Genomic DNA, 288,358 nt, shown 5'->3' with positions numbered 1-288,358 from the left:
TAAGAACGATGAGTAAAAACCGTAATATCCATTACAATTATTCTTCAATCCAGTGATTTATGATTACCTAGATGCTTCTAAACTGATCTTTAAGAAAAACAAAAGCCACAATCTTCGATCTTATCATTCTGTGGTAATGGTTCTGTGTCCTCGGCTTTCTTCAGATCACGTCTGTCGGCACTGTAGTAAAGTGCTTTGCTTCGGTCTCTTTGAAACTCCATTTCATCCTTACTGGATTGGACAAGGAAGTATTGGATCACATAGTCCCGGTTTCAGGAAGGGCCAAGTCTCTAGCAATCGTAGGCTATGGAATATAAAATTTTTAATGTAATCGAGCAAATATATGTGATTATTTATATTTAAATATGATTAACATACAAAATCTTTTTAGAATTCAGGACAAGGACGAGTAAAATTTTTAAAAATCGAACAAGTGCTCGTCTAGTTTGAAGGTTAACTTGAAGAATGTTTATACTCAATCGGAACATGTGCTGGAAAAAAAGATATGTTAATATAGATTTAATTATTACTTCAGTGGCAATAACAAATAAGTTTTTCATAAGCGATTTTAATTAACGTTAAAAAATATATAAAAACGTGACTCAAATCGCACGCTACCGGCCAAAAGTCTCTAGTAAAAACTTTACAGCTTCCATTCTTTTTCTGACACCAGCATCTTGAAGCCATTAGTCTTAGCTTTATAATGAGCGGTCTATGTTGTTATTAAACGAAAGAAATCCTAAGCACTCATAAAGGGTTATAATTACCAGTAAAGAAAATACAAGCCTAAATTCGTCGGAATAATAATTTATTTAATATTAACCTATCAATCTTTCGACCTCTTTCCCCTGGCCCTAATAACAGCCTCCAATCGCTTCTTCGTAGGTCTTTTCTCCATCTTTTTCGACGCCATCCCATTCTTCAGTAAACGCAATTTTGAAGTCTAATTTCGTGACTGGTGCATGATTTCTAGCACGAGCTTTTCTCTTAAGTTCGTTCATTCATTTAAGTCCGGGCTACGTCCAGTGAAGCCATAGCGGCAAGTTCGACATCCCGTAAATATACTCAATTACGGAGCAGGGAGTATGTGGACGGGCATTGTCCTACATTATGATGAAGTTTTCGTCAATGAAACTGTCGTAGGAAACAACGTGATCCCTAAAATTTCTTCTGTATATCGGTTAAAAGGTTCAATAAAAAGTCGGTTTCAATTCCTTTGAAAAGCCCAACCAAACCATCCAAGAAACTTCTTCAAAGCCATTACGCGAATTTTTCTTCAGATCTTCTCTAGACTCGTTCTCTTCTTACGCTACCATGCAGGCACACTTTGGTTTCGTCTGATAAAAGAACAGAGCCCCATTGTTCGTCAATCCAATTAACGTGTTCTCCGGTAAATCGTAGAAGAACTGCTCGGTGGACTGGGGTTAAAATTGAAGCCAGTAGCTGGCCTTTTTGACTTAAGATTAGCTACCTTAAGTCTTCTTCTGACTGTCCAGCCACTTAAAGCCTCTCGCATTTCTTTCAGCTCTTGTTGGACCACCAACAAGGGTTCGATTTCTCACCAATGTGCTGAAAATGAATCAATGTGCACCTTTTTTAACCGGAACCGCGTCTTTGATAGAAGATACCAGTCTTTTGATAACGACGATAATCTCTGGAAACAACAGACTGGAATTTGTTCAGCACACTGGTCACTTCTCGCTGACTCTGACCTTGTCGCAATAGGGTGACCTCTTAAGTAACTTTATCATTTGTGTCCATTTTTAGGTAGAATTAACGTTGTTTGTTGTTTATGAAAATGTGTATCGTTGACGCTTGACGGCTAACTGATAGTGGTTGATCAGGTAGATAACCTTTTATAAGGATAGCTGTGGAATGTGAATACTTCTTCATTTTATTACCCGTTCATCCATAAAATAGACCATAATTTAGGAATAAAATATTAGTTTTGAATGACTAGATTGAAAAAAATATATTTCCACCGTTTTTTATCGTTGTAGTCGATCCGAAAACGCGTATTTAGACAGCCTTATACTCACTTTTCATTATAAATCAAAAAAACTTTAACTTAATTTTCAAATGCAAAGAAATATGTAACAATCCATCGAACTAAATCATCCTGTAGACTGTACCACTGCGCTCGCTTGGCACATCCGGAACAATGGAAGCGAGGCAATCGATCTATTATGAATACGAGAATGCTCAGTTTATACCACACTTTACAGGCATGCTGGCAATAAATGTTATTATCATATCATATAATCCTCAAAACTGGTAAGTTATATTTATTAATTCTATATTTACGTTACTAGTTAAATTTACAACATACCAGACTGTTAATTTATATTAAGACGAGTTATTCAGTACTAAAATCGACGGTATGCTGTTCATTTTAACGAATCAATAGATTCAGTATAAGCAGTGACATCTAGCAGTCACTAGCAGAACTAAAATATACTTCAAAAAAGAAAATGTTTTGTTATATTCTCACAACTACGAAAATAGGAATTATTTTTGACAGATGGAGTTTTAAATGAAAATTAAAATAGTGTTAGTGCTGTTTCACATGGAGTCAGGATGTGTCGTCTGTACTATATTTTCATTTCATTTGTCATATCTCGACTTTTCGGAAACTATGTTCGGGTGAACCAGATCATGATTCATGATCTGAATGTTTTAAAACTTATGATATGATCCTTTCTAGCCTATTGGACAGCTGGTTAAATGCGATCAGCTGACGGGTTGATTCATTTGTCTATGATCTTTTTTAACTTGAATGGCTGTATATTATTAATAGGATTGTATCCAGTAAAAATAAATCGGATGGCTTTGAGTTTCTAATGATTAACCATGATAATTAGTAAATAAAAACAGAAACAAAAATAATAAAAGATTATTAATAGTTTTGGAAAATAAAATCGACAAGGCAATTAATCACGTGACATTAAACACCAATCAGAAAAGAGTGACGTCACACCTCGCGAAACGCTATGTTGTAGCTGTCATTTACGTATAAAGTGTTTTCAGCAATTATTGTTGAATTAATAAAGTTCGTTTTTAGCTTAATCTTGAAAGACAGGTATAATTTGCCATGAAATCAGAATTCAAGAAAGCAAATTTTTTGCAATGAACACCTACTTATATGTAAGTATTATGTGAAGAATAAACAAAGTCTTATTTAATTAGCACTTACCAGTCAGAGAGTCGCATTTACCCACTATGGAATGAAAATACTTAACCGATTTTGAGGTTAGCGAATACAAACTTTCAATAACTTCAACTTAATTAAGCCATAACATTTTGTATGTTATGTGTGGTATATTATGGTAGATTTTGCAAAATTCATTCCTTTTACTATACATTTACAAATAGAGACTTTGTTTAGAGTTTTGTTTGATACATCAAAGTGATCCTCACAGAAATAATTTGTGGAATTAGTTGATAAAGTAAGAGTATATTGTCTCTTTGCCATTTTTAACCACTTTCTTCGTATTCCTTTATTGTTTGGAACGTGTATGAAAAATTTGTCAGGCGTTTTTATTGTTGTACTTTCACATTGGGGCACTATACAGTATTTATAATACGAGGAATTCATTATTTATCAAAAAACACAATTGACTCTCATAAACAAACGTAGCTGTTTCGCGAGGTGTGACGTAATTCAAGACGCCATGACAGTCTTGGCCTTTTTCGCGGTCAATTTCAAATTCATTTCCAAAAACTCAAAATACTAATGAAAAAAATCTATTTTTCTTAAAATAATATATATTTTTGGGGTGAAATAGATGCTAAGCTATAGTTAGTTTTAAACCAATTTCTAAATTTTGTCAACTAGCCTATTCTCATGAGCACCGTAATTGATAGATAACAACATTTATAATACAACTGAATAAAAATCATAGAAAATTAACGAACAAAGAAGTAATAAAAATCAGGTTCTTATAATTTTTTCAATTTTCAACGAAATCGGAAACTGTGATCTAAATCTCGTTCTGGATTAGAACCCGCAATATAGTTTCCGAAAAATCCTGTAGCTGTAGCTTGATTCATAAAGCGAAGAAGACAAAGATCATGGGTTAGCGAAAGAATTCACCTTATATTCTAAGCTACAGGAAAACGAAATGAAGTTTTTTTAATATTTGACCACCCACATATGTCTAATGGAGATCTTACTGACCATTCTATCGATCTGCGACTCCTTATCCATCGATTTGGAGAAGAAATGATTCAGATACTGTCGAACGTTGATTTGATAAAGGTACGGTGCACTTTACTGAAACCATATTGTATTCGCAGGAACTTGTGGGTTTGCTGGATCAGGATATACGTTTTTCAAAGTTGGTACGACTTTATGTTGGGGTAGTTCTAATATTTTCAGGATGATTTGGGACTACGTTAAACAGGATTTTGTGGATTTTCTTGTAATACAAGGCTCACGAAACTGCTTATCTACTTTGCTAATTGTTTATCGTGAGGCGCTGCCGGTATGACGACTTACGGACTCCACGTAGGTCCGTGTACGAAATGATACGCGTTTAATGTGAAACGGCACTCGACTTTCGACAATAGGGTCCTGGCACACTTTTTTTACACCTTAACTACGTTTAGTATATCGTTCTTAATCACACACTATTTTTTAATTTTTAAATTAGTTCATAAAAAAATAAATAATTTAAATACCTAAATCACGCGCCAAAATGCATTTGTTGTCACTTGACTTAGTGTGACGTAGAAAGTAAGTAAACAGACTTAAGTAAGGTTAGAAGTAAATACAGTTTAAACAGAGTTTTCGGGATTATTTTGAAAATCACTCGCACGGCTGTGAGTATTCAATTTTGTAAAATACAAGATGACGTATCATTGGTACATTGTACCAGAATGTACAAACACTAGTATAAAAACACCAAATAAAGTTTTCGTGCGAGTTCCTCAAGTGAAAAAGCGTCAAAAACAATGATTTAAATCTATAAGAAGGGATTATGCGAGCGACAAACCTGGGAACCCAGTATATGTTTGTGAAGAACATTTTAATGTAAGTTTTATCTATCGGTATTTAAAAAATGTTAACTTATTGTAACTTTTTACTGGAAACAGATTTAGAAAATTATATGATGTGGAAACTAAATTGATGTTTCAACCAAATCGATTGCCAGAAATACCGGAAAAGGGCATTTCGTGAAACACCGCGTCCGTTGGCATTAAAACGACAAAAAACCTTCAAAGCTATCACCTTTATGACTACATTTTATTGAAGTTCAAGCAAACAAATGTGATAATGACGTTACTATAATAAAGTTTAATTTGTAGTACCTACGTATCTGCTTTTACTCCACGTCTTTCAGCCGAAGTAAATAATTGATTATTACCAAAGAACGTAGCAACCATGAATGCATCTACCTTAGGTAGATTGTCAGATCTTGCTTCGATAAATCCTATTTAGGTCATCATTTCAATTAGAATATTCTTTGAAACCCTTACAAAAACGTAAATCGCACTAAACAACTAATTACCTCCACTTACAACAACAGAATGGCGTTTGAAAGGCGACACGCGGCGACCACGTTTCAGTATTTACTTACTTTCTACGTCACAACCGCAGTAACCGATACAAACATGTTACAATTTTCAAAAATGTAAAACTGCAATGGTTTATACTTATATAAATACTTTCTTTTCCAGATTATGAATCACCACAATATTAAGATCAGTAATTTCAGCAATTTAGATGCTGTCACTTATCCTATAATCAAAATAACTGGCAGTGTACAGCATGCTACTAGTTCGTCTTGTCAAAATCAGGAAAAATCTAACGTTTATTTATGTTTAAATAGTAACCACGATTTCTTTTCTACCTGTCTTATTAACGATAAATTTAAATTCTTGGTGGAATTACAAAATGGAAAAAATAAAATTATCGTCAAGTATTGCTGCGAATTTTTTTCACTCATTTTGGAATATTTTCCCAGTTAGTACTTTTATTAACTAATACTTTTACAATTAAACAATTCAAGCATTATAAAAGCACTAGAGGGGGTGAAGGTTTTTATTTTACTTATTTTTGATGGCAGGATATAGCTAATCATTTATTTACTTCAATCTACGTAATTTAAAAACAATATCGTACTTATTTTGATCCATTTTGCTTTCCAGTTATATCAGAGACTGCTGTGATACCATTGTATGTGATATGTGAAGACCATGATGGTTGTTTTCAAGCCCCACCATGGGAAAACAATACCATAGAAAGTGCTTGTAAACGAATCACTGTTTGCTCAAAATTATTACAGTGTGTCACTGCAGAAAAATTGTACGAACATGGATTGGGTAGAAAAACGTTCTTATTAACTGGAGACTGTCAAGTTTTCAGAAGTCAATTGAGTTGTTCGAATGCAAGAAGTATGAGTCAAACTAAATTGTGGCAAAACATAGGTGAAATTCGCTACAGCATTTTAACTATTTTTTTCTAAAATGTGAAAAGTTTTTAGGACGTGAAATCATGAAATCCAGTTTAGGATGTGAAAACAAAAAGTTTTTAGCTTTCTTATCGTGTACCAAATATTGTGGTAATAAATACAAAGAAGGGATAACCAAATCTCATGAGAACCTTTTGGATATAACTCAAGGTTACGTTGCATTAGGTGGAGGTGGATTAGCATTATTTGGAACAGCTTGTCTTTATACTTGGCCGGAAACTTTCGAAGAAATTATACCTAGATTTGAAGCTAGTGATTTGGTGGACAGAACTCAATTTTTAGATGACAGTTGCTACAGGTAGTTTTTTATAAATACTAAATTATAAACTAACAATCTGCTCTTTGATCTGACAGTATATATGTTTTTTTTTATTTTGAAACGATTATTATATATTCTGAAAACCAATAAAATCTTTTCGGGAAAATTATTTTATCTATGTTCAAAGTTATCACCATCTACATCAATGCCTTTTTGTAACTGAAGCTTCATCAACTTAGATTTATCTCATCCTCCGTCTCGACACGGTGAACACGTAAATGGTTCTTCAGAAATCTGCTGAAGAGCCATATCTCGAATGTATAAAGTCTAAATGTCCGGGTCATACTGAAAAGCAGAGAAAGTGGGAGTCCACCACAGCCCCTGTGGACCAGAAAAAGTTGTGCGTTTTGGAAACAATTTTAGAGGCTTACAGACCAAATAAAACGAGGTTAGAATATTTCATCCAAAAGACAACGCCGCCGTCTTTTAAAATATCAAACTTTCTTTACTCCAACTGACAATTCAAATTTCATTGGAGACTTTGCCGTCGACACCGACCTTCTAATCAGAAATATAACTCAATACCCCAACAAAATTATCCTTTTTAATGAGAGCATTCATACCCCCTTCACTACCGAGTTGTCCAATAGGCTTGTCAATCTAGGAGACACTCCGCTCCCGGATGGGACCGGAACTCTAATTAGGTTTTGAGAAACCTACGTGAGATTGCCAGTTACTTTATTAGTTTTGAGTGAAAATTCAAATTTTGGTGAATGTTTACCACATTCGCCATATTTCTAAATTTTTATCCTTCAAAAATATACAGTTTGTGTTTATGCACGCGTCAGTGACTAAAAGAAGAATTAACAAAAACAAAATGGACGCTGTTTACGGTGACTTGTGACCCACGTATGGAGACACCTATTATTGTGGCGACTCTATAAATTAGTGGAAGAAATTGTTCTAGATGAATGACGCTTAAAAACAAAAGAAATTGCAGCACAGACGGGCATTTCCAAAACAAGTGTTCTAAAGGTCTAAGCATTTAATTTTGACAAATATTAATGCAAGATAGAGGCTCGAGCGATTTTTAGAGCTTTGCAGCGAGGACCCAGAAAGTTTGATCCGATCAATTGTTTGAGTCTATTCAAACCCCATGACAATATATTTGTCAAGTTTACTCAAACTATCAAATATGGACAAACAACAAGAGGCAAATATATATCTTTATTTGAAAATATTTTTATTTCCAGGGGAACTTTGGGAGCTTGTTTTTCAACGACTTTAGGGTCTGTTCTGCATGAACTTCTCCACACATTTGACTTGGGTCATACAGAAGAAGGAATCATGGGAAGAGGTTTCGATAACATTTATAAAGTTTTTACAAATATAGACGTTTCTAATGAACACATTGAGGCACAGAGACCCTTTCAAGATAAAATCGAGTTCAAGGAAGAGTTCGAACCTGATAGTTTATTCGAAAGATTACGTAAAGAAAACAAAAAGAAAGAATTTACTATCATAAAGAAGTTTGAAGATACTGATGATACTATTTTGACCAAAAGCTGTGCTGTGATACTTTGCTATCACAGGTAAGGATATTTCCATATTTTTATTTAAATATACTACCCTTCCATTGATATTTCCACATCTTTGAATTCCTTTTTAATAACATTATAATATTTCTTTGATTCGTTAATTTCGTCCCCTTTACTTGTTACGGTCACTACCACTATTGCCTGATTTTAGAGTTAAGCCACGCATTTACTTTTTCATGAAAGTTTAGTTATTCATCTTTTGTTACAAAAAACTGTTACCTTCAAAACATGTTTTCAAACTCTGTTTGGATTTTTATTTTTTTTTTTTAGGTGGTTTAACACAAGCATCACAAAACAATCGTCACTACTATCATTCGACCCAATAAACAAATTGATTAAATCGACAGCAGGTATCAGAGTTGTTGAGGTAAGAAGTTTGAGTAAAGAACTAGTGCTGCGAAGTTGGGTTTTCGATGGAAGAATTCTAAAATTTTCTTTCCAAGTTCCACAGGATATTACTTCCTTAACTGATAATCAAAACTATTTAATTTTCGTTGAAGATACCATAGGATGCATTTTAAAAGAACAAGTTACTGTTTAAATTAAAAAGAGTATTAGATAGAAAGTATTTTTAGCTGTTAATCAGAGTTTAAGAAAAAAATTATTAACATCATTTTCAAAGAAGAATAAATATTATTATAATAAATGAAAAAACAGAACAGTTAACGTCCAGATGAAAGTATCTACCAAAATTTGTGTGTAAGCCCTTCTTTCTTATGTGCCAAATATTTTCATATGCCCAATGTAATTTTTATTTTAATCACCACACGTTATTTCATAAATACCTTCATTTTCCAAATCTATTAGCTTTTTTCGGGGTTCTAGTAATGAGAATTATATTATTTACTTCAAATTTAGTTCATTTTTTGTCTTATTTTGCTTTTTTCTGTTCTTATTTTATAATCGCAGTGTCTGTAATTTAGCTTAGTAATAATTTTCACTCAAATTTCAATCGATTTTAGACAACCCACAATACATTTGCAAACAAATTTTAATCTGTTATAATAATAATTATAAGCCCTTTTGTACTTCATCCTTTAATTTATAATCATATTGTAGTCTAATGACCGCATTGATGAAATTATTCAACTTAAAATTTTCTTTCTTTGAAATTTGTTTTGATATTTCAGTGTTTCAAATAAATTACGAGATAACCTGTATTATGATAATGTAGAATGATCACTACTTTACTATAATTAATAAAAATTTGAAACTAAAAGTGCCAATTCGTAAAATTAGAGGTTTCTAAAACATATATTTTTGTAAATTGGAATTTATTTACAACATAGAATTAATTTTGTAATAGTGGCCAATATTTGTTAAAGAGAAAGAATTCTTACTTACTACGAATCTATTTTCCATCCATAATTGTTTAGCTTTTTGGTCTATTCTGTAGAGACAACTAAGTGTAATTTATACTTGAATTTAAAATGTTATTTGACGCCTATGCAATTCTAATAAATATCAAATTCATATTTATTCTAGGGACTCAATATAATCACTCTTATAAAATGTTCATTATATTAGCAATTAAAAATTTTTTGAAAGTTTAATGAAGTTTTATTTCAGTTCCAAACAGGTACAACGTTATAGTAACAATATAACCTTAAAAGAATTTAATAATCTCGATTGCTGAGGACACTTTACATACGATTGTGTGACTTAAACACTGAGGGGCGTCATTCTACTGGCATGTAACATTTTCAGAATTTTTACCTCGACACACTTTGAAAAAAAATTTCTGTGCCTTCATTGTAGTGAAATGTGCTTAATTGCGAAGTCGTAAAGAATATACAATACATAATATCCTATGTGAAATAATAAAATCGACTAAAGTATCTGGGGTTTTATATTTGATACCTAAATAATTATATTCGAAACAAAAAAATATTTTTGGTTTTCATTGCAGAGATTTGAGGTGGTTCTCTCAGGCTACGTTGTACGATTATAACCAATTTAGGATCAATGTAAAGCGCATGCTTGTTTACGAACCCATTCTAGATATTGATTTATTGTGAATTTAATCACTGATTAACTGAATCGATGTGATCCACGAACACGGAACTGTTACTAACAATTTCAGAACTGAAATAAAATGAAATAAGTCATACTTCTATATGAACAGTTTCTATTAATGGAAGCTGTTCCCACTAAGGAAGACAGAATGGCAACGATTTCTCTATCCCTCGATGTTCCAGCTCGTCTCTGCGCATTCTCAAGCATGCGCAGTATAAATAAAGTGTCTCGAGCGAGAGAGAAAATGAATATTGCAATGTGGAGACGTTTTTTCTCATACCAACTGTCCATATAGGAGTATTACATATTTGAAATAGATGCCTACATAACCTCAATTCTACAGTTTGTGTTTAAAGCACTATTTTGAAACAGAAACCCAAATATTTATCTGGTGTTTGAGGAGAAAGGTGTTAACACGATTGTGATTGAGTACGCAAATTGTACAGTTGGAAAATATCAACAATTTATAACCAGAATAACGGCAATCCAATCGCGAAACTAGCACATTAAAGTCCCGTCATTTTTGTTAAAAATTGAACCATAACTTAACAGGAATTAATGTAGAATTATACCTTGCGGAGTATTTATTCGGAACTGTTAATACACTTTAAGCCGCCATAATGTGCGCGTAAAACGCTTATCTACTGTATCTATAACGGTTTTTAGGTGGATGGAACGCGGAGTTAGGGCATTTTTCGCGTTAAGTAAAACCTAACCAGAGTATATTTTGTTGTAAACTACTGTCACGATGTCAAAACCCATTTACTTGATGTTTTTCGAAGAATGTATTCGCTTCTGTGTTATTTTCTTATGGAGTTTAAGTTTCATTTTTTTTTAATTTGGAATCGTCCAAACAATGATGATCAGCATTTAAAAAAAACAGTTTTCTTCGTTAGCATTTTTACCCGAAGTGTAGTATGCGATTTATTATAAAACATATCGACATATCCTAGCAACGAAACTAAAATACAAACAAGGTGGTAATGCAGACAAAATGGCATAAAAATACTGTTTATTATTTGTCAATTTTACTCGAGTGAAATATGGGAGATGCAACAGAAAATGATTTATTAGATGGTAAGAATTTTAAACAAACATGACAATTTTTCTTTAAGCTTATACAATTTACTTAAATGTAATTGGAATTATTTAGAATGAATACTTATTATTATTATTGTCACCCTTCACAATTCTATCTGTTTTATAAGCTATTAAAGAATCGTTAGAAAAAGATGGTACCCTTGGAAGGCTGAATGGTGAAATAAGAGCTAGTGTTATGGCAATTATAAATAGAGATTTTGAAAGTCCAGATCCTCCAAAAGTACCAGATGAAACTAAGTTGATCAATGAATTAATCAGAGAATATTTAGCATGGAATGGATACCTTTATACGGAAAAAATTTTATCTGCAGGTACTGTTTTAAAAATAAATTTTCACTTCTTTCTTCCTTATCTTATTGCTGTTTCTTACTAGTTCAATAGTTCAATCTAGTATTTTTGTGTTATTACAATTTAATCATGAAGATTAATAAGCATTTTTTTCTTTAATTTAACTTAACAAACATGGAAATTCTTAAATGTTAACATTCTATTCATTATTAGTTGTGCTGTTGAAATACAGTTTTTACTTATTAGTTATTGTCTTTTTTTGTCTAATTATATTAATGGTTGCATATTTTCCTCACCTCCAACCCAATCTATATAATAATCCCCATTTAGTTCCGTTACCAAAAGTCTTGCCAAGAAAAGAATCAGACCTCGAATCACCACTATATTTATAATAATATGATTAAAGTTTGGGTGAAATAATATCAAATATTTTTCTAAAATATTTTATTTGGAATACTGGGTGAAGGAATTATGAAAGTATTACCCTCAAATTATTCCAAATTTTCTAGAATCTGGTCAAAAAAACGAAAGATTGGGAAGAGATGTTCTAACAACTAAGTTTGGTGTCATGGATGATTCTAAGACTGCGAAAATACCGTTATTGTACTACATAGTCTCAGCATTCCAGAATTTTTACTAATATTCAATATTTATACACTCATAAATAAAAAACTCCGTATTTATTAATGGGTTTTATTTTTCTTTTTGACATCTACATTTTTCTTCTGATTTCCTTGACTGGACCATTCTAGATTGTTCGGTAAGAGTATATTTTAACGCACAGTAACCTGAGACAAGCTGTATGCATAGTAAGATGAACATAATACTTTGTACTACAATCTCTGTTACACACATTTGGAAATAGGGATTGAATAAAAGGAATCCTTGAAGAGGAAACTGGAGCAATACTGAGAGCATCCAAAATCCAGCCAATTCCGGTATCTTAAACAGAAAGATTATTATAAAATTATAACTATGTTGCAAATATATTGTTAGTTTTATTTTCCCATGAAAATAATTCACCTTATCCTTTAGATTTCCTTCATATCCTAGATAAAGCCTCAACATTTCTACACATACTATTATGCATACAACGGTTAATGATAAGTATCTGTATAGCTCATCATAATGCCAGTACTAAAAACAGTGTTTAAGCTTAAATTTTATTTTCAAGTATAACAAAAAGTTGTACTCACATTTTTGTTTATAAATAAAAAAATAAAGATTATCCAAACTGGTATAAGAACGACGTTAAAGTATAGACCCATCTGTAAGGGTAAATTGGAAAGAACTCTTTTATCTGAAAATAATATATTAAATAAAAATATTGTGAAAAATTTTCGACTTTTTGTTCACGTGTTGTGGCCCAGTAGTCACTTCTATTTCAACTATAAAGTTTTTGTAGACCTCCCACTTTATTCGAAGAATTCAATAAAATCTCAGTATCGATTCTAAAACGTCCTCTATCTATCTAAATTCCACAACTAACGCAGAACTTTAGTGAGTATGCGCCGTAGAGAGCATCTTCAAATTTGCAATTCTTATCCACGACACCGAACTGAGGTTCCTGGATTGTCAACGACACTCTTACTCGCTGCATCGATATTGACATTTGCACGATTTATTTTTTGAGAACCAGTATATTTGGCATAACCAACGGATCCTGTCTCTCATACCTTGTTAATTAATCTCTTTACAATTGATGAAGTTAAAACACAATTCCGACCATATTTTATATGAAATTTCCCAACTGCGGCCACCAAGTTTTCATTATTTTTGAAATATTGTTCAATAATGAAGCACGTCATTCTATCGTGTAAAGCTTTATTCTTACTAACCCCAAAGTGTCAGGTGTCGGTTTGTTTTTAGGGTTATCAACACTTTACTGCATAAATGGCGGCAAATTTAAATCCTACGTTATTTTTGGGACACCCTTTATATAGAAATGTTTTCAATTTTAAAGCTACTTTTTATTCGATGTGGTCACTTGGATATGCGTTTGATGCTAATTTTATTACTTTTTAATAAAGTCATTATTTGCTGAAACCCTTCTTTAAGTTTTCTCGCGTTGCCTTCTCTTGCGCTGTGTTGACCTACATTTGTTCACTACGTCTCAACTTGCGCCCGGCCTAAGACACTGACAGAGTGTCTCATTACACTTGAATGTAAATAAAAAGCAGCTAACACAATTTCGATTTGAAATAAATCTGATTTCAAAAGAAATGACTATGACTATATGCAAATAATAACTCACCATTTGAATGTTTAATATTTAAAATACCAGGAAAAATCGTATTTGTCATATATGTTCCAGCTTTATTTAAAACCATTTTCTTTTCCGAAATTGCACATACAATATATTTTCAATTTATTGTTTGCATCGATTTTACTAGGTTACCATGTAAACGGATACTATAGCAGCGCTTAAACTACATATATTGCGTAAGAAACGAAAATAAGTATCTTATTATACAATTCAGTAATTAAGTTGTCACATTATTATTGTTTACTCAATTTGTTTATATGGAGTTGTTAAAGTAAGTACGAGATAAATTATAATGTGATTCTTGTGAATACAATAAATGAAAAATCTCTTGAAACATTGTTGGCCTCTGACATGTCACAATATTTTTAAATAATTCTATCTTTCATAATCTGGTTGTCATTAATATTATCTATTAACCTTTTGCCACTTAATCGTTTCCACGGCTTTAATCTGACCAAATTTTGCACAAAGTTTTCAGAAAAAAAAGTTATGACGAGGAGAAAATTCGAGAAAATCCACTAAAATTGGATTTTCGGAAAAATAACATATCCGATTAAAAAACTGATATGTTTTTTGGAATATCTGGCGAAATATACATGATATCTGATTATGTTCTACATACTTTCACTATATACCCATATTTTCAATATTTTGGCAAAAAACCCAAAAATTTTCAAAAAGTTATTGTCATCCCTGTATATAAAATTGAATGTATCCAAAATTATGAGAGATACCAATAATTTTATGGCATTAATCAATTAACAAAACCTCTAACTTATTCAACAGTCTCATTACATTTCTTCAATTCCATACATACTCGTATTATACAGGGTAAAAGTTGAAGCAAATTTTTTTCTCAAAAATAATCACATAAGAATTCATATTATCTACAGTTTTGAAATGGGAACGTTGTAATATAGAAAATATCGAAAGAGGAACATAGATACTATCGTGTAAAAAATATACCTGCTTTTTCGTGATTATACGATTATACGAGGCGAGTTATAAAGCTTTGAATTTGAGCTTTTGGGAAAAAAATCAACATTTCAATGTATGAGAATAGAAAAAAAAACTCTCAGATTCTAACCAATTTTGCACATGGGGGTTTAGTGATATGGGAATTTCTATACTATTTTCAATGAACTCTATGGACAAAATATATACCATTACAGGTACGTACAAATTGTTTATACGAGGGTTGGAATAAAGTAATTGTGAAATGTAACATATACAAGATGTTAAGTACATTTGTGGACAATGAATAGTACTGAAAGATCGTAACACCGATTTATTACATAAGTATACAGGGCAATACGGCCTCACGGTACAAAAGAATGACAACACAGTGCGCATAAAGTTAAAATGGCAAAATTGGGTCTGTAATTACAAGTTGCCAACAACGTGGGAGCAGCTGAATATAATCGGCGTCAGCATTTGTATCACTACATGTGAATTGGTAAAATCTAATGTCTTCCTTCACAAGAGTTTTCATTATAGTGAAGAGAAAAAGTCCGGAGAACTCACGTGAGGGAGTAAGGAGGTTAAGAAAAATTTTTATTAACCAAAGGACTTTCCCATCCATAATTCATTGGACAAAATTTTGTGACACAAATTAATCTGTTCCTGATCATTTTGATCGCGAATCTGCGATCTAAACGAGTTAGTTCTCTTCTTAAATCACCAAAATATCTGGGGTCTTTACAAAACGTTCTCTCCGTAGGCATAAGTTTTGCATAAGTTATAGTTCATCGTTGCTCAAAATGAATGTCACTTTTTAGAGCGCATTTTCAAATACAAAAACAATTATTACACATAAGTTGATCAAATTCAAACTCCCACTAAACCTAAGATTATATATTCTATATACTCGATAAATAGTAAATATTACTCTCACCTTATCGCTTGCTTATTCGTGCATCCTGGTACACAGCAGGCCTTTACTCGTTTACTCATATTGACTAAGTAAACACGACAGCACAATTCGCAACAAATTATAACTTTCAAATGCACAAAAATGCAAATAGCTAATAAACAAACAATATCAAACACCTTTGCAAAGATTTTATACACTTTTGCAAGATGGACGTTGTTCATTCAATAATTTTGGTTGTTTCTCGATGCATGATTGCAACTTAGTTTCAGAATCCAGATTGACAAACATTCAAAACTAAAACACCAAAAAGTAAGCTTTTAGATGTGAGCCGGTAACATAGATGGCGTTGAAAATCGTCGTGACCTTCTCCTATTCCAGTGCACAGGTCCTGCACTAAACGTCTCTTGGCTGCTCCCCCCCTCAAATCTAATGCTTCCACTGTTGCCATATCGAACGCTACGTTGCAAGTTTCAAAACACATCATCGCATACCGCGAAATAAATGTATTGTTCGATTTTGATTGTTTTACCTTATCAATATTATCTATCTATCTGATAATATACATTAAATTTATATTTACTACGCAAATTATCAATTTTATTATAATGGAAACTGTTGGAGTAAATTTATTGTAAGTTTTCTTTTTAATTTTAAATGTTATTCTGTAGGTAAACTATAATTTTGTTTGGTTATAATTTTGTTAGCATTTATTTACGCAAATTGCTTGCGTACTTGAAATATTTATTGGAATCATAGTGTCAACTCTAGCTAAATAATAATTAATTATTGTATCTCAAAATTTTTCTATTACTTTTTAGTGCCAAACAATATTTAGAATCGCAAACTGAGAATAAAAGAATCATTAATTACATTGAAGATTTTGTATACCAATGGAATTTCAAATGTCGATATGACCTAATAAAGATAACCAAAGATGTGGATGAACTTGTAGATACAATACAACGTAAATTTTTCAAAAAAACTGATGAAGTAATCGCTCAATATCTATACTGGTACAGTATTAATAATGCTAGGCTTAGTTGAGTTCCTGATACCCATAATTCATTAAAAGCATTGAATTTGTAAAAATGGAAAATGATTTTCAGCGTGGTACATCATATAATTTTCGACACATTTATGCCCGTTATTCGTGCAAAATATACTGATGAAGATAAAAAAATATACGACAGATGCTTGACTTTTTGTAAAACTAACAAAATATCCATCCAAATAGATGTAACTGCCTATTGTTCTGTACCTTACACTGCAGCAGTAAGTTATCGATTTTTTCCTATTACCTACAATTCGTCCATTGCATTTCAAAACAAACCAAATAATTAATTTAACTATGTTTCCTTCGAGTTACTATGGTCAAAAGGTCACAAAATCAGTTTTTTGCAAATATCTCGCGATCTACTACTCGGAGGTCAATAGAGGTTATTATAAAAATTGTTCCTCGTACAATTACCTACAAAAAATTCTTTTGCATTTTTCTATAAAATCAACCGTCTTTAAAGTAGAGCGATTATATCAAGACGATGTACTCATTTCCTCACCACCTACGAAGTAGAATGCAAGGCGCGTTATATATTTTTTGTTATTCATCGTCTACATCTTCAGTTTCTCTATCGGTAATAGTTAATAACAAAACTTCGATTGGACTAATTTCTACATCTACATCTTCATCATTTGTTGACCCTGCGTTTAAGCATGACTGGCCACGGCAATGTTCACAAACTCAATCCAATTTTTGGCATCCACATTTGCCTCCACAACCTTTCGCGTACAATTACAAAAGATGGCGTTAAGTTGATCATCGGGTGCTGGTGGTTATTGGCTGTAGTATATTATTTTTCAACTTCCACTGTTCTGTATCATCTTCTCTTCCTATCAGGTTTGTATTTGATAATATACTCGATAAATATTTTTCTTATTGGAATATTTGGACTTTTTCTCTCAATCACTTCACTAGCTTCTTCTTTATAAAATTAACTAATTTTTTTAAATCAAAAGCGATGATTCTTTTCTTTCGCGGAAATATTGATGTACCCGATTTTTCTTGACGTCGTGTAAAATCCTCAATACTTAATTTGTTGGAAACTTTTAATGTTCGTAGACCACGCCAATTTCTACATCAGCGTCCGATAATGATTCACTACATATAAAACATGTATCAGTTCCTAAAGCCGTGTTTTCCTAGCGACGCATTTTTCGCGTCGCGTGCGAAGTGTTACGCTCAGCTTAATACGTAACCTCGTCTCCATAGAGATTCAATAAGCGCTTTAGTGAGGGCCGAGAGAGCAAATCAAAATTCCAGGCAACGTTGTTCGTTTTTTTCGACATTAACGGTATCGTGACGACTGAATGGATTTCAGAGGGTCAGACTGTTAACCAGACCTACTATTTGTCAGATTTGGCAACACTGCGAGAACGAGTTGGTAAAAAACACCCGCCGTACTCACCAGATTTGGCATTGTGCGACTTTGTTTTGTTTCCGAAGATAAAATCTGCTTTTGATAGGGACCCGATTTGAGTCGATGGAAGCGGGAAAGCAAAAAAGGGCAAAGCTCTTAAAGGCACTCACCAAAGAAGACTTCCAGCACTGCTTCGATGGAAAAACGTATGGAAAGGTGTGTAGCGAGTGGAGAAGAGTATATTGAAAGGGAACATTCGAATGTAGAATAATTATTATAATACATAACTGTTTCAAAAATAAACTTGATAATTAATTTTAGATTGTTGAATTGTCTATGTGGGATTCCTATAGCAGTCCATTAGAAAAACTCAACTGTTTATGTGCCACATATGACATAATATTTGCTGAATTCAAATCCGCCATGGTTAACGTTATTTCTAAATATTCAAGTATGTATATAACTCTGTATAATACTCATAATACAAATTGACAAAATTAAAATTGAATAATCCTTGCTATTGACAATTTATTCATACATAATGTACAAAATCATCCACCTATTCACCAATAACATCTATTTGTATATATACCGTTGTATGCAACAAAGCTAGAAACACTACTAGACAAAAGTTTTTGACTACCCCAGAAATTTCTCTTTCATATTGTGAAACGAAGGTAAAAACGGTGTTTTACAAACCATAAATAAGTTCTTTCAGAAGCAAGAATGTACTGTAAGTTATACTTGTTGGATCAAGACATCTTTATGTGAAGTTCGTAAACGGATTGTTTTCGTTCTCGAAAATTCGGACTTGCAAGTTTGAAAATAGGTAAGACCAACGTGATATGCATCCACCAGGAGCTTTGGCGATTGAAAACGTTCAGGCCTCAAAAAACCACAATCACTGAAGATAAACATATTGTATTGATCAGTAAACATGATCGAAGACTCGCGGGTTCAGAGATAGCAGCTCAGATCAATGAATCGAGAGATATGCCTTTGAGTACTTCTACAATGAAAAGGAGATAGAGGGAAGAGTGAGAGTTTTATGGAGTGATGAGTCAAAGTTTGAGATTTTTGGGTCTAATAGAAGAGTGTTAGGGTGCAGGTCAAAGTAGGAACGGATGTTAGATCCATGTGTAATCCCGACTGTCAAACACGGCAGAGGCTCGGTGATGATTTGGGGATGTTTTAGAAAAACGGCGACTGGAGACCTAGTGAAAATAGAAATAGTTTTGAAGAAAAAAGGCTAGACAAAAATATTAAAGCATGACAACGATTCCAAGCATTCCTCAAAGCTGTGGAAAGAGTATTTAGAAGAATTGGAAAAGAATCTTCTGAAAGTACTGATTGTCCGACACAGTCGCACGACCTCAACCCGATTGAGTTGTTGTGGGACCAACAGTGATGGATTTACGCCTAGGCACGCGTGGCCCGGGCCTAGGACGGCTTGATTTGAGGGGCGGTAAAATTTTTGAGATGAAAAAAGTAAAGACAGCCTCGAATGATGTCTTTACTGAGATTAATCATATGCTTATAAAGCTCTTAAAAATTACTAAATCTTTATAATTTCTTAAATTCTTTTCTTCTTTAAATAAGAATAATGTAGATGTAGAAAATCTATTAATAAAATAAATGATTTTTAAATTTCACATTGTGGAGTATACCACCAGCATCAAAAAGACAGTTCGCCATTATTTTAATGTTTTGGCACTGATTCATCCCAAGTAACTCAAATATTTTTAATTGCTATTTGGTCTATGATATGTTGTAGTGGATCCACGTTTTGTATACAGTGCAAAAATTGTCTATATTAATGTTAAAGAACGTCAAGCACTCCTGGAAAGTTATCACACAATTGAGTTCGATTTAATACATAAAATTGATAAAAGTGTTTTGAGATTGCATTTCGTTTAAACACAGAATCAAGTGAATTCCACAAATTGTAATAAAATTGCATCTTGGAGCAGTTTTCAAGCTATTAACATAGAAGACTAATACAATATTTTCATAGAGGTTTTCAATAAAGCAACTTTAACCAGACTAAGGGGCGAAAGAAATTATTGGGCCTAGGAGCACCAAATTTCTCGATCCAGCCCTGGGGTCCAATTGGATAGGGAAGTCAGAAAGCAGTGTCTTATTTCCCCTTTAAATCTTTGGAATATCCTGAAAAATGAATGGAACCAAATAGACAACGATTATTTATCAAAATTGTTGTAGAGAATACCAAAATTGTTCACCAATCTAATAAAAACAAATAGAAAATATGTTCTCTAAAATATAAATATCAAAATTAATCTGATTGTTTTTATTAGTTGTGTATCACATATCTCATAGGGTGGACAAAAACTTTTAACTGGTAGTGTATGTTGTTCTTTTGATTATTATTCCTCTTTCCCTGTAACTTGATTTTACAAAATATTCTGTTAGGTATAAAAGTAAAAGTTGACAAATTGGAATTAAAAAAAACTGCAATATTAAAAATATATGGTTATGAACCATGATTCATGTACATCCTTGTTTTGTGTTAACTAATAATAATACATTATAATTCTGGAAGTCTGAAAAAATTTACTTTCTAAACTAGATAAAATGTATCATCAAATTTTGTACTGGATACTGTAGTTGTACACCAAAAAATCATTCGTGTCAAATTTGCAATCAAATCATTAGAAGCAAGCATTACAACAGCACCAGAAGTTGCCTTTCATACTAATTTTTTAAAACTTCCTCTTAAGATCCTAGATGAACTTTTTTTTTATAGATTTCAATGAACTCAGTTGCACATTAATCATATTAGCTTTTAATCATTTCGTTTGATTTTTTTACTTTTAGATAAGGAAATTGAATTACCAATAATGGATAACAAAGATGTTATACCAATTATTATTATAGTACTGCTTAAATCTAAAATAAGATACGCATACAGTAATTTACAATACATTAAACTATTTGGTATAAAACTGATTGAAGACACCAACAAGTAAGTGTATATAATATTGATATTATTTTCTATTACTTTCAACTTTTTAGGTACATTTTGGATACATTCGAGCAAGCAATACTGACAATTCTCAACACAGATAAAGAGACAGATTTTAATATCAGTGCATGTTCCAATATTGATTTCTGTGAAGCCATAGAGAACATTACGAAAGAAAATTTCATTGAAAATACTCCATCCTGTGAAATTAATTTTGAAAATGAAAATAGGAAGAGGCTAGTCACTTTAATTATTCAATCAACAACTTCGAATTTATCGGACTTGAATTTACTGTGAACATAAGTTTTTTGAAAAAAAACCAACTGAAAACTTTACTAAAACTTATGGGGTACATTAAATTTGTGAATTTTTGGTAGGTATAAAAAGATAAGAAACATGGAATCATTGCATTGAATGTTTAACTTTATCATGTAGTTTCTTATGTTTTTCATATTTATGTCAACAGCTCTAAAACTAAACGTACAATAAATATTTTAAAACTTCCTCTGCCATTTTTTTCTTTAATAAATCTGTTTGTATCACACAATTGGAAGAGGATGGACAATCCCAAATTAGAAAATGGTTTTATATTGAACTAGTTTCAATTGCGTTTAATGCATAAGAACTTATTACATAAACATGAAATACTATTTACTGTGTAAGATGTTAAAGTGTAAAATCATGAAAAAATTACCTTTAGTGGACTCATTTTCTAATAATTTAAAATCTTTTACTGACGAAAAGACGATTTATTTTAGCCACTGGTTATGTTCTTATGAAATCCTTTGTTGAATTCCTAGGAGAATTGATAGTTGGAGAGCGATTCGCCATAATATTTAATATTAATTCACGATTATCCATGGTTTCAATATGACATGCTCATAGATAAAATACAAATGATCTATCGATTAGTCACAATCTGCGTCGTTTTAGTAACCATTTACATAATAATTAAAAAAATTGTTAATAACATATAGAAATACTTATAGCTTTAGTATTGACAATAGAAAAATTTGGACTTCAGAAATTGGGGGCTGTTGCTTTTTCCACACAATTCTGTGCCAAAAAAACATACAACATATTAATAAAAAAATTTTTTAAGTTTATCTATGTTCGTAGTATATCAACGAAATCATACACTACAATTTATAAGTTTCTCCCGCCTAAAATCTGTGCTTGGCATTTCAGGTTAAATTTATTAAATATAAAAGTATTTGCATATTAATAATTATCTTACGAGAAATCTATTCCTGAAGTTATATTGAACGTTAGGTTACATGGCACTATAACCACCAGTGTACAAGAAAGATTTTTCCTTGTATTCAATTATAACTATCATGATGTAAATAACTTATGGATGTTAAAATAAAATATCAATATTAGAAAGTGATTCTACCCCATAATCGATAATGAAATAACCGACTAGATTCATATTTATTTTTTGTAAGATCCAAACCCCATACTGATATCTATGCTAAAAATATGCATGTGAAATATTACTGAGCCATTCCATAGAAGTTTATGTGTGTACCTTTTTATTAAGAGCTTACAGTATGCGCCTGCAGATGTCAGTAGGCGGAACAAATTTTAAATTCCTAAATATTAATTACTTCTATTCAAAAGATATATTTTACCCCATTTCATCCCTTCAATTTTTTTTTCTTATTTGAATTTCTATATGCCTTTAGAAGAATTCTGATTATTTATTTTATAAATATAATTTTACAAGTGTGACAGTTTTGACAGTAAACAAAGATCGCCGATACTGGTGGGAAGTGAGGTTTCTACTTTGCCGGCCATCATTTTGTAATGTCGTATTTGGTTTTGCGCTTTTTGTAGTGAGAATTTTGTGAGAGAGCTGTTGAATTTGGTGTTTTATCCGCTTTATTAGGGATATACAGTAAGAAAAACTTTATATTTATCTTTTATTCGGTAAATTCTTATTATTTTTAATTAGTTCACTGTTATATATATATATTTAAAAATAAATTTTGGAATTGTGGGGTTAAGCATATCCAAATATTTTTTTACATAAAAGTTTGAGTGAAATGGATGCATAGCTTCAATCCTAAGCAATGCGAACGTTATTATCTTAATAAAGCACGTTATTTGATACCCAGTTACCTTACTTTTAAACTGTTTTGTTTTGTGTGCAGTGTGATTGAGGCAACTTAGTACCTTTAGTATGAATCAACATGGGCTTTTTTTATGTTCAGATATATTCTTCATGTATGTAAGCATTCAACTCTACTTAGCAGAAACCATTTAGAATTGTATGGATTTTATCAGTTAGTAGAATGTTATGTTTTCTCAAATGTATTTGAAACCATCCAATTTCATATTGAATTAGTATAAATTGTGGATAATTTCTTCATAAATACTGAGAGATTGTTCACCTTTGAAAGTCACAACTATTCATTCAGACTTATATGTAAAATTGCTTCCCTGTATAAGATAATATTAGTTGTATGTTTAAGCTGTAAAGTTCATAAAATATAAAGTAAATAAAAGGACAAAAATGAATAAAATCAACCATATAACAAAATAACAAATAAATCAAGAAACTCAGAACCCAAGTATAAATAAAACTATATGATACACAAGCTTTAAAATGTAATACTAAAAGTTCTAAGCTATTTTTTTGAAATAATTCACAGATGATGCATTTTATCCATGGAGTGTCAAAAACTTGGAAATATTAATATGGGTCTAGATACTTTCTGATCTATGCCATTATTACCTATATAATTAATGATAAATTAATATCCTCTATGCATCTATTGTCATTCACTTTTTATTTCAAGTTTTATTTTGATTAAAATGTTAAATAATAGATACATTATTTTTTTGTTATTTAGACAAGTTTTTTTTCTGTTCTTTATATCTAGGTTTGAATATCCAATGGAATAACATCTATTCCTGCAGTTGATATTGGATTTCTCCTGTTTCCAGTCTAATTGGTTTTTAACCTTATACAACTAGATTTTCTAGTTTAATTTGTTCATTGTTATTATAGTGTTTTCAATTTCATATAGCAAAATTTAATACTAATTTGTACTATGGCATTATTTTTTATATTTGCACCCATTATAATCCTAGTTGATGAGCATATTTTCTACTGTCTTAAGATGTCAATTTTTATATGATGTTGAAATTGAAATTTTCTCAAATGAAATTATATCTGTAATTGGATATTTATGATTTAAAAATAATTTGTAACAGTTAAATTTAGAAGTTTGTGATACTAATATTGGTTAAAACTTATTCAAACAACCATTTCATTGCTTTTATATTGATCATTTTAAAAATGGTTGATGAATATATAAATAATAATGGTAAAATTTGTTTTAGCGGCGCAATTGATGGAATGATTGATTTTTTGTGAACAAAAGGGGTGAAAGTTAAATATAAGTAAAATGGCAGCACTAGGACATCAAACAGCAGCAGCATTGCTGGATTTCAACCAAAAGCTGGATATAAATCTCCTAGATAGTGTGGTCGTTAGTATGTATGCTGGAAATGGAGAAACTCAAAGAATGGCACAAGAAGTTTTAACAACACTGAAAGAACATCCTGATGCTTGGACAAGGGTAGATACGATTCTAGAATATTCTACCAATCAAGAAACAAAATATTATGCTTTACAAATTTTGGAACAAGTAATAAAAACTCGTTGGAAAGTGTTGCCTCGGAATCAATGTGAAGGTATCAAAAAATACATTGTTTCATTGATTATCAAAACTAGTTCAGATCCTGAGGTTTTGGAAGCCAACAAAACTTATCTTAATAAATTAAACATGATACTGGTACAGGTATTAAAGAGAGAATGGCCTAAAAATTGGGAAACTTTTATAACGGACATTGTGGGTGCAAGTAAAACAAATGAAAGTTTGTGTCAAAACAATATGATTATTTTAAAATTACTGAGTGAAGAGTTATTTGATTTTTCTGCTGGCCAAATCACACAAACTCAAGCAAAGCATTTAAAAGATAATATGTGTTCAGAATTTTCTGCAATATTTCATTTATGTCAATTTGTTCTTGAAAACTCCCAGAATCCACCATTAATCAATGCAACATTAGAAACACTGCTTAGATTCTTGAACTGGATTCCTCTCGGTTATATATTTGAGACTAACCTTATTAACACATTAATTTTCAAATTTCTACCTGTACCGATGTTTCGGAATGTTACTTTAAATTGTCTCACAGAGATCGCTGGTGTTAAGGTTACAAATTATGATAACATGTTTATTTTATTATTTACTGAAACCATGGCACAGATTGAAATGATGCTACCAATTCAAACTGATATTAAAACAGCGTATGCTTGTGGACAAGATCAAGAGCAAAATTTCATTCAAAACTTGGCTTTGTTCCTTTGTACATTTTTAAAAGATCGTGCTACTATTGCCCAGAGCTCCTATAATACGATGGAAAAGGCTTTAAAGTATCTTGTACTCGTTTCTGAAGTAGAAGAAGTGGAAATCTTCAAGATTTGCCTCGAATATTGGAACAGTTTAACATCTCAGCTATATCGAGAAACATCCCACCGCAGCGTAGGACTTTGCCTAGAAAAAAGTGAAGGCTACAACAATTTTTCTCAAGATTTTTATAAGGAAGTTCTAAATAAAGTTAGATATATTATGATTTCTCGAATGGCTAAACCAGAGGAGGTGCTTGTAGTGGAAAATGATAATGGTGAGGTTGTAAGAGAATTTATGAAAGATACGGATTCAATTAATTTATATAAAAATATGAGGGAGACCCTAGTGTATCTTACACATTTAGACTGTCCAGATACAGAGCGTATTATGACTAATAAATTACAGAATCAAGTGAATGGTAGTGAATGGTCCTGGAAGAATTTGAACACTCTTTGTTGGGCTATTGGTAGTATATCTGGTGCAATGCACGAAGAAGATGAAAAACGATTTCTGGTAACTGTTATTAAAGATTTGTTAGGACTTTGTGAACAAAAACGTGGAAAGGACAACAAAGCTATTATTGCTTCCAATATTATGTACGTTGTTGGACAGTATCCGAGGTTTCTAAGAGCTCATTGGAAATTTTTGAAAACTGTTGTAAATAAATTATTTGAATTTATGCATGAAACACATGATGGAGTGCAGGATATGGCTTGTGATACTTTTATTAAAATTGCTATGAAATGTAAGAGGCACTTTGTGACAACACAAATATCAGAAACTTGTCCATTCATTGAAGATATACTGGCGTCCATTTCGACTATCATTTGCGATCTTCAACAACAACAAGTTCACACATTCTATGAAGCTGTTGGTTACATGATATCTGCTCAAAATGATACACCATCACAAGAGGCTCTGATCGAAAAATATATGTTGTTACCTAATCAGGTAATTTAATTAATTTTTATTAGGCATCACAGGTGGAAACTTGATATTATTTCATACTTTCAGGTTTGGGATGATATCATTAGTCAGGCTAGTAAGAACGTTGACATTTTAAAAGAAATAGAAATTGTCAAACAGTTAGCAAGTATATTGAAGACCAATGTTCGAGCTTGTAAGACCTTAAATCATGCTTATGTGATGCAATTAGGTCGTATATATTTGGATATGTTGAATGTGTATAAGGTAATATTTTATTGTAAAAATATTTTACAAATTTTGTTGAAATTAATCTTCATCTTATTCATAATTTGACGGTTAATGTTCCTAACCCCTTTTGCATTTTTTCTAAATATACGGTTTTAGTTTATCTTACCTGTTATTTTATATTATCCAGTAACCCTTCAGTAATCTTGAGTTTTTCTATATCGATAACCAAATCTTGTATTATAGTTGTAAATCTGGAAAGATCTATACTGTTGTCTGCCCTCATATAAATTTTACGGTATACATTTTAATAGGACTCATACAATAAAGATATAAATCGTCACTTGAAAAACAATTCTCCTCATTGCACAATGGATCATTTCAATGTTTACTGTCAGTCTCGAAATAGCTGTACAATAATAAATAGTTAGCAAAGTTTTTCCGTTTCTAATTTGATAATGTTATTCATGATTTATCATTTCAGGTTATGTCTGAAAACATAACGGCAGCTATTCAACTTAATGGTGAAACCGTGATGAAACAGCCTTTAATAAAATCTATGAGGGCTGTCAAAAAAGAAACATTGAAATTAATATCTGATTGGATATCTGTATCGGACGACAATACAATGGTGCTCGAAAGTTTCATTCCTCCATTTTTAGACGCAGTTTTATTTGATTATCAAAGAACCCCGGTTCCTATAGCAAGAGAACCAGAAGTGCTGAGTGCTATCGCTATTATAGTTAATAAACTTAAAAGCGATATTACATTAGAGGTAATTTTTGTTTTGTATTATCAGTTTTAATTAATTGTATACATATAGAAATACCATTCTTGTTCATTAACTATACATATATAACAGAGTCCGAATGTAAATAGTTACCGTTCAATATGTACATAAATTCAATGTCCGTTTATTTTTATATAAGTAAATTTTAAATTCTTTATTTCTATGAATAATATTGCGTTTGCCGCACAGTGAGGCTCGTAAAGAATGGAGTATGGATATGAACTGAAAATTTACTTAGTTTTCATGGATTTCCAAAAAGCTTGTGGTATTGTCAATAGAAATTATTTGTACAGCTAGATGAACAATCTTAACATTCCAACAATGGTAACAATTCTTACCAAAATGACATACAAAAACAAAACAATTAAAACAGGGAGATCCATTACAGTGTTCAATATAATATTGGAATGGATATTATGTAAAATCGGTTTGAACAAAACAGGGATTTTAAAAACAAGGACATCATAACTACTTACATACACAGACTATGTGGTAATCATTTCAAAATCGTAAGACTAGTTAAGGAAATTTGCAGAGCCTTCATAGAAATGACAGACAGTGAATCTACGAGTCAACAAAGATAAATCGAATACAACTGAATGCAGAAAATGAGTTTAAAACAAGTTCAAAGTTATGTATATATTGGGGCGGTTATCAAGACGGTGACGAGGGAGGAAATCTAGAAGCATGGATGACAAAGAGAAGAAGAGAAGTTAGATATGGAAAAGGAAAATACTCAGGAGGATACTAGGGGGTTAAAAAGGAGGGAGTGGCTGGGTCACAAACAGAGAATGCCAGATTTTAGAGCAACAAAAAAAATTATGGAAATACAACAAGGAAAACCAAGGAAAATATTATGGAAGACCTATAAGCGAAACGAAATCAGGACTGGAAAATGGAGCAAAAAATAGGAGAGAGCGGAAAGGAATCATTTCCAAGCTATGGGCCTAGAAGAGCTGCATGTAGTACCCATATATATGAATAATATTAATTGATAAATCTATATTCTCAACAAATTTATGTCAAGTTGGTTTTTATTTTGCATTACTCTTACATTACAGCCGAACTAAAAGTTTTAATGTCATCTTTATGATTATAATTTGTTATTCATTAATGTTGATATATAAACATATCATTCATAAATACTGCAGTAATGTGTTCTAAAAAGTAAAAGTATATTTCAGAAGGATTCCTCTTTAGACATACAGATTTTAAATCTCTACCTTGTTCATATTATAGTGAACCAGGCTTTAAATGCTTAAAATGGTACAAAAATCAGTAGTTTTAGTTTAGAATGTTTATAGGATGAATAGGAATAAGAAATATTACTTTAATTTTGCAAATATTCTTATTTTGTTTGCAGGTTCCGAAAATATTTGATGCGATATTTGAATGCACACTGGAGATGATCAACAAAGATTTTGAAGAATACCCAGAACACCGCACGAACTTCTTTTTACTTCTTCAAGCAGTAAATAATCACTGTTTCGCCGCCTTCCTTAATATCCCACCTACACAATTCAAATTAGTATTAGACAGCATCATATGGGCATTTAAACACACAATGAGGAACGTCGCCGATATCGGTCTACAAATTTTGTTGAAACTATTACAAAATATTGAACAACACGAAGCTGCAGCGCCCAGTTTCTATCAAACTTATTTGACTGACATTTTACAACACATATTTTCAGTGGTTACTGATACATCTCATTCTTCAGGATTGTCCATGCATGCTACTATTTTAGCATACATATTTTCTTTGGTAGAAATGGGAGGGGTGAATTGTCAGTTAGGTCCTAATCCCGATAATGTTTTGTACATACAAGAGTTCACGGCCACTTTGTTGAAATCTGCCTTTCCACATCTTACTGACAACCAGATTAAGATTACAGTACAAGGGATGTTCAATTTAGATCAAAACATACCTCACTTCAAGGAACATCTGAGAGACTTCTTGGTCCAAATTAGAGTAAGTCAATACCTATTTTTATATATATTTGAAAGTTCATTCATTTATATTTTTCTGTATGACTGGGCCACTCCAATCTTTTTTAAGGATACACAATTTTTGGTTGTTTGAATATATTAAAAAAAATCAACTGGAGAAATATGAGGATTATTCTTGTATAACAATACAGTTCAATAATGGAGCATATAGAAGTTAAAGGGAGTCTAAAAAGAGGTAGCATAGATTAAAGAAAAATTCTAGATACTTGTTAAGCAAAAATTTGGTAGAAAAAGATCTCTAGCATCTATTATCAAAATATTTTATTCGAGTTTCCAACCAGTTTGTTGCTGTCTCCTATTTGGTTTCACTTTACATTCATCATTGAGCTTTCACTTCCTGTCAATACAAAATTTATTAGAAACTTGGCCAAAATTTAAAATTGATAACTTCACTTCTATATGCGTATTTATTCTCTATTTGAGATCCAATTTGCCTGCAGCTAGATCACCATTAAACCCCAGTATATTAACTAAAATAACAAGAGATCATTTGAACTGAGAAGACCACTGGTGGACAAATGTAATGATTCCAGATTGTGCCTATTTGTTATGGATATAATGGCGAATCATTAATGATATAGGACCCTCCATCATGGTTATCTTAATGCTCACGTGTTAGTACCACAAGTATCTTTCACTTCTTTTTTAGAATGAAATGGAACAATTCTTAACTGCATAAGGCAAATACCAAAATGCTTTAGTTAGCTAACAGCCCTGCCATTAATCCAATAAAGTAATTTTGATTGATACTTGTTTCTTTAATAATACTCTTAACAGTTTACATGAGCTATCTTTTGGACCCATTGAAATATGGAACGATGTTGAATCAAAATAAAATGAGAAATAAGATTTAAAGCTGCTAGTGCTATTATAATAGGTCCTCTAATTGAATCTAAGATTTGGTTTATTAAATCTGTATCTTTTACAATAATTGTAGAAATTTTTTCGTAAAGTTATATTTCTACCTCTATATAATAATGATTTGCTTGCAATAGCTAGGCATATACAGAGGAGATTTTCGAATGATCTGTCATTCCATTTTACAAATCTGATCTCTCATGAACCAAAACTGTCATTGCCATCTAAAAAACCATCTAGTTGTACTTCGGACTGCCAAGTCTGATGTGTCGGATGACAAATATGTTAGTTAATGACGAAAAGACAAATAGTAACGACAGTAGTGTGAAAATCTTGAAAATGGATGAGAGAAAAAAAGAGTAGCACTACTGGGTTTACGCATGGTGGAAATACAAAAAAACATAGAACAAAATTGGTATTAGAAAGAAATCCATATGGACACGTATTTGCTTCAAGAATTTCATTTCGCAAGGATGAAAGAGAGGATTTAATGAAATACTTGCATTTGAGAACTTCAATATTGTTGAATTACGTTTTATCCTCTATTTTCCATAGACAGAATCTTTCTCTGTACAATTCAATCACCTCTGTTATTATTTTTTTTGTCCACTCCATTCATTTGATACTCTACTTGTAGTACACAATAAAAACAACTAGTACCTAACCCAGCATGCTACAAAACACAGTAGAGAGGACAGATCTAGAGCAAATCATTCAAAAATGCTTTCCATATATGACTAGCTATTTTTAAAATTGAAATATCTTTTTTGTGCCGAGTAATGGATCAACATTTGATTTTCAGGAATACACCGGTGAAGATGATTCAGATTTGTATTTGGATGAAAGGGAGAAGGCATTGGAATTGGCTCAAGCTGAAAAACGACGTATCGAACTGTCAGTACCAGGTATTCTCAATCCACACGAAGTTCCCGAAGAGATGCAAGATTAACAACTATCTCGCTATTAAATAGTAAACTGTGTAATTAAAAAAAAACTTACATTGTGTCCCATTGGAAAAATCACTAATTACGAAGTTTATGTACAAAATTATTTCTAGATTTGACTAGAAAAATAGGGGAATCGAATATTTCTTATGTAAACACTCCAAAATTGTGAAAACTTTGAATAAAAATGAAATATTTTTGGAAATGACGACTTATTCGTCCTAGGAAAACTTTCCTTGGTAATTGAGAAGCCATAATCTATATTTGCATAGTATTTTTTTTATAAATTAAGAAAATTTGTAATAAACTTTGAATGATTGATACATTTCAGTGGGATACTTAGATCGATATTTTTCTATTTGTATCATCATATTTCTGGTTTTGAGCATATACCAGTGTAAATGTGTTTTGTGCGGTCCATTTTCTTAATATTAAGACGCTTTTTAAAAAAAAACATTTTTATATATTTTTTTACAACTAATTTGTTTTTGACTTAAATAGATTGCGTGTGGATTTAGGAGGGTAATTTTTAAATTTTTCTCTTGTTTTGTCGGGTTTAAGTAAATTATTATATTTTTCTTCGAAGTCCCTTATAAGAAAATAATCCACATATTAAAGAGAAGTTTTTTCAACTTGTGTGATTTCCTTAATTTTATATTTGGAACATAGATAGATTTTGTCGATATGGCGTAAAAATCAACCAGATTTTGTCTTCATAACAAAATGTGTAAGTTGTAAATAACTACCAAAAAATTGTTTGGTCATCTTGTACTCGTTTCAATACGTGCGCTGGGTTAGTAAAATGTTTGATGATGACATTTTGTATATATATATATATATATATATATATATATATATATATATATATATATATATGATTAAAACACTAATTTGTTATAGAAATAATAATTAAATAAAAACTTGATTTAGTTTCTCTCTTATGAATTTTATTCGCTATAAAACATACTGTGAAAACTTTATTACTGACTAGAGAAAAAATTTCATTAATATAACTAAATTCACTTTAAAAATCTTGAAAAAAAAACTCCAAATATCCTAAAGTGGCCTACTTTATCTTTAATGCTTTTGTCCAAAATAGTTTGATACAAAGTCCAAGAGACTAAATTTAGAATAGCTACATGTATTTTCAATTTTTGAGGGATGAATTGTGGTCACCATAAACTACTATTCACAATAATCAATACCTTTTAAGAGATTGTATTGGTAAATAGAAATTTATTTAGAATTCTTTTACAAATCCATATGAGTGCGGCAAGTTTCCAGGCATGTTTTGTGCGATATAATCTGTGCACATCAACAATTGAAACATTATGGAAGATAGTTAAAACTAATAAATTGGAATGAACCATATACAAAATGTTTTTGCAAATGATCAAACGATTCTAATACCACAAATTTTTTTTAGTTCTGACTATATTTCACAAAATCCCCTGGAAACGAAAAATAGTATCTACAAATTTTTGAAATATTGAAAGTAAGATTTACTATAACATTTAGCGAAGAGGGATCTAAATAAATAGTTATACCTTTAATTGTGTGTATAAATTTAAATTTACTGACTGATGCAATTTTTGATAATACAAACCAGAAAAAAATTGATGGAATTTTACTTTATTTTTGGGGAACCGAGGAGAATGGTATTTTAGCTGTAAATGGTAAAACATCGAGATAAAGATTGTAAAAATTGGTACAGTAGTTCATTTGTTCCAAAACGACGCGTAGGAAAATGTATTCAACATTTAAAAAATTTCCACATTTTACTTAGTGTTGGCAAATCTTTAAAAACCTATCAACAAGAAATTTGAGAAAAATAATTTTAGAAAAAGATGTTTAATAAAGAAATCCAACCTGATTTTCTACCCAGTTATTGATAATTTTGATTTAACGTTGAAAATAGGTCTCCATGACTGAATTTTTGCATCTAAAACAAGTATGTTTCATAAAATAATAAAAAAAGGTAACTATTAAAAATGCAAGCGAACTATGATTTTTGCAGGAAATAAGTTTTAAAATGAATATTTAAATATGTTAAGCGATTGTTATTTAATAAAATTGTTTAAATAACCTGTTATACTTTGTTGTGAATTTTGAATATGTCCACTTTATAAGATCGGATCATTAAACTTCCAAAACTTGGTTTGATAATTTTTTCAGCTAATAAAAAATTATAAATTGACATACAATTTTTAAACATTGTGTCAACTCTTTATGATTAATGAGTAGAAATTTTTCCACCACTTGTTTATTAACTAATTAACTTCAAAATATTTTCAAATTTGTTTTTATTGACTCAAATCATCATGATTTTTCAACAAAAATACTTTTCTCACATTTTACGTTACCTTCTTTATGTCTAAAATGTTTCAAAATTTATTATTGTAAGTTCTCTAAGTAATGAAAAAAATTATTAATGTAACTGTTTATTAACGAAATAATTTCTAATACATAATTAAAATCCTTTTTTTTCTTCAAAATCCTGAATTTCTATTTGTTTCTAACTAGCAATGGATTTGGATCTTCAAGATTGGCTCTTTAGGTAAATATGATCCTCGTCTCCAGGATATTTGTTTAATATAATACCTAATTACATAATCGATTTCTATTGTACAATTTTTTCTTCTACTTGCTACAAATTTTCAAATCAACTAATTTAAGCTTTTTGCTTAGAGCCCCCAAGAATGGATTTTCTCATCTTTATTTTTCAACCTCTATTGTAATTGAATGATGAGGCCTACCAATATATATCTGGATTCCATTAAATCTTTCAATGGTACTCATTTGATAAACTCCCATCTGTATTTATTCTAACATGTCGCTGAAGTTCAAACATTGATTACTGCTCAAATATATGAATTATTTTAATCCTCATTTTTGTACCCCCTTCATTTCCAATTTGAATGTATAATTAGGGGACTTCGGAAAATTAGTTAGTTGGACCGGCAGAAAACGAAATGTACAAAAATATTTTAATAACTAGCTAATTTCACACATTTTAAATAATTTTGCTAAATAAGCACAAAACACATGTTTTGTAATTGAGATAAAATTGAAGAAAAAACAATGGAATGCATTTTTTTGTTTGTGTGCAAGATTGACTGTTAATGGTATGTATTAATTGATTTTAGGTGAAATCATTAGAAACAGTTATGTTTATTATATCGTTGAAAGCGATTGTTTTCTAATAAAATAAATATTTATAGAAATTTATCTTTCATTTTATTCCTAAACTTCCCAATGCTACCCTCAAAATAGAAGCTAATAACTCGTTTCACAAATCAATGCAAAAATTTTACTTATTATATGAGGATTTGAAGAGCAATATTACAGAATATAAAAGCTGATTCCAATACAACTTTTTCATAGACGTTCCTTACTTTCAAAAATAATTTCTATAAAGTATTAATTACATCTAAACTACCACTTTTAACATAAAAAAGAGATCCACTTCCAATTATGTTATCATCTAAATTACTTTGTTTTTGGTTTTATTACTTAGTTAACCCCCTCAAGAGCGTTGGACCTTGATCTGATTAAGTAAGTGAAAATAAGTTGTAAATCTTACATATATGTGAACTAAATATTTAAGTACTAAAGTTAAAACCTTTTATGTCCACTTGCACCTTAAGGTTAACAATGATTAAACGTCTTTAAACTATCATATTAAACCCCCAAAATTGGGAGTTTAACTGATTTAATTTTTAGTTAAACAGTTTCTAACCTATAACTCGGGTAATTTTGTGTAGAAAAATAATAATTATCACTATTGGTATTACAAAATATTACTGTCTACAAGTATCAAGACATTTTTTTGGTTTACTGTGTTAAAAGAATATCAAAAACGACAGCAGTAAAAGCTGCAGAAGACATAAATGAAGATGATTTTGATTTTCTGGAGATGTAGATATGGGATTTCCCAGGAGTACATAATAGAGCGGATCATTTTAGAAATACAGATAATTTTTCTTTTTTTTATAAGGTTCAGAGTTTAAAAGCCAACAATTATAAAAATTTTGGAGCAAATTGAGGATAGTCTCATATGGATTTCACATTTTCTTCTAGTAGCCATAGATTAACTTCCTTATTATATTTTCACTGTAATATCCTATGATCCTTGGTAGAGTTCAAATTGACTTGCGAATAATAGGATTTTATAGATATCCCATTATTTTTGAGGTGTATTGTGCTTTGATCCGAATTTCTCATATTTTTACAATGAGATATTAAGAAATTTACTGGTACTACTAGGATGGTTTATACATTTAAAATCAGTTTGTTTTTGAATGATTATATCAGAAAAACTTACTAGTGGTTGATCTGTACATAGATTTAGTAAACAAAATAGTCACTTATTCCAAGAAAGTAACTAGATAATTTCTTTGAATTCTACAGATCTCCACTACAACTTTTTTTATTTAAATTTGAATTTATAACATTACTCCGGCTTTATTCTATTAATTCTCATCATTAAAGGTTAAAAAAAATTCTCCTATATCTCATGATTTTTACTTTTTGTCGAGAAACTGTCATTGCCTTGTTCAATATAATTATCCTGGAATTTTATTTTGCACTTTTTTACCATATACAATGACGAGACAATAAAAAAATAATGGTTATAAATTTTGCGTTAATATTAATTAGATGTATTTATCCATCAGAAGAAAAATTTGATGATCTTACTCGTTTTGTATTCATTGTATTAGGTGAATTTCACAAGAAACTCTTGAAATATAAAAGAAAAATTCGAAAAACTGCTCGTTGAACCTTAAAATGTATGATATGAAGGTATTTGTACCAATCCATTTAATTTTTAAAAAAATTTCCCCAAATCGGTGACATAACATAAACTTGAACCGTATTAAATACGATGCAAGCGATTATGATTTAAACCGATGTTTGAATTTTAACGGCCTGTTATTTTAAACGGTGGATAGAGATCACGGTGCAAGTTGGCATTCGTGAATTTAATATATTCGATTATTTTTGATTGGCAATAGCTTTAGATCCATCAACATACACTGAAAAAGCTGGTATCGTATAGAAACCTTTTTTTATAACTATTCCTGGGAAAAAGTTATTTAAAATTCAAGTATCATATATATTTGTTGTTTCTTAATTAACTAACTAAACTATATGTTAGCAGGTATGAAATGAGAAGTAATACCATTCAAATTATTATTAAAAATAAGTATTTCATTTTTCAAATTATATAAACAAAATTTACAAATATTGTTTCTTAGAACAGTTCGAAGTCATCCATATGGATAATTAGCCATAATTAATAAAATTGAATAATTGTCAGCAAGTATATAAACTTCAACTTTCTTGGGGTCATAGATTTTCATGATATTGAAACGTCACATTTGTGGCCGTTAACACTGATTTCTTGGTTGTTTTTTTAAGTCAAAAGTTTGTTCATTGGTTGTTTTTTCAAGTCAAAAGTTTGCTCATTAATTCCACCAATAAAGTTTTTCATTTTAACTTGGCCCACATCTTTCATTGAAACTTCATAAAAGTTGAAATGTTGAATTTTAGTCTTCACCAACAATTTAATATGTCAATTTTGGCCAAAACTGGAGGTGTTCCTTAAATGACTATCCATTCCAACCAATACTTTTTATAAACTTTTTTCCATATAATTGATGATAAAAAACTTTATGCTACTTTCTTGCTCATACTGTATACTAGACATTGATTAGTTATGTCATTTATATTTTTCAAAGTTTAAAATAAACTTGTTTTGTACTGGATAGCAATAGTATTTTTTTTTTCTTTTCTTCACAATTTATTTACGAATATTAAAAAGTTTCTAAAATATCTTCAATGACCATTGGATGATTTCAAATAATGCCTTTAACATTGTTCTAACAGATTTTTCCTCAGCACTGCCATTTTTAAAAAATAAATTTGAAAAAACAAATTTCATCCATCACATTTCATATATACGATTTTGCGTTATTTATATTCAATAAAAACATTATTTTTTGTCTACCTTTATTAGATTTCTATATCGTCGATGTTAAAAAAAATCACAAATTTGTATTTCTTTGATTTTTTTGAGTAGATAAAGAAAACTACGATTGCAACAAAAAATTATTTATTGATAAAAATCTAACACATACATAACAAACTTTTTAGTGTAGCTTAGAGTAGATTCTTATGAAACTTATATAAAAAATAATTAAAATGAACTTCCAGAATTAACCTACTTAGAAAATAGCTTAGATCTACTATTTTTTTTCAAGCTCTACTATCTAGCTCATAGGTGAAATATAGAAGCTCATCAAGTAATTAACCTTTTCTATAAAAAAAAATCTTAAAACCTAATTTGAAATCCTTTGTAGTCTGGTCTTGCAAGATTTTGCCAATTGCTAAGTTCACACTTTTCTATTTGACTACCAGGCGAACCTGCATTTGTTAACCAGTGTATCCTATAAAATAAAAATATAGGAAAGATTGGTAAATATAAGGAACTACTTTTGTATCTTCCCGTATATATTATTCATCGCTTGAAGTGTAAAGAAACGTTCAGCTATAAACGTATTAGAAATAAATAAGATTCGATTTGGCTTTAAGCCCAAAAACGAGTTGCAAAGTTCTGTTTATATATATCGTAAATATTATCGTTGTTTTTTTATTAATGAAAGTATATTTGTTGTTGTGAACATTACTGATAAAGAATTGTGTGTTACTATAAAATAAATATTATGAAATAAATTTTGATCATTGTTTTTTCATACTTATTTGGAAGTGCCCAATGTTATCAATTATGAATTAAGGCCGATTCATAAACTTGACTTTCCGTTGCCGTTCGCGGATGACGTTTGCCGTTTGACGTTCGTAGCAAATTCTACACCGTATTCGTTGCTGATCGTTAACCTAAAACTTTTATTATTATTTTTGGCGTGTGGACTGCTTTTTGCTGTGATATTTTTGTTTTTGTTCGTAATCCGTTTATGGATGATATTATGAAAAATAACAAAGATGTTTTTTTATTGGGACAAACATGATAAACACAAACGGATGTGATTGGTTATTTTCTATTGCTACGAAGGGTCGACGGGAAAAGATAATATTCGTTATGTTGAAAGTCACCAATGGCATACAGCCACGTCAAACGGCAACTATGAATGGTCTTATGTATTTAAATGTTTTTAATTTTGTAACAGCAAACGTCAACGGCAAATAGAAATCCATGTTTATGAATCGGTCATTAGATCAAATAAATATAATGGAATGGAATTCTAATTGGAGGTAATGTTGAGGTTTATGGTAAAGCCTTTAAATAATATATTAATAATTATGATATTTTGAAAATAATCTCAATTCCATGCATTTCAAAACCCTCCAAAATAAAGCACATTATACATACTAAAAAATTGGATATAACCTAATTTCATTTAAATTCAAAATATATATGATATATATGATAATATAATGATATTAATTTTGTGCAGTTTGAGGAATTATTTTTGTTATTCAAGTTTCTTTAAACATGCCAAACAAGTTTCAAGTTAATGAACTTTTTCATTCGTTTCAATAAACTAAGATTATTTATAGAATTTATTCTGTAGTCAAAAAAATCTTATGTATTTAAATCTGGTGGAATAGGATATATCTAATAGCTGGTAAAAAATAAAATTCACTTACATTTGATCAATGCTCGATTTAACTCCTTGAAGCTTTCCTTGAACTGTTCCTTTTTTAGTATTTTTCACCCAACCACTGACCCCTAATTGTTCACACATATCTTTGCAATATTTCGGTAAAGATACACCTACAATGAATTGATGATAATTTCATTTCATTCTCTTAAAGAAAGTACTACTAGTAAAAAATTGATTATTAAACAATGTAAAGTTACTTACATAGATAAATATATTAGGTAATGGAAAGTGAATCGATCTAGAGAGGACTATTTTCAATTTAATATAAGTAAGAAGTACCATCAATATATTTCAATAATGTCAAATATTTCCTTAGAATTATATTTGAATAGTACCTATAGTACTTATTTCTTATTCCTAAATTTAAGTTGCCCTGCGTTAGAAGTTATTAGGGACTAGGTATTATTCTAACACTGTAAAAGTTTCATATTATCTATTTTTTATAACGTTAGATAAACTACTGAATTGATCTGAAGAACTTACCTTGTACTTTTCCAAAAACCTCGAACTCGACCGATACTAAAGGATCAACGAAATTCATATTTTGTTCTAAATAAGCCCTGTTTTGTATACCAACCGACATTGGAAGAGAGAAATTTTCAATCAATTCAAACTGTAGGTGTCTAATGCTGATACTGAAATATATTTAAGGAACAATCATTGGTATGTACTATTTTTAACCACTGAAAACAATTGTTGGATGTTATGCAACCAATTAATTTTTGCTTATTGCTCCATCAGAGGGATCTAAAATATTAATTGCCAGGATCGGATAGACCGAAATATAATGAATTTTTTCTTAGACAAAATGTCTAAATGATATATACATTCCAATGAAATAAAAACAATATCATATTTTTGTACAAAAGAGTAGATCATTGATTTGAGGAAAAATATGTATATGGTATAGAATTCTGTATACATGTGAAGCAGTAAGCATAACAACAAATAAAAAAAAGTAGTTAAACAATAAACGGTGGAGTCGAGAAGTTAAAAAAATTGACAAATCTATATAAGAAATAAAACAACAGACAATGAACAAAAGAGAGATGTTGATTGGAATTGGAAGAAGACTATCCAAAGAATCAAAATATGTTTTGGTTCTGAAAACACTTGGAAAAGGAAAATAATGCAGCAATAAACATATAAAAAATATGGAATAGTTATATCTGAAGAATAAAATATTATTATGAGCTCAAAGAACATTTTTAGAGGTTCTGAATATGGAGTAAGATCCAACAACCAGAGGAAATTGAATATCAGATCAATTAAATTCAAGGAATTACCAACCTAGAGCAAGAGGCCCTGTCAGAGCGACGCGACGCGAACACCATCTATTGAGCAGTCATAACAACAAGGCGTCGGCCATATTGTTGATGCGTTTCGAGAATAGATGTCATACCGGAACATTGTTTATTGAAGTATGGCTTTATGGTTATATAGTGAGATATTGATCATTATGATCGTGAGACGAAAGTTCAGAAGTGTGGTTGTGACCCGTTTGAGCTGCGGTAAGAAGATAATTCAAAATTTTTAGGTACTTATCGACACATGTGTAGTGCTCCATTTATTGGTACCAATAAATAAAATTCACCTTTAGTTTATATTCAATTCCACATGTAGGATTTGTAAATTCTCCCTTTCTCTTTTCAATAAGCAACAAACAACACCATTCATGGACCAAACTACCCAAAAGACAGAAAAAACAAAAGAGCTTAATGTTCAACTTATTCTTCTACTATTTAAATGTTTCTCTAAATTCCCTATTCGTAACTATCTCATGTGTCATGTAAACCATCTTTACACAATCACAAATTTTCAGTTTTTGAATAAAAATATAAGTATTTTTGAGTAATTGTCCATATTCTAAATGTTTATTTAACATATAATTTATAATTTCAATTTATCCATATTCTATGATCCTAGTGACTGTTACAATCAATTTAACTATATTTTCAGAACCTAAATTTTAAATTTAAATAAACTCGTTTTAATTATTTTATTTGAAATTACAAATTAATGCCTTATGGCCGGTATACTCGGCAACGATAAAACTGCGCAAACAAACCGTTCAGTTCATTTGCGCAGTTTATCTACTATATCTGCGTCGATCGTGAGTTCTCGGCAGAAACTCTAAAGAAAAACAAGTCATTCGTGATGGAAGACGATGAAGCGCTTGCACTAGCCTGGCTTGTTTTGACCAAAAAGAAAAGAAAATCACGTTTTGTGTGGTGTAAGGATTGGATTCTTAAAAGAAAATCACAATCTTACATAAATTTTATAAACGAGTTGAAATTTTCCTACAGTCTCCCTATTGGCATTAGGATCAATAGGTTTGTACTTAATAATTATTTTTCTTATTCCACAAGCAAACTTCATTTTTATAGCACTGGATAAAATCTTCCAATATCTCACGGATTCCGCTACAATCTTCTAGCGACCGACACGTTTTAACGTGCACGGAAGCGTCTGCCTACACCAAGCTTACGAACGAACTGAATGATTGGCTCTACTTCCAGTACACACAATATGATAAAGCTGTGTAAACGCAATCGATAACGACTTATCGAATATATTTTGAACCTTATTCCGATGGCTTACACCAATCAAAAGATTGCGTCGATTTTTGTACATATACGTTCGATAACACTGCGCAAATTAAGTGTGCAGTTCTATAGTTCTATAAATCTATAGTTGCCGTGTATACCGGCCATTATTCTATAACAAATCTGTAAAATTTCTGATAGCTGGAGAAAGATAGTTAAAGTCCAATCCTTTTTTTATGATATGTTAATAAACATTTAACTTTGAAAATTAATTGAAAAATAGCAGACTGAAAGTTTAGACACATCACTGCAATTTCAATATAACAATATTTGCTGATGATTCAATTGTATATATACTAAAACTGGAAAATAATATATCTCAAAAAAAAACTCTAAAAGAAATGTTTTATTAATTCTATTTAATGGCAATAAATATAATTTATTTACAATTAGTCATTAATATTAAACGAAAGGAAAGCTTTTTTTATAATTTATCATCAAAAGTCAATCTAATAATTTTGAAATATTTTGGTAATTTTTAATTGGTATTATACGAGTATGGTTCCAGAAGAACCTGGCCTCACCTAGAGATAGCGGTAGTTGCTTGAAAATTACCATTGTATTAGAAAGCCCTGTCACTCGAGCAACAGAGACAATGACGAGACGGACTCACTCGCCAAACTGGGATCGGCGAATTTATCGACGGGACCAGAATCCATCCCTGGTGTGACTAAGAGCGTTGCTGTCTCATCTCTCGACGGTGTACTCGCAAAGCGTGTTCGGCAGAGATGGATAGAGACACCTAACATGAGAAGAGCGAAGGCACATAAAGATGGACCTCCAACTAGTGGCCGGACTTTTAACCAGACCACGTCATTTGTGAGTCCCCTGCACTCATACGAGCGCGGCTCAAGCACTTGGGCAAGCCTTACAACTTGCCTAATGACATCAAAGGGTTCAAGTTAAAGCGCCTGATCGGCTTCTCAAAGGACATTGGCAAATGAGACACGAAGGGCATATCTGAAGGTCTATGTGCCCAACGACCCTTTGACCGCCCACAATTAACTATGAACTGTATTAGAAAGAACACAATGTATACCCACAGCATATGGTTCAAATTTGAAGTCGCCACGTTTTTTAGTATTTGTTTGGCAGCCATCAATAAATAAACGTTTTCAGTGAATTTGTAAACATTGGTTGACAATAAATTTTTTTCCACAATTTTTGTGTTTTCTCTGTTGGGCAGGGTACTTCTGAGACTATCCTCGTACTAACAAATTTCATTATTTGCAATTCAAGCAAATGTTCATTAAAATTATTTTTACTAAAATATAATTTCACTCATTTTTAAAAATATCCTCAATACTTAAAACCGTTCTGTTTAATAATACTTGTAGCACAATTAGATATAAGCTTATTTACATCTTCCTTCTTTATCTCTCTTGCTCCCAGGACCACATATCTTGGGTAAGTCGAATAAAGAAAGTCGATCTGTGCCTTTTAAGCATTCCACCACCAGAGTTGTGGCATTAACATCAAATATTCCTCCCCCTTCTTGGATTGGTCGACAGGGTCCGTTTGGTTGTCCCATTTCATAGCATTTTCCTCCATATCTGTAATTGAATTAAATACAAACGACTAAATAATTGCATATTTTTATTTATAAATAATCACCTGGCAAAGCCCTCCTTACAAGGGTTCGGGACACACCTAGGTATTATTTCTCTTTTGGGTATAATCAGGTGTTCACCATTATTGCATGGTCCTTGACGATATGCTGGGTAACAAAAATCTTTTGGTGGATAGTAAATGTAAGCTAAAATGAATATTATATTCTTGAGTACATACTTCTCTTCGACAAATAACATGCTATCGCCACTTATTAAATAAGTAACTAATTTCATATTAATGTATTGAGAAGTCTTTTATTTCTAGGGAACTTCTCTGAATTTAATACAGAATATGGAAAATGATTTTGAGAATTATGAGGTTCCAAAATCACATTTCCTTATATAAAATATGAGAATTATTTGAAGTAAATTTTATCTATAATGCTGAAGATATTTACATTTCTTGCTTTTATAAACTGATGGACAAAACATTTCTTAAAAAGTGAGGTTAAAATAAAAATAAAACGTTGAAAGGAATAATAAAAGCAGTTTGATGAAGTAGAATTTGTTTATTGCAATAAAATATAAATCATTATCTCAAATCTATTGGTAAACATTTTTACGAACGGCACTATAGTTTTAAATTATTATAGCCGTAATTAAAGAATATGACAGTTGTTTTTAAATAGATTACTTTAAATTTTAGATTCAAATCATAGTTTCATCTATGAGAGAGTAGCCAAATTTAAATTTAATCATCTATTTCTAAAGAAATCTTTACAAATCTTTAAGCGGACCCAAATAGGATTCGGATTCATTATAATTTAGTATTTGGGTCATTCTAAGTTAAGAGGTACTTTCGATGACCAAGACAAAAAAAAATACTTTTTTTTATATTAATTTCATAATTAACCTATTCATTACTTAAAACTAAATGTTTTCTACGTGGTCATTCAAATTTATTACATAAATGTACGTAGTTCAGTCACAATAAGCTCTAATATAAGAAAAAAGTCTCTTCCCTGGTCTGTCCCCCAACCGACTTTATTTGTAAACCAGTAATAATGAATTTATTAAAATTCAATAATTACTTTAGTATCGTTAATTTTATATAGAAAAATAACTTAGTAACAGTATCTTACAAGTAAAATTGCTTATATTCCAATTTTTTATAAAAAATATCAACGTCGAAATTTGTCCTTCGTGTTTCGTGTCTTGTCCCCTGGCTTTTTGTTTTCGTTTAAAAATCAGTTTTGTTTTGCTAATCGTGAAGTTAGTAGCAAGCGGCGCATAAGCCGACTGCGCAGTCATTTTGTTGGCCATTTCAGTCACGCCACTCGCTGGTTGTAGAAGTGTTGAATGAATGTAGTCTTTCCTCTGGTAAGTTTTATTTAGCAATTATTTGTTAAAATACTAGTATATACTTCAATATTCACTATGAATAGTGCATACATTGTTATGCTTGGTTGTGAATTGTGTACGAAAAACTCTTTTACGGCTAAGAACGACTCGAAAAGAAAAGGATTGCAGGACGATTACGATACCAAAAAATAAAAAATGACCCGGATAAATACGCTCAACAAATAGTTAAGGAAAGGGAAAAATATGAAAAGAAGAAAGAAAAAGGAACTATTAAGACAGTGAAGCAAATGACACCCAGAGATCAGCGGAAGGCTAGAAAAGTATGGAGAGAAAAAGCAAAAATTCGTAGACGTCGTTTAGCACTCCAATATATAAGCGATGCTCCTGTAATACCACCATGTTCGAATAATGAAGACCCACCGCCCCCTCAAAATATAAACAGGCGAGCACATGCAGCACAGCAAAAGTCAATTCGAGCAAGAAAAGCTAGAAACCTAATAATAAGAAAACAAGCATCTGAAATAGCTCAACTCAGGTCTGCAAACAAATACAACGGATCAAAAAACCACCAATTAGCACACCCAACACCAAAGTAAATTCACTTGCAAAAGCAGTAAGTACAGGTGACAAAGAAACTATAAAGAAGAAACTGCTTTTCAGTGAAGTTATTACTCAACAAATTAATGAAAATTTTTCAAATCTCACCACTGACCAAGAAAAAAGAGAGAACTGCACAATGATGATCCAAAAACCCTCAAGATTTGTAAAAAAAAAACATTCTACAATGGGGACTTTGTGCTAGTTAAACTTCAAGATAGAAAAACAGAATATCGTTATGTTGCAATGTGCACAGGTGTTGAAGAAAATAATGAAGTTCAAGTTGTATTTTGTAAAATCTATGATGGTACTGGAAAAAACTTCAAAATTAAAGATGACGATATTTCTTTTATCACTTGGGATCAGGTTATAGAAGAACTACCTACCCCTAACTTAAAAATGAGAGGGCAACGTATTTTTTATGCTTTTAATGAATCTGTTGATGTCTTTGAACGTGGGTTTTAGAAAAAATTAAGCATTTTTTCCAGTTACCTTTCTAAATTAAAAATATTTTACTAGTCTAAGTACAAGCAAACTTTAATACTGTTATTTAAAAGGGGAGTTTATGTTTATTTTTATTCCATTATTGTCTATTGATAGTAAAGTTATATATATATTTTTGTTTTGATGGAAAGAGAAAGTAAGAACCTTTTCATGTTTTGTACGTAGCGCTTAAGAAACATGTGATGTTATAAACAAAGACTGCTAAAAAATGAAAAGCCTGATTATAAATGATTAATTATTAAAATAAAAATGAATAAATAAAGTTGATTCTTAAAAATAACCCTGTTTTTATATGTCTTTCTCTTCTCTGTTCATTAAGTATCCTCCCCTGAGCATCTTGTCTCTCCCCTGTACTGAGTATTTCCTCTGGTCACTTATAAAACGAGATAAAACCAAAAAATTGACTGGCCACTTCGTAAACATTTTCAACTTGAAATTTTCCAGAAAAAAAAGCATAGTTAAATAAAAATATTAAAAAAAACGGAATGCCGTCGCTTCATACAACGTATTACCTCTTAACTTAGAATTACTCATTTAGTGTTGACGGACGATGGGTTTAAATAAATACTTTCATAATTTGTGCCTGAATATATAAAAATTTATTCTTTCCATTTGGCTGAAGAATACTATTTAATTTAGTTTCTAGTAGGTTTTATCAATGTTTTGACTGGGAAAATTTTGAAAAACACTCATGCAAACCTCTTGAAAATATTATTTCAAATCAAACTATCTAGTGAATTTTTTATAGCGATATTGCAATTTTATCAATAATTTAAAAGGTTGTAGCGAATCAATTTTGAGATGGATTATGATAAAAATGTTAATTCACCTTTAAAGACGATACCAATACTATATTTGTGAATAAAACGTAACTTACTAGGTCCACAATCGCATATCCAGTCATGGGCTTGATTCCCAGGATAATAAAGCTGATTTTCTGGACATCGATTTGGAGCATACAAGGGGACTCTATCCTTAACATAAACACAATTCTATGTACATTGTTTTTCCATTACAATGTATCCTTAGAATAAAGGTTTGTTGTTTGAATTCATACATTTTTTCAGTATTGATGAAATTATTTGTCAAGTATCTATTGAAGTTTAGCTAATGGAAATTATTTACGTTTCAATGCATCAAAATATATGAACTCATTGGTTGAACAAAATTTTTAGTTGAAATCCCATCACTGCTACTAAAGGTCGAGACACAAACCACCGCATCATATTACTGCCGAAGACACATCACATCAGGAACGCAACTTGTCCGGCTGGTTAACTAGCTGCGATGTACATAATTTAATGATAGCTGATGGCATGTTGATATTAAAATGTGGGTAGAAGAATTAAGCAAGAAGCTTAGTAAGCTTCGAAAAGGGTACTAAATTCAATTGAGAAATATATAATATTTCAGTTTAAATGTGGATACATGAGTTTTAGCGATCAATACGGAAGCAATGCGGTCATATGTGTATCGGCCTTTAGAAGAGTTTGAAATAATACCTCAGTTTGATCACTGTCTATAGTTTGTCTGGGCAATTCTGGGAATACTATTTGTCCAAGTATACCAAGCACGAATGTGGATAAGAAGATGTATTGAAACAACATGTTTTGTGACACCTAAAAAATATGTATAAGTGTATATAAAGTAACATTCTTTAAAAAATGCAACAGAAGACTGTTTCTGATGATGAAAATACAAGGAAGGTCCCAGAAGTACCTGGCCCGACCTAGATAGTTATTTGAAAAAACCGCTGTATTGGAAAGTACACAATCTATATGTTGTTTAGTATTTGTTTGGCAGCCGTCAATAGTGAATGTCTTCAGTGAATTTGTCAATATGGAAATCATCGTTATGTGATATGACAAATATTGGGTAACAGACTTTTAACGAGGCCGTACGTCCTGCGAAGACCAGAATGAGGTGACGACACGACTTAAAACAGCGTCGTGAAGATATTTCCATCGAGTGTTTCACAGAAATAAAGCCTCATTTTTGCGCCGTTTTATAACCGTGGATGAAACGTGGTCTATCACTCCACATCCGAAACAAATGAACAATCAAAATAATGAACTGAAAAGGGAGAACCGGCTTCAAATAAGACCGTTACATTTGCAGGCATGGATATGAGTTGGTTTTTTGGTATGCAAGTGGGATAATTTTCATTGACTGTCTAGAAAAAGGAAAAACTATCAACGGCGGGTATTATCCGAACTTATTGGAACGTTTAGTGAAGAAATCACGTGAAAACGGTCGCAACATTGATTAATTAAAGTTTGACACCCTATTCGCCGAATTTAGCCACATCGGATAATTTTTTATTCCCAGACTTGAAATATTTTCCAACAATGTCGGCAGTTAGTGGCAATTTTGAGGAGCTTGACGATTCTTATTTTAAAAAGGGTATCGAAATTATTGACATATTGAAGTGTTTGTAGCTGAAAGGAGATTACGTTGAAAAATAAATATATTTTTCTTCTCGGTACTTCTGGGCCCATCCTCGTATACCCATAGAAAGGTTCGTAGTTGTTGCAAGTTTGTTTTTAATGTTATCACAAATTTTTAAGCATATTTTTGTCAATTCTCGTTTTTTATTTGAGAATTTGATTAATTGACTAATATATTTCATATTTTTAAAACAAAGAAAAAAGATACTTATACGAGGAGGGTCCTAGAAGTACCTGGTCCAACAAAGAAAACACGAAAATTTTGGAAAAAAATATATTTATTTTTCAATGTAATCTCTTTCTCCTCCTCCATATGCTCTATAGATTGTGTACTTTCTAATGCAGAGGTATTTTTCAAGCAACTACTACATCTCTAGATCACGTCAGGTACCATCCTCGTATATATCACATTTTCATATATCAATAGATTTACGTCTATATCATAATCAACAGTTATTTTAGTTGCTGGTATCAGATCTGTATTATCTTTACTGTTGGTTAATAAAATGTTTATCACAAACATGAGTATTCTTTTTATTTTTTCAGTTGTTGAATTGGTTCTTCGCGATATGAATCCACTGCAGAACTTTTTCTTGTCAGCATACACGGTACAAAGTTTATACTATCTTCTTTGTGAAAACTTTCCAAAAATATAATTCGCGAATGCACAATATTCAGTAACCAATTTATTTTTTGACGTTTCTTATTTATTTATTTATATGAAAACTGTTTAACGTTGCTCTCAATATGATAATTAATGTGTTGCCTCTGGCGAATTTTCTAAATTTTCAGAGAAACTTGAATTATCAAATATCAAATTTATTATTTTGTTATTCGCTCTTAAGCAATCGATATTTTGACGACCTTGGCAATTTCATGTCGATAAATGTTGTTTTGAAATGATATATTTTCGAAAATATTCAATTATATGTACCACTATAGCCAGAAATGATTCAACAAAAAAACTTTTTCATATGAAACTAATTACAAAAATACAAGAATTTTATTTGTTTAATTGTATGTTGGTTTGAAATGGATAAACTCAAAAAGTACTCGATCGCATTTAAATACATTTTTTAGTCCAGGATTTGAATTCGGAAACTAATTGATAGGGCAAGAGGAACGAGAGTATTTGAAAACTTTACGTAAAGTCGTAGTTAACACACAATTTTTGGTGGTACCTTAGGAGCTCTGTGCGACCACAGAAACGAACATCGTTACCATTTGTGAGTAGCATTGACAGAGGAGCAATGGAAATCCACTGTATTTTTAATTCATCACTATATAAACGAAAAAGTGATAAATTTGAATGTTCTATATTAAACAGCATTAAAAAAATACTAATAGTTTCTAACTGTCACACACTAAATTAAATTGAAGTAAAATGTAAAATAAAAATTAATAAATATTGATTATAGATAATTTGCACATTGAAATTTTGTTTATATTATAAATTATTAATGCATTGTTAATATTAGTTCAAGAAAATATCTCACTTTTACAGGTTTTTCGCTTGTATATTTTCACGAAATTTCGATGCAATTGGGCTATGCTTGTACCAAATTTTCCTTGCTATTGCATATTTAACCTTATAGAATTAATATAGGCAAATCGTAAAATCAGAATTACGAAAATGTAATCAATCTCCAGAATTGAGTAAAAAGGTTGTGGAACTTGCAAAGACAGTTCTAACTCTCCAGAATTGAGTAAAAAGGTTGTGGAACTTGCAAAGACAGTTCTAACAGGTTTGGAAAAACTGTGTTGAACATGTTATCAAAGAAGAAGGTGAGTATGTGGTATCACCATGTTTTTTTTCTTATGTTTTATTTGTAAAGAATTTATTTTCCCCTCAAATGAAATTTCGTTTTCTAGATAAATAAAACGAATACGGTACAAAAAGGGGTCAGTTCATGTCTGGTACCCTGTCTAAACCAAACTCCTTTACAGGCAGGTACATTTTACACGTCTATTTACGTTTTATGATTTAATATTCAGTTGAAGCAAGTTAACGAGGTATAATAATGGTTTTTTATAAGTTCCAAGTAGGACTACAATTAAGTGCATCTGTCTAAATAACGTATATAATGCCGTCCAATGTATATTGATTCGATTGTCTTTTAACGAATACTGGTTAGGTTGTTGGTTATACCACCACCACGGAAATTGCGAAGTATGAATAATAAAAGTGTCTGGATGGGGGTGGAAGACTATTTTACATAAAAAAATAATCAGGTTAGGTTAGGTTAGGTTAGGTTGGGAGAGGCGGATTGCGAGTTCATGTGAAGGTCTAGGTAAATAAAAATTATTATGGAAATATAGGGATGGAAATATATTAAGTTTATTTGTATTTTTCCAGACATAAAAATGTCGACTCTTGTGAACAAATTCTTAAACATATTGCTGATTTCGATACAAAATTGTAAAAAATATTATATACTTTTAATTACATATATGTTTCAAAAATAAATTTTATGATTTTAACGTGATTTTTTTTGAGATTATGTGTGTAGAATTTTTTGAGAATATAATTTTTTTTCGCGTTTTACGCCTTAATTTCGTCGTATTTCGTCGTATTATTATTATTTTGGTGGGGGTGGTATAACGAAGAAGACCCCGAATACTTTCTTGCATAAGATATACTTAATTTTAAAAGTATTTATAAAAATAATAAATTTATAAAATGAGTTATCTACTCCTATGGTAGATCGAACATAATTGAATGTCGGTAAGAGTTTTTATAATCTGCAATTTGATATTGGAAGAAATATACTGCTACTTTGGCCGAGAAAGTGGCAAAACATCTAAACGGACTACCGTTGGAAGAAATATATACGATTCTATAGCCACGCCTGCTTTTAATGATTCTTCTACAAGAATTGAGAAGAATATTAATTATTATAAAAGAATCAGAAATGATTTGTATTCATTTAAAAAAGCGAATCGAAAATCCCCGAAAAAAAGGTTAAAAAAAACAACCCAATATTAAACTAACTGTAAACACAATTTTTTAAAATCAACCTTTTCATTTTCGTTTGTAAATCTTAATGAATTGAGATTTTTTACTGGCATTCATTTGTTTACCTTTATTAAGGACGAGAGTAGATAAGGCACCTTGTGGGAAATGGTAGTGGAAGATAAAATGCTTTGCTTCGGTTCAGGGCCGGATTAAGATTTATAAGGCCCGGGGCTGAAGTAATGACGGGGCCCCCTTAAGGGATTCGGAAACCCGGAAAAATTCACAAAATAACATCAATACGCTTGATTTGTAGTATCAACACATCAAAAAATACAGAATGATTTCCAAATGATGGAGCCCTCTTGGACCTGGGGCCCGGGGCTATAGGCCCCCCAAGCCCCTGGCTTAATCCGGCACTGCTTCGGTTAGTTGCAGTAGCAGCCATGATGCAATGGCAAGATCTTTTATATTCAAATAATGTGCAATATTTATATATACAATATTTTGACCTTTGTCTTTGTTTATGAGTATATAATATTATGTTTTACATATGATTAGATTTCCACATTGAACACTATTTCAAAGCCAGTACCACTGTCTAAATTAACATCAGTAACTTGTAAAGATATCTTGATGATTCACAGGCTTTACAAATGAGCCACAAAACCTCTCGATTAGAAAATAAATATGCCTCAGATCATCTCATTATTTTACATTTCCTCAATATCAATACACTTTCGAAGTCTGACAACGTCCACCGAATGTGACCACAATAACAACAATCAATTTTTTTAATACATTAACACTTATTGGTGTATAATTGTTAGATTCAAGTAATTCAAAGTTATGCATAATAAATTGATTATTACATATTATAATTTAATTAAATAAAAATTATTTATTCTACATATTACGTACGTACCTGAATATCTTGAGAATTATACACAATTTACTAAAGATGACCCTACAGTATCTAAAGTGAGACTAAAAATTTTGAACTCGCTGAATTGTGTTTAGAGGTAGTGTCGAGCTCGCTCGTTTGCGAGGTACTTTTCTAAAATAACCAAAACACGTTCCCACTGTTGCATATAATCTATTGATGCGAAGTATACAGGGTTTTTCCACCTCAATTTAGGAAACTAGGAAATTTTCAACTTGTATCTATTTATCAACGAAAACACGTTTTTGTATTTACAAAACCAAATATTCCACTATAATGAATCTAAAATTAAATCTTTCACATATTAATTCACTCGAATATAAATTAGTTGAATGATACGGTTACGTCAAAATAACTATTCTAAGAATTTATTAAAAACATTCAAGAAAATATAAACTAATATAACTTGATCTTTGCACTTGTAAAACCATATTATATATAAAAAGAATTTTTTGAAATTCAAATGAAATGAATTTAATATCGCGTGACAGAGACTTAATTAGTTATACAGGGTGTTTTGAAAGCAATAACATTATAGATTATAAAACAAAAGCAATTAAGCCACAAAAACATGTTTCGAGAAAAATGCAAAAAACCCGTTTTCTCGAAAACTATGAACGTTAAAAATATATTTTTTTTATCACAATTATGTAAATCATATCCTACAGCTTGTGTGAATACAATTTCTTGAAAATACTCTAAGAAGACAGACAGACAACAGAGCTCTCCTTCTCTGTTTTGGACCTCTTAAGTTCGGTATAATCCAAGAAACAATATCCATCACTCCAGAGACCTTTACGATCACGAGTTCCACTTGATTTTTGAAGCTCAGTTGAGTCCACGTGAAGTTGATGCTCCCAAAGATTGTGTTCGTTCTAATATTTTTCAAGTAGTTACCACCATCTTTAGATCAGGCCAAAAACTTCTGGGACCATCCTCGTATTAATACTTAGCCGCCTTTAAGATTGTTTTCTGTATTTTGTCGCCATTTTTTCATTATTACAATATAGACGATAAATTCCTTAATACTAAACTGCTCAGTTGCTTACCGTATCTCAGAAACTATAAAACGTAGAAATATAATTCCAAGATACGTCGCTGCAGCGTCTTTTGCGTATTGCAGCAGTTTTAAAATATGACAGTAGCCAAAAATCACTTAATCACTTTCTTTCTTATCAGGGCAGGGTTGATGTACAGTGCGCTCGATGTTTTTATAGTTTTAGTGAAACCAAACCTTGTGATTCAATTAAAAAAAAATAAAAATAAGATACCCATATACCCAATATATAAATGTTGCATATCTTAATATATTAAAGCCCATCTTACAATTAAAGTGGACAATGGAAAAGAATACTGTTTTGAAGAGTTAGTTTTAATTTGAATTATGGGGTGACAATGACAAACAGAAAATCAAGTGGTGGGAAGAAGCATTGGAAAGGGTAGCAAGACACCAGTAGCCACAAAACTGCTGCGAACTATATAAATTATCGAAAAACCGAATGTTTTGGGGAGGAAATGGTTAATAAAATTTTTTGGAGGGCTATAATCTGTTGAAGGGATCTGGAGAAGAACAAATACAGAAACCAACAATTACCTAACCAGGTATTAAGGTTGCAATGAGTTGGATAGCTGGGACAAGTCTCCTGAATGAATAATTACAGAATACCGAAAATGATATTGATAACGGAGGAAAATGTAAAAAGAAAAAAGGAAGATCAATAAAGAAAAAGGTAAAAATAGATATAAAGAAGTTTGGTTTCGAAAGATGGGAAGAATAGACACAGGACAGGATGAAATAGCGAAATTTAGTAAAAAAGATTGAGCTAACAATACGAAGGAAACTAAAGCTATTGACCTGTTTGAGCTATAATATATAAATAGTTTAAACTAAAGGAAATGTTTATATAATAAATATACTTACCTACATGTTGGTGAATTTAAACTATTATTCCGATTTTTATTAATATTATCATTTCCCCTTTTTATTTCAGATGCAAAATATTAACGACGTAATGAACAAATCTGCTACTATTTAAATTATTACTACTTCCTCGCTTTAATTCATTTCGTTTCGTAATTAACAGGATGTAATTATGAAGAGAATCTAATTTTTTTTCATCTGTTCTGTTCCGTTCTCCAGAGAAAAATTATTATATCCTTTCAATGTCAAATGCATTTTATCAGGACTGTCAATCAAGTTTATACTACAAATATACGCCGAATGGCATAGAATCACGAACTTTCCTTTAAAATAAAACACTAGGATCATAATATTGTTCATTTATTACATTATATATGTATATATACAGATAAAATAGTGAAAGGAATAATTTACTAAGAATATATACAAAATACCTTAACTGTAATTTGTGCAATGTCCTAAATAACATAATCTAACAATGATAAGAATGTGCAGTGGTGGATTTACCAGCAGGCTTAACAGGCTGTAGTCTAGGGCGGAAAATTTACAACTAAGAAGATGAGTTTTGATGAGGTGCACAGTTTTTCATGGCAATGTGTAGCGTGTAGAAAGAATGTACTAGAGAAATGGAAAATAGATCGAATAAGAAGATTCGATGAAATAAGCGATATTCGAATGGCTACGAGTGATTACTTCAGAGTTAACATGTTTCTAGTTGTCTCATATCCGCGTTAGTAAAGCGGCAAAAGGCCTATAACAAAATGAGTGAGTTATTACCATCGATTCTAACAGAAACAATAGGTATATGGAAAAATTTTACCCTAATGATCTAGAAACAGAATTAGTTGAGGAAAGAGTACACTTTCAAACCTACCTTTCACTTTTACTAGTGTAAAACTGCTTAGGTAAGAGTTATTTTCTTACTGGAAAAGAGTGAAGATCAATTTAAAGCCAAGAAATGTCAGAGCTAATGAACAAGATTTCGTACACTATAATCAATGATTTTGTTGTTAAACTATGTAATGAAAAATATGTATTATTGTTTCTCGCTGTATAAGCATTATTTATATTATATTGGTGTTGAATAGTTTTAAAAAGTATCTATTCGCCTCTGCCTTGGTGCTTTTTGCTCAAGCCCCGCCGCTAATGTCAATGCTAAAGCTAATGAGCCACCACTGTACAAGACGACAATTTCTTCTCCTGCCATATGCTGCTAAAGTATCTTCTTATCCTGTCCATTCACTAGTCCGTATCTTCTAATTCACGAACAATTGTAAATTCTAACCCTCAATTCCTTGCACCTCTACTCCAAAATACCAGCTTTTCTTAGACCTTTCCATTATCTTTTCCTTCTTCTCACCATTGGACCAAATATATATCCATAGTAGATACCTCACTTACCATTTACAATAAACATGAATCCCCAAGCGTCTTTGTAGAGAAATCATTCTTAGAAATTCTGCATAAATATTCCTTCGACCTAATTCTCTATAAGGATGCCTCCAAAGCTGAATCCGGTGTCAGTTGCGCAGTTACTACAAACTACGAACTCATAAGCTCTTTCCTGTTTCCCTCGACGTGTAGTGTTTACACTGGTGAACTATATAGTATCTTCCAAGCTTTAAAATTTATCTCTGCTCCCCATAAATATATCGCCATATGAACTAACTCTCTTTCATCCATACAGTCAATTACAACCATATCCACCGACCATCCAATAGTCCAAAGCATTCACGACATCTACCAAACTCTGATTATTCTTGATACAACAGTATCTTTCATCTGCCTTCCATCGCAAACTGGATTCACTGGAGAATCCTACTGAAATCCCAGTTCAGCTTGCCAACGATCTAAAGACTAATTTCAAAAACATCATTCAAAAATCCTGCCCCTAAACTTTTTGAATAGGAGAGATGCTGTGTGAATGAGAAAACTCCACATCAACCACACAAAACTTACCCAATGCTATTTGATGAAGAAAATCATATAGTTTCTTAAAGCCACCAAGCTGTATAAGAAAATATAAATAATTTACTTATTGTAATAGATTATTTAACAGTCCTTATTTAACTTATGTATCATATGATTTTTTTGTGTGCCAGTGACCAGCGCTGTCGAGGCACGTTAAACTGTAATAAAAAAAAGTATTTAACCTTACTAAAGTAGTAAACTTTGTTTAAAATAATGTCTTTCAAGAGATCTCTGCTGTGAAAATAATCAAAGATCTTACATGAACTCTTGGTTTTCAAATAATAATGTTGAGCTTTTTTTAATAAGAAATGTAATTTGAATAGCGTAATAGCCAATCTGTAAATCCATCACTGGGAATTTAGATAAAACGTGATTAGGGTAAACGTACAAGACTAAACGGACTCACAAACCACTTATTTTATAGACGTTCGACGCGGATGACCCAGGAGTAATTCAATTTTCTAATTAAAGTTTAGAGCTAGAGGGATCTAATAGCATAATTGGATATAAAGTTGGCAAATTTCACACAAAACTTCAATCTAATATATGTACTCAGTGTTGAGTACATTCTGATGATTCATCGATGTGTTTCTGTGTCTTACTAATTATAGTGTTATTGGTTTCTAAGCTTTCAAAATACGTCACATTGCGAATCTATTGATAAAATGCCTGCAGTACCAAATAATTTTAATTTTTATCAATAAAGCTTAATTTGCCCCCTAGCCCCCTTCAAAGTGATAACACATTTACTAAATATTTCTGTCGATAAAATAAACCAAATCAAAAATAAAGCTCATGATAAGCTCCTTCTATTCTTTTGGCTGCTATGACTCAAAAATCTAGGCAGCAGCAGTTTAATTTCAGCCTGATAATAGCTGCAAAAATTAGAAAAGCGTATAGAAGAGGACATTAGCCCCATTCTGTAATTGAGCCCTTTACAGCGTCTAGCTGCCGAACAAGTCTATTATAAAGTATCTGATTATTTCGTAGTCCTACAACATTGTGAATTATAAACGATAAAATATATTTTGCCCCCCGATTATACAAAATAGAAAAATTAAATGATATACCAAACTACAGTCCCCTCGTTTTTTGGTTCTAGAAAATCGAAGAGTCATCCGATTCCGATGATTTTTTTTAAATCTTCGTTTTTCGGTGGATTTATGAAAAAAATATGTTCATATATTTTTTTTGTTAATCAAAAAAACGAACATTTTTGGAAAAAAAATCGAAAAATGTTTGTTTATTCATTTTTTTATCTCTAACAGTGAACCTTAGTAAGATACCATTTTTTTAATGGTGAAAATTCTCAATTTTTCAAAGTTAACTTTTAATATTGTACACTTGATCACAATAAGTGGTTTTAAGAATGTTTTTGTTCGTATAACTTAAATGATTAATTAATAAAAAAGGTACAAACGATTATATGTAAGAAAAGGTCAATTTTAAGAGAAATTGTTATTATTTGTAATAAAATATAATATGATACAATAAAAAAATATAAGAACTTCATTTGATTATTTGGAAAAAAGTTATCAACAATTATACGTGAATTAGTGCATTTTCATGAACATTTAAAGCCCTGAAACCAATAAAAGTTTTTATAACGAAGATTTTTAAAAAAATCGGATGATTTTTCGATTTTCTGGTGCCAAAAAACGACAAGAGGGACGCGAACGTATAAAATTACCCAACCCTTAATTTATTTCACATCAAGACTTTTTCAAGTTTTATGAAATAAAATTATAACTTAAAATTCTTGTGTTTTTTTTTTAAAAATATCTTTTATTCTTATTTTTTTTAAACTAATAGCTGCAGAAACACCATCATTTATAATGTTTTTACCACCTCTAGCCAAGTCATTGATTGCCGAAAATAAAAACTCAATTTTAGGGTGATAAATCAGAAAGGGGTGGGCTGAGGAAAGGTTATAGGAAAGACTCATCTCGATTTCATACGAGCAATCACCTGAATTTTGTCGCACGAATTCAGAAACACTCTGTATATAAATTATTTATTTGAATGTATACGAAAATTTGTATAATGATAATGATCTGCGTTAGAACGAAACGGCTTAAACTTATTACAGTATATTTCTAACGAGTAAAAAGATTTGCAATACTATCACAATATGTAGACGAATCTATGCTTTAAATATGTAGAAATAAATTATTTATCCACTATTAAATAATATTCTATCTATTTACAATAGTCCTAGTTATTAAAATCAAATTATAGCTATAATACTTATAACTAATCGTTACATTTCACAATATTTTTGGTTATACTTCTTTTGACGTTCATATCGTCGGTTTCGAATCTTTGCTATCCTGAATACTACTACTAATAGTGTTAATATTCACTACGTGATTGTTGTGTTGCATATCTACTTCTTTTTGATTAACTTTTATAGTGTCATTTAAATTATAAGCGTTTAGGTTCATTTTCTTCAGTTTCTTTTTCATGAAAATGATTCTTAAATAGTAACATGGAAAAACTGCGCATTCACCGCCGGGCTCTTCGGCATCTATGTAAACTCCACGAACCAATAAGGAATTGGAACAACGACAAAGAAACAGTACGATCAGACTAACCCAATGGGTTATCCAACCACTCAGCTCTAAATTATCTGGAATAAAAAGTCTTATTAGTTGTTTGTGAATGTATGAATCGATTAAATTTCATATAAAACTAACACTGTCAAATACATTAGTTTTAATATTCATACAATGATTTTCGTTATTGGGTAAATAAGGAGAATAAGAAGATGTCCACTGTAAAAAATAAATAAATAAACCGAAAATAGTCACATAAACATTATTTAGAAAGTGCTTCGTTTCGTGAACAGATTCACTGCTTTTAAAAGTGGCCGTATGACCATGAATTAACCTCAATATTCAGATGATCAACTGAGACGTGGTTCCCTAGAAAGTGGTGCTACCATGTTCAATCGCAGTCACTAAGCACTCACACAAAAAATCATTTGGATGAGATCTGATCGGGATAACGAGAAAGCATTTCAAATTTTAGTGCGTAGGCATGACAGTACCGGGTACGTAATATTTTGTATGGTAGCTTACATATGATAATATGGCAATATGGCTGTCGCTATCGCTTAATGCTGATGAAAATCTCGCACCAAAAATTCAAATGAATGTTTGGATATACTATTAGTCATTATACGCAAGAAACAAAAATAAAATGGAAATCAAGAAACTTGCTATCAAGAAAGCAAAAACTGTTTTTTCACCCAATGAAGGTATGGCCACATGCGATTCTCACGGTGAAATTTTTTTTGATCAATCAGAAAAAGGAAAAACGATAACTGGCCATTATTATGTTGATTCTTTGATACGTTTTGATACCAAACTCAAGGTCACTAGATTATTTTGTTTTGGAGATCATTTGAAAATATCAACAAAAAAAGAACCGTTTACAAACAAAATATTACATGTTCGATAATTTCGTTGTAGAACGGGATTTTTGTAAAAATGGGTGTTCAATTGGACGATAGGATGACGTGTGATGATTGAATGACTAGTGGCATTCCCAATAGGTAAGTCTATAATCGAAACATCTTGTACGCTACTGATACATTTTTATATCTGATAGGTACATTTTCTAATTTACAACATTTTTTTCTTAATAATTATAATTTGTAACCTTAAGTGTTATATTAAACTGCGGTTATTTATTATTATGAATCGAAACGACAAGACTGTTTTAATTTGAAAAATGATTTACAATAAATATGAGATCGCAATGTAAAATAAGAAAAACTAACTACAAGGGTAGATGAACTGGACAAAGCTGTGGTAAAAAAAAACAAAGGTAAAAAGAAATTAGTAAAATTATTGAATAAGATTATGATTAAATACGATTATTTTGAAGTTTTATTGACCTGTTTATCTCGGTAAGTGGATCAATCAGTCATAGGTATTTAAATAGTTTGACACTTCATGGTATTAAAAATAATACAGAAGCTAATACAATGGATGACATGTTGATGTTTGATAAAAATCAATGTACTCGAATAGATGTGATATTTATCAGAAATTGAAGCTGTCCAATCAATTGAAGATATGAGTATTGAAGAGAAAAGACAAGTAAAAATTGATAAGATGGAATCGACATTCATCTCTTATCCATGTCTTGAGAGTTGATAATATTTTTTCCATGTAAAAAGCAAGCACAAGAGGGCAAATCCTTTTACACTCGAGCAGTTCGTATGGTGCCTGCACTTTTGCAAAGAAAGGAGTTCCGATAAATTCTCGCTCTTTGCCTCTGTCGAATAGGTCTTGTAAATACTGCTCTGGGTGGGATTATGTTAGATAGCTCGGAAGAGCATCTGCTGTGGTAGTATCAGTGAACTAAAGTCAAATCAGCGACATCTCTTCTATGGTTTAAGCTGTACAAGTTTTTGGTCAGCTCTGGATCGCCTATAAGTCGAATTGGTCTCTTCTGTATTGAGTCGAGAATCTTCAGGATATGTTTAAGAGCTGAGCTCCAAATGTGCGAGCTATACTCCAAAGATGGAGAAATTTGGGACTTGTAGTGGATTAGAAGTTGTTGTCCAAGCTGTTGTGAATTTCCCAACGTCAACCCCAACCCCAACAAGTGAACTTGCCGTGATGATGATATTCATGTCTAGACCATACCAAATTCTGAGCCGTAGTGCCAGCGTAATTTGTAAAAATATACAGCTTATTATTTAAATGGTTTACGCAAATCGTTTTATTAATTTTTGCTTCATTATAAATAGATTTGAAGCAACATATGTTACGAACATTCGATTTACAATTACTCAATCTTCGTACTACTTTCAAAGGCTGACAACATTATATAAATGCGGTATCATCTAGGATCGATGTAGTCCGTTCCAAAATCAGTTACAACAAAATAAAAATAAAAGGAATTATTCAAGGTACTTACCTGGTAAAAAATATATATTAAGAAGGTTCCAAATTCCTCGCCAAACATTAACAGTACCGAATAAAGCGAATAAAATGAATATATCTGCCACTAGTAATCTTGAAACACCAGTTAATCTTTCACATAAATATTTCATAGCTGGTTGTAATAAAAATGCTATCCCAACTGAAAAGTAACCCAGCACCTGCAATAATTTTTCTGTTAGTGAAAAATTAGAAAATGTAGTTATAGAAGAAGCAGTTGAAGATTTTCGTAAGGATATAGATGGTGCAAAATGATTTATAAAAGAAGTAAAGATCCATTTCAAAAGATATATCTTTTGGAATGCTCTCATAAAATTTATGAATTGTTTCATCTTGCGTCGTGAAATGTCTACCGGGTGAATATTTATGTTAAAGAATAACCAGAAATCGCACATGGCTAAATCAGACGAATAGGGTGGATGTTCATAGTTTGTTTGCTCCAAAATACGCATTATGATTTCATTTTGACGTATATATTGGTATGATGATTGAATATTGAATGATGAATATAATTAAATTGCTAAGAAATGTCATCACTTGTAAATATTCTCTATTTCTTATTTCTTTGTAGATCGAAAGCTTTTCGAATAAGCCTCGTTTATGCTTTCAATAAAACTTGGCCGAAATACTTGTAAAGCAAAATAATTGAGACTATTTACAGTGTCTATTTCCTAAATTTCAAATTGACGAAATTGTCCTGTATATAACTTTAAAAAAGTAATTTTCAAATTTATTATAATCATATTATTAGTGAAACGAGTTCATAATCAGAAAATTAGAAAAACATAGGCGTTGTTTACATTTTTATAATGTTAATAACACACATTACCCTCCATTTTTTCAGTTCAGTTGAAACAATTCATAACATTTTAACGTAGGCAGAACGGGGACTTATATTGTTTATATGTATTTTTGAGAGGAATAACACAATTGAAGAAACGTTCGACAAAATGAACAAATCTCAATCGAATCCCGAATTTTACTCTACAAGTTACGGAATAACTAACTCGTCCTTGTGAAATTTTTATAAATACTAGTAAACAAAAAAGAAAGATACGCTCAATATTTTTGTTGCAGCGACAACAAACACGGCAAAGTTTCCCTCTCCAGATTGGGTTGAAAACAACAACCGGGCACCGTCATCTAAGACGGCAATTCCATACATCGCGGAATCACACTGGTGCATGAAAGTTAAAGAAATTGCAGACCACGTCCTTGATAAGTACTCAAAAAACATGCGAGGTTCAAACACACATTAAAAGGTTCAAGCCAAGGTGCTTGATTAGCCTTTCAGAGGATATCAACCTTTGGTAGTTATAAGTGGGACACGACGAGCAATGGTTCTTAGCTATGAACTAAGAAGACAACAAACAAAGTATGCTAGAATTCAAGAACAGAAGTATAGAAGACAATATAAGAGGATGGACCTAGAATTACCTGGCCCAACAAAGAGAACATAAAAAATTTGGAAAAAAATTCCTTTATTTGTTAACGTAATCTCTTTTTAGCTCCATACACTTTTCCCAGCGATGTTCAATAAGTTCGATACCCTTTTTTAAAATAAGAAACGTCAAGCTCCTCAAAATAGCCATAAACTGCCGACATCACCTCTTCAATCTTCGACCACCTCATTTTTTCATGCCTGAGAACAGAAAATAATCCGAAGGAGTTAAATCTAACGAATACGATGCAAGAGGAAGAAATTCGCATTCAATAATTTTATCAATTGTAAACGGATGTGCGAACTGATGCATTGTCTTGTTGAAGCAACACTTTCTTCTTAGCCAAATGCAGCCGTTTTTGCTCGATTTCTTAGCTCAAACGTTGCAATAATGTTGACACTCGCCGTCGATAGTTTTCCCTTTTTCAATATAGCCAATGAAAATTATACCACGCGCATCCCAAAAAACTGACATGACCTGGCCTGCAGACGGAACGGTCTTTAGTCACGTTTTCTCCTTGGTTATGGAACGGCTTTATTTCTGTGACAGATTACCAAACACCCGATGCTAACATGTTCACGACGTTGTTTTTGTTCCATTATGATCAAACGTGGCACCCATCTTACGCACAGCTTTTTTATGTCCACATTTTCAGTTAATATGCGATTTAATGCACTTTTTGAAATGTCTACTATGTCTGCTAACTCGCGCACTTTCAGTCAACGATCGTCCAGTACCGCTTTGTGGATTTTCTTTAACATTTCTGGAGTCGTTACCTCATTTGATCCACCATGACGATGCTGGTCTTGGCAGGTCGTATGGACTCGATTAAATTCAATATTTTACTGTAAATAATGAAGGAGCAGTCTCACCCAGCTTAGAATCTAATTAATCTTCTATATTGGTTGGACTAATGCCTTTCAAATAAAATTATTATACCACATAACGATGACCAATTTTTCCATGTTTACAAATTCACTTAAAAGTTCACTATTGATGACTGTCAAACGAATACTAAGCAACGTGACGTCTTCAAACTTGAAATATATGCTGTATAGATTGTGTACTTTCTAATACAGTGGCTTTTTCGAACAACTACCTCCATCTATAGGTCAGGTCAGGTACTTCTGGGACTATCCTCGTATGAATCTGAAGCTTAATGGATCTCAAGGTGAGAATAAAACATCTAGGTACTAAAACTATTTTAAAAGTTGATCTACGAATAAATAAATGATGAAACAAAATAAGTTTTTCAGTACTCTATTATGACATAGTAATTTAGAAAAACTTTGTTTTATAACAGGTCTGAAGATATATCTCTCTCTTTAGTTATTAGCTTGTTAATAGCAGTTACATATTTCTTGTGTAAGTTAGTTCTAAAATAAACAATGTCCTTACCAAACTGCTCCAGTTTGAAAACAGGTAATCATCTGGAAAAAGAAATACGTCTACCAGTAACCAAACTCCTCTCCATACAAATACAACTAAAGTTCCCACTATCACAATGGAAAATAGACAGTCTAATATATACAATGAGGTTCTCTCTCCCATCTGAAACAAATATTGTTCGTAAATATAACTTTTTATAAAAATTCATGTAATCTATTATTTGTCATTGAAACTACTGACAACAATTATACTATTTGTAGGAACATGAACGATCTTTGATTGTAATAAATTCTATGTGAACAAGTTCTATGAAAAGACTGTTTATAATGTTGTTTTAGTAATCTAACATCTTCGAGTTTTGACAAAAAATCAATTTTTCAATGGAAAATTGATTTCGAAGCGAAAAAAAAGTTTATTTTGCAACATAATCATCTCCACACTTTAAAAACTGCAATAGGTGTATATTTAGATCAAAATCAAATACCAGGAGAAAGTTCTAGTCTAGTCCGATACAATTTTGAGAGAAAATTATAGCCATGCAGTTCGATAGTCGAGCAGCCATAGCAGCGATCAATTCATGTATAATAAAGACGAACTTGATCATGAATGTCTAGAAGCACTATATGGATCAAGCAAACAAAACACTGTTCTCCTAATATAAAGGAGAAATAAAAAGCAAATAACCCAAAGCAACAAACTAAATCCTTTTTCATTCGGTTCACGGAACGTAACTATTTGCGATATTGATTTAAAATTTTCATTCACGTCAAGTTCTTTAGTGAAACGCATTTATTGATTTCAGTTGAAATTCGTTAAACATTTCTTCAACTTTTTTATAAGTTTTTCGTTATACCTCGACTGTAAGGAAACAAGTGATTTGAGTTTGGATACGTATATTAAATAGAATATAGAAGTCGTAGTCATTAAGGCTAGTGATCAAATCACCATGACAAATGTGTAAAAACATGTTGACCGATTTTCTTCGGGATCTCTTTGATCTTATGTATTGAGGTATAATACAATTTTCTAGCCCATAATCAAAGTCAGTAAAGTAATATTAGTTGCTTTCCATTTTACCAAGCACTTTATGCACGAAGCCCATGGACTTGACACTCGTGAGCTTGACACACAAGAATTTGATGGAGCAAACATCGGTGAGTTTTGTTCCAAGTGTCAAATTTTAAAACATACCACAAATTATTTAGTTATGGCCGTTTACAAAATACAAGATACTTGTTTACTTGAATACAATATACTATATTTTATACTATAGATAACCTTATTATGCACTTTCTTCTTCAGTTTGTGTTAAAGAGCAATTTTGAAGCTCACGAATCCCAAACGTTCTGGTGTTTTAGAAACAAGGGGAAAACGCAACTGTGTTCTACGCACATATCTTAAAAACTACAATTTGGAACAGAAGCATTGGCTCACCACGCATGTTTTCGATTGGATGCTCAAATTGGATAGCATTGGTGTATATTACACTTTGTACGTTACATTTTAGTACACAAATCGATAAAAGCAGCTCAAAAATATAGACTAGGTACTTTAATTTGTAATTGTAATATTTTTAGTTCACAGTATGTCAATCGAAATTTGTCGCCCGCTTGAGCCTACTCAGCTTGCTGGTAAACCCATCACTAGATGGATGAACCAAGTACCAAGCTTACCAAGTTGTGGAAGCTTCGGTTACAAAAGTGTACTGATGGAAGTGATTATTTCAAACATAAATAAAATCATTTTCCAAAACTGTTTATTTGTATCTCAAAATATATATCGTCATATATATAATCGCCAAAAGCTTAATACAATTTTTGTTATTACATTATTGAAAAATTAAATCAAATTCAATGCGTTTGTTCGCCCTTACAAATCCCGATGGCATTATTTTCATTAGCACGTGGTTATTATTAACTTAATTGACATGTTTATTAACATCATCCGCTGTTATTCATCAGGAATAAAATCTCGTTAATTTCAGTTAGATTCAATAGTGGAACCAACATTTTTTTACTTAATGATGTATTTTTATATATAGAGTGAATTATATGTATGGAATGCCTCAATTATCTCGGAAACGGCTTGTACTATTTTTATAAAGTTTTGTGATACGTCCGGAATTATGGTGGTATTTACATTGTTTTTCAATCTTTCCCTTTTCTAGAAAAATGATGAGCTTTGTTATTTCTAATGGATCACCTAGTATAATTTTCGCTTTTCGAAATCCTTAAAAATACTTATTATTTTTCAAATAATATTCTCTATATCTAAATGACATAATTTCGGAATAATAGCTAATAAAATACTACAAATTTGACGTTTCAATAAATTATTATTCTTGAAGTTTATTGAAAGTCACAATGGGTCGTTTATCTGAAAAAGAATCGAGAAAAAACGTGTAATATCTTTAATAATTTATATCCTAACCGAAATCTACTATCAGTAAATTAGTAAATCAATTTAACGAAACCGGTTCAGTAAAATATTTATCCAAATCAAGGAGCAGAAAAATTGCATCAAACCGATCAAAATTTTTTAAGCAATGTTATGTTTTGCGATGAGATCACTTTTTGTATTATTGGAAACGTAAATAGGCATAATTGTAGATACTGGTCACGTAACAATCCTCGTTGGATGCGTGAATCCCACACCCAATATCCCTGAATATATGGGCTGGAATAATAGGCGACAAAATAATTGGTCCCTTTTTCATTGAGGGTAACATAAATGGTTCAGCGTATTTAGATTTATTGAAAAATAGTATTATATCTGAGCTGCCTTGGATAATTCAAAATCCAAGTATTTTCAATTACATTAAAAAAACTCCATTATTAGAAATTTTCAGATAATTACAATATTTGGCCCCACCCCACTATGCGTGTATGGTGAGACAATACCTAAATAATGTGTTTCCGTGAAGATGGATTGGAAGACGTGGTTTAAAAGATAGGATTACCACAGAGATAAGAAGAATTGAGCAGTCAGGGATGTTGCAAAGTGTATTGCAAAGTTTTAAGACATTTTGAGCAACATTTTGAGCATCTGCTGCAATCGCCTTCACTGTACTTTTTCTAAAAATTTCACTTCACCAGTTTCGTTAAACTTTTTACTAACTCACTGACACTAAACCTTGTTACGAGATTTGTATTAGCACATCAATTATTAAATTATTAAATATTAAATATTCAAATTAAACGAGTTTATCAAATCGTAGCCATCTAAATGTACAATATTTATCATAACTTTGGTGGAGATACCGTAAATGTAGCTATAACTCACTTTATTATTTTTCCGGAAAAAGCAAAGATCTGACAACAGTGTAGATACCACCATAATACCGGCCGTATCACGGAAATTTCTAAAAATCGTACAAGTCATTTTTGGGATAATTGAGGCGTTCCATCCATAAAACTCACTCTATTTATCAACATTCAGCGTGTCGTAATGTTATAATATGTTATGAACATATTAAGAAACTTATTGGGAAAATATTTGATAGCTAACTTTATCACAAGATTTAAATATTTTCATAAAACCTGCCGTTAGATTTATAAATTAATTGTGAAATAGAGGATTATGCATAAAGGTCTATAAAACCAAAAATTCTTTCGTTTGGGATAATTTCAAAAAAAAATGTGGACAGTACATATTTTCAGAATATGAGGCTTGAGGAGACTTGAATCATTTCAATAAAAATATGAAGAAAATCCCTTAAAAATGGTAAAATAATCTTGATAACAGGATACATCGAATAACTAGTTATGTATACAAAAAAAACCGTATACCGTATGTTTTTCATTCATTTACATGGACTGATAGGATTTGATCCAATCTAAGTTTTCGAACTGCACCAGTATATCGAATCGGTAACATTTTTTTCCCCAAATTCGGGACTTTTTTGATATTTGTGTGAAGTTTGAGCGTCAAATTTCATGTTTGTCATCAATTTTTCTACGTTTCAAAAAGTTTTTATGGCGATATTGATGTTGGAAATTCAATGCGACAATTTTTTACATTTATTCCCAAAGAATGGTTTTACGAGATATCTAAAAGTTTTGGGTAAAAACACGCTGGTCTATACTTCGAATATTGAGACTTTTTTGTTGTATGATTCTCATTTAATAAATAAATTGAATATTGGCAACATCTATATTTTCCAAAAAATCGTTAAGAAAATTCTAAAATCAAATCAGTTTAATTGAAAATACTATTAACGAAAATGCTAATTTTGTCATCAAATACGAGAAGAAATGAAATTTCAGGTTAATCAATATTAGTAAATTTCTGATTAGAAAATTCCTTCTGAACAGAGAAACCAAAAAAAGTAGATGGTAAAATCATCAAGATTATTATTAAAAAAAACAATTGATATTATTATTATTATCATTCATTGAGATGAAAGTTCTTATAGGATATTATAAATTGGTATCGGAGTTTCAACACTCACCGTTCTAAACATAGTGGCAACTTCAAAATATCCTTGAACATCATCACAAACAATAACGAATGGTGGAGCAATAACGTTTCTCAACCCCCTCATCGATAAAAGGGCCACAATTCCCACACCGGTAGTAGCACATATCGACATTACATCCGTTTTATAGGGAATATCCAGAAGCTCCCACGGACCCCTCCAGCCGTTAACACAAGTAAATCCAAAGCATAGAGTATACAATCTGGACAGTACGTAATATAACACCCTGTTTTTATCCGGATGTAGTTTTTCTTCGAAAAATTTTTGAAAACAAGTAAAAACACCGTGTCCTATCAATCCTATTATAACAGAAATTAGTCCACTTTGAGAGGGGGAGAAATCGGCTAAGTAAATGTCCATTAATAACCACACACCCCTCCAGTAGCCAACCACGCAAGGGCATATAACGAATAAGGAGAACGACAAATCCAAAATAGTTAATATGTTGTAGTACGAAGTGTTGTACCCGTTAATGACTGTACCGGGTAACCCCGCCGTACTACCCCTCATTTTACCGAACCGACAAATCACATTTGTATATTAAACGTCTTCTAACGAGGACATTTCGATTTGGCGATTTTTTTACACTAACTTATCAACAATATTCGTTCTAAGGTCGCCCTAAGTTAGAACGTTAGTGGGGGAGTAACACGTGATGTCAACATTAAATGGGCTCTTCTGTATTACTAGGAAGTATTTTTTGTATTTGACGATTCGTTTTGTTAAAATTTAATGTAAAATTCATGAATGGTCATTGATGTGTATTATATACAGATAAACTACTAGCAATTACAGTTAACAATGCATTAAATGGTTAATAACAACCACAGAGGAAATCGCTTATGACCAAATTGTTTAATTTTCTTGGATTGCTAGTTGAATTCGTCCTCATTTTAAAGTTTTAGCTTAGGCGCAATTTTGCCAGATAAATTGTTTTCGGAATCGCTCCATAGAACGAGAAAATTACGGATATTATAGCGAATAGTCATTAAATAAACAATCATTTATTATTTGATTCAATTAAAAAAAAAACTTCTGTAATGATAAAATGAGTTTGGAATATAATTAACCATCGAAAAATAAAGTTCTGCTATAGCAGAAAGAACCAAAAATTAAGTAAAAATAAAACTAACAGAAAAATCGGTTGCCCACAGCAGCATCCCATTGTTGAAATAATTATATTATATAATAATAATAATTAAAAGATTTTTATCAGCTTTAGTTTCGGCTATGTAGGTATAAAATAGAAAAAAATCGATGTGTAGAAGAACTTCACTAAAAAAATGGGCTATAAAAAGCTTTGTTTTAGAGCCCTTCTCTGTTTCATCTTACCCAATGCTCTTGCTCTTCAGCTCTATTGTCTCAAAGACATATAAAACGCACACTACAAAAATAACATTTCGTGATTTTAGCCAAATAGTAGGTGTTTTACCAAACCAAATTTAAAAACACTACCACTTCTCCATACCTTAGACAAATACAATTGGGACACCAAGACTTTTCATTTCACCCAAAATACTCAAAATAGGTAAGTTTCACCAACTCTTATGCAACTTTTCTACAATCTTTGATTACGAGGATGTATTGATATCTAGTTAGCCTAGACCAGTTCCATGCATAAACAAAATATTGCGTAACCATAGCAACGAACGATAACTTATTAGAAGTGTCAGTGTAAAGTTTCACGTCAAAAAAGTGAACCATAGTTACGCAATAAATTGAAAGAAAAAAAATGTCCACCGAAATTGTGAAAATCGAAAAATTGGAGTATCGAGCCATCATCAAGTAAGCAGATTCACGAAGATATGCTCAATACCCTTGGTGATCAATGTCCTTCGTATGCGACCCTGAAAAATTGGACTGCAAGCTTCAAAACAGATAAATTTTCCATTGAAGATGACCGATCGGGAAGGCCAGTTTTTGTGTCAGTCCTCGAAAATATCGATGACATGATTTAACCATACCATCGAATTGGGCTAAAACGGATATCTGAAGCACTGAATATTTCATTCGAACGCGTTCATCATATAGTTCACGTCAATTTGGACATGAGAAAAATTGCTGCAAAAAGGATCCCCGAATATTGGATTGTTGACCAAAAGCGTGCAAGGGTAGAAGCATCGCGTTCGATCCTTGTTCGATTTGAAAACGATGTAGACTTCTTAAACCGAATAGTTACTATGGATGAGACTTGGGTAAATTTCTACAATCCAAAAAAAAAGCAACAAACGATGGAATGGCGACACCCTGGTTCTCCAAGACCTAATAGGTGGATAAGAGTAGAACAATAACTAGAGATTACTATTCGACATTACTGACCACTCTACGAGAAAAACGTAAAGATAAAAGGTGCGGAAAACTTTCCAAAGGTGTTTTGTTTTTGCAGTACAACGCCCCATCACACAAATCTCATGTTGCTATGGAAAAAATTCGAGATTTACGTTTTGAATTACTAGAACACCCCCCTTATTCACCAGATTTGGCCCCGTCCGACTATCATCTCTCTCCTCAACTGAAAAAAAGTCGATAAGGTTGTAAATTTTCTCCCAACGAGGAGGTAATAAAAGCTGTGGAGGTCTGGTTTGCAGCGCAAGAAGAAACGTTTTTTTTAAAGGTCTAGAGACGTTACAAGTTCGTTGTAATAAATATATTCAATTAAAAGGAGAATATATTGAGTAATAAAATATTTTGACATTGAAATTTTGTTTGGTTCTATAGTAGGCTAAGAATTTTTCAATATATCCTCGTTCATATTATTTGCTGGATCTTTTTGTGCTTTGAAAACAAAGTAACTCGAGCTGTTTAAAAAATGTTGACGAAAAGTGAAATGTTATAAACTAATGTTATATTTACTATTCATACTCCTGAATCGTCACGAAAGTGTTTAGATAGCTTGTTTGCTCAGGCTTTAATTACATGGTTTTGTTATCGTACAAAGGTTGGAGGAATTTCAAACCTGTGGGATTCCTAATCCTCATACATGGACACGGATCAGCACAACGTGATCGTTGGTAAGTTTTCAAAATGCAAATATCTGAATCTCATAGTAATTAATATCATTTTTATGAACATGGGACCTCCGTGCTTTCCGAATTGTAAAACAAAAAAACCGACTATTCGACTATAGGTATTTCAGCAGTTGAGGTTGATATTATCATTTTGTGGGAAAGTCTAATTTTGTTGACGAGGTTCCTCCATCTTCATCTGTTATTCTCTATATCCGGAGCCCCTTTCCATGTTAAGTTCTTCTATATGACCGTAAGGTCTGTCCCTTTTCCTTTTGCCTATTTTATTATAATTTAATGTTTGCCTGGTTATGTTTTTCGCAACTCTCCGTAGTGTATGACCTATCCCTTTACATTTTCACTTCATAATCGTTACGTCTATTTTCTCTCCTTCAATTTTTATCCAAATACGTTTATTACTTATCCTGTTCGGCTAAAAAATTTTGTATTTAACTAGTGGGCATTAGTTAATGAACTATTGAATTCTCCGAAATTATTATATATCCAAGGTTTGGTCCAAATAACAAAACTGATTATATATTGAACTGAAACAGTCTTAGTTTTGTTGTTCTTGAAGACCATATTCTTCTTTCGATGTCATTTTCAGTAACTCCTTTTGTACTTTGTACAAACTTGCTCGACTCAATCTATTCTTTCTACATAGATGGCACTTTTTATATCGGTTTTACTTTGTTTTTTTGCTATTTATATTAGTCCTACTGGTATTGTAAATGTTAAACGAAGTTGGCGACGTAATAAATCTCCGCGTACAAGACGAGAAATGAGCTAAAATTCGGAGGAGAGTTAACGAACTATCTAATGCGCAAGTCAAACCAAACAGTACATGTTCAAATATCGGAATGATCAGGAATCGATTCTCAAATGGTCCATGTTGGGGAACTGGTTCAATAAATCGGTACCAGTTTGTTGGAACGCGTATTTCTTCCAGAAATCAACATAATAAGAAAATTTGTTAGCTCTAACATCTTCAAGTTGAGAATAGCATTTCACCTAAGGAAGCAGATAAATTAAAACTAATGATTATTTAAATACTTTATTCAACAATTATTTGTAAGGGACAAAATTCTGCTTTTGGCGATTCCCTTTGCGGTATTCTGGGAATAAAGCCATATCTGGGTAAACTTTTAATTGTAAATTCATGGATTCGTCTGTATAAGGCTCATATGGATTCTTTGAATACCTATCATTATCTGTCATTGGAGCAATGTTTATGTTGACCAATAAAGGTTTCCGCACTGTAGCCACAATATCTCCAGATTCTGGTTTTGCTTGATTGTCAACATTTGGAACATACCGATCAAATGCAGCATTTAAATTAGGATAGTTGATGAACTGTGATTGATAGCCATTTTTCATCAGCTTAGGTACTCTCGTAACTGTTTCCCTATCAGAATTATTTATGTAATATTGATGTATCGGTATGGGAAGTTTGTTAAATTTTTGAAAGTCCTTCCAAGCAGGTGGTGAAAATCTAACATGGTCATTAGCTAACAGATTAACTTCGCTGATATCACGTGGTTTGAAAGAATAAAGTTGATCAGGTGAAGCATAGGAAACGAAATTTGTACTGGCAGACTTCGGTTCTTCTTCACCAATTAAATAGCTGTTTCCATTCTCGGGTTTCGCACGTTTGTTCGGTAAGTAAGATATTATTTCTTTGATATTTCTTGGATATTGATGCTGTTTATAATAATTTATTCGGGGGGATATTTGTCTACTTTTCTTCGTGGTAGAAGGGGAAGTTGGTGTAACCGTGGTGAACTCTTGAGGTGGTGCTCCTACTACGTTCACTTCAAACGGTCTTCCAGGTTCTTTTATCGATTCTACGATAACAGTTTGTGCATCTGTTGTTGAAACATCGAATGATTCACTCAAAAATAATAGTATATATGCAACCTACAATATAGGAAAATAGTTATCCAGAAATTGGTGAATTTGCTTTTATCTTTGATATTCGAGCAGATTTTTTCACGAAACATTGAAAGGATGTAAAGAAGTATAAGCCACCGAAAGAAAAATTTGGGTATGATCTAGCTGTAGTAGTCACTCATTAATATACAGCTTAATATACAGCTTACTAAGTTTATTCATATTATAAATGTGACCAGTTATAAGGTAGAATTTTAGAAAGGTCCTTTCCAGATTTATCTCCTTTAGAAGACATTAACTTTCCTAAATATAGTACCGTAAACTGCAAGCTTGTTAAAGTATGAAAATAACGTTGTATGTGTTATGCAGAATCGGCACATGGACTCCTTCTGTCGAAGGTATCTATTTGAGACGTCTATTTAGCTCATAATTCCTTGTTTTTCAGGTCAAAATAAGTTTCGATCTGCTTCTGATACAAGTTTACTAGTACTGCCTTCAATTTTGGCGATTGTTCTGATATGAATTGATTCGATAGTAACCATAACCTAGATTAATACTTTACTCATTTTTCAGATGTCGCAATTATTGTTTTGAGCTTATCACTCTCGTCTCTGGGTACCCAGTATGCTTAGAAAGTATACATAGTCTCATACTAGCTTGAAATTAAGGCCGTTTTCTATTAAGGCTAATGTAAGATAAGAGAAAAAAATGATCGAATATCAAATATTGTGAGACAAATACATACCGTTAAAATTAGAGCAGATCCAACAATAACACAAGCACAAACGATCAAAAGGCACTTCTTCTGGTTGACTGTTATGTCTTTGTACAATCCAAAATCAGATGATCTTTGATTACGTCTCATTGTTGTTATTATTATATTTTAATGTGGACTTTTGTCACAAACATTATAGCAAGTGAAAATGCGCTTCTGTTCTTGAAAATTTTTGTACCGTAAAATGGTACGGTGGTATTATTAATAATTGATAATTGTCGGAGATGTTTTAAATGATGTCGTGTGTTTTCATTTTTTACGCTTTCATAAAAACAGAAATAAACCTTAATTCTCGTAAAATACATTTAAAATATCCTCTAGAAAAAAATGTAAATAAGTTTTATAACGTCGTATTAGAATATGATAAAAATAATATGATTAATCTCACTAGTTTACACGGTTTTGATACCCCGGTTTTTAGTATTATCCTTATTCTATCCCCAAATGTTCCTTAAAACTTCAAATTTCAATAAAAACGCTTTCCTTCCTATTCATCACTCTTACTTTACATAATTTTTACTTTGCTTCATTTCCCAAAAACTCTTCAACAATTTTTTCAACCAACGCAACGTCAGAGTCGGATTTCCCAATAGGCCCGGGCCTATGGACGCAAGGCGTACGGAGTTCATGTTTGTAGGCCTTAAATTTGAAGCAGCGGCAATGACGGGGATGTTCAATGGGTTGAATAATTTTGTTCCAGTTCCTCAAACGTTAGTCTACTATTTAATACTTAAAACTTTTATTCGTGTTTGAACACGACATTTTGTTAATTGTGAATTCTTCAAAAAATTTCTCCTGCATCCGAACAAAAAAACGGACCGTGTGTACAATGCCTAAATAATCGTCGATAAAGTGTATTTCTGTATAGAAACGAACGATTTGGATGCAGTGTCCTATATTTTTTGTATGCAGTTATAATGCAAATGTTACTTTTTTTAATAGTTATGTTAATAAATTTCGAAAGCATCAAATTTAATAATCTGTTTTCTCTGTCTATTTTCTGTTATCAAAAAAAGTTTGATTTTTTCAAATTTTTGTATGAAACATTCGTATTTTTAGTAAGTATTTACGAAATTAAAGGGCTGTGCAATAATAGTATAGAGAGTCTTCCAAGGAAAGTGAATCCGTCTCTAGGAGAGGTTGAAAAACTGTAACATAATTGGGATTTGCTGAGTAGAAATCTTCGTAACGCCATCTGTATTCAAAATAAAATCGAGAGAAAATTATACACAATTCTAATTCTAATCAAATTTTATTCTAGATTTTTCTTGTTTAAGTAACGTATGAGAGTCAGATATAGAAACAAATTCATGGGATGCATCAGTTTCCAAAATATATTCGTATAAATTTTGTTTAACTTGAATACTCTTGTTGTTTTTCTGTTTCTTATGTGATCTTTTTTTGAAACATCCTGTATACTATACGAAATATATCTGCAAACGTCCAATATTATTCAGTTCTTTTTATTTATTACTATTTCTCTGACAGTATTGATATCAAACACAAGACACTTCATCATTCCAAGTTAATTATAAAATATTTTTATTTTGTTATTAATATTTATTTTTATGATAAATTCATAATATTCTTTAATAATGACGTATTTATCGATATAAACAGTGCCTTTGATTAATCTGTAACGGATGAGACTGCGACAAAGAACTTTTTATCTATAACGCTGAAAATTTGTAACAAACAACTATGGGAATATTATGAAAGTTGATTTGAAAATATGGTTTCTCATAACATAGTTTCGATTTGATGACGAGTTGTGAAAACAAACTATTATCTCTTTCTACATTCTATTTAGATTTATACAGGGTTAATAATAAGTAAATTGTAGCTACACGATAAGAAAATAATTACATGGAATTAGGTATAAACATCTACAATTAAAGCTAAAATTATACAAAAAGGATTTTTTACTTCCTATGAGTTATTATCTGATTTAAACATTCTGTTATAGCGAATATCACTGTACCATGACTACCACGTAGTCTCGAATTGAATCCGCTTGATTTTCATATAAAATGAAATAATGGTTGACTTTGGATCACGAGACATGATATTAAATTCAGGATGCAGTTATTTTAATACGAAATAATGGGATCATTTTCCACTATAAAGCTAAAAAAATACTATTAAGTTTGAAATAAATTAATTCAACTTCAGGCCGTTTTTTGAGGAACAAAACGTTGTGAATGTCATAATTATAAACCTACAATTAGTAACAAGTCTCAATACAGCTGTAAACAATGAATTAACAAACTTATTTTTGATTCTGTATTATTAGAATTGCACAAATATAAAATAATTTTCACTAATCTATACTAATATTTACCTCTACTCGATCAAATTATGTTGGTCAGGAATTTTTTCATTGTAGTTTACTAGAAACTGAGCCGAAAATATTGGAATTAACCGAAACAAGGACTTTTTTAACAGTAAAACATGGAAAAACTTCATTATATGCTATCGCAGTCAAAACTAAATAGATTTCATCGAAAACAGAGGTATCTGAACAAAATGAATCCCAAACATATAACATCACTCAATAAGTCGTGTGACTGACACATAGATGGCGCTGCTATTGTCAAATCCATATGACGTTTATGAAGTACCAACTTTCAAAACAAAAATTTCATGTCAGAAGAAAGTGACAGTCATTTAGGTGAAGTTGTTATTTTTAAAACCATTTCTTATGTATTACTGTTTTTTGATGAAATAAAAAATACGGTACAAGTTTAGCATTTGCTTAAAACTTTCGGACTCTGGTCCATCGACAAGAGGCGTTTGTTATTGGTTTGCTGAATTTAAACGTGGTCGTAGAGACATCGATGATGGTGAACGTTCTGGTCGTCCAATGGAGGTTGTGACTTCATAAAACATCAAAAAAGTCCACAACTGATTATATCTAATCGTAAATTGAAATTGGTTAGATAGCTGAGGTCGTATAGGTATCAGAGGGTAGTGTATTTGACCTTTGACTACGAGAGAGCTTTTTTTAAAGTGGATGCTGCGTTTACTTACAGTCTTTTAAAAACAACAACGTGTTGATGATTCGTAGTAGTGTTTGGCTATGTTCACACGTGGCTTCAGTATTTTGAGATCGACTCTCCAAAAAGGAGAGAAAATCAATAGCGAATACTATTTGTTGGATCGTTTGAATGCGAAAATCAAGGGAAAACGGCCTCATATGTCGAAGAAAAACCACCGTTACACAAAGACAATAAAATGATTCAGAAGTCGATGGCAACGATGGTTAAATTGAAAGAATTGCATTACTGGCTATTCCCTGATTTCAAAAAATGGTCGCTGGTAAGAAATTCAGCTCTAATGATGAAGCAATTGCTGAAACTGATGCTTATTATGAGGCAAAAAACAAATCCTACAAGCACGGCATCGAGATGTTGGAAAGATTATATTGCTTTCTTTTTTTTTGTCAAAAAAATTTATTTTTCTTAGTTAGCCACACGACTTATTGATTGATGTGTTATGATACACATTGAATTATCAAATGTAAAAATACACCGCAAAATAAAATATCAGAAACCAAAAATTAACTCATTTTAAGTATATGTTTAAAGTATGAAAAGGATTTGAGATTTATGAGTACTTCAAAATTAAAATTAAGAACAAACAACAACAAAATTTTAATTGATAGAATCAGAAACAGTATGATGTACTTACCCTGAAGAATTTATAATTGAAAAGAAACGTCTCGGATTTACAGTCGACGGTAACTTGCATCGGCGCTGATGTAACGTTGCACATTCCACCGAGCCACATTAAAATGGTACAACAAAATAAAGTAGCGATTAAAGAGAGCATAACTCCAAAGTCGTACATCGTACTTTCTGGCGTGATTCCGAATGCTTGTTCGAATATGAAAGATCCAGATCTCCAATTCATAATTCCGGCGACGTAAAAAATCAAAAAATATATTTTATGAAGCAACCAATTAACGCACTTGGTAGCAATACTTTTCGATGGTCTCTCAACTAGTAAATTGTGGAAAAACTTCTGACTCATCGCGAAAACGAAATGTATAAATATCGATAAAGCGAAACTTTCGTACATGGGAAAATATTCGCCGTATATATCCAGAAGAGTCCACGTGCCCGTCCAACAAGCGACGATGAAAAAACATAATACAGTACTCGATAAAAAGATATCTACGTATTTCAAGATTTTCCATTTGAAATTTTCGTCGTGACTCGAAGATACTGAATATTCAAGAAGAGGGTCTTGAGGTTCTGCTGCTTCTACATCACGACCAGCTGCCATTTTCATGTTAGTTTCATTGTTTTTTCGCTACCTGTAAATGAAAAGGATAAGATAATACACAAATAGAATTTTTGACAAACGAATTGATTTTCAGAAAGTTTGAGGTTTTGCTTGTTTAAAACTAGTTTAAACTTAAAATAAAATTACTTTTTTCGATTGTTTTTTTCTACGAATAAGTAAAAAATGTATCTAATCAATCAATGTTATTCACTATCTAATCGGTCGGTGTAAATTTCCATGTTGTTCATGAAAAGATGTTCCTAATACATTCGTTTTGAAATATGTATCAAAACTAATTTGGAACCAGATATCAAAGTCAATTGTTACTAATATTATTATTCTAAGTAATTATAGCAGTATGCCGGAAATAACAAAAAAACTTGTAGGTTGAAACTAATTGGGAAAGGAAGAGAATAGAACAAAAATGGAAGGAAAAATAATTTTATTCGATCTAAGGTTGGAAAGTAGAAGGGGTAGAGTTTTTTAGTTTAAAAAAAAAACGATTTATCTCTATTTGTGGTGAAACTGAAAGGCCTATGAAAAGAAGTTTAATGGGAAAGTTGCAGATAATAAGAAATTCTACAAATTTTGTAGACCTCAAAGATTATGCGGAAAATACAAAGAACCCGGTTTTTGGATTGATATTTTTTTAAGATGGAAATTTACCTTTCCATCCTCCACATACACTGTAATTTTTTCGATTTGATTTAAAATATTTATTATTGAATCTTATATCGACTAGCACCCTAATTTTCAGTCGAAAATTCTAACGTCAAAATATTGATTTTTGATGATATTCGGTGAGCTCTTTGTTACTTGAATTTTCTACTCTCTGATGGGAGTGAAAAATATACTGAAAATGCAAAAAAAAGGAAAAGAACTCGAATCCGAAAATATTATTTACAATTTTTAGCTATTTATAAAAAACTTATGCTTTATTTATTTATGTTTATTAATGTAATATGGAATCTCAAGTTTTTCCAGTAGCTAAAATGTAAAATAACTAGAAATTTGTGAATTTGTGAACATGGAAAAATTAGTCATTGTTATGTGATACAATACTTTTATTTGAAATGCCTTAGCTGGACTAGATTCTACTCTGAGTAAGTACTCCTTTGTTATCAACAGTAAAATATAGGTTAGTGAGTTTAAATGAGGCCTTACAACCTGCGAAGATCAGAATCGCAGTGATCTACCAAATGAAGTGACGACTCCAGAAATGTTGAAGAAAATCCATAAAGCGGTACTGGATGATCATCGACTGACTATCAGACATAGTAGACATTTCAAAAAGTGCGGTACATCGCATATTAACTAAAAATTCGGACATGAGAAAGCTATGTCGGCAAGATGAGCGCCACGTTTGCTCACAATGAAACAAAAACAGCGTCGTGGAGAGATGTTTCCATCGGATGTTTGCCAATTTTTCACAGAAATAAAACCAAATTTTTGCACCGTTTCATAACCATAGGCTCATCACTTCACGAAAAAAAACATCAGTTAAAAAATGGACTGAAAAGGGAGAACCGGCCTCAAAGACCGTTACATCTGCAGACAAGGCCATAACGTCGGTTTTTTGGGATGCGCCTGGCGTACCTTTGAAAAAGAAAAAACTATATATTATCGTAACGTTTGAGCGAAGAAATCAATCTAAAACGCATTTGGCTGAAAAGAAAGTTTGATTTCATCAAGACAATGCACCCTATTCTCCAGATTTACCCTCTTTCGGCTCTGTTCCCAGCCTTGAAAAAATGGCTCGTTGGTCAAAGATTTTCCAACAATGAAGAGATGATGTCGGTAGTTAATCGCTATTTTGAAGAGATGACGATTCTTATTATAAAAAGGGTATCGAACCGTGTATAGAGCTAAAAGAAGATTGCGTTGAAAAATTTTACAAAATTTTTGTGTTTCCTTTCTTTGCCAATCCTCGTATATCTTCGAATTTCCTAAACGTCACCTTTGTTCATTCGATGAGGTTGGATAAATTCATAGAAATCTGATAGATCTTTTACTATATCTTCATCCCCATGTGTTTTATTAATCAATATCATTCATAGAGAGAGACTCGTTTATTTTTACGAGTTGTGGGGACATTTTTATATCGGAAGTGAAGGTTTCAAAAATGACTTTGTGGTGGATTTCAGTAGAATAATGTGGTATCGACTAAAACAGTGGAAGGAAAAAGGAAAAAGAAATTGTGTGGATGAATCATACAGCTTTTTAGAGCTTTTTAAATTATTTTAAGTAAACTAGCGGCTACAGCTGCGACCTATCGGCCATTGGTTTGGTGAACGGGTCAGTTTTTTTAAACTATAATTCATTATAAGATCAATCGTATGAAAATCAACATTTACTTCGTACCAGCATGTACATCTGATTCTCAAAATCATTATATAGGGTTCAAAGTTGAAAAATATATAAATAAATTCTAAATATGGCTTAAGAACAATAAAAATAAGTGGATATATGATAAATACATGCTAAAATAATAAAATATGTAACCTGATATATAATTTTCGTTCCATAATTGAAGATCACTAACACAAACTGTTAAATTTTGAACAGAATCTAACGATAACTATATTTTGTTATTCCAACAATCGATGATCTCTTAACGAAACTATGGAATAATTCCAGTTTTAGTATCTCGCGTTATTGACACTTCAAATTTGTTTAACAATGATTACAAAACAAATACAAGCAATTACTGCCTACCGTAAGGCGATCAAAGTTCTTGAAATGAGAAATTTTCTACAGTTTTACTAGTTTCTGAAATTAATTGTTAGAAAATCAGTGTATCGGTTAATGAGATGGATTTTTACTTTATTGTGAGAAAACAAAGGTTGTTATGCATAGAGAAAATCATAATTTTGTTTTTGAAACCATAAAAATCAACATTTGGAACTATGGCATGCGAGTGATGAAATTAAAATGTCAAAAATTATAGTTAAAAAAAAGCTAAGAAAGGTTTTTAGTAATAATAAAAATATGTATTGGCTTCAGATTAAAATTACTGTCACTACAGTAGAACCTCCCTAATCCGCCCCTTTTGGGGCTGGGGGTGCGGTCGAAACGCGAATTATCAGAATATAGTCATTACATACTTAGGTTATATCATTATATACATTATATACATATTAGTAAATCTTAGATTTTACATTATTTAGTCAGCTATAGATTTTTCTTTAGCAAATAATATTCTAGCTGCTATTTTCCTCCATTTTTCGATTCACAAAATGTCATAGTTGTTGAGATTGATTCTGCTCTATATAATATCAATACCATATCAAACGCGTTCTTGGCATCAGTGTTTGAAATCGGGGGGCTCGTCACTATCACCATCCGATTCCTCGATACAGTTTCTTCACCATTATTCTCCAAAACAACGGTAATAATCTGGTAGGCATTGAGTTCCCTACTAGTCTTTATAACATCCGACAATCGACTCCTCAACTTAATTTTCAAGGACATTCGGTTGTATGGTTTGTAGGTATTTAAAATGATTTTGAGACGTTGTTTGGTTCATTTACGATCCAACCATAGCTTCCGACCAAAGCTTACGCAAAGATTTTCAAAAAGCGTAAGGTTCAGGGAAATATTAAAGTAGCAATTAATTTTATAAATATAAATTTGAAAATCCAAATGTTTTTTAAATGATTCATATCGATAATACTATAGTCGGATCAACCGGGGTGGCGGACTAGCCAAGGGCGGACGAAAAGGGTTCTACTCTAAGTCTTCCTTTTCTTTTATTTTCTTTACCTAACTCGCTCAAAATTGTTATTGAAATTCGGGACTGGATATCAATCGTTATAATTTTTCACTTACTCGTATGTCTAAAAATATATTTTTCACTTTTTACTAACTACAGATCTGTTGATGGTTGTATCTCGATTTTGTAAGTCTGAAACTGCGCGCTCACGTAGTTCGCCCACAAACTCGCCCATTTTTGGATTGAATTTTTGCATTTTCGTTACTGTTTGTCTGAATTTAATCTTATAGCTCAAAGAATGGCAAAATCGAGACCAAAACGTAGTTACAAACATACAGGTAACACTAATAAGACCTTTTAATAATTTAATATTTCAGCTATTAAAATTTAAGCCTCAAATATTGAAATCCAACCTATATCACAAGACGGAATATACCTCGTTACTGACTGTTTCATTTAAAAATTATTTGACGGCTTTATTCAACATTATAATAACAATTTAACACAATCAAGTGACTACAGTTGCTTATACAACAAAATTGGTGACATCGGAGAGACGCAAGGTCTAAAATTCAATATCGCAAAGACCAAATTCATGATATGCAGCAGGCAACTCCACAACGGCACAACCCTAGAACTTGATGGACGCCAAATTGAACGGGTCTCTAAATTCAAATACCTTAGAGTATTATTACAGAGGATCTAAGCCAGGACTGCAAAATAGAGTACCGAATAGAGATTGCCCGGGAAAATTTTTATAATATGAGATCATATCTCTGCAACGACTTTGTGACTCAGAAATATTCGAAACTGGATCGGCATTAGAGGAGCCGATGAAGTTTTTCGTTTGGCAGACAACTCTACAGTTTTTGTCATAGTGATCGCCAACTGCAGGGAGACCGGACAAGGCACATGAAAGAAGATTCTTGTAGTATTTGGTCTATACCAGTTCCTTGTACTTACCTTTGTCACACTCATTTATTCAGTTGTGATATCACGAAAACTTCATTACTTTATAAGTAATTTGAGAAAAATTCCAAGTGCAAAAAAATTATGTCGAGCTACGAGTGGAAATAATAATCGATTTTTTTCGATTGCTCGAATGGCATTCGTTACGATTATATGGTGAACGAACTGATAATAATAAATAATTTATTTCGTATTAATATTGAATGTACTATTGAACCGTTCATTTTGATAATAGCATAAGTCAATTTATTTTTAAATTGATGAATGATGTTTCCTCAGATAGGGTATACAACTCTTGTCGATTCAAATGTTCATTTTTTAGAGTCCAGCCTTGCTTTGTTGAAGAATAATTTCTAGCATAATTTTAGTTTTGGAAAATTGTGATCAGGGTTGTGCCAAAAATAAGGTTCCCAATAAGCTACAGCTTCGAGATCAGAACGGAGTAGAAGACAGGATGTGATTGTCCTTGTTGAATGTGTTCCTGAAGCTTCCTATGGCACAAAGAGCAACGCCTTGACTGTGCTCGTGAATTTTTTCACCAATGTGATATGGTAAACAACAAGGACGAGTTATTGTACTCTATCGTCACTGAAGTTGAGACACACCGGAAACAAAACAAAAATTTTGTCAGTGCTATCGCTTTGGCTCACTGCCACCAAAAAAATTCAAACAAACACAGTCGGTAGATTATGGCGACTGTGTTTTGGAATCGCCGGAGAGGACCTCTGACGTTGATTCTTCAAAAAACTCGACCCCGCGTCACTTATCAAACACGGGAGATTTTGTAAAAAATTGGGTGGACTGTTATGCCCCATACACACAGGTGGAAAATACTTCAATAGCGACGATGAAGTCCGAGTAGAGGTCATACGCTTCCTCAACGGATTGGTGGAAGACTTCTCCGACTTGTGAAAACAAAAGCTGGAACACTGTCCTCAACAGTATGTTGAAAAAAATGGACGCTATGTTGAAAAATAAGCAAGTTTTTTAACGATGTATAAATTGATAACAATAAACAATGTTCTCTATTTGTAAAAATATCGAAACTTTAAGTTGGTACAATCCTCGTAAAAAACATTATAAACGGCAAAAAGTTATTGAGATAAGTTGCTTACGATTTGAATGTCTTTACTTTTCCCATATTTTATAAAAAAACACCTGTTATTTTTTTTGATCTCAGCCTGCCGAATGATTCAAAAAAATTCTTTTATATTTTAATTTTATTAAATTAGAATATAAGCAAAAAGTATTTGAAGATATAGATTACAATAGCTAAAATATATGCAGGTATTTAAAAATTTCAAGCATTTCAAATTACTAAACCACTTATTTGCCACTCCATCTCAATCAATCTAGTTGAATGATTTTTTATGAGATAGATCTATGATCTATAGAGAGATTTTCTATTTTATAGATATTTATTTTGAAACTTTACATTTACAATTCCATTAATTCAGTTTTAACTTTTGTAAGTGTGTGTGGATTGGTAGCAATTTTAGCAGCTCTCGATATTTATCAAATACTATCCTATAAAAATTTTTTAATTTAAAAAAAAGTGAGAACAAAAACTGTTTTTGTTTTAAGCAAAACCTCAAAATAAAAGAATTTATGATGAGAGATTGGAAGGTCTCTAAACATTATCGAAATTTCTCATTATATTGAAAAAAATTTCTAAATAGTTCCTTTATATATTAATATAAAATAACTCAATTCAAACATTTTGGAGTTCAACCTTGAGGGCACTGAATTCAATGAAAAGAACCTATTTAAAACTTAAAACTTAAAACTATAAAATAAATTTTAGCAATATAAGATTTTTTATTAGTAGACCTCACGATAGTTCGGGAGGCGAATAGTGGATTTTTCAGGTTAAAATATTGGGGGTTGATTTTATTGTTTTAAGACTAAATTTAACTAATCTGACGATAAGTTCTTGACGACGCCGAGTTATAGGGTCGCGAACTTGTAAAGAAAAACGTTAATTCGGCATTCTCGATCATGTTTTTTTTATTTTGAAGAATATAATCTAAAACTTACTAAAAAATACAAAATCTGCCGGTTTCCGCATGACCGGATGTGTGGAGGAGCCATTTCGACTTCCGAAAAACGCGTTGCGGCATATAAGTCGCGAACGATACATTTTACAAAAAAAAAGTTTAAATAAAAAAAGGTAATTTTATTTTAGACAAAAAAGGTCTCTTTACATTTTTGTCCAAAGCTAAAACTTTTGGACTTAAAGCATCATGAAAACTCAAATTCTCGATTTTTTGAGTATATCTCGTAAACGGAGGGTGTTAAAAAAATTGATATGAAACAACGATGATTGATTTGTGTAACTTTTATTATATCTCAAATTTTTTTTCCTAAAGCTTCTCGACAATTTTCGTGTAATTTACGCGTATCTGTATACAAAAGTATTATTAACATGCACAGTTTAATTTATTTATATTATTCAATTGCCTGTTGATTCTCAAATTATACCGTAAGCAAAACGAAGCGAAGTGACGAATTGAAGCAAAAAAGAAAAATGTGCCATAAACATGTAATACAGACTAAGCGCTTTACAGAAATATGTCGTCCAGTATTTTTCCTTTATTTCGCAACATTGATGGTGGGGAAGGAAGCGGTAAAAGGGAATTTTCAGTACACCCTAATATATACTAATACTAATAATATATATACTACATATCATCTACATTTACGTTGGTTGTATCTATCGCTTTATTGTCATTCTTAAATTCCCCGTTTTATCAGGGAGAAAGAAAAGAAAAAAAGATACAAAAAAACTTTTTTCCGTCAGATTAAGAAAATATGCTTTCAGGATATCGAGATAAACCTCCCCTATGAAAATCTGACGCGCTCGAGTATTTCAAAAGAACTTTTTTTTGGATTTTCAAAAATTCGTCGTAACTTATCGTCATGCCGAAATCAGTTTTTTTAAAGGGAGCTTCCTTGGGACCTACTTAACACCCTTTCGAAAATTTTTATATATACCCACCCCCACTACGCAAACCGGCAGATTAGTATACCGTGACGCGCTCGAGAATGCCCAAGTAACTGTTTTTTTTAACATTTTTGAAAAACTGTACACGCCATACCCACCGCTAAAATGGTTTTTCCCATACGAGCTTTTTTTTAAGAAATTACATTATGTTTCGATTTTAATAGGTCTCGACGGTGCTCGAGAATGTCGCCATTTAGCCACCACGCCTCCCTAACTACTAGTTCTTGACACCCACTACAATTTTACCTGTTAAGGCTTTGTTTTAGTCCGTTTGGTTTGGCTCTAAAACTCTTCCGCAATGAAAAGGGAGATTTACTTTACCAAATCTGTCAGATTTGTCTTCTGACGTCAGAAATTACATGAAATTACCTCACTTCATAGTAAATAGTGAAAAAACAACATAATATTAAATAATGTGGTTTCTTTTATGTGAAACTCAATTAATAAGGGGAATAAAATGTGAGTAGGTTCTTAATTGATTCCTAAATATTAACTACACTTAATAAGATCATTCTCTTCAATGTCAGCAAGATGGAAGCTTTAATAAAATGACTACACGCTTGCTGTAATTTATTAAGTCAGAAAATTGGATTGTGTGGGGTTATTGAAAGAAGATCGTCCTTGTGGAAGCATACTTGAGTTTGACCGGTAGATATCATCTGTCAAAATTTCATATAAATTTGACAGATAGATGATTTGTTTTAATTTCGAATGGTGTTGCGGGTTGAGAATGCAAAATAAAACTGTCCAAGAGTTTTATTAAAATGCCAACGTTTCGAACTTTTCTTTGATCTTTATCAAGCCTAAAAATACATGGTACATAATAACTTGAACGTTGATGAAGATAAACAAGTAAACAAAAAATTGTGGAATTAGAAGTAAATTTATTTCAATATTTTTTACTATTTTCGTTTTCGGGTAAATATAGGGGAAATGGAATTCCGAATTATAATTAAATTTTATTTTTTACGTCGATAAAAAGCTAAAGAAACTAAAGAAAAAAGTACGTTTTTAAAACTGGAAGCTCACTGGATTAAGTGTGTAGAGTTACAAAAAAATTATGCTAAAAAATACTTTTCACAGTAAATGTTTTGAAAAGTTACTGTTTCGTGAAATCGCCATCGCCAACTCAATTGAACAAAATAAAAAGAAAATTGGGAAATAAAATAACAAAAGAATTGAGTTGAAAGGAAATTACATACAAGTGGAAAATGATAAAAAAAGACCGAAAAGTGTGTATAATGATAAATATGTTGAAAATTTTTGTCAATATATTCACAAAATTTAGAGATATGTTTTACTTATACGGCAAATCTTATTTACAGAATCTGAAAATGGTTAAAATGTTTATCCAAATGAAATACGAGTTATAACAAAAACTATAGACACTTTAGTGAAATGTGATTTGTGAATTCTCGAATTTCGAGTCACCAAAAAACTATCCACATCCGCTTAATTACCAGATTTAGTACCACGCAACTTCATTAATTTATGACTGCTACGGTATTTATATTTAGATTTGTCATCACGCATTCAAAGTCACTCTACTTAAGCTCTCTTTAAGTTATTCTCAAACATGACTTATACCGTTCATTCCCGATGTTTTTATAGGTTTTTTTCCTCATATCTCTATCTCTAAGTTGTACGTTTTGGTCTAAGAACAGGCACTAAATCAAGCCCTTCCATTTGAGATATGATATGAGTGAATTGGTTGAGTTTGAAGGGAATTAACTTCACTTTCAAATTTTCCTGAGATTTTCCTCCACTCATTGCAGTATATCTCGATATCTAATTGACGTATGTTGTACGTTTTGGTCTAAGAACAGGCACTAAAACAAGCCCTTTCATTTGAGGTATGATATGAGTGAATTAGTTGAGTTTGAAGGGAATTAACTTCACTTTCAAATTTTCCTGAGATTTTCCTCCACTCATTGCAGTATATCTCGATATCTAATTGACGTATGTTGTACGTTTTGGTCTAAGAACAGGCACTAAAACAAGCCCTTTCATTTGAGGTATGATATGAGTGAATTAGTTGAGTTTGAAGGGAATTAACTTCACTATCAAATTTTTTGAGATTTTTCTCCACTCAATGCTGTATATCTCAAATTCTGATTGAGATAATTTATTGGTTTTGATCTAAAAACACTCAGTACATCAAGCCCTTTTAACTGAAATATGATAAGAGTGAATTGGTTGAGCTAAGGAGAGTTAAGCGTGGGCGACATAAGTATTCATTGGTTTTATGTTAAAGCTATAATTATCCACATAGTCATTAATGCGGATCAGCAAAGGCCTTCTCGTAAAAAAGAAAAGTTTTGACACTATTTCAGACATCAAAATTGATTAATCCGAAGCCATTCCTGTTTTGTTACCATTTTGAAATTAATTTTAAGTTTAATGTTGCCACCTCGTATTTTTTTTATTCCAATAAACTAAACTACATTAAGACTAAGATTTGAAGTTTAAAAAAAATATTAATATCATCTATAGAGTTGTCCACACTAAACTATAAAAATTATTTTATTTCAAAGTGTATTTATTTTATAGATTGTGTGATAATTTATAATGTATTTAGAAATATCCCTTTACCTTAATAATGAATGAAAAGATTGTTCACACAACACACAATTAACATTCACTACAGATAGATAATAAAATATTAATGAAACCAAATCTCTTATATACGTATTTTTTATATATGAATTATCTTATATTTTGATGGAAATTGGCTATAATCTTTAAATATTTTCACATAAACAAGGATTGTTTAAACATCCAGATTTAAAGCCATATTTGTTTATTTATCTATAGAATCAATGATTTAATAATAGAAAAGATTTATTATATTACTGATTTTCTTATCTATACCTTTGTAACAAACAGAGAAAAAAAATAATAAATGAGATAAGCTTTCTATTATTTCCTTCACACGATTAATTCATGATAATCCTATACGGGGTGTTTTTATATATATATATAATATATGATATATTTATTATATATATATATATATATATATATATATATATATATATATATATAATAAAAAAACTTTGCGTAAATTCAAAGTACGTTAAATAATTCAAGATGACTTACAGGGCGGGCGAAAGCTACATAATATACAATGGCTTCATAGAAATAATTTGATCACGAGAGTGTGCGCCGTGTTTAACTCAGACTCGGCTGATTTAGCTTTGACTTAGTGTTATCATTACAAGAACAAATGTAAGTCAAATTTATGTCAGCCGAGTTTGGGTTAAACATGGCGGCTACTCTCCATGTACGTTGAAATGTGTTAAATAAAGGTGGTACCACATTAGCATCAGGGTAAATTTCCCATGTTATTTACATGCACAACTTTTCAAACTTTTGTAAAATGCAAGTTGTTTAAATTTTCAATAATGAACTACTGGGTGTCTAGTTCTGTAATCTGTCCGTGACCCGTACTTGTGCGTTTTATTTTTCACCTAAAAATATCTAATTAACCTGGTAAAAGGGCATTATTTCAACAGGTTATGGGCACAGGCCGTAGATAAGGCTCTTAGTAATCAGAGGAACAAAAAGTGTTGGTTCCATCAATATTTTTTTGTAGAAAAATATTCGGTTGAAAATTTTGGTGAAGTTAATAAAAATTGAAGGTCAAAATGGCTACAGGAATGTTATCGCTTCCCCAGTTGTCAAGCACAAACTATTCCAACTGGAAATTCAGAGTCGAGGTCTTGTTGAACAAGGAAGGCGTCCGGAGCGCTATCAAAGTCACTCAGGCAGAAATACTGACTTTTTCTGCTGATGAGTGCAGTGCATATTTAAAAAGAGACACCAAAGCAAAATGCATTATTGTCCAGTGGGTATCGGACAAGCACTTGGAGTATATTAAGGATGCAAAAACCGCTGTTGATGAAATCACTTAGTAATGTTTTCGAAAGGAAAAGTACCCTGACCAAGTTATACATAATGAAAAAATTACTGAAATTGAGATGTACTTCTGAAGATCTCCAGGACCACTTTATGCAAGTGGAAGCACTATTAAGAGAGTTAGAGGCAGCCGGTGTTAAGTTGGACGAATCTGATAAGGCTTGTTATTTGTTGCTCACTATGCCCCTCACTATATAATAACTGCCATAGAGACAGTCACTACTGCTACAACATTGGAGTTCGTGAAAAGCAGACTTCTTGATGCTGAGTTGAAGACAATCAACATAACAACAATGATGGAAAATGCTTTTTGTGTAGAAAGCCAGGTCATTTTGCCAAAAATTGTCACAAAAACAAACATGAAAACAGAGGCAGAGGTGCAGTCAAGGATCAATTCAGAGAAAGAGGTAGAAACTATGGAAGAGGATACAGGGGAGAAGCACAGACAAGCAATAAAGAGAAAGAAATTGTAGAAAAAGAAAACGAAGAAGATATAGGCTTCATAACGGAAGTGGTTAAGGCAAGTATGGCAAAAAATGATGAAGCATGCAAGCACAAAACCAGTGAGTTTTTAGACATTCAATTTATTTTAGACAGTGGTACAACTGAAATGTTTTATAGTATATGACTGATATTGTTGATTTAAAGAATAAGATTAGTATTAAGGTTGCAAACGGGAATATTTTGTCAGCAAATATGAAGGGAAAATTAGTAGTTTATTATAAAAATACAAGAATAAATTTAGAACCCTTGGTGGTATCTAAATTAACACATAATTTGTTATCAGTTAAGTGTATTATAGATGAATAAAATTTATACATTGTAAATTATACATTTTATAACGAAAGATCTAAACATTCTGTGTGTAGCGCTATAACAGGGGAATTATGGCATAAAAGGCTTGGTAATTTATCAGATAATTATTTAAAAACTTTGAATTTACCTTTACCTACTAAAATTTGTGGTTCTTGTAGAGAGGGTGAGGCTACGAGGTCCAAGCACATTGGAGAGTTAATTCATATAGACATAGCTGGCCCAAACCGAACTCCCACACAGAATAATGAAAAGTACTATCAAGTTATAATTGATGATTTTTCACATTTTATTACAGTGAATCTATGACAGAAAAATCGGAGGCACAATTTAATTTAATGAATTATATAAGAGAATTGAAAGCACAAGGCTACAGGTGTTCTAGGATAAGGTGCGATAATGGAGGGGAATTCACCTCATCAGAATTGAAAAATTGTTGTCAACAGAAGGGAATTAGACTAGAATACACTCTACCCTATACGAGCCAGCAAAATGGAGTGAGTGAGCGAGCAAACCGAACATTGTTAGACAAAGTGAGAGCTCTGTTTGCAGACACTAATCTGTAAAGTTTTCTATGGGGAGAGGCGATTCGAAGCGCAGCCTACCAGCTAAATAGATCACCTACCAGATGTCTGTAGATGGAAATTCACCAGCATATGTATTTCTTGGCAAGTTGGACCTATCCAAACTGAGAATTTTTGGAAGTAGAGGCTGGTTTTTAAAATCGCCAAACTCTGGAGGCAAACTGGAAACCCTGAGACAAATGAGATCATTATAACTAGAGATATTAGGTTTGATGAGACTGACATACTCTATAATGAAGAAACTGAAGTTCATATTAAAAATATAGGAAACAAAGATAGAGAAATAGAAAAACATGAAGAAAATAATAAAAGAAATGAAAATAGAGAAACTGAAAGAAACGAAAATGGAGGAAATGGAAATGAAATAAATGAAAATAATAATGACTCCGAAGAGGAACATATTTTGGAGAGAAATGCATGTCAGAGATCTGAAAACAAGCGACAAATAAATGTACCAAAAAAGTTTACTCTGCATACTGTTTCATAACAGAAGGAGATGAACCAAATAGTTATGAAAGTGCAATCAAGAGTGAAACTGACTGGCAATGTGCAATAAAAAAGGAGCTACAAGCTCATGAAACACGTGGTATTTGGATACCCGCAAAATTACCGGATAATAAAAAAGCCATAGACACACGATGGATTTTTAAAATAAAGCAAAACAACATAAAAAAGGCTCGACTTGTTGCAAAGGGATATGAAGAATGGTGGCATTACAACGTCTTTGCACCAGTAGCCAGATACCAGACAATACGAATGTTTATAACATATGCATTACAAAACAATTGGAAAATCACCCTACTAGATATACCCACCGCTTTTTTGTATGGAAATTTAAATATTAAAGTTTACATTGAAATACCAGAGGGAGTAACGGTAAAAAATAAAGAACACAACTGTTTACTGTTAAAAAAGGCATTTTATGGATTACGAGAAGCTCCCAAAATGTGGAATGAACGTTTTCAAGAATTTGCAAATAAAAACGGTTTGAAACGCTCTGGTAATGATTTTTATTTGTATATGAGGATTGATAGGGGGTGTATTTACTTATTTGGGTTGATGATATTACAGTAGCAGTTCACAGTAGCAGTAGCAGCAAAATGTTGTTGCTCAATCTAGTTATGAAGCAGAATACATAGCAAGTGCACTATCAGCACTCAGAATTAATCTATTTGAAAAGTATCTGTTTAAATTTTTCTTTACAGCATATTGCTACTGATCTATTGATCGATAATCAGGGAGCTTTACAATCTACTCAAAGTTTTGATAACAGCAAGAAATTTAAACACATCGACATCAAATGTCATTTTATCGAAGATGTTGTAGCCAAGCGTATAATTCAAACTGAGTACATTCAAACAAATGAAAATACGGCTGATATAATGACCAAACCCTTAGCCAAAGAAAAATTTGTATATTTTAGGAACAAGCTAGATCTGAAAGAAGTAATGTAAAACTAAACTTATACTTACCTGATGAATCGTAATACTCACCTAGCATTGCCTTACTGGCGTATTGTTAATATGATGTACTTACCTCTCGATGCTTACCTTATTTTGTATCCTGTATTTGATAATGGAAAAATGTCCATTTTTATTGATTTTAAGTTTAGGAAAGAATTTTTGCTTTGCGTTATTCAACATTTTTTTTATTGTTAGCTTTACAATTTAAAATTTTGTGGTAAAAGTGTTTAAATTGAAGGGGATGTTAAGAATAATGTCTATTTCGTAATCTGTCCATGGCTCGTACTTAGGTGGTATACTAGATGGCACCACTTGAACATATATCAACGTTACGAGTCAAGCTGCATGCTGTGTGTTTTATCTTTCACCTTAAAATATCTATTTAACCTGGTAAAAGGGCAGTAATTCAACACTGGGATGGTTTAAATATAAATCTGAATTTCTGAATAATATTATTATTCATTTTTTGATCAAATTCGAGAATAAATACCTCTTCAAGACTCAAGTAAATGATTGGAGTTCCGCTTTCCGAAACGGCCGAGCAGTGGTTGCAAATTTGCGCCCCAGAACAAGTGTTACGATGATTTTGGGAGATCGATGCAGTACTGTACGCAATATAGCTGAAGAATTAGGCATAAGCTTAGGTAGTATTGAGCAAATAATTCATGAACGGTTATCGCCATATTCCAGCCAAATGAGTGTCAAGACTTCTTAATTTTGAGCAGAAATTCACCCGCTGGAAAGCTTGCACGCGTCACCTGAAGCGGTATACTTAAAACCCGTGAAAATTTTCTTTGTATGCCGCAAAATTTAATCTCTTTATTCTTGGATTCTTATTAACTCAATTTGATACTATTTTCATGAAATAATTAACAGTTTTGACCGTTCTCTAGCATAAACATTGTTATTTTATCGTCAAGATGATAGTTTAAAAGCAATTGAAGTGACAGTCAAATTGATATAGTAGATTCAGCAAGTTTATACAATACGAGGATAGTCCCAGAAATACCTGGCCTAACAAATTAAACACGGAAATTTTGGACAAAAACAAATTTATTTTTCAACGCTTTTATATAATAAAATTCACCCTTTTTATAATAAGAAGCGTCAAGCTTCTCAAAAAACCATTAACTGCCTCACTCTTCATTGTTGGAAAATCTTTGACTATCGAGCCATTTCTCCAACTCTGAGAACAGTAAATAATTCGAGAGGTCTAAATCTGGCGAATAAGATGCCTGAGATAGCAATTCAATTTAATTCATTTATTTTGGCCATTGCAATAACGGATGTGTGAGTTGGTGCATTGTCTTGATAAAATTTTTTCTTACCCAAATGCGGCGCTCCTTTTGCTTGATTTCTTCGCTCAAACGTTTATCGAATTATCGATACAAAATATCCCACGCGCATTCCAAAAAACCGACACCATGACCATTGCTTGCAGATGGAACGGTGAAAATAGACGAACCCCCGTTTTACCCATGGTTATTAAACGGGACAAAAACTAGACTTTATTTCTGTGAAACATTTCCAAACACTCGAAACATTTTCACGACGCTGTTTTTGTTCTATTGTGAACAAACGTGGCACCCATATTGCGCACATCTTTCTAATGTCAAAATTTTCAGCTAATATACGATGTACCACACTTTTTGAAATCTCTAGGTCAGGCCAGGTACTTCAGGGATCATCCTCGTACATAATTCATATAATTTAATATTCAAATTGCTTGTGGATAAAACTTTCCATTATACATTTATTGAATCAAATATCTATTAAATGACAAATTAGACAAAATCATGGTCTTTTGACAACTGATTGCATCATTTTTTTGTATAGTATATAATTTATCATGCACAATCCATGGGTTAATCATATGAATCAATTATCTTTAGTATTCTCACTTTTTTTAAATGTATTTATAGATTTTATGCTATTAGATTTAAACTTCTAAAATTGGCATTTTAAAAAAATCTCGATACCATTGACAAAATGTGATATCTGATTATTTTAGAATGAGTATATATCAATAACAATCTATACAGAGTGTTGTAATTTGAAGGTATGACATCTTCGTTGATTTTTTTAATGCCAACTGTCATTTTCATGATGGTTTGTAAAGCTGTAATTGTCAAAAAATAACAATTTGACATTTGACAGTTATATATACATCCTATAAACATAGCTATCAAAATGATAGTCTTGACACACCCTTTATACATTATTACTGGATTGGAAATAGTAATAATTTTCCAAAAATATGAAATTTATTCAACATTAAGTCTTATATTGTATAAAGGTAAATGAAAAATTATGAATTGATAATAGTTTTCAAGAGGGGATATTAACAAAGGTGATATACTTATATATGCATGTCATTAAAATGAAATCCATCTTAATCAAGGATCAAATCTGAAATACAATAGATTTGATTGTTGTTAGAAGGGATTAGATTGAAAATTCTTCATTTTTTTTTACTATTTAGTATGTAATCTTGTGGTATTAATTTTATCTATGAAAAACACTCTTTTTATAATATTATGTGATTGATAGGTATATGTCTGAGTTTTATTAACCACGTTCATTTATAACAAGTAAAATTATATTTTGCATATGGTAAAAACATCACGTCAAATATATGTTTGTATAATAGCACTAGTTTTACACAAAGATAAATAATATTTTGTTACGTCCGTTATAATAATCACGTTTTTTTTTCATTCATTTGCATTTATAAATAATGTAATTTCTGAATCGACCAAAAAGCGTGAATAAAAGTACCGTAGCGGTTCATTTTTCACGCTTTACTTACAATATTTATTACAAAATAAAAATAGATAAAAGTTTTGTCGGACATAGAAAAATTTTTATATGAAACTCGTGAGTAAAGTAACTTTTTTCACTTGATGAATTGCCATTGGTCAAACCGTCCTACTCGTGAAAAAAAAAGTATTACTTTACTCACTTGTTGCAACAACTAAAACAACTATTTTTTTGTGTATGTTTCTTTTGGATGCTTTTGTCAACCTGAGAATTTGAAAAAGATTAAAAATAACTAGCAATTATTGAGCATTTTAATTCCCAAAATTGTTGGCATTAGACGAGACAACCAAATTTGCGATTTTAAGACCTCTTTTAAGGTCTTAAAACTTAACGCACTAGTTCGTAAAGAAACATACTTCAAGCAATAGTACGTAAAATAACGTATTATCAAAGTCTCCATAGTGAAGTGGCTAGAGTTTGAAGCTCACATGCAGGAGATCCCAGGTTCAAGTCGTGCTGATGCCGTTTCTTATTTTTCTACTTAATGTAGTAATAATAAGTTTTAGGTGGCATTTAGACATGCCATTCTGTATTTTGATAAAATCCAGTAGAATGAAAATTGTATTTAATTCGTGTGTAAAGGCCTTTTTTCGATTCAAGTGATTGTCAATATTCACAATCGTCTAAAAAAGGTTATTTCACACACTTGTTACGTAAACAACTGTTTTTTGTATATGTTTTTTTGCTTGTTTTTGTCAACAAAAAGTTGAAAACCCAATTCCGATGTTGAATTTTTTTATTGTCTTAGATTTGATTATAAATAACAGGTCGGTTTTTTTATGGATAGAGAAACCGAAATCAAATTTTCAACACTAGACAAATGTCGCCAATATAATATCTTCATGTTAATGTGCTTTATAGACTGCAACAAGGCTTTCGACTATGTCAACAGGAATGGATTATGAGAGGTACCCAACCAAATAATCGTTAGAGATTACTTAATGAACTTAATCAAAAATATTTACTTGGAAAGTAACACTGTCGTCAAAATATAAGATATGATGAGTCAAGACTTCGACAAACAAAGAAGTATGAGACAAGGGTGTATTTTTTCACCTAATTAACATCTATGGCGAAGCTGTAAAGAGGAACTCTCTAGATGTATGGGAGAGTGAAATTATTGTTGTGTAAGATCGAATAAGCAACTAAAGCTATGCAGATGACAGCACGTTTTTTCTGCAGCTGACGACAAAATTGCGGTTCTTCTAAGCAGAATAGAGTGAGAGAGTAGAAAGTTTGGATAAACAGAACGAAAAATAATGATAGTGGAAAATCTAATATGGTAGTAAACAGGATCTGCTTCACGATCTTCAAACGGTAAACAGCTTTACATTATTATCTGAGTTCAATAATATGCAACATTAATGGCGTAAACGGTGTTGAAAAAAGAATAGCCTCGACCAAGAGTGCGATGTTGAGACTGAGAGAATGGGAAAGCTCATACATAACCAAAAACACTAAAATGAATTTGCTACATGCGTTGGTATTCCCAATCTTTTAAATATTTTATACACACACACACACACACACACACACACACACACACATATATATATATATATATATATATATATATATATATATATATATATGCATTTAAATGTTCTTGATTTTAGGTCTCTTCTGTTTTAAAATTAGTTTTTTTGATAGTTTTTAAAAGAAAGATAAATTTTGATGTTTCGACTTTTCTTTCAGTCTTTATCAAAATATGATATTGACACTGACAATTTGCCTATTTATATTGATCTATAAAAAAAAACTAATTTTAAAACCGAAGAGACCTAAAATCAAGAACTTTTAAATGCATTAATATATCAGAAGATCTAAGAAAAAAGAAATTGAAAATTTCAAGTGAAATCTTTTACAGATTGCGATTGTTCTTTTTCTATAAACATAGGTAATAAACATAAAAAAGAAAGAAATTAAAACGAGAGAATTGTGGGGCACTGTAATTCCAAAAATTATACTAGATGAAAGTGTAGAATCTGAGGTTTCAATGCCAATGTTTATCTGATGCAACACACGTGGAGAAGTCTTCAGCATTTTATAACGAATTATTTGTCACAGATATTTCAATAACGTTTTTTATACAGATTCTATATATCCACTTTTCTTTTTCTACATTTTTTACTTCGTTTTAGTTCGAACTAATATTGTTTCTTGCTACTTTATTTTATATTTAAGTCCATATTAGTTTTACTGACTTCCCAATTGTAGGATGGCAATCGAACTAAAATGATGATAATATAATTTATTAGAAGTTTGAAGTTCTTTTAATGTTTTTCACACTTTTTTGTCCATAATTCGTTTCCCATGTACAACTTCGAAAAACGTCTAAAAAAATTTAGTATATACAGGATTTAAATTAGGAAAATGACACCAAGTAATTTCAAAATTATTTTTATTAATCAAAAATGTTATTACAAAATTATTAATCTACAGTCTGAATCACAAACAAAGTTTTTTACTAATACATATCACCAAGTATCAACAATTTACATTTTACGGTTGGTAGTACCGAAAAAAAAATTCCAGGTGGAGTGAAACATTATATTAAGGTGATATCATACGGTTCACTTTTCGGTTCATTTGGATGAATGATCACTTGAGTGAATGTTCTTTCTTTTTTTTCATTCCACGCTCACAAGACACATACAAAATGACAAAAAAAATGAAATTTATTCGCTCATTTTCTCGATATGTCGTCAAACGAACGAACGTTTCATTTTTCGTTCATCCGAAGTGCGAGTGATTGATGCCGAATGCCGAAATCCAACATCGCTGGATTGGTTCACTAATAAATTCATTTATCACTTTTGATTTATTTAATGCCTAGACATTTCATTCTTAATGAAAGATGCTGAATGAAAGACAGAAATGAATAAAAACTGAACCGTCTGATATCACCTTTAGTTACATAAGTGTTCGATCCAAACAAGGTCCATCCCTCTGATAGATGTGGTGGAAAACCAGATGATTTTGTGCCTTAACGACGAGGAATAATTGATTCTTGCCATATCAGTGTTATATATAGAACTTGCGATTTTAGGGCATCGAGACAAAATGACAAAAAAAAATGAAATTTATTCGCTCATTTTCTCGATATGTCGTCAAACGAACGAACGTTTCATTTTTCGTTCATCCGAAGTGCGAGTGATTGATGCCGAATGCCGAAATCCAACATCGCTGGATTGGTTCACTAATAAATTCATTTATCACTTTTGATTTATTTAATGCCTAGACGTTTCATTCTTAATGAAAGATGCTGAATGAAAGACAGAAATGAATAAAAACTGAACCGTCTGATATCACCTTTAGTTACATAAGTGTTCGATCCAAACAAGGTCCATCCCTCTGATAGATGTGGTGGAAAACCAGATGATTTTGTGCCTTAACGACGAGGAATAATTGATTCTTGCCATATCAGTGTTATATACAGAACTTGCGATTTTAGGGCATCGAGACCTAGTTTTTTAAAACTGTAACGATATTATTGCCAGTCCATTGAACCAATTGAGTAATTAAATTTGGACCATAAATAATAAATATACAGCAAACCCCAAAGACTCTTCCACGGATAGGACGGTCTACTTTCGTTAACCCCATACAATCCAATTTTGTGACGTCACAAATTACAGCCAGCTGGTATCATCTTGGTGACATTGACAAGAATAATAATAGTCATATTCACCACTGGAGAATTGAAAATAGCATTTTGCTGATAGATATTTTTTCAAATCACTTGGAGATTTTTCTAAACTTCGCATTATGTCGCATCGGGTGTATAAACTTGGAAGTGAACGTAAGTCATATGTTCACAACTTTATTCCCTACTGCCTTATCTAAGTGCTTGTCTGTCTTTTGGTTCTCCAGCATTTATGTTGCTTTGACAAAATTGTAACAGGTTATAGAGGGACTTATGTTTACAGTTAATACTTCAATCTTATTTATTTATTTATTATTAAGTGTCTTCACATGTTGATTTTATCGTCTTATTCTTTGTGGAAGAGTCCTTGACAAAAGCGCTCATGTTTTCGATAGAACCACAAAAAATTGAAAAATGTGGGACAATTTAAAGATTCGCTCTAGAACGCATAATTTCTTGTTAATTTCTCTATCATCATCGACGAGTTCATCAAATATCAAGTGCGAATCTTCAATCATTCCACCAAAACCCTTTATATTGTCGTAAAAATGTGAACATATTAAAAAGATAGGTTCGGATCCTCCGTTTCATGTTAAATTTAAGTTTAAGCTACCCCCAGACTGCCGGTAACGTTTAAGCCGAAGTTTGTTAGTAAACGCCATCTATAAAACGTGAAACAAACGGTATCTGTAATTTAAACCGACGTTTGAGGTTTAAACTTCAATTGTAAAATTGGGCCTAAACCATCTGTTCCTTCTTTACCGGAGTGAACTTTGAAAGTATCTCAACAAGTTGAAAATGAATCTTTTTACATGGAAATAATGAATAAATATTTCTATTTAGTTGTGTGAGATTTTATAAACATTTATAAATATTGAAAAATATATCATAAAGTAATTAACAGGAGCTCTAAATAGTGTTATATAGGGTTTTGGTGAAATTTTCCAAAGAACCAAAACCACAATTTTTTATAATTTATAGTAGTTTCTTCAGTCGTGTTTAGTCATTTATTATCTTCAAAGTTGTGCATAAAAATACGTTAATCGCATTTTATGCTTCCTCAGAAGTCAACACACGGAGGCTAACCTAACCTATCTAGCCTCTGTGAGTCAATTATTGAAAATATCCCAATAGATATCGATATAAATATTTTGATGACCGTGACATGAGACTACGCACTGTATTGTGTTTATATTTAACATTTTGTGCATGTCCTTAATAATTTGATAAATTATTGAAAATATGTACAATCATTTCTATTTATTTATTTAATTATATATAATTAATACTAAGGTACCATGAAATTGGTGTCATTTATAGAAGACTCTGTTATATAATAATGAATGTAATGTAATAATATGTTATTTATATTTTCTTTGGACATGGATATTTTCACAATAAAGAATTTATCAATACCATGTAATCTATTTTACTTGAATGCGATTTCGTAGATAAAAAGATATATGAAAGACACATTGAACCATCAATTTTTGGTCATATATGATAAGGTGGTCAAATAACATTTTAATTTCTGAATCAAAGTTAATCAAACCAATAAAGATAACAAATGAACGTTTACTGTTCAATATCATAACAGACGAAATATGTATTGCAAGAAGAAAATTATATTTAAAAAAAAACAAGATATTAATAAATAGCTATTATTTTGTACATAATAGATTAATATAAAAGAGAAGAAGAAGTACGTTAAGTTATATATAAGGGAATACACACTTGTAGTGTGACTAAAAAAGTTACTAATTCATATATATGAATGAGTGAATATTTGTTATTTTATATGTCTCGTTATTTCAGAGGATACACCTCAAAAAGAAAAAAAACATGCATCATAAAAAAGAAGAAGAGCCATTAGCATTGAAGTGAAGTGACAACAAAGCCTCGAAATATAAATACTTGAGCTTAACGGTAAAATGCTTATGGTATTGTTAGCATGTTGCTCTCGTTTGAATTTCATTCTTCTTACATTTTCAAGTGTTCTCTTTCTTATGCTTGTACACAGTAGGGTTTTCACCTTGTTTCTCAAACACTAGATAAATATTCGGGTTCCAAAATTGCACTTTATACATCAATTCTAGGATTGAAGTTACGTATACTTTTATATCGTTTCACATTTGTGTTTTTGATCATTTTCAAAATGGAATCGCAACTGAGCTGCTCAAAACGATATTCTCTTATATGATTGGATTCAGAAAAAAATTCGGAATATGGATTAATACTCAATGAAGAAGATATAGTTACAAAGTAGTATACGTATTTTGTAATCAGGTAATCGCGTATCTGATATTCCGAGAATTGCAATAGATAACGAATTAATTTCTGCTCATATTTTGAAATTTGACACATGACATAAAACTCATCGAAATTTGGAAAGAAATTAATATAAAATAAATAGGCTATGTTCATCCGAAAAATATGTGGTTTCATTTTAATCATTCATTTTAAAATTTCGTTGTTCATATCACTGAACTTATGCAATTAATTATACATTTATTTGACATATATTATTACACCCATAGACAAAGTACAACTATACTATGCGAAACATATACTTTCGATATTTAGCAGTTGTATACTGTAGCTTTCTTTGTATCTAATTCTAATATAGGAACACGAATTCCATCAAATGCATAGTCTAGTATTACTATGTTTATACTTGCACCTTGATCAAAAAGCATCAAATTTAGATTTGTGTTCTTAATATATAATTGACAGGGAAAATAAGACTTCACACAAAAAGTTGGTAACATGCGTGTAATTTTTGTTGGTAACACTTGCTTGCTCCAAAAAAAAACGTTATTTATATTTTCTCAAATAGTGTTTTTGTTATCAATTGTAGGAATTAAAACCAATATAATGATTATGTTTCACTGTTTTTTGGAAAATAGAAGTTGATATCTATACGTAAATATATAAAAGTAAGTATAATATCTATTGTAATTAGAACAGATGAGAGAGCAAACAAGGTGAGGTTATGAAGTGAAAATGTATGTTTATTAGTATTTATATAAAACTTATAATATAATAACGTAAAATGTATATAAATAGGACTTTTGATAATGATTCAGTCGAACTAATGAGTTGTAAAAGCAAATGATCCAAAACTTTTTCAGCTCATTCTAATGTACCTTTCAATATCTAAGAAACGTCTTCATCACTTTTGAGGACCATAACAGGTTTAATTTTGTAGCTGTTATATAATTATGAATCCAAGGTTAACGATATTCATATTGTGAGTGGTCATATGACTATTTTCAAAATTTTAATATAAAATTTAATTATTCAGCATAATTCCAAAATTTCACATCTTTTTCTTAAATATAATTCAATTCATTTCTCATTCCATTCAGTTGAAATTTGTAGTTACATCACCTTTATCTAGGAACAGTGTTAATTTGTTTATATAATTACTCTAATTCCAAATTCCTTTTTGATAATTAAAATGTGAGAATATTATTTCAAATTCATTTTATCTCTAAACTCTTCCAAAAAATATCTTGACTACTGATCTGTGAAAATATCACTGTTTTTCATTCAAATCCATGAGAGCAAAGCTCAAAGTAAAAATCATTGAATTTCAAATATTATCCTTTATTTTTTATTTTTTCATTTTATTTGATTATCACAATGAATTTACCTGTCAATTGATATAGACCTATTTGAACAAATCATATTGTTTTTAAATCTCACATTTTCCTTTTTATACACTTTGCAAAAACTTTCTGATTAGCAAAAAGAAATTGCGTCCGGGGGTGGGTCTGAGGGGGCTGGGCAATGTGGAGATGATGCCTTCTGATCAATAATCACGCAAAGCCATGTATGGAGTTCCTTGTCCATCTAAGGGTTCAATGGGTTTAATGTTCAAGGAACCATTTTCAGGGCAAAAAGGATTGGCAGACAGAATAACTATCTTCTTATGAAGGATTCTAACACTGATGAAAGTATATATATATATATATATATATATATATATATATATATATATATATATATATAAAGGACAATAAGGAAAGTAATTTTAGATAATCGTCAAGAGGATGGCAAAGCAGCAAATTATATTTTTAAGGAAGAATCAAGGTGCACCATATATAGAAAGTGAAATATTTCAAAAGGTTTAGTTATAAGGGCATTTACTCTTATCATTAATAAGAATCTTATGAAAAAATGTAAGCCGACAAACATATACCCCATACAGTACCTAAAACTCTCAAATATAAGCACATACACCAAGGAATTGTTTTATTTTGGAAATTCCAAAGTTTGAAGGTAAACAGGATGAAGAGTCGGGTACCTATTTTTGTGAGGAATGGTTGACATAGACTTAAATATACAATATTTGTCCATAGAAATCGTTTCATTTCGATTTCTGCATCTATGTTCACAACATATACAGAATTAGAAGCATATCAAGTTTTATATTATAAATGGAAGTTATCTACTCAAAGGTTAGATGATTTTTCTGTACTTCTGTATGCTCACGACCCATATGAAGTTGAAAATATAAATTAGAATGCTATGGAATGGGGTCCTGCATTTTTTTTTAAATACAAGAAAGAGTCTAAACAAGTTTACTTGAAATGTGAGATGACTACAGTGTCACCATACTTGAAGAAAAAATATTCAAAATATTTGAAGAAAAACGTAACAAGCCGAATGGCATGTTTGAGGTGAATAAATGGATTTTATATAAGAGAAAAATATTTATTTCAATTCATAAAATTTGCATAAAACTTGAATATAAAGAACAGCAGCTATAAAAAAATAAAAGACCAGCATATTTCATATAAGTATATACAACTTCACCTGGTTGGGATAATTGCCAAAACATATGACGTAAAGACAACAAAACAAACAAAATATATATGTGGGTGTAAATAGTTCAAGAACTATATATAAAAACTGGGTTAATAATAAAATATTCATCTTATAATTGGGATTTTAAAAAATATAATTTCTTTGCCTTTTCTTGCATTCTCTATCAAAGTTAAACAGTAATGTTGGTGGAAATAGTGTTAAATCATCCTTTTCCTTATTCAGTTTGGTTATGCAGCTTCGAGATTAGAAAAAAATAGGTTTGACACCCATTGGTGTCAATATGTACTCAATAGTTGTTTACCAAGAAAATAAATATAACGTACTCAACAAATACTAGATATTTGTTTGAATGAAAAATACAACAATTTTGTACCTTCCAATCTCCTCAATACTTAACTAGATATAATACTGTTAAAAAATATGTTCAATAAATAATTATTTATAAAACAGTTATAGAATGACTACAAAAAGATTCAAGTAAAACTTAAATTCTATCTTCATTACATATTAATCTGAAAAGCTTATCACAAAAATTTTGGTTGAGGTTTCGTAAGTTTCGCTGCTCTAATTTGATTCGGTTTCTTCTTCTTCGCCATCCCCGGAATGTTCTACAGGAACTCCTATATCCAAACACTAAAACAACATTTGTTTATATTAATGAAGACTTAATGAAAAACTTAACTGAGGCACAGAATGAGGTTATCTGTATACAAAATCAAGCATAAAGTAAACAAAACAGTATTTTTCTTAGTGTGAATTAAAATTTTTCATCTTGAACTATCTGGAATGTTAAACAATCAAATCATTATTGCCTGATCATGAAATATTCTATTGTTTAAATAAAATTTTGGTCAAAATATGTTTTGTAAATAATATAGCAATATATGTGAGATACAGTGGCCTTGGGTATTATTATTCGACCATTTTATTCTAATCCATAACTTGAAAAACATTCCAATATACATCACTAGTTTAATTATATTAATATACAAGGTTGCCACTAAAAATATGATGATAACTAAGAGAAAGTACTTTTGATTTGTAGAGGACATTCTTTGAGTCAAAATATGAATTTTTATTAATCTTTTGTGGGTTTTAATATGAATTCAATAATAATTATTAGTATAAAAATATCTGTTGAAAGTATTTAAAATATTTCTTAGTCATATATGTTTGTAAATAAAAAAACTGGCATTAAAAAAGTGAGCAAGTTACGAGTTGAGAATATACTCACTCTATAAATCGTGTGACTAACTAAAACAAAAACATTAATTCATCAATTTAATCTCCTTCAACAGTGCTTGTAGAATGATTTATCTTTTGCATTATAATAGGCTTCAGTTTCATTAATTGCTTCCTCATTTGAGATGAATTTCTTACCGACGAGCATTTTTTTGAGATAAGCGAATAGCTATTAGTCACTGAGGGGCAGATCTGGACTATATGGTGGATGAGGAAGCAATTTGAAGTATAATTCGTTCAATTTAATCATAGTTGTCATCGACTTGTGAATCGTTTCATTGTCTTGGTAAAACAATGTTTTTTTTTTCTTCGACATATGAGGCTATTTTGCATTCAAATGAAATCCAACAACTCTTTGTAGTGTCCACTCAGATGATTATTTTGATTCCATGATCCATATTTCATCCATTGTCACATATCGATGCAAAACATCTGATTCAATACATGTAAACATGGTCAACCACTGTTCTGGATTATCAACACGTTGTTGTTTTTGTTCGACTGTGAGTAAACACGGCACCCACTTTGAAAAAAGGCTTTCTCGTGGCCAAATGTTTATGCAAATTCATTTCATGATTAGAAATAACCAATTTGTAGACTTTTAGATGTTTTCTGGAGTAATCACCGTAATTGGGCGACCAGAACATTCATCATCATTGTTTAAATTCAGCAAACTAATGAATAATAAATGATTCTTTTCGATGGAGCAGAGATCAGATAATACTTTTGAAGCCATTGCTGATCTTGTACAGTATTTTTTACATCAAGGGGCATGATAATTAACACAAAATTGTTTTGAATCCATTGTTACGAAAATAGCTTCACAAAAATCGATGTCACTTCTTTCTAACCAATCGAAATGTCATGAAATTTCACACATAGTATTCTGAAAGTTGGTATTTCATAAACGTTATATGGATTTGACAGTATCAGCGCCATCTGTGTATCAGTCACATGATTTATTGAATGATTTAATACTTTCATTTGAATTATAACAAATTTTATGAAGAAAATTGTAATCATATAATACATATAAAATTTATTATATATAAAACAAGATTCAGTACAAAAATAATCTTTTCAATGTTGAATTATCTTTTCAGAGTTACTTACATCCGATATACTAATCCTAGGTGAATCTAACGTTTGTTCTGGATACACCCAGGGTTTGTAACCAGGATTTTCTTGGGATGACTTCCACAATTCGTAACCTTCAGCTGCCTTTTTTAATTGTTTTACAACTTTCGGGGCAAATTTTTGAGTTATTTTGTTAACTAGCCAAGGAGGAAGTTTTCCTCTGGGATCAGTTTGAGATACATATCCTAAGAAACATCCATTGGAACCGTCTCGGATAACGAATCCCGTCAGATGGGATATCGCCCTATAAATTCAATCACTGAGTTATCTACCTGAGTAAAAGAAAGCAAAGTCTTATCCTATGAAAAGTTAGTTTGTTTTTTTCAAGTTTAAAAATTCGCTTCTTCCAAAAATATACCTTCAACTAATTCACGTTATCCAAAAATTAATGTAGGAACTTACCTAATATATCCTTTTCTGTTCGCATAATCTTTATGTTGAACAGAATGGTTAAGGATTAATTTTTCACTGCCCATGTCTAGCCATGATCGCTGAAGGACAAAGTCCCTGTTTTTTACCGGAGCTGGACAAGACACTAAAAGCAAATAGCTTTGGTAATGCGGTACTTCCAACCAAGAGAATGTAGCACATTTGTCGAATTCACTACTTTTCGTATTGGGAGTACAGGTTAACAAATAACTACTTCACATGCTTACTTACTCCCAATGAAATTAATGAATCAATTGAAAAAAACTACGAATTAATTAATTAATTAATCGAGACATAAAAGAAAACGTGAATTTTGATGGAGGCTCCTAGATGGTTTGGGCGAGCATTTCAATGGAAGCAAATATCGAGTTGGTTTTTATTGAAACTAGCGGTGGAGCGGGGGGATTAACGACGAATCGATAAATAGAACAATTTTTGGGTTTCTTACTCTACACCAGTTTCATCCCAATACAGGACAATGCCCGTCCACATACTGCAGATTATATGAGACAGTATTTAGAGAATGTCGAATTTGTCGCTATGGATTGGCCAGCGCTTAGCCCGGACTACAAATTTTTTGCTAGAGATTTTTTGACCGCGTGCGTGCTACTTAAGTCTATATTTCTGAAGGATTTCATGTTCCAAAATTAGAAAAAAACTAGAAGCTAGAACTGCATGTGAAGTTTCAAATGAGTTAGAAATTAAATTTCTAGTGAATTTCAAAAAATAAAATAAAAACCGTGGTGTAACCTAACCTAACATTAAGAAAAACTTACGGCAACTTACAATCAGGAATGCAGATGTACAATTTTCACGATATATGATCTAGCAATTTTTTTTGTCGACATTAAACAGTTGTGATATTGAAAATATATTAAAGACTCTACTTACATGCATAATACCCTACGTCATTATTTGGATTCAAGTAACCTATTTCTACAGACGCTTGCATATGTTCGTCCCATTCTTTCCTATATCCGGGATCATGTAAAACATCGAATAACGTATTTGCACTTATATCCTGGAAGACTGTTTGAACTTTGACCATTTTGAAGCTAGTATTTGGAGTGGTTTTGGTCCATACCTAAAATATAACATGCCATTGAATGTAATTGAAATAAATAGTGTACATAAAGCAATCAAAAGATACTACTTGTGGCATAAATTTATGTATATAAACATTAGTGACGTGTTGTTTACAAAATCATATGCCCTTAACATTCATTTAATTAGCAGTAGCATAATTTCTAATAATAGCTGTATGGCCTCTGTAAATTAATACATATTTACTTTAACTGATTTTAATAGACATCAATGGCGCCATCTGTAAACTTTAATGGACCAGACATCGATACTCAAGTGTTAATAATGTATACCTCTCAGAGAGGTCGTATGGAGTCAATTATAATCGATTACTCGTAATCAAACACTCTGTTTATAAGAGGTAGCGCAAAATATAAAATTTATTACCAATATTAACAGTTCGTTATTTGATGAATGGAATTTGTTTTAAATTTATTTGCTATTTTTATGGACTGTATCACATACTTCGACCAATATTTTCACTATTTTAAGTATTTCAAATCTTACACTTTTAATTGCCTAAGTCAGATATTTTTATATCGCTAGCTGGGCAATACAACGGATGAACTAAATTATAAATATTGCATGGAAACAAATTAAGATAATATTAGTTTTATGACATCCTTGCACCTAATCTTTATACTCTTTTAATTTTTCCGGTTAAATTAATCCACATTAGACTATGCAATTAAACTGTTATCAATACTGATTATTTTTTTTAGTTTTTATTCAATAATATTATCTGATAGTGCATTAAGTTCGTATTAAAAATAGAGTGGAGTTAAGTATGTTCAGGTAGGCGTACACTGCTGATAGAAAGAGAAAAAACATCGGTTTACCTATATGGACAGTTCTTATGGGAAAAAACGTCTCTACGTTACGGTGTATTTATTTTCTTTCTCGTTCGAGACACTTTATATCTATACTGCGCATGCTTTATGCACGTAAAAGATGCGCAGAACTAACTGAAGCGCTCGGAGGAGAGAGAGGGAACGATACATTGTTTCTGTCACTTAGTCGGAACCCCTTCCACTTATAGAAATTGTCCATATTACATATATGGTTGAACCGAAGTTCTTTGTCTCTCTTCTTATAATTCAATTCCACTTAAATGGCAATTCTTATCTTCAATAATAACTCTATGGTTTGTTCCCTTTGATATTCAGTTTTCTTGTCTTCTGTACGTTTTTATATTGTAGTTTTGGTTATTAATTAGACACAAATCATAGATGTACATTAAAAGATTTTAACATATTTAAAACTTTAAATGTGAATGTATTGAATTTTTTTTCTACTAAAGTACCTACTCGTTGATTTTATTTAAAGAAAAGCTCGCATTCATCTTATTCAAACTAAAATAAATTGACTGTTTATTGATTTTACTATATTAAGATTTATTATAAGTATTTTCACTTTAAACATATTTATAAACTAGTATCTATTTTCCAGTATTAAAAAAATCTAACGTTGAAATGTTATTCTATAATATTTAGTAATACAATTTCCATTTAATTTTATCATAACCTCTCATAAATTAGAAATTAGTTCCCAATAATTTCGTTTGATAAATAATAGCGCCACTATCGTACATATTTTTAACAATAAAAAGAAGAATCAATTGTTATTTATCTATGACAAGAATCGTTTATTTTATTTCTAATCACCTGTCAATCATTTCGATCTGTTAGTTTGAAATTGATTACAAAATAAATATAAAAATAACAACAATCAAACAAATATTTTTGCTATTATCTTTATGTATAATCCCCGATTGATTATTCAGTTACGTTAAACTTCACTCGGTAATTGGACACGGCAAAAGAATTGTTTAATTAATTGTATTTTACGGAGTGATTGGGTAATAGAACAATTGAGAGAATTAATACAGCAATCACTGTAACACAAAATATGACCCAATTAATAATACCCAAAGAAATTTTTACTTAAATCGTCAATTTAAGTGAAAAATAAAGTCCAGAAACTAAATAAATATTGATATTAAAACTTTCCCACTATGGATTTTCTGCAACTACATGATTTTTCTAATATCGTTACCTTTTCTTGTCACTCGAACAAAATATAGACACCAGTAAACCCGCAAGTTCCGCACAATGACAAATATAGTAAACATCATGGAGATGTATATAGAATATATGAAATAAAACGAAAACGGTTACCTTGGTCTCGTTAACTTTGTGATATTCCAATTTCCAATCGGTATCATCATCTACTAACGTTTTCAACATATCGAAATCGCTATCATCCGCGATTTTCACTATACCCGGCTCCATTTAACTGCAAAGAATATCTGCCATTTTAAAAAAATAGTTTTAGGTTATAAACTCTTTCGACTTGAAAAGTATCAATTTTCAACTGCTACGAAGTGCTTCATGAAGAACTATTGATTTTTAATATAGTGTTTTCTATAATGAGAGCTAAGTTTTCGGAACCGTAGACGCGCTAGTTGTGTTGTCGTTCGTCGACATTGTGTATATATTTATAAAAGGTTCCGCGCGACGTCATTCCAGATTTCATTTGTAGGTGGTTGTACCGGGAGACTTCAATATATTTTATATCGAAGGTATAGATAATTAAAGGTAAATACATTATTTTGAAAATTACACACTTGTTAGTAATCAACGCCCTTTACTACACCTATTCAATGAGATACGGGTATGTTATCTCATGAAAATTAAATTGAATTTCAATGATTGTATTGAATATATATACACCTTATAGTTTGGTATGATTTTGTTGTAAACATTGTTTCTGAACTAATACATGGGCCGAGGAAAATTTTTCCTTATAATAATAGATATTTTTTCTCTACAATTATTTTTAAAATTAATAGATAAATGTGTAGATACATGATTTTACTTTTATCAAAATTTTCTGTACGTCGATATCAGTGATCATTATAATAAGCTCTCAAACCTCACTACATTACTAATGTTCAAATTACTATAAAGAAAAAATCAATAATGGATTACATAGTTTTATATTTAACTATATTTTAAGTGATTTTCCATGTTATAGTTGTTTTGAAAAACAACTCTAATCTATTTATTAATGTATTATTCAATATAAGTATATAAAAGTTCCAAAAAGCACCCCTTAGATGCACTAATTTGATAAAAAAAAGGAATGGAAAGCCAGATATACATTTATGTAATAACCAATCAATTAAATAATTATAACTAAGGGTTACAATCCATTTTTCAAGCACTAATTTTTCTTTATATATAATTAGGTATACCAAGAAATGTAATATAATGTTTAAGGATGCAAACATTGAGTTTGAATATCAATTAACAAAAAAATTATACTAAAATCCGTTAATACTTATTTAACATTGAATTTTGGAAAGTCAGTTATGCGACGTTCATGTACAATTTAATTTCCCACAACTATGATTTCATCACAATTCTTTTCAAAGTTTATACGCATAGTTTTAAAAACAAGATGGTATATGTGAAGCATAAGGATGCAGCTTCTCTCTCAGATAGACAAATAAGGGATACCATTGATAAGAAATCAGATAAAATTGAAATGGCAGAGATGTTATATGTAAATGTTTACAAATGTAAATACCAATAACACGAACAATAGTACACACGAAACAGTAAGAGGTCACATACAAATAGAAGGAAAAAGATTTGATAAATAAAAACAATAAAATGAGCAAACGGTTAGGAAGATAACTTTATACTATAGTTCATACGTGTGGTCGGCCGTGAAGCCGTTGAGCACATACGCCTTCAGGTAGGGTCGCCCTGCCCCACTTGACGTTACTAAAGTCCGATGTCCTTTGAGAATCCGATCAACTTGATACAATGATAGGATACAGAAATTTAAAACCAAAAAAATAATCAAATGCAAATATAACGTTTGAGCCTATAAAGTAAAAAAATATAAAATAATCCAAAGCTATGAACAGATAGATATAGAAACAAAAAACAAGGTATACATAATGCCTATCTCTTCAAGAAAAATATTTAACAGAGAATTGGGTGATTCAAAGAAGGCAAGAAAATGAAGTGGAAGCAATTGAGATTGATATTGAGGAAAAACAAAGTGGAATAGAATCGAAAAATTAAATATGAATAAGAATTGTTCTGGAAAATGGGTTTGAAATTGAAATGAGTTTCATAGAGTATCAAAAAGAACCATTTATGCTATAAAACTTATTATCTCCATCCAACATATAATCGTTTTTCCACCGCCGGAATATCCAATAAAAAAAGAAATACTATACAGAATTAATAATAGTTTTTGATTAAACTTTTAACATTAAAAAAATATTTATAAAAGACAATAAAAGTAGCGCGATTTCAGCACCCTATGTGTGGAATTTCGATTGACCAATTATAGTATCTGAAAGATCTGAAATTGGTCATAAAAGGACAGTTGGTCTTACTAATTGAAAAATTTTTTATAAAGGGGTAAATGTTTTCAAGGTCATTGAAAAATTTTAGCACCTTATTCACGAAAAACATAAAAAATTCCACCTATGTGCGATCGAGAAGCATTCGCTGATAATTAGTCAGTTTAATTCAATATTAAAAAGAATTAAATAAGTTTTCATTGTCGTAACGTTTGTACTTTGAGCCGGTTTATTGTATCAGGGCAGTGAAGACTTAACGCACACCTCTTAACAGGTGGGCGATTCTTTCCCATATATATCGATTTTTAAATCGTAACCTGATGAAACGATTCATAAAAAAATCGAGGTCTAAAAGATCGATTTTTAAAAAATCAAGAAAGGTACCATAAAATCTCTTATCAGTAAAATCGGGGATTTTTAGTTCAGAGAATTCGATAACAATTATTTTTATAACCATATTAAAGTATCAGATCAGGTATAAAAGAAGATATTTATTTTCTAAATGTATTTGTAACATTAAGAATTTAAGAAAATGGATAATACAGTTTTTTTTTATTAAAAAGAAGTGACGATAACTAAGCACACAGCCATCTTGCGATTTTTTAGGTAACTAAACCTTTAACCGACAACACCGTAATAATTACGAGTTCGTTTATCTAATTATAAATAATCAAAAAAGAAAAAATCGAATGACGATTTTCAAGGCTGAAATATTGATTCAGTACAACATATCGATTTAAAAATTCGATTTATTTGGTCCGAGGAATTGATGCGGCGCAAAAATATGTGCCGGGAAACTAATAACGAAACAGTTTGTACGTCGCATTTCTAATTAATGACATTATATACTTTGTTTCCATATTTTGAAAATTTTTTGCAAATTAGTATACGAATCACCACTTGCCGAAAAGCGTAAAGTGACAGCTGATTTTTCTTTCACCGTTATGCAGTCTCGAAAATATGTGTCTTGTCTCGCAATGTTTGTTCCAATCAAAATTATAAGGGCCTAAAAATATGGAGGAATATCCTGTAAGGCTGGATATAGTTTCAGATTGTATTTGTAATTTATTTTCGTATAATTATGAAAAACGTCACCGAGTTCCCACCATATATACAAGTGACTCACTATGTATATTTCATATTAAATTAATTGCGTTCATACTTTGTATGAAACTTGAATTTCTGTTTACAACCTAAAACTTAAAGATACTAGATGTTTTAATATACAAATTTTTCTCTTTCAAAAAATAATAGTGAGTCTGTTTTGGTTATGTTGAACGAACAATCTTTTGTAATGTCAATATCAAATATTTGAATAGGGAATTGTCAAAATTTCATTTTCCTATCTTATCTTATATTTACCATTGTTGCAATTAGTATAATTATACCAATTTTCATATTATAACTTATCCATTCAAAAATATTTAACCCCTTTAACTAATTTTATGTAGTGACATACGTCACTTTTAATATTAACCTACATACTTTCATTTTTTGGTTGAAATATTTAAAGTATTTTTGACTACCAACCAATTGGATGAACAATCTAATCAGTAAGATGTAACGAAAATACTTAGTAGTAGTTTAAATTAATACTTACGTAAACTCAATTATTCCGCATAGAAACTAGAAAGGATTTTATAAAATCACAATAACAACAGTACATAAATATAAACGGAATTAATCAACTGAAAGGACTCCTTATCACAATTTAGATAAAACAATATCGAGTAGTGCTTCCACGTTGTCTGTTCTCGTCAAAATCTATATAAACACTTCCACAATTACAATTTTTTTAAATAAATTCTGCTTGAATTCAATTTGAAATTGTAAATTGACGTTACCGTAACGGTGACGTTTCCATTGCTTTCAAAATTCAAAATGTGATTAGAATCTTTTTCTGCTAGTAGATATTAAATTCAATTGGTGTCTCATCAACGACACGTTATCTATACTACCTAGATATATTCAGTATCAACTTGGAAATAAATGGAATTTGTGATTCAATAGGTGGAGTGTTAATTGGACCATCAGGTGCGTACACATAACACGTTTTACATTTTTATTTATATTTCTTTCTTTATTTGCAAATTTGCAATCTATTTCTATTGAGTAATAAGTAATTGGTACGATGCAAGTGAGTCGATCCCTGCAGATTCAGGACAACAACAACAGTCAAAATAGAAGGGTCCACATCAGAAGAGATAGCAATAAGAAGAGGCGTCTCCCTTACTGTTTAACCTCTACTCTGAGGTAGTATTCAGCGAAACCCTCGAGAACACAACTGCAGGCATAAAGATCAATGGAAACATTATAAACAATCTTCGTTACGTGGATGATACCGTGGTAGTGGCCAGAAAACTACCAGAACTTCAATTTCTTATGGCCTTTATATGAATACCTAACCAAACTATTGGTATTCTGAAAAATGCAAAGAAACGCCACCCTAAGACTCCGTGGAGAGATCATTGAACAAGTGTCATTTCTAAGATACCTGGGCATGTTCATCAACCAGCAATGCGACTCAGAACTCGAAATCAGATCAAGAATTGATCAAGCGCGGAACACCTCTGGCAAACCGCAACCTCAGCCTGGAACTCCGAACCAGAATGCTTCCCTGTTACATCTTTCCTGTCCTTCTGTACGGATGCGAAAGTTGGACCATGGATGCGGTCACGGAGAAGAAAATTGATGCGTTAGAAATGTACGCCTACAGGCGATTGCTGCGGATATCTTGGACGGAACATAAGGCAAACATAGAGGCTCTAGAGCAAATGGGTAAACTTAGAGAACTTCTCACGACAATCAAGGAGAAAAAGAACATATAAAGAGAGGGGAGCGATATGAGATTCTCCACCTGATAATAGAAGGGAAGATCGAAGGGAAACAAAATTCATGGCTGAAAGACTTGCGCAGATGGCTCGGACAGACGTCTACAGAAATTTTCAAATCTGCGGTTTTTCGTGCGACAATAGCCATTTGAATCGCCAACCCTCGTAGTGAGACGGCGTTGTAAGAAGAAGAAGTGAGTGTCTTAAGGCAGGTACCGTTCTTTGCGAGTTTATCTTACAGATAATCGGACCATTGTCTTTTTAGTCTTCTTCCTTACATTGGGGTGTTGAACAGAGTTGTTTTTTATTGACGATCCCACCGACCCTTCTACCTTTTAACTTTTAACTGACTTTTAAATTACAGCGGAATCGTTTCTCTTGTTTCTCACAATAAATTTTGTTTTGAACTTAAGTCCATTCCTTGTCACGGCTCTGTTCCAACTTCTGCGCTTCTCACTCTATCTGAAGCGAGGCAACACTGAAATGAGATAGGTGTACCTATCGTATTTCCATACTCGTTCAGTTAATGATGAAGAATTTGTTTACAAAATCTTGTATAACACCATCTAGTTACCAGTAGAAAAATTGAATGCGTCATTTGCTTCTGGAACCTCTCATAAATATACAGCGCTACATAGTGAATAATAGAAAAAGTGAATGTCATTTGTTTGGTTTTAAGTATGAAGATTGAACAGAGCCCTCTAGTTATTAGTAGAAATATCAATTTGTTTTTATTGTAGATAAAATGAAAAATACATTTATCGTCTTTTATTGTTTTTTAATTAGTATAAAGCAGACGCGAACAAATTCGAAACAAAATATTTTATCGCTTTTCGAAATATTCGCTCTTAAGGTCTATAATATTTTTGCAAACGCTCAAACCAATTCTGGAAACATTTTTTCCACTTAACAGCTTCTCGAGATGATGATAATCGCTGTACGCGCATCTTTGTTTCACAGCGGAGAACAAAAAAAAGTCATTAGGCGATAAATCATGTAAATACGGGAAATGAGACATTAATTCGATGTTTTTTTCTTCCAAATATTCAGTTGTTTGACGTGCTTCATAGGAGCTGGCATTCGGAACATATCTTTCTCACATATACCTCTACCTGTCTGTAGGTCACATGCCGATCTTCATTTATCATGTTGGGCACAGCATCGTTGTTTCTCGGAATGACCACCTATTTTGGTCGATATTTATCAATGATGAATGCATGAAATTGTGAAAACAGTCGTCTCTGTTGGTGTTCATTACAAAAAGTTGTACGGAACGATTCTATGCATTGTATCATAAAAAATCTTCGCAACTAAGCCTGATTTCGATTTTTGCACAATCTTGTTTCTTTTAAACGTTCATTATCATCAATTTATTCAATTCCAAAATAGTCACTGGGTCGCAATAACAATGTTCACAAATACAGTGGTGTCACAATCCATTAACGCCACCTATTGTTCGATTGTATAAATTTAAAAGGCAACCTTCGTATACCACTAATTATGCAATACGTAAAATTCAACACCCATAACTATTTTAAGTTACCGTATCAATTACGTTAATCGCAATAACAATTTTGTGATAGCATAATATGTTGACGATATAACTTTTCTAAACAAATAAGGTTTATCAGCTTGTAAGAAAAAACAGTCCTATATAAGTAGTGAATGTAGTTACATATAAATAATTGCTTAATTTGGTAAGTCTATTTTATGAAACCAATTTTTTATTTAGAATATTTCATACTGTTTGGTTAATGTAGAACGTAATAAAAAAAGATAAATTCAGAAGAAACCATTGCATAATACATAATATAATTTTTTATGTTTTTTTTCCTCCAGACTATAATCAATTGTTGTACTTTATGTACTTCAATTGTGAAGTGAAAAAGTACTGAAAAAGAAATATAGACAAATCTGCACATAATAGACCGAAAATAACGCACAAGTTATCAATAGAAAAACGAATTTCGATAAATATAAATTATTACAAAAGAGATCACCAATATGAGTGGTCATAATGTTCGTTACGTATTGAAAGGAATATATTTTTATACAAAAACAATCATTTTATTTGAGTACATTTTGTCCAAAGTTTCTCCAGAATTCTGTATGAGATGATTTCTCAGCTGGAACAATTTCTTGTGGTTTGGAAACTATAATCACTCGGTTCTAAATCCGTGAGGAAGTCGCATTAGCTTGTATCTGGGTTGATTCGTGTGGCACTATTCCACAACATTTCTAGATCTTTCCCAAAGGTCCCAGGAGTCTGATAGTCGTGCTGGTACTAGGTTGCTTTCCTACTGCTTCCCTTGTACCCTAAATTCCTTATAAGACCTAAGCACGAACGATAAGATTGAAAAATCTCCGTCGCTTTCTCTCCCATCTGATTTGGACTGACATTCCCATTTTAACACTGAGCTATGGCTTGTTACCTTATTTGTAATACATATCTATTTGCATGATAATCGTTTTTTGTGCATTTTTCAAAAAAAATGCGTTATTAGCTTTTTGTTCGTCCGTTTGAAGTAGCGTTGTCTCCTTTATAGCTGTAGATATGCCGAAACGGAAGAAATTATGGGCATTATTTTTTTTTATTTTAAGACAGGTCAAAATTTGACGTTTCAACCTATTGTGGTCTTTATAGATCACCTAAAACATTATTATCAAAACATAATTCTGTTCTAACCACAATAACTTATTTTTCAGTTGAATTTTTGTAGTTGCATTGATATTCATGTTGAAGGTGATCTATTAATCAATATAACTTGTTCTCAATGTCACGTAATACTTTGATAAAGACCGTAACAGGTCGAAACGTACAAATTTTTCATGGAAACTTTCTTTTACAAATTAAGATTTTTGATAATATTTAAAGTAAAAAATGCACTATAGCTTTCAGCGCCAAGAGTGCGACGACTTTTTTTACTATTTTTTTTCTAATTGATTTGAATTTAGAGATATCAGTTTAATGTATTGGTAGCTTTTATGTGTATTCAAAGTACGAGGTCTGGCTATTAAATAACGAGACTGTGCGTCTATAGGGCGGCATAGACGGGTGGGGTAAAAATTATCAACTTTAAATTTCTCGTTAAATTGTTCGACTGAGTGCTATAATTGTTGAAATAGGCCTATGGGGACAATTCTCTATCACGTGCGCGAGTTTTTGAGGGTCGAAAGCGCTTTAGCGAAGGCCGAGAGAGCACTGAAGATGAACAGCGCCCAGGTCGCCCTGTGACTGTTCCAACTCCGGAAACAGTGACCAAAATCAACCAAATTGTGCGTTCAGATCGTCGAATGAGCATCAGAATGATTGCCGATAAAAAAACTGTTACAAAAATTTTACATGAGAAATTACACATCACAAAAATCTGCGAAGTTAGTGCCCAACAAATCTAACTCCTGACCAAAAGCTCTTGCGTCAACGGGTCTGCTCAGATTTCCTTGAAAGGTTAGAAAAACATCTTGGACTGATGCTTTGAAAGGAACCCGATGTGAGTTGATGGAAGCGATAAAGCAAAAAACGGCGGAGCTCTTAAATGCACTCACCAAAGAAGACTTCCAGCACTGCTTCAATCAATGGAAAAAACGTATGGAAAGGTGTGTGGCGAATCTAACCTAACCAGTCTCGTTATTTAATAGCCAGACCTCGTATAGTTGACTGTAAACGTTGGTCTTAAAAACGACTGTGCTGACAGAATTGAAAGACCTCCAACGGCGGAGCTTTCTGAATATCAAATATACAGATAGAAATTGTAACCATATATTTTATGTGAATTTTGCAAGACATTGAATAAATATCTATAATTTTTCGATTTCTTTTCCATGAAACTAAGTAAAATTGAAGGCTCTAATATCCTGTTTTAGCTGTCTCATAATCTCTGGTTTATTAACATTCACTATATCATTCAAATATTCCATTAAAAATAAAGGGGCAGGTGAATTTGGAGAACTAAGTGGCGGAAGGAAATCTGATGTTTATAAAATTAAACCTTCACCAAAAATTTCACCTAGCATCTCTATAATTTCCCTAGCAGTGTGCGCAGATGCTACAACCACAAATTACGCAAATGGCCGAAAAAAATGTAGACCGATAACTATAGGCTACAAGATCGCTCCCAACTAAGATACCAAAAATTTTCTATTTTGTTTGTTGATAAAACTATTTAAATGGAAATGTGACATCAAAAAAATCAATTTCTTTCGCAATTGACTCAAACGCTTAGCGTATTTTACCTATAGGTCTTAAAACGAAGGTAATATGGTTAGTTCATTTCACATGCACTTAGTTTCTCACTCTGTGGCCGGCAGTTCGTGGTTGTGATCGAGGGATGAGAAAATTGAATATTCAACTTCAAATTAATTATAATAAATATGAAACACGCGAAAGAACTTTTGAGTACAGGTGACAGGTTGTATGCTTTATCTCAAAATTTTCCTCCCTATCCTAACCACGTCTATACCTAGATAGCAGCGCCGCGCCATGGCTATTTCAAATAGTTAAAAACCTGTGGTTAAGATAAATGGTCATTAGCATTAGCATTATAGTTTCAAAGTTGACTTTAGTACTAATATCTTCCACAAGGGTCGTCAGTCTAATCCAGTCTCTCAAAACGATCTATTATGGTAATTTGTGTTTAACATTGGTGAGTTTTATGTAGCCTATCTGGAATCACATTCCGCGTCCTTCTCTTAGATATTACAGATCATTTAGAAACTATAAAGAACTATTTTATTGTGTATATTTCATTGCTGGAATGAATAATTGCAGTTTTTAAATCTTTTAAACTAATCAATATGACAGAAATCTTTTTATATTGTGTTGTTGGAAATCAAGCTCCCTCCGCCCTACGAATTTCTCCATTTTCATAAAAGTAGTTATGAAACATAATATGATATTTTACAAATTTTTTAAAGCCGTTCACTAATCAACCAAAACTATTTAATATTTTAAACAGTCAAATATAAGGTCAAGGTTGACAATAATCTTGTTTTCGGTGATATTCAGCAATAGATTTTAAATCAAGTCTACAAATTTGTGTACTATTTCATATTTTTTGAGTAATTAAAGTTTAAGCATATTTCAAATTACTTTTCGTTTCATTATATTAACAAATTCATTTAATTATAAAAATATTGTTGTAGAAAAATGTGTGATATAAACACCGGTTGTGCTGCACTAGATCAAAAAGTAGCCGAATGGCTATTTTTCGACAAAAACGAAACTACTGCGAACGCTATAAGAAGTCTTTTAGCCGAAAAGCAATTCGATGAAATCAATAAATTACTATGTAAACGATTAACTTTTGGAACGGCGGGATTAAGAGGAAAAATGGGACCGGGATACGCATGTATGAATGATTTGGTTATTATTCAGACAGCCCAAGGTTTTTTAAAGTATTTAATCAAAAGCGACGAGAATTTATTAAAAGAAAACGGAATTGTAGTAGGATACGATGGAAGACACAACAGTAGAAGGTACAGAATTCATTCATATATTTTTTACGAATATCGCACTTTTCGTCTATTTGGAATGTTTCAACACAAATGGTATTGTAACTAAAATTTTTATTAAAGGTTGTGTCATTGTTCCAAATGATTCATCTCATTTTGATGGTTTAGAGATATCTTTTAAACTCAAAGATAGTAACTGGGCGCTGTAGATCGAAACTGTGAGATTTATTATCAAATATTTCCCCTTTGAACTTTTTGGGAAGCTATTCTGACAAATTGGTCGTCCAATGGAGTGGATCACAATCACGTCAGATGAAATCATGCCTTTTCGTTTATTTCGTATCGCTCTTTTCGTTCTCCTAATCTCACAAATGATCTCACACTAGAGTTTTTACTTGTGAATCGATTCCCTTTATTTTCCTTTCGTCTCTATATTTATTTATTCGTTTCAAATATGGTGCTACAGAAGATTGTTTAGATTTCCCTGAACTGCGAAGTGCATGATACTGGAAGAGTTAAATTTAATCATCAGATTATCATTATCTCATTATCATAAAGAAAGTGTTGTAATATTGTGAACACAAATCACAAACTTTTCCACGTATCGTTACACCAGGTTGAAGATCGAGAAATATGGAATGAGACAAAGAGAATAGAGATATTCCAAAGAGATTACGACCCTCATAACTCACAAAACGAGCAGAGAGCGACAAGAAGATCTCTAGATTGAATATAGAACCCAAATCTCATCTCCAGTAACAACGGTCTTTAAAAAACTGTTTCAGTTTAATTCTTTTCAATTTTCGTCTTTGATTAACTTTATCATAAGCGTTCGTTTGATCTTTAGATAATTTGAGGAATTCATAGGAATCCGTGTAATAAAAAAGTGTTTGAAATATCCCCTAACCAATTTTTTTTACTCGCACATACATAGTAATTCAAGACAAGTGAAAACTATGAAAACACGGTTGCAGCATTAAATCATCCACACCGACGTTGTTTACAAGATTCGATTATATGTCCAGTGTTGTCAAGTCGTATGCTATTTGATACACTGTTTCCTGAATGTCTCAGCTTCTTTTGGTGAATTTTTTTTTGTTCAATCAGTGTATGAATAAAATATCGTCTGAACTGCATTTGAGATCGGATCCAAAGGTCGTAGCTTTTACATATTGTGATTTGTCAAAGAATTATTTTTATCTAGACAATTTAGAAATCGGAAGATAGTGATAAATCGATCTTTACGCATCGACTTATATACAAATAAATTGTACTTCGAATCCCAGTAGTCTCGTATCTCCATATCTTCTTTAGAGACTTATGGGTCAAGATAGTTTATGGTAGTGAGTAGTTTTTCGATTCATTCATAAGAAACTCAACTACTCCTCAAAAATAGATTATCTACAGCGTTCATGTCTTTTTTGAATAATTTAACAAAATAAAAAAAATCACCACAAACACAGTTGTCAATGAAGTTCATGAAAGTCTTCGAAATAACGAAGAGGTTATAAGATATGATATAAACATGAATAAAGTGATCACATGACTGTTGGGTTCAGTTAAACATGCTAGTCGTTAAATGCCTATTTCCTGTAATTTATTTGGAAAAATTGCTTTCCTGTTATTTATAAACGTTTTTATTATTTTTTCCACTCCGTTTTCATTATTTTTTGCGATAACGACAGATATTTTTATCAATCAAAACGACGCCATTTTGAGCTCGTTGTTTGTTGTTTCAAATGGTTGCTTCTAAAGAAATTCGATCGGTGGTTTTCTTTCTCTGAATTCAAATAACGTATTTGTAAAATGTTTCCTATTAATATTATTACAAAACTTTCTCGGATTCTATTCCCCTGAAGCTGTAATATAATCGGTTACTGATATATGACCTTTTTTAGTTGCCCACCCGGTACATACTGTCCAAAATAGCATTTAAGCTCTTAAAAAAAAGGAAAGTTTATTTTTAACAAACACTTCACCGCCATATGTTGCGTATATCAATATCAGTTTTTATCTATTCAATATTTACAGATGGGCTGAATTGACTGCGGCAATATTTATTCACGCTGGATATCCAGTTAAATTATTTAGTACAGTATGTCCCACTCCGTTCGTTCCCTATACTGTCAGACAATTCAAATGTGCTAGTGGCGTTATGGTGACAGCATCGCACAATCCGAAAGACGATAACGGTTATAAAGTACGTTTCGAATAATTTCAAAATCAAATTTGGATTCCAAGTTTTTTCCAGGTTTATGGACCGAATGGGGCTCAAATAATTTCGCCAGTCGACGAACAAGTTCAAGCGAGTATTTTAGAGAATTTGGTACCTTTAGATACCTCGTGGGATACGTCAATTTTGTCGAGCAGTTCGTTATTGATGGATCCGCTGGCAGATATTTTTTGTCGTTATACCAACGTGATATATACAGAGATATCGGAAGAAAGTAAAAATCTTAACAAAAAAATGAATCTGTTGTTTACTTATACGCCTATGCATGGAGTAGGATACAAGTTTATCGAAAAAATTTTCGAAGTGATAAACGTGAAATTTAACGTTGTCCAGGAACAAAAAGATCCTCATCCCGATTTTCCGACTGTCAAGTGAGTAAATTGGCCATTATAGTATTTTGAACAAAAAAATTAACGTTGACAACAAATATCTACTTAAAAAATAAGTCAAATAATTTTATTTTCATGACGACAGGCTATTAGGCATTTTTCAAAAATTAAAAAAATCAAAATTTGGCACTAGAAGAACTATTGGCAAATTAACCATTTATTGACGTATAATTCTGATCCGTTTACCGTGACATTCAATTATTTACTGACTAATTGCTGATTAACAAGCGTCTATTTATTCAAAACGGATTTCTGGATCATTCGGATTGTAGAATGCAAACAAACAAAAAAGTCTTCTTAGAAATTGAGTCTATAAAACTTAAAGGAAAGTTCCCATTTTGTTTTTGTTCCAAAAATAAAAAGCTATTGAAGAATTAATCATTTATTCGCATATTATTCCGATCCGTTTAACATGACATTCAATTATTTACTGACTACTCGGTGATAAACAAGCGTCTATTTACAAAACGGATTTCTAGATAATTCCTACTATAGAATGCAAACAAACAAAAATCTTCTTAGTAATTGTTTCTATAAAAACGTTCATAACATTCTGTAAAAAGTCAATAAAAACAATATAAAGAAATTGCTGGCTTACATGAAAATGTAAATGGAATTTCTGAGAATTTCTAACCAAATCCGTCAAACTTTAGATTTTTTAACATAATATAACAGGACCGGCATCACGATCTACGTCAGTGGACGAGTTCGTATCAGTATTTTGTTTCCTATTCCTAGAATTTTTGTTAAAATGATAAAGATTAGGATTATAATTTATTAATCTTGTTCTTTCATTTATATATTGTGTGAATTTGGAATTGATCTGAATCTTTTAATGTTTCATAATAAAATATTAACAAGATGATTATTGATAGTAAAAACTTAATGAAATGTAATAGCATCAAGGTTTTGTAAAGTAAATTCAATTTTTAAATGTGAATACAGTTTGTTCCTTCTTTTAGGTTTCCAAATCCCGAAGAGGGTAAAGAAAGTTTAGATTTATCATTTAAAACGGCCGATTCCAATGGAAGTACGATAATTCTAGCTAATGATCCGGATGCCGATAGATTAGCGGTCGCAGAAAAAAATCCTCGGTTAGTATTCTAGCAAATCGACATTTAAATATCAATTAAATATTTTTCTTTAATTAATTGTTGTATAATTTGTTTTAAGAACTGGAAATTGGAAAGTTTTCAATGGTAACGAAACAGGAACATTACTCGGGTGGTGGATCCTCAACTCCTTCAAGAAAAAAAATCCCGATTTACCATTGGATAAGATTTACATGCTCTCTAGTACGGTTAGTTCTATGATATTGAAAACCATGAGCAAAAAAGAAGGCTTCAAATTTTTAGATACCTTAACGGGATTCAAATGGTTAGGTAAATAATAAAATAACGCTGTAGCTCTAAACTTTTATTCCATTTTTTTATTTTTTTTTCAGGAAATAAAGCGTTGGAATTAGAACAACAAGGAAACAAAGTTATATTCTGTTTCGAAGAAGCGATCGGTTTTTTAGTTACGACAGAAATTTTAGACAAGGATGGTGTATCAACGGCAGCACAAGTAGCAACAATGGCTTCCTATATTTATAGTCAAAATAAAACTTTGGATGATCAACTTAATGAAATTTTCGATATTTATGGTCTTCATATTTCTTGTAATTCTTACTATATTTGCCACGAACCTGCCATTATCAAAGAAATATTTACTCAAATTAGAAATGCGAAAGGAAAAGATACAGTAAGTTCTGTATAATTGGAAGTTCTTTTTTCTTCTTCTTCATCTTCTTTCTAACATGGATGACCATATTAGTAGGCTACTGCATGTTCATTTCCAAGAAATTTTTCCCGAAAGACGAAGTCCAGTATCTTCGCCATCGTTTAGGAAATTTTGAAAATAATAAATGATATATCTAAATTTAATTTGGACACTCATTGCTTTTCTTAGCTTATTTTTTTGATTGCGTTTTTCATTTCAATTAAAACAAAAAATTAGTTTCAAATTTATATCTGTCAAAAAATGGCTTTTCTCTACTTTTCTTTTAAATAAGACTGTAATTTTTGATTGGGACAAAAACTACTTTATAAATCTACTTTTGGCTAAAAATGGTTTTTACAACTTAATTTTGAGCAAAACATGAGTTTTTCAGAATTTACTTTTTCTAAAAAATGACTTCAATTTTTATTGCAGGTTTCCAAATCCAATTTAGTCGTAAATTCGTTTTAGTACTTTAACTTTGGACAATAATTGTTTTTGCAAATTCAATTTTTTCAAAAATGACTTTTGCATTGTTATTTTGGAAAGTCTCGACTTTCAATTTCTATTGTGGACCAAAAATAACTTTCCCTAAACTAATTTTTATAAAAAATAGTTTCCTAAATTTTATTTTCCACAAATCATGAGTTTTCCATGGTTTTTTTTGTCGAAATGGATTTTCCACATTAAATTTGGACAAAACTGTTTTCAATATCAATTTCCTACGATTTTTGTGAACAAATCACTTTTGCATTGTTATTTTGGACAGTCCAGACTTTAATTTTCTATTGTGGACCAAAAATAATATTTTCTAATCTAATTGTGTTGAAAAATTGTTTTTCCAATATTATTTTCGACAAATCATGAGTTTTCTATGGTTTTTTTGTCGAAATAGCTTTTCCATTTTAAATTTTGGAAAAAAATAGTGTTGTCAAATACAAGTTTTCAAAAAATAGTTTCCTCAATTTCAATTTTCTACAATTTTTGTGAAAAGATATGATTTTTAAAGTGACTTCTTTATACAGTCCCAAAATAGCTTATAAAATCAGTTTTTTAAAAAAAGGTCTTGCATATTTATTTTGGACAGTGTCATATAATTTTCAATATCAATTGTGACTTTTTCGAATCTGGTTTGTCAAAAATTGGTTTTTTCTATTTTGTTTTCGATAAATCATGAGTTTCCTCTACAGATTCTTGTCAAAATAGTATCATCAGATTGAATTTGAACAATACTATTGTTCCGAATTCACTACTTTTTCAAATGGCTTGGAAGGGTTTATACCCCTAGATAGCGGCCATGGCATATGAGGAAGGGTTTATACCCCTAGATAGCGCCCAGATTACAGATACCATCAAATATTTCAGGAAAGTATTTTTCAGTATCCACAATCAATTTTGAATGGTAAATACAAAATAACGTCAGTTCGAGATTTAACTACAGGGTACGATAATAATCAACCAGATAATAAGGCGATTTTACCAGTATCTGCAGCTAGTGAGATGATAACTTTTAATTTCGAAAACGGTTTAGTGTGTACTTTAAGGACCAGTGGAACTGAACCGAAAATTAAATATTATACGGAGATGTGTGCGACGCCCGAAATTAAGTAAGATAAAAAAAATTTTCTAAATATTTTATTAAGAAGATATTAAATGTTTTTTTTGATGATATTAATGATAAATAAAAAAAATTTCAGTCATTATCACAATGATTATTGTAACTTATATTGATGTTTTCCTCAAATATTACCAAAGAGGACTATCTAGAATATTCAATAACCTAATTATATAAGTAAAGGCTAAGTTATAGGGAAAAAAGAAAAACCTAACAAGAGTTGTTACAATTTAATGTAATGTTTAAAATTCATATATTAGTTTTGTAAATATCGAATTTATTTTTTATTGATTGAATATTTTTCAATAATTTTTGACTTTGTTAATTCATTCTCTTCCTCTAGTTCCTCTACAGAAGATTCCCTTATAACCTTTTAATATTTTCAAATATGATTTTTTTTGTTTTATTTATATCTTTTATCAAATTAAACACTATAATGCACAAATATTTTCCTGTTATTTGTCATTATATTTTTGAAAAACTGTATTATTAAAATTAATAGGTACTCATGATGATCTAATGAATTCCTCTTAATATTAGTGAAGGTATTTTTATTAGTTAAATTAAAATGATGATTGCTTCCAAAAATAATTTTATTTTTTAAGGGATAAACAACAACTGATAAACATTCAACAGGAAATGGTGAAAGCGATTTGCGAAGAAATGTTGCAACCTAGTAAATACAATCTTAAACCGCAAGGTTCCTAATTTATTAACTTTACGAAATAATAAAATGTAATGGAAATTCTAGTGTGTATTTTCATTTTACCTGAACAATATTCCGTGTCTTTTACAATAAAATAGATTTTTCATCCCACATAACATAAATACCAAAATCAATTGATTACCCGATCCAAAATAAAGTGTTTGAATCATCCCTTAATTCCATCTTATTTCTTATTTGAAATATTGGGGAGTATTTTGTGGAATAGAAATTCTGAAGTCTATGGTACAACTTTATTTTTCATAAATACAACAACGATTTTATATTTCTGAACTTTCCCTGAAGTTGTTGTAGGAAAATGATTGACTATTTTCACTTTACTAGGAATTTTAAAATTTGACAGTTTTCCCTTGGAAAATTCGAATATATCCGATGTTGTAATTGTTCGATTATTTTTTGTTTTTATAAATGCACATACTTCTTCTCCTAGCCTTTCATGGGGCACACCCACAACCTAAAACATTGTTTCGATAAGAATAATGCGAATAGTGGACTGGGGACCGCGGGGGACTCAACTATATTTAACCATTAGATTTGATCTTAACATTTCTTGATAGGTTTTTGGAAATGTGGCGGTAGGAGATCTATTGAAACTAGTAATATTTTTTATGAGGAAAAGTTTTGGTACCTCTGGCTTAGGATATCAAAAACAAAGTTGTAGGACTGTAATTTTTTATTGGGACAAAAAATTATTTTCTTAATCTACTTTTGGCTGAAAATGGTTTTTACAACTTAATTTTGAACAAAACATGAGTTTTTTAGAATTTCCTTTTTTTAAAAAACAACTTCCTCAATTTTTGTTGCAGTTTTCCAAATCCAATTTAGTCGAAAATTCGTTTCATTACTTTAACTTTGGACGATAATTGTTCAATGTCGATTATTACTTTAACTTTGGACGATAATTGTTCAATGTCGGACACAAATTTGGTAATTTATGGTCTCATTTTGTCCATCAAAAAATAATCAAAATGCAAAAAAATATTACAAAAGTTAATTTTTGGATTCTCTATAGAAAATTTCTTTCTCAAAATTTTTAATAATGCGTAAAAATTGTTTAATTTATGATATTCAATTGTTTTTTTTTCCAAAATTTTTTGATTTTATATGCATTTTCTGGAAAAAAAGACATACTTCAAAAAAAAATTTTGAGTGCAGATGTCAGACATAAATTTGGTAATTTATGGTTTCATTTTGTCCATCAAAAATGATCAAAATGAAAAAAAAAATATTACAAAAGTTAATTTTTAATATATTTAATACAATCAATCGGAAGGATTGGTTGAAGAGGAGCAATAGAATCTCCTCTAGATTTCTTGCTATCGAGGCATATAAAATTGATTGAAGAGAAGAATGACAGCTGAGTGTATCAATATTACAGAAAAGAAAAAGAAAATAATTGCTACCATTTAGAAAATTTGATAAGTTACTTTTGATTCATTTTTTATAAATAAAGGACTGAACTTCAAAATAACGCGACACTTTGGCTTAAAGAACAATAGACTATAAAAAAATATTGTCATATTTAAATTATTACCTGTACTTCTAATATGTCTGGATGTGTTATTAAGAAATCTTCTATTTCTTTAGGATAAATATTTTCCCCACCTCTGATGATCATATCCTTGATTCTTCCCACAATATTAGCATATCCATCTTTTGTTAATATCACCTGGTCTCTGTTTCCAAACAATTTTATAAATAAGATAAATTTAAAAAACAAAAGAAAATATGAAAGAATTTATACTTTTATAAAAATACAAGATACTTACCCGGTTCGTAACCATTGGTTTTCATCAATAATTTCATTAGTTTTCTTCTCATCTCCATAGTAACCTAGCATCGTCGAATAACCTCTTATACATAACTCACCAGCAACTCCAACTGGTACAAGATAACCGTCACTATTTATTACTTTTGCTTCTATATGTTCTTGCAATTTTCCTACCGTGTTAATAGATCGTTCACGATTATCGTTTTCTGTCGAAGAAAATACTGCCGCAGTAGTTTCTGTTAAACCATATATAGACTGTAACATGAAAAGTCAATTTGAAAACGTACTCTCCATATTTTGGCCTCTATATAAAATATCTAAAAATCTAGTGTGATAACTTATCTTATCATATTCTTCTTTTATCTTATCCTATTCCTATCCTTTTAGTATGCCCCAATCACTCTTTCAGGTTTTATGAAACTTGTTACTGATGGGTATTCTGCACTCCAATTCAGTTCTGCCTCTCTAATATCTCCCGACACTGCATCCAACCATTTTTCTTTGGACTCCTCCTTCTTCTCCTTCAATGACCTTTTTTGCATATCTATTTTCGTTTAATATGCTCGAATCCTTTCACACTTTGAAATTTTATGAAACTTGTTACTGATGGAAATTTTATACTCCAATTTGGTTGTACATCTCTAAAATCACCCAACACCGCATCCAATAATGCTTTCTTTGGCTCCGCTCGTCTTCTTTCATCTCATTCCCCTTCTCCAATGACCATTTTTGCATATATATTTTCCGGTATCCTTTTAGAATGCCTCAGTCGTTTCACTTTTTGAGTTTTCATAAAAGTTGTTACTGATGGGTATTCTGCACTCCAATTCAGTTCTGCATCTTTAATATCTCCCGACATTGCCTCCAACCATTTTTTCTTTGGATTCCCCCTTCTTCTATCTTCTTCCCCTTCTTCAATGACCCTTTTTGCATATCTATTTTCAGGACTGAATCCTTTCACTCTTTGAGCTTTTATGGAACCCGTTACTGATGGGTATTCATAAATATTCTTCAGTTCATGGTTCATTTCTCCCCAAAGGTCTCTATTTGTATTTTTCCAAAGATTTTCCTCGACTCCTTCCTTTCCCTTACAACCATTCTTGCTTTTCCGTCTTGGTTCTCTCCTTATGTTACCGCTGATCGTATTATTCTTTATATTCCAATTTTAGCTGCTCTAGATAATTCCTGTGATCTTATTAACTTTCTTAATTATTCTACAACTCTATGTCCTTTCACCTTTTTCTGTTTATTGCAGTCCTTTCTTTGTTTCTATTGGTCGGTGTTAGTATCAGAACTAAAAGCATAGTGACTGAATTCTTTTAAGCCACGACTTTCAATTTTCATTATGATAAAAAATAACTTTTTTGAATATGATTTTGTCTTATCGTTTCTCCAATTTCTATTTTCCACAAATCATGAATTTTCCAAAGACACATTGAATATGCACAAAATTTTTCCAAATTTACTTCACTACCTATTTTCCCCTACAGCAAAATTTGTTTTTTCCGCCTTGGTTCAATCCATAGATCAACCACATTCCTATGTTACTGTTGATCATATAATTCTTCTTTAATTTTCAATTTTGGCTGTTCTAGTTATTATTAACTTTCTTAATGATTCCACAGCTCTACTTCATTTCACCTTTTTCTGTTTATTGCAGTCATTTCTTCGTTTTTATTTGTCAGTGTTAGTATCAGATCCAAGTCCAAGCACATATACAATATTTATGTATATTGTACCAGATTTTTATCAGTTTCATTACATTAAAACTTACACTAACGGCTTCTAAACTTAATTTTGATCAGTCAATAAATGACCAATCTTATGCTCATCATCTATCTTATCTATCAGACTATCAATATCAGAATAATCGGTTCAATAAAAATCTGGCTCTCAGATTAGATCATTGAATTTTGATGGACCAATCAATTAAGACGTTTTTGAGATACTGAGAACAAAGTTTCCTTCTTATATTTATCTGGATGGTTTTATAATGTCATGCAAATAGCATTGAAGCCATAAGAAACGAATTGAAACAACTAGTTTTGACTTTGAATAGATTGAGACGTGAAAACTATTAATTATATTATTATTAACATTACCTTCACTTTCGTTACTTTTAAAACTTCTAACAGATCTTCAAAGATTTTTGGTGAACATGGCGCTCCACCGGAAACTGCTATTTCGAGGTGCAGTTTTTCGTTTCTTTTTCGTTGTTGATTAATTAGATCTACGTACATTGTTGGTGTTCCATAAACAACAGTACACCTAAAAATAATTTTTTCATCTTTAACAATTAATAGGAATGTTTAACATTGAATATTTATGAAATCGAACAAATCCGGTTTATAAAACATTTTTTATAGGATTCCCGTACCTCTAGTTCCCAATAATTTTTCTTTTGCGTTGCTAGCTCCAAATTTTTACTTTAGAATCTTAGGGCCCCTGAAGAAATTGAAATTTTTATAGTTTATTGCTGGAAAGAAAAGTTGAAGATTCAAACTACAAATTTGGGTTGTTTTTGAGAATTTAGTTATTTGATTTTTTGAATTTGTGATAAGTAGGCTGAACTAATGCATTTTTAATAATGACAAAAAGAAATTGCTTATTGAAGAGTCTTTTAGAGCTATTTGAAAACCTCGAAGTGGACTGGACACAGATAGATGTTACAAATTTACTACATGTGTCCAAAAGTGTCGTTTTGTTGATGGTCAATCGGTTTCAAGAACCTGCAAACGGAAACGAAAGACAAAGAACTGGAAAATCTAGAATAACAACCGTCATTGATGATCGTTTCATCGGATTCGGGGCTTTCAGAATCTTCAGAATACCATTTAGAACATTTATATCTATCTAACTACTAGCTGACCCAGTAAACGTTGTTCTGCCATATAAATTATACCTACGAAATATTTTTCTAGTTCAATAAAAATAACTAACTTATTATAAGTGTATAGGGATGTACTTATAATCGAATCGATGTATAGTAGTTGTATTCTTTTTTAAAGTAACGAATATATTTCATATTAAACACGTACACGTTTCTGTTTTGATTTAAAACTATTTGCAAAAAATGTTAAGTACAATATGTACAGGTACGATATTGGCCGTTGTTATTAGGACCTCACAAAACGTGTTTATTTACATGAGAGTAAAAACTGACTTTTCAATTATTAATAAATAATTAATGTACTGGAACTTAATGATAAATTTACGATGAGAGTGAAATTAACATAAGAGTTGAACAGAAAAATCAAAATGATACGTATAACAGTCACTGCTACGATCGACACAAAAAGGAAATTGAAATTTTAAATAAGAATTTATCCTACTATAATTATAATATTGGATTGCCATCTTGCAATTCTATTACGGATCTGTTGATAAAATAAAAAAAAAGTAAAAATCGCGATGAAAAAATAGGGGTTGAATGTAGAGGGTTGAAAATTTAGGGTTGTATGTATTTTTCAATGCTGTATCATATAAAAATAGTAATAAAATAGGGCTGGACTACTCTTAACATTTATGGGGATGAAAAATAGATGTTGTACGATTATCAGACCTACCCGATATGCAAACAAAATTTCATGAGTTCAATTACAAACACCGCGACACGAGAATTTTATATATTAGAAGATTAAGTAAGGGAATTCTTCAGTTATGTAGAACATCTGACAAGTAGTTATTATCTACGATATTCTTTTGTAAAATTTAAAGCTGTTTTACCCCAATAAAGACTTTTTTATAAACCTGTCGTTTTACTTGAATCCACAACAGTGTTTCACTTTATTACGTTCAACCCTTTTCTCTCTTTCACTTTTAGAACACCGCCAAAAATGATAAAGTCCAATATGAGCAGGATTTTTTTTTATTGCTTAGGCTTAGACCATAGTCTATTTTTATGTATGAGAGAGTAATAAAATTATGAAGCATTGACATTTCAAAACATTTTTCTATTGTTATGTACAGCTTACGGTTATAAAAAAAAGAGAACTTGTATTACCGTAGGTACATTTATGAAAACATTAGGAAATATTTAGATTATTAGACTAAATTTTTCATTAGAAATTAGGTTTTATAACTCTTTATATACGTATATTCATCGATCTGCTGAACGCTAATAAAATTGCTGTGTGTGGTATTTGTATACGCTATAAATTAACTAATGAATGATCTACTTACTTTTCTTTAGTAATTGCTGTTAAATTTTTTTCTGGATCGTACCCATCTGAAGGTAAAACTATAGTAGAACCGTGATTGATAGATGAGCAGACAGTGGCTACTGTTCCAAACACGTGAAAAAGAGGATTCTGAAGACAAATTGTATGATGTTTCTTATTTAATTCAATCCTCTTTCCAGTATAATATCCGTTATTTACTACGTTGAAATGAGTTTGACATGGTGCTTTAGGATTATCAGTTGTCCCCTGTGAAAATTTTAGAATTATAGCGAAATATTTTCGTCCTCTATCTACTGTCAGAAAACTTAGGTTGACAAGAAGCTTCAAATAACCAACCACTACACCAACAATCAAAATTACACTGTCTGACGCGCGTTTCGATAACCAAGCTAGTTAATAATTTTTCACAGGACAATATTTACAAATTTTGTCTAGAAATCGTATGTTTTTATTACATTCATTTTTCTAGTTCTATGCCGCCTAAAAAATAGGTCGCAATCTCTAATTGCAATTGATTTCCAATGTGTTGGGATTAACGAGGATCCAGTTTGAATACACTCTTCTTGGTTTCTTGTTAATAACGCCATATAAAGTCTTAGCTAATCATTATTCTAGCGTCCGAAGTAAAAAAATCGATTCTGATTTGCATCAGTTATACGCAAACGACCATTCGTCATCAGTCAAGCTGATACTACCACGTTTGAATTAAGTTGTACAAAATTTTACGCTTTTAAATGATGGTGCCTACGTAAATTCCTTATGAATTGTGTAAGCGTATTGCCTTTCAGAAACCAATTTATAATTACAGCCTGATAATCAATGTTTCCAATTTTCAGAAAAATCCCTACAACAATTGGCAACAGAAACTATACGTCCAAAATGGCCGAAATTTTAGTTAGCGATTATATTGATAAGTGCTGATACAGGTTGAGGTTTAAAACCTTACAGACAACCCTCGTAGTTAAAATTGAAATCTATATACTTACTGAGGTAAATTGAATATTACAAACATTGTCGCATTCTATTTTATCCTGATTTTTATTTATGTAACTAATGCTACATTCATCTGCCATATTTAGTACATCACTGTACCTAAAGGTCCCCCTAGAATAACAGAAAAATTATATAGAATATTTATAGACGAAATATGTTTTGGTAGATAAAATCCTTTTAGTTATAAATTATATTTCAATTAGATTTTTAATCTCATAAAGGTTACATTTGAAGATCAAACAACAAATAATTGTTTTAAGAGGATTTCTTGTCTTTTCTCTGTCCTATACATGATATTCTAGAGGTTTACGCCAATAGAAAAGGTGTCAAAATTGAATTTTACTAATTATATCTATTATCAAATATTCACTGCTCTACGATTGAAGCTGTTAATGTTAATTTACTTACTAACATTTTTTGTTCCTCCGTCATAACTATAATATTCCTTAAACTCGGCACTTTTTCACAATATATTTTCCTTGGATTACTATTTATAATTTCGGGAGAAAATTTTGTTAATATGTCATAAAAGTTTTGCTTCCTAAAAATATCTCCGCATATTAAACCTCTCATGCCTACTTTTCTAATCAGGAGTTCTACTTCAAATCCTTGGTAATAAGGATTCATTGGAACCTAAAAATGAGCCATTTATCAGACCTTTTAAAAACTAAAGTATAACACATTCGAAATTAAATCAGTCTCTAAAATATTTATACTTCCTATCACCATCTGCTGACTAGCGGAAGGGTGGTGGAGCTACCCTGGTTCCCTAGATATAGAGAACTCAGAGGGACTGAAATTTCCTACGAGTTGTGCTTGATTGGAGCCATTAAACACTGACATGTCTTGAACTAAGTTGTAAATCCATTTCTTGTAAATTAAGAAAAATATTAAGATGTGAAAAATGGGGAAAATAAAGAGGCGTGACTTTAATTATATGACTGCAAGTAAGCCGAAACATTCATAGAGGAGAAAAGTCTTTTAGGAGGAAATACTGTAGTTAAGTAGAGAGCAAAAAAAGACTCTAATACGCCTAATCACAGAATACACCGAGGTCGCTGGCCCAGAAGAGGAAAATACGTTACACATCCTTTACAACTGTCAATCTCTTAACGACACTCCTCCTTCTACCTTTCTAAGTGTCGTTGATCAACACAAGTAAGGAAATAATGAGATTTTGCTTAGTAGAAGAGCCTTGCTTGGAAGCCAAAGACGCTCGGAAGTTTTTGAAATTTTGAAGGTCCTCCAATTGTGTATGGAGAGTACGATCTTCCTAATATTAACTATTACAATCACCCAGTTAATAAAAATATTTACCTATGAATAGAATAATTGTTTCTATTTCTTGACTATTCATTTCTTCACAAAAAGAAAAAAATATCAAAATATTACGTATTATTAAGTAGTATATCTAATATCAATTGCAGATTATAAAAACCTTTGCCGACTATTTTGTTTGATCTACCATAGGCGTAGATACAGTAAAAGCTCTTTATTCGCGGGGTATATGTTCCAAAAATATGCCTCGAATACAGAAACCGTGAATACGTAATGATAATTTGTATGGGATTATGGGGGATACGTTCCTAGGTGACAAAATAAATAAATAAATACATAAAAATCAAAGAATTAAATGTTACGTTTCCAGTGCTTATTGAAGCATCTTCTTCAATAGGCTGTGTATTTAACATTTCCTCCAAGTCGGTTTCAGTCAAATCTTCATCTTACGATTCAAGCAATTCCTGAATGTCACTTGATTCTATCTGTTTTTAAGATCTATTTTACTTTTTTATTAGTCCCTTTGACGCCATTTACAAAGGATATTGGATTGGATACCTATTGGAATCCTTTTATTATTATGTATGTATTATTAGATCCGCGAATAAAGAAATTTTTAGCCGCGAATATAGGAATTGGGTTACATTTTTTTACTCCGCGAATAGTGAAAACGCGAATGAAGAAAGCGCGAATAAGGAACTTTTACTGTACTTCATTTCATAAATTTATTGTTTATATAAAAAATGTAAAATATCTTTTGTGTTTGAAACCACATGCTGACAAAACTTGACACAATGTTTCTAAACTGGTATAATTGTATTCTGGATTATTTGCTACATTTTGCTGTATTACTTCAAATGTCGCAGCCCTTTTCTCCTTGTATAAACTATACATTGTCCTACGTATAAAATCTTTTCTTTGCATGTTTTTCGGTTCTGTGAATGATCTACAGCAACCCCTTTCGTGAATACTCGATAAATGGAAAATTTATTCACTCTACTACTACTTACTCTAATTCAGAAATTCTTATTATGATTGCATTATAAGATTGCTGAATATTTTCCTTTTTTAAACATTCGAATATATTATTTATACCTGTCTTTATTCTCACTACACTTTGCAATTTCATTTTCGTCATTCGCCCAGAGTCAAAAGAACGCCGTATTTCTATTTATTTAAATATAAATAAATCTCATAAAGTCCCGCCACTGCTTATCGCAGACTAACAGGAATGTTTCAAAGAAATTGTGTACATACGCCTTCTGACAACTTCGGCCAATAGAAATGTTTTTATGTTTGATTCGATGTTTTCATTGGTAAACAGCGGAGGTGATGAGTGCACGTGGACTGACGGTTTGTTAGATGCTAGAATTTTATACGGGAGTTATGGCACTCATTTCCAAGAACCCCATATAGAAGAAGCTGACGACACTATAAAATTTCGCTTATCATAACATACACATTATGTATAAATAAAAGAGACATGTTAATTAGTTAGTCAGTCAGTTGTCATATAAGAAAACGTAAATTTTATTGTCGGGAATATTTTAAGTGTAAAGTGATAAATAAAGTTTTTTAAAAATTGATTTTCCACCTTCGGTGATTTATTTGGCGCAGTCAGTAGGATTTTTCGGGTCGAACATATCGTAAGTGCGATTTCGTTTTAACGATTTACCGAAATAAATCGAACACTTAGCTACATTTGCTGAATTATTGTAGAGGATTTTTGTGCAGTGAGTTACCATATCTTTGGTCTCTTCCATCCACTGAGGATCTGTTCAAGCCGCTACCAACTATTCAACGAGATCTGGGACCCATATTGCCCAAAATCTGCGAGAATCCTGTCGTGAGTTCTCATAGCTAATAAGGCATGTTTAAAATCATCCTTTATGTTCTGTAAGTACAATTTATGAATTCTGAAGTAACTATTAACGAACTAACTCGAGCATTGAATAATTTATTATTAGAAACCACTACTGACTCTAACCCGACAAATTCAAGTAGTACAGTAAATAATCAAATAGATATGGCGGTACAATCTTTCAAATGGGAATATTCAAATTGTATTCCTGATTTTGACGGAAATCCAAATGACTTGAATAGATTTATTTCTGTTAGCGAATCACTCATAAGCAATTTCATTGAGAGAACTAATCCTAATAATTTCCAAAATGTTTATTTGTTGAATTCAATAATAGCAAAAATAAAGGGTAAAGTTAAGACAGTTTAATATCCAAACATGTAATACTTGGAACGAATTGAAAGATGTCTTGATGAGAAATTTCTCGGATCAGCGAGATGAAGTATGTCTCAATAGGGATCTTGAAAGGTTAAGACAAAGTTCTAATGAAAGCCCACAATCATTTTACGGTAAGTGCTTACACATTTTGAACTTACTTTGCAGTTATGTAAACTTACACGAATCTACAGAAGAAGGTAAATATTTAAAACGACAGTTATACCAAAATTTAACCTTGAAAACTTTTCTTTCTGGACTAAAAGAACCTATCAGGACTACAATACGTTGTATGAAACCAACCTCGTTAAGCGAAGCAATACAATTCGTTTTACAAGAGGAAAACGTGCACTATTTACAAAATCCATCGAGAAATAATCATAGAACACAACCTTTTAAAAATAACTCGAGACCAATATATGATTTCAAACCTAATTATCAATCACCTATCCAAAATCAGAATCGAAATTTTAATTCGCTCAGTTCCAGTTCACAAACATTCAATTCTCAAACTCCGAATAATTTGTTCACAAGACAGCACAACTTTCCTTCACAACCAATCCCAATAAATCCAAGAACTACATATCAAAATTTTCCTAGAGCGTCGCAAGTTTTCAACAGGCCCAATCAAAATGTAAACGTCTTCAGGCCAAATCAGAACGCAAACTTTCCTAAGCCAACACCCATGTCCATTAGCACACGAGCTACCGCTTCAAATACTCAAAATCAACCAATATATAAAAGGCCGCCGCCATCTATAAACAATTTTAGACAATCTAAAAGGCCGAACTATACTTCTGAAGAATTATATAACGTCGATATTCAAGAAAACTATGATCCCGAAAATTGGGAATATTTGAATAATAATTATGATGATTCTGATCATACTACTGATCAACTCTACCTAAATAATTCTAATTCTAATAATGACGATAGAGTAGATAGAAACGAACATTTTCGTTAAGTGCCTCGGAAAATTCGCCTGTAAATAACAATCCTATCATAATACCTTTTAATAACGTCAAATCAAGTGAATTACCTTATATCATTTTACCTGAATATAATCTAAAATTTCTCGTAGATACCGGATCAAGTCGATCATTTATAAATCCCGACTTGGCTTTTAAATACTATTCTAGCGAAATTAAAAATGACCCTTTCGTAGTAACAACAATATTCCAAAAGTCCATAAATATCGAGCCGACATTCCGGCCTCAAACATATTTAAACTCCCGAGTCCAACAAAATTAAAATTTTATCTTTTCAAATTTGGTAATGTTTTTGATGGACTTATAGGATTAGACAATTTAAAGATATTACAAGCAAAACTAAATTTCCAAGAAGGATTTCTTATCACTCCTTCTAGTAAAATAAAACTACATTATCACGAAGTTAACGTTGACCTTAATCTCGTAACTGTATCCCCTAGAACACAACAAGTTGTTAAAATAAAAACAAGTGTCACTCATGGAGATATTATTGTACCTTATCAAATTTTTTATAACTGTGAAATTCCACAACAATATTAAATAAATCTGACAGTACCGTATCATTAGATTTTTCAGAACCATTTCAAGTAGAAAGCTTTGACGAAAACGAATTACAAAACGTTGACCTAAATAATATTGACTCACACAATACACGATTAGACCTTAACAAAATTAGAACGGATCACATGAACGAAGAAGAGAAAAAAAAATATTAAATCTTTGTCAAGAATATAGCGATATATTCTATAAAGAGGGCGAACCACTATCGTTTACAATTAAAATTAAACATAACATACGAACAACAGACGAAATACCTAAATATTCAAAAACTTACCAGTACCCTTTCATACATAAGCAAGAAGTTGCTAATCAAATTCAAAAGATGCTAAATTCTAATATTATAACGCCTTCAAATTCACCCTGGTCTTCCGCTATATGGGTCGTAAGCAAAAAATTAGATGCCAGTAATCAACAAAAATGGAGGGTAGTCATCGACTATAGAAAATTAAACGAGAAGACTATAGAGGATCGATACCCACTACCAAATATTACAGAACTACTTAGTAAATTGGGCAATTGTCAATACTTTTCTACAATTGATCTAGTTAGTGGGTTCCATCAAATAGAGATGGAAGAAAAGGACATTGAAAAAACAGCATTCAACACCGAAAATGGCCATTGGGAGTTTCTGCGCATGCCTTTCGGATTGAAAAATGCGCCAGCAACGTTCCAACGTGTTGCCGATAATATATTAAGAGGTATACAAAACGAGATGTGCCTTGTATACCTAGACGACATTATTGTGTATTCAACCTCCTTACAAGAACATTTAGAACGCTTAAAAACCGTTTTCTAAAGACTCAGAGAAGCAAACTTTAAAGTTCAGCTGGATAAATCGGAGAAAGAAGTCGCTTATCTAGGCCACGTGGTTACGCCAGTTGGAGTTAAGCCGAACCCTGAAAAAATTCAAGCAATACTTGACTATCCAATTCCTAAAACACCCAAGCAACTCAAAGGATTTTTAGGATTACTTGGATACTACAGACGTTTTATAAAAGATTTTGCACGACTAACGAAACCTTTCACGAAATGTTTAAAAAAAGGTGCAAAAATTGAACTTAACAACGAATACTTGACATGTTTTGAGACTTGTAAAACTCTTTTGACTAACGAACCAATATTACAATATCCAGACTTCAATAAAACATTTAATCTTACTACCGATGCTTCTAATGTAGCACTAGGTGCTATCTTATCACAAGGTCCTATCGGACAAGATCTCCCTATAGCATATGCTTCAAGAACACTCAATGACTCAGAACAAAAGTACTCTACAATCGAGAAGGAGCTACTTGCTATTGTTTGGGCAACAAAATACTTTCGTCCATATTTATATGGCCGTCAGTTCAATATAATAACAGATCATAAACCTCTCGTGTGGTTAAACTCTTTAAAAGAACCAAATTACTTCGTTGGAGAATTAAATTAGAAGAATTTGACTATAAAATTTTCTATAGAAAAGGAAAATCAAATAATGTAGATGGTTTATCGCGAATAGAACTCCATACTAAAGATACCAATTCATTTTGGAACGATAAGACATTTTGGAAAGATGTCGATGAAATTTTAAGCGAAACTTCAAATTATTACAATAACCCTAGTACGTCAAAACAAACGAATCAAACCTTAAATACCCCTTCACCAATTACCAAGAAACTAATAAACGACACCATGATCGACAATACCATACAAGACAATGACGATTTCTCAATGATAGTCAACATTGAAGAAACAATTGCAGAAGACGACATTCAGGAAAACTCTAGTGACCAACAAGATAAAGATGTAACTGATAGCGGAGATACAATACATTCGAATTATGATGAGAATCCAATTATAGGCATACCGTCGATTGAATGTGCTGTTAATTATGGCAAAAATCAAATATTCCTTAAATCAGTTTTACATTCACCCGCAAAAATAAAAAGAATCGTTTTATTCGGCAATAAATAACGGTTCCTAGTTCAGCTATCTAAAAATAATTTTGAAAATGATGTAATAAATCTTATTAAAGAATATATAATTCCAAATGTTCAATATCATCTATACTTCGAAGATCCTAGCCTTTACGAACCATTTTCAGCTTGCTTACAAAAATATTTGAAGTCATCATCTATAAAACTAAAAAGATGTACCATAAAATTGCTAGATGTCACAAACAAGGACGATATCAAAGAAATAATAAAAAATTATCATGAAAGTAAATCAAACCACCGCGGAATTAATGAAACCCTTCAAAGAATCAAAGAAAGGTATTATTGGCCGGAAATGAATAAATCTATTCAAACATTTATTAACGAGTGTGAAATATGCCAACAGTGCAAATATGATAGGTATCCTGTAAATTTAAAAATGAATTTGACACCGACTGCGAATAAACCATTCGAAATCATCCACATAGATTCCTTCACTTTTGAAAACTCAAAATTTTTAACGATAGTTGATAGTTTTTCTAAATATGCCCAAGCATACCATTTAAATGCACTTTCTGGCACAGAAATAGCGAACAAATTGATAAAATACTGATAATGGCACAGAATTCAAAAATACAAGAATTACAGAATTACTAGGATTACATAAAATCAAAATTCATTTTTGTTCCCCTGATCACCCTCAATCGAACGGAATTATAGAACGATTTCATTCAACGATAATAGAGAATTTAAGACTGTTAAATTCAGAAGGATTTTCCAACACATCTATAGAAACTAAAATGACAAATGCTATACTAGCATATAATAATACATTACATTCGGCTACTAAATTGAAACCAATGGATATAATTAACGGACATATTACTGACAATGATCCATTCGATATCGCGATCGATAAACTTCTAATCAATGACTATGTTAATAAACATAAAGAACGTTCTAAATTATTGCATGCCAAAATCAATGCTGATTTATCTAATCAAGAAGACAATCGATTAGAAATAATAAATAAAAATCGAGAAGGTCCTGAAATATTTGTAGCAAACCAAAAGATTTTTATAAAAAAGAAAAAGAGACAGAAAAACGCAAACAAATTTCATAAGCCGGTTAGTATCAAATCAATAAATACCAATCGCAAAGTAGTCTCGACGGCAAAACACGGAAAAATTCACATGAGTAACATAAAACGGCCTTTAAAAAGAATATATTCATTTGACACGTAATTATCATTTCAGGTTACCCGGAATCCTCGGATTCAAAGAAATAATTACACTTAGAAACCTCCAAGATAACTCTGATCTACTACCCGTGAAACTTGGCACCCCAAGTCCCATAGTCACACAATTTCAAAATTTAAAAAATAAGCAAATACTAATTGAAATAACTAATCACAAACATTTCTTAAATTTTGCGGAAAGAAAAATAGAAACAAAATTAGCAGAATTACTACCTCACGAAAACAGAACCAAACGAGGGTTAATCAATGGACTCGGTTCAATTTTCAAAACTATTAGTGGAAACTTAGACTCTAATGACGGAGAACGTTACGACACCCTTATTAGACAACTTCAACAAAACCAAAATCAATTAAGTGATAAAATTAAAACTCAAAATTCCGTAGCAATATCTCTAATAGACAATTTTAATAAAAGTATTCAACAAATAAACCAAAATCAATTTATATTACAACGCAAATTGGAATCAATTGATTCATATATAGGGAATCAATCTAGCTTTGAGATAACTACCTTCATAAGAGACGTAATCTTCCAAATCTTGAATTTGTACGAAATATTAAATTCAATATTACAAGATATAGAAAATTCAGTATCTTTTGCAAAAGTTGGGATCATGCACCCAAGTATAATAAAACCTAGTGAATTGTTCAAACTTTTGGAAAAACTATACAGTAATGTCAATAAAGATCGAGTGCCTATAAAACTAAAGATAAACAATATCCCAATTTTTGAAAATTTAATAAAAGTCTCCTATTACATAAGAAACAACAAAATCACATATATTTTACATGTACCTGTAGCCTATGCTTTTGATTTCGAACTTTATCATTTGTATCCCATACCAATTCAGAGTGAGAGTCAGTTGAAGGTTATCATTCCTCAAAATAAATTTCTATTAAAAAATGAATTGTACTACAAACTCTTGGACAAACCATGCGTAAAATTAGCTAGACAAGAATATATGTGTCAAGAGATGAACCTACATCGAGTTGACTCCAGCAGTCCATGTGAAGTTCAACTTCTAAATCTCAAGACCACTTCCACCTGCCGACAGATGCTCCTAAGTAACTCTCAAATATTATCGAAAAGACTCGAAGAATCAAACCAGTGGATCGTCGTCCTTCCCAAGAACACAAACATCCATTAAACTGTCACCAACAAGAAGAAATCCTCAACTACATTGGTACCTACCTAGCCACTATCCCAGCATCCTGTCAAATTACCATAGATTCCGAAGTTATAATAAATAATGGCCCGATAGAAGCTGAAAGCCAACCCGTTTTTATCCCAAGATTGTACATACCCAATCATGAAAATGTCATTAACAAGATTCCTAATTTTAGCCTTCCAAAAATAGACCTAGATGACCTCAACACCCTCCGAGAAAGAATTTTCAGAAATACTCCAAATTTTAAGAATTATACACCTCCCTATATTCCAAGCACTTGGACGATAATAATTTATTGTCTCCTAATCTTTCTATGTTTATACTGGGCCCTTAAAATAATTCGACGCAAAAACCCAATCCAAGAAAATCAATCCGAAGATGTTCACCTTCCCAAGCTGCACCCTATGGAAGCTGAAACTTCAGGAGGGAGGAGTTATGGCACTCATTTCCAAGAACCCGATATAGAAGAAGCTGACGACACTATAAAATTTCGCTTATCATAACATACACATTATGTATAAATAAAAGAGACATGTTAATTAGTTAGTCAGTCAGTTGTCATATAAGAAAACGTAAATTTTATTGTCGGGAATATTTTAAGTGTAAAGTGATAAATAAAGTTTTTTAAAAATTGATTTTCCACCTTCGGTGATTTATTTCGGGGAATAAACATTGTTTTTCATTCCTTAATTTGGTATGATTACCGTGCGTTTTTATGAAATATTGATTGTACCTCGCATAACTATCTTCTGCAATTGATATTGGAAGAACTATATCAATCTCAAACAATAATTATGTTGCTGACTAATTTTATTTTTTGTATGTTATAAATGTTATTCTATAGGTTACAAGAGATATGTTTTGAAGAAATAAGGATAGAGGAAGATACCACAACGTTGGTGGTATGAGATAATTCAATTTAAAAGAGGTTAATGATGAATTGTAGATAATAGAGCAAACATTTAGAAGAGGTTTACATCCTGCGGTGGATCAACAAAGGCTAATGTTGCTGCTGATATAATAATGTTTTTATAAAATTAATACATACCGACACGTATCCTCCTCTAGCAAGAGCTATAAACGACACGTACCATTCTGTCAGATTGGGTGCCCACAAGCCGATGCGATCCCCTCTTTTAAATCCTAATTTGTGAAAACCAGCCGCTAATCTATCAGCTTCATCCAGTATATCTCGAAACGTTAATCTTTTGTTCTGGTGACAAGATATCACTGCGAGTCTATCACCATAGCGCTTACTGGTTAATTCTGACAACTGGCCTAATGTTAAACAACTAAGAGGCTCTTCTCCGACACAATGATAGTAGCTTTTTTTTGTGCTGAATTTTCGAATTCTGGAAAGATTTCTTAACATTCTTATTTTCATCGTAGAAGTATGCAGTTAAAGTCATCGAACTTTCGGCGCAATCAGTAAATTGTAATTTATAAAAGGAAGTTTATATAAAAAATACAACAAGGAACATATCAATAATTTAATTTATTTAATAATATTATTATTATAATAGTATTCGCTATTGATTGTCTCTCCCTTTTGGAGATAAACAATATTCCATGCGCATCCCAAAATACTGTAGCCGTAACCTTCCCAGCTGACTGTTCGGACATGGTTCACCGGCTGCAGTCCACTCAGATGATGATCGTTCTGATTTCGGAATGAAGTGATGAATCCATGTATCATCTATTGTCACATATTGATTTAAAAAATCTGATTTATTACGTGTAAACATGGTAAACCACTGCTCTGAATCATCAACATGTTGTTGTTTTTGATCGACTGTGAATAAACGCGGAACCCACTTTATGGTCAATGCTGCAGGCACCCACTTTGAAAAAGAAATTTCAATTTACGATTAGATATAACCAATTTGTGGACTTGATGTTGATGTTTTCTGGAGTAACCACATCAATCGGACGACCAGAACGTTCATCATCATCGTTTAAATTCAGCAAACCAGTAAAAAATGTTTTATTTTCGGTGGAGCAGAGTCCGGATAACACTTTTGAAGCCATTGCTGAGCTTGTACAGTATCATCAAGAAGCAATGATAAATTAACACATGATATTCTTTTGAATCCATTGTTTCACACATAGTCTTTTGAAAGCTGGTACTTCATAAACGTCATATGGATTTGACAATAACAGTGCCATCTGTGTGTCAGTCACACGACTTATTGAATGATATAATAATTGGCTTTAGAAATGAAAAATATTCATGAATAAAAGTTTCAATTGTGTAAGCACTTAATTTTGCAAAGACTCCATCGATAGTTGTGTTTACGTTTGTTGTAGTTTCTCCTGAAGAGACTGAATCGATGTTATGTTGCTTTCTAATTCGGTGGTTGTTGAGAGATCTTGATTGAAATCCCCACAAATTATGGCATCCTGATTTAACAAGTTTAAATTCAATTCAGTTTTTTCCTAATAATGCCCAAAATTTCTTTCGTTTTGGCACATCTACGATGTAGCTGTTAACTGCTAGTAATAACGCATTTTGTAAAGATTCGCTAAAATCCGAATTTTTTCCAAGGACACGAAAATATTGAGAATACATCGAAATCTGGTTTTCCATTCTTTATCTTACTTTTTAGTTCGTCTTTTCAATCTTCTCACTTTGATGTGAATTGTTGTTGATATGAACAGCTTATTTCGTTGAAGTTTCTAATGTAGCTTGTATCCTGGATCTGAATTCTGTTTATTACTAAGCCTGACTTAGAACTGGTAATATTCTCATTGAAAATCTTGATAAGCAGAAGTCGAGGTTGGAGGAACAAAAAATTAATGAATATGTTAAAAAAAGAGCATGTAAAATGTAAACTGTCTCGTAGAAAATTGAACAAGAGATATTTGTTGTTCAAGGTTACATTAAATAAGGAGCTGGGTTTCATGTATTCTTAAAATGTAAATGTATGGGACATGCAATCAAAAAGCATAAATTATGTTTTGTTTTCAATACTCTTATCATCTTTGTCATCAATATTATAAAGATTCAAAGTTACAATGGTAAAATTTAGAATAGTAAATTAGAATGGAAAAAAAGGATTAAGACAATTTTTAGGGTAAATACATACAAATACATCTACATACATACTAAATACAAAAAACTTACTGTTCGTACAAGGAACCCCATATTTTTCAGGTTATTTGCATTGGTCTGTTATACAAGTCTCTTCAACTAGGCTTTAATTTCTTAAATTTATATTTCTCTTTGTTGGAAATTAGATTGTTCAATGAAACGTATCAACGTATTAGTAAAAGGATAAAAAAATGTTTCAGTTTTCATTTTTATTTCAATAAATAGAAAAAAATGTATCCAGATCTTTGTAATACCTACTTTCAGCATGTTCTTTTCGATCATATTTCATCCATTTCTGTTTAGATATCTGTGACGATTTTATTTCTGTATATATCCGTAGATACAAAATATTTTGAGGTACTTCATTTCTGTTGTTTTCTTAGGTAATTTTTTTGCTTGAAAAGCTTTAGACAAACTTTTTGTGTTTATTATTTTAGTACTATTTTTTCTTCTCTTGATCAAATAATATATTTCTATTTATATATCTTGATTTTTATAGTTTCTACGTAAAAGATAAATAAATAAACACTGAATTCGTATCAAAATCAAAAGGTTCGAATTCTGAATCGTACACATTTCATAATACTTGACACCAATACACTCAACATTCGTAATAATGAAAATAAAATTGATAAAAATATCTCAAACTAAACCCTTAAAAAATCATTGAGAATCAATAATAAAAAGAATAATAAACTTACAAACGATATTCTCCACCTAAAGTCACTATTGAAAATCTAAACATTTCACTTAATTACCGAAAGCAATTTAAATAAGTACTAAATTGTTATCTGGCTCTGTATAATTCCGAACAACTGTAATTAAGAGTTCAAATTATACGACTTTACAAGGGCAAGATAAGAGGAATGAGATAGATAATATATATATATACACAGAGTGGAAATATGATAGAATATTTGACATGCTTTTTGAATCTCGGTTTGATTTGTTTAAATTTGAATTCAATTGAACAAATGCTTCGAAACCGCTTGATGTGGGGTTAGATACTGCGTAAAATCTAACCTCTTTCTTTTGTGTGACCGCTTGACTTGGAGCAGGACAATCTTCAAAAAATTGTATGCAGTGAAAAGTTAAATATTGTATAAAATGATTTCTTACGCTGTTTCGACATTGTGTATCATGGTTGCTACTAACCAAAAATAACAGAGACCCATTAACCAGCCATAGAGTTGTTATAAGTTTTCTGCGGCTTCCCTACAATCTGGTCAACTCGTTAATCAGCCAAATGAAGATACGACGTTGGAGAAAAATGCCGTCGCAGCTGTAACCAACTTTATATCTCTCCACTCGATATGAGTCGCTTCAATTTCAATATGAAATTCACAAGCCGGACACAAGGCTTATAGTGGAAAAGAATTCTATATTAAGGAAACCCGAAATCAACTAAATCTGACATTAATAATACATAACCTAATAAAAAGCAGCTTCAAGGATGATCTTACGCGTCCCAAAGCAGGAACAGGTAGCTGGTATTTTCTTAGTAAAGAAAAAACTTTGTTCTTCATCAAAATATTGGCAACCAAGAACAAAATCGAAAATTACAATTCTTATAATTCGAGTTGATTCAAACTCGGAAATTTTTTAATAGACAAAGGTCGAGAAAAAGATTCTAGATAGAATAAAAACTTGTATATTTATTAATTTGCGTACAATTTCTTTAATTCCATTTTATTCACTTTACCGGTTCCTGTTTTTGGAAAATCGTTCAAAATCTTCACAATTGATGGAATTTTAAAAGGAGCTACAGTTCCCTCACAGAACCTTTGAAGATCTTCTCGTGTTAATTGTTTGTTGTCCTTAGTTCTTAAACAGGCACAAATTTCCTCTCCAAACCTTTCGTGCGGCAATCCAATCACCTTTAAATGCACAATGATGTCATTATTAAAATCCCACAAATTCTTCGTATAAGCATGCTGATTGTTTTCAATATTATAATTCACACTTAAGAATCCAATGTTTTTCGAAATCGTTCCTATTAAATTCACTATGAAAATTATAGCATACCTGTGAATCGATTATATCAGGATGAGTATTCAAATAATCTTCAATTTCTTTTGGATATATATTCTCCCCTCCCCTTATAATCATATCTTTCAATCTTCCTACTATCTTTCCATAACCTTGTTCATCTATTATGAAGATATCTCTGCAACATATATTGTTATATTTTATAGAACCAATAATTGATTCTTTTATATTTAACGTCGAGACACTGGAGAAAACTGTCAATAAATTGCTTTTATTGATATTTGAGAAAGATCCAAAGGACGATCAAACTTTTGAACAATTGTCTGAATTTCTCAAAAATTTGATAAAACAATTCATAACATTATAAAAGTTTTGAGTATGAGTTTCAATTATGTAGAAAGATTTCTCTAAAGTTTTCGCTTCAGTTTTCTAAAAAGTTTCAAATCATCCTCAATCTTCTGATATACTATTTGAATTATCCAGAAAAAGTTGTCCAGCTCTTTAGATATTGAAAGATTGTTTTAAAAAAGAACTTTTTATGAAGAGCAAAATTTCCCAACAAAAACTCTAGAGCGTTACCAGACTTGTTCTTGAGGTTTCTAGAATGTGCCAGAGCATTACTTTTAAGAAAATGCTTGGATGAAACAGGAAGATTTAAAAAATTGTTCAACCTTTTAGAAACTACAGGAAAATTAACAAACTCTCCAAAAAACGGTCGAATTTAACAGAATAACCCAAAACGGTACCAGATTTTGCTTCAATTTTCAAGGAAGTTTCAGAACACAACTAAGAAAGTGCTTGAATAGACCAGGAAGATTTTAAAAATTGTCCAACTCTATTATCTGTAGGAATTCTTCATAAAAGTTTAAAAAAATGTTCGAACTTTCGAAAAAGATGTTGAATTTACCAGAATAAAGCAGAAGAGTGCCATACTTTCAAACTTTTTCTTTAGTTTTCTAGAAAGTATCAAAACATCACCACACTTTGAAGAAAATGCTTGAATAAACCAGATTTGAGGAATTTCCAATTAATTCGAAATTGCAGTTATTTATTTTATTATTATTTATATATTATTTATTATATTTACCGACTTTGAAATTATCAGAATAACTAACAATGTTCCCAGACTTTCAAATTGTTCCTTGAGTATTCTGGTCAGACAATTTTGAAACAAGGATTCAAATTTTTTATCAAAACTGCAATTACTAAGTTATGCGTCTTCGAGAAATTGATCTTATATACCAGGATCAATTGAAAATACTACAAAACTTTTGAGAAAGAAAAAATTGTTATCGAAGAGTTTGAGTGTTAGAAAATAAAAACGTGATCGATCGGGTGCAAAATTTCCAAAACCAATTAAAGAAATTGTTTGAAGTTTTTCGAAATTTATATTGAAAAATCCAAAAAGTTATCAAAAATACACCCTCATTACTTTTAACCCTTATATCTTCACCTTCACAAACATATCAGCAAATAATCATCAAATTGCACGGGATTTTGAGGTTAATAAAACTATTGTTTTTATTGTTATGTAAGAAATAGAATCACGTGTAAATAGAAATATTTTCTTTAGTTATTATATACATAAAATTGTTTTTACCCAGTATGAAACCATCCGGCAGAGTCAATTTGACTACGTGTTTTTTCTTCATCTTTATAATAACTACTTAATATCGAATAACCTCTAATACATAATTCCCCCGGAACGCCCCTGGTTACGATATATCCTTCTGCATCAACTACTTTTACCTCCAAATGATCTAGTAAATATCCAACAGTATTTGTAATTCGGTCATCATCATCGTTACTCAATGATTGAAAAGTTGAACCGGTGGTTTCTGTTAAACCGAAAATTGACTGAAATAAAATGAATTAATTCCAAACAATTTAATTTGTGATAATAAAATCAAACATTTATTTATTTTGAACAAAAGTAACCGAAAAAATAGAAGAAAATATTTAGTTGAAACACCTTTAGCCACTAATAAAGCTTTAATTCTGCGCGGCCTGCTATTAATGCAATATTGTACTCTCCTGCATTTGAGGATGATGATTCCACACAAGAATAATTTTCACTAAAACTCGGTTTTGTTATATATTGGTACTATTACCCGGCCAATCCAACATAGTGATATTTTCTTCTGCCAAAAAAAAACACAGAACGAGCAATGTGACAGGGAGCTAAAGGTGAATAGTTCTCAATTTGAAAACCATCCGCTGAACTGCGAAAACAACCGATTTTTTATGATACTTCTTTGTACTGATCTTCCCTCATTATTCCTCTCGCGAAGTACAGACGTTCAGTTTCCTTGCCACTGATGACTGACTAAATCAGGTATGGGCAACCTTTGACATGCTGAGGGCCAAACTTAAGCGTGCAAAACGTTCGCGGGCCGCGTTTAAAAGTACTTAGTGCATTTTAAAGTAGTGATAATATTTTTTTGCGATAGATATTAGACATGAAATAATACGACAATGTTATTATTGTATTATGTATTTATTATTGACATGTATGTGTATATTGACAATGTGATTATTGTATTTATTAAAATAACAAAATGAAATTTTAAAAAAGGGTACAACATTATAATTAAATAGTTACATTTGCAATTGTTACAAACTACAAAAGTTAAATATACTGAAATCAATGAGACACTTGAGCTTGAATTTGGGAAACTAATCCATCGATATTTGGATGAATTCCACTGATACAAAGACGTAAAGAATTTTCCAAATTATCATCAGTCAATCTTGTACGATTTGTTGATTATTAACTTTCATCAATGAAAAGAACTGTTCGCATTTATAAGTACTGCCGAACGCAGAAATCAATCTTCTTGCGAATTTTCTAAGCTGCGGAAAATTGTCTTCTTCTAGGTATTTTTTGTAGAAATCGCACAACTCTACGTCTTCAAATTTGGATTTTAGGAGTGAGTTTTCTTGAATCTCGATTAACTCCATTTGTAAGTGTATTGGAGCATTTTGTACATTACATTTTGTAGGAGTAGCAAATAAATTGAAACATTCTTCCATGTTTTTGAAGTCGCTAAATCTGTTCGCAAATTGTTCCGACAGTAACTTGAGTTCTTCAGCATATTGAGCATAAGCAATATTTTCATACGCAGAGAGCGTGTTGAAATGGTAACTGTTACCAGACTGCATCTGTGACTCCCACAAGCGTAGTTTGATCTGAAACGCTTTCAAATGGCTGTACAAATCATTTACTAACTGTCCTTGTTTTTGAAGTTCCAAATTTAAATCATTCAAATAGCCTGTAAGATCGACCAGAAATGCTAAATCACATATCCATTTTGGGTCACTAAATTCAGATAGTGGCTTATCTTTTAGTTTCATAAAGTCTGCTATCTCATTTCTAAGCTTGTAAAACCGTTTCAACATTTTTCCTTTGCTCATCCATCTGACTTCACAATAATATGTTACGTCGTTATATTCAGCTGATATTTCATCCAAAAACGTCTTGAACTGACGATGGTTAAGCCCTCGGGATCGAATAAAATTGATGGTTTTTACTACCACATTCATAACATTGTGGAGTCGAATGGACTTAGAACACAAGTTCTGTTGGTGGATAATGCAATGAAGGACTATCTATCAAATCATCTTTTTGCACATTTAATTCTGTTGCTTTTTCATTCAAAATTCCGATGAAACCTTTTCGTAAGCCGACCATAGAAGGTGCACCATCAGTGCATACTCCAATTAATTTTGACCATGGCAGGCCAAAACTTGTGAATACCTTTTGAACTTCATTAAAAATATCCTCTCCTGTAGTGGTTGCTTTTAGCGGCTGTAAAGCTAGCAATTCCTCAGTAACATTGAACTCCTTATCAATACCTCGAATAAATATAGCCAGTTGAGCTGTGTCAGACAAATCGGTGCTCTCGTCTAATGCTATGGAAAATGATTCAAAACCAGCCATACGGTCAGTCAATGTTGTTTTTATATCATTAGCCATCATTTCTATACGTCGAACAACAGTTCGTCTTGACAAACTAATTTTTTCAAATTCATTTTTTTTTCAGGACACAAAACACCGCAAACTTCTAACATACACTTCTTGATAAATTCTCCTTTGGCAAATGGTTTTAATGCCTTTGCCAATTTTGAGCTAACTATAAAACTAGCTTTCACAACATTATCAAGTTGTGTTCTTTGTTTATGAAACATTTGTTTCTGTTTTTCAATATTGCTCTAAGCTTCTGGATTTTGTCTGTTCTTAATTGTCCTGTCAGTGAGTGCTGTGTAGCATGCTTAGTTGAGTAATGCCTCTTTATATTGAATTCTTTCATTACTGAAATGGATTCATTACAAAGCAAACAAATAGGCTTACCATTGTGCAAGATAAAAAAGAATTCTTTAGTCCATTTTTCTTGAAACTGGCGACCCTCTGTATCTACTTTTCGTTTCTTTCCACCAGACATCATTTTTTTTTTACTTTTCGTTCAATAAACTTAATAACAAACTATAGTTAGTAACCACACAAATTCACAAAGCAAGTGATGACTATTGATGACTCCACATTTTTATAGTCTACTAGCTGACCCGACAGACTTCGTCCTGTCAAAAAGATTTGTAATGTGGCAGTTTTTGTGCCTACGTATTTTAAAAAATTCTTCTGAACAGAACTGTCACCCTGGTGATAGGGCGTTGTGAATAAAAAATAATTAAATAAAACATATATAAGGATTTAAAAGTAAGTAATCGCTTTATTGTTAATCATGTGAATCATAAATATGGTTTTCCAACACGGGAACAGGCAACATACAATTGACCATGTGAGAAACATGGGTTTTCTAGATTAATACCACAAACACTTAATGATTGCCCCTGGGACTTGTTTATAGTCATAGCAAAAGCAAGCCGCACTGGAAACTGTAGTCGTTTAAACTCAAATGGCACATCAGTCGGAATCATTGGGATGCGCGGTATGAGAACATCTTCTCCTTTATACTTTCCTTTGAGTATAGTTGCTTCTATCACATTGTTTAGTAATTTTTTTATCGCTAACCGTGTACCGTTGCAAAGACGCGGTTGGTTGATATTTCGCAACATTATAACCACCGATCCGACCTTTAATTGAAGATTGTGAGGTGGCAATCCTGGCAAATCCAGCGAGTTTAAAAATTCCGGTGGATAGTTGACTACATCATCTTGATTAGTAGCCGAATCAACTGATTTATATATCCTCAATTCGCCTGTAATTTGTTCTTGAATTTTGAAATTTAATTCATTTACATCTATGTTTTTTGCAGCCAGTACAGCTCGTTCGCTCAACCAATCATGGTTTCTGTAATTTTGAGAAACATCTGGAAACACCTTCTGAATAAGTTCATCTTTTGATTGAGTTAACTGACAAAAACTTTGAGGAAAGTTAATGCAGCCAGTCAACATGTCTATAGGTAATTTGCCATTACCAATGTCAATGAGTTGTTTAGAGAATATGTTTCCAGATTGGTCATTTTGCAACTCGACACGCATATTCTTGCTTAAATGAAGTACTTTGACATGTTTCCACAAATTGGAGGACTTTAGACATGCATTGAGTTCATCAGCTGGCGTTGATCGTGGAATCACTGGCAATGTTTGACGAAAATCTCCTGCTAATAAAATCATTGCACCACCAAATCGGTTATTATTGCTCCGTAGATCTTTTAAGGTTCTGTCTAAAGCCTCCAAAGATTTTTTATGTGCCATCGTGCATTCATCCCAAACAATCAATTTACATTGCTGCAAAACCTTTGCCATTGCAGAGTTCTTCGAAACGTTACAGGTTGGAGTTTTATTGCTTTGCATATTTAATGGCAATTTTAGTGCTGAATGGGCTGTTCGACCACCTTCAAGCGAAGTTGCTGCGATTCTCGACGAAGCGAGTGCAAGTGCAATTTTATTTTGTGAGCGAATTGTTGCTAATATTAATGAAATCAAAAAAGTTTTTCCTGTACCACCAGGTGCATCTAAGAAGTAAATTCCTCCAGTTTCATCATTTGTTACTTTCATAAGAGTTTCAAATACATACTTCTGTTGTTCATTTAACAGTGGAAGATTTGTTTGAATTAATTCTTTCAAAGCGTTGAGATCATACAGTCTTTCTCGATGCAACTCTTGGTTAAAAGCGTCATGCATTGGACGATTGGGCGCGGTCAGGCCTAATTGAATTAATAGTTTGTTTGACATTATCAAGCACATGTCCTCAATTGAAATCAATGCTTCATTGTAAATTTCTTCACTGATTTGTATATTTGGATTTCCCATTCTATTCCGTATTTGATACAAAATATCATCACACATATAATCTTTGTACTTGATCCACAAATCAATTGGGTTTGATGGGAAGCATGTAGATATGATTATAGAAAACAATGTTCGTATTTGATGAGCGTGTGATGATATTACAGCATCATTGAGAGTTTGATCCCAATGAGCGTCATTTTCAAGTAAATACATACCTTGAAAGTTGGCATAAAATTTTCCCGAACTACATTTGTTGCCCCAAATGAAGTCATTTGAAAGCAATTGTTATATTGTTGGATATGTGTCAAAAAGTGTATAGAATCTGTTCCTATTCCTGAAACCAATGAGTACAATGGTTCTGGTGGTGGATCCAATGGTATCAATTTCACTTTACCATTTGCGCAACACAATCCATTGGCTTCGTTTTTGTATTTTAATGCCTTACAGTGTGAGCAAACCGAGTTCATAGAACCAATAACAACACATTGGTAGTTACTGTAGTCAATTGATACATCGTAACTGAAAGCAGCTCGATTCAAACTTGCGCGATTATTAGTTGAATGTCGCGCTCGCGCTTCACGCGTTTGTGATATCCGAATTCTTTCACGTTCATTTCCGTCGTCACGTTCTTGTGCAGTACGATTAGATCGGTAATTAGCTTGGTTTGTAGCATTTCTGGTTCTTCTACCTAAATTGCTTCGTCTTATAGGAGGCATATCAAATATACATTATTTTTTCACTAATCACGAACTAATCAAACACTAACTAACTAAACACTCTGCAAAAAACACGATATACGAATTTGTTTCGTGTATCAGTTGACAAAAGCAAACTCAGTAGATTAGGTAACAGACAACTTTTTTTTTTTTTTAATTTGATATGACTTGAAGTCAAATTCTTTTAAGCCGTACGAATTGTTTTTGTTTGGATATTAAAAATAATAAAACACTGTTGCTAACGCGATTTTTGTTTGACTGATGTAATGACGTGGAAACTGCTGCATTTTATCTCGCGTGCCGAAACTAATACAAAAGAAACGCGAGTTTCGGAACGCGACATTAAACTCCTCCAACTATGTATTCTGTGCTCCAACGCACACACACACATTGTTTTGATAGATATGATTTTTGACGTTAGGAACACACCTACATTGCTTAGACAACAGTGAGTGCTCAAATTGACTACGTTTTAGTTACAAATCATTTGTATGGGAAAAAGAAAAGAGCTATTTTTAGGGTTTTTCCAGCAATAATTCTAATTTTTCTCGCCGTAAAAACCATCCTTGAACTTCAACGAACATTTTAAAAAAAGATTTGGCCAAATTGGTCCAGGCGTTGTTGAGTTATGCGCTTACCCACACATTTTGCGATTCATTTTTATATTATAGATAGATAGATTCATATCATATCCGGTGCCGGATAAGATAAAAAGCACAAACAAGTGTTTTCTTTTAAAGATATGTACTAGTATAAGTATAAGTACTTAGTTTAGTGTAATATTTTTTTAATTGGGTTTTTCCAAAATGTCTCGCGGGCCGGATCATATCTTACACGGGGCCGGATCCGGCCCGCGGGCCGGTGGTTGCCCATATGTGGACTAAATCATCACTTTGGTGGCATGACCACAACACTTTATTCCGCAAAATTTCGAATGTGCTTTCGTCACTGAAGTATACCTATCAAAAAATACAATACTTTCAAGTTTATTTGCTTCATTTAACTGGAAATAATAACTATGCATTCATTTTTTATCAAAATATAATATCTTACTGATGTTTGGCCCATTTCAAGTGCCTTCATTGCAGCTATTAACTTGGGCTTCCTGGCGGAACGACAGTTGTGATTTCATTACATTTGTGGTAGCAAATATATTTTATAGACAAATTTTCGTCCAATATCCATCCAATTTGAACATGGAGTGCGAATTGGTTTTCTATCGCATCTTTTATTTATTTTCGGGCTTAATTCTTCCCCTGACTCAACTTCTTCATGTGTTGTGAACTAGCTTAATTTTCGTGATATTTTCCGGTTTGTGAATATTTTCGCATACACAAGGGCCTTCACTTAAACTTTTTCACTAACTGAAAGATCGCGTCTTCTACCCATATTAAAAATAGTCCAAACAAGTCTGTATTTGACGCGATTTCGATACAGGTTGGTACTAGTTTACGTTCATATATCACTTTGAGAACACAGTGTTGCCGTAATTTTTTAAATAGAAATCAATAATATCATAGTTTAAATATACAATCACAGCATAAAATCTCTTAAGAAACGTAAAATTATTAAAGAAATACATTGCGTCGAATAAATTGACCACATTTTTGCTTTAATTTTTAATTTTAAGTTTCACTTGAACTGCGTTTAAGCAGAGAACAAATGAGAATTAGTCTTGCTGTTGGTTAAATGCCATTTTATTTCTTATATTACTTATAGTATTTGGTATTCAAATCCAGCCTTACATGAAATTTAATGCTGCGTAACTTTAAACATAACATCGTCATGGAATTTTTATTTGCTTGATTAAGAAGACAATTACCACTAAATTTGTTTGTCTTGATTGTTTAGTAAAATAAACTCTCTTTACATATTTTGGAGAAAAACATTTTCAGACGTAAAAGCATGCTTCTTGCTATGCTTTTCTCATAATCCAAAGAATCTCACCCTCAAATACTAATTTTGATAAACTTATATCTAAAATTGAACTCAACAGTAGAAACTAGTTTCAGGATTTCAGTTTCACTGAAATAGATCTAAAAAGTATCAATGAGACCTCTTAATACCATAAAACAATACAAAACAATTCTAATCATCGAAAAAAAAAATCGATTGTTTATCCCACGACCGCCATTTATACGTAGATCAGCTGTTTTTTCAAGAGTACACTACGATAAATTAAATTTTATTTCGGTACACGTCGTAGCCGCTTCTTGTATCTGTTTATGTGTTTATTATACTTCATCAATAGCCAAAAGAATTTCCAATCTTATCTTAATTAAACTCATGTTCCGAATTTCTATTCAACTAGCAATCCAGCTTTAGTCCCAGTCTGTTTTCACATCGGTTCGTGCCGTCTCGCGCCGTGTCCAATATTGTGCGTTTTAGCCTCATTATGAACAGGAAACTAAATAACTTCACTTTCACGCTAAGTTGGACCACTTTGATCAGACCCACTTACTCACGCTTCAACTCATATGGAATTCGTATGTATGTCAAACTTCGGAGGTTGGATAGAAAATTGGAACGTGGTACTTATTTTATTAACCATTTAGGTTAAGTTAGATTAAGTTAGGTTAGGTTAGGTTTTTGGACTAGTTTCAGAAAAGTTGAATTACATTCTTACACATTTATAAATAAATATTAAGAAATTATTTAACTCACTTTCAGTTTTTTAACTCCGAGTGTAGATTTAATTTTTTTAAATAAATGAGGAGAGCACGGCGCTCCGCCAGTTACTGCAATTTCCAATTTGAATGTTTCATTTCTAATTTCTTGTAAATTTGTTAAGTCTACGTACATTGATGGGGTTCCATATACTACGGTACATCTAAAAAAGTGTTTGTCATATTTTTATTTAAACAACTAGCAGATAGAGTAAAATGAAAAATATTTTTTATTCTAAAGAAATTTTTATTAAAATGTATGATTTTCGGCTAACTTTTTCTCGATAAAATTAATTTGAACTCAGAAAGGAGTAAATAGGTGCCTCACTAATACGACTCTGATTGTTTATTAAACATAATTCGAGATGGAATTTTCTAGGATACGTTAATAGTAACCTAAGTACGGGAAGTGATTTAGTACGATACGAGATAGATGTTCATGGACGAGGCGACGAAGGAGCCGAGTCAAGAATATCTAATCGAGTTCCTCAATAATAGCTTCACGTACGTATATTGTAATATGTTTTTTTCATACTGTTTTCGGTTTTAAATAAAAAGCAAAATTATATTAAAATATGAAATGTCATATTTAACAATTTTACTGAACTTTTGATTATTCTCTTATTATTTAATCGGATCCGACTTAGGATCTCTTAGATCTCGATCTCAAACTTAGGAGATCATAATCGTGTTAACTCCATCATAATTTCCGATAAACCCATTGTCAAAATTACTCTATAGATAAAAACGAAATAAACTATCTTCACCTTTTTTATTAAAAATCTTTTGTTTAATTATTTTGTCTAAGCGATAACAAATTTACAACAAAAATCAAATGAGACACGCTTTCATTTAGATAATTAAATCATATTTGTATATACTGAGTTCGTAATTATAATATGACCTTAATAACCCCGAAATTTGTAAAGTAGTTACTGATATTTTCCTATGGTAACAAAACATGAATAATTTTTCAAGTATCATTCATGGTCAAGGTGGTTTTGTGTCGTAGGTATTAGTATAAAATGAAAATATCAATATAGCAAATAAAGAATTTTTATATAAAACCAGTTTCACATCATAAATAAATTCGGTCGTCACGTGCCTTGTTGTTTTATACCGATGATATTACTTAGGCTCAATTTAACAAGTCCAAACGTCTGTTTAAACTACAGATATTGACTTTTTGACGTTTTATAGATGGCGTTTACTGACAAATCACGATTTAAATGTTACCGACAGTCTGGGAATAGTTGAAGGGAGGATCCGAACCTAACTTTTTCAAATTGTTCACATTTTTTCAATATTATAAAGAATTCTGGAGATAATGATTGAAGATTTACAGTGTATATTTGATAAACTCGACAATGATGATGAAGAAATTATCAACATTGTCGACGCGCCAAGAAAACAAAAAGTTAATTGTCCCAAAGTAAATATTTAAATTGTCCCACTTATTTTTTAAATTTTGTGTGCTTTTATCGAGAGCATTTCTTTGTATTTTTTCACAATGTTAACCAAAAGTACTACTTCATTGTCAGATGAAATTATAATTGCAAATTCTTCTCGGTTCATTTTTGTTTATAAAACTTTCTGAAACAATTCAATTGACAGAAAAATATCTGTTGAAATGTAGTCTGTAAAATAGAATGATTTTGTTTATTCTTGATTTAAACTAGATTTTAAACTTTAGTTTAATCTCCAATTTTACTTTAGGTTATAAAATTGGCCCTTGATGCTGTCACCGAAGTCTTTTAATATTAGGCGATTCTGCTTAAGGGGCAATTGTACAAGTGAAGTTTAAGCCTCAAACGTCAGTTTTGAGGCCGATTCATAAACTTGACTTTCTGTTTGCGGTTTAGGTCCGCGGGTGACGTTTGCCGTTTGACGTCTATTGATCTAAAAAACGTCTAAAAATTTTGTTATTCTTTTTGTTTTCGTGATATTTTTGTGTTTTTGTTTGTAATCTACTATTTATGGAAAATATTGTGGAAAACAAGATTATTTTTTATACACAAGCAGATGGGTAGTTTATGAATCAGCCTTAAACATCAGATATCGACTTAATCACGTTTTATAGATGGCGTTCACCGTCAATCTTCGGTTTAAACGTTACCGGCGGTCTGCGGGTAGTTTAAACTTCAGTATAATATGACACTGGGAATTCCAACCTAGCTTATACAAATTATTATTGTTTAAAATATATTACCTTGAGTTATAGAGGATAGAGAGAAAGGAAACAGTTGGTGGCGCTACATTCGCATTCAGGGTTAATTTTAAAGGAAACGCCAAATATTATTGAGAAAATATGAAATAAAATCATTCTTGATGTACGTTTTCTCGTAATTCTTTTAGGTTATATTTTTTCAACTCGGCATACTTCAATTGATCTAGAATTGTTACATACATACTTTTCTACACGAGTGCCAACCTGGAAGGTTTTTGAACTGTTATTTATCGTATACAGTTAGGTGCTTGTTAAACTTTTCTCCCCTTCTTTCTAGCCTCCATACCTTGAGTAAAAGATTTTGCTTTTGCAAAAATGACTGAAGATGTGCACTTCATATTTGATGAACGATGATAACAAAGTTTTCGGAATGGAAAAGTTGATTGGCAAAGTTTTTAATTATCCAACGCTACATATACGTCCAAAAGTAGTAGCTTAAGGAAGGATAATTTAATTTAAGTTTTTTTGTGTATCTGCACTTGCCAAATACTTTTATGAACATTTATTTTATGTAGAAAATTTCTTTTAATTATTATAAATAATTTAATTATTTAATTATACGTTTTTCATGAAAATATCAATAAATGCATAAGTAAATGGAAATTCCAAAACATTTATCAGCCAGTCCGAAAGGTCGAAATTTTTTTCTCATTACCAACGTTTCTTGTTTTATACAAGATAATAAGGTTAATTAAAAAGTTACAACACAATTTATTTAAACTATTTCATCATCATTTATTTATTGGATATATTTTATAAGAAGACGAATTTCTTCAACTACATAAATCACAACATTTCAAATTAGCTTTCACGCAAGGACATACAATAGTAGAAGATGAATTTTTCTGTGAGCAGGGAGAACAAAAACTTTGCAAATACTCCATTGCTGAATTCCCATCGTACTAATCAGGAAAAATATTTTCATTATTATCAACTAACTATTCATATTCTTTCAAAACTGTTTTTGCAAGGCGGCTTGGATGATAATTTGTCAGTATTTACATATTTGAATATAGCTTAAAGAATTAACATCTAATCGTACAGCTTTGGCTTTATTTTTGGCATCGTATAACATAGATATAAATTTGCTGACTATATCCATCGCGTTTTCAAAAAGAACGTTCTAAATTAGTAACTCTAATCATAGTCGCGTCAATGAATACATAAAACAGGTAATCTTCGAAAGTCCTCAAGAGCAGCTCCGATTTCGACGTTTTTTTTTAATTTTGTTTTTTTATATTCTTTAAAATCAAAAACCTCTTGGAGTGGGGACAGAACTATTTATCTTGTTTAAACAGTATCTGTGATATTTATGCACAAAAAAAATTTCTACTATACAATATCCATTAAAAACTTGTAAATATATTAATAAATGTTATAAACAATTACCTCTAAGTTTGTTCTGTGTAGTAATGACATGGAATTAATTTGTGGACCAAAATATAAATTTTTTATTGACCATTGAAAATTCATTATTTTATATACAAAAAAAGTACATTTAATTTTCATTCTCATTTCGGAGACTTCTTTATCTTCTTCAAGTGGTGGGCGGTTAGTGCAGTCATTTCCACTGGTGAGCAATGAAGACCACTTTTTCTGCAGCCACACGCTGAACCGCATCCTATTTTGCAAGAGCAAAATATCAATTTTAAAACGTTGTCAGATGCTGCTGGTTGTGTCGTTTTGATTGGTTTTAAATAATTCCCTTTTCGCCAACCCCATTCTTCAGGTGGTATCGATGAATTATTTTTCCATTGCTGAACTCTTTTAATATGTTGTTTTGCTGCATCTTCTGTCGGAGGTAAGGAATTAAGTTGTACGCTTTTATTTTTTGAAGCTAATGCTATGAAACGTTTATATCGCAGTTCATTCAATCATTTGGCAGTTTTAACACCATACGTTGTTGGAATACAATCAATACCATCATTAAAAGGCACTTCTTCAATTTTGCTCTTCAGCCATAAAATTTTCAGCTGCTGCATGTAATTTTTGATTATCATCAAAAACTTTAATAAAACTATTTTTTCCTTTGTTATAGAAAGCGGATGTAGTATCACATCCAGTGAATGCATGAATAAAAAACAGTTTGTTTTTTTTAATATTTGTATGTTTCTCTAATATTGTTTTTGTTGAGTAAACTCGTTGCAAGATATTATTTTTAGTGGCTTAAAAAGAAACATTACTTTATCATCAGGTGCTAAGGACATCAATAAAACTAACACATCAATATCTTCAGCTACAACAACTACTTGAAGAGAGGAACAATCTATAGCAGATTGCACAATTAATCGATCAGGGTTACTGCACTCAATATTATTTTCGCCTAGTTTTTTGAAGAGAAGATTAATAAACCTATTTTTATTTTGCTATTACCTAAAAGTTTCTTTTTCGTTGTGTTTAAAGGCATGTCTTCTTCAAATAAATAATCAATGGAAGTGTTGCCGATATATCTACGATTTCTCTCAGACACTATAGTTCCATCATTACTAAATCCATCAAATACAATTTAACATTAGTGCCATAATTATTACGTAAATATCTAATATACTGTTGATAAATATTGGAAAATTAAATTTGGATCTATAGCGACTGCAGTATTATAAACTTTGATTTTACTGCTTATGATCTATAAAGATTTAACAGTATCTTTTGTGGTCATTTTCATATCTTTGAAGTTAAAACCTCTGATTTTATTTCGCATTTTAATCGAAAATAATATTCAAAAAAATATACTAAAGAGATATTCGTCCACATATGTGTAAGCAAAAAGAAGTATTGTAGCGTATGCAGGTAACACATGAATGTTTTTTTTTCATTTTAATATTAAATTATTGTTAAAAACTTTTTTGTAACAACTATTTATTACAATAAGATTAATATATAGAGATTTTCTTACTAAAAAATAGAGACCAAACTGAATTTTTTATATAAATGTCGTTGATATTGTTTAAACAATATAAATAGTTCCGTCCCCGCTCTAAGAGGTTTCTGATTTTAAATAATATAAAAAACAAAATTAAAAAAAAAATTCATCAAAATCGGAGCTGTTCTTGAGGACTTCCGAAGCAAAGTCTTCTTCTGACATTTCTGAAATTTTTATGAGAAATGTAACGCTCGTTTCTTATTATTTATAATTTAATAATTCATTCATGGACGTGGTATTTCTGTCCGTTGCCTACTAGGGTACAATTTAAATAATTAAATTATTTATAACAATTGAAAGAAATGTTTTACATGAAATAAATGTTCATATACGTATTTGACAAGAGCAAATATACAAAAAAACTTTTATCAAAATATCCCGCGACGTTGAGTAAGCCTATTTTCTTGTTTCTCTAAAAACATCTCGAAAAACGCGCGCGCTGCATATTACACGAAACTTTAAAAATCAACATCTTTTTTTCTAATAGAAATCAATGGCTGAAATTGTCTGAAAAACTTCTTCAAACTTTGTACTTTAATACTGTATATATAGTGATGGATGTTAAAAAATGTTCACTCAACTTTTTCATTTCAATGTGCGAACTTATAATATCATTGAAAAAAAATTTCTAAAGTTTCCCGGAAAATACTTTGATAATTCCAGACAGCTTTTGATACTTTTCAAAATATTTGAAGAATATGCTATTAAATTTTCAATAAGAAATATTGATTTTTCGCTGACTTGTCGCAAGTTGAACGCAAAAAATGATGACTCAATGTTTAACGAAAATTGTTCAAAAATTCGATTTTGACAAGGTTCCTCCAAATTTAATTAAGAACTAACTTCATATTCGGATTCAAGGAATAGATCAACCATTATTAGCCGTTAGTAGGAATCTAGCCACCACTATGCATTTTTGGGGGTGGTGGCCGCTCGCCTATAAATACAGGTAGGTAACTAGAATGAAGAATATTTACAAGCACAGTTTTCCGGTTTATACCATAATAAAACTGAAACCAATAGTCAGTTTGGATTATTATAAATATAAGAAAAGTTTTATCAATACCTAATTTGCAATGATTGTTGCAATTTTCACGTGTTTATTTATATTAAGAGCATGATTTAATCATAATTTGACCACATCGAGCGCTGTGATCGATTCAGTCGTTTCCACTACCCATTAGAATAATCACCTACATGAAACAGATAAATGATGAAACTTATGATTGTACTTACTCGTGTTTCTTCATTGCTTCTAACTGTTTATCTGCGTCAAACTTTTCAGAAGGTAGCACAGCAGTTGTACCATAATTTATACAAGAAACTAGACCTAGAACTGAACCATATGCGTGGAATAGAGGATTTGAAATACAAAGTGTATGTTGCTTTTCACCAAAATGATTTCTTTTTCCTGTAAAATAAGCGTTATTGACCGCACTGAAATGGGAAAGTACTGGAGCTTTTGGGAATCCAGTAGTACCCTTAAAAATAAATAAATATGCTGTTTGTTCACTGATTAAAGAAAAAAAAATTATAAAAGTGATCGAAAAATATGATGAATTACTTCATTGAAAATAAATGTAAAAAAATTTATTGCTTTCAAAGTAGGTACTTCAGTATAGGTTAACATTGGATTAACCTCTGTAAGCGTTTGAAGAAGGTTTTATTCGTTTCACTTTTGCACATCATTTTAAATTTTTTTTACTCGGCAATAAAATTTTTCGTAATAAATTCACGTTTTCTATCTGTCTCGTACGAGTTTTTTAGATTAGCAGTGAAATTTGAAGTGGTTTATCTACTTTTCATCTATTTTCGAAGTACAACAATGTTTGTCCTTCTCGGGAAGTCTTTTCTTCACCAATAAAAACTAAATTCATTAGATTACGATCAACACAATTTTTTTATTTAAATTAGAATCATTATATATGCTACTATTGAATTTAAATCGAACTTTGGCTCGCAATTCTTTTAAAAACAACCAACTTTCCACAAGGTAAAGCAAGATTTTTGATGAGATAAACTAGTTGAATTCTGAAAATTTATTCACCGTATTTTCTGATCTCATATATTTCTCTACTATAATCATATACTTACTGATGTGAACATAATATAACAAGGATCGTCAGTATCAATTGATGCTTGAGATTTTTTAACAGCACTAATGCTGTTATCATCAGCCATGTTCAGGATATCATTATAAGAATAAGTTCCCCTTGAAATTAGATAAATGAATGACATTATTGGATTAAATTGTAATATTGTTTATTATGTTAATTTGTAATAAGTTTACAAATATGTAAAATAAAATGGTTGCTAATTTCTGATTATCTGGCCTCTTATATTTTTCTTACGAAGCGTGTTTATAAATAATAAAAAAACAAATAAATAATTCCAAAAATAACTTTGTATTCTACTCTTATACTATTACTATACTAATTGTGCATTCCACTAAGTGTTCACAGCGCATGTGGACGTTCCATATTGCTACTAAGATCATTTTTGTGAAGGCAACAGCATCGATGATCTCTCAAAGATAGCAACCATGAGAATTTCATTATTTGATGCGGTAATTATTAGTAGTTCCTGTAGTAGTACCACCAAATACCTTTCTATCGCCCCAGAAGACATTTCGATGTTATTTTAATGTAAATTAGTTCACCACTAAATAAATCAATGACTTACAATTTGTAACAAACCTTTTAAAGCTTTTGCTTTACTTTTTCTGTTTTGCCATTTGTTATTATTTACTTCAACGTTCCATTCCACTTAGGCTCACGATTACAACGCTTTGGGCTAAGTGAAACAGGAAAGATCGTTATTATTGTGAGTACTTAGTGGAATACACCATAAGGCATCGTGGCATTATCACAAAAAGTTGCCTCCTGATTAAATAGCCATTGCATCACGATCGTTAAAACTTCGTCATCATTACTACGTGGGCAGGAATTATCGCTAGGAAAAACGACACCCGCATGCCTTTTGTTTCGAACTACCCATCGAGGTTTCGTGAAATCTAACAGCAAATAACTGAATAACTTGTTTCCGAGAGGCAGCATCGTTAATGTAGCGCTCGAGTGGACTCAATGCACTATCTAACAATCTAACAGTTTCGTTTCTACTTAGTTTGGCGTTATAACTTCGTCATGATTGCTATGTGGGCACGAATTATCGCGAGGAAAAACGACACCCGCATGCCTTTTTGTTTTGAATTACTCATCGCAGTTTTCGTGAAATCTAACAGTAAATTAATGAATCGTATATCCGAGAGGCAACATCGTTAATGTTTCGTTTTGTACTCCTCACTTAAGATTTTGACACCTAGATTGAACACAATTTCTTTAGACAACAAAAACTCGTGAATTATCTTTTCTCTTTCCAGATCAAGATCAGTAATGATTGTAATTCGCCCACTTAGTTTCTCTTCATGTCCTTTAACCCTTTACGCACCATTCCAAATGGAATGCTTTCCCGATACCTTCTTATTTTTTGATGATTCTGGAAGAGGTAATTAAAGACATTGTCATTTGTTGAACTCTCTCTATTCAATTATTTACCTCATTCCAGTTATTTATTGATAACGAAAATAATCCTGTTTGTAAAATAGAATAGAGCTGACAAAATATTACTGCATAAATTAATGGCAATATGTAACACTTAATAACTAGTTTTATATTTGGCGAAAAATGTCAGCTGCTTTTTCTTAATGACGCCTGCAGTTTTTTAATAGTTACCCAGCGCGCAATCGCTAAACAGTAACCGTAAAAACGATACTTAATTTAAAAACTTACTCTAAATTATTATCTCCCAACATTATCACATATTTTAAACTAGGAAGATTCGGATTATTGATTCTTTTTTTACTTTCATTTGATAAGTCAGGACATATAGATCGAATTATGTCGTAAAGGTTTCGTTTTCTAAAAATATTCGGAGCAATTAGTGCATCCATTTCGACTTTCTTCATAGAATACTCCATTTCCATTTTCTCATAATATGGATTCAATGGCACCTCAAAAACATATATTCAACTATACACACGATATCAATTGAAAATTTTTAGAACAAAGGACTTTTCATTTATTCTAAATATAAATAATAGTATAAAAACGTATGGGCCGAAATTGAAAACTTAAAGTTTAACAAAATTTTAAAGGATGGTATGTGACGTTTAAAATAATCACTACATTATTACCCCAATCTTATAATGCATTTTTAGGTGTCTCTTAAACAAAACGTTGCAAATAAAACCACCACGTTTAGATGTCAGAGATTGAAAATTTGTCTAAAGATGGTTGTACAATTTTTGCAATACAGGGCAACAACTGATGAACAACAACATTTTACCATTAAAATATGTTTAATGGTGTTAATTCAATCATCACAATAGCATTGATATCAAAGTAGTATGAGCATATTCAATCTGTTTAAGCATATCATTCTGTGATAAAATTTGTGCATCAAAACATAAAACTCACCAAAATGAATCCAGCTCTTGCACAAGCCATAAACGTAACGTACCATTCTACTGAATTTGGGGCCCAAAGACCGATTTTATCTCCTTTTCTGAATCCTAATCTACCCAATCCGGCCGCTAACCTATCCGCTTCAATCAACAGCTCGTTGTATGTCATTCTTTTATCTTGATGGCAAGATATTATTGAAATTGTATCACCGAAATCTTTGCATGTATTTTCTAGTAATTGTCCCAAAGTAAGTGCTCGTAATGGTTCTTTTCCATTATTATGCAAGTAACTTAGCTTACTATATTCTCTTATTCTACAAATAACATATGTTTAAATTGTTTCCATTATTTTTTTCTATTACGAAAATTAACCTCTAAAACCCCCAAAAATTTCTATGTGTTGGAATTAAATTAGTATTGTAATACAACATATTGTTTTTGATACTTTTTTGCACATTTTTTGAAAAAATGCTACCTTTTTGATGCATGTTCTTTGTAGGTATAAAAAACATACAAATATTTGCGGTCGCCGGTGCCAACGGCAATACTTGGCAACATGTGGCAAGCAACCAAAATAATAATTATTTAGAATTGGTTAGGTTAGGTTTTATTGATTTATCATATGTAAGTTGTACCATGTAATGTCTAAAATAAAGGAAATAATATGTCTCCTCCGCCTTAAATTTACTATTTGTACCCTCAGAAACAACCCCAAATGCGTGAAAATTTTTTTGGAACGATTTTTGCGTGAAGCCCCAATTCTAAATAATTACCCATATTTGTAAAGAGGAGATACGTTATGAAAATTTTGGCAATTCCGAAGAATCTGGAAAGGGGCCCAGACTGAATATGATATACATCAGCAGTCCAACCGGTTTTGTTAAAGGTGGTTTATTGACTTTTGAATAGGTATATACTCGTTTCGGTGACCAACATGAATTCTGATATTTTTAAATAATAGGACCTCCAAAATAACTTCTTCCTCTGAACTGTATAATACTAATGGATAATACAACTCATTACTCAAGACTATAGATAAATTGCATACAAAAGGAATTAAAAAAGATTCACAGTATTATATATGAAAATATTCAAACAAATTTTATTTCATACGAAAATACTCCAGGTATAAATTCAAAAAATATTTTAACTGTACTAAAAGAAGTAATACACCTATGGATTACGGATGTTTTAATATTTTAATATAGATTAGACATTTCGACACTATAAATGAAATCATCTCATAGTAAATTAAAAAAAATATGTCAACATGAAAAAGTAATAAACTTCTATCAGAACGAACCGCCTGTTTATGATATTTACTTAAATGTTCAGAGTGAGCTTTATGTATGGAACTCCTCAATTATCTCGAAAACGGCTTGTACGATTTTTATAAATATTTGTGCGCAAGGGCCTACATTGTTGTCAGATCTTTTCTTTTTCCGGAAAAATAATGAGCTTTATTATTTCAAGCGGATAACCCTGTATATTTTTCGCTTCTCTATATTCTTAAGAAATACTTATTATTTTTCATCTGATGTTCCCTATACCTAAATGCCACAATATGTGAGTTGGCTCAGATAATTCAAAATAATTTTCAATTTCATTAAAAAACTCCATTATTAGAAATTTTCAGATAATAAGAATATTCCAAACGACAATATTTAGCTACAACAAGATGGTGCCCCACCTCACTATGCGTGTGTGGTGAGGCAATACCTAAATAATGTGTTTCCGAGAATATGGATTGGAAGACGAGGCTTTATCGAATGGCCCTCGCGATTACCCAACATGAATCCTTTAGACTATTTCCCGTGAGGTCACTTAAATATCATCGTTTATAAAACAAAACATGCTAATATTCAAATGTATTGCAAAGTTTTTAAAATCGCATAGCTTGTTGTATTGAAGTAAACGGACAACATTTTGAGTATCTGCCGCAATCGCCTTTACTGTATGTTTTATAAATGTGAATCTACTTCTAACATGATACAAACATTTAAAGATTTGTCTTCAGTTGTTCTAGGTTTTCTGCGCCATGATTTGGATAAATATTTTACTCCACCAGTGTCACTTAACTTTTTACCAATTTACTGACATTAGACCTTGTTACGAGATTTATATTAGCACAAAAAATTATTAAAGAATATTCAAATTAAACGAGTTTATTAAATCCTAGCTATTTAAATGTACAATATTTAATATAACTTTGGTGGAGATACTGTAAATGTAGCTATAACACACTTCATTATTTTTTCGGAAAAAGGAAAGATCTGACAACAATGTAGATACAACCATAATACCGGACGTATCACAAAAATTTATAAAAATCGTAAAAAGCCGTTTCAGAGATAATTGAGCCGTTCTATATATATAAAAGTCACTCTGTATAATAATAGTGAACGTACATGGGCAATTATTTAATTACTGTTATTTGTTCTATGAAATTTGCAACTAACAATGTACGTATAATTATTTCATAAAGATATAGATAAGTGTTTTGAAAGTTACTTACGTATACAACAATTTTCTTTTCATAAACCATGCCCTATATGCTTCAATAAACATGTTTATTGGTTTATTATATTTTAAAAAGTTGGAAAACATTATTATTCGCCGACAGAATTTTACAGAATAAACTCACAATATTTTTACATGTAGATATGGTGAAATATTCCATAAAAAACATTGAGAGGGGATTTATTATAATTATAATTGAAAGTCGCGAATCGATTATTTAACACGGCACGAGCGTATCGAGATTCGCTTGGACTGATACTAAGGTGAGACACTATTTTGAGATACAAGTTTTTTTAGGAAGTTATTACCACCTACAGCACCTATACATCCTGCAAATTTATTGTGCAGTTGTAGTGAATATTTTACATCCTAACCTACAAATCTATTTGTGTAGCTAATTCTGATTCAATATCAAATATCAAATACAAAAAAGCAAAAAATAAAATTACACATTAGTTATTTAAAATCCGATAAAATAAATCTTCTCAGTCGTGATAATTAGTAGTCAACTATCCTGTAGATTTACCAGAAAAGCAACCACATAATTTGCAATTGAAGATTGGCCTACCTATAATTTTGCTTCGAAATTTGAACGCTCCGAAATTGTGTGGTGGCACGCTATTGGTCATAAAAAAATCAAGGGTAACATTCTTGAAGCCACTAATTTAAGTGGAAAATATCAAAATGTAATTATACTTCTTTCACGGATCGCAAAGATTCCTTCAGAGTCACCTATACCATCCAAACGTTTATAATTTCCAATTCACTTGACATTTGCTACGACTTGTAATAAGCTACAAGGTAAAACAATGAAGATTTGTGTATTAGATCTAGAAAATCCGTGTTTTTCTCTGGTCAATTATATGTTTGGTGTTCTAGAGTTGGAAAATCATCAAATTAAGTTTTTGTAAAATTTAATAAAAACACAAATTATAAAATAGTTTGAGTTTCAACTTTAATTAAAACAAGTTTGATTTTTGATTCCGACAGCCTCTACATTTAACTTCTCTCGTAGTATACGCATACTCAAAAGTTGTCGACCATACATGTAATGACGTCAGATATTGTAATAAATAAAAATTTACATTAAAACAACGTTTGTCGGGTCAACTGGTCCAATTTTCCATATTTCTGGAAATTTACCAGATTTTATTGAGAAATTAAATAGATAACTCAATAGTTTTGCCAGAACAGACGCACAGTCTCGTAGTAGAAATGCAGGTGAACCAGCAGGACTAGATAAAAAGTTTCCTGCCTAGCTGAATCAGGCGAATAATGCAGTACTCGACGATAATACACACACATGGACTGACTCTAGAACTGCACGTAAACATTTTGTAGTATACCAGTTCGATGTAACTGATATTGATAAATAATAAATTTCTTGATTGACATTTGTTTGCTTCGTTATTGTTACTGAATCTTAATTAATCCACACACGCCCTGTTTCAAAACCACTACTTCATCAGAAATATTGTCCTTATTGACTGGGATTTATCCATCTCTACCTTTATGTCCACTAACCCCATTTCTATCGGTTTATTCAACTTCGAAGCTTACCTAATGACCAAAATCGATAAATATTATTTAATATGAGGATTGAAGCTCAAATTCGATTCCAAGAACACATTATTTTATGTACTATACAATCCTCATTGGAATAAAAATCGACGTAATTCATCTAATTCATTAACTCTGCATTAAATTAATGTAGATACTTTTCGTTAAAAATGGATTTATCAACCCCAACATGAAAAATAAGTGGTTAGACAAAGGACCATTACCAGAACCCGTCGCAAACAGAGGAAGATTCTTACGGAAAGTCTTTTTGTGTGTCTAATAGAGTTAAGAATGTCTAGTGTACTTCCAGATGGCGGAGCTATCAATACTGAGGTGAATAGTGAACAGTTGATACAACTGCATGAGGTTCTATTGCAGGAATGTTTAGGTTTAGGTTTAACCGAAAGTGGGCTCTCTTACAACAAGATAATGCTAAACCATGTTCTGCCAAAGTTAAAAACGAAATAATATCGTAGAGCTTGATGGTATTGAAATCCTACTACATCCAGCATTTAGCATTTAGTCCGTATCTTGCACCGTCAGATTACTATTTATTCAGATCCATGGTGAAATTCTTGTAAAGGGAAAAATTTGAATCCAGAGGAGATGTTGCAAATACAAAGCGACAATTTTTTGTATCTAAGCCTAAAAAATGGTTTTACCAATGTATCAAAGATGATCATTGGGTTAAACCTATAGAATACGTCGAATATAAAGACTATAAACAAAGTGAACATTAGAAACTGACAGTATTTATGGGACACCCCCTATAGTTCATCATTGACTTCATTGATGAGATCAAATTATTTTCAATTGAACTCCCACGAGAAGTTTCGCCGGTTTTGAATGAAACTTGAATTGAATTCCGAATAATCAACTGCAGCAAGATTTCATCGCCCTATAGTAACTCTTCACGATAAATTTCTTAAATATTACTTTATATACAGAATAGTCTGAATAAAATGGTTCATGCAGTTACCAATTGCTATTAGATTGTGAGACATCCTGTATAGTATTTTTAATGCCACGTTTGATTACAATAGATTTTTTTGACTATAATATAGAATCTGAAATTATTTTAATATAAATCGGTACTTGTAGCATTAACTTTAACCCGCCGTTATTAATACCAGTCCTGAAATGTTGCATCATTTCTATCTCCAAATTAGGATCTGCAACCGCATTCTTCTTTATAATCTGATGCAATTATGACAAGGAAAGTGTAAACTACAAAATCGGCAACAATGTAAGTGTCGCGAATCCTCCTAAAACAGCACGTTGATCTGCAATGTTTATATTTTCCAATTCAGCGCCAGTACTCATCAGCTGTTTTGTTTTTAAACACTAGTTCATGTTCATTGAAAAATTGACCAAAAATTTTTTCAATACGTAAGTATTTCATTTATTTGTTTATTATAATTATGTCTAGAGATATTTTATTCAATTGTACCTAGCTCCTTGTTCAGTAAACGTTTGACTAATTTTGATTAAATCAAGCCTTTAACCTAGAACCATTTATGATTATATGGAAATTGTTTTCAGTATTGGATATTCAAATCGATTTAGTTTGATTGTGAAGTACCACGTGTTTACGTAATTTGTCTAATTATGTGTTTATTCCAAAGTTTTATCATACAATGAACAAAAAAATCTCATTTAATACATTATATTTCTTTTATTGACTGACAAGTTTATCAATAATTAAATTGATTCAATTCTTAAAATATAATTCAATAATTTGTTGTAATCATATCCTTCAGAACATACTTATAATTGCAAATAAGGCACAGATTTCTAGCGAAAATTATTTGTTATAAAGAATACTGTCCTTTCACTTCCTATGTATTACTATATGAACACAATTATGCACCAAAATAAATAATAAAATAATCAATATATTACAATAATTCTCATTTAGCAGATATATTGAAAGAGTTTGTTTGCTAATTATATTTACAATTTTCTTATGGATTTAGTTAATTACTACTAAAACATTGTGTTAAGAATAAGAAAAAAAATTGATAATATTTCAAGGTAATTAATTCAATGTTTTTACACTCAACCACCATTATTAGGTATATTTACTACCATCCGGCAATACTGGAATGTGATCCAATTCAAAAATATTCAATAGTGGTGACATCTATAATTTTTTAATCGTACTACTTTTAGATTGTTCAGTTTCCTTCTTATTGAAGATTACCTAACGATTTTGCCGATAGGGGGAGTAGAATGTTATTTACGTTACTTGATATGAGGAATGTTCGATACTACACAATTTAATTAAAAATATAATATAGTTTTTTATTGTTAAAGTTTTTTGTTTGAAATGTATTGATGAATCTTGTCCTGTAACAGTTTATTTCATTAATATTATGTTTTCTGTCAACGATTATATCTAAATTTTCATTATAAATAATTGAAAAATATCCACAAAAAATCTGTGTTATAATAATACTTTATACTACGAACTGGCAGACGCTCAATACGAACCTGCGAATATTTATTCACGTGCATGCCTCGTGTGTTAGGTTTCGTTTTGATGACTCTATTTTGAATATATTGAGTCTCGCTTTTTTTTGAAGATTTTGAAGATTCGAAATTCAGAAGAAGCGTTTTTGGTCAATTATCAAATGATATTACAAAATATACTATTTGGAACTAATACACAGGAAATAGTTCATTATTTAAATGACTACAAATATCTGATATACAGTGTGTTTCAAAATGCATGTAACAAAATTCATGAGTTGTTTGTTTAAAATGTCTTTTCTGTAACATAAATTATTCAGTCCAACCTATTCGGAGATATCACCATTAGTCGCTATTTTTTAAAAATATCTGTAACATTACATATAAGGTAAGGATCAGATAGAATCATGAAGCTCCCTAAAGCCTCGTGAAATGAATCTTCGGGAAAATGCGATAATTTTAAAATACTTTAACTTTAAAATATTTCTACAAAAGTGTTTCTATTTAGTCCTTGTACAGAGTTCAATACTAATGAATATACATAATTGAAAATTTTTAACCTCATCTAAAATTATCGATCAGTTATAAATTCCGCAAACTGATTTTTGTGTTCATTTTTAATTTAAAAACGCTAATCGCGTCAATTACTGAGTTGTGGAAAATTTCATCGCCAATTCTCACTTATTGCATAACCTACTACTTTTTGAGTAAATAGTTGTTCAAATATAAAAATTCTGCCAATCACGTTTTCATCTCGTGATATCCTTTCATTTTACAACTAAAGGAATCATTTTCCAATTTTAATTACTGTTTATTTATTAGGAAAATTGATAAAATAATTAACTTGTATTAGAAATCCATTGTTTTTTGTACTTAATAACCATTGTTAGTATTACAAAAGTATGTGATGAGATTAGATTATATGATATTCTATTAGAATGCATATTTAATGCAAGTGGCGTGCAAACATGTAAAAACCGTTCTTTTGACTGGCAATTTTACTCATATTAAAATTTTTGAGCTATCTGACCATTCACAAATTAAAGTCAGCTGGTATTATCGCCAGACGTCTCTAAATAATAATAAATCTAATAACTTTGATATTGTTAACAAAATAACCATAAATACGGAGAATTTGACAGTTAGTAATTAGCTTTGTTCGTGGTAGATGTTTAACTTAGTGGAATCCTCTTTAATCTCATTTTTCAAATTCATTTGTAGAAATAATCTCTATTCTCTGAGCTCAAACAATGATTCCACGAAATTTGTTTGTCTTGTATTTGCCTAATTTGAAATAATAATTCCGTTATTATTTTGTCAAGGTCTTCTTTTGTACCTTGATAACGTGAAAATTTAATGACGTCCTTCTAGGAGTACATGATAAAAAATTGAAGGGACAGGATAACTGATTTCCCACATGCAAACCCATTTCAGTCATTTGTGTGAAGTCGATTTTTTCGGTTAGTAAGTACATCATTGAATATTCTTGTATATGTAGACTGTTGCTAATTAAATTAACGTGGGCTCGGACAATAATTGCAAAAAAATTACTTTGAAACTAACGATTTAAATCGAACAATTTTGTCATCGTTTAGTTTGTTACTATGAAAAATAAACAAAAATAAAAGTCAGGATTCCATAATAGGGTGGTAGCAAATTCGTCCAGCTAGCAGCTTTTTACTACTAAAAAACCAAAAAAAAAACTGTATTGAAAATTATAAAAATATTGGATAGATATATGTAAATTTATTTTTTCAAAAATGTTCAAATTCATACAAAAAATTTGGAAATAATGAAAGAAACGTTATCTAAAATCTAAACATTGTAAAGTACGTAATAAATTATTTACTCAGCATATAACCAAGTAACCGATTTTATGAACTATAACATAATCTGATTAAAGGGCTTATTCTGTACAAAAATGATACCAGCAACTGTTAATAATTAAGATCGATAGATGTTAAGAAAATGCTATTCTGTATGATTTGAAAGTTGTTTACATTAATGTATAATAAAATTTTTGCTGTTGGAATAACGTCGACCAAAACTATTGCACGTGCAACATAATGCACATAGTGCACGTGATTAAGGTTGAAAACGCCAAGGACCGCACTCCCCACTTAAGAAATTTGCTTATTGCTAACACCGAGTACAGAAATTGAAAGAAAATATGTATATTGAAACATTAAAATAAAATCTTCATTTTCTACCTCAATAATTTTCTTAATACCAATCAGATGACATTGAGCTTTCATTTCACATTTTGGTTTCCATCTTAAACACTTTAAGGGATACTCCCGAAATATAACGGCTTCTTCAGCAATCCCTCCCACAAGGCTTTTTATTTGTGGAATTTTATGGTGCCACTGATTTGGACCAATAACCCGGGATGCGCACGTGCTGATCACGCACTGATCATTGTTTTGGTTTACAATTTTTCTTTGATAAATAGATTTTAGGAGTATTTTGTCGTAGGTATTTGTTGTTGCAGTACAATACAAGTTATTGATAAAAAATACTCCAAACTTGGCTTTTTACAAATATAAATTAATGTGACATTATTGGAAAGAATGGATAAAAATAACATCTACACATTTTGTTATTAGGTACATATTTTATCTAAAGCAATATCGAAGCGAATTTCGGATATTTCAGTTTCTTCTTCTTCTTCTCATCTCGTTTTCTCATTGAAGTTGGCGACCACGTTTTTGTTTCTGTCCCTCACAACATGAAACAATTCTCCGACTCTGAAATTTGTCTATTCTCTTATGCTACGGAGCCAGGATTTCTTATTTGTGCTGATGCCTTTCTTTCCCTCTACTCTGCCCTACATTGTGTTTTGTAGGAATAGGTATTTGTCGTTGCGTAAGATGTGTCTTATGTAAGATGTTTTTCTTAATAATTGTCAACAGCTTTTTTTGCGCCCAATGCGTCTTAGTACTTTGTCGTTAGTGATTCTGTTAGTCCAGGGTATCTTCAGAATGCGTCTATAGAGCCACATCTCGAATGTCTCAAGTTTTTTGATCATTTGAGCGTTTAAGGTCCAAGTTTCCACTCCCGTACAGCAGTACTAACCACACATAACAATCCATGAATCCTCTTCTGACGTGGAGGTTTAGATTTCTATTTTCAAACTTTGGGGAGTTCTTGACAAATGCCTTTCGAGCCATTTCAATTCTGATCTTGATTTCTTCGTCTGGATCATTTGAGCGCTTGACTGAACCAAGATACTTGTATTTTTGCACTTCTTCTATTCGTTTTCCATTCAGTTTGAGAATAGGGTTAATATTAATTTTTTGGTTTTTACTTATAACCACGACCAGTTGATTAATTTTAATAAACTATAATTAGATATCGCAATCAGGAATTCTTAAATAATAAACCTCTAACTAGGTAAGTAGATTTTCTAAAATGATTTTAATGAAAATTATGTATGATTTTCTAATCATCTGCACTCACAAAATAAAATTTCACTTTTAACAATAGTATTCAAAATATTTTCTCAATGAAAAGAAAATTTATGCAAATATTCGATTGTCCAATTTATTATAATCAAGTTATTAAACCATTCAAATAAATTGCTTCTAAATTATGAGTTCTAATATACTATATTTGGTCTCGTGGGACATTCCAGATACACAATAAAAAATTACTAAATTGTTTTGTTAATTTAACTCAACATTTCTTTCTCTCTCTCTCTCTCTCAATTATTTCGCTTATTAAGCATGTTCATTGCCGTTTATTATTACTTAAATAGAAATGAATTGTTGGAAAAACATACTCTTATCACGCAAGGTTTTTGTTGTTTATTAATTCAAATATTTATATGTACATGGATAACTGTTTGTGTCCATTTAACCCTTAACCGGAAAGTTGGGACTTTTAGTTTTAGTTTTAGAAAAGAGGCTCCCCAAAGACTACTATTGCTAGGTGATAGGAAAATAACTACATTTTTGAAGAAAAACGTAATTTTCTTCGAAGGCCAGCAATCTAGCAGACATAGTAGGCATTTCAAAAAGTGCAGTACATCGCATATTAACTGAAAATTTGTTCAAAATGGAATAAAAGCAGCGTCGTGAAGATGTTTCCATCGACTGTTTGACAATGTTTCACAGAAATACCCCGAATTTTTGCGCTGTTCCGCCGTGGATGAAACGTAGGTCCATCACTTCACACCTGAAACAAAACAATGGACTGAAAAGGGAGAAACGGTTCCAAAGGAGGCAAAGACCGTTTCATAAGCAGGAAAGATCATAGCGTCGGTTTTTTGGGATGCGCGTGGAATAATTTTCATTGACTCACTTGAAACGAGAAAAACTATAGACAGCGAGTATCATGCGAACCTATTGTAACGTTTGAACGAAGAAATCAAGCAAAGACGGCTGCATCTGGCTAAGTAGAAAGTGTTGTTTCAACAAGACAATGCTTCAGCTCATACATCCGTTTACAATTAATAAAATTATTGAATTAAAGTTTGATTTGCGACCTCATGCACCCTATTTGCCACATTTACCCCCCTAGGGTTTTATTCCCAGACTTTAAGAAATGGCTTAGTGGTCAAAGATTTAAAGTGATATCGATATTAATGGCTATTTTGAGGAGCTTGATGATTCTTATTATAAAAAGGGTATAGAACTTTTAAACACTTCTGGGAAAAGTGTATAGAGCTAAAAAGTGATTACGTTGAAGAATAAATATATTTTCCTTCAAAATTTTTGTATTTTCTTTATTTGGCCAGATGCTTCTGGGACCATTCTTGTACACGGAGGATTGACGCAAAAACGACTTTTTCGGTGTTGTCAAAATTTAATTATATTGTGACTGAAAACTTCATGCAAAACTTTTAATACTAATAATAGGCAAATACATTTTGATTTGACTGTCCGACGCGGAAAAACGGTAAGACGCTCCATGTTTTTCACGTATTTCTCATAGAACGCTTATTTATTTGTATTTTTCTGTATTTTTAATTATTTTTGGGTATATATTTCATGTATATTATTATATTTCATATTTCCGTCTTTTGAGTCTGCATTTTCCTCAGAACTAAATCAAAATCCATTCCATAACTTTCCTGATTCTGGTTCTCATTTTATATCCAACATATTTTGATATTTGTGCTTTTAGGAATCGTGATAATGTTTTCCAGTTTCACTCTGTATTTATTATTACTTTCATTTCATTTTCTCTATTGTTTTTCTCGTTTCCATTGCATACGTGAGTTTTATAATCATGTGGTTGAAACCCGTTCAAACTGGTCTAAATTTTACTGGTTGAACAATACTGGTTCAAGTATCAGTATCTATCAAACACTATGAATAATATATTATTGTAATAGTTGGTAATTTAGTACCTTTGATTATGTAATGCAATTACAAATTTTCTGATCGGTAATTTCGTAGTAATTTTATTTCATACTTACCGTAACGTGTGAAACTAGCTTAAAGGTATAAAAATAAACAATAAACACGTCAGTATTGTGAAGATAAAAAACAGTGCTAATGTATTTATAATGCATATATTATCCTTCTGGAGGAGATTTGTTAAATTTTACTAAAGTGAACAAAGTGATAGCGGAATTACAAATAAATTTGTGATATGTATAAAGTGAGTATTAATCTATCACTGTATATATTATGTGTTAGAAAAAATTCTTTATCTACGTTTATAAAAGGTTTGTATAGTTACGTTCATATCTCTATATGAAAAATCACGTTTACAACGAGTGTTTGATATTACTCGTAAGCTGTTTCTAACCTCAAAGTTCACATATATGTATTTGTGTGTTTTGTAGTGAATAATTTTTTTTTTCAAGTAGACATATTATCTATAATGGAGTTTTTTTATTTAGAAATGTAGGCTGAAGTATGGTTGTTGATACTTTTATATTATTATCATTATAGAGATCTGAATATGCAATAACACTTGATTGTTTCTCTAAGTACTTTTAAGAAAAACAAGTTTTAATGTATTAAGTGTACATTTTAATAGATATGGATTGTTATAAACAAATTTCATCGGTAAATTTTTAACGAAACTGATGTATTTCGCATGATTTGAATCATTAATATTTAACAAAACCGGCACATTTCGGTAGAAGTAAATTAAGTTTTCAAAGAATGTTTTTTGAGGGGTTTCACTTTGCTTTTAATATCGCAAAAAGTTGACTTTTAAATTATACCAGCTGACACAAGAATTGGAACAGAAAAAACTGTGACAGTTTTTCCGTAAGAAAGAAAGCAATATTTTATCAAATTCTGTCACACTCAGTGATACAGTTAATTTACTAATACATTCTTCGTTAGTAAGATTTCGGGTCTCAAACAAGAATTGAACATTAAACTAAATCCTGTATTATCGCGTAGAAACAAAGTAAATAAATAAAAGTTGCATCTCTAAATTCAATCTTATAAGTTAGAAGCAAAAAAGCAAACAATACCTAACGCCAACAACATAGGAGTAAATACTGCAATCACCTACAAAAATGAAATTTGTCCTTGGAATTAATAAAAAAAATATAGACTGTCTGAAAATCTTTGTCTTACTTGGTATTTAGAAGAGAGAAAAATGCTTTATTGTCCAAAAATTGTTACAATTTGTAGAACAAGAACTAACAAAAAAGTTAAGAGAACAATTTGTGGGCAGATTTTAAAATATAACTTTGAACTGATCACAAAATGTAGAGCATAGTACGGTAAAAATCTGAACTTTAAGTCATTATAGGATCAAATGAAAGTTATGGTAAAAGATTTATGGTAGATGATAAATCGTTGTCTTTATAGTCTTTTTTCTGTCTTGTATTTTCAACAAATTGGCTCGAAAAAATGAAGATACAGCTTCGGAATCCGGACGGAACTATCAGATGACGACACACGCTAGGACTTTGGAAAATCGAATTGGAAAACGAAATGGCAAAAGAAAACCTAAACACCACACGAATCGCATGCTGGAACATAACGTCGTGGAACGGAAGAGATCATACTAGATATGAAGAAACATAACATTGATATTTGCGGGATCTCTGAGACAAAGAAAAAGGGACAGGGAACATGAAAAAACGGAGAATTCATGCTAATATACACAGAGCATCGAAGACATCGACGACAGAATATTGAAAATCTACCTAAAAATGAACAATACCACGACACATTTGATAAGCACGTATGCACCAGACATATCTAGGCCACAGCAGAAACTGAAAACTTCTATCAGCAACTACAAAACATCATGGACAGCATAAATACTAAAGACGAAATTAGCATACTCGGAGATCTTAATGTACGGATCGGGAACGATGTAATACGTAAAGCAAAAGTATAAAGCCATAGTTAATGAAAACGGCGAAGCACTAATAGACTTCTGCGCTAGAAATGAAGTGAGGATCAACAACACGTACTTTCCACATAAAGACCAACACAAATACACTTTCAATAACAATCGAGGCCGGCGATCGATGATAGACTTCATACATACTTACAAATCGACTAATAACACCCGCACAAGTAGTCGACGTCAGAGCACTAACATCCGCTAACCTGGGGACTGATCACAACCTTGTTCTTGGCACTAGTAAAACGTCCACAACAAAAGAGAAAACACCCACAGTTCATCGAAAAGTACAATCTGGAGTCGAACAATGGAGAGCACAGAACTCCTCTACAAACGTAGGATTACTAATAAATTAAAAGAGATAGATTTGAAACCACAATGGGGAGTAGAAGAGAGCTGGCAAAGTACTGTGAAATTAATGTAAACGCGACAAACCACACCAAACCATGGTTTTATCAAGAGGTAAAAGAACTCTCTGAATCAAAAAGGAAATGTTACTTAACATACAAAAGCGCACCGTCGTAAGAATCCCACGCAGAGTATGTCCAAGTAAGAAACAGAGTAAACGCAAGAATAAGATCAATCAAAAGAGCACATTGGGCTAATTTTACTAGCTACATGGACCACGACCTGTATGGCGCCCAAAGGAAAGTGTGGAAAATGTTTCGGAACAGAAAAAAACAAGTTAACGAGTTCGTGCAGACCAAAGGAGTACCAATAGAGACATGGCAACAGCATTATAAAGAGCTTTACGATGCTGAGGAAATGCCGAATATAAACGAATACGAAACAGTTATAAGTGGTACGGTCGCTGATGAAGAGGTGGAAGCAAAACTCAAGAAACTGAAAAACAGAAAATCACCAGGACCGGACGGCATCCCAAACGAGCTTTTAAAATATGGAGGCCCCGAACTTGCAAGGAAACTAGCGCAACTATCACCATACCTGTATTCAAGAAAGGACTAAAAACCTACCCAGAAAACTATAGAGGAATAACTCTCTTGAATACGGTAATGAAAATTTTCACGAGTATTCTCAAGGACAAACTGGAAACACAAATTAAGAATGCTGAAGAACAACAGGGCTTTACAAAGGGACGGTCAATAACAGACGCAGTGTTCATAATAAAACAAATAAAAGAAAAGGCTACAGAGTACAATATGCCAGCGTATATTTGCTCCATTGACCTAACAAAGGCGTTTGATGGGATCCGGTTGGGAGATATTTTGCATATATTGATGGAAAATAAGGCACCAGCATAACGAAGATAATCCATAAACTAAATAACAATAACGTAACAAAAGTCAAGGTAGGAGATCAATTCACTGAAAATATCCCAATACCGGGAGGAATTAGACAGGGTGACAGTCTAAGTCCCTTCTTGTTTAATCTCCTCATGGATAAAATTATGAACAAAGTAACCTCGGATACAGAATGGGCAACAAAAGACTTGGTATGGTATGCTACGCCGATGATGCAGCCATCATCGCCGAATCAGAAAACGACCTACAGAGACAACTCTTCCAGTTCTTCTTGGTAAGCCGCCAACTCAATACGAACATTTCTATCAGCAAAACCAAATGTATGACAATCGCGAAGGATCCGCTCAGATGTAAGCTGGTGGTGGAGGACAATCCCATAGAACAAGTTATGCAATTCAGATATCTGGGCACAGACATATCAGTACCCACGACCTAGTTAAAGACCTAAGAAGCGAGATTAACAAAGCATCCGCAATATCAGGATGCCTACGAGATATAGTCTAGTCCAACCCGTACATGCACAAAGATAGCAAAATTAGAATCTACAAGACTTGTATCAGACCCATCATAACGTACGGCACGGAAGTCCGCGAGGACACCAACAAGTCGAAACAAATGCTGAAGGTAGACGAGATGAAAACACTGAGAACAATAGTGGGGAAAACAAGAAAAGACGAAGTAAGAAATACAGATGTCAAAGAACAATGCGGTTTACAAGACATTGTGAGATGGGGAAGACAACGTAAGAGGCAGTGGTACAACCTTGTAAGACGGATGGACGAGAACGGACTGTCGAGAATAGTCCTAGAAAACAACCCACCCGGCTCAAGGCCTCCCGGGAGACCACCTAAAAGGTGGAAAGATAGTTGGCAATCCATCTCTCAGGAAAAGATGCAGAGTCCAAGAAGAAGAATAAATATTTTCCACATAAGTTAACCTACATTGTGAATTTCAAATTTTCTTTTGTTGATGTCATTATTAACGTGTTTGGTACACTTGATTTTATCCATATGATATATCATAAAAATCACTTAACCTAATATCAGTTCAATAATAACTATAGAAGTTATAACTTCTATATCCACCGATGAAAAATGTATTTATTCAAACAATTCGAACATTGGATAATAATAAAAACAAAACTCGCATCCTAACCTAAAATACTAGAAAAAATTTAAAGTAATTACGTATAACATGCCTTAGATACAAAATTACGAACCGCTACTGTCAACAGTCGTAACCAAACTAAATATTTTATCTGTCGGCTTTCTTGATCTAACCTAACCAATCTCTCCATTCTGAAAATTAGGGAACTGCTTCATGAGTTGTATCAGCAAGACATTCGAATCGGCTGGTTCCCCGGACACTCTCATATTGAAGGAAATGTATGAGCAGACGATCTCGCAAACTTGGGAATCACAATCAGACGTCCTTCCTTACCGTACTCCATTTAGATGTGGGACAGACCATTAAAAGTAATATAATAGAAAAGTGGCACTCAACATTCAGAACACTCGAGTTGTCGTCATTTTTTATAACTGCTCCTTGAATAATTCTAATATTTACTCTTTCTACAGTTTATACTATGAATAGAGCTTACGATCCTTTTCCAGTGCAAGGCATAGTGTTCGAATTTCCAAGCAGTGAAAACATAAAACTTATATCAAAAATTTTCAGTGCTAAAAACATCAAATACTAATCCTAGAACTTGGTCAGTATTAGCAATGTAAATAAAACCAAACATGAACCATAAATAGTTGGATGAAGTCATTTAAAAACAGGCCGAATAGCCCTGGCAGCTGATGCCTTGACAACCTTAAGAAGAAGAAGAATAATAATAATAAGAAAAAGACGCTTTCATGAACTCGTATTCTTTGGCGACACTTTGAGTTACTAAGAATATATTTATTCAGTTTTGCGACCGGAACTTTTTGGTACTTTTTATAATCCTTCAAGTGAGAATAGTTAAAGTAAACATCCTTCTTTTGTTGAATATTATTTATGTAATATTACATAATTTATTCTACAAATACACGTGTAAATCACATGTCACAAATAGAATAGAGCATCCAAACCTTGGATTGATGATGCGTGTATAAAATTTTTGTTTCTTGTATTTCTTGACCTATTCATGCCAATCAATTCTTATTTCTCATATATATGTAAAAAAGAATCGATTTTGAGCTATTTTGTTCAATAATTATACCAAGATGCCGATTATATCATAATTTAAAATTCCGTGATAATTAAAAATCACTCTATTAAACTTCTTATTTTTAATAACTATATTATAAATAAATTAATCCAATTCAAATAATAAACGAAGCTATTTTAGGGTATTTTTATTGTTTATCTAACGTTTTATCAGATAAAAACCCACCTTCTTATGTTCAGTTTTCTCTTTAGAAAATATTTCCATGCAAATAAATGATGTAGGGGAAGCAATTAAGTGAAAACCTTGGAAAACTCTGCTTTCGTTTTAATTGTAGTTATCGACAATGAGATGAATTTGATTCTTGTCTAACATAAACGACGTGACGTCCGTGAATATTTTTCAAAGAAATTGCGTGCTCTGTTTACAGACATTTTTCAAGTAAATTTTTACGAGGGATACCAGATGAATTATCACGATTTCTGAATAATATACACCGAAATTTAAATTAAAAAATGAGGAAATTGCTAATTAATAGAAATATTGTAAATTTAGGTGACAAATCTGTAAAATAGAAAACAGGAAAAAGCAAAACCTCCTATTTTTGTTTTTTCAAATTAAGAGAAACAAAAAAAATCAGAAGTACAATCTATACTAGGTAAGGAATATTTTACTTTTTTTCTATGGAACTTATATCCAGACTACATTTTATAATATATAACATCACTCAATTAGACGTGTGATTGACACACTGATGGCGCTGCCATTGTCAAATCTATAAGACGTGTCTATAAGTCTAAGTGTAAATTTTCATGACATTTCGATTAGTCAGAAAAAAGTGACAATCATTTAAATGAAGCTACTTTTGTTATTTTCAAAACAATTAGTGTGTCAAATTATCTTTGCTTCTGGATGAAAAAAAAATAAAAAATACTGTACAAGCTCAGCAATGGCTTCAAAAATGTTATCCGGACTATGCCCCATCGACAAAAGCCATTAGTTATTGATTTGATCAATTTAAACGCAGATTATTGTGAACATTCTGGTCGTCCAATTGAGATGATTACTCCAGAAAACATCAAAAAAATCCTAAAAATTGGTTACATCTAATCGTAAATTGAGATATCAGAAGGTAATCGAAAGTCAACCAACGGTGACGACCATCCGGTGATGACAAAAAACAAATATAGGTTAAGATTAGATGCTATGTCAAATATACGAATACAATTGTCGGACGTAATATCGAATTATAGTAAATTAATTTGATTATCAAAATAAACAAGGTGCGTATTATGTTTAAAAAAATCAATTGAAGAACTAATTTTTATATTAACATTTATTAGTCTGCTTACTCTCCATTTAACGTTGATAGAGTTTAATGTACAGAAATGAATCAAAAGGGGTCTGATAGTGCCGTATATATATTTTCATATTAACTCCCTACTAGAACCCAAGGTCTGTGCATTTCCTCTTGAATTTTTGCATCAAACTATATGGAGCTGCTACAAATAGTCATATAAAGAAAACCGTTTTTGTTGTAGAAAATAAAAAATTTCAATGGTTAATTATTATTTTGTAACTTGAAAAACAATATCTATACAAACAATTGTTTGTATAGAAAAAGATAAAACCTCAATCTAATATTTCCAATATTATGCTATTTACCTGACACCTTTCGATCCATCTTCGTATAATGTTCTCATTTTTATTATTTTATCAATTATCAATTAATTTTGGAATCAAATGAAACAGAATCATACTTTTGTTGGAATAAACCCAGTTTTTGTGTAAACATTAGAAAAAAATCATTATATACAAATTACTGTCAATTGACCATGACTCGTTTTTTAAGTACTCACATTAATAGATGAATTACCATTTAATTATACCATTACAAGCTAAATAGAATGTGTGTATATCTGAACAAAATAACATGTGATTGGAATTGATAGGTTAGGAAATAACACTTCAAATAACAGCTACATCTCTACGTTTTTAAACATTACATATTATCTTATAATATGATTAACCATATCTAAACTGCACTAAATAACACCAATCATTGATATTATAAGCAATCGTGACTAGATTTTTTCATATACATCCATATACGAGTCTTATAGGAGTGTTTTTGCATGAATTTATGTGACTTTTGACATATGACATCAGCAAAATGGCGAAAGTTAATAATTTGTTGACCGTAACGAAATTCGAACTTTCTTCACACTCCCCTCGTATTATTAGCAATATTGACTGGGTCTGTTCATATACATCTATATGCTAGCCTTACAGGAGTATTACTTGCCTGGATTGACGTGAAGTTTGACATATGACATCAGAAAAACAGCGGAAACTCATAATATGTTCACCGTAATTACAGACGATCTTTTGTCACACACATTCCTCGATTATAAGCAATCGTGACTAGATCTGTTTATATAAATGTATATAATAGCCTAACAGGAGTGTAATTTGCATGGTTTGACGTGAAGTTTGACATATGACACCAGCAAAACGGCGGAAACTAATTTTATGGTTATCATAAAGAAAGTCGATCTTTCTTCACACAAACCTCGTATTATAAGCAATCGTGATTGGATCGATTTATATTTATATCTATATACTAGCCTTACAGAAGTGTTACTTGCATGGATTATTGACGTGAAGTTTGACATATGACGGCAGCAAAACGGTGGAAACTAATTACATGTTTACCGTATCGAAAGTAGATCTTTCTTCACACAACCCTCGTATATAAACAATCGAATAGTAAAAAAGTGTTGATTGTTTGTTATAAACCATATGGTATTATGAAAAACTTGTTATAATTCTTGTATAACATAAGTTTAGGAGTTTAAAAAACGAATAATCCAAATAATAATTAAATGCAAATATCATGCTAAACATTTCAAATCTATTCCGATAGAACAATTTGATACGTAATTAACATTGGAAAAATAGTTAATTATTTGCAGAACATTACTCGATCACCTTCGCTGCGTAGTGTATGTCAGATATAATTTATCAGTACCTAATAAATGACTACATACGACTTTCCAAAACTCTATATAACAAATCGACAGCCAGCGCGAAAATAAGTAATCTTATCTCGAAACGTTTTATTTGTATTATTTTTCATATAATGCATGATTGTCTCTTACTAACAATATAATTCAAATAATATTAAAATGGTGTAATTAGTATAAAGTGATGTGGTGGGTATACAAATCGCAACAGTCAATTTGTATATAAATATACAAGGAATTATTACTCCAAACTTATTTCAATTTGAATTGTTTGGTGTATCAGAGAGGTCGGAATACCCGTATCACGAGCGTGAGGATATAAGTGACATCAATATTTGTTGCGACTTTTCAAATATTACTAAGTAAGTTATTGTGATTTTTTTCTCTATTTAATTATAAAGAATAAACTTCATTTAATATTCATTTTTTTTTTAAATATCAATTTGAAGTACGTGTTCTACCTTGTATAAAGTACTTTGAAATTACTTTCAAATTATAGAATTTTAATAATTTTTACATAATGTTAATACTAAATTAATTGAATAAAATTAGAATAAAAAAATTATTCTACTTGTAATTTTTTCACATCTTATATTTTGTTGTAAAGTTTTGATTCTACTTATGCTAATTCACGTTTTGTAACTTAGTACAAAATTAAAAATTGGATAGAATAAAGAGAGGTTATGTTTAACGATAACATTTTTAATAACTATTTATGGAACATTTAACTATTCATCATATACTTTAACTATTTTTGTCTATGATTCAGAAGTTATGAAATAAAAAAAGAATTATCTATGAATACAGCCACTGTCAGCATGTTTCTAACAAATAGTAATAAGATCAACTAAATAGATAGATGAAGCACTAATAATTTTGATAATATATGATTATTCAAGTAATTATGGCCATTACTCGCGAAAACAATACTATACTTTATCTACAGCTTTCAAAAACAATATATTTTTGTCATCATGATAATTATAATAAATAGTGATAGTTATTAAAAGTTATAGGTGGATTTGTTTAGTTTTAGAAACATGAGAGAGAGAGAGAAATGCTTTATTGTCAAAAAATTGCAACAATTTGTAAACCAAAGCTTGTAAAAACTAAAAAACACATAAATATAACTAAATAAAGATACAAATAAAATAAAATTTCAATATACAGAATAAAACCACAATGAGTAACAAAATTATAGGTAATATTTAGTATATAAGTCGTATATGAGTCCATAGCAAAAATTAATCCAGTATGCAGTGTGTCCAGAATTAAATATTATTATTAGAATAGAAGATATCGATTTGATTTCAATTGGCAAGTGATTATGCATTTTTTTGCATTGTAAAATATTGAGCCCTTAACTAATTCTGAAAGTGGAGTAAGTAAGTAAAGGTCGTGCAATGATCTTTCTGACATTGGAGAACCGTGTCAATGTGTTTGCCTATTGCAGTCACTTTTCATGTGGTGCAATCACCATTCTACAAATTTAAATATAAATAGGTCGTTATGGCATAAGTGGTTGCGTTGAAAGATATTTTGTTTTTGTGGCAGCTCCTTTGTGATCATCTGTATTTTCAATTTTCATTGTAGTCAACTCGTTCGTGCGGCAGGTTTCCATTTAACCCGAAGTTATTGAAACTCGTACCAAATACTAATGAAATATTTTGAAATGTCATTTTTAATGACTTACTTTGGTCGTGCTACCTCCAGAAATTCAACTCGGTTTCAACGGTTTCTTGTTATTCAATATCTTTCACCAATATTTGCATTAAGTCGACCGGTATAATTGTCAACTATCATTTCATCTAAATCCTATGATGAACTACCAAAAAAAAATGATTCTTGTTATAGAAACCTGTTTTTACAATATTTTCATCATTGTTAAATTAAATGAATAATAACATAATAGAATAATTTATTTACGTTGAAAATGTGTTATCAAAACATAATTAAAAACAAATTTAAATAGAAGTATTTATACTCATCAAAGTACTACCCTTGGCATTAGTAATCTACTTATCCTAAAGTTAAATTCATAACTGGAAGCATTTCTGGAAAGTTTCTTCCGAAATCACTTTATAATGGCCTTCTCAATGTCAGAAATGATGGGATCTGCTATCCCATTTTTTATGCAATAGCAGGAAGTGGATGTTAGAACAGCGAGTAAGGTGAAAACGGAAATAAAGGAAGACTTCTAGTAGCAAAGTTTCGTAACGTAACATACCGTCTTATCATTTTGGAGAAGAAAGCTGCTGGACTGTTTTCTAGATTTCTTTATACACGTTCCATTAACACTTGTAAAATTAGGAGTTTACAGGTGTTTACTTTGGAAAGTTGTTTTGTAGACATAACTTCCACTCCGAGTAACAATTCTGTTGATGTGTTGTTCAAGATCCATGTTTCACGACAGATACTATAGATCCAATCTCTCTAAATCTTTTGAAATAGCACACAGACAGGTCTACCTACTTTCTAACATTGATAAAATTAGTTGTCTCCATTTAATCGGTTTACTAAGTCAATCAGTTTGGTGTAGTAGCTTCCTTCATGATTCTTTCATTTTTCAATTATCATCTGACCAGTTAATACTTCCACTTGTACAACTGAAGTAGATGAAAGCTGGTATACAGCGGATCGTTTCTTCAAGCCTTACATTGTGGTAATCCTACTATTGGAAATCTGAAGCATTCTCAGAATTATTAAATCAGAGTTCTTCTATATTTAGATTATAATTGTGATACCGTAGAACTATAGGACAAACATTAGTATTTACAATCTAGATTAAAAATTCATCAATACAATAGAAATATAAAACTGTATTGGAGTCGAGACGTAGATTGTCAAGTGCCAACAAACTCTGAAAACAGTTTCATCAACCGAAAAAGTGATGGCGACTGTTTTTTGGGACAGTCATCATAAAAAAGCGACGATATTTGAAGAAAGAGAGAACTTTTTCATCAGGTGAAGTTATAAGTTTAATATAATGTAAATTCCTAAGAATGGCTGTCTCTGGCTTTTAGACAAGTGCTCTGTATTAGTCTATTTCTTTCGTAAGCGGTATTTCGTCACCATCTCTGAGGGGTTTGTCTGACCTAAAAAGGTTCTGGCCATTTTGTAGCTGTATCACAGATGACTTGCCTTGTTCTTTTTCCCTTCTCATGAAATGTTTATTAAACTGTTAGTAAGGTTCAGGTCCTGACAGCTATTGATTAACTAGAACCCTAACCTGAGATCCAGCAGATGCTTTGCGGCAAGAATCAGCCTGAGTGGGCAAATCTACACACTGTAGTTATTATCTTTTGCAGAAAGCTGGGCCACCAGCTTGGTCTGTATAACAAAACCTTACCTTCCTAGAGATGTGAAAACATTCCTACATATAGTTAAAACAGATTTTATTTTCATGTTTTTGTGATATAATTATCACAGTTTTCAATGTCAGGTTATGTTTTGACAAAGAACGAAAGTAGGTCAAAATGTTGAAATTATTTTCTATGAAAAATATATTATCAACACAAACATGGAATCAATATCATCCATTAACGAAAATATTAAATTTATCTATTACTAGTCCTTTAATCAATTTTATCTGTTGAAATATGAATTAGAGAAATAGAGAAAAAAATATTCATTAGAAACGTGTTTAGGTTTGTGGTAAGCAATACTTGTCATATTATCTTGGCATTTATTTTTAAAAATTTATATTATAATCACTCCAAATAAAATTCTAACGCGCTGTTTAACTCAAACATTTCGAAAGCAAACAAACACCTTTCAAATATTTAAATAACTCATAATTGATATACTACTATGTTTGTTTCCAAATTATAGAAGTACAGATATTATAAAAATCACGTGACGCACATATGATAGCGAATGGGCTACCTGTATAATTGTGTAATTCATGTTCTTAATTTTGAATTAATCAAATGCCAATATCAAAATAATTCTTAATAATCTAGAATTTCGAAATATAAAAGATTTCGCGTATAACGATTGTATCTCGACTTCGACCGTTATATATAACTTTCTTATTGATTTTGTACACTAAATATTAGCATCAATACTTAAATATTTCTTCCAATATTGGGCATATTAAAATTAGTTGACTAGTGAAAGATTCAAATTCAAATTCACCACGCTTAGAACCACTTCACCGCTGACATTGCTGAGAGTATCTGATCCTGATGTGGGAATTTGTTAAGGAAAACCTTAAAATGTCGGAGAGGGTAAAACATAGAGGCATAGCTTTGGTCACATGGCTGCATTCATAACCTTAATACGTGAGGCAGCTATGTTGACGGGAGATCTTGTGATATTGTCCTCCTGTGCATTCGTGATTGAAAATAATACTAAAATCAAACAAATTCTCAAAGTTAATGATTACCCAAGAGAGCTGGTTAATAAAATGGATACCTCGAAACGAAAGAAAAAATTCCCTTACAATAGAAGATTGTCTTCGTCCAATAATTGTGTGCTGGCATTCTACCCAATAAACAAAGTTGGCAACTTATTCACACATACCAAAGACAAAACTCCTAAAATTCACCATTTTAATGAGATTTATAAAATAAAATTGTTTAGACTGCAATAAAAGTTGCATTGGTGTGACTAAACAGTACTTGAAATTCAGAATGTACCAGCATGAATATGATTGTCGAGAATAATAGAACAAAAAAAAATAAAACAGCTCTGGCCCAATAGCATTTCACCTATAGTCACAACTTTATTTTTGATGCAAAAATATGCCAGAAAACCACTGAATGATTATATGTCGGCAAAATCTGATCGGGCTACTACTTGATGGTAATAAAGAATAATACCAACAGTTTTTACCGTTCTGAACAGCGATTAGTGTTCTTAAAATTTGCTTGCATGGGTTTTCCGAAATGCTCGCTTCAGCTAAAATAATTTCAGTTTTCTGAAACTTCCGGTTATACCGGAAGTGGACCCAAAACTTCGTTATTTTAAACGGAATGCTATGGTTTTTATTAAATTTCAATATAACTTTATATGAGGCATCGTATGCCTAAAGTCCACCATTTTTTAATTACTCAGGTTTAATATTTTTAAAATTTGGACAAATAACACTTACAGCTTTCAAAATCTGTGGAAACCTTCACAAAAATTTATATAGGATGTTCAGAAAATGGTGCCGAATTTCGCTATCTAAGAAAGACTTAATTTTTTCAAATGGCAACCCCCATTATTGTCTTTACCATCGGATTCTACGCTTTGAATTAAGGGTACTTCGGTAGTAATATCATATATTTCAAATTAACGGTTTTTGTAGAAACAAGAAAATACTGAAATCTCCATGGTTTTTAATAGTCACCTGCCGATGGCGAACAGCGAATAACAAAAGTTAACGTATCCAAAATTAAATTTGCAACGCTTAAACGTTAAGCTGTTTTCATTGTTTGTTTATTTGTTGATATGTTAGCTTTTTTTGTCGTTTCAGACAAACGACAATTAAAAACCATGAAGATTTCAGTTTTTTCATGTTTCTACAAAAACCCTTAATTTGAGATATATGAATTTACTAACGAAGCGTAGAATCCAATGATAAAGAGAAAAATGGGGGTTGTCGTTTGAAAAAATTAAGTTTTCGAAGCTTTTAGATAGTGAAATTTGGCACCATTTTCTGAATACCCTAGATAAATGCTTGTAAAGATCTTCACAGGTTTTGAAAGCTGTAAGTGTTATTTGTCCAAATCCCAAAAATATTAGACCTGACTCACTTAACTTAAAATTAGAAAAATAATTTTTTTATGTGTCCAAAAATTTCGAAAATGTGAAATAATTAAAAAATGGTGGACTTTAGGCATACGATGCCTTATATAAAATTATATTGAAATTTCGCGTAGATTCCAAAAATTTAATAAAAACCATAGCATTCCGTTCAAGATAACGAAGTTTGGGTCCACTTTTTTATTTTTATTTTATTATTTTTTATTATTTTATTTTTTTTTAATATTTTTTTATTATTTTTTATTATTTTATTATTATTATATATATTATTAAATTATTTTAGCTCAAACGAGCATTTCGGAAAACCCATGCAAGTAAATTTTCAGAACACTAGTCTCAGTACTTTCCCATATACATATCGATTCAGCTCGTCGTGAAGGACCCTGTTCTTTTGACTAAAGTCTAATAATTTAAAAAGTGTGTTTATTGGTTTCCAACTCAACTTTTTCATTGTCCTTCTGTTTTATACAACAATGGTCTTGTTTGTTTATGTTATATAGTTTGTCTTAAATGCAGAGTATGCTATTCATTTATATATACATGTATAGATATTTATATTGTTTACTAGTTTATCTTCGTCAACATTGGAGTTATAATGTATCATATGTTGGCATCTTAAAAAACACTTGGGCAGTTTTATTTTGAGTCTTCAGCCCACACCACCATTCGAAATTATAACTCATTATATTTTTCAAGAATTTTGTTTTCAGGGGTATTTTTATTATTTGATAAAGGTTTCGTTATGAGGTCTTTGTGAATTATTTTTGAATTTTCTATAGGGATTGAAATAAAGAGGGTGGTACGTCTCTCAATCACTATCAATATTTCACACTTAAAATAATATAATATTGTTTTATAAGCTGTACTGATAACAATTATTACTAAATAATTACAAAACAATGTTTATCTAAAACATATTATAATCTAATTTGACGTTAATGATCTCTTGACCTCATTGTGTAATCATATCAGTTACATCGTCAACCAGCAGGATTCTTAAGGATTTGTTCACTATTACAAACCTTAAAAACAGAATCGATAATTATTATAACGAATTTTTTTAAATAGATTTTATATCATAATATTTAATAGATTGACAGATGCGGAAATGTTATAAAAAATTAGTAAAATGACACTAGAAGGTGAAGAAAAACAATTCTAATTAAACCCAATCAAAAACGAGACCATATTGCTTGCAATCAAGCTTCTTAATTGATATTCCCCAGCACTAGATAGAAGCCGTAATTTTAAAGAAAAAATATAATAACCTAAATAAAGACTATATAGAAAATCACATCTTTTCCAATTTTTCTTTGTAAGTGGATCAGTTCCAGTACCATTCACAACAGAGACTTCCTATATATCAATTTGAAACTAATAATTGTAGCTTAAATACCAGATTTTTAAGTTTTCTACTACTTCACCTAAAATTTTATTCATCATCAGTTAAATAATAATAAAATAACATTTAAGTATCAGCGTTAACAAGTTGCAACTTCAATCCGAACCTCATTTACGAGAGATTAAATAACCGACGAAGTACTTAAAGTGAAGATTATGGGGGGCACTGCCTCTAGATACGAAAACAATATGTATCCAATGTATGTAAAAACTATTGAGATATATACAGGGACTTGATGCAAAAAATTCTAGAGTGAGTGACGTGAAAATAATGCTGTGACACGAAAAAAATTTTCTCATTCGATCTCACATGGGCGGGAAATCATTGTGGAAAAATTCGCTAACCATTCAGGTTATTATCATCTCTAAGTTACTGAAATACAAATGCGATACGAGTTTTCAGGATAACTTAACTAGTGAAACTAAACAACTGGTTTCGATGCCTATTTCTCGCCAAATTGGTAATATCTAAATTTAGGATTTGATCTCAAATAATGTTTTCATTCCGAAACGCAGAGTGTGCAAAGTTTAAATCAAGTTATACCGCTCAAAGTAGAACAAAATCGAGACCAAAAAGTGAGTTACAAACATATTGGTGAAAGTAATAAAAGCGCGTTGAAAATATATATAAGGTTATGACCATGAAACCTGTAAACATTCTAGCATTCTAAAAGTTGTCCCCAAAGTCTTTTATTCTGTTCGTGAATTCAAGATTTCGTTAACATTAATTACTATTTATGTTATAGAAAATTGAATTCTCTACAACTTTTGTCGAAATAACGTTTTTATACATCAAACAGTTTTTTAGATAAACGCAAAGTATCGATATTTACACCATAAGGAAAGGTCAACCGTCACTATCGTTATATAATATGCCATTTGAAGTCTCTGGACCTTGAAAAAACATACAGTTATGAATAATGTGATTTTTTTATCAATTAGTGCAATACATTTGATAATATATATATTATTATACAAATATCTTATATATTAAAAAAATTGATGATTTCCGAGAACGTTTAGGCGTTCTCCCCAACCGATTTGCTAAATTGTTTTTTTCAATGAAAGGTATTGATGCACAGATCAGCCATCAACCATCGGATTTCATCTAATTTTAACCATTCTCAAGTTATACTCAAATGCGATTTCCCCCTGTACATTACTTATGGGAGTTTTTCACATACACACGTTCTATCCTCAATATCTCAGGTTCTAATATAGCTACAGAGTTCGTTTTGATTTACGAACACTCGCTGAAACATCCTTTTTTTGAACACTTAAATCGGTTGAGTTGGAGAGGAGCTAGGCGCGGACATTCAATGTGGAGTTATGGATTTTTGTAGGTTTTTGACAATTTTTCTACATTCAAAGATCTATATCTCAGGTTCTAATATAGCTACAGAGTTCGTTCTTTTCTTTTATAATGATTTCTGATTAATGGATTCGATGCGAGCGAAGCCGCGTGTAAAAGCTAGTATTTCTCTAATAATATCATCAACAAGTGTGGTGGTTTATCAATCCATCAAAGTAACGTAGGAAATAATAAAATAAACTCAAAAATAGCGTTGGATTCTATCGAGTGAATTAATTTACGAAAATACTTCAGATAATACAGTATTTAGGAATTGTGAATGATTATAACAACGCTATGGACTTTAAAAAATCGCTTTTGGTTCACCACAACTTAGTTATCTTGATGAAGATCATACTTTAATCCTTTAAGATTTAGAGACAAATATTCTGTAAAAATATGAACGATAATCGAAAGATAGTCATCGAGAAAAAAATTCTACTTGTTTTTTTAATAAAATTTTTGTATCATTTGTATAAAAACGTATTTCCAAATAAAAATGTAATTAAAACTTAATTTCTAAGGTTGATCCCTACTTAAAATGCAATAATTACATGTTAGAATAAAATTGAAATATACTTCAAGTCTTCAGTTAACAACTTTTTAACGATGGAACCAGGAAAGCGTTCTTCCAGAAATGCATATTCAATTAAGATAATGTACACAGGGTAGGTAACAAGTTGTATCCTTTCATTGTCTTTTGAGTTTGTTTCGACAAGTAAACTAAATTATACTACACGTAAAGGCAAACGGCACCCCACGAAGACCACCCCATTAAAAATATCTCAATTCAAGCCTTGCAGAGGAAATTAGAACCCTCCAAAAACTCAATTCTTGATCTCACATCTTAACTTATTTTTCTAATGTGGGCAATGAATGTTTCGGCACTGAAAATGAAAGTCATAATAATTATTCGATTGTAAATGTTTAAATCTTCTAACATTAAGAAGACGATGATGTCTCAAGACATGTGAAATCTCATTACTTAACTTTTGATTTATTTTCCATCTAAACTATTAGGTTGGTAATAATTAAGTTACAAACATCTAAACAGTGTAGAGATCTATAAGGTTTAAGACACCCGAAGATATAACCGAGAAATAATAATCACAATATGTCTATCTAATTAACGATCTTGAGTAAAAATAAAACCAGAATAATAACGTATCCTAATCGAACTTTGTCAAATGATGTTAAGACATCTGCTCACATAGTTGTGTTGCTCTAGATAAATCTAGGATGAAATGTCTGGGAGTGTATGAATTGTGAAAGTATTTGCCTACTGTATAAAGTAATCCTCCAATCTTGATTTCTGAAAGAAGATAGGATTGGAGGAGATGCTGTAGTTATTGAAACATAACCAGCAAATAAGTAGCACATCTTTAAGCTTGCAGTATTAACCACAAGGTACATACGTAAAATAGTTGATGAATACCCTTTAGTACTTAGTGTTTTATTTTTTAAAATCCAAAAGTTATTTTGAATGTTGCAATAACCAGAATATTGCAGTAACAAGTTGCTGAATATTTTTTTTGAGAAATTCATCAAGTTTAATATGAGAAAACTCATTACTACTTCATTAATTATCCTGTAGAAACTATTATAAACATCATTATTATCTATATTGATAATAAATGGAGGCACATCTCCTCTATCAAATCCCACTTCTATATCCCACCAATTCTGTATTATTCTTTCAGTGTCTTGTACTATTTTCAACCAAACATCAGAATTACTTTTTCTAAATGTTTTTTCTACATAAATACTTTCCTAGAGCATTTTCTGCCATCTGTCCCCACATTATATCTGCTATCATTTTTAGAAATGCTCTAAATATTCCCAAAACTATTGAATAGACAATGGGTAAGTCTAAGGAATTTATGTCTAAATATTTCCACTAAAACTGCAGTAGAATGTATGATCTATGATAGAGTTAACCACTTATTAATCTGAACGTTCGGAAACTAACTCGGATCCGTTCATTGTTGTTCAGAAACTGAACGGGTTCTAGTCATATAGGAGCCTTTCTGTACTGATAAACCAGTGGGTAAATTCGATCAGCTGGCAGGTTGTTTAATTTGTCTATGGTTTTTGGCTGTCTACTATTAATTCTCATTAACTGTATTATTGATGGGTTACTGAGGTTTGCGGTTTTTATACTTTCCGGTATTTCAGTATAAAAATAGCCTATTAGTATCAAACTTTAGTGAAAAATATGTCTAAGTACGTAAATCGTTGATAACTGCTCAACAATTATTAAACACCTAAAATATATAACAAGTAAATATCATCGAAGAATTAACGCACGAAGAAGTCATAATATTCAAAAGTTTTTGTCGATCATGTTTTAAATATGAAATTTCCACCAAAAATTCGGAAATTATGATCTAAATCTTGTTCTGTGTTATCTAATTGAACCCGATTTATAGTTTCCAAAAAGCCCTGAAGTCAACTTCGTATACTTAAGGTGGTTTATTCCTGCGACTCACATAATTTTCAAAATAATTGATATTGGTATTGCTTGTAATTTTTGGAAACTTTATTATTTCTTTATAAATACTTCAGATTTGAACTAACCTATTTAAAGCAATTCAGGTCGAATCAAGCAACAGTCATTATTATCTATAACAATCATATAATTGAATGAATTCCACTTACTTTTCACCTGAAAATAGATGTGTTTATGAAATTTTAGTTGTTTTTATCTATAATAAACAAAGAATCGTCGAATATTCCCTAAGCAACAGGTCTCTCGTGATCGTTTCCTTGTTCTAAAATCGAACACGTTCACTACAAAGATCTTTCTAAAAATAACGACAACACGCTCCCACTACACAACGTCACAATAAACACTTTTTCTTCCAATTTTTCCTGTTACAATTTTTCTCCAGAATCATTATAGAGATTGTATCTAAGAGAGCGATGTTTCTTATATCGTTACGGTATTGTTTTTTGTGAAATTTCTTTGGATTTTGGAAAAACGTTTTTAGTTAGAATTTCATGCATAATTCCGTAAGTTTTTATTTTCTTTTTGATTGTTGTTTTAGTTTCAAATGCTAAACAAATAATTTCGTATAGATTTTCGTAAATAAATCAATATGTTACACAATTTTAATGTAGATAATGGTATTGAGAAATTGCGTTTTAAAAGTGGAAATATCCACTTGATAATTTTTTATCTCGATTAGTACTCAAAAGATTAAGCAGATTTTCCTAATGAAAAGATTACTAGTGTATGCACTGCATGCCTATTCACGAATTTGTGAAAACAGTAAAAATACGAAATTAAGGTCTGTTTTTATAGCATCAGTATCAGGCAAAAAAAAGTTCAACGGTGCTTTCAACATAAAAAAAGAAGTGAATGGGGTTGGGTTAGGTTGTTAAGGATAACCAGAACATAGTTTGATCGTGGTTCACTCACCTTTTATAGCTTATTTTTAATAATCTTCAATCCACAATGAGTTTTTTTACTTTTTCTAATTCTGCTAATTCTTTGAGACTATCTTCTATCTATGAAGTTTCATAGCATTTGAAGTCGTTTTTTTGTCAAGACAGGATATTCGCAAAGACTATGTTCGTTGGACTTTTCTTCTCCGTTACATTCTTTTAAATAGTCTCTCCCCAATTCTGCAGCATTGTGACAATATCCAGTGATCACTTCAATGGCCTTTTGGATTAAATATTTCGTAACATTATTATCTTTTTTTTCTTCATTGACTCTTGACCAAATCTCGTACAAACACTTATGTTTGATCATATATCCTAATGATTGATTCGAATACCAAGCTCATCTTCTAATAACTCCATGGACCATATCTATTCGGCATCCTATTCCTTAGTGCCATTTTCTGCTTCAGAGTGCCTTACACCTCCCTGGTAACCAACCAAAGGAGTCAAAAATACAAGAAAGTGCCTCACAATAGCTTATTACAATTTCTTATTTTGTTTTTGTTACCTCGCTCTCGGTGTAGATTGTTGGTTTTCTGCTTGATTCGCCACTTTTCCTTAACAGTCTGTCTGTAAATTTCTGCTTGAAGGATATCACATGTTACATACACAACGGCTTCTGTTTCTTCTGTGAAGATTGATATTTACTTGTTCTCTATAATGGATTTCTCTTCCCATTATCTTAAAATCTGTTTCAGTGATTCTACAGTACGTTCTGAGCTAATAGCTCCTTCTTTTATTCCTCTTTCTCTTACTTTACTCATTTCCTGTAAAATAGCTGTATGTCTATAATTCTTTGTGTCTTTAGAAGCTACACATTTTATAATATTTATATAAATATATTGTAGTATTTGTATGTGTATTTTTGTTACAGTTGAAAATGGCAAAAATGTTAGAATCTAGTCCCAACGCAGCTCTAGATAAAACTCTTATTCAGCATTATTTAACTCTACCCACTCCAGATGGAAAATGTCAAGCTACGTATATTTGGATTGACGGTTCTGGTGAAAATGTTAGATGTAAAACTAGGACATTGGATTTTGTTCCATCAGATCCTAAAGGTAAGAACTATTTCCACATAATTCATTTATATTTATTCTTATAACCGAAATCTTCACACGGAAGCAAGTCTCATCACCTTTACACCATCTTAAAAGGAATCAGTATATAAACTATCAATATCAGTTTTATATTTCCATTTTTTTCTATTAGAAGAACTTTTTTTTCATTTTTGATTCCCAGTTTCAGTTCTACTGTAGACCACTTATGATTTTTTTCACATACATATAGAATATAAGCTTCCAATCTTCTGGATCTTGGTCCGTGTTTCCTTTTAAATGAACGTACGTGTGGTCTACAAAAAGGAAATGACTGTGCCAGTGGATTTATCGTATCCGAAAGTATTTTTAGTTCGAAATCGTTGTCACAAAATAGTGAATTGAATACTTGTTTCGATGAAGTCGAATCAGTGTATAAACTATCAAAATCAGTTTTATGTTTCCATTGTTTTCCATTAGAAAAACTTGTTTTTCATTTTTGATTCCCAGTTTCAGTTCTACTGTAGACCACTTATGATTTTTTCCACATACATATAGAATATAAGCCTCCAATCTTCTAGATCCTGATCTGTGTTTCCTTTTAAATGAACGTACGGGTGGTCTACAAAAAGGAAATGATTGTGCCAGTGGATTTATCGTATCGGAAAATATTTTTAATTCGAAATCATTGTCACAAAATAGTGAATTGAATACTTATTTCCACTCAATTCATTTATATTTATTCTTATAACCGAAATCTTCAAATGGAAGCAAGTCTCATCACCATCACACCTTCTAAGAAAGAATCAGTGTTGATACTATAAAAACTCTAATGGGAACTATTAGAGTGACGAACAAAAAATTATTCCTCGTTCTCGCGCTGATTCTTTTAGTACAAAATTATTTTGTATCTATCGTTGTTTTAAAGAATCTGCGTATTTTTCCGTGCGTATTCAAAAACAAAGTAAAACATTGTTATATCTACTTAAAGTAAACACAATATCCCCGATGAATTTTTAAATAAAATAAAAACTGAACGTAAATAAAGCAAGATTACATGAAAAATATTTAATATTGTGTATTGAATATGTTATACGTAACTTTATAGAACATAGAAGCTTCTCTGTCAGTATTTAAGTTTACTGTTAAAAGGTTCTTCGTATAACATTCTAAAATCGTATTTGACTTAATTTCTGTGTACGATACGAAAACGAACAAACTCAACTGTACCTGATCGGAAATACCATAAGGTAGTTACAAATAACAACCTGACGTTGACAACGTTGACTGATGATAAAGCTGTATTATTTGTACATAAAGATCCCATAGAAGAAGCAATTGAAAAATTGGCTACAAATTGGCATATTAAAGAGCACATAACATTTACTGTTAGTTTCGCGGACTACCATCTCAAGATACATAGTCAGTAAGCAAATTCTTACCGCTGAATGTGTGTACCTGTACCTGTAGGTATAAATTTGGACAAAACTTTAACATGAATAACTTTTATATATTGTCTTATTGATAAGTCAAAAGTATTAAAAAAACCGACATATCTTCAAACCATTCTGAATATACCGTCTGCAACTTTGGGAAACTACGTCTAGGTAATACCTCGGGCTTAAAGTTCCAGGTCTAAAGTGCTATGTGTGACATGCTATTATACCCCGTGGTTTGTTACAAATGAAGACATTTGCAGTGATATGAGAATGCTCACGGTTAGTGAGGTAATTTTTGAATACAGTTGAATCCAATAATTATACACAGTTTCATCAACTTTCATTTTTCAATCAATGAAATGATATCAAATGAAATCAATAAGAGGAGCGTATTTCTGTCTAATGTAAAAATTTGGCAGACCGAACTGAGTTTCACTTTCTTTTCTGTAACTAAGTTGAATTAAATATTCACAAACAGTGGCAATGATCCAATTTTTAAAAGTACCGATATCAGACTGATGAAATTAATTATCTTGGCCTATTTTTATCAATGATTACTTTTCAACTAAATTCACTTCTATTTTTCTATAGTACTGAACCGAAATTAACTGAAACCATCAATTTTTTGTAAACGTTTCATACCAAACTCGAACATTCTAGATATTTTCTTATTTAGCGATGTCAATCACATCTCGAAATTTCTAAGACATTTCATTTAATATGTTAGTTGGTAATAAATATAAACAAAGATAAGATTAGACTGCTTTGAACGATTTGTACATCAATAAGTTTCCATAAATCTAACTAACCAAATAAGTTGTAGACGATATACCGTCGAAAATTAACACAACATACATTTTTTACGAAAACTCTTCTTTGAAACACATTGTTAAATTACAGAATTCACTTCAGTCATTCATGAAATGAGGACTGTTAGGAGTGGGAGACATCCAGGAGACCTCTCATATTGAAATCTTATTGGGATTGGCTATAGAGGAATTTTTATAAGTTTGGAGTAAAGTAAGCGGTTGAAGTAGATTCGTCAGAACTAAAATGAGCTTTTTTCTTCGAAATTTTTTCATATTGAATTTTTCATGACTTTATGAGGCATTATAAGATCGGTTAGAAGATCAGCACTGAAAGTGTGACTTTTACTGAAGAACTTGAAGAGTATGATTAGAAATTAATTACGAATAAGTTCAGAAATGTATAGGTGTGGAGAAGAATGATCATATTTTTAAGCCATTTCTTTCTGGTCCAGGAGTATAACGAAGGGAGTTTCTTGATAATGGTACCAATCTACTGATTCCGAGAGCTAAACCCTCCGATGTTCGAATCTGAAGGACTATATAGGAAATTAAAAGCGCATAGTCAGACTTGGGAGTACGAATAAGTTGAGCACATAAAAGATTGAAATAGGTTGCGATTTATGCGTAAAATTAGAGTTTTCTTTATGTCTAAGCTAATCAAAGTATCTGCTTGTTGTTCATCCAGCTGAACAATCTAGTGAATTATTTGAAGCTTTTCGATAGGAGTACCAGTTTTCTACTGATGTTTATTTTCAAATTGTGAAATGAGGGGACAGAAAATCCATTCAAGCTGTTTTTTTTAATAATTCGCACTTTATAAATTAACAACAACAATTTATTAAAGTCTCTAAATATTTAAAAGTTGTCAATGTAGATGTAGAAATAGTTTCCAGGCTCTACGAGTCACTCATCACTATCACATAAAACGAAAGGGGATTTTTTTATGCATTTTAAGAAGCTCACAAGAGATTGATTAAGAGTAAGAAACTAGACGATGATTCGCGAGAGAGAAGTGTTGTTACAAGGAAGTGACCATACTTTCTTCATAATATGCGACCAATTGTTGAGCGAGTTCTCAATAAACAAAATATTCAATTCTGCGAAAGTTCCATAACATCTTTCGCATAATGAGCAGTGCCATATATCTACCTAAAACATCAAATTCCCTTTAGGATCCTATTTCTTTGTGAACTGCATTAATCTAGATTTAACACTTTCTTTTTCATATATATTGAAGGTTATAGAATTTCCAGAAGGACAAGTTTATGCTGAAGAACGACCACGAGGAGAAATCGCTAACCATAACAACACTTTCAAGTTAAACTTTATGTGTCTTTCAAAATACACTTCTAAATTCACCTCCTCGCCTTTCTGACAAAAGTGATGATTTTCAAACCTTTAGGGGGCGAATACTCTGAGACTAACTAACTAAGTTTTGATTTGTGTTGCTTTTCAGAATATTTGGAATCCGATTTTCTTAATATTTGAATTACATTTCGTTGATTTAGGAAGTGGATTATCGATTTCGAGTTTTCTTCAGAATTTTCGCACACCGAATCCCAGTGTCTCGTGAGCCGCTTTAACCAAAGTTTCTCTCTTCTTTTTTAGCATTTTTTTTTGCTTTTCTTTCAATCAAAAAGCGTTCGTTTTCATCAAGATTTTCCATACTTAAAAATAAAGTTTTACATAGCTACAATGTTCATACTTGGTATATTTGACAACTGCCAAGCTGCCTAAAAATGTACGGATTTTTTTTCACCACACCTTTAGTAGCTCAGTTTCGAATGTATCTGATTTTTTCTTATTATGAATACCATTACATTATTTCAATTTAACGTAATAATAATATTGCTAAAATAGTACTTTTCAATAATTTCATCAATTATACTCATTATAAACATAAATATAAACTGCACGCAATATTTTTTTTCAATCTAACTGATATAAATGTTGCGTAAAAAATCACTTATTGTCATGCAATGCCACAGGCCATTTCTACAATTTTTTAAATAATTTCATGTTTCTGTTATGATTTAAACCATAATAATATGCTATTAATTGGTTTAATCACTAATTATACGTATAAATATAGCTTTTTTGTCAATTCTGATACTATATTAATTTCACGCAATTATAAGTAATAACTATGGTATTTCAACACTATTTTTAGTAGCTTGTATATTTCTTGAGCTAATTTTATTTTTATTTCACAATGCCCAAGGACGATTCTGTCTCAAATAATGACACATATCCAATCAAACGTTTTCATACCTGCATCGATATTTTTCACACTGGCGCCGGAATTATATAACACTTGAGCTCCCCAGATTGTGAGGCATGAAAACCAAGACGAAACTTTAATCATGTAACGTTCGTGGAGGCGTCAAGATCATTTCTTTCTACATTAGGCCAACGTTGAAATGTCTAGACGTAAAAAAGATATTGCGTTGGGTGCTTTGGCGTAATGACATCTATCAATTCTGTAGAAGAGTCCTTGTAAAAAGGGTTACAACTCTTCATAGATCAATGTGTGATCGACAAGACGAACGATGAGAACCGACATTGGTCGGTTAACCCCCAACACTCGTGGAGTTTTAGTAGCCATGAGCCACTTCCACGGAAAGCGTCGCGTTTTTGGTGTTCGCACGTTTTACAAGAACGGTCGTTCATACGTCTTGACAAGGCGACTATATAGTTCAGAATATGGATTAAGACACATTAATGGAGCTCCGGGTGCAAATTTAATTAAAATATGGGTTGAGCGTTTTGAAGAGACCGTTTACACGTTTAAACCACCAGCAAAAGGTCGTCCAAGAACGTCTAGGACCACAGACAATATTGATAGAGTGAAGGAGTCTACTCCGCAGCGATCGGCGGCTTTAAACTTGTCGCGATGAAGTTTACTGCGAATTTTGAAGTTGGATCTTAAACTGCATCCTTATAAGCTCCAGTTAATACAGGAATTTTCCACTTCTGACTACATTCTTTTTTCAGATGAGGTTAAATTTCATTTAAATGGGTTCGCAAACTCTATGGCGACTGTGAGACAGATGCTTCCTGCGAGACTAATTTCCAAAAGAGGTAGCCCCCACGTAGCCCTGACTTGACGCCTCTTGATTTTTTTGTTGGGACACCTCAAACATAAAGTCTACATGAACGATCCGAGGGACATTCAGTCAGCCAGGAAATAATGGTAGCAATTACCCCAAATTTATTGACAAGAGTTTTCACAAATCTGCGTCGCCGTCTTTGAGAGGGCCGTCATTTAGATGATGTTATTTTTTCAAAATAAACTTACCTAATCATCATTTCTTTTAATTCGACAATCCCTTATGTATTTAATTGTACCTTATATATTTATTTATTGCGCCACCCTGTACTTAGGACGATTGCTGTTGGCACCAAAATTGGCCTAAATGTGTGGCATTCAAATTTTTACCGAATGGGGTATACTATTTATTTTTATTTGTAAAGTAACTTATTTTTGGTAATGCGGTATAGTCATAAAAATTTATTCAGTTTTTCCCTTCTTAAACTTTAATTTAAGGTTTCTTCTGATTGAAAATTAGCTTTTCAAAAATTGTAAAAAAATTGACGTTTCGAGCTATTTCGAACTTTATAAACATATATTTTGATAAAGACCGAGATAGGACATGGTTTTGCTTGTAATATCAAGTTCTTGTCAAAGTTACAGTTATTAAAAAGTTTGAATCAATTATTATATTGTAATTTTCCCCACAAAAAAAATAATACATTCCAGTTATACTTAACATTACTAATTTCGTTGATGAGAATAGTGTTCTAATTAATTAACGTCCATTAAATTCTCACAACCGTTCATTGTCAATTTCATGGTCTCGGAATCTTGGTAAACATCCAACTTGGCAGGTTTTCTTGATACATTGAAAACAATGGACATAGTCACTCGCCGCCGTGTGTATATGTGTCAACATTCATCGTATGTTCACGTGACCTTGATTTACGAGTTGATTCTCTGTTGTTTTTCGGAAAATATTAGCAACTTGGTTCGTTTGGAAAATTATATTCATAGAAATAACTCGTTTATTAGCTATTTCACGAATTGGAATATAAATAAATTAATCTGAAACGACTTGTTATTTAAAATTTTATTATACATATATGTTATTACCAAATAGCTAAGACTTTTCAATTTTTTATTCCATTGGATTGGAATTGGATTAGGTATAAGTAATTATTTTCATACTTTTCGAGATATTTATGCCTTTTGTAGCGTCAGTTCTTTTGGAGCTTATACTTACGTTACTTCTTCAATTCTTTTGTGCCTTCTTAGTTCTGATTGTTTGATTCGAGTCACGTGTTTCTTGATTGAAATGTGAGCCAGCATAATTTCAAATTTGGTTGTAGTCGTCCATAAAATGATGCAAATAATTTGAAAAAAACTTCATTTTCAGTAACACCTAAAAATTTTCAAACAACATATCAAAAATCCCATTTCAATCCACCACCAACTGTTATTATCAAAAATGGTTACTTTCAGCCTAATAAAGCCCTATTTAATTTTGGTTTTCAGAATTACCAATATGGAACTTTGACGGAAGTTCAACGAATCAAGCAGAAGGATCTAATTCAGATGTTTACCTTCATCCTGTAGCCATTTACAAAGATCCTTTCTTAAGAGGAAACAATAAACTAGTCCTATGCGATACTTATCAATACAACAAACAACCAACATCAACGAATCGCCGGATAACTTGTTTGCAAGCGATGGAAGCCGCAAAAGATCAGAAACCTTGGTTCGGTATTGAACAAGAATACACGCTGTTGGATATGGACTTGAGACCTCTCGGTTGGCCCAAGAACGGTTTTCCTGGGCCTCAAGGACCTTATTACTGTGGTGTTGGTGCTAACAAAGTTTATGCTCGTGATATTGTTGAAGCGCATTACAGGTGTTGTCTTTATGCTGGGATTAATATATCAGGAACCAACGCAGAGGTTATGCCAGCCCAAGTAAGTTGAAATTTTTATCTATATAAGTAAATATGAAATATATAACTGATTTGTTTTGATCAACTTAGTGAATCACATTCTAACTATCAGAATAGGAGTAAAATAGTGAGGTATGATCTAAACTATATTATTTAAATACAAAGGAAACTTTTCTAGTTTTCCTTTACCAAAAATCCATCTTGAAACACAAACAAACGCCGGTTATCTTCTTTGACTATCATATTGACTAACATTGCTTTAATTGCTGTTGCGCGGAATGACTGTGTTGTTGACTTCTTGAACCATTGAGTTTTGTCTTTGAACTCAACAACGTCGATGTTTGGAACTGTATCAAAACAACCTATCAAAATAAGGCGATGAACCCATATCACAAACGCTTCCAAACGTTTGATCAGATTTCCCCTGAGCCATATAAAACCACTGGAAATACATACAATCTCATTCACAGATCAATGTTAAGATTATGGCTACTACTTGCTTTAGTTTTGGCTATTCTTACTCGTATCTTCACGCAAGTACGTTAATATTTTTACTTGATCTATTCATATGTTATTAAACTTGATTTCTTCTTCTAGTACATTTTATTATTATGTTTTGACGATATATTTAGCTTTCTTTGTGTTAAGTTTCAATCCGTAAGTCTGGCAGATTATAACAAGACAGTCAATGAGCCTCTATAATTCCTCAAACGAGCTGATTATAAAAAGAGTATCATCAGCATAGGATATATTATTGGCAATATTTCCATGAACCAAGACACTTTCATCCATCAACGCTCTCTAAAACAAAGTACAAATTAAAAAGCATTGAAGATACAATGCTCCCTTAGGCGAACTTCTTTAGGTGACTTTTCACAATGTCTAGCATCTTCAAAATCGACAGGACGTATATAAACGTTGAGGTTTATGTATCTAAATCTTTGAACCAGCACTTGAACCGTAAACAACGCGTCACACGTACCCAATCTATTTCGAAAATCAAATTGATTGGTTTTTTATACTCTGTTTTATATTATTCTTCAAAAATGTTTTTAACACTTGGTCATAAGGTTTACCTAACCTTATGCTTTGTCGGAATGACCACAAATGTTTTCTTGAACCAATACGGTGGAATATTGCCAGTTTCATATTATCAAACAAGTTCGTTTGTATTTTCATACAATTTTTACTGAGCAGATGAATGTTTCTGAGTGTACTCCTACATCTACTCCTGCTGCATTTTAGTTTTTTGTGTAATTACTCAATCTGGGCACTTCGCCTTCGGTGATATTAGGACTAGTCGTTTTACCTCTAGGCGACTAGGCCTAGAGTCGACTTAGGCGTTGTTAAAGATGCGTTCTCAGCAATGCCGGGTGAACGATTGTTCCGCTCAATACGGGTGTCATGAAACAGGTAGGTAGAGTTACGTAGAAATATTGGTTTCTTATAAAACGTGCTACAATGTATATTAGAGAGTATAAGGCTAATAGCGTGCTATTAGGAAATTAAGACAGTTATATAAAAAGGAAATGTGGAATTCCTAAAAAAAGATAGCTTGGAATTCCCTGGGTCAGGTGTTGGTCAGTCGGGTGGCAAAGAAATATTATTTTATTGAGGTAGTTGTTCAGGGAAACAATCGTACTTTGTAGGGTCATTTTCCTCTTCTTGTGTGAAGTAGAGGTGTATTTCAATTCAATTTTTAATAGCGTTGTTAACATGTAACAATTGATGGTTGACTTGGGTTATCATATTAAATTATTTCTCACTTTAATATGGGATATTTCTCACTGCGTGGGGAATTCTTCGATCTGAACGTTTGGAAGCGATTAAAAGATTTTATAGCGTCCGTAGAAAAAAATTTATTTACGAAACTATTTGAGCGACATTGTTGATATAATATATAAATAAAACGACAAAAAATTCGAAAAACGATAGTGATTTCTAGCGGTCAGTTATCAGTTGACGGAATTGAAAATACCTATAAAATAAAAAACCAATCACTTCTAGATGTATAAGAAGTTAGTTACATCATACAAAATTGAATGAATGAAATTGAAATAATGAAATATTATGATATGGGTTCGTTGTTTCTAGAAGATGAAAAAAAAACGTGTTTGTTTCATGTAGATGCTTAAGGTCGGGTATAATTAATTCTATAGTTGATATCAATTGTTTACAATGTTTTATCGTATATACGCATACATATGACCGTTGACCTTAAAAAAATATGTTTATTATCTCTATGGTAAAGCAGTTGTTCCAAATATTTTAACACAGCCATGGTTTTTTTACGATCTGAATACGTTGTAGAAAGTGAGTCACTTGAAAACAAACATTTAGTTCACGTGTAACTCCTACGCAGTTTTAGTTTTTTTTGTGTATAAACATATTATTTATGTGTTTTGCTTTGAATATAAAATCTCATTGATCTTCCGATATATTTGGGGACGGAATTAGTAGGATTTCAAGATTTGAAAATTTCCCCATTTCCAGAAACGTATTTGATAAATTTCTATCAGTAAAGTAATCCAAGGTTAGAGTATTTCGACTGATTTTATTAGAAATGTATAGCTAAGAAATTATTTTTAAATGTGAAAGTTTTTGTCGGCAACATTTATTAAAAATTTTTACTTCCGAAATTCTTTTACTACCACTACGCTAAAACGCACTGTCAAACAAACGTTTCGAGACTCAAACTAGCATCTTGCGAGACAAAAATAAACTGAAACTTGAACAATATACAGGGAGAATTTTAGGTATGATCTTTATCTCTACGAGATAAAAACTCTTTATATGATTTGATTATTTAGTAAATAGTAAGTAAATTCACTATTTTCGTGATGTTTCTATATGGTTTCGCCAAGGATTAGAAAAAAATCTAAATAAGCATTGGCTTTGTCATGCAGCTATGATACACCCCCTAGATATCAACATATCCATAGTTATGGGCGGTCAGGAACTAATGCGAACACAAGCCTTCTAATAGACCTGTCATGACCTACTTGAAACTACCAAAGGCCGATATTCTTGTAAAAGCCAATCGGGCACTTTGACTCAAGCATTTTAACGTCACTAGGCAAAGTGTTTGAAACTTGCATATGTGAGTACTGGGCACTTACCCATGACGTGGTCTGCAGTTTCTTCCTCCTTCCTACATTCTGGATCGTTCTTGATGCTTATAGTGTGGAGATGGCATCTTAGGTGACTTTGTCCTGTTGAAAGGCTAGTAACCAGTCAAATTCGCGTCTGTTTAAGTGGAACAGATGTTTGATAAGAAAGGCAGATGATATATCAATGTGCATATTTGATTGTCTCATACCAGATGCTTCCATCCACCACGCTCTTAAAGAATTATTGCTGATTCCAATCTTACGAGTGAATCAGCTTGGTAGGAGTCATAATAGGGTCCAAAAATGATAAAATGGCTTGTCTTATGTGAAATTTTTTTCAATTATACATTTTATAAAATTTTAAATATTTGGAATAACTGAAATGGCTGGACTTGTATAAATTCTATTTTGTACATAGCATTAGTTTTACAAGTGTAAAGAATATTTTCTGTTATTTTTTTGCTTGGACGTTCAACTAGGATCTCAGTTATAGATTTCCAAGTGTATAATATCAAAATGTACAACTTTTCTTTATATTTATAAAAACGTTCTATTTTTTGTCGTTTCAGTGGGAATACCAAGTAGGTCCATGCGAAGGAATTTCCATTGGAGACCAACTCTGGGTATCTAGATATATTTTGCACAGAGTAGCAGAAGATTATGGTGTTATTGTAACCTTCGATCCCAAACCAATGGAAGGTGATTGGAACGGAGCCGGGGCACATACCAATTTCTCCACCAAAGCTATGAGAGAAGAAAACGGCATAATGTAAGTTAAAAAACTTTACTAAATATTTACCCAGGTATTTCGAAACTTATTTAGGCTTGAAACCTTTTTTATAAATTGAACCCTCCCTTTACACAAATTACTCGGAAAGTCTCAACTCAAGTTTTTCTTGTGGCGATTAAAAACTTTACTGCAGATGAAATCCAATGAACTTGACATAATATTCTTTCCTGCTTAAATTTTCTTTAGAATATGAAATCACTCATAAAGGTATATGTTATTGACTGAAATTATCATCCTACAGATGCAAATAAACATTGTTTTACATACATAATAAGTATAAATATTTATTTTACGATTAATCAAATTTTCTTTCAAATTCGTATTTTTTTTTGTAAAAACTCCAGATGATTGCGTTGTTCAAACTGCAATCTCAATAACCTATACTCCTTAGTTAACTGTTAATGTTCTTATTGAAATTAAATCAGCCATATTATATCTTCAGAAGTTTCAAATCTTGTCCAAATTCAAACCTCACGTTGCGGTAACCTTTCGGTGATCCCCCGTATAATTTGATACATATAAGAGGGTACTTAACTACTTCGTAACATATTATACAATGTGAACTAATACAATTACTTTTTAAAACAACCAAATTCAAAGTAAGTCAATAAAGAAACATAACATCAGAATTTGGCTGCCAACTTTTTGTTAAAGATGATAAAAACAAGCAAAAAAAACATATTTTAAAATTATTTGGAAGTGTACAAAATAATAGTTTTCGTCCCAAGTTTCTTGTTTGGGAAAACTGAATAAATCAACGATTTTATTCATACCAAATTCCATAAGACATTTACAAGACGCTGTGGGTAACAGTTGTCACTGAAAAATTAAAACTTGTTGCCTACGCACATTATATTAGATCATTCTTCTTTGTTATATAATTCCTGATCTTTGGGATTATGTTGAGTAATCTCAAGGACTAAATTCGTATAGTTCTTCCAATATCAATTACAGAAGACAGTTATGCGAGAAATATTTGATAAATACGTACGGCATTGATACCAAATAATGTTTACTTCCCGTATATAATTCGGTAAACATCTAAAAAACCGTGAGTGCACGTGGACTTGATTAAAATTCATCATCTCCACTGTTTACCAATGAAAACATCGGATCGTAAACCTAAATGCATTTCTATTGGCTGTCGGAAGGCGTATGTACACAATTTCTTCGAAATATTCCTGTAAGAAAGTCTGCGATAAGCTATGGCGTGGTTTCGGGAGATTTATTTAATTCATAAATTTCTTCAAATAAATGGAAATATGGAGTTCTTTAGATCATGGGCGAATGAAGACAATGAAATTGAATAGTGAAAATAAAGAATTTAATAATAAAGATTTACATATACAAACACAGCAGGTAATTTTAAAGATATTCGAATGTTTAAAAATGTTTAATGAACAACTTTTACCTATCATTCCAACATTCCACTTCACCAAAAATTACATCGTTCTGTTTATTATTATCAATGTGCTTGACATTTTTTGTGTTATAATAATCTTAACATTAGATAGGAAAAAAAAGATATCATTTCCTATAAACGTGATTTTAGTATTCTTTCCTTATTTATTAAAGCTTTGTTCCCTTATCAAATAATGTTATAATAATATTGAATTAAGAACAAGGCGTTAAATGTAAATAAGTAATTGTTGTCTTTAATCATTCATATAAAATGAAGTGCGTAATTACAAGATAATATTAAAGTCACACTGATTACTCGAATTATATATTTAACTTTCGAAAATTCGTTTTTAAAAACTTTATTAATACAAAAAAACACAATCCACAATTTTATAAGCAAATGAACTTAATTAATTTCACGATTGACTAACACTCATTGATTGAACTGGATTCATTTTTTAATTAACAAAATTCATTGAACAAACCTATTTTTTATATTAAACTAAATACTGACACGTGTTTACAAAATATGATCTTTCCCCCTATAAATTTTTAGAATAATCTAAAGTTTTCTTTAAGCAACTCCTCCATCGCTAAGAATGAAAAATAACGGAGGTATTTCTCAGATCAAGGTCCCTGGCTCCTCTTCTTTCTTCAAATTCATATTCTTCTTTCTTCTTTTCTACAATTTTCCGATTTCTTAAACGTCTTCAGCGATCTGAAGTTCATGTCTCTCACACTATGAGTAAAATTCGCGACCGCACGAATCCTACCCAGACTGCGCCAATTATATATTTAACTTTCGAAAATTCGTTTCTAAAAACTTCATCAATACAAAAAAAAACACAATTTACAATTATATAAGCGAATGAACCTAATTAATTTAACGATTGAATTAACTAACATTCATTAAATGAACTAGATTCATTTTTGAATTAACAAAATTCGTTGAAGGTATTTACAACAATCCTATTTTCATATTAAAATAAATGCTGACACATGTTTACAAAATATGATCTATTTGCGTATTAATTTTTTTTTCACGTAAGTGGTTTTTTAGTTCTAATTGTAAAAAAAATCACAGCTTTTTAGAATGCGTTACTAAACAGATTGTTCCAACGATAATGATGTCATGCCAAAAAAATTTACTGACATTCTGTCTCCTCTTGCTATTGAAATATTTATATGAATTTTCATGAAAAAAAACTTACAGATTAGGAGCATTGTTCTTATTGATCTGTTAACCTCATGATTAAATGAAAAAAATTTGCAGATTTTTTCTAATATATGACCAAGTTTCCTTTGTATTTCTGTATCCATATGTTCCAACTTAATCATCATCAGCATCCATTATTTAAAAATGATTCTCAATACCAATTGCACCAAGATTCTCTTCAAAAGTTTCAATTGCTTGTACTTGTACTACTGTATTTACTTTTTTTTATTACAAAATTCGTATACTGGTTATTAGCGATTCAGTAAAAGTGTTTTATCTGTTTAAGGTAAGTTTTAAGTAATATTGTATTTAAGTCCTAAAATTTCACGTATTGTTCCGAGTGGTAGATTTGATGATGATATTTCTGAATCAAGAGATGGACATTCTGCGATTATGTCTTTTATAGTCAATTTGCAATTGCGGTTGCTACATTTTGGGGCAGGTTTCGCATCAAATAAGTAGCTATGGGTCAGTGGTGTATGGCCTAGACCAGGGATGGTGAAACTTTTTCTTCGCTTACCAATTTTTGCTAACGAAATATACGGCGGGCCAAGTTGTAGCATTACATTATTTACTAAAATAGAAATATAGTTTTAATTTTTCTGAAACACTAATTTATTGTGCAATATTAAAAAATAACATTTTTAATTGCAATTAGTTGAACTCAAATTAGCTGCGAAGTAAAAGGTTGAGGAGCACTGCTCTTTGTGGGAACATGTGACATGTGGAACTGTTTTTGTTTCTGCGTGACTTCATCATAAGCCAAAAAATTTGTGATGCTGAAATTTTCAACATGAAAAAGGAGGTTAACCGAAAGCCTATTACGAAGACAATTTTTTCTTACTCTCATTATTGAAAACGTTTGCCCGCACAAATAGCTTGTACCAAACATAGCCATTATTTTCTGGTCGTGGGCAACTATATTTGGGTTCTGATAAAAAGAAAGCTGTACTTGATTTTTGTTTGATGGTTGCGGGCCGCATTTCAACGATTTGCTGACCGGAGACGGCCCGCGGGCCGTAGTTTCCCCATCCCTGGCCTAGACGAAGACGTGTAAGAAGAACTTCATCTCTGCGATTATTCGGTAGTACTGACCATGGGTTAACTTCACGAAGTTTATGTGTGGACGTTGACCATTTGTTCTACCATTCATTGAGCACCTTATGCTCCTTGCTTCTCAGCCTTATTAAAACAATTGTCGATGTAAACTTATAAACTAAATTATAATAAACAAAAATATGCATCTGGGAAGAGAAAGAATCTTTATTGGCGATAAAACTTTTTGTATGTAAAAAATCGATTTTACGTTCATTTCCAAACCGCCCATTTTATTTTTAATCAATACGTTAACAGCGTAGCCTGTCTAGAAATAAATATTTTTTCTCTCTATATAATGTCGTTAGTCATACGAATGATGCTACGATAACTACTAAAGAGGACGACGTTATATTATAAAAATATTATGTTTTATTAGGTAATTGTACATTTTCCCTAATTACTGCACCATATAATGCGTTATTGAGTAGAATATAAAACATTTTCTATTGTCAGTAAAAACAGCATCATAATAATTTATTAAAATACCTTGATAAACCGAGCGACAGGAATAATTATCAGCCCGAATAAGGATGTTAATATTAAATTGAGGCAATTTTTAATTGCCTTAATTCTTTGGTATGTTCACCTATCGTATAATTGACTTGACATTGACAATTTCCTCATATTCATTCCAAATGTTAAATTAAGTGACGTGGTAATATTTATAAAACAGTATTAGACACGTGAGAATCATACAAAATCTAATCTAGTTCAATCAATCAATGAAAATCTTAACATAAAGGGATTTACGAGGTTTCAATATAATACAGAGGTCGGCATAAATCAAGGCAACGCTTATACGACCGGCAACGCTGTCAAAAAAGATTAAAACGAAGCATTTTCTTGCTTCAGACAGTTGCGTCTGTGTCATGATAACACTTGCTCGTCGAGTAGACGCGTTTTCAGAATGAATAACCGATACAACTTCACTCTTCAATAAAGAATTTTTTGTTATGTCGTATCTGCGTACGAACGCTGATTATGAAACAAAGTTTACCACATTTCAACAACAATTACCGAACTCGACGCTACCAAATCGTTGAACATTGTTACAGACGTACCATAGATTCTTAAAAACGGGCTCTGTTACCGACGCGAAACGTTCTGGACGACGGGTATCTGTAACTAACTACCTAACGAAAATATGAAAACAGTGGCGCCATCACATGACGGGCTAAAGTTATCTGGAAATGCTCGAAGATTTACGAGAGCCAATGGACAACGATCCAACACTCGCGAACATCCATTCGTTGAATGGCCCGCGCGATCATGTGACCTGACACCATGTGAATTCTTCCTGTGGAGTCTTTTTGAAAGAAGACCTCTGAACTGCAATTTGAAGAATTTGAAACTCCTGACAGCTTGACATGTTGTGAAACGTTGCCTTGAATGTATTGATCAATATTGGCATCAATTTGAACACTTACTGTCCAGAAATTTTAACTTCGATTTGGGATTAAGTCTAAACATAACACATGTGGAGAAAGAAGATAATATCAATTGAATTACGAAATATGAGTATGGATCAATCGCATGAAAGAGAAAACTCAAACAACAGTTGACGAGGCAACATCATATTATGAAAGAATGTATTTATATTACAGGGAATATGAAGAACTCTCCAACAGCAGTAATAGAAGTTATCCAAGACATAAATCTACTGTACATTGTTATAGATAGAAAATCAAAGATATGGATAATCGAGTTAATCGAAAGTGGATGCAGGAAATAAGAAAAAATGGAAGGTCTTTCTATCAAAAAGATCCTGGGAGATTAAACAACAACAAATAAGTACAAATAAGTTAGAGTAACACTTTTTAGTATAGCTGAGTGATAAAGAGAATTAGAAGGACGATACACTTCATACATGTCTTCAAAATTCAAATACTTTGAATCAATAATAATAGTCCGTAGTACCTTACAAGCGTCAACGACTACGAGCAGCAGCGACTGATTCTCAAGACATGAATAGTACGCGATTGTTTTCCTAGGGTTTTCTAGTCGCTGCCTCTAATTTTTTTCGCCGTCAACATCAGTTCGCGGCGAATTTAGGGAATAAACACTTTTCTAGAGGGAAGAAACATGGATATCTTTCAAAACCTCAAGATGAATTATATTAATTCTATCATCCCAAAACAAAGTTTATGAAATACTTACCATGAAGAAGTTTCATTGAAGAAGATTATCCAAAATAAAATAAACATGATAAGTATCTCATATTTTATACTGAGATCTCTTAAGTTTTCTTCTTTCAAACATCGGTAAAAAGTCTTTCTTTTTCTAGAGCTTTTAAAATAACCTGAGTTGTATAATTCCTTCATGTTCAATTTAACGAAAACAAAATTGTAAGTTTTCCTCTTGCTTCATCTATTTTTACGAATATACAGACAAGCGACCGTGGAGGGAAACCTCAAGTTTTTTCTTTCAAACATCGGTAAAAAGTCTTTCCTTTTCTAGAGCTATTAAAATAACCTGAGTTGTATAATTCCTTCATGTTCAATTTAACGAAAACAAAATTGTAAGTTTTCCTCTTGCTTCATCTATTTTTACGAATATACAGACAAGCGACCGAGGAGGGAAACCTCAAGTTTTTTCTTTCAAACATCGGTAAAAAGTCTTTCCTTTTCTAGAGCTTTTAAAATAACCTGAGTTGTATAATTCCTTCATGTTCAATTTAACGAAAACAAAATTGTAAGTTTTCCTCTTGCTTCATCTATTTTTACGAATATACAGACAAGCGACCGTGGAGGGAAACCTCAAGTTTTTTCTTTCAAACATCGGTAAAAAGTCTTTCCTTTTCTAGAGCTATTAAAATAACCTGAGTTGTATAATTCCTTCATGTTCAATTTAACGAAAACAAAATTGTAAGTTTTCCTCTTGCTTCATCTATTTTTACGAATATACAGACAAGCGACCGTGGAGGGAAACCTCAAGTTTTTTCTTTCAAACATCGGTAAAAAGTCTTTCCTTTTCTAGAGCTATTAAAATAACCTGAGTTGTATAATTCCTTCATGTTCAATTTAACGAAAACAAAATTGTAAGTTTTCCTCTTGCTTCATCTATTTTTACGAATATACAGACAAGCAACCGTGGAGGGAAACCTCAAGTTTTTTCTTTCAAACATCGGTAAAAAGTCTTTCCTTTTCTAGAGCTTTTAAAATAACCTGAGTTGTATAATTCCTTCATGTTCAATTTAACGAAAACAAAATTGTAAGTTTTCCTCTTGCTTCATCTATTTTTACGAATATACAGACAAGCGACCGTGGAGGGAAACCTCAAGTTTTTTCTTTCAAACATCGGTAAAAAGTCTTTCCTTTTCTAGAGCTTTTAAAATAACCTGAGTTGTATAATTCCTTCATGTTCAATTTAACGAAAACAAAATTGTAAGTTTTCCTCTTGCTTCATCTATTTTTACGAATATACAGACAAGCGACCGTGGAGGGAAACCTCAAGTTTTTTCTTTCAAACATCGGTAAAAAGTCTTTCCTTTTCTAGAGCTTTTAAAATAACCTGAGTTGTATAATTCCTTCATGTTCAATTTAACGAAAACAAAATTGTAAGTTTTCCTCTTGCTTCATCTATTTTTACGAATATACAGACAAGCGACCGTGGAGGGAAACCTCAAGTTTTTTCTTTCAAACATCGGTAAAAAGTCTTTCCTTTTCTAGAGCTTTTAAAATAACCTGAGTTGTATAATTTCTTCACCTTCAGTTGAACAACAACAGAATTGTAAGTTTTCTTCTTGCTTCACTATTTTTACGAATATACAGACTGGTGACCGTGGAGGGAGACGCAGTTTAATCGGGTATAAGGCGGAAAGAATAATAAAGAAAAGAACGTAATGATCATAACAAGAGTTACTTTTATGCAAGATTCAAAATAAGAAATTTCAACGTTATCGTTCACATCTGTTCGATATTTATGTTTCCAAAGTTAAATAAGACTGCAGTTTTGTTTTCTTTCAAAATAATTATTCCGATAATCTTGACCTAATGATAAACTCTTTATTTTTAGAAAAAAGGTTTGCCGATTTACGTATATTTAAGGTTACTATCAAGGTTACAAGATAACAAGATACCCAGTAATAAAAATATAAGCTCTATGAATATTACCACTACCTTATCTTTTTGATCACACGTCTATTTCATCAGTTTTATATCATTTGTGCTAATGGAAATATATATACATGAGACAATAATTTAAAGTTGAATGTTATAATAAAAATAAGAAGACGTTAAGAGATTTCTATGAATTTCTATCATATTATCTATCAGTTGGTTGTAATGTTCCTTTACGCTTGCAAGGGCGTATCTACTTGAGAACTTTTTAGATTAGAATCTAGGTCATCGTGGATACAAAAGGTCCCCAACATGTATTGAAAACAATAAACTTAGTTGTGAAGAAAAACTAGGCAATCGTTGGAAATGAAAACAAAAGCACAGGCTCCAAAGTAACTGTAGTTTGTTTTAATCATTAAACATAATTGTGGAATGTCGGACAGTTACCCTGTACGAAATGTTTCCTAACAAAGAAAAAATACATTTTTGTTCTCCCATAATCATTTTCATTTTCCAATATAGTCTATCCACTTTCTCAAATTTGCTCTAACCATTTCAATTAATTTCAATATAAAAATTTATCACTTGGGAATGAAATTTTAAGGTTAGGTAACGGGAAAAGTCTCTGGCAGCCAGATCTGTTGAATAAGGATAATTAGAAGTGCAATTTAGCTATGGAGAAGGGGCGTTATCCTGATGAGAAAGCACTTTTTTTGTTCAAGTCAGCCACTTTTTTACAATAATGCTACTTCTCTTGTTATTGTTTTATCTATTTTAAGATAGTAGATGTGGATGAAACCGACTTTTTTCTGATCAATTTTGCCTTTTACAGTCCACAGTCTTTACTTTTTTTCCTTTCAGAATGTAGTGGACGCTCCAGATTTCATCTACAATAATGAATCAACGCGAACAATCGGACTCTCTCTAACCTTAATCCGACTATCGTCCAGTACCAATTGGTACAATTTTCTGTTGGTAACGCAGTTTTTGGTAATCGTGAACGCTCGACATCAGTAAAGCTAGTCGCGTTTAAATTGAACTGATCAAAATTTTCCTATCGTGAATGCAAAATTTCTGTAATAGTACCCAACTTTCATTTGCATGACGTGGGCCTTTCCAAAACAAATACTTAATGTCAGCTCCATATTCAATAATTTCCATTTTCAGAACTATCTTCATATCGACTCACTTATACGATTATCAAATACAAACTAAACGTCCAAACTGCCTGAAATTTGAGCAATTCTCAACACATTCTCGAATAGATTCTGAGGTAAGTGACCAATTTACTACTGCATACAAAGCTGCACCCATAAAGGTCACAAAATATCTGAGTCTCTAGACATTTCTTGACCAAATTGATTATTTGTAAATTTGTGACTGTTTGACTATCGGAAAGGATTGTTATATCTAAATTGGGAACTAAACAACGGAATGATCTGCTATTATTTGTCGTGTTTATTAAGAGCCACGTTTTATTTTTATTATTCAATGAAATTTTCCTAGTTTTTCATGAAAATTAAGGGTCTAAAAAATTCCAAAAGGATACATCGAACACGTTCGATCACTTCATCCATTTTTCTATTAAAATATGTGTTATTCTCACTCTTATTATCATCATCATTATCATTGTATCAACTCTTATAGAGCGTTAATGCTTTTTTCTAGCGCATTTCTAGCAGCTAAATCAATATTGTAAAAAAGTATACGGATCAAAATTATTGTTTTTTTTTGGTTTCAGTGAAATAGAAGAGGCGATTAAGAAGCTCAGCAAAAATCACCTTAGGCATATCCAATTCTACGATCCTAAAGGAGGAAAAGACAACGCACGTCGTTTGACCGGAAGGCATGAAACTTCTTCAATTCATGATTTCAGCGCAGGTAAATATATCATTATTCAGATATCACATCTACGTTGTCTTCCAATTAAGTAATGATACCTATACGCATTCATACACCAACTTCAGCAGTTTTTCCAGGCGTTATAGCAATTCTGGAAGTTTTCGACTTGTACTTTCGACAACACTCTCATCACAGTTTTTTAGAATACAATCTAAACAAAGAAACTGAAAAATTTTAATATTTTTACGGTGCGGAACAGTCGAATGGAATGAATTCATCAATAAATAAATGAAGACGTATTGGAAAACGCTTAGGCACGTCGATTTGTATTTTTTAATGCCAATTTTTTCCCAAAAAACTTTCTTATTTTCAATGCAACCCCTCGTATAAGTAAAGATAATTCACAGACAAACTCATATACCTTTCGGAAATGTGTTTTCAGATTTATTACAAAAAATAACAGTACACTATAATTACTATCCAAATGAGATTTATACTCAAAGAAGAATGTTATCAATATACTAACACTAAATACACTATACTATTCACTATTCATCAAACGATGCACTAAGATGTATTACTAAACACTTATCTAATTTTTAACCCACTAATTTATTTAAATACTCCTTCACTTTATTTATTTCGACATGCAATTATTTACTGACTATTATGACCGATAGAGACTCGTTTATATGCACTAAAATCATATTCAGAATATTCGAAATCTCTAATTTGTTGTAAACAAATAAAAACGGCCACGACATACTGCAAATAAAAACAATATAAGGAAATTAAGTCTGTATATAAAAAATCAAAATTTAAATCTACCTGGCGCGTCTTCCAAATTCTATTAATACAACAGGACCTGCTTCAGGGTCTATGTCAGCGGACGAGTTCGTAAACAGTATTATAATTTGAAATCCTACACACTGATTAGTAATTTTACCCATTATATGTTTAGCGTAATTTAAAATTCTTCATTTGTTTCAGGCGTAGCAAATCGTGGAGCCAGTGTAAGAATTCCCCGCGGATGTGCCGAAGAAAAGAAAGGTTATTTGGAAGATAGACGACCAGCTTCTAATTGTGATCCTTATTCAGTAACGGAAGCTATAATCAGAACGTGTTGTCTGAATGAATAAATATAAATAATAATACTAGCACAATTTGCACCTACTTGTATTATATTTCAAAAAAAATTTTAGATTCGTATATGTTATGTAAAATATAGTCAAATTTATCACTATTTAATATTCGTAACAATGGTAACATCATCTTCACAGATCACTAGAATTTTATTTTTATTGTTAATTTTTTTTTTGGATGTAATCTATTGAAGTTTTATAACATTTCGGGAAAATAGTTAAGAAGATTAATTTTTTGAAAAAATAAGTTGAGATGACATTTTTAAGTTAAAAATTTTTTTATTATGGAATATCAACTTAGACTTAGTCAGTTTATAATTGATGTATATTCAATGAATAAATATTTACTAGCTATTCGATTTGTTTCATTTCATTCTCTTAAATGCATATTTCCACCTGGATATTCGCAACCAGGGTAAATATTGGGTGCCACACATCCGCTGTATCTTATGTCACAAAATTTTGACCAGTGGGTTTAATAGACAAAATTCAGCAATTTTAGTAAACCAGTGATATGGCGTGATCTACCAATCACATAAGCGACTGTTATTTTTGCTTGTCCAATATAAAAGACTTTTCGAACAAACAGAAGCATACGGTAAAACACATGGAGGCATCTTCTATGACAAAAACGATCTCTCATTTATAGTATTAAATAGAGTTCAAGAAATACTGAAAACGAAGATTGCGACTGCGAAAACTTCGTTGGTATAATAAACGAACTGCCATTCTGCAATTTTTTCGAGCTTCCCCGTAAATCATTAACATATCAGTCAACAATTCAAATGAAAAATTCATTCTATAACAGAGATTTAACCTACTAAGATCGTGTCAAATACACAAAAAACTATCAAAAATATGACACGTATCTACTAAATTATAATTTAGATATATTGAGTAGTATTTAGTTACCTTCAGACTTTTGTTTAAGAGGCAAATTTCTACAACACCGTTCATTTTAGTTCCATAAAAGGTTATTAGTTTTTTAAGTAAAAATAATCAGGCAATTTAAAACAAAATTAAAAAAAGAATTTATTTCAGTGGCGTAAAAATAAGGGGATTAAAGTAACCCTGACAGCGCGCCACTGGTTAAATTATTCCAAAGTTCGTGTATATTAAAATATTACTTTATTAAGGAACCTATTGGTCACCAAATTTGAAAAAAAAAATTTAAAAGCGTTCTCAATTTATGGCAAATTTTTTATTTTAATTTAAAATTTTGAAAACCTTATATCTCAGTAACTAGGGCCCGTAAGGGTTCGTATTCCTATATCAACATGAATCATTTATTGAGATTTCTCTATGGTAGAGCGTTGTCGGTCGAATATAGAAACACACTGTATATTAAATAGGATATAGAAGTCGTATTCACTAAGGATAGTAATACAAGTCAATTTGATCAAAGTCACCCCGGTTTACGATAATCAAAGTTTTGTGCTTACGTTACACATATGTATACTATATGGTCCGGGAGCCAGTGACAAATTTTCATCACGAATTTCTTCCCGAGTGAAAATTCTTAAAATACAATAGGAAGTTATGAAGCTTCGCGACCGTCAGCTGCGGCTCCGGTAGTGGGGCAGGCAGCAGTAGCCTCTAACGAAGAAAAAAAAAAGGTTTTTAGTCATTTTCTCTCTTCCTAAAATTTCTCGAATAATATTTTATCTAATATCTTGAAGGAAAATTAAAGTCAGCTGACCATAATATGGAGGATTATACGTCAGCTGGCCGCTCGAATATGTAAAAATAATTTATATTTTCAATGATTTCCTCTCAACTGAAAATTAATCTGATGATATATGTTATTGTGAATGAAAATCAATGTCAGCTTGCTGTATCTCAGTGGAAAGTTCGTCAGATTGTAACTTGAAGTGTGTAACGTAGCAGCATCTATCACCTACCGAATCTTATCAGACTTTTCCCTTGATTTACAGCTAGCTGATTTTTTTTTATTATTTACTAGAGTATGTTACCTATTCTCTAATAAATTTTCACCCGGAAGGAAATAACTTTTCTCTAGTTATTCTCTTTTTTTTTTATAAATTGAAGTTACACATGTTATTATATACGATGGATATTTCATGTTACATCATATGAAATACGTTCCTCTTAGCTTTGGGAATATTTCAAAAAAACTTTTACAGATAATTTGTGCAAACAGGGCCAAGATAATCGCTTTTGATCGGTACATATTTCCATCGATCAAAGATACCGAGCACAAACTTCGAGGTATGGAGCAAATTAACTTCCGTATCGATAGTCCTGATCAAGTACGAAAAAAAAAGGATTTCAATTGAGCTGAAAAATATCATTTTCACTTGGGAGGAGAATGGACATGAAAATCTGTTACTGGCTCCCGGACTAATAGTACAATGTCACATACAACGGTTTCTAAATAATAAAAATATATGGTTCGAACCTTTAGGGCGTCAAATCAAATAAAAGTCGGTAGATTTCTTGAAACATTTTAAATTAATGAAAATTATTAATATATTCATACGACAGAAGCTTCCATTATTCTTATAGTTTGCTGTTAGATTTCTTACCTGGAATATTATTTCTAAAAACTAGCGTGTAAAGGACGTGAATCTCCCCGTAAATTCACGTCGTCGGAAATCCCCATAACTTTGCAAATGCCCCAAGAAACTAATCTATAATCAGAGAATTTAGCATACTACACAGTAGGTCAATGTGTCTACACGATATTGTTGAATCACGGCAAAAGCAACCCTTGCAGAGAGATTTCTGGAAGGGGTAAAACGCCCCTTATTGGCCAAGAAAGAATTTCTCTTCAGTTTAGTATTCCAGATTTATTCAAACTATCGACTTCTTCAGTTCTACAAAAGAATAAAATTTCTGTTATGAATATCGGGTGCTTTGCAGCATGCTGACCGGAGGAGAAATTCTTCTCAAGTGTTTCTATTTGTTGATATGCTTACTTTTCAAAAAAGTGCTTCAGTTTTAAACGTCCAATCAATTTTCCAAAACCATGTAAATATTACAGTGTTATTTGAAATTATGAAAGTGATTGAATTGTAGAATGTCACAAGCAGGTGGGAAAAAAGGAGCTGGAAAAGGTCCTTCTAAGGATAAAAATGAAGATAATAAGGAAAAAGATAAAACAGGTAAGACTTTCATCATCATTTTATCCCCAACTACACAGTATTTCAATTTTGTGATGACAGATTTATTTTCGTGCCGGTTTTCTTCTTCAACAAGAAATATATAGTTAAATATATTTATCCAAATCCAAAATTATTTGTATATCGATAGAGATATTTATACAGGGTTAACCCTGTACAAATGCTCATATCTTCTTCTATTCAACATTATTCTAAACCTGCTCGAAAGTTATTCTATTCATATATCGGTTCAATTTAGAAAATTTTACTTTTCATGTACCTACATAGAATTTAGTCCACAATATTGAAATATGGAGATCTAGGAGGCTATTAAAAAGGTTTCCTTCCAGCTATTAATCTACCTGGAAAAGCTGAATATAAACACTCACGAGCATGTCTTACGAAATGGAGAGACGCATCATTCTGTTGAAACCAGATGTCTTTATTCGGAGAATTACTAGGAACCAAATTAGCTGATTCAATTTTTCATGAATTCAAAATATTATACTCCGTTAAGAGTTTCGTCAGAATCTTAGCTCTAAAGCTTTATTTCCTATCTTTTTTTTCGATGGCGTGCCTGTCTTCTTGCGCGTGCCATCTCCATGTCAATTTGGTTGAATTGGTCTCCATCTGTAGCTACTCGGAATATTTATTCTACTCCTAGTCTGGTCCAATTTCTAGTATTTCGTAACCACGATAAGTTTTTTGCGACCTTTCCCTGAATGATCAAGCGAGACATTTTATATTTGTTACCATGCATTATATGCCCGAAATAATTCTTTCCCTTCCTTTTTCTTATAATGTTTAGAAGTTCTCGATATTTATTCAAGTCTCCGAGTACCTCTTCATTACTGGTGTTTGTGCAGTCTACGAGGTCATGAGAATAGCGCTACATCTCGAACGCTTCTATTTTATTTAGGATATCAGCGTCTACGTGTCATATACATACAAACAATGCTCGGTACGTAACGGTTGAGTGTTCTTAACCGCGTTTAAACTGTGAGGTTTCTATTAGCGTGAATTAGATTTCTTCTACTGAATGCCCTACGATTAAATCCTCGCCAACCACCCAAATATTTGAAATGTGGTTTCCTATAACCACAAGTAAATTTTTCTGGGACTTGAGTATAATCTCATTCACCCAATAACGACAATTGTAGAAACCAAAGAAGCATTGAGTCAATAAAAAACTTTGAAAAAATTTGAACTTATCAAAAAGAGCATCAATTTATATGATTTATTTAAATGTTTTGGTTGGGGCATATTAGGAATAGTAGATTTGGTATTTTTTTGATGTTTCATCAAAATCCTATTCTGTCTTGATACCAGGTAATAATAAAGAAACAAAAGAAAAAGAGAAAGATGAAACTACCAGTAATCCAGAAGGCGAGGAAGGAACTGCATCAAAACCACAAAGCGCCGGTGCTAGCATCAGGGATGCCGCCCAAAGGATCCTTGTTCTGTGCCAAAAAGGAGAATGGGGACCGGTGGATCAAATTCTTAAGTCAATGGAGAAGGCGATTGCTAATGCTGGAGAAGATGCAAATAATGTACCTCTGGCAGGAGTTCTGGATTTGGTTAGTATAAACGTTTTTATTCCTTTTATCATTTACAGAAACTATTCACTATTCTCACCATAGTTTCGATATTTGAAAAATCATAAGTTAGATGCACCTGAATATTACCAATGTTTCATACGTAACATCGTGTTCTTAACAGCAGCCGAACTGTGAGGTTTCTACGTACCATTTTAATAATCACACTTACTTCTTCTTCGTACGTTATGTCACTATTCAGCCAGCTACCGAAATATTTGAAATATGAGATTAGTTGAATGTTGCACTCATTTATTGCAATCCGAATTACCTCATTTTCATTCTATCTCCAGTTTGCTTGCTCTTATTCATATTTATATTAATACTTCATCTTTGACCAGCAACATACACTGTGTTCAGCAGCATTTGTTAGTCTTCAATATTTTCTACGATGACGGCTGTATACCTTATCTTGATTATAATTTCCCCACTTATCTTCACTCCCTTCTATGATTCAGGTTTAACAAAAGGTGCATATCATCTACCTTATATGATTTAAGACATTGGACAAATTTTGTGTGTTTAACTGGATTAAACTCCTCTTTGAAGTCTTCGAAATCAAAATTGTTCTTTGCCAATAATAAGAATTATCTCTAGGAATATTTTTAGTGTGATTCATTTAGTTAATTATTAACTTTGTTATCTTTGTTGTTTTGGGGTAAGGAGATTAAGATCGCTTTGTTCCAGTCTCTGGGAAGTTCCCTAGTTTGATAAACCTGTTCGAAGAACTCCGAATCCTTTCTTCATCAAGTAGTTCTCTATACAAATTTTATATGGTTCAGCCCCCAAATGTCTAACAGTTAAATAATTTGGATCCAATTCGTTATAATCTTTTTTTTTTTCGCTATTCGTTCCCTTACCCTATACGCCGACCATCCTATTTTAATGATTCCAAGCTCTCTGAGCTTGCCAGCTTTATTGTTTGGAACGGAGAGTAGACACATCTGCCCTCCGAATTTCGTCTTTCTCATTAACTTCATCTCTACAAGGCCTTCAAGGCCGGTCTGCTTTTCGACCGCAACTTTCACCTCCTCTGAGGTGACCGCCGGGTCGAGGTCAGTGACGCTGAACACCGTCCCCCTGTTCCTGGTCGTTACACTGACCTCCTCCATTTTATTCTTTATAGCATTTTTTAGGGTCTGTGCCTGACCCTTGCCTTTGAGGCGGATGACAATGTCACCGCCGCTTGTTTTTTTGACTTTATTAATGTTGACGTTGAGGCTCGCAACATCAACTTTCTGCTGCATTGTTTTCAATACCTCGGCGAAGCGCCTGTCTCCTGTCCTGACCAGGACAAATTCACCCTCTTCCGACCTCCTATCTCTGGCGGCCCTTGGATGTACCACCATGTTGTAATTACCACTTCTTTTGGTGGTAAATTCTATTATTTTTCTCGTGGGGGCTACCTCCCCACCGAGAATGAGGACATTCGTGTCCTCGCCCAGGTTCCCCCGACCATGGCACTGATCGTTTCGAAGTCTTTTCTTATATCCCCTTTAAGTCTGGCGACATAGTGCCTCCAGGCTTTTTTTGTTTTTAGTGAATTTACCGAATTTTCGATAACCTCGAAGTCCCCGGGGTTTAGGGATTCCGCCAACTCCCTGATTTCAAGAGTCATGTTTTCCGACTCTTTATCGTTGTTAGGACCATACAGTCCTTTCTATCCAGTGCCTCCTGGCTCCTCATAGGGAGAATCTTAGTTTTGGAGAACACTTGGTCCTCCCAGAATTTATCTTTACTTCCTTCAAATTCCTTGAAGGAACCTCCCTTTTCAAGCGCTGCCTTGACTGCTTTGGCAGTCTCCGCTTTTTTAAGCTTTTCGGCTTCTTTCCGGCATTCTTGGCATTTTATGCCGCTTAAATTAATCCCGGATGTGTTTTTTTTATCATCCGTAGCCTTGATGAGTGTTCTCATTTCCCCCATCCTCCTTTTGATTTCTTCGTTGTTTATATTTAAGCCTGCGACCTCGCTGAGCTTTCGCATTATGGCCGTCTCCTCATTTTTGGAGTTTTCTTCCCTCCAGGATTTTTTTTTGCTTTCTTTTCCTCTGTCTTGGTGCTTTGGCACCAGTAAGGTTTTCCCATCCTCATCATAATTTTTTTGTCTGTGTACATCGTTTTCACCAGAAGACGACGTACATTCCTCATCATCCAATACTTTCTATCATGTAACAGAGATGACTCCGTCTCAAACGAAAGATTTCTCCCTCTTCTGCGTTTTTATGTTGTTTTTGAATTATCCATAAATAATCCCAGAGGCACCGTTCAAGACTGACTTCGCGCAGCCATTCATCCCATAGCCACGGTGGCTAACAACGTAGGATTACGGATTTTTTCTCCAGGTTTACTCCTGTTTTTTAAGCTGTTTCTTAGCTTCACTCCCCTCTACTTGTCCGTCGAGACGGTCCGAGAAGAGAGGAAGTTACTGAGCCACTCCACCAACGTCAAAGTCTTACAGCTCTCAGGAGTGGAATTCGTTATAATCTAATGAATCCTGACTGAATATAATGCAAGTACCTTAAGGGTTAAGGTCCCAGTAATGTAACAATTTTTGGCATACATCTAACGATTGTTTGTTCGATTTACAGAAAAAAGCTTTTTGAGCACGTTTATTCTGTCCAGACTCGATTAAGCTCCTTGTTTAATTTCGAAGAAACATTTTTTTATTATGTTTGATGCCTTTTTCATTTCTCATGACACCCTATTGTCTATTGAACAAACAAAATGAGATAATTTGTTGTTTCCAGGCTACCGGAATGACACCTTTAATGTATGCAGTAAAAGACAATCGAACGTCGCTCATAGATAGAATGATTGAGCTGGGGTCTGATGTAGGAGCCAGAAATAATGTAAGTTCATCTACAACATTGTCGGAAACTTGCAAATAAGAGATATGAGTAGTTTTAAATAAATAGAAAATTAATTTAGAGCTCAAGTATACTTGAAATATACCTAACGCGATATTCGAAATAATTCTACCGGACATATGCTAGTCTCAATTTCGTAAATTTTTACTTTTTTATCAACATTGATCAATTACTTCACGTGATCCCTCAGGAAATACGTTTCAAATCAACTTTCGAGACCAAATGAATGAATAAATCCATGTCATCCATATTTTTTTTAATCTCCAATGAAAGTAACGCGTTTCATTTTAAAGAAAAAAATTCCAATGCCACCTGCAGTTGATCCATAACTTACGTTATACTGCTCTGGATAATTTGCAGGTTGTAGGGTCCATTGTGGGTTTGTTTCACTCTATATGAGGCATCTTTTAACTAACAATAACATTCACAAATCAAACATCGGATGAATTCTCAACTTTTCTAAAACTCAATAAGCGAAATATCGATGAATTTACTGGTTTCATGGTTTTATTTCTACGCCAACTAAATCTTATAACATCTGTGCCAAATTATAAATAAATAAATAAGAAGTGAACAGACACAACCCAATTTCCTTATCCATAATTCAAAATATTTTTTGGAGGAGAGTTCTCTTCTTTTTTTGCTTACTAAATATGCAGGAGAAACAGCATTATAGTACTTGAAACGATAAAATTGTGAGTTAAAAAATGTCATCTATAATTCAATAAATGGATAAACTTGGATCTTCTTTAGTATGGTCTCTTTCGACTTGTTGGTATTATTGTATCATTCAGGGAGGATCTTTGATCATTAACGACACAGTAAGTTTTTATAATACATAGTATGGAGCGTGATAAATAAAAATTCGTGTATTGCTAAGACATTATTGGAAATAAAAGCGCTCTTGGCAATAAGAAAAATATGCAACATTGTAAAGGAAGACACATTTAATGAGAACAGCGAACACTCAAAAGTGGGGATTTGAAGATTGTTCGCGCTCAGATCGTTCACCGACGTAGGATATTGAAGTTACAAGGAAAGTAGAAAAAATGATCGTTGTATTAGACGCATTGTTGCTTTCGATGAAAAATGGATTCATACAAATAACTCGAACATGGAAAATCAGTAGTTAGACAAAGGACAATTATCAGAAGCAGTCGCAAATAGGTCGATTCGAGCGTCTTGAATCTGGTAGAATTATGAAGATTTAGTTTGCTTCGAAATGATTCCATGTAGTCGAGCTATTAATACCGTTTATAGAGGTCAGCTGATGCGAATGAATGAATTTTTATCATACAAATATACAGATTTAGTTAGCCGAAAGCGGGTTCTGTTACAAGGCAATGCTAAACCACATACTGCGAAAGTTATGTGGTATTGAACTCCCACGAGATCCAGTATTTAGTCCAAACCTTACTCCGTCATTTTACTGTTTATTCATCACTACATACACTACAAAAACAAAGAAACCTAACCTATTTTCTCTTCTTTTTCTACATTATGTGTCAACATAGACAAATAAAGAGCATAGTACAAACTAAAGAATTGAATTTTCATATAATGCCACACATTGTAACCAACCTAATGGTATTTAATTACTATTAAGCTAACAATGTTGTCAATTTTCTAAAATTATTCACTTTTTTCGATACTATTGTGAAAAAATCCGTATTTTTTAAGCAATAATAAAGAAAATATTAAATACTGTAGAATATTTTTTTAATGTTCTACATACTTAATTTCGTGTTGAATGATTCTCAATCAAAATTATATTTAGAAATAATCGATCCAAAACGCTTTGATTTAGAAGCAATAATTTTTGAAATGAGGCTGTATATTCGCAAATTAATGCAGGTATTATCCATTTCACATAATATGGACTGATTGGAACATTATAACATTATATAGGTGTGGTAATATACGTTAAATTAAGTCGTAAAGAGTTGGATAAAAATAGAAGGCAGTAATTCATATCAGAAATGCCAAATTTCCTTTTATAATATCCTACCTAGTAAACAAAGAATAATTTAAAAAAATATTATATATGGTAAATACACAGATTTTTAATAACTAAGCCCACATTTGTGAAGCAGTCGTTCTTCTTTCCCAATACTAGTACTATGAACAGTATGAACTCTTTTTGCATTCATTTTCAAGAACCAACTTGATTTAAAAAATTGTGCATCAATCAACATATATCAATTCAATTGCCCGCCACGAAAGATCAAGCCAAACAAGTGTTACCAACAAAATAAAACACTCTTTAACACACACTTCCACGTTTCCTTTTGTTTCTTTTTCTGATGATACATATTGGAAAGAGACAGAGTATGGTCAGTATCTGGACAGTATCTGTCAAAAATTCCAAAAAAACCTTCGTTTAAAGGAACCTTTACTTTGGAGACCGTTACTTTATTAAGTTATTTAAGTTAACATTCTCTTGGTTTTTTTTCTTAGTACTACTATTAATTAGAACCCCACAATATAAGATAAAGGAAACGTTCACAAATATAGATCTTTACTTATAATTTTTAATTGATTGATGATTAGAAATTACTCGAGGTTAGATAACGAAGTTAAAAGATGCCTCCCTCAACTACAGAAAAAACTGAGGGTTATTTTTTTCTGCTTCTTTATAATGTAAAGAATATATTTCATTCAATATTTTATAATTTTTGTTTAAATGGAAGATAGATTGAACTAAACTAAAAATTAAACTAAAATTTGAAAAAGTAATATTATTATCATCAACAATGAATAAGGATGATCATTTGAAATTAAACAGAGAAAAACTTTTTATCATAAAATCGTTTCATCGATATATTTTTTCAACCTCCTGTTTTCTGCAAATATTACCATTCTTTCTTTTTTTGTCCTCTATTTTCCGTATTTATCATATTCCCTTGCTTTTGTTTGATTTACTTCCTTTCATATTTTTTCTTGTGAGGCTATACGGTTTCCACTCGTAAAATTTTATTATCATTATACTTCTTGTAGTTTTTCTTCTGTTCTTCTTCTACCTAGGTTCCTCATACACGAATTTTTCGATTCCTTCCTATCTAATGCTAACATTTTCAAGACATCTATTATCTTTCCTTTCTTCTCCTTATCTTCCTTAGTTGTCCTAACCACTTTCTCTCCTCGATTTTACGTTCTGTACATTCTGTAAATGTATGCATATCAATTTGCCTGTTTTCTCTTTATTTTATTTAGAAATGATTCTTTTCAAAATCTCTTCATTTCTACAATTGTCTCACTTTGTTTTCCCCACTAGTCTTTTTTGATCTCATTGGGATCTATTTTTGTATCTCAATAATCAATTTTTAATTGGATATATAGTGAAACCTAGTTAATTGGGATCTCGAGAGACCAAGACATATGCACCAATTACTGAGGGTTTCCAATAATTCAGTTTTCCAATTAAGCAGGTTAACAATTGTCTCACTTATACAGGTAATTGAGCTACATAGTCTTAATTATAGAGGTAAACATCGAAAAAGTCTTAGAATTCAGATCTCATTCAACAAGGATCAAAAAGTCCCATTAAAAGAGGTAATTTAATGAAAAAGAACTGGGACCTCATTGCAACTCTCAATAATAGAGGTTTCTCACTTATCCAAGTAAAAATTAACCAGGTTTTACTGTATTAATATTAATTGTATAGAGTATCTTCTTTTTTTGGTTCCATTTTTACATCATTATATACCAGTATGATCTTGTTTAGTACGTTGTATAACCTGATTTATTCTCCTTATGCTATTTAATTTTTCATTCTATTATCATTTCTATTCTATTTCTTTAGTAATATAGTCATTAACTTCTGCATTTTATGGTATTTGCTATCAATACACATCAACGACATAAACTATTGAATCAATTTTCACTGGTTACAAAGTTTTGTAGCCAAGCATCGGTTTTGTCTTTAATACATTTTGGTGTTTGTTTATAGTTTTGTTGTATCCCCCTTTCTATCAAGATTTTCCCAATCGTACTTTCGCCTTTACAATTTTTTTGATAACAGTAATAAATAGAATAGATGACAAAAACCTCCACCTTAAACACCATAACGATACAGAAAATTTATATAGGCGGAAATTACTAAGCAATTTTACATTTATCTTTGTTAAAACCGATCCACAACTCACCTTGCAGTTATCTATTCATATTAATAGTTCGATGAAAAGGGGGTAAATAACGCAAACTAGGAAAGTTTTAATTTTATTAAAAGCTTAATCGACCTTTTCTGAAACACATTTTAGGGTGTAATGCAATACATATTATGTTTCATCACATTATCTTAATACAGTTGCAGTGCCGTCTTTAAATTTGGAACTGAGAATAGGAAATTTTCAACAATCCCAAATATATTGTTTGTTTGTTTGATTATTATATTTTTTGGAATTAATAGACCTGTGTCATAACCGAATGTCTCTTCTATAGAGCTACGAAAAAAGAAATTTCAATTATCACTACAAAATTTGAATGACATTTTAATTATACACATATAAAAACTCTCTTAATCTATACGCTAAATATTACTGAAATATTACATTTCGATTAGTGAGAAAAAAGTGACAGCCATTTAAGTGAAGCCTATTTTTGTTTTTTGTCAAGACAATGTTTTGTGTTATTTTGTCATTGCTTCTTGATAAAAAAAATACTGTCAAGCTCAGCAATGACTTCCAAAGTATTATCGGAACTCTTCTCCATCGAAAAGAACCATTTGTTATTGGTTTGCTGAATTTAAACGTGGTCGTACAGACACCGATGATGGTGAACCTTCTGGTCGCCCGCTTGAGGTGATTACTCCAGAAAACATCAAATAAGTCCACAAATCGGTTATATCGAATCATACATTGAAATTGCGTGAGATAGCTGAGGTCGTATAGGTATCAGAGGGTAGTGGGTTAACAATTATGCATGAATCCTTGACCATGAGAGAGCTTTTTTTTAAGTGGATACCGCGTTTACTCATAGTCGATAAAAAACAACAACGTGTTGATGATTAAGAACAGTGTTTAACCATGTTTTAACGTTATAAATAAAATTTTATGCATCAATATGTGACAATGGATGAAACATGGATTCATCACTTCACACCGGAATCAAAATGATCATCATCTGAGAGGACTGCAGCCGGTAAACCACGTCCGAGCATCGAAAGACACAAGAATCAGCTGGGAAGGTTATAACTTCAGTATTTTGGGATGCGCATAGAATATTGTTCATCAACTATCTCCAAAAGGGATATACGAGACAATAACGGGTACTACATAGAGTTGTTGAATCGTTTGAATGCAAAAATCAAGGAAAAACCTCGTATGTCGAAGGAAAAAACATTGTTTAACCAAGACAATACACCGATCCACAAATCAATGGCAACGATGGTTAAATTGAACGAATCACACATCGAATTGCTTCCTTCCTCATCTACCGTATAGTCCAGATCTAGCCCCCAGGGACTATTGGCTATTCGCTGATCTTAAAAAAATGCTCGCCGGTAAGAAATTCAGCTCAAATAAATGCTGAAACTGAAGCCTATTTTAAGGGAAAAGACAAATCCTTCTACAAGCACGATATCAAAAAGTTAGAGAAGCTTTGGAAGGAGATTACATTGATTAAAAATTTCAATTTCTGACAAAAAAATTTGTTTCTCTTAGTTAGTCACACGACTTATCAAGTGATATATCAACTAAGTTTGATTGTACTGATATTTGAGGCGAATTCAACAAATCTGAGATTAGTAAGATCCATTGAGCCATCCTTTAGTTACAAATGATGTAACAAACTTGACTAATTGACACTCGAGTCGCCCTCAAGTTTTCTACTCAGTAATACTTCAATCTAAATGAAGAAAATCTAGCATCAATACAATTTTTAAAAACTTTTGCATTTTGCTATTATATCAATAATAACTTCTACATCATGTAGAACATGAGGTATTTGTAATTACACTAAAGCCCCTCTGATCCAAAATAATTACGACCAGGGGAGGTTTAGATTGCCGGAAATTGTTTTCAAAGGAAAACCTGCTGACCTGTTGTTTCTACGACGATGGCGCAACATCGCATCATAAAACAGTTAAGAATGATTGACGTATGGATGATTTTCAACTTTCGATTCAAAGTCGTCAATATAAATACACGAGGGCTAAAAATAATTGAAAATATATATTGAACTTTCTTCACTTGGAACGAAAAACGTTCTGGAAATGTATCTCACTTAAGAGAAGCCTCACTTATTATATATCACAAGCGCTTGTTTATACGGGTCGAGTAGAATGGGCGAGTGAGTATGCGAGTTGACACTCGTCTTTCTACTCGCTTGATGTCAACAGATCAACGAGTCGAGAAGCGGGCGAGTCAAAAAAACCACAATTTGCTCCTGTTTTCTGTACAGTTTCGAAGTTAGGTAAAGAGTTTGCAATTTGGTCCATTGCTTTGTTGAGTTTTTAGTTTGATTGACTAGAAACTAAAAATTAAGTGGAATGAAGAGGAGACAGAGCTTATGGGTTTATACCTTGACAATGAATACTTATGGAATATGGGAATTTACAATATAAAAATAAATTATTGCAACAGAAAAAATGTCATTTCTTTTTAACCAATCCTCAACTAATACTTTAGGATTTTGTCAATTTTCTCTTCCAAAACTTCATCTATCTCTTCTAATATAACCTCATAGGATCTTTTAAAACATTTTCTAACTTGAGACTTAAACTCTTGATCATTGTATAAAAGTTAAAATAAAAGCGGTCTGTCAACGGCAAGGGTCTAAAATTAGACATATTCTTTATTACTGTCATTTATGTATTCATCGACTTTATAATTATACAATTTCTTCTAGGTCATTTTGATTTTCGATCCCAGAAAACTGTTTTTTTTTATTAAAATTGATAAACAGAAAACATCAAGTCAATTTATATTGAAAATGAAGATTTCACACTGATATAATACGTTTCCAAGCCCATGTTCTATATGTATGCTGATTTTATTTGATTTAATCTATATGTTCTTTAGGCAGAGCGTATTGTAATTATTTTTCTGATGTCCACTGATTCTTTACAGTTGCGTGTTTTAAATGTAGGGCGATGTATCACGCAATGCCCACTTACATCCACGTCATGTTTTTCTTTGAAATTTTCGCAGATTAGCATGTCTAGCGAATTACGGACAACAATTTTGAGGAAGGAAAGTCCATCGATCATTTTCAGTTAGCAAAAAAAGCTAATTCTTTTGCCTAAATACAAAAATTACGACTTCTAATTCACCTGAATATTGATATTGGTATTATTAGTTTGACCTCGACATTTTTTATAGCAGCTTATGGATAAGTTAAAAAAATAGTTGAAGTAGATGTAAAATAATTTAATAATGTGTACTTTAGAAACGTCGCTTACTGAGTTCTATAGAAATAATATTCCAAGTGGTTTAATTGATTTTATCTACATATACATAAAAATACAGAGTGAGCCATAGAAGACAGTCATGTTGCTGTTTAACGAAGGATTTCTAAAATTTTCACTCGATATTTGCTTTAATTCCTCCAAAACTGCTTTTTTTCATAATCCTGATTCTCAAAATGTCAATTTGTGGGAGCTACTGCTTCAATTCATTGGGGTATACCAAAAAATAGACATAAAATGATGGTACACCTGTACCTGAAAATATAAGATCAACAAACCATGTTCCTAATTTTTTAAATTAATGAGGATGAAGCAGGTCTGGTAGAGAAGGAACATAAGCAATTCTAAGAAAGTAATAAGTAAATCTTTGCAGGGAATTGAGTAGGGATAGTTAATCTAGCATAACAATGTTCTAATTTTGACGAGAGCTGATCGAAAAATCTTTTTGAAATTTATGAAATCAGCAGATTCACAACGTTTGAAATTAGTTTTTATCTACGACCACCATTAATTTAAAAACTCATATAAATACGTAAAATTACAAACTTTTTTATTTATGTATCAAGTTACCTTAAATAATTTTATATTCTGTCAAAGATTCTGCAATTATAATAATCTTATACTGTCATTAAGAAATGTGAAACGTCATTGTCATTTTGCAAAATATCTTTCAAATTTTGCACCTGCATCCGGAAAAATCTAGCAGAATATATCTTATTTCATATTTCTCAGAAAAGTCAAGCCAATGTCAATGTAAATCATCCCATTATTTAATGTTGAAAACTACCACAAATTTAAATTTAAACATTGATATTTATTTCATAAACTTATAACTTTCATAAAACCATAATCAGAGAGCCATAAGCCAAATTTTCTGGATATTTACAAAAAATATGTCTCTTTGCGACCTTTAGAAGTAAAAAATGAACAATATTTTTTGACATATCGCGAAAATAATGCACCAAACAATCTGTTGGTTGTAGTTGGTATTAACCAGATTAAGAAGATTCCATTGATCGTCTGCTATACCCAGACAGTAGCTTTTGCCCTGGAGGAGCGAGAGCTCAAATCGATTTTCTCAATAATGGGACGCCTTCAACCTCAAAAATTTAAACTATAACATCACAATATTTGACTAGCGAGGTTAGGTGGAAGAAAAAAATGTAATAATTTCACTGTAAATATTAATTTGATAATTAAAATCAGTTTAAATTTTCACCACAAATATATGATTATAATTCTGTTTTTAAGAAATTATTTTCGACTCTTTCCGTTTATTGCTTTGACATAATGTCCCCTCCATAATCAGTTTTGCACTATTTTGGGCTCTTCTGTAAAATTTTCTATTTACAGAAGAGCAGAGGAAAACGGTCATGCGCTGTAGGCGACTGCGAAGCTCTCGCACTACACATTCCGCCATTGTTGACATTCATGCATCAGTCGGCGTTGTGCTACAACTACCTAAACGTCCGCCATTATTGATGGTCCTGCCAAGTGTGAATTGCGAAATGTGATCCGTTTTCTACGGGCTGAAGGCCATAGTGCTGCAGAAATCCATCAGAGAATGAGACGTGTATATGGGGAAAACGTGATGGATGAATAGTGGTGTTGTGCGTGGTGTTGACCTGGTTCAAAGAGTTGAGAGAATGGTTAAATAAAACCAGATTCACCATTACTGTATTGTCTACGAAATTTTTGAGAAGTTCCAGACTCTGTTTTGTTTTCTTTTGGCAGAGAACGGTTAGGCAACTTTCTCTGAAGAGGGTGTTGAAAAGATTGTCCACAGATATGAAAAACGTCTCAATCTCTTCGGTAATTATGTCGAAAAGTACCCGTAACAATCTTTTAGTAATAAAATTGTTATTTTATCGTTTTATATGAACTTGTCTTTTATTTATAGCCTATCGGAGGTTGGAAAAACAACGGTCCTCGTATATAGCTAAAGAAAACTATTTTTTAATGTGGTCGTAAATAAAATATTGTATGGTACTAGTGCGCAAAACTACTTCACGCACTTGTATCATAAATAACTATTGATCACTCATAAATCGAAACGATTCTAAAATTTTTCAAACTTATCGAATATGTACATTCTTTTTAGGACAATTACAATGTACTTCACATATCTGCAATGCATTCCAGGGAAGATGTTGTCAAACTTCTGCTTGGTAAAAGAGGAGTGGATCCATATTCAACAGGAGGGGTAAATAATTAACTTATTAAATATAATATAATAATAAAATAATTAATTAGCTTATTATATTAGTGGATATTCTTCCATTTTGCATAATTGTGTTTTTATTTTTTGCATTTATTTCTTGAATTAATTCAAACAAACTGAAACTACAATAGCCAAATGTTTGGAAACATAAGAGTACTTATCAAATAAATGTATTTATAAAGGGAAAGTTAGATACGAATATATAAATCTAAATAACAGCACACTGTAACATATCTGTATGAGATATGGATATGAAACAAAGCGATGAAGCGATGTTGACTGATGGAGAAGGAAGATATTAAAAAGAATTTACGAAGACAGTTAAGCGCTAGTATATAAAAATCAATGAAGAATTTGAGGAAATTCATAAAGAAGTAGAAGATAACTGTTTATTATGCATTATTTAGATTATATATATTTTTATTATCCTTACGCATTTATGCATTTGTTGAAAGCGATCAACCGGCTGCAAAAAATTACGAAACTCGTATGCGTATCACGACAACCCCCACGAATTTATCTGGTTTCAAATTTTTATTCAAAAATTCAACAGGAAGAGCACCCCTTTAGTTTAGTGTACTTCTTAAGTGCAATCAATACGATTGCATGTTCTTAATTATCCTCAATATCCAAGCATTCTAACAAAAAAAAATACTGAATCTGTTATTAGAAACAAGAATTGAAGAACGATTATCATCATAGTTCATCTGAACATGTGTGTATGTGTCGATTTGGGGTCTCATATATATTACGACACAAAGGATCTTGCTGCGATACTGGAGAGCCCAGTGTTTACAGCTGATCCATCAATCCCACTACTTTTTAAAAGTCTAGAACGTGGGATGACTTTAATTGCCAGAGACCTTCGTCTTCTATTTGATACACACCCAGGAGTAGTGCTCTGGAGTTCCTTAGTGTTTCACACTTCGAGAAAATGTGGTGTTTCGTCCAATGTGCAGTGCTCCGATAAAACTCCTGTTCATTTGGACATAAGCCTCCAGAAATTAAATCTCACTGTGTCGCTTCTGTGCGTCATTCACCCACTTTGATCGCATCCTCTAAATATCGTCGATGATCTCGTTGATGGACGTCTAGACTCCAAAGTCTTTTTTGCTCAGAGTTCATCCGCAAAGCTAGCTACATGACCAACACAATCACATATTGTAAGTTGGTTGATTGCAGCGTATAACTCACGCATTTTATGTAATTGACAAAAAAAGTTATTCCATTGAATAATCTAATGAGTTGTCAAAATCAGCTGATTTCCATTTAAAATGCACGGCCGTGGGGTGAACATATACTTTTGCTGTAAGTTCCTGTGTGGTTTGAGAAATTATTTGTTGGATTTTAAATCTTATTATTCCCAGTTTTATTGCGAAATGGCTTCTTAAAGAGTTTCTACAACAGGAAGTTTGAAATTTCCTCTTGAAAACGTTGCTTATCTAATTGTTGTTTTTTTCGACTATGCAGTGTTGTGCTTAATATAGGTTGGCGCTCAATATATAATATGAAAAGCAAGATATTGAATGAAAATGGAAAATGGACAGGATCTGAGTAAACATCTTTTCATCTAAAAAAAGGAGCTCACTGCAAAAATATTTAGTTTCCTCTGTATTAATTTCATTGAAACACTAAAAAAGTATCTATGAAGTCCTAGCACCATAAAAAAAACCATACAAAACAACCGAACGACCGGAAAAAATCAAGAGAAGCTAATAGGGTACATACGAGAAAGTCGATTGTTTACCCTACGGCCGTCATTTTGAAGTAGATCAGCTGTTTCCTCATTCCAAACTAGTAACATAATTTCGAAACAAAGAATATGACGCCGTCTATTATTGATTTGTAAAAAGTTTTTATTAATACACCAACAGCATTCGATTTAAATATTATGGCTTATAGAATAATTTGTTAAATCCCTCGACTTCTTAATATTGTTGCTCTCAGAGCATAATCAAGCAAAAAAATACATTTTATTTATCTGGTAACTCTTCGAAGACGGTTATTCGGATTTACTTCAATTCATATTTTCATTTTTTCATCGAAACTATACGTGCTTAAAATATATATGTCTCCTCATTGAATTAGCTCGACTTAATTAAACTTTCAAAATCGAATCTACGCCTTTTAAATTGTCTCTCTCAGTTTCACACTATAATGTTGAAAATTTATAGTCATTTAAAAGCGATAATTGTTTATCAGTAACTATGACAACCTCCGAAATGAGCACGAAGGTAATATTAAACTTTAAACTACAGAATTCACATTCTATTTTCTATTTGCAAAGAATACTGGTAAGTAGAAACAAAGGATTATTCTTGAAAATAGTAATATTACAAGCACTTTGCTTATTTAACATATCAAAAGTAGTGTAACCCACAACTGCTTAATAGTATGACAGGTGACAATATAAGAAAAAATAGAAGATTTATATGAATAAGTAGAAAAGAAGATTATATTTATTTGATTTGAAAAATTGCTCCTGCGTACTTTTTTACCATAACCTCCATCAACTCCTCTATTTTTTCTAGTGTATATTCATATTCTCCTAATCTTTTGTTTATCCTCAAAAGTTGCATCTATATAGTTAAGGAACTATTTAGATATTTTTATTGTGATTTTTTAAGTGAGTTTTTAGTTAAACTCGTATTTGCAAACTGATATTTTGTGGCCTACCTAGAAAACTAGTTTGAACATATTCAAAAAAATATTTTTCATCAACTCAACTTTGAGTATAACACACTATACTTCAGATAGTGTGCTAATATAGAAAAGAGATAGAGAGAAATCCTTTACTGGCAAAAAATTGTTATTGTAACTTAATTTCAATTGGCAAGTGATTATGCATTTTTTTCCATTGTAAAATATAGAGCACTTAACTAATTCTGAACGTGGAAGTAGGTAAGTAAAGCTCATGCTCCGCGTTCCTAAGTGGAAAGCCGTGCAACAACCTTTCTGAAATTACAGAAACGTTCTTACGAATTAGGCAAACGGGCTCAAAGATGAATAAGGAAGGAAGAGTCAGAATTTTTAATATTTGAAAAAAGTCCCAGCAATGAGCGCTGCTGTTTAGTCCGAGTAAATATCTAGCAGCTCTCTTTTGTAGTTTGAAGATTCGCTCAAATAGAAAGAAAGAATGTTCAAAAAACAGTTGATATTTCATTTGCATGTATCACAGCAGCACATCTTGTTGATATCCCTGAAAGTTGTCCAATAAATTTGATGAAAGAAAGCTTCTGTATAATTTCTGGTCGCGGATTCTGGTCGTTAATGGCTTTTTGTAACTGATATCTACCATAATCTGTGAGATTCAGATCATGCGACCAAGGTGGAATTGATAGATAAGGAAACCTTGATGCTATTTCTTCTAAAACCACCGCGATGTTGTCATTATCATCAATAAAAATGAACTGGAGACATACGGAATTAAATTGTAGCAGTATATTGGACTGAGACTTGTGCGGTGCTACGTTTGGTCAGTGCTTCTTTACGGGATGGAGGGTTGGACCTTTAAAGTAAAAAACATCAACAAATTAGAGGCATTCGAAATGTGGGTATATCGTAGAATCATGAAGATACCATGGACTGCCAAAGTGAGGAATGAGGATATTCTCAGGCGTATCAATAAAGACCGTGAACTCTTTAACATCGTGAAGAAACGAAAGATTGCATATCTTGGCCATATATTGCGAGGCCATAAATATCAATTCCTTCAACTGATAGTCGAGGGCAATGGACGGGTATAAAAGATATTCAGACATTGATCCATACCACTAGAGATAGAGAAGCCATGAAAAATGTAGTCGCGAACATCCATTAATGGATAAGCATTAAAAGAAGAAGAAGAATTGGTCACCACTTGATACTTATATACACTTGTCATGTTTCTATTGAATACAATTAATTCCCAGAATTCCAAAGGTATTAAGAGGATCTCTACGAGGTATCATTACTGGCGGTTGTTAATCTGGGTCTTCCTGTTTTCAGTTTCATGCAACCGAGTCAATAGGTTGATTAAAAATTAGTGAAATTTTCATTAGAAATTTCTATCTAAGCAGAGAAAAAAAGTTATTTAAATAAAAATGCTATTTTTTTAGCTTTTCTGCCTGATCCTGACTTTCTTTCAATCAAAATACCTGGCTCAACATGCCGATATATATCGTAAATTGTTTTTAGTGATTAACTGTAAACGATTTCTTCAGATATTCAGATTTTACGGCAATCGTTTCCTTTTAGAGTTTCCATACTTGAAAAATGAATCTTCTAACAGAGACGGAATGTAATACTATGGACAACTGCCAAACATTCTCAGTCAACGCTTTCTGCACTTGCTAAGATGTCTAAAAATGAATGAATTTTTTGTCCCCACACCCTTAAGAGATGTGCTGAAAATCGAAAAATAATATAAAAAGCAATAATATACACTAAAAACTATGTTGGTACTAACATTATGAACCAAATCCTCTTTATTGACAAGAAACACCTTCACGTGTATTTTATTAGGAATATTTCGGAAATTGTAATACAAATATTTTTTGTTTCAATAGCTAGTTTTCGGAAAAATCAATTTTCATTAATTTTCTTAATATTCTATCCAAATTCATTTTTCGAGCAACTGATAACTTTTACGTACCATCAAAACCTTGCATTGTGTAAAAAGTCATTGAATTTAAAAAAATATTTCAATTTCTATTTATAGGTCAGTCAGATTTCGAGTAATGGATTTGGCAAAGAATGAATTCATTCCAATTCTCTGACAAACAACGTTTCATAATTATAATATCAAAAAATCTCCATACACAATTTTCTACAACATATCCAAATTTTTTTTTATATATTTGCTTCAACTATCACTGATTTTTTAAAAAGCTTATTGAATAAAACTTTGTAATAATTTCTAGAGTCGAAATCAAACGGCAGTACATTTGGTAGCTTCGAGACAGACTGGAACAGCAACTGCCATTCTTAGGGCTCTTCTCCAAGCTGCTGGAAAAGATATCAGATTAAAAGCAGACGGAGTAAGTGGATTTAACATTATTTAGAGCCTGGAATACAGGATTGTACAAAGTTGTTTCTATATATGAGTCAAACGCTTTTTGAACATCAAAAGTAATTATTATTTTTTCCTAGAACATCATAACTAACTTTTATATATCCTTTTGGTAAAAAATACAACTACTACCTCCATTTTTCTTAATGGTGAATCAAAAAAATTTGATAGTCTCAAAAAGTCATTGGAATTTTATTTTCCACTGACGATATTCACCGGTAATTAAATGTGATTTATGTGTTTGTTCATTTGAAACGTGCATGTGGTATCAGAAAATAGTCTGGGCTTAGATTTCGTTTTGGGGAAAGCGCAACCATTTGTTCTTAATAGGTATCAATCTGAATTTCACTCTCATGGCGACTATCACAAACAGGCACCTACAAAAATCCAGAGGGGAATACTGAAGTGGAATTTATATGGGATTGGTGTGCGACAAGATGTTTTATAATACGTTAAACTGATAATGGTGTATGTACGAGGTCTGATAAAAAATATGTCTATCTATAAACTATCATGGAGTTTTCATTATCAGGAATTTGATGAACTAAAAAAATTTTTTTGGTCAAAAACTCATGTTTTAAAAGCGACATATGACACGGTGAGTTATCACGATAAAAAGAAAGCCGAAGACCCATTACTTTTGTCTTTTTCTTCACACATCCCATTTATGTTCCACTTTAATTGAAAAGCTTTTGATTGATTTATTTTTTATTGAGTTTGAATTTTTGGCTCAGCGACCAAAATTAATCAGAAATCTTGGCAATTAAGTAGTTTGTCTACTTTTCAAACATTATCGTCTGCTTTTGAGGTCAAAACAGTACTTAATGGCAATGCGTTATTCAAGACATTGCAAATATGAGGCTAGACTTCCGTATTTGCCCGGCTTAGGACCATAACCAAATCATATGTGTTTTTAAGATCGTAGAACTAGATGTTAAAAATCACTACATCTGGTTTTAAAAATAATACAATTGGGAGACTTCCAATTTGGTTTTTAAATTTAATTTATGAATTAACCGAAAAGTTTTATTTTTGAAGGTCCATTCTGAGTGAACGGGGGATTAGCTGAAGAAGGAAAAGACGCAGAGTAAGATAAAAGTAAAAAATAATCATTTTTCAGGTTTTTATATCTTCAATTTCTATTTAAATTCGAATTTGAAACTATCTCTTGATGTTGTTAAGCAGACCGAAAAAGGTATCCATTTTCTTGTTAGGTTAGGTTTACTTTAGCTTCGATTAGGTTAAGTTTACTTATTTATAATCAACTGGAACTGCCGTTTTGGTGTTATTCATGAATCCATTTCAAAGATCCGAAAGGAAAGTCAATCGATTCAATAAATGGTGAAACTAAAATGTTGAATAAGCAGGGTTTATTTCGATTCTAAACCGGACAGATACGGATGTAACTTTCTAATAGTCTAGATTAGGTTATAGATCATATTAGATTATTTATTCTTAACACATGTGATTTTGACACATGCTAATTTTTTATTACACCTCGTATGTTTAAAATTGATAATAATATATCGTAATAAGTGATATTTTTATAAACTTTTTATCACAACAACAATTGTAATAAAAATATCATTACTTTTAACAAAATATTATACTTCTCGTGATGATAGCGTGTCTTGCATTCCGCCGCGCTGCCTGGCACAAACAAGCCCATCGATAAAAAAACTTTACCAATTGTCAATTGACGACCCTATCCAGTTTATTGATACCGGTTTGGGTTTAAAGCATCTTTAATTCTATTTCTGTTTGTTTTTAAAGCTGTTTATTGTAATCAGATATCGATAAAGATCTGAATATCAATGAGATATTCAAATAATATCATTTTAAATAAATAAAAATAATATAGACTAGTTTTTGATTGTTTGCCTCAAAATAAATAAATATAGAACTTATAGATTGCAACATTATAGCATGTCGACGAAAACGAAATTCATTTCTGTAAAACATTCTGCCAAAATATACGAAGATGGTTCCTGAAGTACCTGGCCTGACCCAGAGATGACGGTAGCTATTTGAAAATACCACTGTATTAGAAAGTACCCTCATATGGAGGCTTAGCTTAAAAACTGTCCGCTTGTAGACGGTAAATTATAATTCAAAATTTGACCATAATGGCGCTCCTGTCGGACGAGATATCATATGAACTTATACTCAATATGAATGAATGAAAATGAACTCAATAGTGAACGTTCTCAGTGAGTTTGTAAACTAGATTCTACTCTGGGCGAGACTGCTGCTTGGTTATAAACCAACAACCTCAGAATTGTTGAAGAAAATTCAAAAGCGGTACTGGATGATCGACTAAAAGTGCGCGACATTTAAAAAAGTACGGTGTACCGTATTAATTGAAAATTTGGACATGAGAGAGCTGTACGCAAGATGGCGGTCGCATTTGCTCACAATGAAACAAAAGCAGCGTCGTGAAGATGTTTCTATCAAGTGTTTGGCAATTTTTCACAGAAAGAAAGCCGAATTTTTGCGCTGTTTCATAACCAAGGATGAAACGTGGATCCATCACTTCACACTCGAAATAAAATAACAATCAAAACAATTGACTAAAAAAGAGGAATCGGCTCTAAAGAACACAAAGACCGTTCCATCTGCAGGCAAGGTCATGGCGTCGATTTTTTGTGATGCGCGTAGGATAATTTTCAGTGACTATCTTGAAAAAGGAAAAACTATCAACGGTGATTATTATGAGAACTTATTGCAACGTTTGAGCGAAGAAATTGAGCAAAAACTGCCACATTTGTTTAAGAAGAAAGTGTTGTTTCATCATCCGTTATTAAATTAAATTAAAGTTTCAATTACTGCCTCATGTACCCTAATCACCAGATTGAGCACCCTCGAATTATTATCTGTTCCCAGAAAAAATTCTTATTATAAAAAGGGTATCGAACCTATTATACATTGTTAGGAAAAGTGTTTGTAGCTGAAAAAAAAATTTAAAAAAAGTTAACCAAATTTTTGTGTTTTCTTTGTTGGGCCAGATACTTCTGCAACCATCCTCGTATATAGTATCTTTTAATAGTCATGATTGTGATTTGTTTAGATTTTATAATACGTTATTAAACCAAAATCTATTTCGCTTATTCTGAAATATTCATGAAATTATGAAAAAACAATATTATACAAGGTTTTTCCAAACTCATTCGATAAAATGGAGGAGATGACGGCTCCTACAAAATTGTGATGGGTCTGTTTTATAACAAAATTTGCTCAAAACATCCATTTCGGAAATATCACTACTACAAAATGGTTGCAAACTTTCATATAAATCGCGTATGGAAGACGAAATAATATTATGAGTAGCGTTTTCAAAATGTATCACTGAGCCGGGAATTATATGGATTTGTTTACATCACCACTTGAAGATTTTCCACTCAATAGGGGTAAGGTCTTCTAATTTCAATCCCTTATTATAAATTTGACGAAAAAAAATCATTTTACTCTCTACCTACTAGCGATAACCTGAAAAAAATATTTATGGGAAAGTCCCGTAATGCTGACAATCACCTTCTGGATAAAAGGTAAAAATTGAATTTACAGAGAGGTAAGATACCCCTGCTCCTCGCAGTAGAAGCAGGAAATCAGTCTATGTGCAGAGAGTTATTAAGTGCACAAACGGCGGAACAAGTTAAAGCACAATCAGCCAATGGAGATACCGCTCTTCATCTAGCAGTTCGACGAAAAGATATCGATATGGTAAGCAAAAAGTATATAAATTTTTCTTTCCATTTATAACCTTAACAATCTGTTCTCCGTCCCATCATCAAATATAGAGCAAACGTCTATTGTACTTTACCCAATCATCTCAAAAAGCTCTTGTCTTCCGAGCAGCCTCACATACTGCAAATACAAGTGCCGATTTAGCCCCAGTAACACCGTTTAGGTCGATATTGATATAATCCCCATTCCTAGTCATCTAAATAACCTACAAGCCCAATACAAGCACCATCGAATCTAAAAATTTTCCTGCCACCCCTTGGTTGACTACTAGATTCCCCCTTTCTTCAAAGCCCAGAGGAAACTTTCCTATCCCCTTTTCAAATGCAAGCGACGGCTTAAGAAGACCTTCCTGAAAACTACCTTGCCCTTGAGAATTCCTCCATCACCATTAGGTCTTGCAAATCCCATCTCGTCGATCGTTAGTGTTGCAGGTTTTCTCTCTACTTCCTCTACTGTATTCTGATTAAACCGACTTGAAAAATTTTTATTTTAATACCGAGTAGAGAAAAAGAGAGTGGTAAATTGATGCTCCTTTTCTTTCTTCCAATCGTACAATTTTCCTTGCATGCCTTTCTTTCTATCTTTAACATAAATTCTATGAAAAAAATTCATTTTACAATCGGTTATAATGGTTGATAACTGAGGTTAGTTTCATCAAATAAAAAAATCACCATTGAACATCTACAAGAGCATCGGCGTTTCCTCAATACCATTTATTATATAACCTATTCTTGTGAAATGTTTTTCTGTTTAAAAAATGATATTAATGTTAAAATTATGTAGGTGAGGATTTTAGTGGATTACGGTACCAGTGTGGATATTCGAAATGGTGAAGGACAAACTCCATTACATATTGCGGCCGCTGAAGGAGATGAAGTACTGGTAAAATATTTTTATGGAGTTCGAGCTTCAGCAAGTGTTACCGACAATCAAGATAGAACACCAATGCATTTAGGTATGTCGTTTTTGAACATATTTATACATAGTTGTGCGAAATTACTGAATAATATTATTGGTGTTTGATAAGTAACTAACTCGAATGAAATATCAATGAAAAATGGAATCTTAATGTATATTTTAGCTTAGGTAATGATATTCATTTGGAATCAAAAAATTTAAACCTTCTTTATTGCTATCGATGAATTAATAAATGTAGAAAATGTCTACTTGAAAGGCTCGCGAAGAAGAGTCCGATTTCAAAGACATATACGAGGTTTAGATGAAAGCCTGGATGAGAAGAAAGAATTGTTACCAATAATAAAAAGGGTAAATCGTGGGGAGCATTTAACAGGTTAAAACCAAAAATAGCACTGGTCGACAAAAAAACACAAGAACGAATTGCATATTGTGAGAGAATGAACTTATACAAATACGAAAATGTGAAAAAAAATATATTGTAAGGTTTTTATGTTACATTTATTTAATATTTATTAAAAAATAATTTGACGTTTTTTAAATCGTATATATTGACAATATTTGTAGTTTACATCTAATAAACATGCCTCACATCTATTAAAAACAAAAACTTTGAAAAAAAATCACTTTAGATATCAATTAGCTCTACTTTTTCCTTTTATGAGGGGTTGCACTTTCTCTTTTTAAAAACCAACAGTAATCACCCATCATGGCCGAATCCCATCGTCTTTGATACCGAATTTCCATTGTTTTAATATCGTACTGGAACCTTTCATCGTGCTCATCAATGACAGCTCCCAAATTTTCGGGAAAAAATGTCAGATAGAAATGGAGGAAATGAATATTCAATGTAATTCGAGCACCAAGGGATTTGTAGGCGTCTAGAAGTTCATCAACTAACTGTTGGTAGTTTGGACCCATATTATTGCCCAAAAATCCCCTCACTACACTAACAAATGCCTTCCATACTCTAAATTCCTTTTTTCTCCATTCATCCACTGCACCAATAACACGCTACAAGTAATACAGCTCGTGTGGGGGGGCCCACTGGTTGTCTTGGTCTCCAATTAAAGTACCAAAATATTTGAAATAGGCTTTTTTCGCATTTTCGGAAAATGGCCTGGCTTGCGATTTCACCATAAATTGTCCATAAAATTTGTCAGGAGAAGTTTTGCAACGAGTTTGACTCGACATTTTCACTATGAACAGAGAACTATTTACTATGAAACTCAATAGAGTTGTATCGTATTTTTTCGGCCATTAGATTTACCGATATTAACCTCCCCTCTAGGGGTTAGGGGTAGGCAGAGGCACGAAAAAATGAGAATTTTCAGTATTTTTTTTGCTATTGTCACGAAATTTAAAAAAAAAAATTTAATTTCCAAAGTTATAGCTGTCGGTGTTGACCCAGTTTCAAAAAAAGGTCCTTGCGGTGACAATCATAAGTCCTTGGAGAGAAAGGATAAAAAAATTAGTTTTATAAATAGATAATCCTGGGCCTGATCGAAGGATTTTTTTTCAAAAATTAACAAAATGGCGGCCTCAGGAAATTTATGTCTAGAATTTTGGGGAAAAATCAACAGTTAATTGGTTTTAAAAAATCGAAATTTTTGAAAAAAAAAATCCTTCGATCAGGCCCGAGTTTATTATGTATTCTAAAAGCTGTATAAATTTCATTAAAATCTACTGAGCGGTTTTCGAGTTACAGTTGTCACCAGTTCAAAAAACATAGTTTTGAGGAAAACGCGTTTAAAGTTTCATACTAGATTTACGTACAGAAATACGAATTATTAAATTACTTACACCGAATCATCTATTCCTGGGCCATATAATAGTTCTTCAGCCATTGTGGAAGTTTCCAGAACATCAAGCATTCTACTTTCCCAAGTGTTGTCGTTGGCGTGCTGATCTGCCACTTTCACAAATGCAGCATCCACTTTTTCAGCATTTCGCTAGCTACCTGCTCCCGAGCGGTTTGAAGCGCACGAGCTCTCTTTGTTATTTGTCGAATAACTCAAAAACTAATTATGGGATAAACTTGAAATTTTCAGAGAATATTTTTAAGATATTTCACTTATAAATGCAAAAAAATTGATTTTTTGAAAATTCTGACTACCCCTAACCCCACATAAATTTACCTACCTGCTAATGTAAACAGGTATAATTAAGCTATTGAAAAGTGGTACATATTATTATTGGACGGGTATTTCCATTTTAAAAATAAAGATCTCGCCTGTGTAACGAAAATCTTGTCGACCAGTGTAATTAGTGACCGTAGTTTTTACTGCTACAAGGCAGAAACGGTTTTCAATATAACTTGGGTTTGATCTAAAAAAGACTATTTGAAATTATTTTCTGGAATACTACTCCATCACTGTATTTCATATCAATAACTATTCAATCAATTTTTTATAATAAATGCATTGTGATAATACATGAAAATTGAAATGTTCGTAATCTAATCTATTTTGCATGAGTTTAATCCAGACTTTCCTCTTTACCTTTTGGAACAGCTGGTAGGTGCGAGTGGGGAAGTCAATTTAATCACATATAGTTAAAAGTCACCTTAATGTAAATAACAATGACCTAATAGCGTTAACCTATAAACAAGTTCTGCCAAGGTTCTATTTTTCTTTCTTTCTTGAATTTTTATTCAATCGACCCTCATTAACAATGAAGTTCAGCACGCAAAAAATAAATAATGACCGTAATTTCTCAGCTAATTCGAAAGATTATTTTAAAAAAATATACTTTTTGTTCTCTTGTCTAATATACACGAATCGTAAGTTCAATAACTGTGTTTTTATATGAATACTAGCTGACCGGCAGACTTCGTATTGCCTCAATCGATAAATAAAAAACCTAAACTTTTATATAAAATAAACTTAAAACAAACAAAAGGAATCCTTTTTCTATTAAAACAAATAAAAAAAGCTCGGTACGAATGAAGTTTTATTACAGAGTTTTCCTGAAATACTGGCTATCTATAAGGTTCCAATTTAATATTGACAGACACACCTAGTTATGATGAATTTAAAGAGGGAAACTTCCAACGACTGGCCTTGCGATTTATTTATGGTCATCGCAAAGGCTAGACGTATCGGAAATTGTAAATGTTTAAAATCGAATGGTATTGGAATCATTGGAATACGCGGGATCAAGACATCCTCTCCTTTATATTTTTCCCTGTATGATTGTTGCCTCAACGACGTTATTCATCATCTTTTACACAGCCAGTCTTGTTCCATTGCACAGTCGAGGCTGATTAATGTTTAATTTAACTCCTAATTGTGAGATGATAATCTAGGCAATTCCAATGAATTTAAAAACTCCGTGGGATAGTTGACTACTTCGTCCTAGTTCATAAAAGTGTCGACCGATTTGAAGGAAACCAAGAAAATTTTTAATGGTCGCATTGAGATCCTCAACAATATTGCTCGTTCACCAAGCCAATTATAGTTATTGAACTGTGGTGCTATATCTGGGAAAACCCACTAAATAAGTACCTTTTTTGAGTGTGTGTCTAACAACTGCTTCGCAAACATTTTTGCAGTTTCTTCTTGTTGTAAAAATGAAAATCACAGCATTCATAATCAATGAAGTGAAAATTTCATGTCGGTTTGTCACTGTATATGTATACTTGCATTACAATTATAGCATAATCGTTCAGTACCGGCCAACTATATTAAGGTACTAATGCCAACGACTCTTCGAACTGCACTTGCACATGCGCGTTTGGACTAGTTTTTGGAGGTTGAGTTTAACTGAACCGTCTTTTTCATCATTTGAAATAAATGATGAATTTCTTTTCCATAGTATAAATAGTATAAATCTGTATATAAATGAGTAAAATGACTATTCTACCTAGTGCGCATGTGTCATGCAGGGCACGAAATGCAAAATCTTGGAGCTCGCAACCTCTGTGGACCGTATCAGCATAGTTTTTAACCTTAAATTGCATTAGAAAAGTTATTTATTTCAGAATTTTAGAAGTTTTGTATTGAATTAATATTAATCGAAAGTTTCCGAATGATTTTCCCTTTTTCGTTGATTCAACTAGATTGATGTTAATTTATATTTTCTAAGCGGCTGAAAATGGACACGCGAATATAATAGAACTATTAGCAGATAAATTTAAAGCGAGCATTCTAGAAAGAACCAAAGACGGTTCTACTCTGATGCATATAGCGTCACTAAATGGCCATGCGGATTGTGCAATGATGCTTTTCAAGAAAGGAGTCTACTTACATATGCCAAATAAGGTAAGAAGCCGAATTCATTCGGCTAGAAGCACTTGATCGTTTAATTGAAAAATTATAATGATTCATAACATTGGTGGGTTTAGTTGAAAATTGGTCGTAAATTATTCGAATTAAAAACTTTACAGAACCATAAATTTTTATGAATACATCGAACAAGGTACAAGATTGTGATATTTGATAAGCACAGACTTCATGTTTCATGAATAATTCCTAGAATCCTTATAGATATGCAAATAGATTTCGTTCTGTCTTCAACGTTGACGATTTTATAATATTCAGTTCTATATGTACACTAAAAACAGTTCAGCAGCAACGGCAGGTGATATTCGCGAAAAATTATACTTTTCTAAAAGAATTGCTTCACGATATTTCTAGGATTCTGTTTAATTCCCCTACTACCTACATCGATCGCTCCATACGAATTTTCCATTGTTCGAAACCGTACAGGAAGTCTTTTACTGTCTGGTCTTCAGGACGCGCGCCGCTTTTTCTTCCACAGCTTCAACAGACACAAATCTCGTTCCTTTTCATGCAGATTTGACCTTAAGGAAGAGGTAGAAATCGCACGGTGGTCATACACTTGAATGTTGTACTGACCCGAACGTAAATCATCTTCGAAATTTACTCTGGCATCTTAAAAACCCTTTAGCCACTCGAAAACACGTGAACGCGACAAAAATTCATTGCTAAACACCCGTTTCAATAAATTATAAGTTTCGGATGTAGTTTTCCAAGTTTCACGTGAAATTTCGCAGCAATTTTACCATTTTACTGAAGTAGTTTTTTCGCTAGATGGTTATTTCCTGTCTTTCTATTAATGCCTATTCCTATTATGCTTAGGAAAGGTGAAAATTAGTAATTGAATTCGGAATTTCAACCTTTTCATGTAAAAATCATGTATCTGACTAATTTCATTTTAGTTTATTAGAGTACCAAATGGGTATTAAGAGTAATTGGGACGAAATTTGACACAAATTTGGCTGACCTTGATTTTTCGGCGATAACCTCTTCATTTGGGTCAAATTTCTGTCTATCGAGCATCCTCTTAAGGAGAACTGATGAGATTCTGTGAAGGCCATAGATGCGGAAGTTATTCTGAGCCGAATTCATGCAATTTTGCCATAATTCTTTCTTTTTTAAGTGGAGCCATTTTCCCGCAATTTCATCTTCCAAAATCTACGTAATAGCCCCTGTTTATGAGTTTTCCCTTTTTGAGATAGTCAATGCATATTGTACCATGCGTATAATACTGATCACATAACCTAGCCGACTTTTACGTCTTTCCACGTTTCGGAATAGGGCTCCAAATACTGATCAGAATCATCAATTCGTTGTTGTTATTGGTCCATTGTGAGCTAGCTCTGCAACCACTTTGAACAGAGCTTACCAAAATATTTATTCACGATGGTACCAACGTGATATTTAGTATCTCAACTATCAAAATATGGTTCAGTTGACGGTTCCCTAAACTTTTTTGTGGACTTTTCCGATGTTTTTGTTCGTAACAGCGTCCACTGCGTGCAACCTCCTCGTTTAAACATTAAACCACTTCTCAATAGTTGATTTTTCTGGGTCAAAGTACGAATAATGTTTATTAAGCCAAGCAATGGTGTTTTCTGTTAAAAAATGTTTAATTAACACATGGAATTCTTTTTTTTAAACTGTCACCTCACACAAAATGCTATAACTTACAAACTAATAGTGCGACAGCTGTTAAATTTATTCACCTGTCTTTTGAAGGTTGAGGCTAAGTAAAAATCATATGAAGTAGCGTTTTGTGTCAGCCTAAGACCTTTTTGCCCTTTGACCTTGCCCAATCTATATTTTCCTACTAAAAATTGGTATCACAAAGAGTTGATTATATTAAATGAAACCAAATGATTACTTGCTCCTGAGCTGATTAAGAAATTATTTTTCTTGGTGTAGGACGGAGCTAGAAGTATTCATACTGCCGCAAGATATGGTCACGTAGGAATAATCAATACGCTTCTGCAAAAAGGAGAAAAAGTCGACGTAACAACAAATGTAAGTTCATCACGAATTTTCCACTAGAAAAAAAATCGATGCTAATTTATTTTTAGGATAATTATACTGCCTTACATATAGCCGTCGAATCTTGCAAACCTCTCGTCGTTGAAACATTACTTGGGTACGGAGCTGACGTACACGTGAGAGGTAAAAGAATTTGAATAAAATAACGAATTTAAAAAAAAATATCCACAAGCAAAATTAACGCAATTTCCAATGAATTCGCGAGTAAAAAATTATTGATTGAAAATTAATTTGACGGAAATAAAAGGAAAGGTAAAATTAAATCTGAAAAGCTTGGGACCTCGTTTTCCCAAAATAACAAATTATTCGTTAATTTTGCTCCAATTATCATAAATAGCTAGAAAAAATACGGAATTACAATTTTTTCTATATTATTTGAGAAATGTTACACTTCTTTAGGTGGTAAACTTAAAGAAACCGCATTGCATATAGCGGCTAGGGTTAAAGATGGGGAAAAATGTGCATTGATGTTGCTAAAGTCTGGAGCTGGTCCCAATCTAGCCACTCATGATGGACAAACACCTGTGCACGTTGCAGCCAAATATGGTAACCTAGTAACTTTGTTATTGTTACTAGAAGACGGTGGCGATCCACAGTATAAAAACAAGGTATGTATACATATATGAATGATAAATATCCTTTTTTTTAGTTGTTGTATCATTTTTATCATTATCATTATCATTATTTTATCATTATTTTATCATTTTAATTATGTATTTTCACTGTTTCAGAAGCAAAATGTCATTTCCACACTTCTCTAACTTCTCGATGCCGTGCTTGTAGAAGAATTTGTTTAGGTTTCAGTTTCAGCAATTGCTTCTTCATTTGAGTTGGATTTTTTACCGGCGAGCATTTTTTGAGTTCAGCGAATAGCTGGGGGGCATATCTCGAGTATACGATGGATGAGGAAGCAATTCGAAGAGTAATTCAATTTAACCATCGTTGCCATCGACTTGTGAATCGGTGCATTTTCTTGGTGTAGTTTTCTTGACTTTATTAGCATAGGACAGAGACATTGTTAACAACAGGTCATCAATTAACGTTCCTGTCGACTCATCTGACTCCTCAGAGGATCTTCCACAGAAACAGCAAGTTTTGAAGAAGAAACCTTTGTTATCAGCTGGTTCACGTTTTTACCGCCTTTTCTGACCCATTATAGCCAAAGTCTAATCATTTTCTTAGAGGACCTTGCACAGAAACATCAATTTCTAGTGATAAAACCATTATTAACAGCATGCTCAGGTTTCTGTTGACTCCTTTAACCCATTTTAGCTCCATCCAAATCATTTGCATAGAAATACCCATTTCTGGGAGAAAAAAATAATGTTAATAGAAGGCTCACGTCTCTATCGACTATTCTGAACTATTATGTCAAACACCAAAACATTTTCCAAGAGGACCATGCATAGAAATAACATTTTCTATTAAAATAGAAACATTTTTAACAGCAGCCTCACGTTTCTGACACCAAATAATTTTCTGAGAAGGCCTTGCACAGAAACAACACATTCATCATAAATAGTTTTTTTTATAAATCAACTCAAATTGAAATATTTAAAAAGGTGATAAAACTTTATTGGATTTCCACTTTTTTTCTTGCGGTTGAATAATATCCTTTTGTTAATATAATTACTACAGTGTATGAGGTGTAGAAATGGAATTTATTTCCAGCAATTATTCATATACATATACATAAACTTATTTATAAGAATTTCACGATAAAAATATGGTCCATAATCTCTAATAAGCAATAAATTGTCATTTAATAAACTTTTTGATTATTGAAAAGATTCTGGAAAGATTATTCAATATAAATTACAAAAAACTGAAAGTTTCATATCTCAATAACTTCCTTCCAGCTTTTGTTTATCTCATCTGTATGAGTTTTTCAGACGTTAACCTGATTCCGTGAATATAATATAATATAATAATAATAATAATAATAATAATAATAATAATAATAATAATAATAATAATTTTGTGTAAATAATTTCGAATTTTAGAAGGGAGAAACTCCATTACACTTAGCTGCAAGAGGCTGCAAAGCAGAAGTAGTTCAAGCACTGATAAACTTTATGAAAGAAAGTAAAGGCGAAGAAAAAGCAGCAGCATACGTTAACGAAATAAATGACAACGACGAAAGCGCTCTTCATTATGTTTGTGCTGTAACAACCGAGGAGGTTAGTAAATTAATTTTCCCCTTTTACCTGTTTTATATTTTTAATCATAATAAAAAATACTCGTAAATTTTTAAGGTTGAAGTGCCAAATTCGGACAGAAACGTTGCAAAAATTTTATTAGAAAGTGGAGCTGATGTAAAACTTCTTACCAAACAACATGAATCCGCTTTTCATTACGTCGCTTTAGCTGGCAATAATGGTGTTTGTATGGAAATGATATCGCATATGACACCTACGGATTCTCAAAAAGCACTTAATCGACAAAACGATCATGGCTGGACGCCACTTCTTATAGCATCGCGGAAAGGTATAAACGATCCTTTTCACTAAAAACTGACTAAAAAGAAGAATGAAATTTTTTTGTATTTTTAGGACACATAGAATTGGTAAACAATCTTCTCGCGAACCACGCAAGAGTAGATGTATTTGATTTAGAAGGTCGATCTGCTTTACATTTAGCTGCCGAGCAAGGTTATCTCCAAGTATGCGACTCCCTTCTCACCCACAAGGCTTTCATAAATTCAAAATCAAGAAACGGAAGAACAGCTCTACATTTAGCAGCCATGAATGGATACGTCCATCTCGTAAAGTTTTTGATAAAAGACCATAACGCTGTCATCGATATTCTAACGTTAAAGAAACAAACACCACTCCATTTAGCAGCAGCAGCCGGTCAAATAGAAGTTTGCAAATTATTATTAGAACTAGGCGCTGACATCGATGCTACAGATGAACAAGGTCAAAAGCCTATTCACGCAGCCTGCCAAAATAATTATTCCGAAGTTGCCAAATTATTTTTACAACAACATCCAAGTCTTGTGATGGCCACTACAAAGGATGGTAATACTTGTGCGCATATAGCCGCCGCGCAAGGTAGTGTAACTGTAATAGAAGAGTTGATGAAATTCGATAGACAAGGAGTAATATCAGCCAGAAATAAGCTAACAGATTCCACTCCTTTGCAAATGGCTGCGGAAGGCGGACACGCCGAAGTGGTTAAAGCTTTAGTCAGAGCTGGCGCTAATATAACAGATGAAAACAAATCCGGTTTCACCGCTGTACATCTAGCGGCCGAATACGGCCACTTACAGGTCCTAGAAGTATTAAGATCTTCCAATAGTTTGAGAATCATCAGTAAGAAACTCGGTGTTACTCCACTTCATGTTGCGGCTTATTTCGGACAAGCTGATACAGTTCGAGAACTTTTGACCCACGTACCTGGAACTGTAAAATCAGATGCTCCGAACGGAGCTTCACTTGTTCCTGCTCTTGGAAATGAATCAGGAATGACGCCTCTACATCTAGCAGCTTTTTCAGGCAATGAAAACGTAGTTAGATTACTGTTGAATTCAGCAGGAGTTCAAGTTGATGCTGCAACACACGAAAATGTAAGAATATTCATTATAAATAAATCAAGCTTCAATTTTTATTTTCAGGGCTACAATCCGATGCATTTAGCATGCTACGGTGGTCATGGTACAGTCGTTGGATTATTGCTGAGTCGTTCAGCAGAGTTATTGCAAAGTCATGATAAACATGGAAAAACAGGTCTACATATTGCTGCCCAGCACGGACATTTGCAAATGGTGGAAGTTTTATTGGGTACAAGATCAAAATATATAATTTCTGAATAAGTTAGAAATATGTGTTTAATTGTAGGTCAAGGTGCTGAAATTAACTCGCAGGACCGAAACGGATGGACTCCTTTACATTACGCAGCTAGAGCAGGTCACGTTGATGTAGTAAAATTATTAGTAGAATCAGGAGCTTCGCCGAAAGCGGAAACTAATCTTGGAGCTGTTCCAATTTGGTTCGCCGCTTCCGAGGGGCATCACGCTGTCTTGGAATATTTAATGACCAAGGAACACGATACATATGCCTTGATGGAAGATAGACGGTAGTTAACTGACTATCTACTTTAATTTCTTTTCGACCTCCTACATACTTTTAGCCCATTTCTACTTTTCAATTAAAACAAGAAAAATGTACAAAGCAAATAGCTTAGCAGCTATAATCTTTAAAATGTTTTTCTTAATAAATCATCTTCATTTAGGTTTTTTTTTTAAAAATTAGTTTTAAAAACAGGTAAAAATTGACGTTTCGACCATTTCGATGTTTATCAAGAAGTTCGAACAAAATTTAATAAAAATCTCCTTGAACTTGTATTTGTTATTTCTAGATTTGTGTACAACCTTATGGTCTGTTCGAAAAATCACAACAACAAACCAATAGAAGAATTCATCTTAGTATCACCTGCACCCGTGGATACCGCAGCAAAACTGTCGAATATACTAATCGTTCTATCAAACAAAGAAAAAGAGAGAGCGAAGGATCTAATAGCAGCAGGAAAATATTGCGAAGCTATGGCAACTGAACTTCTAGCTCTAGCGGCTGGTGCGGACTCAGCTGGAAAGATTTTGACTGCGACTGATAGGAGAAACGTAGAATTTTTAGATGTATTAATAGAAAACGAACAGAAGGAAGTTATTGCACATACTGTAGTGCAACGTTATCTCCAGGTAAAGAATAGGTAAAAATCTAGTTTTAAATAAGTCACCTTCAGCGTTTTTCCCTTGATCCTAAGGTTCATATAAAAATAGATAAAGAGCCTTAAACCCATGGTAAACTCGGTCAATATCATTCGATATCGAAAAGTTTTCGACATGGAAGCGAGGAGAGCTTGAAAAGCATATAATATGCTTAAAATCCGAAATTCGGACAATTTATTCCATTAAAGGGGCTGTTTCAATAATTACGAGCAAATCATTGAAATAATCAATCTCATTGCTTTTATATAAAGTTTATTAGCATTTAAATAAGCTTAATATAATTTTTGAAGTCAAAATATAAAATAGAATCAATGTTATAGTGGCCGACAGGAAGTGCTCGACGGTAACCAAAATTGCGGCTCCTTATCCGAAATCTTAACTGCATTTTAATCTTAATATTTAAGACTAGACTCAATTCGAAACTACAAAAATTGACTTTATTGAATACTTTCGAAAATTACATTCTATTTTTTACTCATTTTTTCACTTGTAGAAGAAAAAAGCCGTGAGCAGCAGAGCTCCATCACGAAAGTCGAATTTTTCGTCGAATGAAGAATTTAACTAGTACACAAACAAATCTTTCCATAAAATGAATTTCTTGGAAATGATATCAATTGTCAATCTTATTTCTTTATATGAAAAATTTGCTATTCCTCAATAACTTTTCATTTCACAAGTTAACTCTCTCTCTCTCTCTCGAATGAAAATTCATAATTTCAATAGACCCGGTGGTCTCGAACCCTCTTGTTCAATTCCAATTGAGAACAAAGAAAAAATTGTCATAATGACAAGAAATTTCGAAAATGGGAAGTAAAAAAAATCACCCTAGCAACGATCATACTCGTATTATTCATTAAATAGGAGGCGGTCCAGTTTAACAATTACAACGATCAAAATGATTTCGGGCGTTTTGTGCTAGAAGAACTGAAGAAGAAAACTTTGAACTTGAGAAAGACAATTCTTCAACATCACCCCTACTTGCATGCGAAGTTCGAACCTTCTAGTTAAACTTTTTCTGGCCAAAAAATGAGAAAATATAACAAAAATGACCATAAAAGGGAGAGGGGTGGAGATGGAAAGTTTCGACCTCAGACAGGAAATCATCTCGCAACTAATTGAACCTACATGTGAAATTTCATTTTTCAGTCGCTTTTCGTTTGACCTGCAGAGGGGAGCAAAGGTCAAAAACCACTTTTTTTGCACTGCGGCCCCTCGAAATATTCATTTGTTTTCAACCAAACTCTAATAAAATCATTCCGCCGCCAAAAAAGCCATGTATGCTAATTTTGAACCAAATCGGACCCATAGCAATTGCTCGAGAGACGAAAATAAGAATTGTAGCTTAAACAGATGTATAGAAATATATACAGTGCTTTTCAGATAAAAGTATCCACCTTTAATAACTTTTGTAATACTGGTATTTAGAAAAAATCCAAAAACACGTCAATTTATGTTGGAAGGGGCAAGCATTATGGCTTATTTAAACTTACTGGAAAAGCCACCCCCTCACCCCTAGCAGCATCCCCTTAATTTTTTTAAATTACTTTTCATATTTTTTATGTAAAATTTGGATACTCCTCTTTGAGCTGATTTCAAAAATGTATAATACTTGTAGGTTAAAGTGGTTAGTTTATGAGATAAACAATTTTTCTTTTAAGAGCACAAATTTTACTTATTTACTTTCACCTTATTTGCCTGTACTAAAATGGGTTGTACAACAGTTCAAACACTTTAATCTTTTTAACTGTGCTATTTATTATGAAGTTACAATAAGTGTTCAAAATGAGTACCATTCACTTCCATACAATGGTATAATCTATTTTGAAATGCCTCTCTGACATTGCTTAATACGGCTGGATTTAATTGTCGACATTCATTTTCTATCCTCTCTCGTAAATCATCCAGAGATTCTGGTTGGGTAGCATAAACTTTTGTTTTTAAATACCCCCATAAAAAGAAGTCTAGGGGTGTTAAATCCGGTGACCTAGGTGGCCACTCCATCATCTGCCCCCTTCTATCTATCCAACGAGCGGGGAATGTTTCGTTTAAAAATTGTCGGACAGGCATAGCATAGTGTGGGGGAGCTCCGTCTTGTTGAAATACCAGTAAATCTTCGGAAAGGTTATCATCATTTTCTATTATTGTTGTAATACGTGGGTCAACCTCTTCCTTGAGTAACTCAAGATATGATTCACCATTTAAATTTCCATTGATGAAGAAAGGTCCGACAATGTGGTCACCTAGGATACCACACCAAATGTTTAACTTTTGGGGATGTTGTGTATGGAATTCACGCATAATATGTGGATCACTTTCAGCCCAATATCTACAATTATGCCTACTTACTAAGCCATTTAATGACCATGAGCATTCATCAGAAAAGCAAATATTGTTTAACAATTGTGGATTGTTATTGATAATTTGCGTCATTGATTCGCAAAACTCTAGACGACGATCAAAATCATCTTCATTTAACTCGTGTACCAACTTAACTTTGTATGGGTGGTACTTGAATTTATGTAGAACTCGGAAAACTGTAGAAGATGAAACACCGATCGCTCTACTTATTGTTGACAACGATTGGGGTTGTTGAGCCTCTAAGCTGACTTGCCCTGAAATTGCCACTTGGATTGCTTCGTTATTTACGAGTCCCTCTCGCTTATGCACTTTATTGCAAACAGACCCTGTTGTGGTAAATTTCTCCATCAGTTGAATTACATACTTATGAGTTGCATGTCTTCCGTCATGTAATTCGTTAAATATTCTAGCAGCAGCTCTTGCACAATTATTATTTTGGTAGTATAAACCTACAATTTCAATTCTTTCTTGCAAAGAGTAAACCATTTCAGAGAAACAAAATAAATAATGTATCAAATTACACTATTAATAGTGACTACAAATTCTAGTTGACAATGTCAAACTTTAATAAAAAGTAGAGTTTTTTGTTGTTTGGATTTTTTAAGTAGAATAAATAGCACAGTTAAAAAGATTAAAGAGTTTGAACTGTTGTACAACCCATTTTAGTACAGGCAAATAAGGTGAAAGTAAATAATAAGTAAAATTTGTGCTCTTAAAAGAAAAATTGTTTATCTCATAAACTAACCACTTTAACCTACAAGTATTATACATTTTTGAAATTAGCTCAAAGAGGAGTATCCAAATTTTACATAAAAAATATGAAAAGTAATTTAAAAAATAAAGGGGATGCTGCTAGGGGTGAGGGGGTGGCTTTTCCAGTAAGTTTAAATAAGCCAGAATGCTTGCCCCTTCCAACATAAATTGACGTGTTTTTGGATTTTTTCTAAATACCAGTATTACAAAAGTTATTAAAGGTGGATACTTTTATCTGAAAAGCACAGTATATAAACTACAGACATTCGAAAAACCATCATAATCGTGTTCAGGAGGTCTAAAAACATGGGAAAAATGATGTGCCCCCCATTTTTCTTCTAGTCATGCCTACCGTAATAGTCTAATTTTTCTTCGAAAAATTCGACTAAAAACCATCGAGTATCATGATAATCCGAGTTCAATCGCTGGCTTATAACATATTAAAGATGCTGTACAAATTTGAACAAGATCGGACCTAAAATATCGTGATTTGTTTTTAATTATTATTACAACTTGAATTGTAAAATTTATTTTTTTTTTTAATAAAGTTTGTTTTGAAGCTCATAACCTTGTTTTCCTCCTAATTTTTTTTGGGTAATAATGAATGAAAAATTACAGATGATCTTTAATTAGATAATACAGCTAAATACACATTAAAAATGACTGGGTTTCGTTTTCGACTTTAAAAATTAATTTCAGGATTTTATTTATCAATGAATTTTAGAAAAACAGAAACTTGTATTTACCTATTAGCTATTACGCAAAATCAGTTAATTTACAAACAGAAAAATCAGTTAATTTACAACGTTTCTTTCATATTTTCATGAAATATGATCTGAATTGTTTTTTATTCCTTTTTTGTTCTTTTAGGAAAACATCGATGATTTTCATCCGATGATTATCAACCATCGATGTTCACTAAATGAAAAAACATCGATGTTTTGTCTACCGATACCATCCCTACTATTCACAGAAAGTGGCAATAACTTATTTTAACTTAACTTTCTTGTGGATGAGTAATATTTGATAAATGCGATGTGGTACTAAAAATGTATTATCTTTTCAGGAATTGTGGAGAGGAGCCCTCAACTGGACGGCGTGGCGGACGTTGTTATTGTTCGTGTTTTTCATAATATGTCCTCCAGTGTGGATAGCATTCACTCTTCCGTTAGGTCACAAATACTATAAAGTTCCGATAATTAAGTTCATGTCGTATTTAACTTCACACGTCTACCTCATGACGTTTTTATTAATAGTTGCCATAACTCCTCCTTATCCTGTATTGAGGAGAAGTTTGTTGCCTTATTCGTACGAATGGATATTATTGGTTTGGTTAAGCGGACTTTTACTATTCGAGTTAACCAATCCTAGTGATAAATCGGGCTTAGGTTGGATCAAAATATCCGTACTGTTGTTTAGTATATTCGGCGTGGGTGTACATTTGTTGGCATTTTTGCTAAACGATAAAGTTATATGGCCTACTTTATTGTACTGTAGAAATCAACTGTTCGCTTTGAGTTTTGTATTAGCTTGTGTTCAAATTTTAGATTTTTTATCGTTTCATCATTTGTTCGGGCCGTGGGCTATCATTATTGGTAATTTAATGAAAGATTTAGCTAGATTTTTAGCCGTTTTGGCTATTTTCGTATTTGGATTTTCGATGCAATTTGTCGCATTAAATCAACCGTTTGCAAATTTAACCCCTACTGAATTGATACGACTCAACAGACAAGGCGTTTTGAAACCAGGATATTTTCTAGACGGTAAGTCACATTTAACTATTCATTTTTGCAGTTGCAGTTTTTTGGCATTCGTAAAAATGGTACTATAGAAATGACTAATCAATCAATATACAAATACCTACATATAAAGTCCTAGCCGGATTTTAATAGTTCGGAGAGATCAGGGTGCGCGGATTCGAGTAACTCTTCATCGCTGATGTGTTCTTTTTCATCATCATTCATTGTTATTTATAAATTTAGACAAACCTTCAGATAAAACAAATAATTTCAGAAAATTTAAGGTTATGCAAAATCATCAAAATGAAACTGTCAACTGTCAAGTGGCTAGAGTCACATTTAAAGAAGTTAAAATTGTCTACTCCAGAGCATCCCGAAAGTGTTTTGTAGTTCGGAACTGTCACTTTCACTACATGTTAATGAATATAGAACGAACAACTTTCAGATGGCGTCGTCTAAAATAAAATTTTGAAATATTGTAACGTTTTCCGGATTTGTTGACACATGAATTAATAAACACTGACTTAATTTATTTATACACTATACAATACACTTCACTTATAATAATTCACTTATAAAAATCAATTAAATAATTTCTTTCACTAATTCATTTTTTTCCACTACGACTATTTATTTAAAACTAACTAAACTGCACTACATAAACTTATTCATATACAACAAATAGAATTCTACAAACCTCTAGAACAAAAAGAAACTAAATAATAGAAATCATTCAAAAGAAATTCTATAAATAAACCGCCCGCTTTAATAAAAAATTTTTAAAAGGAAACCCCAAAGACGCTTCCGCCCTTTAAAAAAAATATGTAAGGCGAAACATGTTCGTAACAATCTATTTCGAAAATTTTTTTTTGAGATTTAACTAAAATATGATCCACAACTGTAAAAATTTAGTAATGGGGTAAAATTCAACATTTACTTAATTGATTTTCTTTTATGTGTATTTACTCAATCTTAATTATATTTTTGTCACTTATAATGAAAGAACTGTACAGGGTGAGTCACCTGTATTCATTTGCTAAATGTAACAAACAGGATCGTTGTTTATTTGTCCAAGATATTTGTTTAACGATAGTGATATTTTCAAATATTAGACAATCTTTTCCAAGAAAGAATTGGCGCGATTTTAATCGTATGCGAATGCCATATGGCATATATCCTGAACGAGACTATCCACACAAGAGAAGTTTCTAAACGAGTTCAGCCAAAGTTCGTGCTACAGAAACTGTCGCAAAAGAATACGATAACAGCACCGACGAAGACAATAGATTCTTGCGATTAAGATCAGTACTTGGGAATTCGAACACAAGCACACGCTTCCGATTATGGGTCCTTAAAGTGGAAGAAGAATTTTTCCAATTTGTGTTTCTTACAGTATATATTTTCTACAATAATGGTCTGGTAAACAGACATAACTTTAACTATTATGGCACTGAAAATAGGCATAAATGTGTTTGATGTTGAATCACGAAACGGGTCCCTATCATGATTATTGGATTGGACGAAAATTCCTAAAATTCTTGTAGTGAACTTCACCTTCCATTTCTTACCAATTCGAGAATTGCGTATCATCTGCATATAATTAAACGATTATCGAACGAAGTATCAAGGTGCTGAAGGTATGAATATGGTAGAGAGGCTGATAGGGCGCCTTGTCGAATGCGAGTAGGGGGATGAATGGTTGAGATAAATATGATTATGAATATATCTATTGAATAATATATAACAGAAGGATACTGAGAAACTTCCTAATAAGTCCACCGTGATAAAACTGATCGAAAGGTTTTTAAATTTTATGAAAATGGCGGCTGTGCAGTATTTTCGGTTAATTGTTTGGGTTAAGATAATCTGAAGATTGGTAATTGCTACTTTATTGAATAATCGAAATTTTTTTCGCATAGATTTACAAATATATATAAGTAAACTTGACAACATATCATATCGTAAAATTTTTTTTCAAAGTTTAAGTTAACTCACTAATAATGATAGATACGTCTTTAAATTTTACAATTCCCGCTCATCGACATGGTAATACTAAACTGCGCATTTGATGAAATTATTGTTATTTAATATAAAAACATAATACTATGAAAGTGACGGTTGATTTATATCTTTCAAATGTTGAAATTGAACTTCTTAACTTCTTGTATGGTTAGGTTAGGTTAGGTTAGGTTCTCTATTCCCTTATCTCATTTCAGTAATCATCGTGGAACAAAGTTAGCTCTACCATATGCCGCAGACTGAATTTTATAAAGTTGGCATCACTTTTGAATACAGAAGTATATGAATCGCGTAATTTATTATTACTATGTCTATGTTGTCGCTGAATCTCATCCGAACTGCCTGGTATTCATCATGGGTGGAATAAATTACATTGTTGCCAAATATCTAATCTAATTATTCTTAAATATGAAATGATAGAAATATCTACGATATATATTTCATCACTACCAGTAAAAACAATATTTATAAAAACAATAAAATATTGGTATTACTGAGATTTCGAGTTGTGTAGTGTATTTTTTCATCACAATTATTTCAAAATTTACGAAACTGTTAATCTAAATTACATTCATCCATTTTTATGTTCCGAAAAACTAAAATTATTAAAATAATATTGAAAAAACTACAAATGAATTTATTAAAAAGAACTTTGTATTAGTCATTTCTATAAAACTTGTAAATAGCATAAATATTTAAAAAAACATCGAAATCTACACATTCTTTTTCAGTTACATATGGAACTTCAAAAATAAGCACAAATTGAAGCACCAAAAATTTGATTCAGTCTTTAATATATGAACACCATGAAAATAGTATAAAAAACATAAAGTTCTATCAGTTAATAACTACATACCGTTCAATTGAAGTTACTAATTATCAGTAAGCTCCAAAAAGTCTGTAATTAACAGACTCTCATTCAACTCATTTAATTTCAATTTTGAGCATCTAAATTAATTGTTCTGATGCTAAGTCTGATTTATTTTATGATTTTTATACTATTACCACACACAACGAAGCTTTAACGACAATATGACACCTATTTATTCATTTAATATTAAAAAAAAACTATTGTATATTATGTATTATATTTTCCAAATATCAGACCGAGATTCCCTCTCGAGTGACATTGAATGGATAGAGGAATTGAGTTACAACCAGCCGATACCAAGAGCCAATCTTCGTAAAAAACGACAACGGGTAACCGGCAGTAAGTTTGGTCATTTAAGCTCAGTTGGCTCTGTCCTGTTTCATGTTCTGTCCTACGTGTGAAGATACCTTTATGTAACACTGTCTTACTCTATGAAGATACATTTATGTAATACGTTACCTTATCTCTCGTATGACGTTTAGCAGCATTTTAGGTAATTGTTTTAGGTGTCCTGTGAGCTTTATCCTATTTCAATACTAGATTTGTCTACGTGTTTTTTATTTGTGTGTGTATATGTCTTTAACGTTGCTGTTATCGTTGTTGAGAAGAATATGCCAAATAAATTCAAATTAATAAAATAATGTTTTTAAAAATTGCAAAAACAACTGTTTAGTAATCGCTCTAGTAACAAGAATTAGGTGAGTACGACAGCTTTTTCATATAATCTTTCTTGTTGTTGAACGACCATCTACTTTAACAATATCTCTTACATTTTCGTCAATAATACGAAGGTATTCACAAAAACATGACTGCACAACGTTGTTCCAAACTTCGTTACTCCATTTCTGTAATACAACTTGAATAAGGACACTATCAAAAATAATATGGTAGCTGTACAAAGTTGAAATTCGAAGTGAAGAAGACATAAATAAACCGCACTAGTACAATGTTGCCAGATCTACTGCAATATTACTTTTATCAGAAAAAGCGCAAAAGCAAATGAATAAAAACCACCCTTACTAACATATACCCACTACACTATAGTTAGAATTCCAATATTGCAATTAAGTTTAATGTAATTCTATTCAAATTTAACGCTAGAAGATTGGTTAGGACTAATCAAGTCTCCAACTCTTCAAAGATACTAGGGGAATAGAAGTAGACTAACACAGACGTCGCATCAGTGAAATGCGAAATACTCGTAGGTATTCATTCTTTATACTTCTATCTAACGGTCACTGTCTCGAGGCAGTTACAACTAAGTCGTACTTAAAAGATGTTCCTTAAGAATTTCCAAATACTTATTCGCAAGCTTTTCTTATTATTTGTTTCAGTTATCATCTTAACTGTTCTGCCCTCCTTCATTCTCACTATGTGTCCAAACCATCTCAACTGTCGCTGTTCGATTTTTAGCACGAGGTTTGACAATTAAGTAATGAAACTGATGCTGTAACAATTATTTTTATTAAACAACTAGAACTACTTCAAAGTAATTGCTATGGACACTCCAGGTATCGTAGCACATCTGAAAATCTTTCGCTGAAGCCTCTGACAGCACCCTCATCACAATTGATTCAATAAATTCCTCAAAATTCGTTCCTTTTACACCATTTATGATTTTGAGGATAAAAAAGAATCCTAAAGCAATAGATTTGTCGAATAGTTTATCAAGTACTCCGTGATAGAATCCTTATTTCATGGTCTGTCCTGGGTGGATCATTCTACAGCCATCCAAGAAGAAGATAAGAATCGGTTTTACTTTCGACTTACTCATACGAGCTTTGTTTAGTCGTGTACCATTTCCCGATAGCCGTTGTTAATTCTGGCTGGTCATTTTGGAGTCGTATTGAAGTACCAACTGTCCTCATCTAGCAGCATAGGATCACTTTCCGTCTGATGGAATCATTTTTGCACATAGCTTTCTTTCTCATTGTGAAATATTAGTGAAACTCTGACTGTGTTTATATTTAAGTTCGTCTGCTATAATTCGAAACGTTAACCAATGATCTTGACGGATTATGTCGCGTACATGTTGCATGTCCATGTCTATGTGCACCTCGAGCGGTCTACTTCCTGGCGCTTCTTCTTGCACACTATCACGGCACTCCTTGGACACTTTATAACTACAGAATCATGCGCGACTCATTAAATCACATTTTTGATTACTAAAACACGCGAAACATGTTATATGAACAAAGAATTTTCTTGCGTTTGATTTATCTGCTACTTTTCTAACTTCTTGCAGGGTTTCTACTGTATATATTTTGGCTTTTATACAATTTATGCTTATCCTGTGGACATTATCCCTGGTTATTTTCATTTCTTTTGTTTTGACAATCTTTTGAGAAATATTCACTAAGTATAGGTACTTTCATCCCTTTACATTTTTAATTTTTTTTATTATACTATTTTTCATTCCACATATTAGTTCTGGATTGGCATTTTTTGTTGTCTGTGGTTGTACCTATTCTTCTTTAACTAAATCTCTAGTGATTCTCTATCCTTTTCTGCGTCTTTTCTCCTCTTATCTCGTAGATAGTTTCTTTTCCTAAATTTTCTTTCTATTTCTGCGATTCTTTTGCATTTGGTTTCCTCTCTTTATTTGTACATTATTATCCTTGATCATTCTTAATTTATCGTTCTTATCATTCAATATCCATATTTATTAATTGCAATATTTTCATTTCCTTCATATACATAGTAGTACCTATTATATTTTATTCAGAACCTTAATGAGTTTTTAGCTTAACTTCACTTTTTTATTGTTCTATTATATTTATTATTCTATTTATATTTGTAAATTCTATGAGACCATTTATCATTTATCTTGAATTTTCTCATAGAAGAGAATTTATTATTCACGTAGAGGTGAATACCTGTACGGATTGATGTGTGTACTTTTCTCTTTTAACAAAGTGTAAGTTCTTGATTACTTGATACTCTTATTTTCTCAGCGCAATTACTTGACATTTCACTTCTCTGGAATGGCCACAAGTGCAGCAAAAAAATTAGTTATATTACTTAATTGCCAGACGTTTGATACCGATTAGTTATTGTAATTTCCTTGTGATTAATGACGAATTTAATATTATCTGCTTGTATAAATTGATGGTGGTAACAAAAAAGGTACGTAATTATGAAAACGACGCATATATCTTCAAATTATACATAATTTAAGCTTTTTTATTCTATATCTGCTGTACATATAGCAACGCTAAAATATTTGGCATGTTTTTCGCAAATTTTGTGATGTCTGCGTCAATTTGTGGCATGCCCTATTTGAATATTGTAGCCCTCAAAGGGCCCCAAAGGGTTGAAATTTATTATTAACCGAATTTTCTTAGTGATAATGAGTCCAATATTGGCGTTCGAGCTGTTATTTTTCGCCGTCTTTGGCCAAACGACGTACGACGAACTGACAGTGAAACACAGAGATCCGAAAATACCCCCGTTTCGACCCTTATGGACGGACAACCTCTTCAAAGTGGTATTTGGCATCTACATGTTGGTTTCGGTGGTTGTGCTCATTAACCTTCTAATTGCAATGATGTCGGACACGTACCAGCGCATACAGGTAATTCGCTTTTTGTTTTGTGATTCCAGTCCAAAAGAATCCTATCAGCGCTTTTGAGTTGCTGTTTTTCGCGGTTTTCGGCCAAACATCTACTGAACAACTGAAAAGCTATGGTCCGAACTCCATTAATCGTTCTAATAATCAACCCCCGTGGACGGAGGTACTTTTTAAATTCGTTTTTGGAGTGTACATGTTGGTGTCTGTCGTTGTGCTGATTAATCTACTCATTGCCATGATGACTGATACTTACCAACGCATTCAGGTATGACAAGGTAGCTAACAATAGGTATCTGTGCTACCATCACGCTTTCTTTTGTAGATTTTTTTACCCTTTGTCTTCTTAGTGATAAATATCAACTATAACCTTCACTCATTCAATAACATTAACGTCTACTTTACTTCTGCAACGCAACAGTATCTACAAATAAGTTGTTCCAAACAGACCTATCGAATTTTCAAAAATATATACAAAAAAAATTCATTAAAAATAGGCTGAACTTATGCAGATTACTGTACTACAGAATTTATTATTACCAAATGAGGAATGAAGTTACTGTAAAACAAAAATAAATCTCCGAGAAACTAAAATAATTGAATTGGAACGAAGTCTTTGCTAGATAATTTATGAAAGTTTTCGTAGTGGGATATTGTGGCAACACCAAATTGTACTAATTCTAATAAATTTCCAACCTTTCGAATACCTTTGTATTCATCGTCAGGGAATGAAATTTACTGTCATTCAGAATCCAACCAATAAATACTCAACATCATTCATAACAACCTAACCTAATCTAACCTATAAAAATTTGATGTCATTCATAACCTAACAAATGAAAATTAGCAACGATTTCTATAGCAACCAAAATTATTTAATGATTTTTAAAAGAAGCAACAAAATTTAAAACACCACAACTAATTTTTATTATTTTATACTTTTATAGATATTTTCACTCACTATAACTATGCACAAATTAAACCTTTTCGTAATTTTATTATTCATTATAATATTCCTATTAGGACAAAGAGTAAAAAAGTCTTCACGGCTTTGATAGGTTGCTTAAGGCGCACCAGTTCTCTTGGACTGGATGATTATCCCCCACTCTATAATATTATTATCACCCAGTAAGGTAGTGATTTCATTTTATATTTTCTTTTGGTTTTGCTGCTTTTCTTCTCTAAAACTATTATGTATTTGTTTATTTGATGTGCATTTATTCACAGCTTTGCTTTATATTTTTGTTTTTACAATTTGCTTCCCAAGAAGTTTAACAGACACGATAGGTATTTCACTTATAAGATGCAATCATTGTGAAGCGATTATAGACGAGCTGCAAGCCGATCCGACTCGAACATTCCGGAAATCGTTATTACCAAACTTCATGTTTTATAAATGATTGAACTACTAGATGTCGCTAGCGTCTCGAAGCTTTACAACATTTTTATATAATATTATTGAACCTTTATGAATATTTTTCTTATTATTTGAAATTCATATTAGTATATGAAAGAATTATCAATGAATCAATATATTTTATAAACAACAAAACCAAAAATAATAACGCCCTGTGGAAGGGGTCAATGATCAACATGTCACCATAGAGAAAATTGTAATTTTGTTCTACTGAATATTTTTACAAAATTTGACTTTGTTTTTTGTATGTTTTAATCATATAGGCTCAATCTGATATTGAATGGAAATTTGGACTGAGTAAATTAATACGTTCGATGCATAGAACGACTACAGCACCATCGCCCATCAACTTAATAACAACATGGTTATTCTATCTAGTTGACATTTGCAAAAAAAGAGGTAAGAAGCATCACGTAGACCCATTCATTTCTCATAATCGTTATTAAAATAATAATAGGAAACTTCAATATTATTTTTATAATTTCATGATAAAAACTATTAGTTATCGATTGAAAATAAACTGTCCATGTGAATTCGCAAATTTAACTCGAATATACAGGGCGATACAAAACTGCGTATACAAAAAAGGATATAGAATTAATGTCCCTAATTTTTATTAGATCAGTACAATATATGCATCAATTAGAAATAAAAATCGAAATCAGGAATTTTTACTATGCCTTTTAATAAATTTTATTTGATTCTTAAATAAAATTTTCACATACATTCATGTAGAAAGCTCTTAATAACATCTTGGAAAATAGATTTTCTTCCAGTGAAGGCCCGAAAACGCCAGAGTTTGGTTCATCTGATGGGGACTTTCCAAAAATCAACCCAGCTGAGTCCTCGTTCTAAAGCTGGAGCGAAATGGCTTTCCAAAGTTAAAAAGGGTCGTCAAATTGCTCCAAAAGAATCCGTCGCACTATCAGTGGCTCATCTGAGTCCTTTGGGCTCTCAACTGAGTTTCTCTATGCAAACAACTAGAATCGAACACGTTACAGATTGGGAAGCTATAGCTAAAAAATATAGAGCGCTAATGGGTGAAGTGGACGAGACGAAAGATAAGACTAATGAAAGCGAAGAGGAAGGAACTGAAGAAGAAGTTCTTACGGCAAATGCTATACCAGTACAAAATTCATTTGGGTAAACTGTTGTTAACATTAATATACCATGTGATAGTTTGACTATTGAAATTAAAAATTAAATTGTATAATTCACGTTTAATTTTCATCAGATGGTATATGCTACTAACAAAACAAGACATTTTCGATTCAATAAATATTATAACAAATATTTTATATATTCAACTAGAAGTAGAACTTTATACATCTTCTAAATATAACTGTAATAAAATAAATAATATAAAGTTATTTGTATTTTATTTTGCTTCTTATTAACCTGTCAACCCTAATAGACCTAAAAATAATTGACCCTATAACTTCAAGTTATACATACAAATTTTCCGATTGGAATTTAATTGAAATAAAAAAATAATTAAGAAGTTATTCAACTTGGAACTAATTTTTAATCTTTGCGACATCTATTATAGAGTAGCAGAGCTATAGCTCGAAATATTGAATTAGTACCAAAAAGAATACAGTTATCTTTTATACAGTTACCTTTTACCTTAATTGTCACTTGTCAGATATCGGCATTCTGTCAATAACATCAAAGTGTAGGGAGATAGCCATTTGGGCAAATTCTACAAGTTTCACTAGTTTTCAAACAGGAAGCCAATATAAATAGTTTATGTTGATGGTAATCTGAAGAATAATTATGGATAACATACCCCGCACACATGAAGGTAAGTTTATTTTGGAATTTTAATGAATTGTTAGCTTAACTTGGCATTGCAGATATTGAAGCACAAATAAGAGATATCCAATCTAAGAAAAAGGAAGTTCCAGTGGAGAAACCCGATACAAAAGTTTCAAAACTAGGCGAGGGTGGATACTTCGATAACGAAATTTATGAAACTACTGGTAAAGGAAAGTATGAAGGTTATGTTACATCGATTGCTGCAAATGATGAAGTAGACGACGACGAAGAAGATTTGAGCTTTGGTAGTAAACGAACTGGCTTAGGAGCACCGGTAGCCTTGTTAAACGATGTTGCACAAGTAAGGTTTTCTATTATAGAATGTATGTTGTTAATATAATGAAATCTATTTTAGAGTGAAAAAGATTATGATCCATTTGCGGATCGCAGAAGACCTACTATTGCAGATAGAGAAGATGAATATAGACAGAAAAGGAGAAGGATGATTATATCTCCTGAAAGAGTGGATCCTTTTGCAGATGGTATGTATTATATTTAAATATATATTCTAAAGTTAGTATCAATTTATTCGACTTCATATGTGAAAGTATACAAAATGATTAAGCATGCTGATTCGACAATGTTTAATTTTTTGTAGTAACTAATATAAATGAAAAAATTAATATTTTGTTATGAATTTTCTCATTTTACAATTTATAAAATGTTACACATCCATTTTAATGTGGTTCAAAATTATCATACTGTATTCTATCATTTAGGAAAAATTAGACATGTGTTTAATCGACTTTACTTATAAGGTACAAGAGATATGTTGAAAATATAAATTTTTTTTGAATGAATTTTGAACAATCTATTTTATTTTTATTATGAATGTGTCTGTAATTATTACACTCGGTTTTGGTTGAGTTTTTCTGTAATAAAGTTGGAATTTTGATTTTTATGAGACATTATTCAACTTATCTCTTCAAATGGTATAAAATTTTGGGGTATATGCAAGTCAGTGTGAATAAGATTGAGTGAATGTTTATATATTAAAACTTCATTTTTAAACAGATTATTGATTATACTATCAACTACAGTACAGAAAAAAACTAATATAATGCTTTTGTTGTTCGGGGAAAGTCAACATTTAGGTTAGACCTTTTGGAGAAATACCTTAAGAAACGAGAAAGCAGGTAGACATCTTTAATGTACAGAGATAGTGGTAACCAAAATAATGATGATTCATTTTGAAAGTGTGAAAGAGAGTGTGTAAAGTTTAGAAAAAATTATTAATTACCCCAGCCTATTTCTAGGTACGATAGACCAAGTTGTTTTTCAAGAAACTACGAGTTTTGTGATGGGGCTCCCAAACACGTACGTATTCAGATTTGTTTGCCATCTTCTCTCATAACATTTTTTCTTTACAAACCTCTATGCTATAAATATTCCATTTTACAAATTAAGTCTTATATTTACTCAAATTTTGTCAATAGGCTTCTGTAAAAAAGATTATTGAGTATCCTGCAATTTTTTTCTAATATTCCAGTAAATTTGAATTTATAATATTACTGATTGATATACCTGTAAAAATTATATCCTTTGATCTAATAAACTACGATTTCCTACTTTCTCCTTGTCATATTGTTTTAGTTCATAAAACTATTGGAATATTTATACATCATTTAAAAAAATACTTGAAATTATTGAACTGATCAAAATGTTTTAACTATCAGTAGACTTGCAAGTCATGAAGGCACTAAGTGCCATTGAACTTGCATATTTTTCACTAAAATTAGAAACGATGTTTTAATGATGTTTTTATAAAATATTTTAGTGTCATCTTTCAAATTACATTGCAACAATGTCGTTACTTAGAGGTATTGGAGTTTTCACAATTTCAAAATTTGCATTTTGGAAGTTTGTGATTGTTACTTCAAGTTTAAAGCAAGCAGCTGAAATACATGGCCTTAATTCAAAAGTATGTTCTTTTTCCAAAGGAACTGACTTTGATTTGTATCATTGTAAGAGTTAATATCATTAGTTTTTTTAGCAAGATCCTAGGGTGATTTCTTAGAAGCATTGGCGATTAGATCTTTGATAATCACAAGACAAAAATGTGTAACCATTCACTGGAAACTTGTAAAGTAGCTTTTTGCATTTAGAGTCATGATCATTGCTAGAATACCTTGGTTTTTATCTGACAGTTATCTGACCAAAGAATAAGCTTCCTCTTGGATGTGGAATAGCCGATTTTATTACTACTTGGCATTTTGTAAACCATTTCATTACAGCTCTTATTATTTTACTTCATTTTGACGACGACGCTTCATTCTGTTCATCCATTTTTCCAAATTGAATTGTGTCTACACACACGTGGTTGGTTAAAACATACTTGGAAGGTATCAATCATGACCGCCTTTGAGTACAATTTGTTCATCGGAACATATAACCCAAATGTTTTTTGGTATCATTGGCACTTACAATGTTATGTTTTGACACTCTTCATATTACAATGTATTCTGTTCAAATAGGAATATTACCAAGTTTTTGGGATTTGTATAATCATTTTGTAATCAGCTTTTGTTAAATTTACTTAATTTGTTATAATTTTGAAGTTTGTCTAGAGTATAATGTGATGTAAAGAAAAAACTATTTAAAATTAAACTCATAATTTTAACTTCTCTGTTTATACAGATATTTTTTTAAATTGTATCATAGATATGTTTTCTTTAAAAATAAACGTTAATGCTAAATAATTGAAACTTATTTTTCGAGATTTGTTTTTGACACTGCACGCCTCCCGGACGAAGTTCTTAGTGTCATAAGGAAGATACTGAATGTAACTTTCAATATATCGAACCAATTCGCCAAAATCGCCACCGCCTGTAACAGCAAAAACCCAAACTCCTATTAAACAACTCCATCTCTTTTCATTCAAGTGTCTGGGAAGAAAGGCTTTTGAAAATATGATAGGCTTTGAAAAAATTTTCTTGGGCTGAAGTTTCCATTTTATTGGAAACTGGTGTGTTTCAAAGAAACATGTTTAGGGTCATTGATTCAAAATTTTAGAAGATGTCTGTTTTAAGTAAGAAATTGAAACCGTAGCCCAAGAAAATTTCTTTGAAGCCAATCAACATTGTCGAAAACCTTTCTTCTCAGACATTTGGCAGAAATGAGATGGAGTTGTTGAATAAGGGTTTAGGTTTTGCTGTTACAGGCGATGGCGATATTGGCTAATTGATTAGATATATTGAAAGTTCCATTCAGGATCTTCCTAACGACGTCCAGGAGGCGTGCAGAAGCCAAATCTCGAAAAACATGTTCACCAAAAATAAAATTTATTATTTCTTCTTATATAATAAATAATAGATAAATTTAAAATAATAATACTCAATTTCATGTATATAACAGAGATGAATCTGTTTGAGGGGATATGGTACAACAAATCTTAATTTACTCAGATAACAATTAAAAAAGAATATAAATGAGTAAAGAGTAATTCAATTTAAAAAAAAAGTACTTCCTTTTACTAATTGGCGTTCCTTGACGCCTTTTTGTGATTTCAGGTGGGAAAACTCCAGACTTCCAAACCAGGAACTACTCTCAGATTATGAAAGAGCAAATGCTCAAAGGTGAAGAAGCCGAAGTAAGTTGAAAATATCTTAAATATGATATTTTTAATTACATATTTTATCATACAATAATTTGAGGTTACATTTTAATGTACCCATCACATATATCATAATCCTATTTCGTTATTGTAGATACGCAAAAAGATTTTGGAAAGAGCAAAAGATGGTACATTGAAAGTTACTAATGGAGATTCGAAACCTGCTCCAAAAAAACGTGGCAGATGGGATCAAACAGTTGATGAAGTTATAGTACCTCAAAAAAAGAAAACTTTAAGTGTGTCCACCACTAGTCTCGGTAATCAGAGTACTCACAGTACATCCGCTACTCCAGTTTGGGAAGGAGATGTAAGTAAAATTAACAAAAATTATAGTAAAAATATTTCTAAATAAAAATTTTCTTGTAGAAAACTCCATCTGACATACGTTGGGATGAAACTCCAGGACACAAAGGTAGTGAAACTCCGGGCGCAACACCCGGACAATCTACCAGAATATGGGATGCTACTCCTGGTCCAGCAACGCCGGGTAGAGAAACTCCAGGTCACGGAGATAAAAGTACTTCAAGAAGAAATCGATGGGATGAAACACCTAAAACCGAACGAGAAACACCTGGGCATTCAAGTGGTTGGGCTGAAACACCCAGAACAGACAGAACAGGTGCGGATCTTATTCAAGAAACTCCTACTCCTGGTGCGTCCAAGAGAAGATCCAGATGGGATGAAACGCCGTCGGCAACTCCTTCGCAAGTTATGACACCAGGAGCTATGACACCCACAACTCCACATGGTAACTCGTTATGTCTAGAACCTTTGTCATCAGTTTTTCAATTTGAAATTTTCAGGTACTCCTCATGGAACTCCTAGTCATGCTGGTCAATCTACTCCAATGCTAACCCCTGGAGGTAGTACTCCAGTTGGTACTAAAGCTATGGGTATGGCTACACCCACGCCAGGTCATCTAGCGTCAATGACACCTGAACAACTTCAAGCTTATAGATGGGAAAGAGAAATAGACGAACGCAATCGTCCTTATTCAGATGAAGAATTAGATGCTATGTTCCCTCCTGGATATAAAATTCTCCCACCTCCTGCTGGTTATATTCCTATAAGAACGCCAGCTAGAAAACTGACAGCTACACCAACACCTATGATTGGGGGTACACCTACTGGCTTCTTCATGCAGGCTGAGGATAAGAGTGCTAAATATTTAGATAACCAACCAAAGGTAAGTAATTTGGTACTTGATACTTCAGATACTAAGAACTAATTTATTCATTTTAGGGACAAAATCTACCATTTATGAAACCAGAAGATGCCCAATATTTTGATAAATTACTTGTTGATGTGGACGAGGAAAGTTTAAGTCCTGAAGAACAAAAAGAAAGAAAAATCATGAAACTTCTATTGAAAATTAAAAATGGAACACCTCCTATGCGTAAAGCAGCTCTAAGGCAAATTACTGATAAGGCAAGAGAATTCGGAGCTGGACCTTTATTCAATCAAATATTACCTTTATTGATGAGTCCCACTTTGGAAGATCAGGAAAGGCATTTGTTGGTAAAAGTCATAGATAGGATTTTATACAAATTAGATGATTTGGTAAGACCTTATGTTCACAAAATTCTTGTTGTAATTGAACCGTTGCTGATTGATGAAGATTACTATGCTCGTGTTGAAGGTAAGCACTAATCACAGAGAGTAAAAAATAAAATTTTCCTTCAACTTATTTAGTTCTAATTTGATTTAAATTTCAGGTCGTGAGATAATTTCTAATCTTGCCAAAGCTGCTGGTTTAGCCACTATGATCTCCACAATGAGACCAGATATTGACAACATTGATGAATATGTCAGAAATACCACCGCAAGAGCGTTTGCCGTCGTGGCATCCGCCTTAGGAATACCCTCACTTCTGCCTTTCTTGAAAGCCGTATGCAGATCAAAGAAATCTTGGCAAGCCAGACATACTGGTATCAAAATTGTTCAACAGATAGCTATTTTGATGGGTTGCGCCATTTTGCCACATTTAAAATCATTGGTGGAAATTATTGAACATGGATTAGTTGATGAACAGCAGAAAGTTAGGACGATTACAGCGTTGGGTGAGAATATACATATCTCTTGTCAATTTAATGCCAAAAATAAAAGGAATTGTTTCTTTTTGAACAGGTATTGCTGCTCTTGCTGAAGCTGCTACTCCATATGGTATTGAAAGCTTCGATTCCGTTTTGAAACCTCTGTGGAAAGGTATCCGAACACATCGTGGTAAAGGTTTGGCGGCATTCCTTAAAGCCATTGGTTATTTGATTCCACTTATGGACGCTGAATATGCCAACTACTATACCAGAGAAGTAATGTTGATCCTTATTAGAGAGTTTCAGTCACCCGATGAGGAAATGAAGAAGATTGTATTGAAGGTACTGGATTCTAAGAATTTTTGATATTGGCTACAATTAAATATTTTTTATATTGTAGGTAGTCAAACAATGTTGTTCTACCGATGGTGTGGAAGCTCAATATATCAAAGAAGAAATTTTGCCACAGTTCTTCAAACATTTCTGGAATCATAGAATGGCGTTGGACAGACGTAACTATAGGCAATTGGTTGATACTACAGTTGAGATTGCTAATAAGGTTAATATTGAAATTTTTGTTTTTTTTACATCTCGAAGGTTATTCAATTTTTAAAAAATTTGTAATTTTCGTATATATTAAGTGATGACTTTATGTTTTTTGTTATTTTCAATCAAAATGTGGAAAAACATTATTGAGAATAGTACTTTTTATATGATCTACTAGTACTCCAGTTCAATGAGATTAATTGACAAGGATAAAACAGTTTTAGTTTGTAAATATTTACCTTATGGTACTGGAAATAATAGTCAATAAACCAAAATATTAATATCAATGGAATAAAAAAGAAAATAATGAAGTTGATTGCATATTTTGTATTAGTACATAGCTTAATAAATCTAATTGGGATTCCAATTAATGATTAAAGAAAGTGTTTCTGAAAACAGATGAAACAAAAAGAGAGAAGTATTCAGGCAGTATCTTCCTGGGCTATATAACACCAAAAAGTTTCTTCAAAATTTTGATACCGAAATTTTTCATTGATTTCCTGCTCTGTAAAAGATGATGATATTAAGTCTAGTAGAAATTGACAATTGTATCTAAATTCAGTGAGGAGGGTGATGAAACTCTGGCTCACATAATTCTAGTATTGTGCTGTAGGAGCAATGATCTAAACTCATTGAATCTAGCACAAATAATGTAATTAAAAGAACACTCCACAATCTGGCCTTAGAACACTAACACATGGGTAAATAAGTGTACAATAGAAACTAATAACACCAGTGTCCCTCAGTTTCTTTTAATAATACACAAATTCCACCAAATATTTAGAAATGCATCTTGATACAAGACAACTTGAAATGAACATAAACTGAAGAAGTTAGTAAAAACCAAATGACTTAAGAACGAAAAACATGTACTGGTTACTAGGAAGAATCTAGACTCTTCACGAAGACTTGTATATCCCTTACATACAAAAAGTAATTGCAGATAAAAATATAAACACTGCATCAGATCTATCCACTCTTAGAACCCCAACCAGACAAACGACCTGCTGACCTGAAAGATGCTTAGAGAGGTCCTATAACTGAAGATGATCTCATTACACCGATAGGAACTCAACAGCTCGAAAGCTTACCAATTAGCTTATAGATCTATTGTAAATTTTTAATTGGTAATAAAACAAAAAAATAATGGAATTCGTTAGAACACTGGAATAGAAAGGGGAGTTCTAGATGTCAAAGACAACTCTAATAAAGAGCACAATAAACCTTAAGGTTACAGTATAATCTAACCTCTAATATCTATTTATCCAATAGTATAAGAGAAGAAAATATGAAAGGTAGATACAAGGAAAAAAACTCGAAATTCTAATTTTTTACACAAATCTTCCATTTTAACAGCTTTATAACTTAATTGCTATTTCATAATTGTACCAAATAAAATCAGACACAAAAAACACTTTTCTTTTTTTTTGTATATGTTTATTCGAATTCTTTAATTATAGGTAGGAGCTTCTGAAATTATTAATAGAATAGTGGATGATCTTAAAGATGAAAATGAAGCTTACAGAAAGATGGTTATGGAGAGTATTGAAAAAATAATGGGTAATCTTGGAGCAGCTGACATCGATTCAAGGTTAGAAGAACAACTTATCGATGGTATCCTATACGCATTTCAAGAACAGACTACAGAGGATGTGGTTATGTTGAACGGTATGTAAGGAATAGAATTTATATCTCGAAAGAAACGTTTTCATTAAAATTTTATTTCGCTTCAGGTTTTGGTACTATTGTCAATCAGCTTGGAAAACGTGTCAAACCTTATTTACCTCAAATTTGTGGTACGATCTTGTGGAGATTAAACAACAAATCAGCAAAAGTTCGTCAACAAGCAGCCGATTTAATCTCTAGAATAGCTGTAGTGATGAAAACATGTCAAGAAGAAAAACTTATGGGGCATTTGGGAGTAGTACTATATGAATATTTGGGAGAAGAATATCCCGAAGTATTAGGTTCTATACTAGGAGCGCTGAAAGCGATAGTAAATGTCATAGGTAAGTATTTTACTTATTTCAAAAATATCTAAATGTAATGAGTTAATTTGTTATAGGCATGACAAAAATGACACCTCCTATTAAGGATCTTTTACCTCGTTTGACTCCAATTTTAAAGAATAGACACGAGAAAGTACAAGAAAACTGTATAGATTTAGTAGGACGTATCGCCGATAGAGGACCAGAATATGTATCAGCTAGAGAATGGATGAGAATTTGTTTTGAGCTTTTGGAATTGCTCAAAGCTCATAAGAAAGCTATAAGAAGAGCTACAGTTAATACTTTTGGTTATATCGCCAAAGCTATAGGTAAATTTTTTTTTTATCAAAATGGAAAATATTTTATTTGATTATTTCATTTACAGGTCCTCACGATGTACTTGCCACTCTCTTGAACAATTTAAAAGTACAAGAACGTCAAAATCGTGTGTGTACAACTGTGGCTATAGCTATTGTCGCCGAAACTTGTTCCCCTTTCACTGTTCTTCCAGCTCTAATGAACGAATATCGAGTTCCAGAACTCAATGTTCAAAATGGCGTTTTGAAATCACTTTCGTTTTTATTTGAATATATAGGAGAAATGGGAAAAGATTATATTTATGCGGTAGCACCGCTTCTAGAAGATGCCTTAATGGACAGAGATCTAGTACATAGGTAAAAACATTGTTAAATATATTAGCAATCACCTAAACCTTTCAATTGTAGTTTATACATTATTTAAATGTTTAATTTGATTATAGACAAACGGCATGTGCTGCTATCAAGCATATGGCTCTTGGTGTATACGGGTTCGGATGTGAAGACGCACTCATTCATCTCCTGAATTATGTTTGGCCTAATATATTCGAAACTTCGCCGCATTTAGTTCAAGCTTTTATGGATGCTATTGAAGGTATGCGTGTAGCCTTAGGACCTATCAAAATTCTTCAATATACTCTACAGGTATGTTTGAATATATTAATTACTACAAGATTTTATATTATTCGATTTTCTTAGGGTTTGTTTCATCCAGCCAGGAAAGTGAGAGATGTGTATTGGAAAATTTATAACTCTCTATACATTGGAGGCCAAGACACACTAGTGGCAGGATATCCAAGGATAACAAACGATCCAAAGAATCAGTATATCAGATATGAATTGGATTATGTCTTATAATTGTTTAGTAAATGTTTAGTATTGAATAAACGAGTGGTGTTAAGATTTCAATTCTGCTTTTTTAATTTGTAGAAATGATGATTATTCATCAGACAGCAATCTATTGCATTTGATTTTTTAATGATATCAAAATTATTGTTATTGTAATAATAGATTTCTGCTTACTACCTACAGCTTTTTTATAAATTAAAATATGAAGTATATAATAAAGAGTTCTTCTTTTAATTGTATTTTTATTTAACAATATCATGAAAATTATGAATTTTAATAATACGTTATTCATTTGCTAATTTATTATCTACAAATTGTCACCAAGAAATACAAATTTGCTATATATAGAGGACTAGTACCGGTTATAATTTTCAAAAAATTGATTTTTCTTACATTTTTTGATTCCTTTTACTTTAAAAAAACATCTCGCAAAATTTTAATCTGGGAGTTATTAAATTTGTTGTATTTTACTCTAATTTACTAGACAATTGTAAAAAAATTTGACAAGGAAAAAAAACGTTAATTTCACATATTTTTTTAACAGCCGCCATTTTGTTTTTATTTTCAATTTTTTAATCAAGGATGCTAAATTAAAATATAAGCTACCTTCCGGTTTTAAAAGCTTTTTGAATTATTTGTTTTAGATTTACTAAATTCGAGATTATCTCAGTGCAGTGGGAGGCTATCATTTTTGTTGTCTCAACTTTGACACCCTCTATAAAATGATGTTAAGAAAAAAAAAACTTTTCTTGTAACACTTTATTATCAAAAAATAATTAATTGACCCCAAGAATTTCGCTATATAAAATGCACCATTTAGATATTTTTGCCTCACTTTAGATCGATTCCTCTTCTACCTCGGAACACTTGATTTATCATGATGCACATTCTCCCTTAATAGATAAATAATTGATTAATACACCATACAATTTCTGATTTTATGCTTTCTTTCTCACACACTCAATCAATATTAAGTCGGTAAGTTTAGAAGTACATTTCTACAAGAAACTGTCCATCTCCACTTCCAGAAGTGTCACTATCCTTATCTGGAACTGAAACTGGGTCTACGTCATCTAAACTATCATAACTGCTTACGCAAATATCTTCATAAAGTTTTATTTATATTTTCTTCTTCCTTATTCTGCCTCTAAAAGCTGATTCATAACCTTAAATTTACGTTTGCCGTTACCTTTCGCGAGTGACGTTTGACGTTCGTAGCAAATTCTACACCCTATTCACGAACTTGACGTACCTGTTGAACTAAAATTTTTATTAAAGCAGGACACAGAATAAAAGTGAACATGACGACGGCTCGCTAGTGAACATAACCTTAAAAGTAGATGCATAAAAATATCTACAGTTACTCTACTACAAAATATTTTAAAATGAACGAAGTAGATCCAGACGAACTTTTTTATTATAAATGAATGAATCGGGGTTTATATGATCAACTTTTGAACTTATCGAGCAGAGACTTAATAAAACATTCAATAAGAAAACCTGATTGTCGAATAGATCATGAAGTTAATCACCAATTTTATCATGGAAATTTCAAACGGGGAAAAGATTCCCTATATTATGCCAAATTTTAGTTTTCTTGTACCCAGCCGACTGTTTATTATATAAACAAATTCTATCAGCTTTTCACCCAAAGAAATAATTTTTCAGGGTATCTGCAGCTATAAACTACACTAGGTAAGTGAGGTTATGTTTTTGACGTTCAACGGCTTTAAGCGGGTAAAAACTGAAAAGGTGGCGCTACGTGTATTGACAATGGCCGGCTATTGGAATAAAAATGTCGGTGCCTCCTGTGACGTCACGAGACCTACATCACTGTAACATCTCTCTTGCACTCATTGATTTCCCTATACCTTTGTCGTACCCGCTTACTATTTCTACTGTTAACCCACTAATTTTGTTATTCTTTTCGATGTGTTTAATGATTTTTGTTTTCGTGATATTTTTGTGCTTTTGTTTTTAATCCGGTATTTATCGAAAATAACGAAAATTTTTTTATTGGGACAAACTCAAAACGAAAAGATAAAATTCGTTTATGTTGAATGTCTATTACAAATGGTCTTATGCATTTCAATGTTTGTAATTTTGTAACAGCAAACGGAAAGTCAAGTTTATGAATCGGCCATAATTCTAATTTCTCTGGTGTATGAATTAAAATTCAATATCAATTTTGACTTACAACTTTTTGTTTGCACATTGACCCTTATTGGAGCTTTTCAGGCACACCCACACCAGGGTTGTCCATTCAATAAATTTACCAATGAAATTGCGGAAGCTATGAACATTGTCAGGCGGGATTTGACGAAACTGGCGTGTAGTTTGGCTCCCTTTCACCCAGTTACCGCCTCAGTGAGCCGTATACAACATTCATTATTGTCTTTATACCCGTGAAAGATTGAATTTCTGTTTAATATTCAAGCCGAATTACGCTCTGTGATCGTTTTTTGTATGCAAAAAACGTTCCTTCGATGGACATTCATACTCAACTGTATGATGTATATAAGGAAAATTGTATGTGTGTGCATAAATAATGCAGATAATTCAAAATCGTATATACAGAGATTCATGACGAACAATAGTTTTGACCGATCAACGTTTTCGGACAAAGTGACTGCGAAAGTGGAAAAAACAATGTAGAGACCGTTTAGGATATGCCAACATTTGTGTAAAGTGGGCCCCAAAATGCTGATGGATGACAACAAAAGGCATCGCGTAGAAGCAGCCCCTAGTGATTACGATCTCTTTTCCGCATTAAAGAAACTTGAAAAAATATACTTTAAAATATTTTCGCGGTGCGGCGACAGACTTCTATGACTCGGGCATAAAGAAGCTAGAAAAAATGCATTCATCTAAACGGAGGTTAATTCGAAAGATAGCGGGAAGTCTAAGCTTTCGAACCATGTATTATTTTATGCTAATAAACATGTTTTTCATTGTGAAAATTCGTTGGGACCCTTATTTAATTGACTGTCTCTTATATAAATTCACAGTTACCCGATTTATTTATTTAGGAAATGAAAAAATTGAATTTATTTGTCGAAATTCCGACAATAGGCGTTCATAAAACTTCTACTAAGGGAGACTCTGGTCATAAAATTAGCTCTTCCGAGATCACAAATGTTCAAAATTAAAATACAACCTAAACATAACCTAAAAAAGTGGTAAATTACATAAAAATGTTATAATACACTACACAACACCCCTGTGGAGCATAAAACTAGATTAAATATATTTATAGTAGACAGAAAACAAAAAAGCTGTTCTAAAATCACATCAAGTAATACCTAATGCGTTCAATGTAGTTAGTTACTAAAACAGATATCAAGTGTCCCTATAGATGAAATATCCCCACTTTCCCCTATATATTATTCTCATTTATTAGGGAT

At 31.8% G+C, this 288,358-nt stretch overlaps 16 protein-coding genes and 2 long non-coding RNA genes across 32 annotated transcripts; 8 read left to right on the top strand and 10 right to left on the bottom strand.

The window, feature by feature from the left end:
- Positions 1-2,160: 2,160 nt before the first annotated feature.
- Positions 2,161-9,883, top strand: LOC130900725 (uncharacterized). The gene is made up of 6 exons (XM_057811534.1): positions 2,161-2,274; positions 5,680-5,965; positions 6,151-6,429; positions 6,486-6,771; positions 7,986-8,324; positions 8,601-9,883. The coding sequence occupies exons 2-6, from the start codon at positions 5,683-5,685 to the stop codon at positions 8,869-8,871; spliced, it is 1,458 nt and encodes a 485-aa protein (XP_057667517.1). The 5' UTR covers positions 2,161-2,274; positions 5,680-5,682; the 3' UTR covers positions 8,872-9,883.
- Positions 9,884-11,117: 1,234 nt separating this feature from the next.
- LOC130901815 (centrosomal protein 20-like) lies at positions 11,118-12,418 on the top strand. The gene is made up of 3 exons (XM_057813426.1): positions 11,118-11,423; positions 11,555-11,758; positions 12,245-12,418. Exons 1-3 carry the CDS (start codon positions 11,390-11,392, stop codon positions 12,373-12,375), a joined length of 369 nt encoding a protein of 122 aa, XP_057669409.1. The 5' UTR covers positions 11,118-11,389; the 3' UTR covers positions 12,376-12,418.
- Positions 12,413-22,313, bottom strand: LOC130901814 (transmembrane protein 17-like). Of its 3 annotated transcripts, XM_057813423.1 has the most exons (6): positions 21,966-22,313; positions 15,896-16,168; positions 13,990-14,164; positions 12,932-13,035; positions 12,759-12,872; positions 12,413-12,677 (listed from the first exon to the last, which is right to left on the bottom strand). In XM_057813423.1, exons 3-6 carry the CDS (start codon positions 14,063-14,065, stop codon positions 12,429-12,431), a joined length of 543 nt encoding a protein of 180 aa, XP_057669406.1. In that variant the 5' UTR covers positions 14,066-14,164; positions 15,896-16,168; positions 21,966-22,313; the 3' UTR covers positions 12,413-12,428. The 3 variants fall into 3 exon arrangements, with proteins under 3 accessions (XP_057669406.1, XP_057669407.1, XP_057669408.1); XM_057813424.1 differs by lacking the exon at positions 15,896-16,168; XM_057813425.1 differs by lacking the exons at positions 13,990-14,164; positions 15,896-16,168.
- LOC130901813 (uncharacterized) lies at positions 14,193-21,774 on the top strand. 2 transcript variants are annotated; one of them, XM_057813421.1, is made up of 6 exons: positions 14,193-14,272; positions 16,693-16,887; positions 16,981-17,146; positions 18,610-18,739; positions 21,124-21,271; positions 21,322-21,774. In XM_057813421.1, the coding sequence occupies exons 1-6, from the start codon at positions 14,259-14,261 to the stop codon at positions 21,566-21,568; spliced, it is 900 nt and encodes a 299-aa protein (XP_057669404.1). In that variant the 5' UTR covers positions 14,193-14,258; the 3' UTR covers positions 21,569-21,774. The 2 variants fall into 2 exon arrangements, with proteins under 2 accessions (XP_057669404.1, XP_057669403.1); XM_057813420.1 differs by lacking the exon at positions 14,193-14,272 and adding an exon at positions 16,442-16,505.
- A 717-nt stretch (positions 22,314-23,030) lies between the features above and the next one.
- LOC130901415 (exportin-1) lies at positions 23,031-32,084 on the top strand. The gene is made up of 6 exons (XM_057812809.1): positions 23,031-23,171; positions 24,623-26,649; positions 26,713-26,889; positions 27,335-27,625; positions 29,004-29,612; positions 31,311-32,084. The coding sequence occupies exons 2-6, from the start codon at positions 24,688-24,690 to the stop codon at positions 31,455-31,457; spliced, it is 3,186 nt and encodes a 1,061-aa protein (XP_057668792.1). The 5' UTR covers positions 23,031-23,171; positions 24,623-24,687; the 3' UTR covers positions 31,458-32,084.
- A 5,466-nt stretch (positions 32,085-37,550) lies between these two features.
- Positions 37,551-39,836, bottom strand: LOC130901491 (acylphosphatase-2). Its single transcript, XM_057812920.1, has 3 exons — positions 39,621-39,836; positions 39,121-39,247; positions 37,551-37,901 (listed from the first exon to the last, which is right to left on the bottom strand). The coding sequence occupies exons 1-3, from the start codon at positions 39,718-39,720 to the stop codon at positions 37,787-37,789; spliced, it is 342 nt and encodes a 113-aa protein (XP_057668903.1). The 5' UTR covers positions 39,721-39,836; the 3' UTR covers positions 37,551-37,786.
- Positions 39,837-42,083: 2,247 nt separating this feature from the next.
- On the bottom strand, positions 42,084-54,038 carry LOC130901490 (uncharacterized). The gene is made up of 6 exons (XM_057812919.1): positions 54,021-54,038; positions 52,082-52,381; positions 47,259-47,375; positions 46,634-46,730; positions 43,358-43,499; positions 42,084-43,296 (listed from the first exon to the last, which is right to left on the bottom strand). The coding sequence occupies exons 3-6, from the start codon at positions 47,361-47,363 to the stop codon at positions 43,098-43,100; spliced, it is 543 nt and encodes a 180-aa protein (XP_057668902.1). The 5' UTR covers positions 47,364-47,375; positions 52,082-52,381; positions 54,021-54,038; the 3' UTR covers positions 42,084-43,097.
- Positions 54,039-57,991: 3,953 nt separating this feature from the next.
- On the bottom strand, positions 57,992-68,992 carry LOC130901540 (uncharacterized). The gene is made up of 4 exons (XM_057812993.1): positions 68,228-68,992; positions 63,787-63,939; positions 60,924-61,107; positions 57,992-58,620 (listed from the first exon to the last, which is right to left on the bottom strand). The coding sequence occupies exons 1-4, from the start codon at positions 68,762-68,764 to the stop codon at positions 58,292-58,294; spliced, it is 1,203 nt and encodes a 400-aa protein (XP_057668976.1). The 5' UTR covers positions 68,765-68,992; the 3' UTR covers positions 57,992-58,291.
- Positions 68,993-71,861: 2,869 nt separating this feature from the next.
- Positions 71,862-74,014, bottom strand: LOC130902500 (uncharacterized). Its single transcript, XM_057814692.1, has 2 exons — positions 73,895-74,014; positions 71,862-73,176 (listed from the first exon to the last, which is right to left on the bottom strand). The coding sequence occupies exons 1-2, from the start codon at positions 74,012-74,014 to the stop codon at positions 72,325-72,327; spliced, it is 972 nt and encodes a 323-aa protein (XP_057670675.1). The 3' UTR covers positions 71,862-72,324.
- Positions 74,015-75,709: 1,695 nt separating this feature from the next.
- Positions 75,710-88,552, bottom strand: LOC130901541 (uncharacterized). The gene is made up of 2 exons (XR_009060294.1): positions 88,489-88,552; positions 75,710-78,242 (listed from the first exon to the last, which is right to left on the bottom strand). It is a non-coding gene; the product is annotated as an uncharacterized LOC130901541 (long non-coding RNA).
- Positions 88,553-101,908: 13,356 nt separating this feature from the next.
- Positions 101,909-127,275, top strand: LOC130900604 (phosphopentomutase). Of its 4 annotated transcripts, none has more exons than XM_057811312.1 (9): positions 101,909-102,076; positions 120,222-120,554; positions 122,562-122,730; positions 122,782-123,134; positions 124,115-124,246; positions 124,326-124,534; positions 124,597-124,895; positions 126,291-126,517; positions 127,131-127,275. In XM_057811312.1, the coding sequence occupies exons 2-9, from the start codon at positions 120,226-120,228 to the stop codon at positions 127,231-127,233; spliced, it is 1,821 nt and encodes a 606-aa protein (XP_057667295.1). In that variant the 5' UTR covers positions 101,909-102,076; positions 120,222-120,225; the 3' UTR covers positions 127,234-127,275. The 4 variants fall into 4 exon arrangements, with proteins under 4 accessions (XP_057667295.1, XP_057667296.1, XP_057667298.1 ...); XM_057811313.1 differs by lacking the exon at positions 101,909-102,076 and adding an exon at positions 109,949-110,461; XM_057811315.1 differs by lacking the exon at positions 101,909-102,076 and adding an exon at positions 113,955-114,282.
- LOC130900606 (START domain-containing protein 10-like) lies at positions 103,839-114,208 on the bottom strand. 4 transcript variants are annotated; one of them, XM_057811318.1, is made up of 6 exons: positions 113,849-114,208; positions 110,042-110,172; positions 107,673-107,865; positions 106,755-106,887; positions 106,329-106,596; positions 103,839-104,606 (listed from the first exon to the last, which is right to left on the bottom strand). In XM_057811318.1, the coding sequence occupies exons 2-6, from the start codon at positions 110,153-110,155 to the stop codon at positions 104,538-104,540; spliced, it is 777 nt and encodes a 258-aa protein (XP_057667301.1). In that variant the 5' UTR covers positions 110,156-110,172; positions 113,849-114,208; the 3' UTR covers positions 103,839-104,537. The 4 variants fall into 4 exon arrangements, with proteins under 4 accessions (XP_057667301.1, XP_057667300.1, XP_057667303.1 ...); XM_057811317.1 differs by having other exon boundaries at positions 110,042-110,159; XM_057811320.1 differs by lacking the exon at positions 110,042-110,172 and having other exon boundaries at positions 113,849-114,109.
- A 193-nt stretch (positions 127,276-127,468) lies between the features above and the next one.
- LOC130900605 (medium-chain acyl-CoA ligase ACSF2, mitochondrial-like) lies at positions 127,469-147,537 on the bottom strand. Its single transcript, XM_057811316.1, has 9 exons — positions 147,391-147,537; positions 144,647-144,950; positions 134,607-134,827; positions 134,188-134,305; positions 133,203-133,447; positions 131,123-131,288; positions 129,019-129,275; positions 128,784-128,925; positions 127,469-127,703 (listed from the first exon to the last, which is right to left on the bottom strand). The coding sequence occupies exons 1-9, from the start codon at positions 147,432-147,434 to the stop codon at positions 127,470-127,472; spliced, it is 1,731 nt and encodes a 576-aa protein (XP_057667299.1). The 5' UTR covers positions 147,435-147,537; the 3' UTR covers position 127,469.
- Positions 147,538-148,324: 787 nt separating this feature from the next.
- On the bottom strand, positions 148,325-170,704 carry LOC130900603 (medium-chain acyl-CoA ligase ACSF2, mitochondrial-like). The gene is made up of 9 exons (XM_057811311.1): positions 170,440-170,704; positions 167,938-168,238; positions 167,251-167,471; positions 165,557-165,674; positions 164,699-164,943; positions 158,311-158,476; positions 150,279-150,535; positions 148,715-148,856; positions 148,325-148,566 (listed from the first exon to the last, which is right to left on the bottom strand). The coding sequence occupies exons 1-9, from the start codon at positions 170,529-170,531 to the stop codon at positions 148,348-148,350; spliced, it is 1,761 nt and encodes a 586-aa protein (XP_057667294.1). The 5' UTR covers positions 170,532-170,704; the 3' UTR covers positions 148,325-148,347.
- Positions 170,705-173,281: 2,577 nt separating this feature from the next.
- LOC130900598 (glutamine synthetase) lies at positions 173,282-223,458 on the top strand. 4 transcript variants are annotated; one of them, XM_057811306.1, is made up of 6 exons: positions 173,282-173,393; positions 201,070-201,256; positions 208,033-208,469; positions 212,127-212,326; positions 221,862-222,001; positions 222,953-223,458. In XM_057811306.1, exons 2-6 carry the CDS (start codon positions 201,076-201,078, stop codon positions 223,099-223,101), a joined length of 1,107 nt encoding a protein of 368 aa, XP_057667289.1. In that variant the 5' UTR covers positions 173,282-173,393; positions 201,070-201,075; the 3' UTR covers positions 223,102-223,458. The 4 variants fall into 4 exon arrangements, with proteins under 4 accessions (XP_057667289.1, XP_057667287.1, XP_057667288.1 ...); XM_057811304.1 differs by lacking the exon at positions 173,282-173,393 and adding an exon at positions 179,931-180,083; XM_057811305.1 differs by lacking the exon at positions 173,282-173,393 and adding an exon at positions 188,299-188,607.
- On the bottom strand, positions 178,268-180,050 carry LOC130900602 (uncharacterized). The gene is made up of 2 exons (XR_009060195.1): positions 179,899-180,050; positions 178,268-178,652 (listed from the first exon to the last, which is right to left on the bottom strand). It is a non-coding gene; the product is annotated as an uncharacterized LOC130900602 (long non-coding RNA).
- A 2,444-nt stretch (positions 223,459-225,902) lies between the features above and the next one.
- On the top strand, positions 225,903-275,158 carry LOC130900594 (serine/threonine-protein phosphatase 6 regulatory ankyrin repeat subunit A). 2 transcript variants are annotated; one of them, XM_057811295.1, is made up of 21 exons: positions 225,903-226,229; positions 227,556-227,803; positions 230,568-230,669; positions 240,194-240,295; positions 245,215-245,331; positions 248,928-249,083; positions 249,891-250,062; positions 254,109-254,284; positions 256,211-256,309; positions 256,366-256,459; positions 256,736-256,944; positions 258,340-258,516; positions 258,592-258,823; positions 258,889-259,904; positions 259,953-260,118; positions 260,176-260,413; positions 260,696-261,035; positions 265,243-265,939; positions 272,150-272,379; positions 274,054-274,189; positions 274,555-275,158. In XM_057811295.1, the coding sequence occupies exons 1-21, from the start codon at positions 226,145-226,147 to the stop codon at positions 274,935-274,937; spliced, it is 5,175 nt and encodes a 1,724-aa protein (XP_057667278.1). In that variant the 5' UTR covers positions 225,903-226,144; the 3' UTR covers positions 274,938-275,158. The 2 variants fall into 2 exon arrangements, with proteins under 2 accessions (XP_057667278.1, XP_057667279.1); XM_057811296.1 differs by having other exon boundaries at positions 225,937-226,229; positions 274,567-275,104.
- Positions 275,159-275,423: 265 nt separating this feature from the next.
- Positions 275,424-285,014, top strand: LOC130900596 (splicing factor 3B subunit 1). Of its 2 annotated transcripts, XM_057811298.1 has the most exons (17): positions 275,424-275,594; positions 275,647-275,909; positions 275,964-276,090; positions 279,118-279,197; positions 279,316-279,528; positions 279,588-279,969; positions 280,025-280,407; positions 280,464-280,860; positions 280,937-281,281; positions 281,349-281,596; positions 281,655-281,813; positions 283,261-283,468; positions 283,534-283,809; positions 283,866-284,117; positions 284,174-284,462; positions 284,549-284,750; positions 284,805-285,014. In XM_057811298.1, the coding sequence occupies exons 1-17, from the start codon at positions 275,567-275,569 to the stop codon at positions 284,961-284,963; spliced, it is 4,011 nt and encodes a 1,336-aa protein (XP_057667281.1). In that variant the 5' UTR covers positions 275,424-275,566; the 3' UTR covers positions 284,964-285,014. The 2 variants fall into 2 exon arrangements, with proteins under 2 accessions (XP_057667281.1, XP_057667282.1); XM_057811299.1 differs by lacking the exons at positions 275,424-275,594; positions 275,647-275,909; positions 275,964-276,090 and adding an exon at positions 276,152-276,925.
- The last annotated feature ends 3,344 nt before the right edge of the window (positions 285,015-288,358 follow it).

Source organism: Diorhabda carinulata, chromosome X, assembly GCF_026250575.1.
Source record: "Diorhabda carinulata isolate Delta chromosome X, icDioCari1.1, whole genome shotgun sequence".
Taxonomy (NCBI): domain Eukaryota; kingdom Metazoa; phylum Arthropoda; class Insecta; order Coleoptera; family Chrysomelidae; genus Diorhabda; species Diorhabda carinulata.
This window is presented reverse-complemented; position numbering and strand designations above follow the sequence as displayed.

What these genes read in the sequence shown, in the direction of transcription:
- LOC130900725 (XM_057811534.1), top strand. Translation starts at nt 5,683, where the DNA reads ATGAATCACCACAATATTAAGATCAGTAATTTCAGCAATTTAGATGCT. An exon ending in CATTTTGGAATATTTTCCCA is followed by an intron (nt 5,966 to 6,150) that starts GTTAGTACTTTT and finishes TTTGCTTTCCAG; the next exon opens with TTATATCAGAGACTGCTGTG. An exon ending in TAAATTGTGGCAAAACATAG is followed by an intron (nt 6,430 to 6,485) that starts GTGAAATTCGCT and finishes AAAAGTTTTTAG; the next exon opens with GACGTGAAATCATGAAATCC.
- LOC130901815 (XM_057813426.1), top strand. Translation starts at nt 11,390, where the DNA reads ATGGGAGATGCAACAGAAAATGATTTATTAGATG. An exon ending in AGAAAATGATTTATTAGATG is followed by an intron (nt 11,424 to 11,554) that starts GTAAGAATTTTA and finishes CTGTTTTATAAG; the next exon opens with CTATTAAAGAATCGTTAGAA. An exon ending in GGAAAAAATTTTATCTGCAG is followed by an intron (nt 11,759 to 12,244) that starts GTACTGTTTTAA and finishes CAAATTTTCTAG; the next exon opens with AATCTGGTCAAAAAAACGAA.
- LOC130901814 (XM_057813423.1), bottom strand. Translation starts at nt 14,065, where the DNA reads ATGGTTTTAAATAAAGCTGGAACATATATGACAAATACGATTTTTCCT. An exon ending in AAATATTAAACATTCAAATG is followed by an intron (nt 13,036 to 13,989) that starts GTGAGTTATTAT and finishes TATTATTTTCAG; the next exon opens with ATAAAAGAGTTCTTTCCAAT. An exon ending in AAGGAAATCTAAAGGATAAG is followed by an intron (nt 12,678 to 12,758) that starts GTGAATTATTTT and finishes TTTCTGTTTAAG; the next exon opens with ATACCGGAATTGGCTGGATT.
- LOC130901813 (XM_057813420.1), top strand. Translation starts at nt 16,480, where the DNA reads ATGGAAACTGTTGGAGTAAATTTATT. An exon ending in CGTTATTTCTAAATATTCAA is followed by an intron (nt 18,740 to 21,123) that starts GTATGTATATAA and finishes TTTTACTTTTAG; the next exon opens with ATAAGGAAATTGAATTACCA. An exon ending in CTGATTGAAGACACCAACAA is followed by an intron (nt 21,272 to 21,321) that starts GTAAGTGTATAT and finishes TCAACTTTTTAG; the next exon opens with GTACATTTTGGATACATTCG.
- LOC130901415 (XM_057812809.1), top strand. Translation starts at nt 24,688, where the DNA reads ATGGCAGCACTAGGACATCAAACAGCAGCAGCATTGCTGGATTTCAAC. An exon ending in ATATGTTGTTACCTAATCAG is followed by an intron (nt 26,650 to 26,712) that starts GTAATTTAATTA and finishes TCATACTTTCAG; the next exon opens with GTTTGGGATGATATCATTAG. An exon ending in ATATGTTGAATGTGTATAAG is followed by an intron (nt 26,890 to 27,334) that starts GTAATATTTTAT and finishes TTATCATTTCAG; the next exon opens with GTTATGTCTGAAAACATAAC.
- LOC130901491 (XM_057812920.1), bottom strand. Translation starts at nt 39,720, where the DNA reads ATGTCGGTTGGTATACAAAACAGGGCTTATTTAGAACAAAATATGAAT. An exon ending in GGTTTTTGGAAAAGTACAAG is followed by an intron (nt 39,248 to 39,620) that starts GTAAGTTCTTCA and finishes AATTCATTGTAG; the next exon opens with GTGTATCTTTACCGAAATAT. An exon ending in AAATCGAGCATTGATCAAAT is followed by an intron (nt 37,902 to 39,120) that starts GTAAGTGAATTT and finishes TTTATTTTATAG; the next exon opens with GATACACTGGTTAACAAATG.
- LOC130901490 (XM_057812919.1), bottom strand. Translation starts at nt 47,363, where the DNA reads ATGTTGTTTCAATACATCTTCTTATCCACATTCGTGCTTGGTATACTT. An exon ending in TAGACAGTGATCAAACTGAG is followed by an intron (nt 46,731 to 47,258) that starts GTATTATTTCAA and finishes GTTTATGTTAAG; the next exon opens with GATAGAGTCCCCTTGTATGC. An exon ending in GATATGCGATTGTGGACCTA is followed by an intron (nt 43,500 to 46,633) that starts GTAAGTTACGTT and finishes TATTCATTTTAG; the next exon opens with CTTACATTTACTATCCACCA.
- LOC130901540 (XM_057812993.1), bottom strand. Translation starts at nt 68,764, where the DNA reads ATGAGGGGTAGTACGGCGGGGTTACCCGGTACAGTCATTAACGGGTAC. An exon ending in TTGCCACTATGTTTAGAACG is followed by an intron (nt 63,940 to 68,227) that starts GTGAGTGTTGAA and finishes TATTTGTTTCAG; the next exon opens with ATGGGAGAGAGAACCTCATT. An exon ending in TTTCAAACTGGAGCAGTTTG is followed by an intron (nt 61,108 to 63,786) that starts GTAAGGACATTG and finishes AAATTATTGCAG; the next exon opens with GTGCTGGGTTACTTTTCAGT.
- LOC130902500 (XM_057814692.1), bottom strand. Translation starts at nt 74,014, where the DNA reads ATGAGACGTAATCAAAGATCATCTGATTTTGGATTGTACAAAGACATA. An exon ending in GATCTGCTCTAATTTTAACG is followed by an intron (nt 73,177 to 73,894) that starts GTATGTATTTGT and finishes CCTATATTGTAG; the next exon opens with GTTGCATATATACTATTATT.
- LOC130900606 (XM_057811318.1), bottom strand. Translation starts at nt 110,155, where the DNA reads ATGGAGCCGGGTATAGTGAAAATCGCGGATGATAGCGATTTCGATATG. An exon ending in ACAAAGTTAACGAGACCAAG is followed by an intron (nt 107,866 to 110,041) that starts GTAACCGTTTTC and finishes GTTATATTTTAG; the next exon opens with GTATGGACCAAAACCACTCC. An exon ending in TGACGTAGGGTATTATGCAT is followed by an intron (nt 106,888 to 107,672) that starts GTAAGTAGAGTC and finishes ATTTGCTTTTAG; the next exon opens with TGTCTTGTCCAGCTCCGGTA.
- LOC130900604 (XM_057811312.1), top strand. Translation starts at nt 120,226, where the DNA reads ATGTGTGATATAAACACCGGTTGTGCTGCACTAGATCAAAAAGTAGCC. An exon ending in GTCGCAGAAAAAAATCCTCG is followed by an intron (nt 124,247 to 124,325) that starts GTTAGTATTCTA and finishes ATTTGTTTTAAG; the next exon opens with AACTGGAAATTGGAAAGTTT. An exon ending in ATGCGAAAGGAAAAGATACA is followed by an intron (nt 124,896 to 126,290) that starts GTAAGTTCTGTA and finishes AGTATTTTTCAG; the next exon opens with TATCCACAATCAATTTTGAA.
- LOC130900605 (XM_057811316.1), bottom strand. Translation starts at nt 147,434, where the DNA reads ATGTTTAGATTTTCAATAGTGACTTTAGGTGGAGAATATCGTTT. An exon ending in AACCAATGGTTACGAACCGG is followed by an intron (nt 128,926 to 129,018) that starts GTAAGTATCTTG and finishes GTTTGGAAACAG; the next exon opens with AGACCAGGTGATATTAACAA. An exon ending in CAGACATATTAGAAGTACAG is followed by an intron (nt 127,704 to 128,783) that starts GTAATAATTTAA and finishes ACAATGTTTTAG; the next exon opens with GTTGTGGGTGTGCCCCATGA.
- LOC130900603 (XM_057811311.1), bottom strand. Translation starts at nt 170,531, where the DNA reads ATGTTTTCCAACTTTTTAAAATATAATAAACCAATAAACATGTTTATT. An exon ending in AAAAGAAAATTGTTGTATAC is followed by an intron (nt 168,239 to 170,439) that starts GTAAGTAACTTT and finishes TGTTATTTGTAG; the next exon opens with AATAAGAGAATATAGTAAGC. An exon ending in TTGGGAGATAATAATTTAGA is followed by an intron (nt 165,675 to 167,250) that starts GTAAGTTTTTAA and finishes TCTAATTTCAAG; the next exon opens with GGGAACTTATTCTTATAATG.
- LOC130900598 (XM_057811303.1), top strand. An exon ending in AGAGAAGAAAACGGCATAAT is followed by an intron (nt 212,327 to 221,861) that starts GTAAGTTAAAAA and finishes TTTTGGTTTCAG; the next exon opens with TGAAATAGAAGAGGCGATTA. An exon ending in AATTCATGATTTCAGCGCAG is followed by an intron (nt 222,002 to 222,952) that starts GTAAATATATCA and finishes CATTTGTTTCAG; the next exon opens with GCGTAGCAAATCGTGGAGCC.
- LOC130900594 (XM_057811295.1), top strand. Translation starts at nt 226,145, where the DNA reads ATGTCACAAGCAGGTGGGAAAAAAGGAGCTGGAAAAGGTCCTTCTAAG. An exon ending in AGCTGACGTACACGTGAGAG is followed by an intron (nt 256,460 to 256,735) that starts GTAAAAGAATTT and finishes ACACTTCTTTAG; the next exon opens with GTGGTAAACTTAAAGAAACC. An exon ending in AATGGTGGAAGTTTTATTGG is followed by an intron (nt 260,119 to 260,175) that starts GTACAAGATCAA and finishes GTTTAATTGTAG; the next exon opens with GTCAAGGTGCTGAAATTAAC.
- LOC130900596 (XM_057811298.1), top strand. Translation starts at nt 275,567, where the DNA reads ATGGATAACATACCCCGCACACATGAAG. An exon ending in TCAAAGGTGAAGAAGCCGAA is followed by an intron (nt 279,198 to 279,315) that starts GTAAGTTGAAAA and finishes TCGTTATTGTAG; the next exon opens with ATACGCAAAAAGATTTTGGA. An exon ending in AGCGATAGTAAATGTCATAG is followed by an intron (nt 283,810 to 283,865) that starts GTAAGTATTTTA and finishes AATTTGTTATAG; the next exon opens with GCATGACAAAAATGACACCT.